The 288,358-nt window shown below is 38.9% G+C and overlaps 1 protein-coding gene across 10 annotated transcripts; it reads left to right on the top strand.

Annotated features, from left to right (window-relative positions):
* Positions 1-56,525: 56,525 nt before the first annotated feature.
* On the top strand, positions 56,526-251,701 carry HIVEP2 (HIVEP zinc finger 2). 10 transcript variants are annotated; one of them, XM_063725014.1, is made up of 11 exons: positions 56,526-56,937; positions 101,850-101,924; positions 166,177-166,289; positions 219,398-219,492; positions 226,977-227,021; positions 228,043-233,616; positions 234,631-234,785; positions 238,167-238,342; positions 241,541-241,642; positions 242,435-243,330; positions 249,241-251,701. In XM_063725014.1, exons 6-11 carry the CDS (start codon positions 228,430-228,432, stop codon positions 250,063-250,065), a joined length of 7,341 nt encoding a protein of 2,446 aa, XP_063581084.1. In that variant the 5' UTR covers positions 56,526-56,937; positions 101,850-101,924; positions 166,177-166,289; positions 219,398-219,492; positions 226,977-227,021; positions 228,043-228,429; the 3' UTR covers positions 250,066-251,701. The 10 variants fall into 10 exon arrangements, with proteins under 10 accessions (XP_063581084.1, XP_024104458.3, XP_063581090.1 ...); XM_063725020.1 differs by lacking the exon at positions 56,526-56,937 and adding an exon at positions 57,076-57,390; XM_063725021.1 differs by lacking the exon at positions 56,526-56,937 and adding an exon at positions 57,685-57,782.
* Positions 251,702-288,358: the final 36,657 nt, after the last annotated feature.

The following is a 288,358-nucleotide window of genomic DNA, read 5'->3' as shown; positions in this document are numbered from 1 at the left end:
GCTGAGGGAGGTCCTGTCCACTGCTTTGCAGCAGAGTCTAAAGCTTGGCCTGAGACCCAGCTCCGGAACAATGCCACTCTGTAGAATTTGTCTTTCTTTTTTTTTTTTTTAAAAAAAATCTTCATTGTTTTCTCCCTTATAATAGAAATGATAGATGCTCATTGTGAAATGTTCCTACTCAATCTAGAAATGTATAAAGCAAGAATGAAAGTTCTGTAGTCCCATCACTCAAAGATAATTGCTGCGTACATCCTTTTGGGTTTTTTTTTCTCAGTGTATAAAAATACTGATTGTAAAATGAGATCACACTATAAATAATGTTTTTTAACTTGCTATTTTTATTTAGCAATATATTATGGCTTTTTATCCTTGTCAATATACAAAAAACTTTCTCTCTCCTAATTTTTAATGACCACATAATTTAGAATTGCATGTCTAATTTTGCACTAGGTCCATAAGGAAACTTCTCCTAGGAGAAAAAGACACAAAAAATACTTTTTTTTGTTTTACATTTTTGCTATCACAAGCAATGCTATAATGAGCATGATTGGGCATGTATCTTTGGGTAAAGACACACATACTTCTGCAGTATAAATTCCCAGAAACAGAACTGCCAAATTACTATCTGAAAGGCTCTACCAATCTACAGTTCTATCAATGGCACTTAAAAATGTCAATTCCTTACACCTCAGCAAACTAACAAGTCTCTTTTTCCGATTGGTTTTGGGGAAATAATGCACGCTGATTTATTTTATTTTATTTTATTTCATTTTTTTGAGACAGAGTCTCACTCTGTCACTCAGGCTGGAGTGCAGTGGCACGATCTCGGCTCACTGCAAGCTCTGCCTCCTGAGTTCACACCATTCTCCTGCCTCAGCCTCCTGAGTAGCTGGGACTACAGGCGCCTGCCACCACGCCCGGCTAATTTTTTTGTATTTTTAGTAGAGACAGGGTTTCACCGTGTTATTCAGGATGGTCTCAATCTCCTGACCTCATGAACAGCCCACCTCGGGCTCCCAGAGTCCTGGGATTATAGGCATGAGCCATAGCACCCGGCCGCTAATTTATTTTTAAAGTACATAACAAAAATTATCTTCCAAAATAACATCCTTCAAACATTTTTCCATTGGAACGTTTTACTACATATCTGTCCTGTGATGAGTGGTGCCCTACAAAAGATATGCCCACTGGGAACCTGTGAATGTGACTTACTTGCAAAAAGTGTCTTTGCACATGTAAAGATAAAGATCTCTAGATCAGATCATACTCGATTATAATGGGCCCTAAATCCAATGACAAATGTCATTATAAGAGAAAAGGAGAGAGGACACAAAGAGGTGACATGATGACAAAGGCAGAGATTGGAGAGATGCATCGACAAGCCAAGGAATGCTAAGATTGACCAGCAGCTGTCAGAAGCTAGGAGAGGTGCCTGATCACTCAGGCAACCTACAGAATGGGAGAACATTTTTGCAATCTATCCATTTGACAAAGGGCTAATATCCAGAAGCTACGAAGAACTTAAACAAATTTATGAGAAAAAAAAAAAACACATCAAAAAGTGGGCAAAGGATATGAACAGACACTTTTCAAAAGAAAACATTTATGCAGCCAACAAACATGAAAAAAAGCTCATCATCCCTGGTCATTACAGACATGCAAATCAAAACCACAATGAGATACCATTTCTCACCAGTTAGAATAGTGATCATTAAAAAGTCAGGAAACAACAGATGCTGGAGAGGATGTGGAGAAATAGGAACACTTTTACACTGTGGTGGGAGTGTAGATTAGTTCAACCATTGCGGAAGACAGTGTGGTGATTCCTCAAGGATCTAGAACTAGAAATACCATTTGACCCAGCCATCCCATTACTGGGTATATACCTAAAGGATTATAAATCATGCTGCTATAAAGACACATGCATGCATATGTTTATTGCAGCACTATTCACAATAGCAAAGACTTGGAACCAACCCAAATGTCCATCAATGATACACTGGATTAAGGAAATGTGGCACATATACATTATGGAATACTATGCAGCCATAAAAAAGGATGAGTTCATGTCCTTTGTAGGGACATGGATGAAGCTGGAAACCATCATTCTGAGCAAACTATCACAAGGACAGAAAACCAAACACTGCATGTTCTCACTCTTAGGTGGGAGTTGAACAACAAGAACACTTGGACATAGGGTGGGGAACATCACACACCGGGGCCTGTAGTGGTGTTGGGGGAGGGGAGAGGGATAGCATTAGGAGATATACCAAATGTAAATGACAAGTTAATGAGTGCAGCACACCATCATGGCCCACGTATACACATGTAACAAACCTGCATGTTGTGCACATGTACCCTAGAACTTAAAGTATAATAAATAAATAGATAAATAAATAAAATAAAATAAATTTTATTTATTATACGTATAATAAATAAATAAATAAAATAAAATAAATTTATTTATTATACGTTAAGTTCTGGGATATATATGCAGAACGTGCAGGTTTGTAACATAGGTATACATATGCCATTGTGGTTTGCTGTACCCGTCAACCCATCATCTACGTTTTAAGCCCTGCGTGCATTAGGTATTTGTCCTAACACTCTCCCTACACACCCCAACAGGCCCTGGTGTGTGATGTTCCCCTCCCTGTGTCCATGTGTTCTCATTGTTCAGCTGCCACTTATGAGTGAGAATATGTGGTGTTTGGTTTTCTCTTCCCGTGTGTGTTTGCTGAGAATGATGGTTTTCAGCCTCGTCCATGTCCCTGCAAAGGACATGAACTCATTCTTTCTTATAGCTGCACAGTATTCTATGGTGTATATGTGCCACATTTTCTTAATCCAGTCTATCATTGATGGGCATTTGGGTTGGTTCCAAGTCTTTGCTATTGTGAATAGTGTTTCAATAACCATATGTGTGCATGTGTCTTTATAGTAGAATGATTTAAAATCCTATGGGTATATACCCAGTAATAGAATTGCTGGGCCAAATGGTATTTCTGGTTCTAGATCCTTGAGGAATCGCCGCACTGTCTTCCACAACAGTTGAACTAATTTACACTCCCACCAACAGTGTAAAAGCTTTCCTATTTCTCCACCTCCTCTCCAGTACCTGTTGTTTCCTGACTTTTTAATGATAGCCATTCTAACTGGCGAGAGATGGTATCTCATTGTGGTTTTGATTTGCATTTCCATGTTGAATAGGAGTGGTGAGAGAGAGCATCCTTGTCTTGTGCTGGTTTTCAAAGGGAATGCTTCCAATTTTTGCCCATTCAGTATGATATTGGCTGTGGGTTTGTCATAAATAGCTCTTATGATTTTGAGATACATTCTATCAATACCTAGTGTATCGAGAGTTTTTAGCATGAAGAGCTGTTTAATTTTGTCGAAGGCCTTTTCTGCATCTATTGAGATAATCATGTGGGTTTTGTTGTGGGTTCTGTTTATGTGATGGATTATGTTTATTGATTTGCATATGTTGAACCAGTCTTGCATCCCAGGGATGAAGCCAACTTGATCCTGGTGGATAAGGTTTTTGATGTGCTGCTGGATTTGGTTTGCCAGTATTTTATTAAGGATTTTTGCATCGATGTTCATCAAGGATATTGGCCTAAAATTCTCTTTTTTTGTTGTGTCTCTACCAGGCTTTGATATCAGGATGATGCTCGCCTCCTAAAATGAGTTAGGGAGGATTCTGTCTTTTTCTGTTGATTGGGATAGTTTCAGAAGGAATGGTACCAGCTCCTCTTTGTACCTCTGGTAGATTTTGGCTGTGAATCCATCTGGTCCTGGACTTTTTTTGCTTGGTAGGCTATTAATTATTGCCTCAGTTTCAGAACCTATTATTGATCTATTCAGAGATTCAAACTCTTCCTGGTTTAGTCTTGGGAGGGTGTATGTGTCCAGGAATTTATCCATTCCTTCTAGATTTTCTAGTTTATTTGCATAGAGGTGTTTATAGTATTCTCTGATGGTAGTTTGTATTTCTGTGTGATCAGTGATGATATCCCCTTTATCATTTTTTATTGTGTCTATTTGATTCTTCTCTCTTTTCTTCTTTATTAGTCTTGCTAGCAGTCTATCTATTTTGTTTATCTTTTCAAAAAACCAGCTCCTGGATTCATTGATTTTTTTGAAGGGTTTTTTGTGGTTCTATCTCCTTCAGTTCTGCTCTGATCTTAGTTATATCTTGCCTTCTGCTAGCTTTTGAATTTGTTTGCTCTTGCTTCTCTAGTTCTTTTAATTGTGATGTTAGGGTGTCGATTTTAGATCTTTCCTGCTATCTCTTATGGGCATTGAGTGCTACAAATTTCCCTCTTCACACTGCTTTAAATGTGTCCCAGATATTCTGGTACATTTTGTTTTTGTTCTCATTGGTTTCAAAGAACATCTTTATTTCTTCCTTCATTTCATTATTTACCCAGTAGCCATTCAGGAGCAGGTAGTTCAGTCTCCAAGTAGTTGTGTGGTTTTGAGTGAGTTTCTTGATCCTGGGTTCTGTCTTGATTGCACTGTGTTGTGAGGGACAGTTTGTTGTGATTTCTGTTCTTTTACATTTGCTGAGGAGTGTTTTACTAGCAATTATGTGCTCAATGTTAGAATAAGTGCAATGTGCTGCTGAGAAGAATGTATATTCTACTGATTTGGGGTGTAGAGTTCTGTAGATGTCTATTAGTTCCACTTGGGCCAGAGCTGAGTTCAAGTCCTGGATATCCTTGTTATCCTTCTGTCTCGTTGATCTGTCTAATATTGACAGTGGGGTATTAAAGTCTCCCATTATTATTATGTGGGAGAATAAGTCTCTTTGTAGGTCTCTAAGGACTTGCTTTATGAATCTGGATGCTCCTGTATTGGGTGCGTATATATTTAGGATAGTTAGCTCTTCTTGTTGAATTGATCCCTTTACCATTATGTAGTGGCCTTCTTTGTCTCTTCTGATCTTTGTTGGTTTAAAGTCTGTTTCATCAGAGACTAGGACTACAACTCCTGCATTTTTTGCTTTCCATTTACTTGTTAAATATTTCTGCATCCCTTTATTTTGAACCCATGTGCATCTTTGCACATGAGATGTGTCTCCTGAATACAGCACACCAATGGGTCTTGACTCTTTATCCAATTTGCCATTCTGTGTCTTTTAATTGGGACATTTAGCCCATTTACATTTAAGGTTAATACTGTTATGTGTGAATTTGATCCTGTCATTATGATGCTAGCTGGTTATTTTGCCCATTCATTCATGTAGTTTCTTCATAGCATCGATGGTCTTTACAATTTGGCATGTTTTTGCAGTGGCTGGTACCCGTTGTTCCTTTCCATGTTTAGTGCTTCTTTCAGGAGCTCTTGTAAGGCAGGCCTGGTGGTGACAAAATCTCTCAGCATTTGCTTGTCTGTAAAGGATTTTATTTCTCCTTCACTTCCGAAGCTTAGTTTGGCTGGATATGAAATTCTGCGTTGAAAATTCTTTTCTTTAAGAATGTTGAATATTGGCCCCCAGTCTCTTCTGGCTTGTACAGTTTCTGCTGAGAGATCTGCTGTTAGTCTGATGGGCTTCCCTTTGTGGGCAACCCGACCTTTCTCTTTGGCTGCCTTTAACATTTTTTCCTTCCTTTCAACCTTGTTGAATCTGACAATTACGTGTCTTGGAGTTGCTCTTCTCGAGGAGTATCTTTGCAGTGTTCTCTGTATTTCCTGAATTTGAATGTTGACCTGCCTTGCTAGGTTAGGGAAGTTCTCCTGGATAGTATCCTGAAGAGATGTTTTCTAACTTGGTTTCATTCTCCCCATCACTTTCCAGTACACCATTCAAATGTAGATTTGGTCTTTTCACATAGTCCCATATTTCTTGGAGGCTTTGTTTGTTTCTTGTCCCTCTTTTTTCTCTAATCTTCTCGCTTTATTTCATTAATTTGATCTTGAATCACTGATATCCTTTCTTCCACTTGATTGAATTGGCTATTGAAGCTTGTGCATGTGTCATGAAGTTCTCATGCCATGGTTTTCAGCTCCATCAGGCCATTTAAGGTCTTCTCTACACTGTTTATTCTAGTTACCCATTCGTCTAACAGTTTTTCAAGGTTTTTAGCTTCCTTGTGATGGGTTAGAACATGCTTCTTTCGTTCGGAGAAGTTTGTTGTTACCAACCCTCTGAAGCCTACTTCTGTCAACTCATCAAACTCATTCTCTGTCCAGTTTTGTTCCCTTGCTGGCAAGGAGCTGCAATCCTTTAGAGGAGAAGAGGCACTCTGGTTTTTGGAATTTTCAGATTTTCTGCTCTGGTTTCTCCCTATCTTTGCGGTTTTATCTACCTTTGTTCTTTAATGTTGGTGACCTACAGATGGGGTTTTAGTGTGGATGTCATTTTTGTTGATGTTGATGCTACTCCTTTCTGTTTGTTAGTTTTCCTTCTAACAGGCCTCTCAGCTGCAAGTGTGTTGGACTTTGCTGGAAGTTCACTCCTGACCCTCCTTGCCTGCGTATCACCAGTAGAGGCTGCAGAACAGCAAATATTGCTGCCTGAACCTTCCACTGGAAGCTTCTTCCCAGAGGGGCATCTGTGGTGTCTGTCGGCCCCTACTGGGAGGTGTTTCCCAGTCAGGGTACACAGGGGTCAGGGACCTGCTTGAGGAGGCAGTCTGTCCATTCTCGGAGCTCAAATGCTGTGCTGAGAGAACCACTGCTCTCTTCAGAGATGTCAGACAGGGACATTTAGGTCTGCAGAGGCTGTCTGCCACCTTTTGTTCTACTATGCCCTGCCCCCAGAGGTGGAATCTATAGAGGAAGTAGGCCTTGCTGATCTGCGGTGGGCTTTGCCCAGTTCATGCTTCCCAGCTTCTTTTTTTACACTGTGAGCTACTCAAGCCTTAGCAATGGCGGACGCCCCTCCCACTGTCAAGCTGCTTAGCATTGCAGGTCGATCTCAAACTGCTGCGCTAGCAGTGAGCAAAGCTCCGTGGGTGTGGGACCCACTGAACCAGGCATGGGAGGGTATCTCCTGGTCTACTGGTTGCTAAGACTGTGGGAAAAGCACAGTATTTGGTCAAGAGTGTAGCATTTCTCCAGGTACAGTCTCTCATGTCTTCCCTTGGCTAGGAAAGGGAAATCCCCTGACCCCTTGCCCTTCCCGGGTGAGGCGACACCCCACCCTGCTTCAGCTCACCCTCTGTAGGGCTGTACCCACTGTCCAACCAGTCCCAGTGAGATGAACCAGGTACCTCAGTTGGAAATGCAGAAATCACCCATCTTCTGCGTCGATCTCGCTGATATCTGCAGACCGGAGCTGTTCCTATTAGGCCATCTTGGAAGAGACTTTTCATTTGCATTTCTCTAATGACGAGTGATGGTGAGCTTTTTTTCATATGTTTGTTGGCCACATAAATATCTTCTTTTGAGGAGTGTCTGTTCATATTCTTCACCTACGTTTTGATGAGGTTGTTTGTGTTTTTTTGTGTAAATTTGTTTAAGTTCTTTGTAGATTCTGGATATTAGCCCTTTATCAGATGATAGATTGTAAACATTTTCTCCCTTTCTGTAGGTTGCCTGTTCACTCTGATGATAGTTTCTTTTGCTGTGCAGAAGCTCTTTAGTATAATTAGATCCCATTTGTCAATTTTGGCTTTTGTTGCAATTGCTTTTGCTGTTTTAGTCATGAAGTCTTTGCCCATGTCTATGTCCTGAGTGGTATTGCCTAGGTTTTCTCATAGGGTTTTTATGGTTTCAGGTTTTACATTTAAGTCTTTAATCCATCTTGTGTTAATTTTTGTATAAGGTGTAAGGAAGGGTTTCAGTTTCAATTTTCTGCATATGGCTAGCCTGTTTTCCCAGCACCATGTATTAAATAGGGAATCCTTTCCCCATTGCTTGTTTTTGTCAGGTTTGTCAAAGATCAGATGGTTGTAGATGTGTGGTGTTATTTCTGAAGACCTTTGTTCTGTTCCATTGGTCTATATATCTGTTTTGGTACCAGCACCATACTATTTTGGTTACTGTAGCCTTGTAGTATATTTTGAAGTCAGGTAGCATGATGCCTCCAGCTTTATTCTTTTTGCTTAGGATTTTCTGGGCTGTACAGGTTCTTTTTTGATTCCATATGAAATTTAAAGTAGTTTTTTTCTAGTTCTGTGAAGAAAGTCAATGGTAGCTTGATGGGGATAGCATTAAATCTGTGAATTACTCTGGGCAGTATGGCCATTTTCACGATATTGAGTCTTCCTATCCATGAGCATAGGATGTTTTTCCATTTGTTTGTGTCCTCTCTTATTTCCTTGAGCAGTGGTTTGTGGTTCTCCTTGAAGTGGGGGTCCTTCATATCCCTTGTAATTTATATTCCTAGGTATTTTATTTTCTTTGTAGCAATTGTGAATGGGAGTTCACTCAAGATTTGGCTGTCTGTTGTGCTGTCTTTTTAAGCCATCCAGTTTGTGGTAATTTGTTATGGCATCCTAGGAAACATCTCTCTAAGCATTTTTCTGCTCCTATGTACCTGAGTGGTGTGTATATACTTTAACACCAATAGGATAATTGTGCACATGCTACTTTGCATATTGCTTTTTAAATTTAACAATATATCCATGTTAGTTAGGACAGCACCTAATCCTTTTATTCACAGATGTAGATGAAAATGTTTTTAATGAGATAGAATTTGCATGCCATAAAATTCACCACTTTAAGTATATAAGTCAGTGGATTTCAGTATATTCCCAAGGTTGTGCAACCATCATCTATCTAATTCCAGAATATTTTCATCAGCCCCAAAGGAAACTCTGTACCTATTAAGTCACTCTCCATTTCTCTTTTCCAGCAGCCTCTGGCTTCCACCAGTCTTAGTGTCTGTCTCTATGGATTTGCCTATTCTGGACATTTCATATAAATTTCATCATATAACATGTGGTCTTTTGTGTCTGGCTTCTTTCACTTAGTATAATATTTCCATGGTCCAAATAAGTTTTCACTTGTATAAGTGCTTCATTCCTTTCCATTATTGAATAATGTTACATTGTATGGATATACCAGGTTTAGTTTGATTGTTTCCCACTTTGAGGCTATAATGAATAATGCTGCTATGAACACACATTGGCAAGTTTTTGAGTGGACTTACATTTTTAATTCTTTGGGGGTATACATCTAAAAATGGAATTGCTGGGTCATATAGCTATTCTAGGTGTATATTTATTTATTCTGCTCTCCACAGCAGCTGCACCATTTTACCATCCCACCAGCAGTGAATGGGGATTCCAATTTCTCCACATTCTTGCTAACACTTGTTATTTTCCTGGTTTTAAAGAAATTTTAGGTATCCTAGTGGATACGAATGGGCATTTCATTGTGGCTTTGATTTGCATTTCACTAATGATTAATGATTTTGAGCACATAGTCACTTTTGATGCTTCCGAATATTCCATTGTTTGTATGTACCATGATTTATTCCATAATTTATTTAAGCAGTTCCCCACTGATAGGCCTGTAGGATGTTCTAAAGTCTTTTGTCATATAAGTAGTTTTGCAGTGCATCTATTTAGTTTTCTCAATGAAGAAATTTCCTTAGGGTAAACTCCTGAGATTAAGATTGCTAGTGCAAAAGCATGCTCACTTTACCTTTTGACACATATTGCCAAACAATCCTCCTGAATAGTAAGGTTTATTTTCTGGTGGTGCCTGTTTCTCTCAATGCTGGTTAACGATGTCGCAACTAAGCAACTTTGAACCCGGGTGTTCAAGAAATGTCATATTTCCATATTTACTTAAAACCAACTTAAATTAGACTTAGTGGTCTATTCTGTTGATGTGGGGAAGGGGATTACATTATAGCCCTAAATGGTGATCTCCTTAAAGCCTGTCCCCCCACCTCATGCTACAATGTCTCTCCAAGTCCCTGGGGTTCTTAAAACTGTGCCAATGGAGCAGAGAGCTCCCTCTCGCCTTTTGTCACAAGGCTACCACAGAGATGTTTATTCTCCAAGGGCTCATGGTCCTTTGGATTCTGACAATTCTGCTGCTGTTTCCATGCTACACTTGAGGATCTTTTAAAAACTGAACCTAGGGCTGGAGTCTTTACTTCCTAGGGTGCTGCCCCAGAGGGGCTTAAATCCCTGCTGCCCTCACGACACTTTGAACCTCAGCTGTCTTCATTTTCTCAATAAATCAGTTCTGTCTCTCTCTCTTCCTCTGTTTCCATCTGCCTCTATTTCTCTTTCCATCATCTCTCTACCTCTTTATGAAGCCAGACATAATCTCCTCAATAAGCTTAGTTGCATACAAATGACAGGAAAAGTTAGGCAGATTTTGCTTAGCAAATCTGGTAAAATCCATGAGATAACAAAACAGGAAGGCTGGAATTGGGGTAGAACATACTTACAGGGAGAACAAACACACATTAATTGTTCTAATTATTTTGCCTCATTATGTTTGTCAATCTTTGTCAACTTTGCTAATCTGACATACACACATAACATGTTACTTTTTCTTTACTCATTTTCCATAGAATTGTTTATTTTCTCTGTATTGATTATAAATATTTTTAATCTTTGTGAATCATAAATATTGCATTGTATTTTGTTTTGTTTCAGTTTCTATGTATTCTATTTAGTGATATTGGTCAACTTTTCCCATGTTTATTATTCATTTATGAACCTATTGTTAGTAGCCTTTTCCTATTCTTTGCCCATTTTCTAATGAGTATTTCACTTTTTCTTATTATGTAGGTGCCCTTTATAACAAAGATATTCAACTCCTCAAAGGCATCACAAATATTTTCTCCTAGTTTGTTATTTGCTGGCCAAGTTTTCTATGGTCTCTAAGTTTCTGATTTTATGTAATCAATTGTCAATATTTTCCTTTCTGGTTTTGGACTTTTTACGGAGGGTCACAGTATACCTTTTTTACCCCCAGAAATCATCTCCCAAGTTTTGTTTCAGTGCTATCCTACTTTATTCTTTGTATTCTCATTTGCATATTCAAACCATCTGGATTGTCTGTGTGTGTACATATGAGTGCTGTGTAAGGAAAGACTGTTAATTTTTTTTTCTATTTTGGTTATCAAATTTCCCAAAACTATTTATTGATCAATTCATCAGTTTTCTGCCAATTTGAATTTTTGCCTTTTTCCTCCATTATGTTTTCAAATTACTGTTACTGGTGTATTAATTCTATGTACATATTAATCCTATGTATTTTCTTTATTTCTAGCCATCTTACTGAACTCTGATGTTAATAAATCAACTGTTTCTCTTGGTTTTCTGTACATGAGAACAATAGATAGCATCATCTAAGAAAGACAGTTTTAGCCCTCAAGTAAATAACAGTGAACATTTACTGTTTTCTATATTGGTTTTACATATTTCTTGTTAAATATATAATAAATGCTTCTTAATTCTTGTTATGTTGGGAATAGAGTAGACACGTGAGTGAGTGTGAGTCTGTCTGTCATAACGCATAACTAGAACCTTGTTAACAGTATTAAATAATGAAGACACATGTTTTCAGTGTTTCTGCTGAGCTTCTTCACCTTTTAAAACATCTTTGGTTCCTAGTGAATACACAGTTAAAATATTTACGACAAGTGTCAAGTTGGCCTCCCCCAATTTTTAGCAATTTATACTCCTACAAGAGTTTGCACTTACTTACACTCATGTTGGGAAAGGTCGTAATGTGTCCATTTATCTGTCATGAAAATGATTTTTGAAAGAGTAAATCAAATCACCCCAGCAATAATTTGACATATTTCTCTCCCATTGCTTAGTTTTACTATCCTTGTGCACCAACAATGGGCTCAAATTCTTTGCTATGTGTTGCCATTTTCTCCACTCAGCTCACAGCCTCCTATCTAGCCTCCATCTTGGCTCTAACCTAGCCATTCCTCTTCTTTGTTTGCTTCACTAAATCACCCTCTCTTGTAGGAGGTGGAATTGGCCTAGTCAGTCAGATTCTGGCAAAGTGGAGAAGACCATGTCAAGGACTGGGTTCTTGAGGGACCAGAGGTGGAACTAAGTCAAAATCTCTAGGTTGAACCACAGAAGATAACCTGTACAAACAACAGAAGACCATATGCAAACATAGGATCCAAGCTTAAAAACCCAAACATAGCCAGCTCACTCCTGAGACTGTCAGCTCCTCTCTGACTTGGACCCATAACAAGTCTAGAGCTGGTATAGGTTTTTGCTCTCCCAAGTCCCCTGGGACACAGGTTCCCCGTGGCTTTCCATTTGACCATGCTAAGAGCAAACTTGTCCTCAAGAACAAAGATGGAATTTCAATTGTACCTTCATGTTCTGAACAGCAGGCTAGAAGAAGGGAAAAAGAAGAGGCAAAGAGCCTGTGACAATTGCCTCTGATGGAAGGTCATTGGATGCTGGTATAGGACACTTTCACTTAAATTCCATTGGTTGGAACTTAGTGACATGGCCATACCAAGTTGTAAGGGAGGTTGAAAGTGTAGGTTTTGCTCCAGGTGGCTGTGTGCTTAGCTAGAAATTCTATTAATTTGCAAGAAGGGGAGAATAGATATTGAGAGGTAATTAACAATTATTGCCACAAGGGTCTATAAATTAGGAAATGAATTAGGCTTCACAGTTTAACAGAGAAAGACAGGTATATGGGTGAACAAATGAAATAAATTTCTATTTTATGGCTGTGCTTGAGTGAAGTATACAATAGAGGGCTGGAGTATAAAGGAAGAATTGATCAGTTCTACTGGGAAAGAAAAAGATCTGGAAGTTTCATAGAAGAAAAGACATTTCAGCTAAGTCTTGAACATTGAGTATATTTTTGCCAGGTGCTCTGTAAGGAAAAATATTTGAGGTTGTAGGAGCAGCATAGGCATAGAGGAATAAAATATGATGGTGCCTTCAAAAATAAGGAAGCATCTCCGTCTAGGTGGTAAGTGCAAGGGAAGTGAATAGTACAGCAGTAAATGGACCAGTAAGCAGAGATCAGAAATGAGCAGCCATGTGTGCCCTACTTAAGAGTCTGGACTTTGGTCTCTAGGTAATAGACATCAGACTTGAATGCTAGAATTATAAGATTAGATCTGATATTTATTTTGAAGAATAATTTGAAAGGTCTACAACTGGATAAAAGCCAGCGGCAGGAGGAAGTGTTCAGGTAGTCTCTTAGATTTTTAGCATGGAGGTCTACATTAATGAGATATCAGTCAGGGTTTTCCACAGAAACAGAACTTGTAGGACTGTGGGTCCTGGCAAGTTGGAAGCATGCAGGATAGGCCCACAGGCTGGAACTCTCAGGCAGGAGCTGATGCTGCTGTCTTGAAACTGAATGTCTTCTTCTTCTTCAAGGAAGACTGTTTTGCTCTTACGGCTTTGCAACTGATTGGATGAAACTCATTCAGATTATCAAAGATAATTACTTAAACTCAACTGATTGTAGATGTTAACCACATCTATAAAATACTTTCACAGCAAAACTTTGCTTTGTGTTTATGTGAATAACTGGGTATTACAGACTATCCAAATTGACACATGAAACTGATCATCACAGATGGTGACACTACTAACTCTATAGAGAATACTGGAAACACAAACTTAGTAGCTAATGAGAGAAAATAATGTGTTTGGCCAGGCATGGTGGCCCACTGCCTATAATTCCAGCACTTTGGGAGGCCAAGGCAGGCGGACCACTTGAGGCCAGGAGTTCGAAACCAGGCTGGTCAACATGGGGAAACCCCATTTCTACCGAAAACATGCAAAATATTAGCTGGACGTGGTGGCATACATCTGTAATCCCAGCTATTCTGGAGGCTGAGATATGAGAATCATTTGATCCTGAGAGGCAGACACTGCAGTGAGCCAAAATCACGCCACTACGCTCCAGCCTGGATGACAGAAAGAGACCCTGTCTCAAGAAAAAAAAAAAAAAGAAAAGAAAAACGAAAACAATATGTATAGTGTTTAAGAGTGTGCTCTGGATTAGAATTTTACAGTGAGGTAGATCAAATCACAAGCAAGGATGAAATTACACAGGGTGAATATGCAAGGAGTATTACAAGTGCTCACTGTGTAAATGATAAAGTGAATGGGCCAGGGATTTAATGTGACAGGCGGTGGTGAGAACTAGAGCAAATGGAGAGGGATGTCCAATTTCTATAGAACGATCTCTATTTAGTTCCAACTCATGATTCCTATGCATAAGTATTGGTGTAGTGTTGTCAGATCTTTCCATTTTTGAACATCTTTTCCCATGTTTAAACGAACATGGGAGATCTAAATGAACAAATGAACATCTCTGGTTTTAAATTTGCCTGAAATATTGTCTAACCAAAATTGAGTTCGTTTATGGGCTCTATCCAGTTTTTGTGGGCCTCCATGTTAAGAACTTTGTAGCCTGGTGTGGTAGCTTACTCCTGTAATCCCAGCACTTTGGGAGGCCAAGGTGGGGGGATTATTTGAGGCCAGGAGTTTGAGACCAGCCTGGCCAACATAGCGAAACCTCGTCTCTACTGAAAATACAAAAATTAGCTGGGCGTAATGGCGGCTGCCAAAACTAAACCAGCTGGGCATAGTGGCAGGTGCTATTCGGGAGGCTGAGGCAGGAGAATTGCTTATACCAGAGAAGTGGAGGTTGCGGTGAGCTGAGATTTTACCACTGCACTCCAGCCTGGGCAACAGAGGAGGACTCTGCCTCAAAAAACAAACAAACAAACAAACAAACAAAACTTTGAAAAAGAGTGAGAATAAAAAAGAGGCGTGGAATTCTGGGAACCCTAATCTTTAAGGGCCAGTGAAAGAATGCATCAACACCATAATATAAGGACTAAAATGATGCCTTAAAATATGACAATTGGGAATTAATTGGTAATCAGTCTGTGAATTATTTTAGTAAATATGGTGGAGGTAGAAAATAGATTCTACATGTGGAGAAAGTTGAGACAATTTTTTCAAGATCTGTCACACAGGTAATTTTTTTCCACCTAAGCAGGTTGGTAGCCCTATCTTTATTTTTGCTTCTTAGAATACAATGTACATTTTTCATTCCATTCATGGGTATGTGCTCAGATTAAGGGAATATGTGATTCTGTGCTCCTAGAAGATTCTGATCTTCCTGGTTCTTGGGGCTTCAAGGGTACAAATGAAAAATAGCAAATAAGCCATAAATGCAATTTATTTCTACCAACAAATTGTATGTAAGCTTATATAAAACAATTAAAAAGAAGACATCACAATAATTTGTGAATATTGCCATGGAAAGAATCACTGCAACTTCACATATTCAGCAAAAATAATAAAATTTACACACAATACTCATTCTTCTCAAGACTCTGAGTCCTCTAAAGAGCAACAGTTGATCAAAGACCGAGGAACTTGATCTGTAGATATTTTTAGCATCTGCACTTGTTAATTGACACTTCAGGATTTAATCAGGCCCCAGTAACACCTATATTCTTTCTATGTTCCAAAACTAGAAAGATGACAAGTGCCTATTGCAGTTTAAAGTGTTTGTCTGTGAATGAGGAAGAAGTAGTGCCTCACAGAGGGTGTGTGCATGCACACACGAATGACAAACTTTATTTCCTCATGAGTTCATGCCAATCAGCAGGACTCTGCAAGCCATTTGCATGCTCCATAAACAAAGCTGCATCCTTGGTGTCAAATCCAAGATGGCAGCCAGAAGTGACTGCTAATTCCTAAGCAATGATTCTTCTCAAGAAATAATTGTAGAACCTCTAGAGAGTGGCTGTAACCAAAGGGGAGAAAACTTATGAATTGAAACAAAAAAAAGTCTGTTGCCCACAGGTATTCCCACCCAGTAGCCTAGGACTCCTTTTACATTCCATGGGATTTCACTAATTGTGGATGAATATTGACTTACATGCTTAAAATGCAAAATCCCAGAAAGAAAAAAAAAAGTGGTTATTCACACGTTAGGATTGCTTAGTTGGTTTGTCTGTTTATACTGTGCTGAGACCAACAAGCTTAAATGAATGTGAGTTTGATTGAAGGAGAGGCTGGGGGAGAAAAATGGTAATCATTCGGAAACTGGAGACCCTTTAGAGGAGGCAGACAAAAGTAGTCAGCTGAGCTGGAAGACATCAGATTCCTAGGGAGTGGAGCTGTGGGGTGGGAGTGGAGCTGTGGGGTGGGAGTGGAGCTGTGGGGTGGGAGTGGGATCTCCATCAGCATAAGGAAAGGGTTAGGAGAAAGAAGACAGTGAGAACCAAGAAATTGAGGTGAAATGGTGGATAGCAAAGACAAATTTTATTTCCATCCTATTGCCACTTGATTCTCCTTGTAGTTGGCTGATGAAAGGCTTTTCCTAGCAGCAATTTGGCTGGCAGCCGCCAGGGCTGGGCTGGAGCACACTGAGGGTGGGGGAGGGGAGGGATTAATTCCACCCAAAGATGCTGGGATGAAGTGAAAATGAAAAAAATGAGAAAGGGTCTAATTATAATGTCTCAACTTAATTAAGAAACCACGGTAGTAGAGAGACGAATTATCACGCTACTGCCATGGAAATCTCATCTAATGTCTTCAGCTACTAAAGAGGACTTTTTTTCAGACCCAATTTCTCCATTTGGCTAAACTTAAATTAAAACTCTGTGTGTGTGAGTGTGTGTGTATGTGTCTGTAGACATACATATATAACATATATATAATTGTACTCTAATTGACCCCAATTAGCATGACTTGGATGTTGTGTTTATCTCTGAATCACTCTTTGTAATCAGGCAGACATGAGATTTGATTGGTCAGGTCTAAACTTAAAACTCTGTGTGTGTGTGTATGTGTCCGTAGACATATATATAAATGTAGTCAGTAATACAATTAAATTGTACAATTACTTTTACTTCATGGCAACTAGATTTTAATTTGTTACAGGTTTTTTTTGTAACTGTAGTTGCATAATTCTTAGATTTTGACTATACTTTTCATAATTTGCATGGAAAGGGAGGGCTAAAATTGATGTTCAATTGTCTGTAATATCTTACATCCACAAGAATTTACAGTGCTTTTTTAAAAAGAATAAGTAAACAATGAAATAACATTTAACCTTTCAATCTTCACACATCCTCATGAGGGAAGCATTAGTATTTCCATTTACAGCTGAAGAAACTGAGGCTCAGAGATAAATGATTATGTTTCCTAATCCTCACTACAGTGTTAACATCTGGGTCAAACATCTGGGCAGCAACATCAGAAAGCCCCACTGCTGTGCTTCAGGGTCACTCTTATCACTCCATAAAGGTGAGAACAGCTTCCTTCTACACCCAGTCTGTTACTCTGGTTGGGCTGTTTATTCATCTGAGCTGTTGTCAACGGTGCATCAAGAGGAGGCAGGCAATTACTTTTGCAGCAACTATTAATAGTAGATAATCTTATTAAGAATGATACAGAGTTTCATTAAAATGATAACCACTTACTTTTAAAAGAATAAAGTAGAACATCAGATTCCTAACGACTTGGCTGTTCACATGTCTTTGTGGTACCTAAGTCTGAGTCTAAGCAACTTTGTCTTCATATTTGATTTAAAAGAGGAAATCCTTCTCACTCCCTTACTGCTCTCTGTTTTATTCTAAAGACAAAGAAAAGTCAAATGAAGTAGAGATTATGACTAAAGAGGATAGATAAAAATGGAAAAACTGTGTGTCAGACGTGAATTTTTAAGAAGAGCTATGATATTCTTACATTGTTATTCCTCTTATGCTTCCCAGGGTATGCTACATTTTTGCAGAAAGTCAGGAGGTTTAGAAACCACACAGAGAAACATTGCTTGGAAAGGGGAACTCTTCAATCGTCTAAGATTACAGATCTTGGAATTGGAATGGTATGCAGTTGAGTTTTCCATTCACAGTTCCAGGAAAAAATGGGATTTTTTTCCCATTAAGAATACTGTTATTTAGTTATTTTGAAGTATATAGTACATACACGCTTTTTTATAAAACCACTGGATTTCATAAGTAGCACACATTTGAGTATTTCAAAATCTCTCTACTGCTTTTAAATCAGATCTGGGGCTTGACTATAGAAAAAAATTTCATTTCAAGTACAGAACAGAAGCTGAATTATCTATCATATGGCTCATAAAGTACTTAAATTTTGCTATTTATTTCTTGAGAATGACTCAGCCATTCATATTTATTATACTAAAATGCTACACAACTACTGCCAATAAATATTGGAAAAGCTGAACAATCCAGACACAATGTGGTAATTATTCTATCCTGACAAAACTTTTCATAAGTCTTGAGAAAAAAGGAGCATTGCTTTGAAACTGAAAAATAATCTTAACTAAGTAAAATATAATTAAAGCACTGCAGTTTAAGTCAATTTTCCTTTCTGTTTTGCCCAACTACATTTGAAGTAAACTACATATATAGTAAGTTACTTAAACTATCTAAACCCCAGTTTATTTTCCTATAAAATATGGAAAATAGAAACAGCCCAACCAAAAGCATAGGACTCTTTCAGCTGCTAATGAAAGATACCCAAATCAAAATGGCAAAAGGAAAGAAAAAGAATGCGTTGACTCCTGTAGATGAAAGTCCAGGAGTAGCTTGGCATCATGTGGTTGGATATTGGTTCAAACAATGTCATTAGAACTGAGTCACTCTCTATGCCTTGGCCCTGCTCTTCTCTGTTAGACCCAAGTCTCTGGCAGGCTCTCCTCATGGGGCAAGACAGCCTCCAATAACTCCAGGCTGATATCCAACTGGCTTCAGAAAGAGGTCTGTTTCTCAACTGTTACAATGGTAGTCCAATAATTGATTGGCAATGACCCCAATTAGCATGACTTGGATGTTGTGTTTATCTCTGAATCACTCTTTGTAATCAGGCAGACATGAGATTTGATTGGTCAGGTCTAGGTCATATGTCTATCCCATAATTTGGGTGGAGAGCCAGCCCCAGCCAAACAGTGGGAATTTGAGAGTAGGTGAGGAATAGTAGCTCCCCATAGAAAATCTAGGTGCCATTATGACAAAGAGAATATATTAGGTATAAAATATTATACATATAATATGTAGTCATGATAATCAAATAAGATAAAATATGTAAGATATCATGACTATAAGGGATTATTTTGTGTTATGTCAGATGTTATTTAATTAAAATATATCTAAAAAGAGTTTATGTTTTCAATAACGCCATTAGGCATTTTAGAACTTGAAACATCTGAGTTAAACATCTCTTAGGGATCTCCATTTCATTTTGCCAAGTTCTCCTCTGTAGTCATGGTGGCAAACTCTCATGGTGCTGACTGCAGAAGAAAAGACCACAAAGTATTATCTTCAGCAAAAGAGTTCAAATTCCTCTAAAAGAATTAAGCAAACTTGTGACAAGCAAATAACAAAGCACTTTAAATGAGTTGAAGATAGTGGTGTGATCTTATTTTGCAATTACACAATATGTCATTCTTAGAACAAATCTGCATGGAAGCAGGCATTTTGACATTTGAATTGCACATTTGTTATTTGAGCACTTACCTGAAAACTGGCTTTCTTGATTTTCAAGTGTTCTAGATACTGGTTAAATGGTCACCAGCCCTAGTTCCTATTCCTGGGCACATATAAGTTCTGGATGAATCAGCCCCTTTGCATTGGATTAAGACCAGGTGACTCTGTTGGGTAGATGGAGTATGGCAGAGGTGATGTAAGCCACTTCTAGATCTGGCAATTCTTCAGTCCTATCGTCCAAAGTGACACCCTTGCAAACCACACTTCAAAGATTCATAAGACTGTAGGAACCGGAGGCTCCAAGATGGCTGAATAGGAACAGCTCCAGTCTACAGCTCCCAGTGTGAGCGATGCAGAAGATAGGTGATTTCTGCATTTCCAACTGAGGTACTGGGTTCATCTCACTGGGGCTTGTCGGATGTGGGTGCAGGACAGTGGGTGCAGCCCATGGACTGTGAGCCGAAGCAGGGCAAGGCATCACTTCACCTGGAAAGTGCAAGGGGTCGGGGAATTCCCTTTGCTAGCCAAGGGAAGCCGTGAGAGAAGGCACCTGGAAAATTGGTTCACTCCAACCCTAATACTGCGCTTTTCCAATGGTCTAGCAAACAGCACGCCAGGATATTATATCCCACGCCTGGCTCGGAGGGTCCCACACCCACGGAGTCTTGCTCACTGCTAGCACAGCAGTCTGAGATCCATTTACAAGGAGGCAGCGAGGCTGGGGAAAGGGCACCCGCCATTGCTAAGGCTTGAATAGGTAAACAAAGCAGCCAGGAAGCTCGAACTGGGTGGAGCCCACCACCTCAGCACAAGGAGGCCTGCCTGCCTCTGTGGACTCCATCTCTGGGGGCAGGGCATAGCTGAACAAAAGGCAGCAGAAATTTCTGCAGACTTAAATGTCCCTGTCTGACAGCTTTGAAGAGAGTAGTGGGTGTCCCAGCACGGAGTTTGAGATCTGAGAATGGACAGACTGCCTCCTCAAATGGGTCCCTGACCCCCGAGTAGTCTAACTGGGAGGCACCTCCCAGTAGGGGCCAACTGACACCTCATACGGCCTGGTGCCCCTCTGAGACGAAGCTTCCAGAGGAATGATCAGGCAGCAACATTTGCTGTTCTGCAATATTTGCGGTTCTGCAGCCTCTGCTGGTGATACCAAGGCAAACGGTCTGGAGTGGACCTCCAGCAAACTCCAACAGACCTGCAGCTGAGGGTCCTGACTGTTAGAAGCAAAACTAACAAACAGAAATGGCATCCACACCAAAACTCCATCTGTACGTCACCATCATCAAAGACCAAAGGTAGATAAAACCACAAAGATGGGGAGAAACCAGAGCAGAAAAGCTGAAAATTCTAAAACTCAGAGCTCCTCTTCTCCTTTAAAGGAAAGCAGCTCCTCACCAGCAACGGAACAAAGCTGGACAGAGAATGACTTTGATGAGTTGAGAGAAGAAGGCTTCAGACGATCAGTAATAACAAACTTCTCGGAACTAAAGGAGGATGTTCGAACCCATCACAAAGAAGCTAAAAACCTTGAAAAAAGATTAGACGAATGGCTAACTAGAATAACCAGCATAGAGAAGACCTTAAATGACCTGATGGAGCTGAAAACCATGGCATGAGAACTGCGTGACGCATGCACAAGCTTCAGTAGCTGATTCGATCAACTGGAAGAAAGGGTATCAGTGATGGAAGATCAAATAAATGAAATGAAGTGAGAAGAGAAGTTTAGAGAAAAAAGAGTAAAAATAAATGAACAAAGCCTCCAAGAAATATGGGACTATATGAAAAGACCAAATCTATGTTTCACTGGTGTACCTGAAAGTGACGGGGATAATGGAACCAAGTTGGAAAACACTCTTCAGGATATTATCCAGGAGAACTTCCCCAACCTAGCAAGAGAGGCCAACATTCAAATTCAGGAAATACAGAGAATGCCACAAAGATACTCCTGGAGAAGAGCAACTCCAAGACACATAATTATCAAATTCTCCAAAGTTGAAATGAAGGAAAAAATGTTAAGGGCAGCCAGAGAGAAAGGTCAGATTACTCACAAAGGGAAACCCATCAGACTAACAGCAGATCTCTCAGCAGAAACTCTACAAGCCAGTAGAGAGTTGGGGCCAATATTCAACATTCTTAAAGAAAAGAATTTTCAAACCAGAATTTCATACCCAGCCAAACTAAGCTTCAGAAGTGAAGGAGAAATAAAATCCTTTACAGACAAGCAAATGCTGAGAGATTTTGTCACCACCAGGCCTGCCTTACAAGAGCTCCTGAAGGAAGGACTAAACTTGGAAAGGGTACCAGCCACTGCAAAAACATGCCAAATTGTAAAGACCATCGATGCTAGGAAGAAACTGCATCAACTAATGAGCAAAATAACCAGCTAACATCATAATGACAGGATCAAATTCACACATAACAATATTAACCTTAAATGTAAATGGGCTAAATGCTCCAATTAAAATACACAGACTGGCAAATTGGATAAAGAGTCAAGACCCATCAGTGTGCTGTATTCAGGAGACCCATCTCATGTGCAGAGACACACATAGGCTCAAAATACAGGGATGGAGGAAGATCTACCAAGCAAATGGAAAACAAAAAAAAGCAGGGGTTGCAATCCTACTCACTGATAAAACAGACTTTAAACCAACAAAGATCAAAAGAGACAAAGAAGGCCATGACATAATGGTAAAGGGATCAATTCAACAAGAAGAGCTAACTACCCTAAATATATATGCACCCAAAACAGGAGCACCCAGATTCATAAAGCAAGTCCTTAGAGACCTACAAAGAGACTTAGACTCCCACACAATAATAATGGGAGACTTTAACATCCCACTGTCAACGTTAGACAGAGCCACAAGACAGAAAGTTAACAAGGATATCCAGGAATTTAACTCAGCTCTGCACCAAGCAATCCTAATAGATGTCTACAGAACTCTCCACCCCAAATCAACAGAATATACATTCTTCTCAGCACCACATTGCACTTATTCCAAAATTGACCACATAATTGGAAGTAAAGCACTCCTCAGAAAATGTCAAAGAACAGAAATTATAACAAACTATAATTTTATAAATTTATATATATACATTTATAATTATAATAAACTATAACAGACCACAGTGCAATCAAACTAGAACTCAGGATTAAGAAACTCACTCAAAACCACTCAACTACATGGAAACTGAACAAGCTGCTCCTGAATGACTACTGGGTGCATAATGAAATGAAGGCAGAAATAAAGATGTTCTTTCAAACCAATGAGAACAAAGACACAACATACCAGAATCTCTGGGTACCTCTGGGTACACATTTAACGCAGTGTGTACAGGGAAATTTATAGCACTAAATGCCCACAAGAGAAAGCAGGAAAGATCTAAAATTGACACCCTAACATCACAATTAAAAGAACTAGAGAAGCAAGAGCAAACACATTCAAAAGCTAGCAGAAGGCAAGAAATAACTAAGATCAGAGCAGAACTGAAGGAGATAGAGACCCAAAAAAACCTTCAAAAAATCAATGAATCCAGGAGCTGGTTTTTTGAAAAGATCAACAAAATTGATAGACTGCTAGCAAGACTTATAAAGAAGAAAAGAGAGAAGAATCAAATGTGCTCAATAAAAAATGATAAAGGGGATATCACCACCGATCTCACAGAAATACAAACTACCATCAGAGAATACTATAAACACCTCTATGCAAATAACTAGAAAATCTAGAAGAAATGGATAAATTCCTGGACACATACACCCTCCCAAGACTAAACCAGGAAGAAATTGAATCCCTGAATAGACCAATAACAGACTCTGAAATTGAGGCAATAATTAAGAGCCTACCAACCAAAAAAAGTCCAGGACCTGATGGATTTACAGCCGAAATCTACCAGAGGTACAAACAGAGGCTGGTACCATTCTTTCTGAAATTATCCCAATCAATAGAAAAGGAGGGAATCCTCCCTAACTCATTTTAGGAAGCTAGCATCATCCTGATACCAAAGCCTGGTAGAAACACAACAAAAAAAGAGATTTTTAGGCCAATACCCTTGATGAACATCGATGCGAAATCCTCAATGAAATACTGGCAAACCAAATCCAGCAGCATATGATAAACCTTATCCACCAGGATCAAGCTGGCTTCATCTCTGGGATGCAAGTCTGGTTCAACATATGCAAATCAATAAACATAATCCATCAAATAAACAGAACCCACAACAAAAACCCACATGATTATCTCAATAGATGCAGAAAAGGCCTTCAACAAAATTAAACAGCTCTTCATGCTAAAAACTCTCAATACACTAGGTATTGATAGAATGTATCTCAAAACAATAAGAGCTATTTATGACAAACCCACAGCCAAATATCATACTGAATGGGCAAAAATTGGAAGCATTCCCTTTGAAAACCAGCACAAGACAAGGATGCCCTCTCTCACCACTCCTATTCAACATAGAAATGCAAATCCAAACCACAATGAGATACCATCTCTCGCCAGTTAGAATGGTGATCATTAAAAAGTCAGGAAACAACAGGTGCTGGAGAGGATGTGGAGAAATAGGAATGCTTGATCACTATTCTAACTGGCTTGAGATGGTATCTCATTGTGGTTTGGATTTGCATTTCTTTAATGACCATTGATGATGAGCTTTTTTTCATATGTTTGTTGGCCACATAAATGTCTTCTTTTGACAAGTGTCTGTTCATATCCTTCACCCAGTTTTTGATGGGGTTGTTTGTTTTTTTATTGTGAAATGGTGAAGTTCCTTGTAGATTCTGGATATTAGCACTTTGTCAGATGGATAGATTGCAAAAAATTTCTCCCATTCTGTAGGTTGCCTGTTTACTCTGATGATAGTTTCTTTTGCTATGCAGAAGTTCTTTAGTTTAATTAGATCCCATTTGTCAATTTTGGCTTTTGTTGCCATTGCTTTTGGTGTTTTAGTTATGAAGTCTTTACCCACGTCTATGTCCTGAATGGTATTGCCTAGGTTTTTTCATAGGATTTTTATGGTTTCAGGTTTTACATTTAAGTCTTTAATCTATCTCGTGTTAATTTTTGTGTAAGGTGTAAGGAAGGGTTCCAGTTTCAGTTTTCTGCGTATGGCTAGGCAGTTTTCCCAACACCATTAATTAAATAGGGAATCCTTTCCCCATTGCTTGTTTTTGTCAGGTTTGTCTCTTTGTAGCAATTGTGAATGGGAGTTCACTCAAGATTTGGCTCTCTGTTTGTCTGTTACTGGCATGTAGGAATGCTTGTGATTTTTGCACATTGATTTTGTTTCCTGAGACTTTGCTGAAGTTGCTTATCAGCTTAAGGAGATTCTGGGCTGAGATGATGGGGTTTTCTAAATAAGCGATCATGTCATCAGCGAACAGAGACAATTTGACCTCCTTTCTTTCTATTTGAATACGCTTTCTTTCTTTCATTTGCCTGGTTGCCCTGGCCAGAACTTCCAATACTATGTTAAATAGGAGTGGTGAGAGAGGGTATCCTTGTCTTGTGGCGATTTTCAAAGGGAATGCTTACAGCTTTTGCCCATTCATTATGATATTGGCCATGGGTTTGTCATAACTAGCTGTTATTACTTTGAGATACATTCCATCAATATCTAGTTTATTGAGAGTTTTTAGTATCAAGGGGTGTTGAATTTTATCAGATGCCTTTTCTGCATCTATTGAGATAATCATGTGGTTTTTGTCGTTGGTTCTCTTTATGCGATGGATTACGTTTATTGATTTGTGTATGTTGAACCAGCCTTGCATCCCAGGGATGTGGCCGACTTGATCTTGGTGGATAAGCTTTTTGATGTACTGCTGGATTCAGTTTGCCAGATTTTATTGAGGATTTTCCCATTGATGTTCTTCAGGGATATTGGCCTGAAATTTTCTTTTTTTGTTGCATCTCTGCCAGGTTTTGGTATCAGGATGATGCTGGCCTCATAAAATGAGTTAGGAAGGAGTGCCTCTTTTTCTATTGTTTGGAAGAGTTACAGAAGGAATGGTACCAGTTCCTCTTTGTACCTCTGGTAGATTTCGGCTGTGAATCCATCTGGTCCTGGGCTTTTTTAGGTTGGTAGGCTGTTAATCACTGCCTCAATTTAAGAACTTGTTATTGGTCTATTCAGGGATTAGACTTCTTCCTGGTTTAGTCTTGGGAGGGTGTATGTGTCCAGGAATTTATCTATTTCTTCTAGATTTTCTAGTTTATTTGCATAGAGGTGTTTATAGTATTCTCTGATGGTAGTTTGTATTTCTGTAGGATCAGTGGTGATATCCCCTTTATCACTTTTTATTGTGTCTATTTGATTCTTCTCTTTTCTTCTTTATTAGTCTTGCTAGTGGTCTAACAATTTTATTAATCCTTTCACAAAACCAGCTCCTGGATTCATTGATTTTTTGAAGGTTTTTTTGTGCCACTATCTCCTTCAGTTCTGCTCTGATCTTAGTTATTTCTTGTCTTCTGCTAGCTTTTGAATTTGTTTGCTCTTGCTTCTCTAGTTCTTTTAATTGTGATGTTAGGGTGTTCATTTTGGATCTTTCCCGCTTTCTCCTGCAGGCATTTAGTGCTATAAATTTCCCTCTAAACACTACTTTATCTGTGTGCCAGAGATTCTGGTTTGTGTGTCTTTGTTCTCATTGGTTTTAAGGAACTTATTTATTTCTGCCTTGATTTCTTTATTTACCCACTAGTCATTCAGGAGCAGGTTGTTCAGTTTCCATGTAGTTGTGCAATTTTGAGTGAGTTTCTTCATCCTGAGTTCTAATTTGATTTCTCTGTGGTCTGAGAGACTGTTTGTTATTATTTCCATTCTTTTGCATTTGCTGACGAGTGTTTTACTTCCAATTATGTGATCAGTTTTAGAACAGGTCGCTAATTTTGGAGTTATAACCTGTTGAATACAATGAGCAAGTCTAGAACAAAATAAAATTTTGCTAATAATAGCATTGCTTCATATCTTGACACATCTACATAGAGTGTGCTAATTGACAAGAGCAACAATTAATTCAATGTCCCTTAGACCTTCAAGGAAGCTCTCCTCATCTTTTCCAACCTCAGGGAAAAAATAATAAAAAAAAAATGAACAAGTTTTACTTCATTTTTTCATTTTTACTTACATTGCACAATTACTATGTGCCTAGTTTGTGCGAAAAGCTTAATAGCTGCCTACAGGCCCTCAAGCACAGTATATCCAAATTAAATCCAATATCTTTCCCTATACATTTCACAAACTTCCACATCAATTCTATATCCCACTGAAAGACAACACTCATCCAACTTCACCAGCCGAAAACCTAGGAATCAGCCTTAATTTCTATTTCTCTGTAAGTTGATCCTGTAGACCTTCCTCTTATTACCTTCATTCTACTCCAAACCATCTGCATCTCCTACCCGATGATTACTGAAATAGACATATTACTTGTTCTCCTTCTTCCAGTCCTGTCCCTTAACCAACATTCACTTTGGAGCTACATTAATCTTTCTAAAATGCAAGCCTGATTATGTCAGCCTCACTCTTAATCATCCAGTATCTCCTTGTTACTCTTAGGATAGTCCAAGCTCTACAGTATAACTTATAAGACCTTATATGATCTGGCCCTTGCTTCCCTCTCTAGCTTATCTTTTGCTGTTGCTCCCAACACATACACTCAAACCAATCATTACCATGAAAAATCCATATGTGTCTGATCCAGTCAAGATGCCATTTTGCTAAATTCATAGGTACTAGAACTTTGAAAGTAAGTTATATCTGCCCATTTGGTGCTCCCCAGTTCTATCCCTCTGCTAGGCTTGTAAACATTTATGGAGCCTGGAGAAAAAGGCCCATGTACTATATATTTAAATATCTAAAAGTTATCAATCTAGCTAAGACTGTTAAATAAAATGTATTCTATCCTTCCATCTCACTAAATATATTCATACCAACCTGTAAGGCCAGGCTGGAATTTTGAATTCTTAGGTTTCTAGCTACATTGGAGCATGGCAGTAGTGTGAGGAGAGATGGTCTTAGGCAGCCTGTCCTTTGAGCAAACACATGGATACTCGGCCCAAAGGTCAGTCCACATACTGGTAAATAGCACCCCTTGGCCACTCCATAGGCCTCAGAGCACATAGACATCATGATCTGCACTTGGAAGAATAGACTCAGGCCAGAGGTCCACACAGTCACTGAGAGAGGCCCTCACTGAAGGGACATGGAAGTCCTGCCTTCCGGGTATTCAGAGCATGATCTATAAGAGGGCGCTGTAGGCTTTGAGTGTAAACATCCCTTTTGTGCTACAGACTCCTTGCCTTAAGGGGAGAGGCATAGTTAGAAGATGACCAGATTTGGGCCTGTAGAGAAGAGTCCAGAGGTCCTTTTGCCTGGATCTAAGGGCAGTGTTTCTTCCTGTCTCCACCTGAGGTAACCACTATCTTGAATCATGCTGATCATTTCCTTCCTTTTTTATTTACACAGTTCTATTTCATATCTATATAGTCTAGAAGTATTGCATTTAGTTTTAGTGTTTCAAAGTTTATAAAAATGTTTTCTGTATGTATCTTTGGGAATTTATTTTATACATCTGTCTATCTAGCTATCATCAATTTATTTATTATTTTTTACACTCAATATTGTTAATATTCATTCATATTGTGATGTGAAGCTGAAGGTCATTCATTTTGAATGCTATATAATATTTCTTCATTTGATGGTCACCAGTTATTTTATAGATTCTGCTGACAACAGGCATGTAGGTTGTTCCTAGGTCTTTGCTATTTTTAAAATAGTATTGCTATAAAGATCTTCATCTGATCCCTGGTGCACACGTGCAAGAGTTCCTCTTTGGTGCTTATGTAGGAGTGAATTGCTGGGTCTTAGCTCTGGTTGGATCTCACAAGTTCTGATATGTAATGTTGTCATTATCATTCACTTTAAAATTTCCATTATGATTTCTTTACCTCATGAGTCATTTAAAGAGCACGTTCCTTATGAACTTTAAAGTAGTTTTTTCCAATTCTGTGAAGAAAGTCATTGGTAGCCTGATGGGGATGGCATTGAATCTATAAATTGCCTTGGGCAGTATGGCCATTTTCACAATATTGAGATGGGTTCATGTCCTTTGTACGGACATGGATGAAGCTGGAAACCATCATTCTCAGCAAACTATCGCAAGGATAAAAAACCAAACACCGAATGTTCTCACTCATAGGTGGGAATTGAACAATGAGAACATATGGACACAGGAAGGGGAACATCACACACTGGGGCCTGTTGTGGGGTGGGGGGAGGGGGGAGGGATAGCATTAGAAGATATACCTAATGTTGACGTGTTAATGGGTGCAGCACACCAACATGGCACATGTATACATATGTAACAAACCTGCACATTGTGCACATGTACCCTAAAACTTAAAGTATAAAAATAAAAAAGAGCATGTTTTTAAGTTTTAAGTAAGTGGGAAATTCATATTTTTCTTATTATCTATTAACTTAATTGAGTTGATGTCAGAAAATGTGGTCTATATTATACATATTTTAGGATATTTTTGAGGCTTATATTTTTGTCTAAATACATGATCAATATTTGTAAGTGTTCTATGTGTGCTTGAGAATAATGCAGTTTACATTACCTAATTGTTGGATGCAGAATTCCATCTATGTCCATTAGGTCAAGTTTTTAAATTGTGTTGTTGAGATCTTCTATGTTCTTGCTTAGAATCAACGGATTCACACTTCAAACAATGAGGGAAATTTAATGAAATTTCTCACTATTTGGTGGAGTTTTGTTTACTCCCTTTATATATTTTGAGGCTATTAGGTGCATGGTGTTTAGAATATTTATACTTTATTGATGTGTATAGATAGATAAATAGATAGAGATCTTCTCTCACTCTAATCGTGTTTTTGTCTTAAAATCCATTTGATCCGACATTAATACAGCCACACAAGCTTTCTTTTGGCTACCATTTGTCTTATTTTGTGCCATTCTATTATTTTTAACACAGATTTCATTGTTATTCCCAGTTCATTGTCTCTTCTCGGTACCTTATGAACCCTTGTTATGTGACTTGCCTTAGCCAACAGAATATTGGTGGGATGATACAGTTAGTGGCTTTAAACATGCTTGAAAGGTTGGACAAATTCTCTTATATTCCTGACTTTTGCCATGATAAGACCCTGCCTTGGGTAGCCACTGGTCCAAGGAAGATAAGAAATATTTGGAACAGACTAAGGCTGAACCTATGTTTTAGAGCAAACCCCAGGTGGGCAAAATCAGCTGTACCCAAGCTGATCCACAGATGCATGAGTAAGAAACTATTATTGCATGAGACTGAGATTATGTGGCTGCTACACAGCCAAAGCTGGCTGACATAACATATCCTATGGTTTAGTATGTCTGTTATAAAAGCCATATATCTGGGATTTTTTTATTTCAATAGTTTCTGGGGTACAGGTGGTTTTGGTTACTCAAATGAGTTCTATAGTGGTATATTCTGAGATTTTAGTGTACCCATCACCCTAACAGTGTACACTGTATCCAATATGCAGTCTCTTATCTCTCACCTTCCTCCCAACCTCCCCACCACAAGTTCCCATAGTCCTTTATATCACTCTATATGTTTTTGCATTCTCATAGCTTAGCTCCCACTTATAAGTGAGAACATAGGGTATTTGGTTTTCTATTTCTGAGTTACTTCACTTAGAATAATGGCCTCCAGCTCCATCTGAGTTGTTGCAAAAGACATTATTTCATTACTTTTTATGGCTGAGTAGTATTCCGAGGTGTAAATATACCACATTTTCTTTATCCACTCATTGGTCAATGAGCACTTAGGTGGGTTAGTTCCATATATTTGCAATTGAGAATTGTGCTGCCATAAACATGTGTATGCATTTATCATTTACATATAATAACTTTTTTCCTTTGGGTAGATACCCACTAGTGGGATTGCTGGATTGAATGGTAGATCAACTTTTAGTTCTTCAAGGAATCCCCATACTGTTTTCCATAGTAGTTGTACTAATTTACATTCCACCAGCAGTGTGAAAGTGTTCACTTTTTACCACACTCATGCTAACATCTATTGTTTCTTCACTTTTTAATTATGGCCATTCTTGCAGGAGTAAAGTGGCATCTCACTGTGGTTTTGATTTGCATTTCCCTGATGATTAATGATGTTGAGCATTTTTTCATATGTTTGTTGGCTGTTTGTATATCTTCTTTAAAATTTAATCAGAAAGTTTGATGACTTTAATTAACTTAGATTTATTGAAATTGTTGATATTTTTATATATTTATATTCACCAAAAGATTTCACTAAGGTAATTAATTACTATTTTAGTTTGGATTCCCCCTTAAGCAAACTCTGAAATAAGGATTTGGTTGCAAGTTATGCATTTGGGAGGTGATCACAGGAGTAGAGAACTGAGAAAATGAAACTAGAAAAAAAAAAGGAAACCAAAAAATCAAATAATAAAATAAGTATCCGGGCCACCACTCCAGGTGAATGCAACTTGCTATGGATCATCCTTTCTAATGGGGATACAAAAGGCATTGGTCAGATCAATATCTGCATATCAAGTGTCAGAGTCTGTATTAATCTGTTTTAGGAAGATGCCACATATATATAGCATGGCAGTTGTGGCTGAGTCCTCCCTTGGTTACATTCACAGTAGTCCACTATAATCCACCATGTTCCACCTCCATTCTCTTTTTTTTTTAATAGAAGCCATAATGATGAGTTAAATAGGGACAGGATGGAAAACATTACCTGTGTATCCTGTAAGTCTCTGAGAGTATTGTTAATGACTGCCTGCTGTCTAATTTGTGGTATTCCTTCCAATTTGCTGTCTTGGCTGGTTGGCGAGAAAGCAGTAGTTTCTTGGGCTTCCACTTGGCTTTTCCTACTAGTATATCACTTATCTCACAAGTCACAAACTAAAAGGGGGGTTCTGCAAGCACTTAAGTCTGTCCATCTTGGTTAGACACTCAGAGACTGGAATAACATGAACAGGTTGGGTCTGTGAACCCACTGTGAGATGGATTTGGTCCAGGATTCCATTTATTGCTTGTCTTCTGTTTAGTCCACAATATAACTGGGGAGCTACGAGATTACCTTGAGTCTTCTGGTATTAGAAGGAGTTCAGGTTCATTATTTCATTGTAGAGCTTCATTCCTAAGTTCTCCCTTCTAGAACCATTCCTGGTACCAACAATCTTGGATCAGGTACCAAAAGCAGACCCTGAGATATGAATTTGAGTTCAAATGGTTCTAGGAAGCCCAGTGAGTGATATAGTTTGGCTGTGTCCCCATCTAAATCTCAACTTGAATTGTATCTCCTAGAATTCCCATGTGTTGTGGGAGGGACCCAGGAGGAGGTAACTGAATCATGGGGGCTGGTCTTTCCCATTCTACTCTCAGGATAGTGAATAAGTCTCATGAAATCTAATGGGTTAATCAGGGGTTTCCACTTTTTCTTCTTCCTCATTTTTCTCTTGCTGTCACCATGTAAGAAGAGCCTTTCGCCTCCAGCCATGATTCTGAGGCCTCCCCAGCCGTGTGGAACTGTAAGTCCAATTAAACCTCTTTTTGTTCCCAGTTTCGGGTATGTCTTTATCAGCCGTGTGAAAACGAAATAATAGATAAATAGGTAGTGGAGAAGTGAGAAAATCAAGGTAGATATGTAAATAAAAGATATGTTAATATGTTAATGAGTGGGCAATTGAAGCTTGGTTCTGCTAGGAACCCTCAGAGACCCTAAGTCACACCTCAGAATAGCTCCAAAGGCACAAGAAAGTTTAGATATTTATTTTCCAACTCACGCCTCTTAGTGGTTGAGAGTTGTTCCTGGGGGTATTCATTCCTAGGCACTTCTGGCCTGCCAGCATGTGGATTGAGCATGTGTCTACAGGCCGAGAACAACCTCAGTCAGAGAGGGGCAGCTACATAAGGTAGCAAGTCATTGGAGTGTATGGGATTTGTTCAACAAAGCTACAGGCAGAAATTGACAAACTGACTCTAAAATTAGTATGGAAATACAAAGGACATAAAATGCCTGCAACAGCTTTGAAAAAGAAAAAAATAGAGAACTAATATTTTCTGATGTCAAGATTTACAGTAATCAGGATACTGCAGTACTGGCATCAAGACACACAAATCTATGGAACAGAACAGAGAGTCCAGATACTAAAATAATGACAACTGATCTTTGACAAAGGGGCAAATGCAATTTAGTGGAGGAAGGATAGTGTTTTCAATAAGTGACATTAGAATCATTGGATGCCCATATGCCAAAAAAGAAAATAAACTTGAATCCGTATCTTGTGCCTTATTAAATAAATTAACTCAAAATGGATTATTGACCTAAATGTAAAACCTAAAACAATCACACCTCTAGAAGAAAATATAAGCAGAAATGTTTGTGACCTTTGATTAGGCAGAGATTTCTGTGTGTGCATGTGTGTGTGTGTGTGTGTGTGTGTGTGTGTGATGGAGTCTTGCTCTGTCACCCTGGCTAGAGTGCAGTGGTGCAATCTCGGCTCACTGCAACCACCACCTCCTGGGTTCAAGCAATTCTTCTGCCTCAGCCTCCCCAGTAGCTGGGATTACAGGCATGTACCTCCACGCCTGGCTAATTTTTGTATTTTTAGTAGAGATGGGGTTTCACCATATTGGCCAGGCTGGTCTCAAACCCCTGACCTCATGATCCGCCTGCCTGGCAGAGATTTCTTATATGACACCAAAAGTATTATCCATAAGAGAAAAAAATGGGTCAGGCATGGTGACCACTCCTGTAATCCCAGCACTTTAGGAGGCTGAGGTGGGCAGATCACCTGAGGTCAGGAGTTCGAGACTAGCCTGGCCAACATGGTGAAACTCTGTCTCTACCAAAATTAGAAAAATTAGCTGGGTGTGGTGGTGGGCACCTATAATCCCAGCTACTCAGGAGGCTGATGCAGGAGAATTGCTTGAACCTGGGAGGTGGAGGTTGCAGTGGGCCGAGATCATGCCATTGCACTCAGTCTGGGCAGCAAGAGTGAAACTCTATCTCAAAAAAGAAAAAAATGGATATACTGAACGTCATAAAAATGTAAAACTTCTCTTTATTTATTTATTTATCTTTTTTTGTTTCCTTTGTTTTTGAGACAGACTCTTGCACTGTTGCCCAGGCTGGAGTACAGTGGCGTGATCTTGGCTCACTGCAACCTCTGCTTCCCAGGTTCAAGTGATTCTCCTTGCTTCAGCCTCCCAAGTAGCTGGGATTATGGGTACCCACCACCTTACCTGGCTAATTTTTTTGTATTTTTAGTAGAGACAGGGTTTCACTATGTTGCCCAGGCTGGTCAGACTCCAGACCTCATGATCCACCTGCCTCAGCCTCCCAAAGTGCTGGGATTACAGGTGTGAGCCATCATGCCTGGCCTTAAAACTTCTCTTCAAAAGAGAATGAAAGACAAATCATAGACTAGAAAAAATATTTATAATTTACATATCTGATAAGAATTTCTACCCAAAATATATAAAGAACTCTCAAAACTCAACAATAAGAAACCCTCAATTTTTGAAAATGGGCAAAAAATCTCAACAGACACTTCATCAAAGAAGTGTGTGGATGTCAGATAAGCATATGAAAAGATGATAAACATCATCAGTCATTAGAAAAATGCAAGTTAAAACTACAGTGTGATTCTACTACATACCTATTACAGTGGCTAAAATTAAAGGACTGACTATAGCAAGTGCAGACAAGGATGTGGTGGAACAGGAACTCTCTTAAACTGCTGATAAGCATATTTGGAAAACATATTGGCAATTTTTTAAAAAGTTAAAGATATCCTGACCACATGATCCAGTCATTTAACTCTTACATATTTACCCAAGAGAAACAAAAGCATATATTCATTCAAAGACCTGCACATAAATGTTCATAATAGCTTTATTTACAATAATCAAGTAGAATACAAGCAGCAGTAAGAGTGTTCTGTTGATACGTGCAACAATACAATAATTTTTATCTCCATTGAAACTGTTTTATAGCTTGCTAATATTCCACATTTCCTAATGTATAGATAGAGTCAAATCACAATGAAGTGGGCATCATTTTGTAATGCTTATATAGTCTAGACTGGGGCTGGCAAACTTTTAATGTAAAGGGGCAGATGGTCAGTATGTTAGGTTTGCAAGCCAGATGGTCTTAGTCACAGCTATTCAACTCTGACTTTTATTACAAATGCAGCCATAGACAATAGACAAATGCATTGGTTTGGCAGTGTTCCAGCAAAACGTTATTTACAAAAACCAGCCGTAGGTGGATTTGGCCTACAGAATGTAGTTTGCTCACCTCTAGTTCAGACCATTAGAACTAGTGTCAGTCTTTCAATGTTTCCCATTTTTGTTTTGTTTTTTTTCGAGACAGGGTCTTTCCCTGTCACTCAGAGTGCAGTGCAGTAGTGCAGTTACAGCTCACTACAACCTCGGCCTCGTGGGCTCAAGTGGTCCTCTCACCTCAACTTCCTGAGTAGCTGGGACTACAGGCACATATCACCATGTCTGGCTAATTTTTTTTTGGTATTTTTCTGTAGAGACAAGTTTCTGCCATGTTGCCCAGGCTGGTCTCAGACTCCTAGGCTCAAACAATCTGCCCACTTCAGCCTCGCAAAGTGCTAGGATTACAAGTGTGAGGCACCATGCCGAGCCCATTTCCTTGATTTGATGTGTTTGGATCTGGGTCCTATTGGCCATTTGCCTAACACACTGATCCTGGATATTAGGGAAGATATCAGTGGACCCAGCTGTCTCTGTGATGCCAAGAAGCTTAGGTATTTAGAGTTATCTGGGGAATTCTGCAGTGTCAGGGGACAGGTTCTTTATCTCACAATGTGCCAAAAGCCCATGAGAAGTGTGATGGATTAAATATGACTGTAAATTATTTGTCATCTCTCCTTCCGTGCACACCACCTGATGGAAAGGTAGAGTTTGTTTTTGCTCCTTTTGAATCTGGGCTGGACCTGTGACTGCTTTAACCAATATAATGTGATAGAAGGGATGTTATTCCAGTTCTGAGTCTAAACCTTAAGAAAGTGTCAGAAGTTTCTGATTTTGTACTTTCAGGTACCCTGAGCCACTATCTAAATGGTCTGCTTACCTTATGAAGACACCATAAGGAGGGATAACGTGTGGTGAGCACAGGTGAAGAGCTAGAGGCCTGAAACTAGACGGGGAGGGAGAAGCCAGCCATGCCTGCATCCAGGGCTGAACTCAGCCTCCCAGCATCTGTGCAGAGGCATCAGTCAGGCCACAGCTAACTGCAGGCCCAGCTAACATTATGTGGAACAGGAGAATTGCCCAGATCTTCCCAGTCAACCAAGATCATAAAATTGTTTTCAGCTATTAAGTTTGAATACATGAAATAAGGAGATAAAAATACTGACTGGGACTCTGAATGAAAGAATTAGTAGATTAGATTAGTGATTCTCAAAAGACTTTGTTGGATGCATATGTGTCCACAAAATAAGAGTATGATGGTTTCCAGGTTCAAATAAGATGGAAAATTATTTTGTGAATCAGAATTAAATTGGTTTATTTATTGTAGAACTTCTCAGAGGCTTTAACATGTACATTTAATTATCATAAGCCTTATGAAAACTCCAGGAGGATAGAAGAGTTGCCTGTGACTTTTTTTAAAGTGTGTTTATTCATATCCCGAGGAAGGATTCCCAGAAGAGATGATGTCTAAGCAGTGTCCCAACCATGAAATAAAGTCTTCTAGATACTGGACAAGATCATCTTTAAGCTTATTTCCAGCTCCAAATGTTATTATTTTCCTCAAACCCATTATAAAATGGCCTCTCTTAGCACTATGAGATCTGTAATACAAGAAGTAGAACAAGCACATGAAGTTCCTGCTGGAAATTCAAACTTCTCGTACAGCCTTCACTGAGTTCTACTCATTATGGATAAAGGCTTCTGCTTTGAGTCACCTAAATACTTTTGACCCCCAACTTAATCAATGCCTTGAAGTGAAAATATGGTGTCAGGCAGTCCCTATTCATGAAACAAACAAACCAACCAACCCATATCATGACTTAATGGTGTGAGACCTCAGTAAAAACTTTATATGAACTAAATTTGTCCCATTTGTATCTTCTTGTACCTGTCACATAATTTCCTCTGTCCAATGACACTGGTCCTTCGATAGTCTTAGTTGTCTTTTCCTTCTTAAACTAACAAAAATAAAAGTGAAAGAAACAACATTATCCAATCTCATCTGTTTGTTGGGACATATTGTAATTGCTCTACTTGGAATCTCAGCACCAAAATTCTTGAATTATCTGTCTACACTGTTTGCATTTCTCCCCTTCTCTTTTCATTTACACCACAATCTACTGCAATTTGGCCCCTTCTCTCATTCTCTTTCAATTATCTTCAAAACTGGAAACTTTCCTCAAGTATTTGTATTGAATCCCAAATTTTCAGTTCTTACCTGTATACAATGTGACCGAAAGTAAGGGGAGCTCCCACATCCATACCTCTTGTCCTCCTCCTGCCCATAAGCCCAATACTTGAACTCCAGACCTATACAACTAACAACCTATTTCTACCTGAATATCATAAAGTATAAATAAACTTCACCCAATGCCAACAACATCAAACCTGTTCAACTACTTATTCATGGATTCAATTGATACTTGTCAGGCACCTATTCTGGGTCAAGAACTTTGCTAGGCAATAGATCGTAACAGTGATCAGGATTCCACCCATAGGGAGCTTATAGTCTAAAAGTGGAGATAGACAAATAGACTAGCAGTTACAGAGAAAAACCTGAATTTCTATGGGAGCACAGAGAAGAGACACAGTTCAACCTTGATAGTGGTGATGGGGGTTTGGGGAGGGTGCTATGAAAGGCCTCCCAGAAATGAAAATGATTAAATTCAGTCTTTAAGATTAGACAGGGCAGGTAAAGGATGACAGCAGAGCAGCCAGTCAGAGGAAGTACCTTGTAGGGAGACTCACAGGGAAGAGGCTGCATCACATACTCAGGGAACAGCAAGTCGTTCTGCCTAGCTGACCCAAAGAATGATACCTGGTGAGGAGCCATGGAAGATCAATACAGGTGGAAGAAGACTTCCTTTAAGGAACCCTAATTCTTGGGCCACTTTAGTATTGTGCAACAATTACATGTTTTGTTTTTGTGTTTTTATTGTAGAGGGAGTACGTAAAATAGATATGCCATGTTTCCAATAAAGTTAAACATGCATCTACCCTATTACTGAACAATTGTATTCTCAGATAAGTAGCCAAGAGAAATGAAAACACATGTCCACGCAAAGACTTGTATAAGAACATTCAAAGCATCCTTATTAATAACAGCCCCAGCTGAAAAGAACCTAAATGTCCATCAATAGGAGAATGAATAAACAAATAATGGTATATTTATATAGTGAAATAACACTTCATAATAAGACAGAACAAACTGTCCATACATGCAACAATGTAGTTGATTCTCAAAATCATGCTGAGCAAAATAAGACACAAAAGATTACATACTGAGTGATTCCACTGACGTGAAGTATGAGAGTAGGTGAAATGTATTATGGTGACAATTAGAAAAGGGTTGCTCTGGAGGTGAGGATGGATGAGGAAGGGGGTATGGATGAGAAAGGGAACTTTCTGGATGCTGGAAATGCCCTCTATTTGTCTTTTTGAGACAGAGTCTTGCTCTGTTGCCCAAGCTGGAGTGCAGTGGCACTATCTCGGCTCACTGCAACCTCCGCCTCCCAGGTTCAAGCGATTCTCCTGCCTCAGCCTCCCGAGTAGCTGGGATTACAGGCACGTGCCACCACGCCTGGCTAATTTTTGTATTCTTTAGTAGAGACGGGGTTTCACCATGTTGGTCATGCTGGTCTTGAACTCCTGACATCGTGATCCACCTGCCTTGGCTTCCCAAAGTGCTAGGATTACAGGCATGAGTCAATGCGCCTGGCCTATTCAAAACTCATTGAGCTGAACACTATGATATGTACATTTTATTGAATGGTAATTTTACCTCAATTTTTAAAATGCCAACAAGAGTATTTCTTTTAAGAGTCTAAAGGTTAACAACATGGTTTGGTTTGCCCACACTAAAGTTGCTCAAGTCTTAAAACATTGTACAGTGCAATTTAATGACCCTGAAATATATTTTTAAAGGCATGGAAGAGAAACAAAAACAAGATGTGAACAGATTATTCAAAAAATTAATAAGACATAAATACTTCAGTTTAACTGGAATTTGCATAGATGTTTTGGATCTTTTCAATTAAAAACCACAGAAATCAATGACTCCTAATATGGGCATATATGAAGAGTAACTCTTTCGTCATCTATGAATTAATGTAATAAGAAACTAGGAGAAAATCCAGAAGAAATTTCATAGAATATGAAAAAAAATTGAGAGATAAAGTCAAATAGAAATCACTTTGACGTCAAGAAGTAAATTGTAACAGAAATATTTTTAGATAATATAAAGAGCAATAATTCATTAACAGGAAGAGGGAAGTACTGAACGGGCTTGTCTTTGATAACACATTTAATGCAGAGGACTGAATCACATGAACTCATTGAGAAAATACTTAAATTTCTTTCAAATTTGATACACAATCCTGACATTGACAGAGATAAAATCGAACTCACACTACACCATTACAACAAGGACACCAGTGACAAGCTGGTTAATGAGTAACATCAATTGAAAGAGTATTTAAAATTACTTATATGCAAGAAAATTATCAATGCCCTGAAATCTTACAGCTCTTGCAGTTCATATATGAAAGAAATTTGATTGAAGTTTTCCTGTACTTGACAACAATCCTGAAAACTTACTTATAATTATGAAAGAGTTGTGAGCCAGAAAGAAAACAAATTTCAATCAATCATACCAAAGGAATGACTGAATAAATTATCATTGTGTTCTCTGTATAGAAAATAATATAAAAAATTCTTGGCTGGGCGCAGTGGCTCTCGCCTGTAATCCCAGCACTTTGGTAGGCCGAGGCGGGTGGATCATGCGGTCAAGAGATTGAGACCATCCTGGCCAACATGGTGAAACCCCGTCTCTACTAAAAATACAAAAATTAGCTGGGCATGGTGGCATGCCCCTGTAGTCCCAGCTACTCGGGAGGCTGAGGCAGGAGAATCGCTTGAACCTGGGAGGCAGTGGTTGCAGTGAGATGAGATAGCGCCACTGCACTCCAGCCTGGGTGACAGAGTGAAACTCCATCTCAATAAATAAATAAATAAATAAATAAATAAATTTTTGTCATGCGGTCAACAATATGCAACCAAAAGTAGAACACGTAGAATTATAGATGTGATCAGTCAGTTAATTAATACAAAATATAGGTTTTTTTTCTGAGATTTTGTGATATTTCTGGCATTTGTGAGAATGCTAAAACTTGTAATTTGTTGTGATTAATTTTCTCTACGCAATAAATATTCACTTTTATTAGTAATTCTGCATTTGTAATTTTGTATTCTTTTTCTTAAAATGCAAGTCCAAAATTATACTTGCCTAAGACCCTACAACACCTGGAGCCACCCATGCATTTTTTTTTTTGGATTATGTGTTCCTCAAGGGCAGGGACTGTGGGCTTTTCCTCTCCACACCTGACCAAAAGTAGGAGCTCAACAAATATATGTGCAGTGAAAAGGAATGGGGACAAACAGTCTGGTAGTATAGTAGAAAACAAAATTTGATTATGGTAGGAGGAGCACAGATAAATCTGGATCACAGTCTAAATTCTCTCCAGGGACCAAATATATATATTTTACCCCTTGGGTTATTGGTCTGGCAGACTCCAATTTTTAATAGGGTTTATATAATCTAGCCTTCTTATAACCTCTGCCCCACTGAATACAGGTATTACTCAGTTGAAGTTAAAAATTGAATATAGGATTATGTGCAATGCTTTATCTATAACTTTCTTGTAAGGATAAACTCAGTACATCTCTGGTTTTCTAATATTTTGGAGGAAATGTCACAAATAGGTAAGGAAAGTATGAGCCTTGGCTGCAAATTCAAGTATACTCTGAAAACCTCAGTTATCTACCTTTGCACTATAAATAACAATGAAAATAGTTTTATAAGACAATTAATATTACAAGTCATTATAAGCCCCAATTTTCTAGGTGAACTAAGTTATTTGTTACTTTTCAAATCAGAAATAGAAATGGTAGAATTACCAAACCATAGGTTTGCTTAAGAAGTTGCCAAGTCAAGCAGTACCACCATTATCCCATCCAAACAGATGTTATCCTATTTTTAAAGACTTCTGGGAAAGGGAGATTCCCTAACCTTCCTTAGCAACCCACTTGGATGTTTAACAACACTTGCTGTCAGGGATGCTGGTTCTCTGAGCCTGGCTTGAGTATTTTTACATTTTTCTATGTGCTCGTGTTTTTCCTTGTCCTCGTTTCCTCTTTTGGTACTAATTTTTGTTTTTTTCCATTAATTTTGTTTGTAGACATCTTTTTTTTTGGCAAATAAAAAAATCTTAAATGATCCCCCAAAGTTAAACAAAACACGTAGAATATTATTTTACATATCACACATATTTGGGATGGAAATTAGTTTTAACCTAGATTTTATACAAATAGTACACAGGCATTTGATATTCACTTCCCATATGTGTGTCTATTAGACATTTATGAATTTGTGTGAGTTAAGGACATATATCACTTTATTGAAATGCATTACATTTTGGCAGTATTAAGTATTTGAACATATCATTTTGCTTTAGTCTTTAGTTTCTTCTGAATGCTTCACAAATTTTCTATATTTTTCTTAAGTTGATAAGTTTTGAACTGGATAAGAAATTCTTATAGAGGTCTGAGCAGTGCTGAAGATCTTGGGCAGAACACCTCTTTCATTTTTGCCTTGTTAATTTAGAGTGTGCCTCTCAATCCATCTGTACATCTAGAAATCTGTATTAGTCAGGGTTCGCTAGAGGTAAGAACTAATAATACATATGCACATATGAAGGGGAGTTTATTAGGATAATTGACTCACGATCATAGGGTGAAGTCCCATAATAGGCCGCCTGTAAGCTGAGGAGCAAGGAAGCCAATCCAAGTCCCAAAACCTCAAAAGTAGGGAAGTTGACAGTGCAGGCTTCAGTCTGTGGCTGAAGGCCTGAGGGCCCCTGGCAAACCACTGCTCTAAGTCCAAGAGTCCAAAAGCTGAAGAACTTGGAATCTGATGTTCAAGGTTAGGAAGCATCCAGCATGGGGAAAAGATGATGACCAGAAGACTCAGCAAGTCTTCTCATTTCACTTTCTTCTGCTTGCTTTATTCTAGCTGCATTGGCAGATGATTAGATGGTGACCACTCAGATTGAGGGTGGGTCTCCACTTCCAGTCCACTGACTCAAATGTTAATCTCCTTTGGCAACACCCTTGATATGATTTGGCTATGTCCTCACCCAAATGTTATCTTGAATTCCCACGTGTTGTAGGAGTGACCCAGTGGGAGGTAACTGAATCATGGGAGCAGGTCTTTCCCATGATGTTCTCATGATAGTGAATAAGTCTCATGAGATCTGATGGTTTTCAAAATGAGTTTCCCTGCACAAGCTCTTTGCTCTTGTCTGCTGCCATGTGAGATGTGCCTTTCACCTTCCACCATGATTGTGAGGCCTCCCCAGCCATGTGGAACTGAAAGTCCAATAAACCTCTTTCTTTTGTAAATTGCCCAGTCTCAGATATGTCTTTATCAGCATCATGAAAACGGACTAATACAACACTCACAGACACACCCAGGAACAATACTTTGCATCCTTCAATGCAAACAAGTTGACACTCAATATTAACCATCACAGTAGCTGACCAATTATCCTTAAATACCCAGCTGGCCATATCTCATATGAAAATTGTGATTTGGCAAGTACCAGGAAAGTTATGTTGTTTTGAAATAGTTCTTATTATCAGGTACCTGAGTACCTGAAATTCCACTAATAGTGATTCATTTCATTGTACTATTTTTTTTTGTGAGCTCTTTTAAAATACAATAACTTTCTAGAATTGTAAGACTTTGATCAATTTACTCCAAGAAACTGACCTCCAAGTGTACTTCTCAGATAAGGCACTGGATGTCTGGGAATGAAGATATACAGACAGAAGATGAACATACATTCTAGTTGGCAGTGGGTGATCTTGATTCATGCCATTTGTCCAGATGTAATGATTCATAGCTTCCCCTTTTGCTCTCAAATGTATGGTCATCTTTGTAAAGTCAACCAAAGCAGGAAATGGTTATTAAGTGAAGCTGTGAGGAGTTTGGGGAATAACTTTAGAGGACTTAGATCTGAACTTGATTCCCTGCTCTCTTACTTGTTGGCTGAGTGACAAAGGGCAGATTAACATTTCCTACTCTCACCTCCCCACTGACAAACACAGACTTAATCTTAAGTGTCTTTTGGATACACCTTGTAATGATGCAGCCATTAATATTGGTAACTCCTATTTTGCACAGGCTTGGCATTTGTAAACTATTCAGATCTATCAGACACAGATACTTTTCTATTCCGGGGTCACCCTCTTGTTATTTGCATTTCACTTCTAATTGTATTCCTAAATTTCATCTTTATCAATTCTCTTTTATACCTATTGTCTTTGTTCAGGCCACTATAACAAATTGTCATGAAATGGATGGCTTATAAACAACAGAAATTTATTTCTCACAGTTCTGGAGCCTGAAAGTCCAAGATCACAGCGTCAGCATGATTGGGTTCTAGTGAGGGCCCTCTTTCAGGTTGCAGACTCTGGGCTTCTTGTGTCCTCACATGCTGAAAGAGAGTGAGCTAGCTCTCTGGCTTTTTCTTATAAGGACATTAATCTCATTCAGGAGGGGTCCACCCTCATGCCTAATGAGGCTCAAACTTTCCTTACCTATTTGTAACATTTCCTCCAAAATATTAGAAAACCAGAGATGTGCTGAGTTTATCCTTACAAGAAAGTTATAGATAAAGCATTGCACATAATCCTATATTCAATTTTTAACTTCAACTGAGTAATACCTATACCCAGCGGGGCAGAGGTTATAAGAAGTCTAGATTATATAAACCCTATTAAAAATGGGAGTCTACCAGACCAATAACCCAAGGGGTAAATATATATATTTGATCCCTGGAGAGAATTTAGACTGTGATCCAGATGTATCTGTACTGCTCCTACCATAACCAAATTTTGCTTCCTACTATACTACCAGACTGTTTGCCCCCATTCCATTTCACTGCACATATATTTGTTGAGCTCCTACTTTTGGTCAGGTGTGGAGAGAAAATGACCTTTACTTCCCAAAGGTCTCACCCCCAGATAGTGCTACCATCACATTGGAGATTAGATTATAATCTATGAATGTTAGAGAATACCAACATTCAGTCCATAACACTTACCAAGAAAACTGATCTCACAGTCTGCACCACTCTGTCTGGCAATGGCTTTGTCACCTTCATCTGTGTTATTGGATATTGTTCTATGTATGTTCACTCTGTCCTACATACCATATTGTCAGGTTTTTGAAAGCAATAAGATTCATCTTCCCTTTTTACTAGGAACCTAACACAATGTGGAAAAAAATAAAGAACTGTCAGAATCATATTACTTCACTGAGTTAAAACTCTAGGCTTATATATTATTCTCAGCTTCATTCTCAAATTATTTTCACTGAAAATAAAAGGTGTTAAAGTTATTACCCGTTTGTAAAAGGAGTGAAATAATTTAAAACAGATGGAAACATTCTTAGTAAGTGTAGGAATTGCATCCTTCAGGATTGAGATCCAAAATAAAAACAACTTCGATCATGACAATTTTTTTGCTGCAAAAACTAAGAAAATGAGTCTGCCTTGAACCAGAGGAAACTTCTACAGAGCTGGAGCTGTATCTCCATGGTTCATTTGGTTCTTAGCCTTCTCTCTGGGCCTGCCAATCAAGACACTTAGGAGAGTGCTTTGCTGGCATATGCAAGCCCTGACTACTTGAAATGAGGCAGATATCACCAGGGCATTTTAGAGGCCAGACACCAGATGGTAATAATACATTTCAACTATTAGAAGTTTGGATCAGAAAGCTAAAGGTGGAAGTCTTATCTCATTTGTCAAATGATGTAATTCATTATTAAATCAGGACATACCAGTTAACATCTGAAGAATAATTTCGGTTGCTATTTATAATGCACTCACTGGTTCATTTGGCTTGGTTAGCTTATTTAATTGTGTGTTACATTTTACATTTGTTAAATACTTAGGAGGACTAGGAAATGACCCACACAAATCCCAGTTCTGAGTAAATCAAAACTTTTCTTCCTGTGCCAACTCAACATTAACATGTTTCAGTTACATGAAGAAATTATACATTATTTAAAATACTTGAAAGAGGAGACTACAGGAAACTCTCTAGGTAAATGTAGTGAGCTTTGACAACATGTATGGGCTTTGGGGGCTGTACATTTTTAGAATGAAAGTGAACACATATCCAGCTCACAAAAAGAGAGAATGGCCATAAATAAATCAATCAATTGCTTTTTTTTTTTTTTTTTGAGGAAGGTGGCAGGGTCTTGCTCTATAGCCCAGGCTGGAGTGCAGTGTCACCATCACAGCTCACTGCAGCCTCGACCTCCTGGGCTCAAGCAATCCTCTCACCTCAGCCTCCCAAGTAGCTGGGACCACAGGCTTATGACACCATGCCTCACTAATTTTTTTATTTCATGTACAGATGGTATCTCACTATGTTGCCCAGGCTGGTTTTGAACTCTTGGCCTCAAACAATCCTCCCATCTTGGCCTTCCAAACTGCAGGGATTACAGGCATGAGCCACCACTCCCGGGCCAATTAATTTCTTAAGATACTGATAACAAAAGAAAAAAAAGATTAGCAGCCTAGGGCATCTACACTGGGAAATCTTAACATAATTCTTACTAAGAAGTAAATGAGCTTAGGCTTTTCTAAAAAAAAATTAATTTTTGTGGGTACATAGTAGGCACCCCATATCTATGGAGTACATGATTTTTTTTTTTTTTAAGATGGAGTCTCGCTCTGCCAGGCTGGAGTGCAGTGGCACGATCTCAGCTCACTGCAATCTCTGCCTCCTGGCTTCAAGCAATTCTCCTGCCTCAGCCTCCCGAGTAGCTGGGACTACAGGTGCGTGCCACCATGCCTGGCTAATTTTTGTATTTTTGGTAGAGATGGGGTTTCACGTTGTTGGCCAGGCTGGTCTGATACAGACATACAATGTGTAATAATCATATCATGTAAAAAAAGTTTAGTCTTGAAGAACCTTTAAAGAATAAAATCTTGGTAGCTCTGGCATTGACTTGGAAAATAAGAGAATGTAATCAATCTGATACTGAATGTTTTATGGTTGCCATACTATCTGCAAATGGGGTCATCATCATCTTCATCATTAACATCATCATCACAGCTAATACATATTAAGCACTTCCAATGTGGCAGGCACTGTTCTAAGAATTTCTACCTGTCTTAATTCATTTTATCCTCTCAAAAATTCTGTGAGGTAGGTACTCTTATGCCCATTATAAATATAAGAAAACTGAGGCCATACAAGTTGCAAGAATTGTAGAATATTGAAGTTGGAACGAAACTTACGGCTCACCTTGTTCAACCCACAATTTATGGATGAGGAAACAGGTACAGAGATGAATGCATTGCTCAGAGTCACATAAGAAGTTAGTGCCTGACCATGAATATTTAGATAAACAAGTAGCATATATTAAATGCTTAATGTATAACATTTAACCCTGACAGTAACACTATGAAACAAATACTATTGTCTCAATTTTGTAGGAAAATGAAGCTCTTAGAGATGTTAAGTGATTGGCCAAATCACTGTCAGGTAAATGAGGGTGTTGGGTTTTGATCTCTGGTCTGTCACTAGACATCATGACAGTATCAGCAGACTGCCTCTCGAAGGCATAGGACTGTCTCCTCTCTGCTGATTTTGTCCTGCTCAGGACGGCCTCCTACTTACCCTGTAAACAACTGCATTTTAGTCCTTAGCCTTGTTAGATCTCATGTCAGAGGAAGCAGTTCATGGAACCCTGGAATAATTAAGAAAAAAGCTGAAATGAGTGGCAGCCCCTTCGCTAAGTTCTGAAACACCAAAACAATAAGAAGCTTTCAATTTGTTCTACATAATGAAATCTGGATGACAATGGAAAAACTCAACCAAATATCTTTATGCTTTCAGATATCCTGATATTTATAATCATGCAAATGTTCTTCATTTCTGCTTTCACTCAGGAATTTTAGGGACATTTTGCAAACATTGCTATTATATTTGTATAAATACAATAAACCTAGTGATGTAATCTCTTGTTGGAAACTTAAATGCAATTGTCTTGATATTTTTTCTTCTTCAAATTTTGCCCAGGCCACGACATTTAATATTTCCCGTTATATATATATTATCGTTTTTTTAAAATAACATCATGGTTTCATTTAATGAAGGGTGAATTTTAAAGATGCCAATTGGTTATTCGTTTTTACCATATCTTTAAGTTTATATATATTTGGATCAATATACACTGCTAGAAATGTTTTTTAAAATGACAAGTGCACACATGATACTTACTAGAGAGAAGATACATATATGTATCTATATATACACCTTAAGATTTTACATAATTACTAATTTTTAAAGTTACATACATCTAGCACTTAATGCTCTAACTAAGCCACTCAGCTAAATATCACATTTTCTGTGTAAAACAGAAAATTTGAAAAACTGGATTTTCAAGAGCAAAGTAAATTTGCGAGTTGCTTCATTAACATGGAGATGTGATTTAAACTTGTAACTATCTACTAATAAGAGAAAGGTACCCTTTATAGATATTCAGAAGGCTATTATTTTTACTCATCTACTCTGATAATACAATGGATGTTCTAAGACAAGCTGGGGGTGGTAACCAAGGGCTTCACTTATCTGAAATTAGAGGTGCCCATAATGGGTTGGCAGAGCTGTGGGCAGCATTGTGTGTTTCCCAGCTCTCCCTAATTAACCATAGAAAAATCTGAAGAATAGCACCCACATAATCTAAATTCTCTTTAGGATTTGCTACCTTAAAAACTATTTTCCTTTTGTTACATTCAATATATATAATTAGGCTTTCAGAAAGTCCTCTATTTGGAATTCTTTCCTTGCTGACCTGCCACCCAATTGCAAGTTATATCCAGCAGCCATTACTTATGTACTGAAGGTTGTTTCTGGGAAAAGTTTTTTAATTAATTAATAGAACACATAAGATATATGTATTTTGTAATCCCCAATGTCTACCCCCTTCCTCAAAACTCATCTAGCCCACAAAGGCATCTTCCTCTGGTTCATTCTGGTTGCCTTTCTTACATTATCTCTTAGGACTTTCTCCTCCGCAGTCCCCACCTTCCATGTCCAGCCACACTGGCCTTTCAGTTCCTCATGGCACAGAGCTTCTCCTTGGCTTAGGGCTTTTGCACTTTCAGTTCTCTCTTTCTGGGGCTCTTTTTCCCTGCTTTTCCTCATTCAGTTCTCAGCCCAAATGTCAACCCTGCAGATACCTCTACCCTCATCCAATATTACCCTACCTACCTATTTATTGCCTATCAATTACCTTGTTTTATTCTTGCCATTTTTCATGATTTGAAACTGTCTTCTTGGTAAATTTGTTTTCTATCAGTTTCTCAACCAGAATGTGAGGCCCATAGAACCTAAAGGCCTCATCTGCCTTGATCACTCCTGTATCTCTAGTTTTCAAACTTGGTCTAGCACATGGTTACTTGAAACGTTATTTTAAAAATCAATACATACATATGTGCATGCATGCATATATACATACATGTCTTTGCTCAAAAACCTACCTTCTAACTAACCTAGAAGTTAGAACACAGATTATCTCAGGGGTACCCTGTGGGAAGGGGTACAAGGGAGCCTTCTGTAATCCTAAAAATATTCTCCATCTTTTTCAGAGTAATGGTTACACTCACACAAATATATGCCAAAATTAAGATAATTGTACACTTATGATTTGTTTACATTGGGTACCCACATTTTTAAAAATGCCTTTTTGTCAATTCATCAAGGGCTGGTTTACACATATGACATTTGCTGAGTTTTGTACCAGTGGTGCGTGGGTCAGGCATCCTTAAACGCCTGGCAAAAATTTGATTGTTGGAAAATAATCATTGCCTTGAAGGACAGATGTAATAACAACAGAACAACTTACCTCCCCAAGGCTACATTTTTTTTTAAACACAGGTCTGTTTTGAAATATGACCCCACCCGTGTCATTATTTAAGATGTTATTTAGCAAAGGGAGTCTCACATATTTCAGTGGCAGTGCCATGGCCTATACACAGAGCCCAGGAAAAGATAAGAAGGCAGGAGTAAAACACTAACTTTAAAACTCAGAATATTTATTCAACACCATACATCATTGGCACAGTCTCAGCTAGTTGAGCATCCCACAGTACAGTGCAACAGAAATGATTATAAAACAATGATAGATATAATTATAGGGCACTAGAGGGACCTGGAGCATATCAGTTTGCCAGAACAGAAGGTATTGACATATTCATCTACATATACAAGAATGTCAATGGGAAATGACATACTGAGTAAGTAGTTCCTTTATAAAAAATCTTTTTAAAAAAGATACAAAACAAATAATTAACTTTCTAATACTGTTATACTCACCAGAATCACTGGGAGCAGACTCATCTATATAAGTGGACTTTTCAAGTAGCTGAATATTTTGAGTAAAAAGTATTTTAAAATGAGTTTGATTTGCTGTGCAAATCTTTCCAAACAGATCATGGATTTCTTCTTCCTCTTACACAAGGCGTATTGCTATGACACACTAGTCTCTCTGTTGTTTGGGTTTATGAAGCACACGGATGACTGAGTGGGATTATTTCAGCGATGACTCTGTTGTTGCTCCAGTAACAGCTAAGTAAACCCACCCTGCTTCGTATCTGCATAATTTTGTTATCTTCTTTGCTGAGAGCAGCCTTCTCTGGATCAGAAATAATATCCTCTACTTGCACATTTTCTCTTCAATGCTTCCAACTTGCTACCTTATTTTACATATAATTTCTAGGTCAGAGCCTGAATCACAGCACAAACTTGGTGACAACTATTTGACTTTTTTTGTTTTACTACCCTAAACTCAAGGTTCAAACCTATATAAAAGAGGGTCCGATCTACCAGATATCACATCAATAGATAAATTGGGAGTGGGTCAAGTCACTGTTCTCAGGAATTCTAAAAGTTCAAGGACTTAGGTACTAGTCAGGAAAAATACATTTTTCCCAAAGTGTTTTATGGCTGACAATGAGAAACAACACTTCTCCTTTCTGACCATATAATATACCAAATTTGTATGGCCTATGTTTAAACCAAAATCACTATTCTCTGAAACCCCCTACTATCCCTTGCCCATATACTCTCATTTCTTTAACATTGGAAATTGATGTTTTACCCTAAGAAACCACTGCAAGAGCTTGGGAGGGATTTGGACTTTGATAAGCTCTCTCTGCTATTTTTCTCTTTCATGCCTCCCTCTCTTCTTTTCCCCTTCTCTGTCCCTGCTAGATTGTTAGGAGTTTCTATTTCAGAATCTTATGAATGAAAGGGAATCCCCCAGTTGCTTGATGAGGAAGTGGAGGCTGAGAGAGGGGACCCAGGTCTCCTGCTAGCTCAGGGTCAGGACTAGCACCTGTACTCTGGGCTGACAGAGCCACCCAGCTTCTGCCTAAAAAGCCTGGATCGTCACACCTCCCTCCACAGGCCCTGAGCACAGGCATCCTCTGTGTCCAAAGATGGAGGCTTTTGCGTTTGCCTTTTCCTTCATCTTTTCACACCTTTCCCCTTCAATTTGTATCCTATTCCTAGTTGCCCTAGTGTGCCCATGTCAGTCTGGTCCAAGCTTTGGATCTCTCTGTCTCACTCCCCCTCCAGACCTTCCTACATTATCGCCATTCTATGCTTTGTCAAGATAAATCAATCTGATCACTAAGCTAGCTGTCACTCTGTAAGGCAATCTAATAAATTAATCTTTCATAAGAAGTTAATGACTGATTAAGAGCTTAGGATAAGAAGAGCCTACCACTTGTAGTTAGCTTGTACGGGAAGATTTCTACAGAGGCAGAGCCTTAACCCCAAGCAGTGACTGTTAAGCGGAGGAATTTCAGTTCTAACCAATTTTGGAGTTGGGGGAGGGTGATGGAAGAAAGTAGGATGAGGGATGATGCTAATACGGTGCTCTTAAATTGCTAACATTGTATTATAAGCCTACATTTCCCTGTATCTAAGGTGGCAGTTCAGGCATTAGTAATCCTGGACAGTCTTACTGGCTGTTCCTTTATCTGATATTTGTTCATCTTTAAGAAGGTTATCTGTGAGACATCAGTGAGCTTCCTCAGAATAAAGGCCTGACTGGGCATTCCTTGAGCATTCTCTAGAATATAACAAGCATTTCACAGCAGATTGGACTGAAGAAACACGCAGTATCCTTCCATAAACTATGGGCAGGGTTGGTCCTAAGCTAAGCTAGAAAACCATCAAAGTTTGCTTGCATCTTGCTCATCCCCACAGCTGACCTCTCCCTCCCCTTCCACCCTCTATGCATTCCTATATTCTGTACCCACCATTCCCTCCTCCCCCTCCACCCTTCTCATCCCCAGGGCTGGATCATTCATGGGCTCATTTCTTTCCTGACATATTTTTTGTACAGAAGAAATCTGGTTAAAATAAGAGCCACATGAATATCTTTAAAGGAGAAAAAGAGACCAACTTGTCATAAAGGATCACGTGAAACCTGAAGAATGTGACAAACAGGGAAGAAGGGAGTTCTCAGCCAGCCAGCCCCCATTCAATCTGAGGGACAAAGTGAACTAGAAATTGTATGTAAAGGGATGCTTCTCAAACTTTAATGAGAATAGAAGTCATTGGGGATCTTATTCACATGGAGTTTCCCAGGCCCTAATTTTGAGGATTCTGATTTTATAAATCTAGGGGGTAGCCCAGGCTTTTAATTGAGCATTTCAAGAGATACTGCTACAAGTGGCCTTTGGAATATATTCTGAGCAACTCTGGAATACAGGGTGACATTTGGTTAGTTGGATGTCTGCACGCTCTGTGTGCCTTATAAAACCCACGAGGATAAGCACTTTATCCTTCAATCCTAACAGATGTCGTCTTGAATCACAGTATGGCTCTGGCTGGTCAGTCCTTCATTACCACTATCTCGCTCCACTCCTCAGCCAAAGGATGTAAAGTGGGATAAAAAGACTTTACATTAGAATGACTGGATTTGTATCCTACTGACGATTCAACAGACATGCAGATTTTCCCTCCAAATTCTTTTCTTCAACTAATTTTTGGGGACCTATGTATTCTTAACATCACGTGAATCATGACACTGCTTAATTTTCCTCCATATACTAATTAAAGTAGATAAGTAGGAAGCAAGAGAAATCAGAAAGGCAGTTCTAAGTCATTACTCTTTATTAAGACCTAAGGCTATATTCTATTTATTCATCAGAATCCCATAGCAGGTAACCCCTTTAATGTCTTATTTATAGTACCATAAATTTATCTGAGAGAATGGCATGCCAGTTAATTCATTTTGCACAATTTTATGGGGGGGATTTATTACAATGATTTATATAGAATTTATAGGGAATTAGGCACATCATCTTGACTAAATCCCTAGTTATAAAAAATAGGGAAACCTAAGCCAAAAGACTTAAGGGATATAGTGGATACTTTCCGCCCCCTGGTCTGCAAGACTCCTTTCTTTTGGGAACAGCCTTTTTTTTTTTTTTTTTCCCCATGAGGACCTTCTCCTCTTCAGGTCTAGTCATGACCAAATCAGATCACTCCACCCAAGCCCTGCAAGTGGTTCAGGTGCAATGACATGACTAAGGCTGCCTGAGCTATCTGGAAAGAAGGTCTTTTCCTGCTGTGTTGCTTATCTAGGAAGAAGATAATCTGGGAATGCTGCCACCAACCTGCAGAATGTTTGCCTGAAGGGCAAAGTGAAGCAGAGAGATAAGAACAGAGATGGAGAAGGCCTTACGGGGTAATAATATTTGAGCCTCAGGAGCTCACTATGTTGAAAGTTAGTCCTTGAGTGATAGTTATGTGAATCAATGAAATCCATTTTTCCTTAAAGTCATTTGAGCTGCAGATTTAACAGACAGGGTCTTGATTAGTAAAATGGACATGGCTGGTTCTGGAAGCTTCATGTACAGTGTCTCCTGGTACCCAGTTCTCCTGCCTGGATACATCAGGTTCCATGCTCTGTGGCAGGAGGTCTTGTGCTTGAGAATATGTAAGTAACAACTGCTTTGCATGTTAAAAATGCAGAGTCCTGGGCCCACAAGGATTCAGATTCCATGGGGCTGAGTGATAAAGGCCCAAAATTTGCCTTTTATGAAGCTTCTCTGGAATTCTTACAGTGACCTGAGAGGCCTTCTGTTCACTGGCTGTCTCATTTTATTCTAGCCACACCATTACCATTGATGTCTATAAAAATTCCAGGTATTGGAGCTGTATCTTGGCTGTTCCCTCCATGTGAAAAGCTCTGTCCTCCAGATATCTCCAGGTATTTCCTTCAAACCATGGCAGAAATCTCCCTTTTCAACAAGTCTTACTCCGATGTTCCTATTTAATACAGCATCAGGACAACCCTCACCCCACCTATATCCTTTACCCTATTTTATGTTTTTCCCCCAAATATTTTACCTTTCAAAGTCCTATATAATTTATTACTTACATTTATTGTCTATCCCTTTCTTCCTCCAAATCCTCTCCTCCCGCTGGGATGCAAGCTCCAAGAAAGCAGGGAACTTTGATTTGTTCACTGATGTATCTTAAGAACCTTCGGCACATAGCCGGCATTCAATAAATATTTTTGAATGAAAGTAATTTCAGTTCGAAGTGATTTTCTGACAATACTCTGAAAAATGCCATACAACCATGTAGCCATTAATTATTTTACTTTCTTAATGTCTCAAAATGCAGATTACCAAATTTTCTTTCCCTTTGAAACTGAGAAGTGATAAGGAGGATGCATGATGAAAAGAAAGTTCCTACTTCCTTGCTGATGCTCCATATGGGTGCCAGGCTGGGGCAGCTGTGCCCCACCCAGCCTCACTTCCCACAGAGCTTCTTAGAGCTGCATGCCCAGTTTTCTACCAATACTAGTTTTGTCTTTGCGGGCTTTCTGGGAAGAGTTTTCTGATTACTCTATTGCCCTTACATGCAAGCAACTGGACATTGACTAAATATGGATAGCACGTTTGGCTTATAGACATAAAATATGGGTTATAAAGGAGATTCACTTAGAGATGAAAAGCCATGCAGCCTTTTGGAGAGAAACCCCCAATCAGTAGGCCATTGGGACTGACCACAGGAATAATCAATCACAATAGACAATGCTTTCTGAGTCCTATGTAGGTCAGGCTCTGGAGTGGCTGGTGCTGATTTGCTCCAGATCTGCAGAGGCTCCCCCTCCACTCGGGAGGCTGAGGCGGAAGGATTGCTTGAGCCTGAAAGGGAGAGGCTGCAGTGAGCCAAGATCATGCCACTGCACTCCAGCCTGGGTGATGGAGCAAGATCCTGTCACCAGAAAAAAAAAAAAAAGGATTCTTCCCAGCAGAGAGGATGTCACCTAGTTACACATATTCATAATATTTTTAATTTACTTCAACTCAACCCGGGCTATCTTCTTTCCATCGTCATGACGCTGAAACAAAGTAATTATTTAAAATTTGTCAGATTTTGACTAAAACTCTTTTCAGGGATCCTCTTTGAAGGTGGGATCAAATCATCAAAATAGATGTATATCTGCCTGGTTTTCCTTAAAAAATATTTTAACTAACTACCGGAGTATCTTAATATTCCCATTATTCTCTTTAATCTAGTCTTTTAAAGAGGTATTTAAGGTTTCAACTAACATTCATTCTAGTGAAGCAAAACGTTGCCTGCTACTTGCCTTTGCTTAGTTTCTGGGAGCTTGGGCAGCTGCTGTTGTGTTTGTTGAAGGGAAATTGGATTCTTAAAGAAACTGCTTAATCTTCTCTATTAAGCAATTAAATAAAACGCTCTCTGGGAGTATGTAGCCGGTGGGTTTGAAAGTGAAAAAAAATTTCAAAAATCACATTTTGTGTGTTAAATGGATGTTTAAAATGCAACGGCATACATTTAAAAGAAAATGATGATTGGGACAGTTTTTTAAATTAAAGGCTTCAAGTTAAGTTCAAAAAGGCTGGATATTAAAGAACCTATACAATGAAAGAAGAAGTTGCTTAAGTGGAAGTAGGCCCTGAATTTAAATGAGATCAACCTAAGAGAAGGACAAAGTGAAACTTATGCCAAATTGTTCAGATTTTTCTCCTCTGAGAAAAAAATCGGTTAAAAAATGTATCACCGCTTTATTTTGCAGAGTTGCCCTTCACGGCACTGTCGCCACTGCATAGGGACCTCAAAAATACACCGACTGTGGGTCAGAATGAAAAACAAAACAAAACAAAACAAAAATGAAACCAGCAGCGCTATTCTCGCAGGCATTAAGGGGCTGCCCTTCCTTTGTAATGGACTCATTTTTAATGAAAAGAGAAGGGGATATTTTATATGTCCTGACATTTGGTCCCTTTCCGCGAAATTTGAAACTGGAGACACAAAACATTCCGCAGTTGTTGGTGAAATACCTGCTTTAAAAGCAGAACCACAGTTATTGTCTTTGGCCTGGAATTCCAGAGACTCATTTCCACCCCTCCCACGGAGTCACCTGCTCAGGGGGAACCCCGGCCAGAAAGCCGGGTCGCGCCAGGTCAAATCTTGCGCGTCTCTTGTTTACTCCGCCCCGGGCAGGGCTGCGGCGCGGCCAGGGGGTGGGGAGGACCGCTGGGGCCCGCGGCGTCCTGAGATCTCGGCTCGGCCCGGCAGGGTGCGGGGGCTGGGGCGCCCGAGAGGTGCTGCGCGCGGTCCCCGCTCGGCGGGGAGACCACTCGGAGGAGGCGCTTCGGGCCCCGGCCCGGCCCAGCAGTCACTCGTCGCGCTCGGGCACCGTGGCACCCTGGGAACCTCCCCCGAGGGTGCACACCAGTCCACACAGGCAGGGTAACAGCCCGAGGGAGCCCCGGTGTCCCCCGGGTGTCGCCCGGCCGGGGAGGAAGCCCAGAGCTTCGGCTCCCACTCGCCTGGGATTCCCCCGCCCCCCGGCCCCGCTCTCCCAGGGTTGGGTGTGATTTCAACTCCGGTCCCTTCCATGGAGAGGGAAGCGCACAGGCTGAAGGTGGCAGCTCGCCCCGAGGTTCCAGCGCGGCCCACCAGGAAACCGGCAGCTGCTCTTCGCGCCGCTGCCCACACCTATTTGAATCTCCTGGCGAGGGCGGGCCGCGGTCCCCGAACTGGGGGCGCCGGGGGCACCCTGGTGAGTGACCTCAGGGAAGGCAATCCGGGCGTTTGGAGCACGTGAATAGTTCGCGCGCCCGCAGGGGCATGGAAAGTGCTAGTAAAACACTACAAAGCTCCAGAAACCCAGCCGGGAGCCACAGTCTGATTTTGCTTTTCTTGACCGATAACATAATTGTAAGTAGAGGCAGGGGCGAGGAGAGGCCAGGGATCCGGAGTATTCGTTCCAAATCTAAGGGCACTACTAATTATACAATTCCGTTCGTCAGGAAGGCAGACAACGATTCTCTGGGAAATGGGGAAGGGGTGGGGACGGAGGAGGTTTCCACATCCTTAAAGGAAATTCTCAGGCTCCTAGAGATGCCCAAGTTTTTTTGCATGACAAGTAGAGACCGGCTCTCCGGGGAGTTCCCCGCTCCGACCGAGCGAGTGCGCGGCCGCGATCTCCCCGCCCGCAGCGGCAGCCCTGGGGCCCGGCTCTGCCCTCCCGACCGCCTCCCTCCCCCGTCGCCCCGCGCGCCGCACATCCCTCTCTAGCTCACTGGCTCCAGACTGGTTTTTCTGGTTCAGCCTCCCTCCCTGGGACGCGCTGGGGGATCCGATGACGTCTCTGGCTGAGTCTCTCCCTCTTCCTCCCTCCCTCCCTCCGCCTCTCCCCCCGTCCGCCCTCGCCGCGCACTCCTCCTAGTAACTTCTGTTCGGGGAGGCGCTGCCAGGAATAACCCGGTGCGTCCACAGCCCGGGAGGGGAGGCGGCCGCTGCGGCTCCCGCACGCAGACAGCTGCGGCCCGGGCCTCGCGGCTCCCGCCTGAGCCTGGCGGCCCCTGCCCCGGGCCCATCTCCGTACAGTGTCAGAAAAATAAATAAAGGCAAGAGGAGCCTGGGCTGGCGGTCGGGATCTCTTCCCTCCCTCCGCGCCCGCCCTCCCTCTGTCCTTAAGGAAATGCTACCAGACACCCCCCACCAGACACGCTCAGCCTTGGCGAGGAGCGGCCGCCGCGGCAGCGAGAACAAGGGCACCAGGGGGGTTTCCTCCCCCTCCTCCTCTCCCTCCTCCTCCCCGTCCTCCTTCTCCTCCTCCTCAGCGGTGACTTTCCAGGTGAGCGGCCGCCGCGGCTGCGAGGATCCCCCTCGCCCGCTGGGGCTCGGGCCGCCGCGTCGCGCCCTCCTCCCGCCCCTGTCACCCGGCGGCGGCCGGGAGCTGACAGCTGCCCGAGGGGCTCGCGGCCCGGAGGCGGGCGGCCGGCGGGAGGCGGGCTGGAGGTGAGGGGGTGGAGAGGAGGAGAGCGGGGCGCCGCCGAGCGCCGTCGCTCCCCGCAGGAGGGTCTCCGCACAAACATCTTCGGTGACTGTGGCACAAGTCTTTGCCAAGTTGTGTCTTGGACCTTGACGCTCCCCGGAGCCCAGAGCAACTTGGAGGGTCTCCCGGCTCGTTCACAGCGTTCCTCCACGTCTCGCCTCTGGGGTGCTGGGTGCAGCCTCGGGGTGCGCGGAGGGCGGACCGGCCACCGCGAGAGCGGAGCGGCGGGAATCTAGGTCCCTCCTCGGCTCGGTAAGTGGCCTGGACGCTGGGTTTTTCCTGCCTCCTTCGGCGCTGGGAGCTTGTTTCACTTTATATTGGAATCGCCGCCGCCGAACTCCGTCCCCCGCTCCCCGGCGCGTGCCCCCAGCCCTTTCCCGGTGGCCCGAGGGTGAGGGTCGGAGGGGGCGGGGATGGGGGAGACCGCGGGAGGGGTGTCGGGCGCGTGGGGAAATGCGGGGAATACCCTGGCCGCGGATCTATGCAGATGAGGGGAGGCTGCTTTGCGTAATGTCCTGGGGGGAGGGGGCCGCGCGGGAGCGCTGGAGGCAGGAATGTGCCTGCTTACTAATGAGCGACGTGCACCGGCGCGCACGGCCCGGCCACCGCTGCGGCTGCGGCGGCCGGCGGCGGCCCGTTGTCAGGTAGCGGGGGAGGGGGCCGCGGCGCGCGGCGCAGGCGGCCGGGCGGGCTGGCGGCGCGAGGCCCGGGCCGCCGGCCTGCGGCCGAGCGAGCGCAGCGAAGGCGCTGGCTCTGGGCATTTCAGTGACTCCCTTTACCTCCCGGGCAAAGAAGGAAGGAAGGAAGGAGCGAAGGAAGGAAGCGAGGAAGGAGGGGACTGTCTCGATGGAAGGTTCAGGCGGAGGCGCCCTCGCCTTGCGGGTGCACCGGCCGCAGAGCGGCTCTGGCCGCTGCCGGCTGGACCCGGGCGCGTGGAGACGGGTGGGGGCGGTTTGCATGCGTGTTTGTCTGTCCGTCTGGCCGGGGATCGGGAAGGGACATGTGTGTTTGGGCTGTGCACTGTGGGGAACTGGGTCTGCGCCTTTATGTCTGTTCCCTGAAGTGGGTGGAACGTTGGCCCGTTCCGGGAATGTTCCATGACGTGGTGCAGCCACAGGAAGGGGGTTAACGAGGGGCTCTCTGCCGCGGCGGCACTGCCGGCTGCTATCAAAGCAGATGTGCTGCTGCTGCTCCTCCTCCTCTTTCACCTCCTTTCACCCCCATCCCCCGCCTTTCCATTCTGTGCCTCTGGTACTGGTAGGGGTGAGACAGGAAAACATTGCTCTGGGTGTGTGCGTGTGTGCGTGCGTGTGTGTGGGTGGGTGGGTGGGGGAGGGGGTGCTGATGTGCATGTGTGGGGTCTGTCGTATTTGGTGGGGGGGTGGACTCCAGATCCGCTCTGCTACCCCAGGTGTTATCACAGATCGGTGCGCTTTATACGCATGTGCCTCCCGCGTTCTGTCCCTCTTACATAACACATCCAGTGCAGCAGAGGACATGAGAAAATGCGACCCCAACCCTCCAAGCCCAAATTGGGTGAGGGGATAGAAGGTCAGGAAGCGTCCCTGGGTGTTGTCCTTCAGGGACTTGGTTCCCAGTGGGGGAAAGGAAGAAGGGAAGGAGGGTTTCTTCAAGTGGCTCCTCTCATCTCTGACTTAAAAGCATCTAACTAAAAAGGACTGCAGGCACTAGTCCTCCCTAACGGGAAAGCTTGTAACCAGCTACACCAAGTGAACGGGGGCACTTTAACCTCGGGAGTGCGGAGAAGAGAGAGGGTCCTTAATCAAGACACTTGGAGGAGAGAAGCAATAATGTGTGGGCGGCGGATGGAGGGCGCTGGGGATGACTTCGAGGAGACCAGAGGAATCTCTTGATAATAGGTTTCACTGGAGGCCTTAGGACACCTGTGATGGCTTAGCATTCACACAGGAAGTTGTGTGTGCAACTGACATTGCAAAACCCTTATTCTCTGCAGAGTTATTTAGGCCTAAAATGAATATAGAAAGGCTTGTTTCCTGTACTTTCATTATAATGGAAAATTTGAACTGATTTTTCTCCTTCCTTTTCTGCCATTTAAAAAATAACTCAATTTACCTCCAAATGAATATTGGTACTCGCCCCCAACCCTAAAGCTAGACCTCAATAATTCACAAGAGATCTGTGTTTTTCTAGCATACCCAGAGCCCTAGTCAAGGGCTATTGATTTTTCTCCTCAGTACAGTTGTTTCTTTTGTAGTGCATAATCAAGCCCAGAAATTACTTGAAATATTAATAAGATCCATTTTAATTAAATTTGCAATGATCTGTCCTCCTAGAAAAAGGCCATTTAACTTTATTAGAAACGTTTCCTCCAGTGATATAGTAATATTTGGTGATATTTGTCCTTGAGCAAACCAAGTTATTTTAAATATTTGCACATATAGATCACATATATTTGCTACATATGTAGCAAATGCCTCATTGCTTTTTCACCTTATAAGAGTGCCAAAAGCAGAATTTTAACAAAGTAGATTGTGGAATGAGTAGATTGGGTTTGATTTTTAGGATCTAGGCCAAATGGTTTATCAGAACAGAAATGCCCTTTCTGTGACTAAAGTGGGTATCATTTTCATTATTAAGAGAAAATTCCCTGTGGAACCCTTAGGAGTCACAGTACCAAATGACAACTGTACATTTGCATTGTGAGCTGAAAGGGATTTACCAGTATTTACTTAATGATAATGTGTTTGTTTCAAGTGTCATAATCCCTTTTGACCACTAGGTTTGAAATATGCAGTATATTTCTTACATACAGAAACGTATTACATTACAATGATGAATCTTTTGAACATTGTCTGAGGCAATTTCTTGCGTTGAGCGTAGGTCGGGTATAAAACAAAATTTGCTTATTGGCATCTGTATTTTTGTTACAGTGATTGTATTTTATGTGGCTAATTTTATTAGAGATGGCTTATATTTATACAAGGGTATTCAAGAATAAATTGATGTGTGACTGATTTGGGGACAATTTTGGGAATGGTGGTATACTAATGATCTTACAAATGTAAGATCTAACTCATTTTTAACTGGTTAAATCCTTGTAGAGGTGTTTGGTAAAATACCACTGAAGTACATAAAACATTTCTATATTCCTATTTAACATGGAATGTGAAAAATTTACTATGTGTATATTATCACATAGGAAAATAATGCACTTTGATTACATTGAAAGATTAACCAGCAGAATATTTTGATTGATCAGGCTCCTTTGCATGAGATGTGTTTGTGAATGTTCTTGTTACCATGAAAACAAAACAGAGGACAGTATATATGGAGACGTTCCTTGTGGAGTAATGGTGCATGTGTCTGCTTGCACTTTTGGCACTTTGTCACTATTCAGAAGATCAGGTTGACTCTTTTATGCTGATTTAATTTAAAATGAAAAATCTTATTCCAGAATTTGCCATTTTTTTTTCAAAGCAGGGCTCATTTTAACAGCAGCAATAACAAATAACTCTGTGTTGTACACTGTATTGGGTTTCAGTTTTTGAATTATAACAAGTACACTATTTGGGTTGGGTTTCAGTTTTTAAATTATTATCAGTAATTAGCTAAAGTCAATTTGAAAACTTCACATAGGAAAAGTAATTTTGAAGAATGATAGAAAATATTAGTTGGCATGAGTGAAAGTATAATCCATGAGGATGTAAAGTAATTTAATAACTGACATGTAATTATTATCAGAAGGGAAAAGTGGCTAAGGTCAACTGGATGTATGGCTGTGGATCAGACAGGCTGCTCATCTCCTATTTGTTAAAAATAAACACCGTTTTCACATTTTGGTACGTGATCAGCATCAGTGGAACTCTCTGTTGGTCTATACATTAGTTCTGTAGGTGGAGAAACAGTTCACAGTTTAAATATCTACCTGAAAATTTCAATGATATGCTTCCAGTTCATGGATTTAGATGTGAATTCATCATGAGTTCATATTTTGGCTAAAACTTGGTATTTAACTGTTACAACTTTTAAAGCGATATTATAAAAAGGAGCAGAGGAAGTCTGCTAACTCAACTTAATGAAATTAAGGTTTCATAAGGAACTTCAAACCCATCCAGAGTGTATGGATTCGCTTTAACCATACAGGCAGATCCTTTATTAGTATGGAGCTAAACTTTAGTGAATATTCAAGTGAGGGCTGTACTGTGAAACCTGTAGGATTTACAGTGTTTGGGATGAACACAGAGGATTAAAGGGAAATAGGAAAAATTTATGAAAATAAGATCATGTTTATTTTAAAGTAATTGTATGAGAAGTAGTATTTTCTCTTTGTTCCTGGTATTTGGTCACAATCAAAAGCATTGCTTTCTGTATGATATTTATGGCAATGCTTATGAAAAAGAGGTTGAGTAAGCCAGTATTTGTAGCTATAAGATGCCATTAACTAATTTGGGAAAACATTTTAGCACTTTATTATTGTGTTACAACTCTGAAATCGTCGTGGGAAAGAGGATAACACAGCTTTCTTGGTCTGTGCAATCTTTGGCTTCTCTGAGATGGACCGTGAATATCGACATTAGATAGACACAGGCCTAAACTGGCTTCGTGACTGCATTTAGAATAGAATCAGAACTGCCTGATATTTGGGTCACTATTGTTCTAGGCCGAATTTGTGCTGTCTTAACATACACTCCCATTACTCATCATTTGAGGTATTTTCTATGACATGTGATCTGTTCTACAAGTTTCTATAACTTTAGATTTCCAACCTCCTTAAAATTTGGGATCTAATTGTTTAGATCTATTGGAGAAAGTGCTTTGGGGAGAGGAAGAGATGAACATGATGTTTATGTGCCTGAGGGGGATTCTCGGCAGAAAGCAGAGGGGGTCTCACCTGCTACTTCTGGGTCGCAGAGCGATGGAAGTAAGTTCAGGAAGTACCCAGGGCCAACCTTTTTGACTTGTCACTCACATATAATCTTAATCCTCTATTCAGAGTACTACGACTGGTGCCCTATTATTGTTGGTCAATGCAATTCGCTCTCTCAGTCATTCAACAAGTATTTCCTGTAGATTAGGCCTTGTGCTAGACACGCAGGGTATAAATAATGACCCGAACCACTAAAGGAGCTCCTTCCAGGAGTTAAAAACAAGCCAGTGGGGCCGATAACAAGAGAAAGGTAATGCAGGGACTTGAAGGAAGGTTGACCACAGGAATGATTATCCAACCTGACATATGTGAGGACTGCCTTTGGCAAATCAGGACACATCATGACCCTCCAAATGATCATGTTACAGGTTGATCCTTGGAGAGGCAATTTTGAGGGGTAGGGCCTTGAAATCGGAAGAACCTTGTGCATAACGCGTGTCTCTTCTCAGTGCTTCCACATCAATTGTCTTGGAGCACCTGGAATTTTTAATGACTATATGTAATGACTTCAGTTTGAAGGACTTACCTGTAAATTAACTATTATTATTTGCAGATTTTTTTAATAACAAATAATTTAAGTTCTAAAAATACTTATTTGGTGCTCCAGTTAACAAAAATAGCCAGCATCACTGATTCAATTAATAAATAACTACCAATTCAGAAGTCTTTACAAGGTCGCTGTGTGAAGTAACCAATTAATTTTTGGAGCCCTGCACGAGCTAGATCTATATATTTTCAAACAACTAGCAAAGGGCTAAGACATTCAAATATCCCAATAATTTCTCCCATGATTGCAAGTATCAGGATCTTCGGAGAAATTTAGATCTGATTTCTTACTTTCCATGTGATTAGGGGTCTGTGTGACATGAAAATATGAAGCAAAAGAGTAGAAACAGAGGTTAGTGAAAATCACTTTCCTTTATTTTGTCCACTGCATCATTTGATTACTTTTTTTTCTGTTTTATAATTTCTATAATGTAGGAGATTCAATTTAGGTGACAAAAAGAGTATTTTATGTAGTAGTTCCAAGCTTGGGCTCTGCAGTCAGATCAAGAGTCAGAATGAGCAACAGAGATAAAAGGATGATGATTTCCAACTTCAAACATTTTACAATGTAGAAGAGATATGGCTTATAGTAAACTTTATTAAAACTTACAATTGGGAGTAGAGTATAAATGGAAGCAGGATTTTTTTCCAAATGGAAAGATTTGAGGGTTCTTATGAGAGGAGGTGATTCTTTTTTTTACTGAGGACCTTGAATGTTAAGTAGAATTTCATTGAGTAAAGAAGGGAGGCAGGAGCTCCCCATACTCTGACCTGGGATGGGAGGGGACAGGGATAGTACCAGGGCAGAGGAGGAGTTGGGAGCCTGGGAAGGTACATAGCTCCAGATCTTGTGGTGCCTCGAAGACCTGCAGAGAAAGCTGGACATCACTGAAGGTTTTTGAGCAGAGAACTGATGCTGTAAAGTGTGTGTTTCAGAAAGCTTATGAGGGTATATGGGATGAATATCTTGGTGGCAAGGAGACAGATTGCCAAAATATCCTAAAGAGAAGTAATGAAAGTTGCCCCTACCGAATGATAACATGAATTCTTTTATTCTGTTAATTGATGTGTTTAAAAGTACTCTAAAAGTAAGTAACAAAAGTGATTAAAATATTTTGTTAAATGTGGCCAAATGTGTATGACAGGTTGTCAGTTTGAACATTGTAAGTACTGCATTATTATTTTAACCTAATATAATTTTTTTTTTACTACGGAACATATTTATAAATATTAGTAGTGAAAGTTGACCATCAAACACCAACTTGCAGACATGTTTATAGTTAAAATTACAAGGTAATTATATTTTTAGGGATACATGTATAAGGAATGGGCCACTGATTCATTTCGTGGTTAATTGGAATACTGCTTTTTAATTGATACCCAGCTGTATCTACATCATTACAATACTGGACAGATAGTGTAATGCAGTGTATTTGAAATGCAGTGCTTTGTTTGGCAAAGATTTATTTAATGGTTTCATTTTCTCTGCAAAAAGAAAAAAGCAGGAGATCATCGAAGCTCTTATTATTTGCACTGTGGCAGATTCACTTGAGTTCAGAAGCCTAGGAAAAAGGTGGGACTTTTGAAACTAGGGCAGTAGGTAAATGTAGACACACCTTCGTTTGTGTTTGATTAGGGATCTGACAGCGTGCATATGTGTAGAGGTTTGCACGTGTGCATACACACATATACAAATCATAGAAAACCATAGGTGTTCTGTGAGAGAGAAAATTTTGCTACTTAAATATAGCGTGAATTCTCATCCTGATAGTTGCAGAAAATATTTCTTTTAAAATAGAGATTAATGTCTAATTCCATATAAAGAAGATTATAGGAAAGGTGATTTAAACTGTAAGTAGCTTTGTTCACTAAAACGCTAGATTTATTTGAAACAGTGTTTTATTTCTTTTGGAAGGCAGACAACTAGTTTAATAGTGTACATATGAAACGCTAATTTGGCTTGTTAATTGGATGCAATTAAATTGAGGTTATTTTATACTGCTTAATTGTTAGAAAATTACATGTGTTGCCATGCCTGTGTAATGTGAAGCAAAAGCGGAGGGTATAGCAGGAGTGGGGGTGGGAGGGACGCAAGATCTAGTCCTGTCTTTGCAATTAACTTTCTGTGAAAACTTGGAAACAAGTCATTGAAGCTCTTTGGACCTCATTTGGAAATGGAAGAGATTGGAACAGATGGCTCCTAAAGCTTCTTCCAGCTCATATTCTATCAGTTTATAAATTCTACTTTGTAGTTGCAGAGAATGCAATGTCATTATATTCTGTAATTATGGTATTACAAGGATGAACTAAACACTTATAAAAATCAGCACAGTGCCAATTTAGCAAATCCGTTAGAAGGAAGGCAATTTAGGCTTAAAGAGCACTCACCTGTGCCAGGCTCCATCCCAGACTGTCTCTCCACATTACGTCACTTAGCCCTCACAACCACCCTGAGAAGATCTGGTTTTTTATCTTGATGTGTACACTTAAAGAAACTTCCATTCAGAAAGGTTTTTGCAGGGATGCTTTGATAGTCATTGGTGAAACAGGATTCGAACTCAGGTTCTTTGGCTCCGAAAATGCTTTGTCTTTTTACCACTTCATGCAGTATAAGCAATTGTTTACACGTCAAAATTATTTCAAATATTTAAAAAAGGCCAACCATATTTATCACTTAGCATAATGTTTCCCCTTAGTAGTATGTGGATAAACAGGTAGCCCATGGGAGTAAGAACCTGGATTTGAAGGTAGACAGAATAGGGCAAATTCCAGCTCCACTACCACCTGGGGGAATTTGGGTATGTTACTTAACCTCCCTGAGGTTACAAAATGAGGATAATACCCATTCAAGGGTCATTGTGAAATTTTTATGAGAATGTTTGCACCCATCTCAATGAGCACATAGTAAACGTTTAATACCTGGTAGCTATGGGTTATTATTAACAAGGTATTAGACTATAAGAAAAACACAGGAAAATTCAAATTGTTGTGACAGTAAAATATTACATATTTTCAAATGGTCCATTAAACTCTTGACTGAAATGGTTTAAGAAACAATGTTAGAATGACATGGTTTCACATTCAACAGTTAACAAATGGAAACATCAATTAAAATCTGGGGTGTTTCTCACTGAGCTCAGCCAGTGCTATGCCAATGAAGTGAACTAAATTCTCTGGTTCTTTGTAGAAAATCATTCTGAAGTTTTTGCTCTAAAAATAGCTTTTGGGGCCTGAATTGCCCCACTCGAACTTCTGTGCAAGAGCCAGAGGACCAGTGATTACTCGTGGGGCCTTGGGCCTACTTAAAAGACACAGCTTGGGTGTTCACAGGACTGTTGACTTTAATTCAAAAAAAATTTATTAATTCAACAGAGATTTATTAAGCACCTGCTCTGGGAAAGGTGCTGTTCTAGACACTGGAGATCCATCAATAGACAAAAATAGTAAAAAAAAAAAAATTCCTTGCCTTCATGGAGTTTACATTCTAGTAGACTATTTTAGAATATTTTTTATGGCTAATTCAGTCACTGTATTACTTTTCAGTGTTTACAGGATCTTTACTTTTATAGTGGTCTCTCTTAACCCAAATAACAAAGAAACATTGTAAGACTTATTAAATCACTAATGAAATACCCCATTTATTTTATATATATGTGTATGTATGTATGTACATATATTTCATAGTAAGGTAGTTTTTGACACCTAAATATTATAGCACTAGATTTTTTAAAAATTCATTTTTATGGTTCAGCATTATGGCCCTGTAGAATTGTAGAAATAGTAGAATTAGGTGCTGGTGGCTGGGCGGTGGCTCACGGCTGTAATCCCAGCACTTTGGGAGGCCGAGGTGGGTGGATCACAAGGTCAGGAGTTCGACACCAGCCTGGCCAATATGATGAAACCCCATCTCTACTAAAATTCAAACATTACCCGGGTGTGGTGGCACATGCCTGTAGTCCCAGCTACATGGGAGGCAGAGACAGGAGAATCGCTTGAACCCGGGAGGTAGAGGTTGCAGTGAGCTGAGATCGCCCCACTGCACTCCAGCCTGGGTGTCAGAGTGAGACTCCATCTCAAAAAAAAAAAAAAAAAAAAAGAGAGAGAGAATTAAGTGCTGGCTGTTTTTTTATGGGCAAGAAAAAAATGGTTTACAAATGACATATCCTTTTTTTTTTTCTTCTTGAGACAAGTTCTCAGTCTGTCACCCAGGCTGTAGTGCAGTGGTGCGATCACGGTTCACTGCAACCTCGACCTGGGCTCAAATGATCTCCCGCCTCAGTCCCCTGAGTAGCTGGGACTGCAGGCTGGCACCACCATGCGCGGCTAATTTTTGTGACACATCCTATTGTTAAATGCATTTATAAGCTTGCCAAATTGAAGTAGTTAAACAAATTATATTCGGAGTTTATATTTTTAATCTTGTTTAAGCGAATTATTCATCTTTTAACTGATCATTTTTGCTATAAAATTTCTAGTGGATTAGGATGGTTTCACTTTCACAAAAGTGTGCTCAATACAGTGTATGACATGTGCTGGGCATACAGTTGATATTTGGTGGATGTTTAACGTCATAATTCTCAGGAAGCTTACGGTCCAAATGGTAAGGAAAAACACCTGCCACACTATAAGATGGGGCCATGAGAATCAGATGAAGGAGATCCTCCAGGAGCTCAAGTCCTGTCTAGTCTTTGTGCCAATAGCCAGCGTTCATCAGTCTGTGCACCTTTATTTTATTATTATTTTGAGACAGGGTTTACTCTGTCGCCCCCACTGTAGTGCAGTGGTGCAGTCTGGGGCACCACTGCAACCTCCGACTCCCGGGCTCAAACGATCCTCCCACCTCAGCCTCCCAAGTAGCTGGGACTACAGGCATCTGCCACCATACTGAGCTAATTTTTGTACTTTCTGTGGAGACAGGGTTTTGCCATGTTGCCCAGGCTGATCTCCAACTCCTAGGCTCAAGTCATCCACCGCCTTGGCCTCCCAAAGTGCTGGGATTACAGGCATGAGCCACTGCACCCAGCCTGTCTGTGCACTTTTAAGTGCTTCTTGGCACATTCGATTTTAATGTTCCCCAGGAAACAAGTGCCTCCATGTGTCCATCCAGCAATCCCAAACATCTCTTAAACCCATAGTTGCAGGCTCCCCAGGCTCTAAACTTCCCATTTGTTTTTGCAGCAAGTGAACAGATAAGGCCTTTTTGAATTATGTTTCTCCCTACAGTTGGATAGGGGAGCTTATAGCTGAACTGGGATTCTTCCATCTAGGACAGCTTTCTTTGACCATATTTTGTTCAGGGTGCTCTAAGAAGGACGCTGTGTGAAGGTGGCTGTTGCTCATGATTGTGGAGTTTGAGGAAGCATTGTTTCTTGGTGTGCCTGTTTGGATCAATTAGGTATGAAAGAGGGAGTGTATTCCTTTCCCCCACTACACACCCTTGCCCCATGTAGGCCAAGACAAATGGAGGAGGAAAGGCTGGGGTGAAACGGTTTCCTTTCATGCAAAGCAAGTGGTGAAAGCCTCTGTCTTTGCAACTCAGCAATGTCCCTTGGGATGGTCTTGATGGCTGCTCCAGTACTTTATGGACAGATCATGGGAAGTTCAGCTTCTAATTATCCATGGAATAGTTATCAAACTTTATTTTTCTTTCTTCTGCTGATGCTTGCATTTTAATAAATTCGCTTTCTCTAAGCAAGGGAAAAATCCAGGGTTATAAACATTCAATTTATTTTCTTGTCAGTAGTCATGTGTCAAAGTTTATGTTGGGAGAGATATAGAGATGTAGCCTTTTTGGGTAAAATGAGGATTTCAGATATCTTTTCTGCTCTTGTAAGGCTGTGCTCATTAGAGCCTACACTGGAGCTCTAGAGAACACCAGAATGGATGACTTGAAACTCTGACCCCACTAGTTGATTGCTTGCCTTATTATTGATTTTCAAAAAGATTCAGGCCAAGAGGCTGTACCTCTGTTATATTTCATTATTTCTTCATCTGTAAAAATGAAGCATTGTTTATAGCACTCCCCTACCTCCTGGGAATACAGCAGGGTAACACAAGAGAATTGGGGTGGCTATTTTTAGTGTGTGAAGCAACACTAAGTTTTGAGAATAATTCAATTGTTGAAAAAAATCTGATACACAGCAATACATTGGTGACAAGGGTTAGTAGAGTGTTGTTGAGATAATTGACTGATATTGATGCAATTTATTACAGGCCTATGTAATTGTTTTCAGAAAGATAATGGTCAGCAGTTCCACAGCTTGTTATACTATCTCCTGATGGATTTAAATTTTGTGTAGGTCACTAATGCACTTGTGTCACAAACTATCCAGATAGTTATACCCATATTCAAACAAAAGGAAAGGGCTCTAAAGACATTTGTTTTTGGATTTGTAATCTGTTCACTTTTTCAAATGACCTTAGTACTATTTGTGATAAACTTGGTGCCCAACTTCAATCAAGTGTAAATTTTAAAATGGGTCAAGTGGCTGAGAATATTCTAAATGACCTTTTAAAATAATAATCTGACAGTATAGAATATAACAAATAATTAAACACTGAGTCTGGAAATTAAATTTTCTAATGGACAGAGTCTAAGTCTGTTCAGTCATCAGTTGGTTTTTGGCTATGTTTGGTGGGAGTTTGCCAATGTGAAACCTAATGATGTCTGAAAATCGTCCTGATGGGTATTAATAGCCATCTGGAAAAATTTTACATCTTCACAAATAATCCCAATAATTTATATTGTGAAGACATTATCCTGATAGTTCTTCTTTTCCTATATTCTTGTCGGCTGTAGGATGAGAGCAGTATGAAGCAAACAGAAGACATTTTGAAATTAATCATAAAATTCCCATTGCTTTGAAGCTGCTATTGTTTTACTAACCCTTCTTGTAGCTTTAAAAATCAAACAATGCCAAACAGTATATCTAACATTTTTAATTTCCTTTGAGCCAAACTGATTTGGTTTAAATTTCATTTCAAATTTTTACAGTATGCCACACAGTTGTATACATCAGGTTACTATTCTTGTTTGTATTTGACATGTAAGTATTTCTAAATAAACGAGGCAGTGAGTGGGGCAGGCATGAAGAAATGAAATTCTGAGGTTCTTTTGGAACTTGCAAATGACTGCTTCCTTATTTAGTGCAACCTGTTCCCAGTGCTTTTTTCCCGATGGGTCAGCTTTTGGTTTTCAGCAGGCTGCACCATCAGTCCCAGTTGAGCTTTTTGTGAGAAATTTTACTTCTTCCTTTCATTGTGATACAGTTTGTGGTACTGCAATGATGCCTTATTTAGGACATCTCTTAAAGTGTCTAGTTTAAATATGCTGATTAATTTTCTTAGGTGTAGGATCTGATGTATCAGTTTTGGTTTGTCAACTGGTGACAGGACATTCTGCAATGTAAAGTTTCTTACAGAATTTCAGGATTAGATAAAACTCTTGGAGGCATCATTTAATCTCTAACTGAGCGAGAAATCACTTAGGACAAATTACCAAGGACTGCTTGCATTCAGATTCTACTTAAACACCTTTTTATTTCTTAGGGAGGCCTATTCTGTTCTTGGACATTTCTAGTTACCAGCAGTTGAGCCCTCTCCAGCTATCTAGAACAAGTTTACTCATTGTCTTGCATGACAATCCTACAATTATTTAAAGATAGCAATCTTGTTCACCTTAAGTATTCTTTTCTCCAGGCTAAATATTCCCAGTTCCTTCAACTAGACCACATAGGATGTTGTTTTCATTTTTATTTTATTAATTTCCCAGGGATCAGATTGTTCATGTCTGAAATTTACTCCAGGCTGAGTTTTTTTTATAACTCCTCAAAAATAAATTGCTTATTACCATTTGCTTTCCAGAAGACAGCCTCTTACCAACTGGCTTAGAAACGTTTTACAGAAAAGGACTAGCCATGCTTGCTGAGACTTTTTATGTAGTATAACTAGAACAGAGTTGGAATGTATAATAATGTAATGCAAATTGATTTTAACAAATATAATTCTTGAGATTCTGGTACGCGCAAGATATATGGGAATATGAAGTAGAGTATAAATATAGATAGAATATAAATGTAAGTAGAATATAAAATATAAAGAAGAGTCACTATTCTCATCATCAGGACTTTATAATCTACCATACTGAGGAAAAGAATGATGTAAGGGAAGCAGTAATTAAAAGAAGCAGGTTAAGTACCATGAGAGAGGCACATGTGAAGTACTGAGAAGGCGCAACATCAACCCTGGCCGAGGACTCAGGAGAGGTTTCATAGCAAAAGGAAATGCTTTACCTGGGCACACACCAATATGGGAAAGTGTCAAGAATATTTTTAGAGAAGCATTTCATTTGAGGGAAGCATAAAATATGTATTAAGTAAATGTTGGTGAGAAAGTTAGGAAGATAGGGATATATGGTCTAAGGACTCACATTCCAGCTTAAGGGGTTTGGACTTAAAACAATAGATAATGGTAGATGTAATTTACCCCACTGAGAATTTGGTCCCTGAATTGAACAGTTCTGTAACTACATACACAATTTAATGAAATGAAACAAACAGATAAAAGATAAGTATGTGAACATTTCTATGCAGAAAATTCAATTGCATTTGTAAGTAGCAAGGAGTATATGTATTTTGCATATAAGACATGTTTGCTTTGAATTGGCATATTATTTTTATATACTGTCTGTGTCCTAGAAAGCCAGCAATCTCAAGGATGGTGACTTTAATCATGAAGGTAAAGTAAGTGTATTGCTGATGGATGTATTGTTATATTCACACCTGTGCCAGTTACACATACCTTTTCAACCTCCTACTTTTTGGCAATATAAATGACATGCCATACTGATACTAGGCTGAGCTCAAATGATTGTCATTTTAGTATAAATTAACCTTTTCATCAATTTATATTTTTCTGTTGATTAAAAATGGGGATATAGAATATTGGGAAGTACTTGCATGCATTTACACTACTTGTAAGACTGCTATCTATATAGTGCCTTACAGTATGCAAGGAGTTTTGTTGCATCGTAATAACAATTAAAAAAAATTCCTACTGGAGATCTAGACTGCCTTTAGTGCCTATGAGAAAACTCTCTTAATTTTCCTGCACAGATGACTTATTCCACATAATGAATAGTAAAGAAGGAATATTTAAATGGTCACGTATTTGATAGAACAAGTAAACCTATATGCAGAAGTGATATATTAGAAGATAGTTGAGAGTTAATAATTATATGTTGCCAAAATAAAAGTTATTGTTTCCTGAGTGGGTACTTTGATTTTGGAACTTTTCTTTTAATCATTATGGAAATAAATACATTTTAGATTTAGCTCTAGTCTCCACTTTTAGTTCTGGAGAAGTACAGAGGACTTTGTGAGTGACTAGGAGAGAATAGGAAAATACTATATTGTAATAAAAAATAATTTTGTTTTACTTGAATTCATGTGGGGACACTGCTGTTTCAATAACATGCTTGATTATAGGCCATCTGAGTACTTAACTATTACTTAGATTTCATTGAGGGCCTATTCTGAAGTATTTAATATAGATGGAGGCTGAACAAAGAGATGTGCTTTTAAACACTTGAGTACTATGTAAATATATTTCCATCTGAAGAATATACTGACTTTTACCTACAGCCTGAAAGGTACGAGGTGATGATACATCTTGTTATTGTCCAGAGAAGTGAATGAATAGTCCTGGAACCACCTGCAGGTCTTGGGACTGTCTCAGTTACAGGGGCTGTACTCTGTTTAGTTAGCTAGCCTTGAAGGGATTGAGGCATTAGTAATTTGTGCTGAAGGCCACTTAATAAAGAGAAGGTTATAGTTTTATGGGTAGTTTGTAAGAAAAAGCCACTGAGCTTGGAGATACCAAAGTAGAAAAGGGTTCTATAGGAACCAAAGATTGTGAAGCAAGCAAGTAGGTAGGTAGGTTTTTCATGAATGGTTCATTCATTCTTATATGTTCATGAGTATGTGTGCATGATTCACTTCTCTCTTCACTCCTATATATATCTGTTCACTCAGTGAGCTCCCTTCCTTTCATTTCAGCTATTTAATTTGAGCTGGGCTTTCATTTGGGAAAGTACTGGCTCTAGAGGAACAACGCAGTCGTTCAGTGTGTCATGGAAATAGGATGTGGACCTCAGAAAGAAGAGAGTCTTGATTTTGTCATCACATATCTTGGGAGTCAGTTTTCTGGAAAAACAACAAATGATTGGTGAAAGCTCATTTGAGAAGGATATTACTCAATTTGGTTATTGTTAGAGAAGACTGAAAATTTAGTATGCCCTTCTGAATATTTTTAGAGAGGAGGCCAGTTTGTGAAACAAGTCAGCCTGTCAGATACAGTCTGGCCATATCAAAGACTTTTCAAAGTCTATGAAAATATGGAGACTCTTGAGATAGAGAACTTGGATCTCAGAAGCATGGAGAGCCAAACATTATGGTAACAACTTACTGTTTCTTTCATATTCTAACTACATATTTAAATGAAACCAATCCTGAATGAAACAATGAGTTTTAAAATGGTTAGTTTGGGAAACTTCAAGTCTTAATCCTTTTCATTGTATGAAATCATACATCTTCCTAGGTTGGAATTGTGCACTTCATGAGGTACTTTAAGTAACAAAAGTGGAGCACTTTAATTTTTTTCTAAAGAGAAAGTGTAAAATACGTTATCCTGCAAAACTTCCTTTTATCCTCACAATTATTTCTTCTCTTTCATGGTGTAAAAGAGGTGCATTTGAAAATAGCACCAGGAACCTGAAGAACTCCTTTTTTTTTTTTTTGTTCTGGTTTATATTTTCAATTGTGTATTTATTCATAAGTTAATTTATCTTACCGTTCTCATACTGATCTTTATATCCTCAGTCTATACTAAATTTATGGTAATACTGATTTTATTTAGCCTGTAATTAGGATTATAAACTAAAACATTTTTAAGTCTTCCCTCTTTGTCCTTTCCAAGTGCCATCATCAGCAACAAAGTATAGACGAGAGAGCATGAATTTTGAATAAAATCTTCATTGAGCTTAGGCAGTATTTGGGGAGTCACCTGCAGCTTGGGGAGTGCTAATTGTGTACCATTGGCAGATGATTTGAAGGAACAAGTATAAGTATGTTCAAATCAAAAACACAAGAATTGCTGCAGAGATTTAATGGATAAAAGAACAATTGATATGAAGGAGAAAAGACACCCCAAAAAAAGTTGGTGTAGGATCACTCAGGAAACAGATATCCACTACAGTATTTCCTAGGACTGGATACACTGGAATCACATTTACAGTCAAGAATCTGATACAGTTTGGGAAGCCAACTAAATAAAGAAGTTGGATGTGATTAGATTTTTTGCAGGCCCCTCTCAGCACTCACACTCAGGGGCACTGGCCACTGGGAAGTAAAGAAGTGGTTGCAGTTAGGAATAAGGAGTTTGAAAATGAGAAGAGTTTGCGATTGCTTTTCAGCAAGATTGAAAGACTAGCTATGCTAGTCCTGAACTGAGTGGAGATTTCAGTTCTCTGAGCCTATTTCTTGAAAAAATCGGGATAGAAATATATATATGTGAAGCAAATGGCAAACTCTAATATACTATGCAAATTTAAGATATCATGTGATAAAGTTGTATTATTCAGATGTTTAGGAAATAAGACAGAATATTATGAAGGGCTTTGCATCACTGTAAGTGGGGAAATCTTAAGTTACCTTTAATATTGCCTGAAATAGTATATGACTGGATAGGACAACTAACATATATTAAATTGTAAAGTCTTTGATGTGCCTTTACCATATAAAAAAATTTCAGTAACCTTCTAAACATGAAACTTGTTTATCAAGAAGCAGTAGAACCGAGGATGAACTTCATGAAAACATCAAGATGATTTCTGTGCCAATTCTTAAGATTAATTTCTTGTGAATTCATAGGTTACAATGCAATGCACATTTTAAGTATCAGGATACTCATAAAACCCTAAACGTGTGTTTAAAAATAGAGTTTATATTTTTAGGGTAGTTTTAGCTTCTCAGCAAAATTCAGCGGAAGGTACAGAGATTTCCCATGTACTTCCTGTCCCTACATACACACAGCCTCCTCCACTATCGAAGTCTTGCGCTAGAGTGGTACATTTGTTATAATCCAAGAACCTACATTGACACATCATGGTCACCCCAGGCCCATAGTTTACATTGTTTTAATTCATGTCCTGATGTGAAACATTGCTTAGTTGAAATGTTAGAGATGTTGACACAGCAAAACAGCTGTAATGTTTGTTCACCAGGAGAACAGAATCTACAATTTGTTTTGTAGTTGACGATCTGTCTCAAACTGCACAAGCTGAAATTAAACTATTTCAATTTTTTATTTCAAAATCATCATAAAATACCTTATGGCTTTATTTTTAGTCGTTATTAACCGTAAGCCACAGCTTCTCCACAATTACACATAGTTATAATCTGGTTTATGGCTTGAAACTAAATGGAAGGCTGGAAATTTAGAAGAAAGGAGACTTTAAAAATCTTCAAGAAGCATGAATAGGTAATTTCCATTTTAAAACACTCTGGCTAAAGGTTTTGTTTGCTATTAAAGTGGATAAGTACAAGATTGAAAGATTCTTAAGAGATCCTGATTGTTAAAAGTATGAGTTGAGATAGGATAACTTAAGGTCCTAATAAATAAAAGGAGTGCAGTGGGTGTTTTCATAATGAAAACATAGAATATGCTTTCAGAAACGTCTCAGGGGGCCTTCTTGCCTACTTTCACCTTACTGGAGCTCTGCAGTGAAGAAATGTTCCTTTTCCTGTTTTATGTCTGACAGTTATTTACGGAATTCACAATTGGAAAGGAGATAGAAAACGAGGGGAAAACAGCTGCAACAACACTTACGCGATTTTTCACTTTTGATGACTTGGAAATAATCCTAATGGAAAAAAGAGTCATCTTTAGGGAAACTGCGTTCAAAATTACGCTGAGGAAAGTGCGCCCGGCCAGTGCGTCCTCCAAACACCTGGAAACGCACGCCTTTTCCTCCCCGTGGGAAATCCAGGCGGTGGAGGAGGGCAGCCTGCAGTCTGCGGCTGGGAGCGCTGGGCTTGCGAGCTCGGTTTCCTCCGGGAGGAAGAGCAGCTCCTCCCCGCGCAGCCCCAGGGCTGGCCTCCGGCAGCAGCGCTGGGCTGGCCAGGGACGGAGGCGCCGGGAGCACCCGCGGGAAAAGGGAGCCCTGGCCGCCCCCCCCCGCGCCGCCGCGCCGCCGCGCGCTGCCTGCCCTGGACGCGGCTTGAACTTTGGCCCCCCGTCCGCTGACACCCGAGGGAGCATGAATGCAATGACGTCTCCGCAGGGCTCAGCAGCACAACAGGAAATGCTCTCGGCCTCCCCCCTTCCTGCCGGGAGAAAGTGGGGCTCGCCGCACCCGGCGGCCGCCGCAGGGCCGGCCCAGACCTAGTTTCTGGGCCACGGGCCCAGCGCCGGGAGCGGGTCCGGGAGGAAGAACGCGCGCCCCGGCCCGGGTTCACTGGCCCCGGCGTGTCGGGGGACTCCACGGTGCGGAAAAGCCCGGGGGTCGGGGGACAGTTGGCCTCGCGGGGACCACAGCACTGGCACCTCCCTAACTGAGAGGACACCCAGTCAGGTGGGCCCGGAGCACCGGGGGCTCCCGAAGTGGGGCCTGATGGTGCCCAGGAGCGCTGACCTCAGGAGGCCTGAGTCCGTTTGTCATTGCCCGTATAGACTATACGCTCTTTCTTTTCACAAAGCCCTCACAGGAAACCTCTTGTTTAACTCTCCCTCAACTGCCACCTTTTTACTTTGTTGTGGAAACAAAGATATGAATGTTTAGTGCAAAGCACAAACATCATGCCGTTTATACACTTCCAGACAGAATCATTACAAGAAAATGATCTCAGTGTTCATGATTTTAGCTGTTGTTATTTAGGGAATATGATTAATTTGGTTTAAAAGAATACTAATGATCTTGTGAATTTGAAGACAGTATCATAGCCCTGGATTTATTATACTGAAATTATTAGATGGACTTTCACTGTTTTAATAATAATAATAATATTATTATTATTATTATTTTGCTAGAGGTAGATGTAAAAAGTTGAACACAAGCAAGTTAACCCAAGCTGTTAAACTAAAAAAAAGTTTAAATATGCATGAATCATCTTTAGAATTATATTTGAGAATCGATGTTTAGTACTAATAATCTATAATTTAGTAACTTGAACCTTACGTGTCTTCCATACTTTGCAGTTATGATAAAGAAGAGTTGTATCAGCTGAGCAGTCGTGATTATGATTACGTCCCTGGTTGACTCATGAATAGGCTTTGTAATGGTAGATTGTTCTTTTGGATACACAGCCAAAATGCTAAAGTTCACTGGGAGGTCTGCTAAGGTTTCTTATATCAAAGAGTTGACAGAGAAAGGACTTACTAAATGAAAATATTATTTAGTAGTTCCTAGTAAACCTCAAAAATCATTCCAAATTGGAACATACACTATGTTTACATGTTTAAGTTAAACTGAGTCATGAAGCTAACCGCTGCCTTATGTATGCTTTTAGTAGTGTTGCCTAAATATTCTCATTTAAAAGAAGTCCCCACAGGATTATGAGATGTGCATATAGTACAATGTCATTTTTCTTGGGAAACTTTCAGCTTACTTATGCAATAAGGAAATTTAAGGTTATTTGAGTACATCTGGAATAATAGCTTTAGATTTTTGAAATTTGTCTTTTTGGGGTAGGTTTTCCCTTTTTCCTTGACAAAATATAACACAACGATCCTTTTTCCCATCTGAGCTTAGTTCAGTTTGTTATGGTAGCAAAGTTATGGGTTATGAAATGCACAAAAATGTTGGTACAGATATACTTGGTGGCCCACTTAAGTTAATAAAATTGGAAGTTAAGAATAGAGGGAAGCTTGTGGCTCCTTGGTATTATGTTAGGAGAGCAGAATCCATTATAGTATACTCTCACAGTTAAACAGTTTGGGGGCAAACAAGGTTATGTGAGTGACAAAGTTTCATAAAACTAGAAAGCACTATGTTAATGCAAGATTACTTTCTAAAAATATTGATTCTCATTCCCTTTTTTCCTTCACAATAAAATTGTATGGAACGTTTGTGTGGTAGAACAAGGAGAACTTCTAAAGTGCATATTAGTTTCATCCTTTGAGGCCACATATTGGGTCGCCTGCATTCTGTCTATTTACTCTCTATAAAATTTAAAACAGAGAGAGTAAATAGACAGAAGGCAGGGGACCCAACTATGTGGCCTCAAAGGATGTGACCACAAAGGTACTATGAAAGTATTTAGTAGTAGTATTATAGGGACCAATTACTCCAGATTTGTATGAACAATAATCCCCAGTTTTGATGCAGCATCATGTTGGAGGTGCTAAGTAGGATCCTTAGACATATTAGTTGAATCTCATAATCACCAGGAGATTAACAAACTATTTTATGAAAAATGGAGTGTAAAGGGTCCTTATGGACTGCATAGATTCTGAATTTTTATAACATTAATCCAAACCCAGTACCTAGTCTGTAATTATAGTCTAAGCATATGTGATTTGATTAACACATGAATTACAAATATATCTACTTTTGGGCATATATTCCACTTTTTGTACTGCAGAAGAATTTTGTGCCTTTGCAGTGACCAAAACTATAGTTCTGTTTAGGGTCAGTAGGAGAAGATGTTTTTCCTCTTAACTGAGAAATTTATGTTTCTTGGAGGAAAATCCTAGAATAAATGCAATCTTCCATTGTATCTTGGAATTACAATTTGAAATATCTTAGACAGTATTTTTGGAAAGAACTGGTTGTCTACTGTATGCCTTTTCCAATGAACTACATAAGCAAAGGCAGAGTTTGTCTTTTCCTCTCTGAATGCCTAATGCCTAGAACAGTGCCTGACCCCGAGTAGTTGCTCAGAGCACAGGTGCTGAATGAAGAAATAAAGATGATACTGCTATCTCTCATATTTCAGATGCTATTTTGTAGTCTTCGGTCATAATTTTAGAATTCTCTTTTTGGTAAGAGGTTTAAATTCAGCAAAAGTGAGATATTATTTGATTTTTAATGAAATGTAAACATACAGCAGATGCACAATAAACATTTATTAAATTAAAAAACCACTGAAAGAAGCATGATACTGCAATCCTGGTGCTTTATTTACTATTCTAATCATTTGCAATCCTCCTTTTGCATCTAATGAGAGTCATTTTTTAAAAAGCTCATTGACCTATTGATTTATAAAAGAAGACATTTAGCAAAGCTAAAGAGAGGCCCACTTGAATTTGAATCATTTTAACCAGCACTTAACCCTGGGCCTTTACATAGTGGTTTGAGATCCAAAGATTCTTTGAGTTCTTAAGCCTATTTCATATTTGATTATTTATTGCCTAACAGGATCTTTGAGGCTACATTTGAGCCTTTCTGGACATCGGGATTATGGATTAAAAGCCATTGCTGTACCTCCTGCCTGGTACTGTGCCTGACATAGAATCTAGGGGCTCCACAGGGCTGGCTTTGTGGGCATGTGACCTGTGCATTTGTACAGGGCTCCAAGCTCAGAAGGGCCCTGAGTTTGGTTTAATGATCTACTGTCACTGTCTTGAAATTAATTTTTGAGCAAGGGGTCTTCATTTCTCTGCCTTGCTGAGGTACAACTGAATAAAAAACAGATGGTGTGTTTGGGATCCATCCAATATATCAGCTTAATTGGAATATTATTGGGAATCAAATATGAATGGTTTTGAAAAAGAAAATCTTCTCCAAAGTGTTCAGTATAGCTTCTTCGTTGGAACATAGGAGACTGTAGCTAACATCATGAGAAATGTAATAGGTAGCATTAACTATCTTATTTTTAAATGTCATCTGTTATATTTTGGTTCATGTTTATCTTATTGTTCACTATTAAATATTTAACTATGATTTTTTTTTTTTTTGAGACGGAGCCTTGCTCTGTTGCCCAGGCTGGAGTACAGCGGCGCGATCTCAGCTCACTGCAACCTCCGCCTCCCGGATTCAAGCAATTCCCTACCTCAGCCTCCTGAGTAGCTGGGATTACAGGCTCCCACCACCACGCCTGGCTAATTTTTGTATTTTTAGTAGAGACAGAGTTTCACCATCTTGGCCAGGCTGGTCTTGAACTCCTGACCTCGTGATCCACCTGCCTCGGCCTCCCAAAGTGCTGGGATTACCAGGCATGAGCCAACGCGCCTGGCCTAAATATTTAACTATGAAATATTTATCTCTTATCAGTGGTATAATTATTTACTAATTACTGATTTATTGATAATACTCAGTTTGTTAGATATTGGGCAGGATTTATATTAAAACATGTTTGTTTTCTGGAGAGCACTATGTGTTTACATGAATACGTGTTCATATAAGTACTATGTATTTACATGCTCATACCTGCAAAATAATAGGAGGGGACAAGACAGTCTTTTAAAAAAAAATCTGTTTTTGAGACTCTCTAGGGATGTACATGTCATAATTCTTATTGAGAGCCAGTTCTGTTGCTTAATCAGACTTATGACTAGAAAAGAGGCAGTCAGTACAGAGTGGGACCAGAACTGTGGGTTTCAGAGCTGGCCTGCCTGGGTTTGAGTACTGTCTCTGTTACTTTCTAGTTGTATGACTTTCAGCAAGTTACATTTTTCCCCTTAGCCTCCAGTTTGCTCACCTGTAAAACCAGGATACCTCTTAAAACAGACCTTGTGAGGCTTAAGTGTACTAATATATGTAAAGAACCTGGCCTGTAGTAAGCACTCAATAAATGAAGTTCAGGCCACTCTGGATCTTACTATTTTAAAATTTTAAAAGTATATTTATGTGGTTATTTATATTTATTAAATGCGAATTGAGAGCTTGTGTTGCTATCCCCAAAGACATCATAGTCAAGTGAAGGAACTGACTTGCAATTCAAGAATCAGGATATTGGAATAAGGGCAAAAGTAGGGAGAAGCAGAGGGTGAAAAGAAGGGCCTGGAGGGAGCCCTAAACCCTCCTGGCAGAAGAGGTGAAATGGAACATTCCCTTAGCTGCCCTTGGAAGGATCAATAGACACCAAGAGCAGCTTGGTGAGGGTTTGAGAATGCATAGCGAGTTTGGGGAATTTTAAAGAGCTTAGTATGGCTGAAGTTTAAAGGACAAGTGGGAGATTGTGAAAAATGGGGTAGAGATGTAAGATGAGGCCAGATCCTGAGGATGTGGACTAGACGGACAGGAGGGCAATGAAGAAAGGGTCATATCTTAGACGCTAACGAAGTTGAGTTTCCCCAAAGAGACTTTAAGCATCAATACCATATGCTATGGAGAGTTAAAGTAAGATAAGAACTGAAAAGTGATTAATAATTAGGAAATTGCCAGCATGTAGTTTGATCTGTCATTTGCTATTTCATGTGAATGACTATTTAAGCTTTGATTTTTTGGAAGTGTGGAGAAGGCATTTAAATTAGATCCCAAAGTTTCTGACTAAAGGAGGATTAAGTCCTAGATTTCCAAAAGAAGTTTGACAATCCTTTTTCTCCTTAGTTCTTTCAGATTAGGATTAACTACTGGTTTGAGATTAATACATGGCCCGACTTAGATTGTAATCCTCAGTAGGGATAGGGCAATAGAGCCTTATTTTATCACTGTAACTTCAGAATCTGATGGGATTTTTAGTTCATAATGATAATTTAAAAAAACTGAACATCAGACACTTTTCTAGGCCTTTTACATGTGTTATCCTCTTTTCTTTTGAGGATAACTCAAAAGAGTCTCATTGTATGACCCAGGCTGGAGTGCAGTGGCACAATCTCGGCTCACTGCAACCTCTGCCTCCTGGGTTCAAGCGATTCTCGTGCCTCAGCCTCCCCAGTAGCTGGGATTACAGGCGTGTACCACCACGCCTGGCTAATTTTTGTATATTTAATAGAGACAGGTTTCGCCATGTTGGCCAGGCTGGTCTCGAACTCCTGGCCTCAAGCAATCTGCCTGCCTCCCAAAGTGCTGGGATTGCAGGCATGAGCCACCTTGCCCAGCCTATCCTCATATTTTAAATGTTTTATTTTTTTGAGGCAGGGCTGTTTGTCTTCTTATTTTATAGATGAAAACATTGGAAGGGCAGAGAAGTTAAATATCTTGTCACACTGCTAGTATGTTTTGGAGCTTGCATTTAAGCTCCAGCAGTCCTAATTCAAATCCCAGACTTTCCTTTTTCATGACCTGCTTCCTTACCGTAGCTCTGTATACTTTTGCTGAATGAATGGGTGAATGAATGAATAAATTGGGGAAAAGAGATGAATTTATATATGTATATTGAAATAGGATCTCCCTCTGTCACTCACTGTGGATTGCAGTGGCATGATAATAGCTCACTACAGCCTCTACGTCCCGGGCTCATGGGATCCTCCTACCTCAGTCTCCCAAGTAGCTGGGACTACAGGCATGTGCTCCCATTCCCAGCTAATTTTTAAAATTTTTTGTAGAAATGGGTTCTCCCTATGTTGCTTAGGCTGATCTGGAACTCCTGGGCTCAAGTGATCCTCCTGCCTCAGCCTCCCAAAGTGCTAGGATTACAGGTGTGAGCTACCATGCCCAGCTGGATTAATAATTTTTTAATCCAGACTAGTAAATCTGAGTATAAAATTTTTTATCTCGTTGTTGCTTGTAGGTACCTTATCCCTTTTATTTTCCTAAGAGAAGTTTATTCTTCTGTTACCTATGTGATAACCCAGTTTCTAAATTCTTGAATCGCAGGATGTATTCAGGAATTGATTTCCTGGAAATTAGGGAATTTCCAAATGGTTCTCCCTCCTGCTATCCAATAAGAATCATGGGGTCTTTGTTGTCAGAGAGGAGGTCCTTAATACATACCTGTGATCTGGTAGTACAAGAGTGGACACCACGGGTAGGGCTCAAAGTGAAGCTGTGAGCCACTCACATGTGACGGAGGACTAGACCAAGGTCAGTTCTGCATGCCGAACCTTTGGAAGCCAGGACTTCGGAGATACAAAGATAATTGAGTGACAAATAAGTAGCAGAATATGATAGAAGGGATATTATCCTTACATTTGTGACTTTCTTTTTAGCTATAACTCTGTGACCTCATGTAGCAGTTACACAAAATGGGACTGTAATTCTTACCTTTGGAGATAAAATGAATGGTAGAGGAAATGTTTGTTAGGCTTATAGAAAGATCTAACTATTGTGTCTTTACAATGAACAGAATAATTAAATTTGATGGAACCAACTTTCCTACTGTAGAAATACTTTTAAAGAGTTTATGTCTAATGACATAAAACTATACTTAGGAAGCTCTGTTTTTGTACAGAACAAAGTGTTTTTCGACTTCTGTTGTTACATCCTTTGAATAGGTTAACATTTCTGCCTCCTTTGAGGACTAATTCTTTGCTCTTTCACATCAATGACCAATGTAGAGTTTGCCTACATTTATTTACAACTTATTAACATTACTAGAGAATAGCATACTAAATGTGAAAGGAACAGAGTAAGATCCATGTCAGGGTATCAATTTTTAACTCAATAAACTTATCAGTATTTTAAAATGCCATTTTATTATTTTTGCATAGATAAAGTATATTACATCTTATTTCCCAAAGCTTAATAGGTTTGAACATGGGCTTTATTTGTAGAAGGCAAGTAAGAGAATAATTATAAAAGTGGGTCTTTGAGTAGAATAATGATAAACTTACCCATATTATAAACTGCATTGTGATGTGTGTTTCCTTAAAAGAAATGTGATTCTGAAAAAAATGGCTTGCATTTGAGCCTGTTACTGTGGATTTAAATTTGCATAGAAGACATTTATAGACGGTTCCTGATGTGAGCTGCAGCTGGTAAAATACATTCCTTACCTATCCAATAAGAATATAATAGGATTTGCTTTTTAATTTTTAAAGCACAATTATGAGTCAATATTAAACTATAAAGCTCTGAAACTGGCGAAGAAGACAACTATCGGGAAGAGAGCAGAGAATATTTTGTATATTTCACATAAAGGGCATTTAACAGTATTGTTTTCTAATTTTACTTTCATTTCAAACTGCTTCATTAAAAAAGAAAGTTGAGGTGACTTGCCTCAAAGGTCTTTATAATTTTTGAGGCTTCTTTCTGCTTGTGTTTTTGTAACTGTAAAATAAGAACACACTGAAAATATACTGGAATTAAGAAAGCCAGTGTGAGTAAATGAAAATGTCATTAAATTTGGTAGAGTAATGGACAGATGGGTAACTTGAAGTTAATAAAGACATAAAAAATCAAAGCAGAGGAATGTATTTTAAGAATAAAACAATCTAAATTGCATGACTTAAAAGTAAAATAATAGGTAGGGAATTATGTATTATAAAGAAACATGAATGTGTTAACTACAGGTGTTAATATTTAAAAAATTGTAGTGGGAATGATTTGAGACTTCAGACTCTTTTGGTTACATGGCTTTTATGACATCACTTTTTCTAAATTTACTGGAACCTGTATTTGTTTTTACATTGTTTTGTCATGGTAAAATACATTTATATAACTTAAGGCTCTTTTCTTCATTTATTTCACCTTGTCTTCAAAAAATTACATGAACATGTTAGTTCCCTAAAAGTGAAAGAACATTATGTTTTTTATTGGTGAATAAGAAGTTGTTATGGAGTGCTCTATTTTTACAGCTGTGCTTCAGGGTATCACGTTCTGAAGAGGTCAGCTTGGCATGATCTCATGGGCATGAATCTTGGGGAGACAATTCTGAAACAGCCACAGGCCTGCAGCGTCGCAAAGCCAGGGCAGAACATCCAGATGCTGTCGTTAGGAGGCATGCGGTCTGTTAAAGCTTTAGGACGGAAGACCCAGGAGGATGCAGCTAGAAGAATGCCACATCCACATTCGTGGCAACTCTCTGGGTGCTGTTGTAATTTTAACTCTTGAGTTTGTTTAATAGAAAAAATAAATAGAGCTGTGCGTGATGGCTCAGGCCTTTAATCTCAGCACTTTGGGAGGCCGAGGCAGGCGGATCACCTGAGGTCAGGAGTTTGAGACCAGCCTGGCCAAAATGGCGAAAACCTGTCTCTACTAATAAATACATAAAAGTAAATAAAATAAATAGGGAAAAATAAATAGGGAGGCAAAGAGGAAAGGGTTGAAGGAAACAGGTATTGAGACTGAAGTAGAGAGACTGTTGTAGTTTCATTTCATGGCTTACATTGTTCTTGTTAAAATTACAGAAGCTCCGGGCATGATGGCTCATGTCTATAATCCCAGCACTTTGGGAGGCCAAGGTGGGTGGATTGCTTGAGGTCAGAAGTTTGAAACCAGCCTGGCGAACATGGCAAAACCTGTCTACTAAAAATGCAAAAATCAGCCAGGCGTGGTGGTGCATGCCTGTAATCCCAGCTACTCGAGAGGCTGAAGCAAGAGAACTGCTTGAACCCAGGAGGCAGAGGTTGCAGTGAGCCAAGGTTGCACCACTGCACTGTAGCCTGGGCAACAGAGCAAGACTCTATCTCAAAAAAAAAAAAAAAATTACAGAAGCATATTATGATTTTGAGAAGGTATGTGAAGCTACTTTCTTTATCTGATAAGAACAGAATTTCTGTGTCTAATACTCAGATATGATTATTTGGGATGTGGATTAGCTTTGCTGTCTTTACTTTGGACTCCTCTGTGTCAAGGTTGGTGGTAGTTGAGTACATGTGTGATTGGAAGTTGTTTATAAGATTCTTATTTAATTAAATAAGTTAGGAAATACTAACATTTTCCCATCATCTAGAAATATGTGTTATATTTTTTATCATCACTGTTAGTGAGAATAAAATTTGTTATTTGGAATCCACATGCACTCAGAATTGTTGCCACTTGCAGTGCATGTAGTGTCACATGGATGTCATTCATACCTGTTGCTTCTGCTGCAGTGGCTGTCACTGTCCCTATCCAGAGCTGTACCAAGATCTGCACTCAGAAAATTTTGAGGAAAATTGTTTAATAGGGTTGGAGTGATATAACCTTTTTTTTTCATTATTCATCTATTCTGTTTTTCTTTTTTTTTTTTTTTTTCTTTTATTGTAATTATTATTATTATTATTATTATTATACTTTAGGTTTTATGGTACATGTGCCCAATGTGCAGTAAGTTACATATGTATACATGTGCCATGCTGGTGCACTGCACCCACCAACTCGTCATCTAGCATTAGGTATATCTCCCAATGTTATCCCTCCCCCCTCCCCCCAACCCACAACAGTCCCTGAAGTGTGATGTTCCCCTTCCTGTGTCCATGTGTTCTCATTGTTCAATTCCCACCTATGAGTGAGAATATGCGGTGTTTGGTTTTTTGTTCTTGCGATAGTTTACTGAGAATGATGATTTCCAATTTCATCCATGTCCCTACAAAGGACATGAACTCATCATTTCTTATGGCTGCATAGTATTCCATGGTGTAGATGTGCCACATTTTCTTAATCCAGTCTATCATTGTTGGACATTTGGGTTGGTTCCAAGTCTTTGCTATTGTGAATAATGCGGCAATAAACATACGTGTGCACGTGTCTTTATAGCAGCATGATTTATAGTCCTTTGGGTATATACCCAGTAATGGGATGGCTGGGTCGAATGGAATTTCTAGTTCTAGATCCCTGAGGAATCGCCACACTGACTTCCACAAGGGTTGAACTAGTTTACAGTCCCACCAACAGTGTAAAAGTGTTCCTATTTCTCCACATCCTCTCCAGCACCTGTTGTTTCCTGACTTTTTAATGATTGCCATTCTAACTGGTGTGAGATGGTATCAAGTAGGTTGATAATCCTGGAGAAGAGAGAATTAGTGATAAAACCAACAGTACATCACATACGAAACTGTTACTAAAATTTTATTTACTTGTTTCTGGACTATTGGAATAAGACTAGCAAAGAAGTTATTAACTAATCACCTTTGAAATTTTGGATGAGTGACATAAGTTAATAATTGTTTATGGCAGCATAATTATTAACAGTACAATATTAGAAGAAGTGCATTTAAAATATAGTTAACATACAGTAAACCAGCCTGTCACATTTGTAGTATGTCCATTATGCTATAGTAGAAGCGTTAGGAAAATTAAATACTACGTATATCTTTCTAGAGAAATAATTTCCATCATAATATGGTAGACAATTAAAACACAGTAGTTTCTTTCAATATGTAAAGGATATTTGCTTACTGTTGATTATTTAACGAATACTTATTGAGTAGCTGTTAGGTGCTGGACGCTGACCTGAGAGCTGGGGATACAGCAGGAACAAAGAGTTTCAGTCCTCATTGGAGGACCCTAATCCATATTAATCTGACAATCATACAGATGTAGAATTATAAATTAGTTGATAACTTCTTTCCTACTCTTATAATTATAAATTATGCTTTTAAGGTGCCAGGAGAGAGGAGAACAGGAGAGCTTCATCTCTTTGATGAAGTCAGGGAAAGATTTTTCTGAGAAACGGGTGTCTTGATCCCAGATTGACTAATGGGGATCATTAAATAAGTGAAGGGGTTGGTGGATTCTCCAGGTGGAGGGAACAGCTAGGGCACAGGACCTGTGATCAGTGGGATCATGGTTTTAATCAAAGGCATAAAGGAACACTGCTGTGGCTGGAGCACCAAGAACAAGGGAGCTGCACAGGGCTCAGTCCACACAGGGTTTTATAAACTCAGTTTAGGATTTTGGTCTTCATCTCAACTTGAATGGAAACTCATAGAAGTTGTTCAGACATGGGGATGAAAGGATTAGATTTGCATTTTGAAATTTACTTGGAATATGTAGTCGAGCTTTGCATGGTGAACAAATTGGAGGGTGGCAAGATTGGATCTAGAACTAGTCAAGAGATTACTGCGGTAAACCAGGGAGTAGATGACTATACTGGACTAATCCACTACAGTGAATTAAAGAGGTAGAGGTGGAGACTGGGAGAAAGATTGGTGAGATGTGAGAGATTTCCAGGAGGAGAAATAGATAGGGCTTTATAATACCTGTAGAGAGTGAAGGAGAGGACATAGCCTAGAATTAGTCGTAAGTGTGTGGCCTGCATGCCTGAATGGGCAGAGGCACAATTTATTGGGATGGGGCTCACTAAGGGGAAAGCCAGGTTTAAGAGAGTGGTGACTTTTGTTTTTGGATTTGTTGAGTTTAAAGTGGCTTTGAATTATCTAAATGGAGATGTCAAGTAGTCAGTTGATCATAGGAGTCTGGAGGAGGGGGGTGGTCTGGAGATGGAAGTGGGTGTCCTTAATGTATAGATGGTGTCTGAGTTGGAGTGGATGAGAGGGTGTAAAGAGAGCAGAGACGAAAAGAGGGTGTGGGGCTAACTCTGGAGAAACTCTAACTTTTACAGGCCTGATTCAAGGGAGTGATGCCACCAAGATTAAGAAAGGCTGGCTAGAGGTCCATAATAAAAGAGAATCCAGTGTCATAGCATCTATGTGAGGAGAAGTGCAATAAAGATTTTGCCAGGGCTGCTGTGATAAAGTCTCACATGCTGGGTGGCTGAAAACAAAAGACATCTATTGTCTCACAGTTCTGGAGGCTGCAAGTGTGAAGCCAAGATGTCAGCAGGGTTAGCTCTTCTGAGGGCTGTGAGGGGAAATCTGTTCTGTGCCTCTCTCCCAGCCTCTGGCCATGGTTTGCAATCCTTGTTGTTCCTGGGCTCCTCATTACTGTAATCTCTGCCTCAGTCTTCGTGTAGTATTCGCTATTTGTGTCATATTGGATAAGGGGCCCACCCTACTACAGTGTGATGTCATCCTAACTAATTACATCTGCAAGGACCTTATTTCCAAACAAGGCCACATTCTGAGGTACTGAAGTTAGAACTTCAATGTGACTTTTTGGGGGGCCACAATTCCACACATAGCAAGAGGATTCAAGCAGATTTCACTCTTGCATAAGGCTCCCCAGGGGAAGCAGTGACAATCATGACCCACTTCCCATTCTTACACAATATTTTAATATTATTGTGTCCAATGAGGTTCAAATCAAGTGTTTATGGTGGCTGAGGTAAATGTAAGGAGTAGAAATAGAAAGAAGATTAAATGGGGGAGAAATAGTGGGGCAAAACAGTTCTTAGAGGAGATGAAATTTGAATTGGGCCTTAAAAGAAGGGGCTCAGGATTTAAATTTGTGGAAAGTTGAGGTAGAAAGGGCATTACCAGAGAAGAAAACCTGCATGAAATTTTGATCTGGAAAAATATTCAAAGCCTTCAAAAAGTAGGAATCTGCTCTTTGTCACTTAGCATAAAAGAACCATGTTCTTGCTGGTTTCCCTTTGTATGGAAAGAATATTAGATATTTATGTTTGACGAAGAGACTTTTGGCATAAGTAAGGCTGGGTTGTGCATTCAATTGATTTAGTTAACAATTATTTATTATGTACCAACTACTGTGCACCAAGGGCTCGGATACATCAGATTTTGAATAGTCATTTAACCTCTCCCTGCAACACTTCTGCATCAGCCATCATTTTAACACAGTTTAGGAGTAAAAATGTGTTGATTGTCTCTTATGACTCTGCCCATTTTCAGAGTGATAAATTTAATAGTGACTAATAATTACTGAGCAGCTTACTCAAGACCAACCGCTATTCTAAATACTTGACCTAAATTAACTAATTTAATCTTTATCGATACTTTATAAAGTAGGCTCCAAATTTCATAGACTCTAAGGTATCATCGGTTGTAAGATGGCATTTGATGTACCTCTAAGAAAGGAAAACAAAGATTCCAATTTTTTTTGAAAGATGCCATCCATAGTAAGACACATTCTGATTTCAAAAATGTTAAAATATGAAAAAAAAGCCTATGTCTTAGAATTGGTAGACCACTTAAATTTGATGGTACATGATAACTGTGGCTGACATGTGAGAAAATGGGGCCACCAAGAAGGGTCAGTTGCTTGCCCAAGGTTACCTACGGATACGCAGTGTAGCTCAGGTTCTGCTTCAAGGGGCTGGTGCCAGAGCCCATCCCCAGTACTATGACTGCAATCTCCGAGCACATCTCAGGCACTTTTTTTTTTTTCATATACTGAGAGCCTGATAATGTTTCAGGGCTCTAACCTGACTGAGTTTTGGGGTACACTGTGGTGGGAGAGACACATGCAAACGTGCAACTTGCTGCTGGTGATCTGGCTGATCAGGGACTTTGCTGGGCCAGTCTTTTAGTTTGCTACTTTTTATCAATCTGGAATGTTGACAATGAAGAAATGCCACAATGGTGAGCCACGAGATGGGGTGGAGGTGAGGATGGGGCAAGAGTGGGTGACTTTTCTTGTGCAAAGTGATGCATCTTTGGCCCTGTTCTAAGTTTCACTTCCTCTGAAGGCCACATTCAGCACCCCCTGCAGTCGACTGTGCTCTCTGTGATTGTCATCAGTTGTGCTCTCACCACGTTACTTGGTTTCATTTCCCGTGTTTTACCTTTCCTCTGGTCTATGGTGGCCCTGTAGACACCTCTTTCTTCCAAGGCTTGTGGGAAAGTGCCTAGAAACTTAGTTAAGTATGACAATTAGATACTTAGTTAAGTATGGCATTGAAGCTGGCAAAAGAAAGTGAGCGGTGAAGTACCAGTGTGATAACTCTTCAATCCTTTTTAATATTTTCTGTCTTCATGGGGACAGCCAGTGTGCCCTGATCCATGGGTTTTCCCCCTCAAACTGGTTTCTTGAAAAAATCAGATATTGTTCATACTTCACTATCCAAATGATAGCATGAAGGAAATGTACGTTTTTTTGTGTTTCAGAAGTCGTTGTCAGAGTGAAAGTAGAAGTTCTCATTAGCATCCCAAGGCTTGAGTTTTTGAAGATGTTGTAACAGCATGAGTAAGAATTGAATTGATACAACTTTTTGACAAGCTCATCCTAAGCTAAGCAGTTCGGTTCCCATAGGTCACCATGAGTCCTGATTTTGTCTCCCTGCTGTGGTAAGGGGCCATCCCCTGTGTGCTGGCTGATGACAGTCTTAGTCTCCTCGTCTGTAAATCGGGGATAACAATACCTCCAATACAGCCCAGTGCTTTTTTGATTTATGTCTGCTAAGTACATTTTCATACCCACTTTTAAAATCATTTGATTTTTTTTTCTCCTTATGAATGTGCAGCACAAGCAATAATTCCATCTAAGCATCTACCTCGTAGGAATGATCACAAAACCTTACCATTCTCTGAACTCGCCGTCCCCAACCTTTTTGGCACCAGGAACCGGTTTCATGGAGGAGAATTTTTCCATGGTGTGGGGTTGGTGGATGGTTTTGGGATGAAACTGTTCCACCTCAGATCATCAGACATTAGATTGTCATAAGGAGCATGCAACCTAGATCCCTCGCATGCGCGGTTCACAGTTGGGTTCACGCTCCTATGAGAATCTGATGCTGCCGCTGATCTGATAGGAGGCGGAGCTCAGGCAGTAATGCCCGCTTGCCCGTCACTCACCTCGTGCTGTGCGATGCGGTTCCTAAAAGGCCATGGACCATTACCGGTAACTGAACATGACCCACTGGCCTTGAGAAGCTGACTGTAGAGGAGATGGATGTGCACGTAGCTATCAAGCCAGGATGAAAACAGCCATGAGAAGAGAGGTGTGATGAGGAGAACGGGGAAGGGATTTCTGAGGAGAAATATATGAATTCTACTAGAGGGGCTTGAGAAGCCTTAGTGGGAGGGACAAAAGTTTGATCACTGTTGTTAGCATGTGTTTGGAACTAGATGTAAATAACAATGATTGTATACACTGAGGCCTGAAGTTTTCTTTTCAGAAAGACTGACACCCTGGAGCAGTGCTCTCAAATTGAACTGCATTGGCCAATATGGTAGCCACTAACCACAAGTGGCTTTGGGGTACTTGAAATGTGGCAGTGCAGCTGAGGAACTAATTTTTAAATTTTATTTAATGTTAATTTTATATTTAAACTTAAGCAGCCACATAAGGCTAGTGCCTACCATATTGGATAGCACAGCCAGAGGAAACCTGCTGTCACTAACCCAGTATGGAGATTTCAGATAATTATCTTGATCACAAATCAAATCACAAAGTCAGAGACTTTGACTGGCTTTTGCTTTTTAGTATCATTAGCCATAAGTACTAGCACTGAAACATCCATTAGACACTAAAATACAGTAACTCATTAATTATGAAACAATGAGTGGTCAGTTAAATTAGTGATACCCTTGACACACACACTCATGCATAGATCTACATGCATGCACACATACGCATCACAGACACACAAACACTCACACACATTTCCCCTGCTTGTTTCTTGAACTGGACAGAGGGAGAAATATGTTTTTGAATGGCTTGTTGTCTCATTTCTGAGACAGTGAATTAACGATCCTTCTCCTGGGAGCAGTGTCAGGCTGAGCAGAGTCCCTGATAGAAGGAAAGGACCAGCTTTGCCCTATAATAAGAACCCTGCAAAAAAGGGTCTCAGATGATTCTTAGTTTCCTCGTCTGTAAATCTGGGGATAACAATACCTCCTCTGTCTGCCTCAAAAGATAATATATGTTTGTAAAAGCTTCTTTTCAGGGAGGTTTTCCCAAACCAATATCTCATCTTTTAATAAGCCTGCAGGGCATTTCTCTTTCTGTGTTGACTATGGTACCAAGAGGTATGATTATACGTATTTTCTCCTTGATCTTAAATGCCCGATGGCAATCATCACACCTTTTTAGAGACCCACTTGAAAATTGCTATGTTTAAATTCTGCCCCAAACTTGTTTTAGAATTCTTCCTTTCTGAATCCCAACTGTATTCTGCTCAGTCCTAGGCTCTGCCCCTCTTAGCACGTTTGTCCTCTATCCACTGGACTCCCCTGAAATGTTGCTTGTGCTTATTTTTAAGTTTTTTTTTTTATGTGTTTGTGCTTTGCCTTCCATATTAAAGTGGAAACTCTCTGGGTAGAGGTGGCCTTTAAACTTTATTGTCTTGAACTTTTTAAACTTAATTTTATCCAGTGCATTGCAGAGGGTGGCATTTATTAAATTTTGCAGACTGGTAGTAAAATAGAGGACTTGAGTCTTTAGGGCTCAGACTGACATTTTCAACGTGTACTCTTTGGTTATTTAGATCAGTGGATTCAAGCTGTATCATGCACAATGGTCTTTCAAGGAGCGTTAAAAAATTCAGACCCCCATGCTCTACGCGTGTGATTCACTAGGTCTGAGGTGAGGCATAGGGAACCTTAATGTTAAGAGGTAAATTAGGTAATTCTGCTGCCGGTGATCTGAGAACTACTCTTTGAGAAACAGTGGTTTATATATTAAGATACCATTTCTATGGACTGTACTTAAAGAAGACTTTTCTGGCAGTAGGGATCTTGCTTCTAAGCAGAAGTCTAGGTTTGTTGTTGTTGCTGTTGTTTTGTTTTGTTTATCTTTATTTTTATTTTTTGAGACGGAGTCTCACTGTGCCACCAGGCTGGAGTGCAGTGGCACGATCTTGGCTCACTGCAACCTCTGCCTGCCGGGTTCAAGCAATTCTCCTGCCTCAGCCTCTCATATAGCTGGGACTACAGGCATGTGCCACCACACCCAGCTAGTTTTTGTGTTTTTTAGTAGAGACGGGGTTTTACCATGTTGGCTAGGATGGTCTCAATCTCTTGACCTCGTGATCTGCCCGCCTCAGCCTCCCAAAGTGCTGGGATTACAGGCGTGAGCCACCACGCCTGGCCTGTTTTGTTTATTTTAGAAGAGAATGAGAGAAGAGTGGGAAATTTTGTTGGTAAAACATTTCTTTAAATTATCTTCTTAAATGGGTGGCATGGTCAGTTGGGTAATAGAAATATCTCATCAGAAAGAAACAGATAATGCATGAAATGATTTTATCAAACTGCAATGGTAGAAAATACCTATTCAGCCGTCACTCAGAGCTTGTTTGTCCTTATTTTAGGCTTAGTTTTAATAGGCTTGATCATCTGATTGGCTAGAGATTAGGAGCACTATATGGAAGTCAAATATTGTCACTGTTAAAGGATGGCATATTGACTGCAAATGTAATCAGTGACAGCCTGAAAGTGAAGAAGGAAATAGATAAACTATAAAAATCAGAAGCAAGATCTTAAAGATCAAAATATAAGCCACTGGAGGAAACAAGAGTGCAGGGGTAAGCAAATGTAAGCATCTCAGTAGCTTCAGAAGCTGTTACTGTGTTTCCCCCAATTTACAGTAGCTATTTGTTGATCTTTCTACTCAGAATCTCAGTTCTACTAGGGCTGAGACCATGCCTGCCCCATATGATACTGTTATCTCCAGGACTTAATGTTGTACTTGACTCATAGAAGAGGCTCCATAAGTATTTTCCTAGTAAATGGAAATAAATAAATGAGTAGGTTTGCTATGGTGATATATGTTTATGATAATGACCCTGAGACATTTCTGATTAAAAACAGAGGCAGTTTTTTTTTTTTTTTACATTTTAGATATGTGTAATCTCAAAAAATGTTGGTGTATAAAGGCTTATTAAACACGCTTAATGTATATTCATTCATTCCTCAGTGACCTCCTCGCTAACATTGTTGCCCTCTCCCCTGCCTAGTTTATATTTAAATTGTCTTAAAATCATGGGATTTAATTTTCAGATTATAAATACTTATATATGTAGATATATACTAAAATATTTTGAATCATCTGCCAATGTATACTATACCATTGCTATGTAAACACAGCATCTTTTAAGGTCTTGAAAAATATTCAGATAGATTTTTGTCTATAGATAGTAGAAATCTGTGTATACCAATTTGAAGCTATCTCTTTCTGTATAGCTAATGCTTTTATAGTTAATTGTTCTTTAATAGATCATAATGATTTCCTTGGGTCACAATATATTTATTAAAATAGATATTTCAGCATGCATTCTAATTAAGAAAATGCATGTTATGTGTTAGGCAGACACACAGGCTCCATATAGTAGAGAAAATAACGTTTAGATACCTCTAAAATGATACACCTGCTCTTCAAGTGTTTCAGATTTGTACCCTTGAAATCTGCCCTTTAGTAGACTATTGTTAACTAAAAAAGGAAAGTTATTTTTGATATTCTTTAAAACAGGTTAAATTATGCTTGGTTCCTTTGTACTTTGTTTCAAAACTGTGTTTTTAATTCGTTGTGTAAAATTCAGAATTTTTTTTTTTTTGCGAGTTGGTATCTTACAGAATGGAGGAAAAGATGAGAGGAAGAAGTCTTTTTCCATAGGTACATATTTGGTCTTAGGCAAAATTTTGAAATAGGGAAAAGTATGTTTTTGACAGTGACATCCTACCACTTAGCACCCTTCTCAACCCAGTAAACCTGAAGGCACCAAGTTATCAAAATTGAGTTCTTGGTCTTTGATTGCTATAGTCCATTCTGGTCTAAACCACTCCTTTAAATTTTTCTAGTTCCAAAGTCATCTGTATTTTCTTACCAATCAAAAGTCCCAGCCAACAATTATTTGAGTACCTCTTCTGATTTTGGCAATGGGCTAGAAACTGTATAGAAATAAATGTGAACCCTACATCATGTTCTCAGAGAGAATGCAATCTAATATTGTTAATGGCATGCATGACTAACTCGTCTTAGTGGAAAAGACAGAATATGCAAAAAAGAGGCATAAACCAGATGAAATGAAATTTCAGAGAAAAAGACCAATTGCAGGAACCAGGAAAGGTTTTTCTGGAAGATGTGGACCTTAAGGATTGGTTAGCATCTTTAGAAGCAAAGATGGGTTGGAAGATGAACATACGTTACAAGTGAAAGTAGGAACACCACATATGGCTGCCCAAGAGTTGGATTTTGTAAAATCGTGAGGGCACCATTCAAATGGAGTATGATATAAATGGTGGCATGAGTGAAAGTCGGGAGACAGGAAATGTACAGGGTTAAGAACTGAGAATCATAAGTAGAATAGCCTGGACCATGTTGTGATGGAACTTGAATGAAAGAGTGAAGTTGTTTTGCCCTGTTCTTTAGGTTGTTGTGCTAAAAGTCCTTTCAGACCTCTCAAACTTTGAGTTTCTTTGATTTTCTGTAATTCAGATGGTAAGAGAGAACTGAGGAAGATTTTTGAGTAATGGAGTGGCTTGAAATTTCAGAAGATGAATGATTAGTTAGAAATACATGGGGTGAAATAAATCGAAAAGTTATTAGACTTTAGATGTGTTTAAAGTGGTTCTGCTCCTTTAAGGCCATCAAAGTACAGTTGGAGTATACATCAAGCTGGTGCTCTAGGGGAGGTCACAAGAACAGACCTTTTTGGATTGGTCCTGAGCACAGGTCCTCTCTGTTGAATTGCCCAGTGGACAGCCTGTTGATCACAGCTGTTTGTTTATGGGGTTTCACTCCCTTCTTGAGCTCCAGCTCCATGAATCAAGAGCCCCAAAAGGAGGCTTGTTAACAGGCTGCTGGAGTAGGGTAGAGGCAAAGTAGTGGGACTCAAATTACAGAGGTGAAAAGGAAATTTATCCATTCATTCATCAAACCTTTATTGAGTACGACTCAGGGTAAGCAATGGCTTTGTGTGCTTTGTGTATATTCACTATCTGGTACTGTTTTATTGCTTTGACCCTTTCTCCCCCCAAATTCTCTAAAAAGTTTTAGATTTCTTCACAACAGCTGAGACTCTCTAGGGGTAACAGTAAGACTACTGGTAGTGCTAGAAGGCGACAACCCGGGGAAAGCAGCAGCTGGTTTTATTTTTGGTTTTCGTCAGGTGTTTGTAAGTTGAGAACTGCCTGTATTCAAACAACGTGATTTGGTAGTGTATATGAACTTCCATAGAAATAATGGGTGTAGTACAATCACAAGGATAAAAATGAACAATCTCTAACATCATATGCTAGATAGTAAACTTTTTAAGCACTTGGGCATGGATTAATAGCTTAAAGAGTATGGATATGCTATGGACCATTCACAGTTTCATTTCATGTAAGATGTAGGTCTTGCTTTGGTTACAGAGCTCTGGCCATTGGTGAACTCTCCTGTGGAATAGTCATTGTTTTATAGTAGGTACTGGTTGATGCATTTGGGAGATTTAATTTTGGAGCTGACTAGATTACTGTAATTTATTTGTTCTTGTCAAGTTTTTAATTTATCACACAAGCAATATTATATCACCAATAAAGAAGAGATGCATAACTATCTCATAGGCTTTTATAACGTATCAACTTGATTTTTAGAATTTTTCCTTGTATATAATTTGATCTTAGCCCACATCCATACACTTGGCATAGTTATAATCATGATATTGATACAATCCTTACTTTCAAAATCATTTTTATAAACACTTTCATTTTGCATATTAGCATATTCTAATTTTAATGGCTGCTGCTATTTTTGATCTAATTTAATGGTCACAATTTTCTAAAAATCCCCTTATTGCTGAATATTCATTATTTTTTTCTTTTGGGGTTGTTTTTCAAAGGGAATGAATTTTTTTATCATACATGGTCTTCATTTTCAATTTGCTTTCCATTTTTATCACGATTGTGCCAAAGTAAAAATTTTGACTGCATTGTTGTTTTGGTTTGCATTTTAATAATAATTAAAGAGGTATCTTTATTCATTACATTTCTTTGTCTGGACTGACTTGGCATATCTTTTCTAATGTATTTCTTAGTTATTTTTTGAAAAGTAAGTTTCTATGAGCTTCCTATATGTTTTAAATATTTATTCTTATTACCTTATATCTACTTGGTTCTACTATTTCTCAATGTGATTTAATTCTTGTTTTGTTATTTTATACATTTAAATGATATTAGCTTTATCTAATCTAGATTACCTGTTTCTGGTTAGTTTTTCATGAGTGCCTTCAAAGTTATTTAAAAATTACAGTGATAAAGATAGTGCAGTTCTCTGATTATTATTATTATTAATATTTTTTGAGACAGAGTTTCACTCTGTCACCTAGGCTGGAGTGCAGTGGTGCCATCTCAGCTTACTGCAACCTCCGCCTCCCGGGTTAAAGCAATTCTCCTGCCTCAGCCTCCCAAGTAGCTGGGATTGCAGGCATGTGCCACCACGCCCAGCTAATTTTTGTGTTTTTAGTAGAGATGGGGTTTTGCCATGTTGGCCAGGTTGTTCTCGAACTCCTGACTTCCAGTGATCCGCCCCACTCGGCCTCCCAAAGGGCCAGGATTATAGGCGTGAGCCACCGCGCCTGGACTGATTATCATTTTTTATATTGCTTCTTGGTCTACTGTCAAGTGGCTTGCATTCTTATGGACTTGTATATTCTGAAACCATGACCATGGTGGGGGGAATTAACAGTTTGAACCATTAATAGTTAAAGGATCTGTTATGTCATATAATTTTCTCAGATTAAATGTAGATTTATAGATTGATAGGTTAGACAGTAAATGAAAACTATATTCAGGAATTTCTGAGTACAGTGAATCTGGCTAGTAAATTAAGAATTGTATTTAACCTCAGGTTTTAAAAACAAAAATACTTATATTTATTAAACACTTGAAAAACACTCCATGTTTGGAAATTATTTTTTTTCCCATGAGCTTTTGAGCATTTATAACACTACTTTCCAGTGTCTTGCTTTTAAAATGTAAGTAATAGTACATTTTTAAATGTGAGCTCAACTCACTGGTCGTTTGCAGAAATCATTTTAGCAGACCCCTCTATTGATTACCTAAATCATGCCTTGTTGGTTTTCTTTTTCTGAGGCTCAGATCTTATTGTGTAAACAGGATGCACTTTTGGAATTTATAGTGCATTTCAAGATTTTCTTTATATTGGTTTAATTGATCTTATAATTATTTTAAAATAACCTAAGTTATCTGGTAAATAGTTTATTGGTAGATGGTTGAGCAGTATCTTTCTTAACTCTAATTTAGAGATGGGAATTCAATATGTCTTCCAATATTTCATACGATGGAGGAAGAATTTAAAAAGTGAATGAAAGGTTGTTTTCCCTTAGTTTAGAAAGATAAATTGTAATATCCAAAATACTATAAAGTAAGTGGGCAACCGAAATCATCAAGATATTTAAGAAAATATAATTAAGTCAGTTTTAACAAATCTTAAAAGGAGTGGAGTCATACTTGTTAGGACAAGCTTATGCTAATGAAATATCAGCCTGTGTTATCCCAGGTCAATAGATATGAAAACCACAGTTTACCCAGGGTTACTTAACTGATAATAATAGTGTGAGGATAACAAATTGAACTGATACAAGTAGAAAGACTAAGAATGATCTTCGGGATAAATGAAAACAAATGGATAATAAACTGATCTTGCCGAGTAATATAGGTTATGGTGTTATGCTTTAAAATATCAGTATTAATAGAAATATTCTCATGTGTTCTTTTGTTCTTTTGAAGGGTAAAAAGGGCTGTTTATCTTTTTTTGATCATGTCATCAGTTTCATTGGGTTGCCTTATTTTCATTCAGAAAGAGTATGGACTAATATCCATATTGCATTATGATTTAGACTTGAGTGTACTAGTAGGAAATTTATCAGTTGTGTGTGTGCAATAGTGCTTGGAATGAAATTTCACATTCACCTCTGATACTGCACCTACTGCGTTTTCTCATAGGCTTAATTTTGCCTTTTCAAGTTTGATGTCCTGTTGTTCAACATGAACAACAGCTTTATAAGGAAATATGTAATTTACATTCTTAAAGGAAAGTATACGTGACACTGTAACCTTTTTACTCTAGCATTGTTTTCAAAATGTTAATTACTAAGTTTTCCAGAAATGATTTTTAAAGATAAATGCATAAAAGAGATGGGTAAATAATATTTAGGGATGATAAGTGTAACAAGTGGGGAACAAAAGTAGAATGTGTGTCCTCAAATTCATCTTTGTAATTTCCCACTTTTTCATTTGGAGGTACTTGTCAAATACGAGTTGAAATTCAGACAGGCTGAATTAGGTTTTTAAGTCTAAAAATGACTAGAAATTTGGGTTTAATATTGCTATAAAGGTTTGTGTTTAGTCTGAAGGAAGTGAGCTTGCTGCATCTCAGTCACTTCCTGCCCCGTCCATATTCCTCAGTGCATAGCTGTGTTCCATCTCTGTGTATATATTGCAAAATGATCTGTCACTGTTAGGACACTTCTGGTGGAAAAGGTTTTCAGAGATTTATTTAAAGTATCAAATTGCTACTAAGACGGATTTTTTTTTTTTTTACTTTGTTTTGGTGCAATCATTAGCAATAAAGCAAGAATGAAATGGATGAGAGAAATGAGTATCGTAGACTCTAAGAAGACATCCTTGTTGATAACACTCTTTAAAAAGGAGTCCAAGAGAGCACCACCATAGTGGTGATTTCACTTTTTTGTTTTGTTTTGTTAACTTTGATATCAGAATCAGTGTGTGAATTAATGGGAACCACCTGAGTCATTTTTTTTCTGCGATTTTGTACTGGTATGTATGCATATATGGTACTGGTACATTAATTTATGGGGTGAAGCAGGAATGCATAATGCATTAATGTTATAACATAGTTATAACATAATATTTTGTGGATTCTTCAATACATAGCAATTAAAACAAAATGATTGTACTCCAAGTACAGAAATCAGGGAATAGTTTCAGTAGAATTTCAACTTAAGAGATATTTACTTACATATTGAGAGTCCATCAAAGTGAAGTCCGAGTCCAGGACACTGTATAAGTGAAGTACTATGTTTATTTCAGAGTTTCTTAAATTTGTGCTTACTAACTGGCATAGATAAGAGGGGAAATGATGGTTTAAAGTGTACATTCAATCAACAGCAAGGGCTGAACTATTGAAAATGTTGTGTTCTGTGTCCAGAAAACATTTTATTTTCACATAATTGTTTAAGTGTCTCCAATGAACATTTACAATATTTATGGGGGTATAGTGCTTGTGGTTCAGTTAGCTCAGTCTTAAGTTCTGTGCCTGGGTAATGGTATGTTGTTTAGCAGTAATTCTGAAATTAATTATAATAAAGGAGAAAACACCAGAGAAAAATACCTGTTTACTGCTCCTAGTTTTACAACAAGGGAACACTGTTAGGAGTTCCAAAGTAGCGTTAGTAGTTCAGTGTTGAGATATTTTGTCTCCTCACCCCCCTGTCTCCAACATCCTGTTTCATCACAAATGTTTATCATTTTACTCATTGGTTCTCCACCCTTCTTGTGGGCTGCTGTGGTTGCTGTCACCCAGCCAAGAGGCTGGGGAATGCCTGTCCACAAGCAGTAAGGGGCATCTGGCTAGGGTGCTCAGAAGGTCCTGAGCATTGTAGTATTAGCATTGTGAGGCCATTGAGATGGGGAGAGAACAAGCCTATTTAAATAGCTGCCAGAACGATCAATACAAGCACCATTGTTGCTAGTCATAGTGGAAATATATGCACTGTCTTTAGCAAAGAAAAAACTGAAGTGTACACCATTTGAAGATGTCATACTGAGGTGTTCTGAAAGCATCAAAAGAGAAGAAGAAAAAATCCTATCTAAACAATATTACTATCTTAAAAAGCCTGTTTTATTTGAGTGGTTGATTAACTTTTTAAAAAGTGGTTTGGTTTGCCTGAGAAGTTTATTTGGTATTAATTAGCTACTCACTTTAAAAATATTTAATATGACACAAGATACAATATGATAGTACCATGGCACAGTCTACTTGTTTCAGATGGAATTGACATTTTGGAAGAGTATGGGCCAGGAATTTTGTAGTCTGGACTTATGGGTTTGGGGGCAGAATACCACCAGGCGAGGTTCCCGTCTCATCACATTATGTTAGGAATTGTGTAACATCAACATGCCTTATCACTGGTGATATTAACCTTGATCACTTGGTTACGGTAGACTCTGCCAGGTTTTTCCATTGTAAAGTTACTACTTTTTCTCTCTCTGTATTCTATTCTTTGGAAGTCAGCCCACACCCAAGGGGAGAAGAATTAAGCTTTATCTTTGAAGGGAGAAAATATCTACATATTTTATTGATTGATTGATTGATTGACTTTGGTGTGGACTCATGGATATTTATTTTATTATTTGGGTTATCATCTAGTGCCATCACTATTTTATTCCTTATAAACTATTTTCTAATTCTTAAGATTTCATTTTGCAGAGCACTCTAGCACTAATATTGTGTGTAGCTTAGTGCAACATCTTATCCACCTGTTTTGCCTCTCCCTCCTCCGCATGTTTGCACTCTCATTTTTCAAACTGATAGATTCAGTTTTGCTGTTCTGGTTAAGACGAAGGTCATTTTCGTAGTCAAGTTGTAATGCACGCACTGTGGGAGGAGAAGTCATAATACAAAACTTCTTGTCGGCAGATTGGCGAATTTACCTGAGACATTGAGGCTCAAGATTATGAGAATGTGTGACTAGGACCAAAAGCGTATTTCCAGGTAGGAAATCAAAATTGTTTTATTTAACTCCTTTGCATTTGATTTTGCAGAAGTCAAATCACTGATTTCTTAGGAGATACAAAATCTGAAAAGGAGGGGCAGCATAGACATTGAGGTTGTGCTAGGAAATTACTTTGTTTTTCTTTCATTAGATTATTTTATTTGATTTCCAAACAATAGGGTAATAGCTAAGCTTTGAAACAAGATCTGAGAGGAACTTGCAGAAGCATATCTATGTTTGCAAAAGTGTTCTAGATATGATTTTGATTCTTGAAACCTATTTGAAAAATAATAGAATATAAATAATCTTTAGGTTTATCATATCAGAGAAAATACTTACTGGTTATGTGATGTTTTATGTGTTTCACAGCATATTTATTAGCTATGAATTGATTTGTACTTTGCATTTCTCATAAACTCCCCTAGATGTGATAAGGTCACAAATTTTCTCTGTTAGAAAGGGCAGGAGTGGGGAAAACTCACACATCATGTATGCACTCAAGTTTTGACACACTGATTTACAAAGACAAGAATCAGTTTGCTAGCAGCTTCTATGAGGTAATTTTATAAGGAGTAAGTAAAAAAATATAAATAGAGTTCACGCAGAATACGAAGATGAGCAACCGAAAATCTGAAATAAAAGTGGAGTTAATATTGTGCAGTGATTCTTACCTCTGCTGTTAGAAGTATGAAAGCACTGTGATCCTTCCATCTAAACTACAGAGGTTTCAGCTCCATGGCAACACGAAGAACCTATTCTGTCAGAGGGTGTGTATACACAACTGCATTCAAAGCACGGGGCTGGGAGTGAGTTTGGGGGGAAAAACCTCAACCCTCCAAGACTTGCCCACGCATTTTTATGTGTGTATTATAATAAGGTCTTTGTGCAAGGAGGCCTGATAGAAGTTCACATCATCTGCACTCTGGTCTTTTACGTGATCCAGCTGCCATCACCCACCTCCCTTCTCTCTCCAGAAAGGAAGCCAGAAGAGGCAATTAAAGAATGAGACTGCAAGAAAAATGCTCTTCTCCCTCTCTCTTCTTGGAATGTCAACATAGTTATTGCTTTTCTGTGTGTCTCAGGGGGGCACTTGGCTGCTTCTTTCCACAGTCCTATTCCAGGGAGAGCTGTCTAATTGTAGCCTTCATGTAGAGTAGGGGCTGGCAAGAGCTGTAGTCAGCTTTCTTCTCTGTGCAAGGAGTACTTTCAGTAGGTCATCTGATGTCCTGCCTTGTACTTAAATACCGTGTGGCCCAGGGTGGTGAGGTGGGGTGGAGTGATTGGTGAAGTGGGTATTCCTGCCTACAGTTTCTCAGCCCCTCACTCAACTCTCAGACGTCAAGTTTCTTCTCTCACTGTGCTTTGCAGCCATACTCATCTTTGTCAATTTCACCAATCCTTTGTTTAGTTTCTTCATTCAAAAGTGACAGCATCACCACTTGACTATTGATATGCCCACGTTCCTGTCCTGCATCTTAGAAATGAGAGCACAATCTGAAAAATGTTTATTTTTGCTCTGTTCTACTTTAGCCAATCCAGGAGATACATGGAATATTCTGCTCTATCCTGGTTAGTACTGAGAATCATCTCTATTAAGGTTTAGACCATTTTTATTTCACCAAAAACTTGAGGTTGAGTATCAGTGATTCTCTCCATTAGGTTCAGAGACTAGGGATCCAGGAAATAGGCTATTCAATATAGATCTTCACCCTTTTCCTTTCACCCCTGTACTTAACCCCTGCCAAGGATCAGAGATGGCTGCGGTGGTGGTAGGAGAAGATTATTGATGAGAGGCCTGGGAGAGGAGGATGCTATGTTCCCGCAGACACTTACACAACAGCTAAATGTTGTTTTCAGCCTTACACTTTGAGCTGCACTCTCGTAGAGTTTACAAAGATAAATGATCTACTCTTGCCGCATTGTTTCTGCCTGGATCATTCTCTTGGGATTTGCTTTTAAAAATAAATTATTTGCAACTAAGATTATATGTACACATACAATTGGTTTCATTTACTAATTCACTTGTTCAAGTATTGTTGACTATTGCGTGTGGGCCTGAGCATGCAATAAAGAGCAGACGTGTCCCCAAGGAGCTAATGGTCTAGAAGTGAAGGCTGCAGTCTGTAAAAACTGCAATACATTATGAAAGGGGTGTAAGAGAAGGATGCACAAAGCTTAGCGGTGACATGAAAGCAATGCAGCCGCTTTACTTGAGAGACTTGACAGAGGACTAAGTGCTTGAGCTGCCTCTTGCAGGATGGGTGGGAATTTGCCTGGTAGACAGCATGGGAAAGGGCATTCCAGGAAGATAAAGCCTTAGCAAAAAAGGATCCAGAGACATGGAAACAGAGAGATGCATTTGTGAGCAGTAAATCTTCACATGGCAGGATTACAAAGTGGGAGGAGGAGTAGAGTCACAAAGGAAGGATCCGGAGAGCTTGGCCACGACCAGGTCAAGGAGGGTATGCCATGCTGCTATGTTTGAACTCTGTCCTGTAGGCAAGACGGGGGACATATTCCGATTAGCATTTTACAAAGATCTCTCAGGCAGCATCACAAGAATGATACAGACGAAGCCAAGCCTGGATTTGGGAGACATGGTGTGCAGACAATTACAGTAATATTCAAGCGAATAAACAATGAAAGCCTGAATTAATGCTGCGATATTTAGAATAGTGAGCGCAGGATGGACTGTCAAGGTTAGCACACAGTACTTAGTGGCTGAGTCAGTGTGAAGGGTGAGGGAAATTGAAGGCAATTCCCAGGACTGCAGCTTGGGTGACAAGGTGGGTAGTGATGATATTGCTCAGGATAAGGAAGATGAGCAGGACTTTGAGAAAAGTAGTGACCTACATTTCATTTTTTAATTTTAATTTTAATTAATTTATTTATTGAGATGGAGTTTCACTCTGTCGCCCAGGCTGGAGTGCAGTAGTGCAACCTCACTGCAACCTCCACCTCCTGAGTTCAAGTGGTTCTCCTGCCTCAGCCTCCTGAGTAGCTGGGACGACAGGTGCGCACCACCACACCTGGCTAATTTTTGTATTTTTAGTAGAGATGGGATTTTGCCACGTTGGCCAGGCTGGTCTTGAACTCCTGACCGCAGGTGATTCGCCAGCTTCGGCCTTCCAAAATGTTGGGATTACAGGTGTGAGCCACTGCGCGCCGCCTGTGTGACCTACATTTTAGATTTATTGTATCTGTGGTCATGTGTGGTCTGTGGGAAGATCCTTGGCTTTGGGATAAGAAAGACCTGAGTTTCAATTTTACTTCTCCAGTTTATCACCCGTGCATTCTTAGGTAAACCTCTGGGATCCTTGATTTCCTGGTCTGTAAAGTGGGGATAATAATGACTAACATGCAGGCTGTTTGTGATAGGTAAAGCTCCAGACTCAAAGCCAGTTCCAAATAAAGGGCAGGTTGTTATCACTGCAGTGTCTATAGGCAGATATCAAGACCTGGAGCCCAGGGAAGAGGCTGAAAATGCAGACTTCAGCATCAAGAGCATAAAAGAGAACAAAATCAGTGGGGCTGAGGTGCCATGCTCGTTTACTCATCCAGAATCATTTGTTGAGAGCAGGCGTATACTAAGCTCTGTATAGGAAGTAGGGAAGCCAAGATAGACAAGGATTAGTCCCTGGCCTCAGGATCTTAGCGTCTATAGAGTGAGACAGAGAAGGAGGTCAAGAGTGTTTTGAATAGAAGTGGCTCAAGGATGAATCAGTATATCCACATTTTAAAATTGTGTAATATAATATATATACAGAAAAGGATGTAGACAGTTTGATGGATTTTCACCATTTGAACATTATCAGCATTCTAAGAGCACATCTCTTGCCCTTTTCCAGTTATTAGAACCCAAGGGTAACTGCTGTCGTAACTTTTAACACCGTATCTATTACTTTTGCCTGCTTTTGTCCTTTATGTATATGGAATCATATGCTCTGCTTCGTGTGTGTGTGTCTGACTTATTTCACTCCATGGTATGTCAGTGAGATTTGTTCATGTGTAACAATCATCCATTCTCATTACTGTGTTGAATTCCATCCTATGAATGTGCTGTAATCTCTTCGTTCTACCATTGATGAATTTGGATTACTTTTGGCTTTGGCTCTTACAAATAGTGCTTCTATGAATATTATGGTACATCTCTGCAGATGCAGCCCTAGGGGTGGAGTCGCTACATCATGGGGCTTGCATGAATTCCACTTTAGTAGTTATTACCGCATGCCTTTTTAAAGCAGGTATGCCAATTTGTGCCCCTTCTAACATGCATGAGGGTCCTAACTGTCCTCAACCTGCTGTAGTATTTTCATCTTTTGCATTTTGGCCATTCTGATGGCTATGTAGTGGTGTACCCTTATAGTTTTAATTTTTATTTCTCTGGTGGTTAACAAAGTTGAGCCCCTTTTCCTATGTTTTTTTGGCTGTTGGATATTCTCTTTTTACAAAGTGGCTGCTGAACTATGTTTCTACCTTTCTATTGGGCTTTCTCTGTTTTCAGCATCAATATTGAAACAATGAGAATTATTATTGAGGGCCTATCTGGAACTATGTTTGTGGAGGTAGAGAACAGAACAATATAGTCATACTCTGTACCTCAAGAAAGCTTGGCTGTGTGTAGGAGGAGTGAGATGATAGAATAAGAGGTAAGACCCAGAAAGCATTTCTGCATCAGTGTGAACCTGTTTATATGTGCTAACCAAGTAGAGCCATTGGAGAGGGAAATGTAGATGATATAGAGGAAAAATGATAATTGAGCAGAATCCTGGAGCAGCTAGAGTGCTTTGAGCGCCAGAAAGGACTGATTGGGGCAGAAGGAGGTATGCTACTAAGTTTATGGGTAGAAACTGTGCATTAAATATAATTTTCTTTGAAAAATTCACTATTTTATTGTTTTTTCTTTTTTGTGAAGTGAAAGGCAAATTTATTTATCTGGAAAAACTGGATAATATTGACAAAATGGGGAACACTTGGAATGGTCTCTGGAGGAAATGGCAGAGAGTGCTGAGCCTAGCATCCTGGAATGAGAGGCCAACATTCAGAGGACTCCACAGAAGTAGCCCAGCCTGTGAAATTGGTGCTTTTTCTCAGCCCCTCTAGATTACATAGGGACAGAAAAACCAGTGAACCAAATTGAGTGTTTTTTAAGATGGGTATGAAGGACAAGCTATCAGATGAGTTGGGATGCTGGCAAGACAAAGGGCAAAGTGGTTCACAGTGGGATTCAGAGACAATAGTGAAGGAAACCCAGAGCAGGAGGAGGAGGAAGATGGTGAACTGCTGGAATTGAGGAACTGGGTGTCTCCGTAAGGTTGAAGAACAAACACTAAGTGTGAAGGTTAGGAAGGTAGGTGATGTGACATGATTGACTATATTAGCCTCTCTTAGAGACCCACATACAGTAATCTGAACTTCCTGTCAGGTTTTATGGACAATAATCAAACATTTCAGCAAGTGACGTCTCAAAAAAGGTCACATTCTAAGTTTTAGCTTATCTCTTGCATTGTTAGTAATTAAACAATTTCTATTAAATGAAAACTTCCGATGAAGTTTTATTTGAATGTTTTTCTCTAACATCGGCCATTAGTTGGTGCAATAAGGTAGTTTTTAATAATGAAGGTTAATTGAGGGATCCAAATGGTCAGGTTTTATATGAAAATGAAACACCAAAAATAAAAATCTATTGCTTTGGTAAACTCAAATGAAACAGGTTGGGTGCATTTCTTAAGCCATTCATTATCTTTGGAGGCCTGGTTTGATCCACTCTATTCTCTAGTTGTGTTTCCTGGCTGCTACACATTGAAATAAATAATAAAGTGTGTTAAAATCTTTGGTTTAAATTTAGCACATAAAATGCCCCATATTGTGTGACACTCTCAGCTGAAGTCTAGAGAGTAAAGTTTATGTTTTTATAAAACTAGCACATACACACTGCTAAATGAAAAAGGCTTCAATGGAAGAACCACTTACAGGAATCAGCAGACTGAAAATCTTATGATTTATCCCAGTATGTAGAGAATTCACCTTGGCAACTTGCTGAAAAAATGTAGATTTGGAGCCCCAGCCCTGGAGATAATGATGTGGATTGTCCATAGACTCAACTTTGAGGAACTTACTCTTAAGCATCTAGTTTTGGAAGATTGCTATGCATACCATCCTACATCATTTGACCAGGAAACAAACAAATAACAAGAAAGGGAAACTACAAAAGAAAAAAAGATGAGAAAATAAGATGAAGGCAAGAAAAGAGACAAAAATTTAAGTCCTGAAAAAAACATTTCTACCAGATTTTTACTGTTTGAAAAACCCCAAAATTTCAGTGGATGCTAGATAGAATCATAACTGTAAGATAACAAACAGAAAACAATGTGAAGTGTGCAAGACTGCACAGAAAACATATCAAGATACCGTTCAAGAAAAGGTAAACTGGCTATAAATTTAAACTTCAAGTGTTAAAATTAAAATGTAGCTCTAAGTTTTATTTTCCCAACAACTTTTAAAATTGTAATGTGATGGATGTGCTACTTGTGATATTTTTGGTCATGGAGCAGGACTGTTATAAACAATTAAACTGGATTACTTAATTTTTCTCCTGAATACCAATTCGTGCCAGTGAATTATCAAGGCGACTTTCAATCTCCAAGATGATTTTCTACTGGTCCCAGGGTTGTTGTGAAGATGAATTAAGGTCTGAGGACAGTGTCTGGCATATTATCAGTGGGGACAGTGTAGTGGAGTGGTTCTGAACACATGCTGTGGATGCCGGAGACCCTGAGTTCAAATGACTGCTCTACCACTAACTAGCTCTATATCCTTGGCCAAGTTAACTTGATTTAGCTTCCTCATCTGTAAAATAAAAAAAAAAATATTAGTGCCTACCCATAGAATTGTTTTCCAGAAATAAAGTAGTAAATGTAAAGCACTTGGAACACTGCAAGACACACTAGACACTCAATAAATGTGATCTTGAAACATAACTTCTGTTGTCAAGTTCACTGTTAAAAGTACCTTAAAGTTTTTAAAAATTATTATGTAAAATAGAGACATATAATTTTATAAAGTTACAGTTGTCTTGAGCTTTATTCAATTTAATTTATGGATCATCTACTTTTAAGTGCCATAAGGTACTCCAGGCTATAAAATGATGAGTAAGATATAGCCCCTGTGCTCTTGAACAGTCAAGCTTTGGGAAGTTAATCTGTTGACTTGGTTTTCTTGAGTAGGTATTATGCTGTTAGGAAATAATGTTGAAATTAATTAAAACTATATTTTACAACACAAGTAAAAGATAGTACCTGAAAGACAGAAGGAGAGGCTAATAATATGTCATCCCTTGATATATTATAGATTGTAGCAGATCACACTAGAAAGATGCTGATATTTTTCCTGAGCTGGACTTAATACAGTGGATGGAACACAGATATGACATCATAAAACCCAGCTATTAAAATGGCAACTCTACTATTTACTGATTAGATAACTATAAGCAATAGACTTAACTTGTGCCTCAGTTTCAGCATCTGAGAAACAGGCCCATAGCTACCTTGCTCAGTTGTTAGGATGATTAAGTGAGCAAATGTTTGTGAAGATGCTTTATGAACTATAAGATTTTATGCATTTGTGTGGCTTTATCATGATTATGTAATACAGGGCTTGTGGATTTCTGAAGAGCCTTGGCTCAGAAGTGAACCCTTAGAATAATGTATTTTAAATAGGGTTGCAGAGAACTTTATCATTCTCTGTAGAATTACCTGTAAACCAATAATGGATGGATAACATGCTGCAGAGATTAGGCTTCCCTCCCCCAGAAAAATGCAGGTGAAATAGGTTAAGAGGTTACACGCTGACTTTAGGGCAGAGTTAACAAGTTGTAGAATAGAACTGGATAAAATAGAGGGTTGTTCCCACTGCTCTTCATGCCATTTCTCTGGCTATTTCTTGATTGAGAGAAAGGAGTACAGGCTTTGAAGTCAGACCTAAATTAAAGTCCCTGTCCTGTCACTTGCTAGTTGTAATTTGGGCAAGATACTAAACCTTTGTAAATTTCAGTTCCCTCATCTGCAAAGGGGAGACAGATCACTTGCCTGGCAAAATTGTGATCACCAGAGATGGTATCTGTACAGTACCTGCTTGATAATTAGCTGTTACATGATTTTTCTTATGATTATAGATTATCAAATTTTTCAAGGAAAATTGAATTGCACACTTGCCAAATTAGGAATACTAATGCAACTGATAAGAGCAATTGTTTTACTGTGGGGTTTCTTTGTGCTAGGCACCATTCCAAATATATTACACATACGATGACCTCATTTACTCTCTAAACAACCTGATCATGTAGGTACTAGTGTTATTCCCACTGAGGCTCAAGGAGTGTATCCACCTTGCCCAACGTCACCCAGCAAGTTTGTGGTGGAAAAGGTTTAAAAACCTGGGTGTTTGTGACTCCAGGTCCCACTTTCCAGTTCCTGCCTGGCCAATATAAGGATGTGGGATAGAGAATGAAAGGACTAGTTGTTTCATGAGAATGATTTCTTGAGTGGGATATTTGCTTTCGTAATCTTCACCTTTCCCATAGACATTATTGGAAGGGGCTTGCACCCATCCGTCAGGTAACTTTTGAGTATGTTACAAAGCCTCACCGAGCTCCACTTTCCTTTTTGGTACAATGGAATGATTATACTTCTGAGAGTTGTAGCGAGCATTTAAGTGGGATGATAACTGTAGAGCTCAGTCCTGGAAGTCATTTCCATCTGTAATCTTGACTCCCCATTCCCTTAAGTAGGAGGCTTGCACTGAGGACAGAGCCTTGGGGGAATGCCTGCTGTCTTTACATTTTACACCAATAGAATTGTGTGTTATTCAGTATTGCCTTGTATTAAGCCATTGATGTTATATCACAGGATATATGATTGATCCCTTTGAAAGGTCATTAAAATATTTGCTCACATATCTTCTCGTTTGTCTATTATATGCATTTATGGACTTTGTTTAATGAAGATAGGTCAATCACTTCTGTCTTATCATTAATTTGCATCCTGTGTCTGGACATGTGTACTTAGAACACAGCCCCTTTAAGAACCACTAGCCATCAGCAAAAATAGCCTAGAGCAGCTCAGGTTACTGCCAGGCTCCAAAGACTCTTGGGGGGTCAGGTTGCTTATTTCTCTGGCACCTCCGCCGGGATGTAGGAAGAGGTTTATCCATGCCAGCAGAGGGTATGTGTGGCTTTGTGCACATGAGTCCCTACTTTTAGCCAGGTGCCATTAGACATGACTTCTTTTGGACTTGCCCCTTCTTTATGGTGGAAATGTTCTTAGTTGGGCCACTTAAATTGTTTAAAATCTGTTGTGACCCTGTTCCTGGACCTGGATGCAAGAGCCTGTCTTTCCTATCACCCTTGGGTTTTGTACTATTTCTTTAAAAAATAAAAATGTAAAAGATATCAAAACCCATCAACACAGACAAGCATCTCCTATCCCCAAAGTGAAAGTGCGGTAGGCAGCACAGTGAGGCCAGGCCAGGTGAGGGCACACCCTTTTCCCTGGGACCCGTGTGCCTGCATGTGTCTGTCTCAGCTAGCCTTTCTTCTAGGGAATGTTTTTACTGGCTGGACATAGCTAAAAGATCAAAGAATAAATGGGACATAAACAGGGCCTAAGGCTCTATAAAGATAAACAAACAAACAAAATGAACTCCTTAATGAAGTCCAGTTTTTCGATTGTGGAGAAACAGATATTGTTAAGAGGGATTACAGTGTTTGGGAGAGGACAAAGAACCAGCAAGGACTTAGACCATCGGGGGCCATGTCTCAGCGATGTTGCCGAATTAGCTGAATTGCAGAATAAGAGTTTTAAAAGCTAGGTGGTATCTGTGAGTGACTCAAAGTGTCTCATTTTACACAGAAGGAGGGCGAGGCCCAGGGAGGTTGGCTGACTTATTTGAAGTTACTCAACTGGGTGATAGTAGATCTAGATCCATAGCCCAGGTGCACAGATCATTCATCTCCATAACCCTGCAAAGACACAGTCAAGAGTTGAGATCTTTCCAAAACCCAATTTCCTTATCTATAAATGGTGATTGTACTACCTGGCATACCCTCTCTGTAAGGATCTGCTAAGTGAGTGTGGGTGAGAACACTTTTTAAAATTATTAAATTATATATTAATATTAATCAATATTAAATTATATGTAAACATACATATGTATGATGAGATAGATGTACAGTGTAATACCTAGTATTTTGCTAAAATTCTTAATGTGGGAGGGAACACATGAACACAATCTGGGTTCTCCTTTGGAAATGAGAAACAGTAGGAAATTCTTTGAGTACAAGAACAGGAGTTCTAGACTTCGAGTTATTAACCTGATGGTTTTACTTACTGACGTTGTTATTACTTTACTTTTCTGCAAAGTGGAAATACTAAAATCCTCAGCCTATCTTGGAGTTGTCCCGAAGAGAACTTTAAGCTTATAAGTGAAAGTGCTTTGTGAACTGAAAAGCAAACAACAAAAGTGAACTATTTTTACCAAATACTTTTGAAGACGGCAGACCCTATCCTTACAGCACAGGTATAATTAAGGAGACAGGCCATATATACGAAAATATATTTCAACATTCTATGATCTTGATGTCAGATAAGAACTGTACACCACAGGTAATGACTAATATTACAGTTTACAAATGGAAGTGTAATCATCCTTATAATTATTTTAAAATTGATCTTTCCCTCTAGACATTTATACAGATTGTCAAGACAGATATCTGGTGTTTTTCATATTTATGGGACATTATTTTCTGTAGTAATATACAAGACAGAGATTTAAGTGTTTTTTGTATTACTTTCTCAGTTACACTATTTGCGCTAATATTTATATGTCTGATTTATCTCATTAGATTATTATATTAATAGGATATTTAGGAGTTGCAGTTAGTATTATCATTATTTGACACATAGGAGGTCAGGTGATTTTTCCAAACCTCATAGAATGTTAATGGCAGAGCTGAGATTTGAAAGCAAGCTCTTTTGGTCCAGATCCTGTGCACTTGCCACTCTGATCCATCTCTCTGTGTTGTGCTGGGGATTCCATTCTGTGGACTGTATTCTTCATTCATTTCTTTGGTAGTAATTCTTTCAAAATGTGTACAGGGAAACAAAGCAAGATTGTTTCTACCTTCAATGAATTTAGAGTGTTAGAAGGAATGCAGAGCAAGTGCACTAATATGTGAAGAAGTACATGCAATAAAAGCTGAACTGCATTAACTTTGTAAAGATACAAAGTTTTGGAGGAGCTTATTTGAGGAAGATTCTCTATGGAACTCTGTTATCTGATCTTCTCACACTTTCATGGATAAATTTCTTAAATAGAGTGGGTCGTTTTACTGATGTAGAGCCCCTTCTACTAGTGTTAGAGCTAATTTGCAAAGGGAGTGAAAAATATAGGCATTTAGGGCTGATTTCTTTAACAGAGCAGGCAATGTTGAATTGACAAAAATGAAGACATAGACCCTAATTAACACTGGCACTTGAATCCTTGTAAACAAGACTGATTTTGGGGAAAGGGGAAATGATAGACACTTAAAGGGTGCTCCATTGATGTCAGGGCTAATTTGGTCTGTGCCGTCCAGTGCCATAGCCACCCAGTCTCATGAAGTTATCTAAATTTAAATTAATTAAAATTGAAAAATCAGTTTATCAGTTATACTAGCCACATTTCAAGTGTCAAGAGCCATTTATGGCCAGCGGCTACAGTGTTAGACAGTACAGATATATAGATACCTGTCTAGTGGACAGCACCAAAATAGGTCATTTTGATGTCTGATAAATGTATGTATAATGGCACAGCAGAAATCACTAAACATAATAATAGCTGCCATTTATTGAGCACCTTCTCAATAGGTGCCAGCTATTGTAGGAGGCACACAGTGTATGTTATTCCATTTGTCATAACACCATTTTGTAGCTTGGGAACCTAAGGTTCAGAGAGGTTATGTAATTGCCTAAGATATGATAAGACTATTGTTGAATTCAGTTTTCTTTGATTTCAAAGAGAATTGCTCTGCCATGCCTTCTTTTTAGCTAGTCTAGTTAGACCACATCAGGAGTTTTGTTTGTTTCTTTGTTTGTTTGTTTGTTTATTTTGAGACAGGGCCTTGCTCTGTTGCTCAGGCTGGAGTGCAGTGGCATCATCACAGCTCATTATAATCTCAAATTCCTTAAGTGAATTTACCGCCTCAGCCTCCCAAGTAGCTAGGGCTACAGGTGCATGCCACCACACCCAGCTAATATTTTGTAGAGACAGGGTCTTGCTTTGTTGCCCAGGCTAGTCTCCATCTCTTGGACTCAAGAGATCCTCCTGCCACAGTCTCTCAAAATGCTGGAATTACAGATGTGAGCCACCACGCATGGGCACATCAGGAGTTTAAAATGTCAATGCAGTGTCCTGTCATTCAGTCCACTTTAGTCCAACAAAAGTGCCAGGTACTCTGCTGAGAGCTGGAGATGCAGTAATAAGCATAACATAGTCTCTGACCTTAAGGAGCTCAAAATCAAATAGAAAGTTCAAACACATAAATGAAAAATTATGATAGTGTAGAGTAATCTCTGATACAAGACTTTGTATGATACAACTAGCAGTCATTGAAGGGTTTTGATGGAATGAGCAGTATAGTCAGAGTTATGTTTTCTACAACTCATTTTTGGTCATGTAGAGCATAGTTTGGGAGAAGAGGGAGAACTGAGGATAGTTATTTTATTTCCCTGAAAGAAGCACTGGGTTAAAGGGTAAAACTAAGGTCACGACAGTGGAATTAGAGAGAAGACAAGGAAGAGAGGTAACTTGGTAAAATTGTCATGGCTTGGTGATTAGACATAGGAGCTGAGGTTTAAGGAGGAGTTAAAGATGACTCTCTTGAATACACCTTGGGTTCTTTGAATGTTTGACCTCATCAAAGGAGATCAGGCATGAGGGAAAGGTTGAATATGTGTGTGTGTGCATGCACTCTTGCAGGTGCATTGCAGGGTGGGAAAACAATGAAGATAATGACTTCATTGAGCATAAGCCCATGAAATATTTTGGAAGCAATCTTATTTACTAAATGAAAAAAATGTCACTAGTAAACAATGAGAAGATTTAAGGATGTAATTTTTTAAAATTAAAAATAAAGCAGAATCTGTGTCTGGGCACTGTAGCTCATATTGATAAACCCAGCATTTTCAGAGGCCAAGGTGGGAGGATTGCTTGAGTCCAGGAGTTTGAAATCAGCCCTGGCAATGTGGTGAGACCCCATCTTTACATGGCATGCACCTGTGGTCCCAGTGAGTTGTGGTCACACCATTGCACTGCAGCCTGGGCAACACAGTGAGTGTCTCAAAAAGAACAATAAAACAAAACAAAACAAAACAGAATCCCATCATAATACTGAGACTAAAGGAGAAAACTAACTTTATTGTCTAAATGTGAGTTATCTGTCCTTGACTGGGCATAGGATAGTGAACTGGGGATGTATTTTCCCATTTTTTGAATATAGTTAAAACATGTAAAATGATTTATTGTCATGGTATTTTACTAGTGACATAGAGGAATGAATTTAAATATTGTTTCTAGAGAGATTAATTTGAAAAAGCAATTTTTTTTTTTTTTTTTTTTTTTTTGCTGCATCGCCCTTTGCTATATCCTCCCCTTCCCCCTAGTTCTTTCCAGATAATTAAATAATCTGGTCCTAAATTTAGTGACCAGGTGATTACATTGTTTGATATTTCAGAAAGACAAAAGCACATACTCTCTGAAATGTATTTTTGCATTTTTAAATTTTAAGCAGTGATTTGTTTAACTTCTTCATTGGAGGAGACAATGCAAGAAATGATCTCACAGATTTAAATAACTCTAATGATAGCATAGTTTCTAATCTAGGGTAAGGAAGTTTCATTTTCTCTTAACAAAAAACAATTGTTCTGTTGATAGTAAATTTAACAGGCCTGGAATTACTAAAACTAAGTGTGCTGATGGAAATAACCTTTTATGGGATTCAATCAGTGATCTCTGAATTGATAGTTAATATGTCAGTGCAATTTGGAATAGTGTCTCCTTTGGATATTGGTATTGTTTTAAAATTATCTGAGGATCCTCAATTCAGACTTGACCAGCATAGACCACCATGACTGAAAGCTGTCAAATGTATGTAGCAGGGTGAAACATGATCATTTCAGGGTGCCTTGGCTGATTTTGAACTATCCTTTTGTAAAATTAGTGAAACATTTTTGGTTTCTGAGTTAATATTAAGTACTAATACATTCTTTCTTCTTTGGCAAATAGGAATATGTCTCATCTTATCTTTTAGGTTTTTTTTTTCTGTTTCTCAAAGTTTTTCTTTATTGTTCATTTTCCAAAAAAATGCATAATTAAACCTTATGAAATAAAACAGTTTCTAAATTTCATTTTTTTTTCACATTTTATGTCAGGAATTAATGGCTGAATGTTGATTGGGAACTCTACAATATTTATGAGTGGGATGATGGAGGTACACGTGTACTTCCTCAAAATTGCTTTAGCAATGATCAACTAGAGGGCACCAGTGAACATTTCCATTTAGGTTCTTTAAACTAGGCCACATACTGTTGACACATATGTGCAGGAGAGAAACGTGAATGCTTTGTGAAATCTTAGTACTAAAAATATGTTGCACCTGTATTTATAGCAGCGTTATCATTCTTGAGGAAAGTGATGTAGAACCTACCAGGACAGGAAGAGAAATGTCATCTTGTTAACTACTTGTTCACTGGAGAGCTACCCTCCAAAGTAAAGCCCTAAGCATGTTTTGTCAAAAGTTAGAGCAGTGTTGTTAACAGATTTTTGCCATTTGTGTGGGCAAGATAGTTAATAACATTAGGCACTGAGATAAATTCTATCATAGATAAATTTCTATGGCTAATAATTAACTGGGTAACAATGGAAACCTGTCCACAATTAGGAAAGGATTTGTAATAAGACTAACAAATAGGGTGTTGCAAGTCGGAAGTGTTCAAGTTCTGAGGCAGAATTTTGGGTTCTGTCATAGCCAGTTGCCTTCATTGTTCATTGTGTCAGCACATTTGCTTAAGGCAAACTGGGAAGGGGACATTTTTAGATATTCAAATATAAAAATGTGCAAAAATCCAGCATTTTCTGATATGAAAGTTCTGTGAACGACCTGCTTGCAGGGTAGCTATGCATATGTTTGAGTGGGAGGAAAAGAGAACAGATGATTTGGAAACTATTAAAATGGTTATACATGTAAAAAGTTATTTCCCTCCTCATAAAATTAAAAAAAAACAGAATTTCAGTCTTAGTTCACATCTTACTTGTCATTTGCTCAATTAAAATACTTGCACATAACATTTCATTGATTCATCCATTCACTCACTCGTCAAACAATAATAATGCCTACTTTGTGTAAGATACCATATTTAGTAGGTGTATGTAATACATGTGGCAATTATTTCTGTAAATGATCAAACCAATTCATGAAAAAGATAACTGCAAATACAGTGGGCAAAATGTCAGGTTTTTTTGGTGAAATTTGTAATTAAGCTTTACTTAAGAGCATGTTTTATAAAGATATAGATGCAGAAAGCAATTTGTGTTGTTTTCCTAAAGTTTATTTGGAAAGCAAGTAAGGCTGTATTTCTTTGGACTGATTAAATATTACTGCTTGGGGACTACAAGTTAAAGAAGAGAAATCGTTATTTGAAGGAGAAAGTGAATAAAATAGAAGATTATGTGGCATTTTATAAGATAGTTGGTGGTACTGTTTAGGGTTTATAAAGTTGTGTTAAAATTTACTAAACAGCTTGTTATTGTGGGAGCTTATTTAAAACAGCTTTTTGTGGTTATGTCTGTTGAGGAAGCTTAAACTTCAACTCTCCAGCCACTTAACTGCAGCACGTTGACTTCAGGTCTCTTGTAAGAAAGTCTAAATGTAGGCTGTTGAATAATCCCTTTGAGGGCCCTGTAACTATTTTTATGCCTGGATATGCGTCATCAGTGGGTATTTTCTCTGGTGACTCGCTTCCATCAGGTCTCCTACCATACATTCTATCAGTGAGTGACTTATGATTGATGGGAACCACGGCTTGTTGTTTAGCTTTATCTGTGACCTCAGCGAATGGACAACAGGAATTTCCAGACTGTTAAATTCCCTGAATGCTTGAAGACAGGGGCTCACGGTGTTGCTCAAGGCAGGTAGCAGAGTGGTATTATTCTCCAGCGATGATGGGGGAGGGACGAGAGAAGAAAGGGGAGGGAGAAGGAGGGGAAGGGAGGGGGAATTCCTTTTGTGAACAGCAGCAATTCTGTCTCAGTTTGTTTCTTAGCCCTCCTCCGTGGCTGTGTGCGGGGAAAGGTGCATTTCCTGGACCTAAGGAAGCGGGCGGTCAGAACCTTGCCATGGGCTGTGCGGAGTAACTCCATGGGGTTGACTGGAGAAGGCACTGAGTTTTCTTCAATTAGTTAAGATTTTGTTTTCCAAATCAGTTAGATTGGTCCATGAGCAACTGGACTATTACAACCCTGTATAAAAACAGAGGTTTTGAATTTAAAGGTGTGCCAGCATTCCTAGTGCTATGTAGGAATTTAGTGTTGTTTTTAATCTCTATATGCTTGGGTATCTATCTGGAGGTGATTTTGAAAGTTAACCTGCACCTCTTATCAGCATGCTTTGGGGAGCAGAGCAGTGCATTTGTGTATGTGTGTGAAAATGCATTATAACTGAATGCACAAAAATGTTTTCTGATTGTCTTGCTTTTCCCTACCTCTTTCTTACACACGTGTGAATAAGGTTCCTGAACTGGATGTAGTGAGATTTAGTCACTAGCCTCAGCAGCTACATTTGCTTTTGGATAACGGTGTCCATCTCCCAAACTTTTTTGCTAGTCTGTCTTCCTAACTCCTCCTTTTCTTTCTCTTCCTCTTCTTTCTCTTCCTGTCTCTATCCTTCCCCTATGCTACTTTGTTTGCAAAAGTAATTCTTGAGCTTTTGCTGAGTTAAGGAGACAAGGTTCTCTTCTGATGGGATGTAGTTTAGGTGTGAATGAATCGACACTGGTTTGTCCATGTTTGTTTAGTCTACCTTTTCAGCGATTATTTTGCTCTTTTTTTTTTAAATGATAACTAGGCAAAATTAAAACACTCCTTTTAGTGTAATAGGATTACATCGTTCACACATTTAGGCAAAATTGATTTTCTGATCTTTTAAGGCTATTTTTTTTTAAAGACACTTATTGATTTGGCTTACCAAGTTTTATTCCTTTTTTTTTTTTTCCAGAACAAAGGCATATTCCCTTAATGTAAGAGATTAGCAAGGCTGCTTGTCACTGTAATTAATTTCTTAATGGTTTCCCTCCTAGGAACCAAATTATGAGATACGTTCCAGGATCCAGTACCCTCAAACAGATATTGTGTGTAGGATAAAAAAGCCCTAGTGGAAAAAGAGATTTTTAAACTTTTGTCTGTTTTACAATTCTGTTAAGTGGGCATGAACATTCATAATTATTTTTATAGCCTCATTTCAAATCAGCTAACCTAATGGTAAAAATGTTTCACCCGTCAAGTCATATTGTTTCAATTTTAGACACTTAAAATTCAAGGGATTGAAGGAGAAAGAAAAATGACTGTCACTATAAACGTTACCTACAAAAAAGAAAAACCTTCCTTTTGAAAACTTGCTTCTTGAATAGCAGAATGACTCATGACAAGAAATTTATAATTTGAAATTTGTGAAAGATGAAACTCAGAACTCTGTGAGTTTTGAGTTATTAGTAGTTGAATGAATTAAGCCTTCATAATGCATCTAATTAGAAAGAAATTATTAAAATACTGGTGAGATCCATTGTTTATGTTGATTTCATTGTACTTTTCCTGAGGAGCCACTGGAGACTAGCTTTACTTTCATAAGCATCACACTATATGAAAAAGTTACATTTGAGGGTTAGTTCAGATGCTACTGTTCTTTGCCCTACATTGTAAGGGATGTTATTAGAAGCTATAAAATTCTTCTCCCTTTCTTTAAAATGTATGTGCGCTTTTATGTGGAGGAGTGTGAGGGCAGAAGTAAACATGTAGGAGGGTTATGAATTCTTCATTAAAAATATATTTCACAAAAGATTATAGTTTGTGTGGGAAGGAAATAGCTGCTTGTCTGTTGATTGCACTGTGCTTATTCCATATAAGAACTATTTGAATTGAGTCAGGATAACCTCATTTTGATAATCTGATGACTGCTTCTGCTTGGAGAAGAGAATATAATTTCAAAGCTGCGTGCTGATGGGCAACAGTAATTGTTCTCTTTTTGGCAGAGCTTAGCATGGAATCTGCTTTGGTATTTTTGTAGCTACATATGCAAATCTTTTCTCCCAAAGCTTTTCCCCCCTTTCTCTCCCCATGTGCAGAGCTTTTTGTAATCTTCAGGACTGTGAAATTCCAAAGGTGTGATATCGAATGCTATCCGTGTATGATGATGTGTAAACCTACGTTAGAGCAAAATCTTGGCTTGAAGTGAAGTCTTTTTGTTCAAGCAGATCCCGTACTGTGAGCAGATTTCCCTGTATACTTGGTTTCTATGGAGACACTTTTATTACTTATAGATAATCAGACTATTTGAATGTAGTATGGGTGGTTAGTTTATCAGCTTTGGTCAGTGCAGCTGATGGAGTTTCCTGGTTAATATGTGGTCCTTTCACTAAGCTTCCTATTGTGTTGCAGGGTTTAGGAGAGTGAAGCTAATACCAAAAACCAACCTAAAACATTGAGGTAACGTGACACTTAATTTTACCTTCTTAAAGGTACATTACGCCAGCATTATGTAAAAGATAAAGAGAAACTCTCAAAATTAGGAAGATTCCTAATTGACAGTGTCAGAACAATGGAATGACCCATTGCTAAAGCTCATTCTGAGAGGGATTATATGATTCTTTCTTTCTTTTCTCTCCCCTCCCCTCCCCACCTTTCTCTTTTTTATAGAGACAGGGTCTTGCTTTGTCACCCAGGCTGGAGTGCAGTGGCATGATCATAGCTCACTGTAGCCTTGACTTCCTGAGCTCAAGTGATCCTCCTGCCTCAGCCTCCTGAGTAGCTAGGACTACAGGTGCTCACTACCACTCCTGGCTATTTATTTATTTATTTTTTGTGGAAACAGGATCTCGCCGTGTTGGCCAGGCTGATCTCAAACTCCTGGCTTCAAGTGATCCTCTCACCTTGGCCTCCCAGCATGCTGGGATTATGGGCATGAGCTACTGCCCTCTGCCTCTTCTACTTCTTTTCTATGTGATCAGTGAGTTATCAGTATTGAAGGACTCTTTAGCTTTAGGAATTCTTCTTAGTGATGATCCAAGTTTTAAAATGTTTCATACTTCACTGTAGTCATCTTATAGATGAAGAATATAAGGCCTAATAAATGGATGGGCTTTATACTCAAAATTGCACATTGTATTGACAATGGCTTGAGGATAAGCTCTGCTCACTGGAGCTTGTCTGCTGGGGCTTAGGAGCTGAAAAGCTCTGACCTCATATATACGATGTCAGGAGAGAGCGTGATGACTCTGGGTAGAGTCCTCTTGCAGCCCTGATAATGGTAGCAAACTCTGATAATTAGTTAGGGCGGTGTTTACAGCTTTAACTGTGTTATCTTAATCTTCCTGTGACAGAGGTTGGCAGTGGCCATCAGTAACTGATGTGTAGATCCACTGTGAGGCACTCAGATTTCTATAACAAGATGTCATCATTTGAGTCAGCAGGACTAGAAGCTCACGTTGAATGGTGGCTTTTAGGAAGGACTTTCGTAGAGCATGAGACTGGGAACTCAGCGAGAGACACAGATCTCTGGGGAGGCATAGTACGTAGAGATAAGTGCATTTTAGTGGAAATATTTTATTCTACTCTTTTTACTTGGAAGAAGATACATTTTCTATGAGAGAAGGAGATCTGTGAGGTCTAACTATCCTGATAGCTGAAAGCAGGACCTCAGAGACCATATTTTCGAATACAGATGACAGAACTCAGGTCCAAGAATTTTTATTAAAGGCATTCTTCTAATTTCACTAAAGTTAGATGACACTATCTGATTGCCTCAGAACTAAAGGTTGCACAGGAATATACTCTAATAACATGTGTAGGGCCATTCTTACTGTGTCTTAAAACTGGTTGCTCTAGTTGTCTACGTTCATTTTCTTGGAATTAATTCACTTGCTACAGAATTTGTCTTAAAAAATTCTCTTTCCAAACTTTTAAATTTTTAACTGGGCATTTAAAAATTATTGACATGATGATTTATAGATATTTAAATAACTAATTGCCCACAAGTGCCTAATTTTCCACAAGTGCCTAAAAATCACAGCCTGACTCCTGTGTGAACTGGATAAGGCCATATCCAAAATTGTTTCCTTCTGTTATTTAGGTTAGTTTTATATGAGTGGAGAGGTATTCATTAGGCCTCATGGCATAGTCCAATAAAGAATTTATTTCCCTCCTGAGGGAACAAGCTTAAGAAGGTCCAGAAACATACAGTAAAACCATGAAAGAGGATCTGTGCATTTTAACCATAAAGCATAAGATAAAAACTCATTTCCTCAAGAAACTTGAGTCTAGTATGGGGAAAAAAATGACATTTCATGCTTGATCCAAACTGAATACTAGAGATGTCAAAGATGTCTTACGTTTGAACCCCAGTGGTTCAAGGAATGGAAATCCCAGTAATAGAGACCAGAACTGCTGGGGGAGAAGACACATTTTATTTTATATAACTGTTCTGTCGAGATAAGGGTGTGAGGAGCCTGCAGTTGTGATTGTGGCCTCAAATTGTGCCAAGGCATTGATGGATGGAAGGAATCTAGGAAGAGCCCAGTTGTAGGCCGAACTTTGCCTGGGGACTTGATCGAAGAGAGTCTGAGCCACGCAGGCCAAATGGGCAGGTTTGGACTAGGGTCTCAGAGGTGTAGGGCAGCTTTCCCCGTTTGTAATGAAGTGCTGAAGCAAACCTTTCTCTTGGATATGGAAGACTGTCTCAAAGAGAGGACACCGAATGCCTTTAAAGGTATAAAGCTCCCAGGCCTCAGAGAACCTGGGCTTTTAAAGGCAAGTAATGATCCCTGAGAAGAGAGGCTTCTTTGTCATCAATGTAGGACACACTGGTGACTGTGTCTGGTGGCAAAGGCTTGCCTGTCAGTCCCACTTGAGGCTCAGCTGTCTCCAATGGGAGGGTCCAATTCCTCTCTGACCTTTGTTCCTTCTCATTGGAGTCAATTTTTTTGGTGTGGCTTCACCCTCTGGGGGAGGGTGCAAGTTGTGAGGTTGTTGGCAGGGGCATTGGATTTGGGTCCTAGTGAGGATGAATATCTGAAATGTCTTGACATTCTACTGTGTTTGCTGGTGGGAACTGTTCTCTGCTGGAGAGAGAGCAAAGAGAGAATATGAGAGCTGAGTTTAGCATCCTGGGAAATATTCCTGCTTTGGGGACGAATGAAAAATAGAATCTAATAAAGATGACTAAGAGGAGTAGTAAGGGGGTAGGTGGACGCCAAGAAAAGCACCGTTATAGGAGAGATGAATTATAGAGTTTCCAAATTATCAATTTCATTCACTGAAATTGGTGTTCAACTGAGGGTATTCTATATGCCAGGTTCTGTGCTAGTCCCTGTAGACACAATACGCACAAGACACAGTCTTGGTCCTCAAAGAATTCATTGGAAGGCAGAGATCATGGCCCAGGTGGCACTATTGAGTGACTTTTGCTGGGATTGCAGTTTAAACCAGGGAAACAGAACACAGCCTGTGGGTGAGCCATGTTTGGAGATGGGCATGGGAGGGTCAGAAGGAGGCTGGAAGGCTGCCTGGAGAAGAGACTCTGGAAGCCTGGGGAGGGTGTTAATGAAGTATCTGACTGTGTGATCTGCAGCTGCTCAGACAGCTGAAGTCAGATGGCCTGGGATGGTTGAGAATCAGGGACCCAAAGTCAACATTGGAGCAAAGAGCCACTCCAGCAGCTGTGAAGAAGTGAAAACCAAGGAGAGAAGGGGGTTTTGCATTAGCAAGTGGGGATCTGAGTTTGAGACCAAGGAGAAGGAGCAGGTCAAGAGGATAATGGGATTGAATTTGCAGTGCTAGTGGAGGGCTCAAGAGGTTGGAGGATGGAGTTTATTCTAACGGGAGCTCAGAGAATAATCATCTCTAATTTATTATTGACCCTGTGCTCAACATTCAACATCCATGTTCTTCCTCAAAAGCCCCCTACTGGATAGTGTAAGTGCCACTACCATGGAAAGATTCTACTTCATCATGCCTGGTCTGCTACAGCCTCTTAGCTGGTGCTCCTGACTCAAATTACTCTGTTTGTGGTCAGTTCCTTATTCCACTACAAGGCTCATCTTCTTAAAACATCACGTTTAATAGGTTACTGTGAAGATCTAAAAGCTTCACTGAGTACCCATTGCCTACAGTTTAAAGGATGTGCCCCTCCATAAAGTGAGAAATCGCCATTTTTGCAGGCTTTCGTAATTTACCAATGACTCTTACACACATAATGTCATTGAATTCTTACAAAAGCCGTATGATAGTGAGGATATATGTTTCTCTTTTTCTAAGTTTATAAATAACATAATAGAGGATCAGACATGTTAGATGACATATCCAGGGCCACACAGTTCATGAGTGGCAGAGCCAGAGATAGATATCAAGTCTTCTGAGTTCAAGTCCAAGGTCCTTTGCCCCACAGCATGTCCTCACCTTGGAGCCCCATCTCCATTCTAACCCTAGGATTTCTGTAATTAGGATGATGAGGCGAGGTGCCTTCAGTCCCAGCAGGATTGCAGAGAGGCCTCTCAGTGTCCCTACAGTCACTTTTTATCACCACTCAGAAGTTGTGATCTGGGGCTGTCAACTGAGACACATTTCCTGGCTGGTTTTCCCTTAGATTGGGAAAAGCCTGTCTCCTGCCAGGACATCTGGGGAGGCACAGAAAACACTCTGTACTTCCCTGATGTCATCCTCAGTGCCTGCTTGTCTCATATGGAACTTGGAGAGGGTTGCCACTGACTTCACATGGGGTTATGGACAGCTTTTGACCACTGCCGGCACCATCCCTTCCTGCTTCAGCTGCTCTCACCAGTAAGATGAGAAACAGGCTTTGGATTCATGAATTCACACCCAGAGAAACTCTAGGTCTGAATACTTGTCTCAAAATGTATTCTCAGTTGTTATCTTAATGGATGTATAAATTCGTTGCCATTTAGCTGTGAATCGTTTGGAAAATTATGTATACAGAAGGGTGTAGAGCTGTGCTTTGAAATACATGTTGAAATTGGGAACATTTGTTAGCAATGCAGTGATTAATGAGTCTGTGTTAACGTGATTTCAGAGTACACTCTGTTTCCATCATTTTCTCATTGTACTGAAGCCAATGTCATGTGGATTTTGACAGAGTTTTTTTGGAGACAATTTACTGCATCAGAAGTTTAAATGATATCAGAAATATGCCTGACAATTGCCGAGAATATCAAGATTGCCTCCACTCCTATAAAAATCAATGATGGAAATATGTTCATGAGGATTAGTTAAATAACATATTGGAAGAGTGCTGCATCACCTTTTGGGCTCCATGTTAAGACATACACACACATACACACACACACACACACAAACACACAATCCCAGCACTTGTTTGGAAATTTTGCCTTTGCATTCTTTCAGTTGCATTTCCACGACTAAGCAATGCATCTTTCTAATCACAAAAGCTAAAGAATAGTTGAAATACCTTTTACAAGCCCATGTCATAATCCTCATTGTTTTCCACTCCCTTGTACCTTCTTTTGGGGACAATAGCATAGTTTCTTAGGAGGCTGTGATCTCAGGAAGTCTCCTAATTTTTCTAGTGCCTTTCACATGTTGGAATTAAAAGGTCAGTAAAGATATAGTTTAGGAGTATGAAGGGCTCAACTGCCAAACTTTGGATTTTTTTTTCTCTTTACTTTCTCTAATTTAACCAAAGGTATAGAATGGTGCACAATACATTGGAATGAGATACAATTTGGACTTTGGTAGTAAACCATTTTAGGGCGGGAACAAGATGTGTAAATCCTAAATAGTGTTGAATGGAAATGTTCTGGAAAAGGAATTTCAATTCTGAACTGTGATATTACATTATTTACTTTCTGGGGAATTAAATAAAAATTTGTATTGTGGTGTTCATTGGAAATACTGATTTATATCGTGGCCATATTTTCTTACATTGTGGCCATATTTTCTTCACTTGGCCTTAGTTACTTAGCAGTCACCTAATAAAACTTGAATAATTAAAGAGGGCATCCTTGATTAAAACTAACTAGATATATGTGTACTTCATGAGTTTGTTAGTGCACAGGTTGGACTACATGGTAAAGATGGCCAAGAAGACTAGTTTATATTTTGTTCAAAGCATTAGCAATGGTAAAAGTGATAATATATGATAGTAAAGAAAAGGACAAAAATATACAAAGTTGATACTTTCGTAGAAACTGTTATGCCTTATTTTTACTTTTATTTACTTTAATGTTTTTATGTGAGACAGGGTGTCACTCTGTTGCACCCCCTGGGGTGCAGTGCTGCGATCTCAGCTTACTGCAATCTCAACCCCCTGGGCTCAAGTCATCCTCTCACTTCAGCCTCCTGAGTAGCTGAGACTATAGGCCCATGCCACCACGCTCAACTAATGTTTGCATTTTGTGTTTGTGTGTGTGTGTGTGTGTGCAGATGGGATTTGGCCACGTTGCCCAGGCTGGCCTTAAACTCTTGCGCTCAAGCGACCCACCTCCTTCAGCCTCCCAAAGTGCTGGGATTACAGATGTGAGCCACCACTCCTGACCTATGTATTCTTTTGAAATACAGGCATTGTGTGACATATCCTATAATAGAATTTTTCAAAAGTGCTTAGCCATTTTGCATTTCACCACTTTATTTTCTCCTATCTTGTTGAATGATTCTTGGGATTAATGGCACTTAATGGGAATCATTCTAACTTTCCCTGGCCTTGTGCATTCTTTGGAGCTGTCCCTGTGGCCTATTCCTCTCCATTATTGCTGTCTACTAATGCAGGCTCTCATCACTGCACCTGTCTACTATGGAAGCTTCTGTCTTGAATTGATCTCATACACTGCTATCAGATTAATTTTACAATAACTCTCTTTCAGCACCCCTCTTTCCTGCTCAAAGTTCTTCATAGGGTCTTTGTTATCCATAGGATGACAGGTAGCTTAGAGCCACAAAAATAGCACAGGAAGTGGAATCCAGAGACCTCTTTTAAATTGCTTGGCTTTAACTTGCTTTGTGACCCTGGAAACATTACTGTTCACCAAAACTCCTCAAATTTGTCTTTACTAACTGTCTTAATTTCTTCACCTCTCATATGTCTTACCAAAGCCAGTGGTCATTCTTTGTCTTCATCTTCTCAACTCTTTACAACATTTTGAACAGTTGACCACTCTGTCTTGTTTAATGAAATGCTTGATCCTCCCAGCTTCCATGACACTACACTTTCTCCCATCTAGCCCTGTCAGTCTTATTTGCTAGGCTGCCCCTAAGTGTTGGACTCCCTTAGGGTTCTATCTAAATCCTCCTATCTTCTTTATGTAAATTCTCTTTCTAGCAGATATCCCAGCATGGCTTAGAATATCATCAATATGCTAATAATTTTCAAAGTTTTATTTTCATTAATGGATCTTATCATGAATTTTCAACTTGTATTCCTCCTAAATCCATGCACTTGGCTGTCCAATGGACATATCAAAGTTGAAATAGGCAAAAGAGAACTATCAGTGTCCCCATGCCTACAGCTGTGCTCCTCCACCAAACCTTTCCATTTCACCAAACAGAACCATGTTTCACTAAATCAACCATGTTTGTTGCTCAGGCCATAATTCCAGAATTCATCCTGGATTCCTCTCCTTCCCCCCAGACTCACATTTAATCCAGTAAGTACTTCTGCCTGTCTCTCCAAAATAAATGCTGAATGTCATGTCTTCTTACTCTCTGCTCTGCTATAGTCTTAGTCCAAGCCACCAGCATCTGTCCTTGTAGGCTGCAAAAGCTCTTACTAGGCTTCCCTGCCTCCACACTCCCCAGAGTAGCCTATTAAATATAAATTATATAATACCCTCCCTTGCTAAAAATTATCTAATAGGTTCATTTTCCTTACCTTTAGAATAAAATCCAAGCTATTCACCATGGCCCATAGGGCTCTGCTTCTCTGGGCTCATTTTCCTCTACACACCCCATTCCCAGATAGGTTCCAGTCATAAAGGCCTTCATTCTGTTCCTTAAACTTGCTGAGCTTGTTTTTGTCCCTGTCTTTGCACTTACTGTTTTTCCTGCTTGCAGTGCTTTTTACCTGCATATCCCCGGCATGGCTCCTTGTCATTGTTCCAGTCAACTCAAATGTCCCTTCTTTGGACAGGCCACCTGTGACCCAAGTTTGAGCAGTTTCCTTCATCCATTCCTAGTTCAGTTTTTATTGCATTTTTTACTTCATAGAAATGATCAGAATCTGAAATGATCAACTTAATAGTTGATGTATTTTTTGTCTGTCTGTCCCCAGTGTGGACTCCCTGAGGTCACTGACATTTTATTATTCACCTTTGCATCTCAGTGCCTAGTAGAGAAGATGGTGTATAGGAAGCACTTAAAGAATTTGTTGACTCATTCACCACTTTGAGCCTAGCTTCCTTATCTGTAAACCAAAGGTGTCAGGACAGGGGACCTCTGACCCTGCCCTACCTAGCCAGTTTTAATTCTTATCGTGTCTCTAAGCCCTCTGATCCAGTCCAGTTGACCTCCTTAAGGTCCTATAAATGGACCATGTTTATTCAGATCTTCAGGCCTTTGCTCATTCTCTTCCCTCCTGAGTGTCCTTCTTTTTGGTCCTTGCTGGCTGCATTTGTCAATAATTTTCCTTCTTCTCTTTTGACTCTACCCCTCATGGAAGAGTATAATTGTTTTATATATACATGTCTTTCCTGTCCTAGTTGTTAGTCCTTAGGCATAGGGCTATGGTTTATAGTTACAACTCTTTTGAACCTCTTTGGTGATAGCATATAGGATATACTCAGTACATGCCTTATAATTCAATAAGGGCGTGCTGTCTTCCGAAAACACTGATTTCAAAGCAATAATCATGCTTGGTCTGCTTACTAATTTATATGGGATAAAAATAGATTTTTTAAAAAATCAACTAAACAGGTATATCTTTGTTAAGCCTGAGCTGGAGAAAAAAAAAATCTAAAAATGGAAATTTAAACTTCTGGTATCATGGTGTTTTGAAAACATTTGTAAGCAACCTTACCAAAAGTTTTGTTATAGATTTTTATTTCATTTAAGTTTTTATATATTCATGAGTAGTTGAAAAAGGAAGTGAACATTGTTTTTTATTAACTCAGGTTAAAAACTTGAGTTTTTAATTTGGTTCAGTTTGTTCAGGTATTTGGAATTTAGAGAAGCTCTGTGAAAATATCCCGCCTACACGTTTTGAATATCCTCTTCCTGCTTATCTTCAGAACAGCTTGGTTCTTTTAATAGCAAATGGCTGAGTGGAGGGGAACCATTTGTAGTGGGTCAATTTAAATACGATGTGTCCTCCCATTTCAGACCGAAGTCATGCTAACTGCTCAGGGATTGGTGCAACTGTGTGTTTCTTTTGATGTTAGTCAGATCCCAGAAAACTCAGTATTTTAGAAGGGTGTTGCTCATTCCTTAGATAATTTGAATAATTATTGGTCAACTTAAAAAAATTCAGGAGCTCAGGAACACCTCATCTATTCTTTTTATGAATATGTTAATTTATTATTCTGTTGGAGGCTGTTCTTAGAATTCCCATGGGCCAGGATAGGAAGAGGTAATTGGGAGAAGGCTTGTTTTTTCATGTAATATATGAACCTAGTGCTATATGATGATGCCAAATTCAGTATATGCAAATGGTGTATTTCTCTCAATCCAGAGTGGCTGGAAAATGTGTGCTCAAAATTGAGAATAATCATATATTCCATTCATGGATTGTTTTCAAATAATTTAGTCAATTATACTTACAATGATTTTTTAAGTTTTAATAACATAAAAGACACTTAGTATATATAGCCTATGGTAAATCATGGTGTACCTCATTTACTAGTCAATAGTATTGGTGTTCAAAATAATGTTGGTGATTGGATTAATTCTCAGTCCATCCCAGAATTTGCTGTTTTGAATAAACAGCTTGTTTTTAAGGTATCCACTTCTTTTGGGAAAGTAGAGATAAGAAAAAAGTCTGCTTCTTTAAATATCTTGTTTGGATTGGGGGCGCACAGCCATTTTTTTTCTAGTGAATAGATATAAAGGATTTCCCAAAAGGTGGCTGTGGCTTTGCACAGGAGAGCTGGAGAGCTCTTGGTACATATACTGCTGAGTGTTGAAGGCAGGTGAATCTGTTCTATGTTTCTGTGCAGTGGGCTCTTGCTGGGGTCAAAGCTGTGTGGTGTCTGTAAAAAAGGGTTGCTGTGTAGTGCTTTAGAATTGGAATTGCAGATTCTTGTTGTGAGGGGAATATTGCTGTTATTGGTAAAAGTTGTGTCTTATGGTTGCCCTTGTGACCTTGTTAGATCCTTTGGATAATTAATACTTCCAGAAGTTGGGATTGTAGATGCTGGGAATATAGAAAAACAATAGTCAAATCAGTCAAAAAGGTGCTAACCATTGGGATAATACATTGAAAAGCCGCCAGTGGGAAATTTATGAACTGTAAGAAACCCAATACTGCATGAAATCATAACTTCCTTTTATGACCCTCAATCGTGGCCATTAAAGGGCTAACTTCTGTTACAAAAAAGAGGTAGCTAGTTAGTTCAGATCTCTGGGTTTAGGTAAATCACAGTATCTCTCTTAGTTTTGGTTTGGCAGGATGTCTTGGACCTTTTCCTTTGATTTCCTTTGGTTGTTAGATAAAGACATGTGAGGATGGACTCTGTGACTGCATGGTTTTCTTCCGGGTGAGCTCACTGGCTTGCCACCGCCCAGATATATCAGCAGCTGGAGTTTCACCTAATAATACTATGGTTTGCTCCAACCATTTGCTGGAGCAGAAAAAGATGGCATCAACTTATATTTTAAAATAAACTGACTTTGAAAGGTTTTATGAAATCACGGTCCATTTCAATTAGTTTTTGCCAGCAGCTGCCTGCATTTAGGCTTTGTTCTTTGTTGGACATAACTGTTTAGGAAAGATTGCTGCTTTATGGAAGCGATTCCAAAGACTCATTGTTCCAGACATCGGACATCCTTATGTTATTCAGGTCTGATGATATTTGATCTAACACAGATTAATTACTAAGCTCTCAGTGAAAAATTAACCATTTGACCGGTTCCCAAGTTATATACTCACTGAGTTAGAAATGATTTCCCCAACTACTAAAGATAAGGAAGGTTATTCCTGGTTTCACAATGTCCCCATTGTTACTGACTTGTATGTGTGAGAGACATCAGCTGATACCTACGCACTGGTCCAGCTACTCAGTCAAACCACTTCCTGGGGTTTTCTCTGGTAATGGCAGTGATTCAGAAGACACCACAGAACTTTCTGAGGACTGTTCCCTGTGTGTTACTCTGGGCTGAATGACTGGGAACTGTCAAGTTCAAAAGCAGCATTTTTTGTTGTAGTGCTATTAAATTTGTGGTTTGCTTCTGCTCAAAGTTGCGTTTCAGCTGAATTTAGGGTTGTCTGTGTGCCATTTATTTTATAGTACCTAATTTCCATTTCGTGCCTTAGTTGAGTCCCTTATAAAGGCCTACATTAAGCCTAAAGGGGATAGGCAAACTAAGTCATTATAATTGCCTAGTAGTAATTGGCGAGAGGAGAGATAAAAATGGATGGGGGCCAAATAGGGTATTAATGCAAACATATGCCCTTGTACTTTTCTACTTATGTATTTTTGTGATTTTTTTTTTACTTCTGATCTATTCACACAGTGTGCTCCATAAGGTAAATTTTGTATTTCTAGGATTATATTTGTAATATAAAAATGCAGATAGAATTATTTTAATAAAGTTTTTGTTTTGTTTTGTTTTATGGTCTTCCTTAAAAGGAAAATATTTCAAAATTATTTTGGAATCACAAGACATGTGTTCTTTTCTAGTCCTTCAGAAGTTCCAAAATTGCAGTTTTCGTTGTAGAATGAATAAGCAAGAACCCTGGGCACTAGTTCTCTCTTTGGTTACTCTGACACTTGGCTTACCTTTTTCCTTCCAATATTTGCACATCTTTTCTTCCCCTCATTGCTGGATGATCCAGTCTAGTAAGATAATGTATAATGGAAGCATTCTGTAACCTGGAAGTGTTATGAATAAGCATGTATTATTATCACCATTATTTTCACATATTCATTGATTGCATCATCTCACCAAACATACCAGTAATTCACTTCTGCAATGTCAGAGATGACTGTAAATATCTCAGTGGAGAAGCGACTTTCTTCTTGAACTTAAGAAAATCACTGGTAGAACCATGTTTTAGGCAAAATGTTGGTTTCACTGGTCCCGCTATCAGTGTCCTGACCAAGAGAAAGTTGGGAAGAGTAGGTGTACAAAGCAAAAAGATTCAGCATATCTATATGGTATGGTAATTGTACATTGCTTGGCTCTCAGCACACTGTGAGGCTCACTTCACAAAAATTGGTATTTGGTTTTAGAAACAACTCTATTTTTAAAATGGGAGGTTGTTTGTGGTAGGGATTAAGAGTGTGGGCTCTGGAATTAAATGGTCTTGCCTCCTGTCCTGGTTCCCTCAATTCTAGCTTTGTGAAAATCAGGTGAGTTTTAAATCTTTTCGTGCTTCACTTTTCTGCTGGTAGAACAGGGATGACTATTATATGGTAGGGTTGTTGTGAAGCCTAAGTGAAGTAATGCACCCAGAGCACTTGCCACTCAATACAGATTACAGGAAGAAATAGAGTTCCATGTTAAAGTGATGGAATGTATCATTTGCATCTCTCAGACTGCTGTGGATTCTATCTGATGGGATTTGGTTGAGTTTGGTGACCTGTCTCTTGAGAGTAAATAAAAGGGGGCAGGAGGATGCTCATGGGACATCAGAGAAAGAAGAAGGAGAGGCCCTGTTGTACATTCCGCAAAAAACAAATTCATGCACTTTATGGGGCCTGGCAGTTTATAAAGTTCTTTCATGTACATTGATTTCATTTAATCCTCCCAACAACACCTGTTTTACAGATATGTATACTGAGCCTCAGAGACACTCAAGGACTGGCTCACAGGCATGTGGTCAGTGAGTGTGCGGTGAGGAAGCAGACCTCTTGGATTCTGGACATATTTCTTCATTCCAACCCACGGGTCCTTCTCTGCTATATAAAAATATTCAAGTCAATAATAACCTTTGGTGCTGAACCCCAAAGGAGTGGCAGGGTGTGGGCTGCTGCAGACCCAGGTGGGTCTTGGTGGGGATCCAGGGACCTTCTGTCTGTGATATGTAGAACATGAATGCGCAGCCCTTCAGTGGTCACTGCTGCCAGATGGTTTTAAGAGTCCCCTGTCTCTTTGTGGCCTCTGAGTGAGGCTTGCATTTCAATCTCTGTGAAGGGCCACTTTGGATCAGTGTTCTGTGGGAGAAATTAAGGGTCAGTCTTCTCTTTTTGCTAAGAAGGAAGGTAATGAGCACCTATCTAATGGTTGAACATGTGTGTGTTTTACAAGATTAATAGTATTAATACCCTTTCAACCCAGGCCTTTTTGGGTCACTGTGTCAATAAAATGAAGTTGGAGAGTAGAGTAAAATAATTAATGTATATGTAATGTAACTCTTAGTTTGATTTAACTGGTTAATCTGTGATTCAGTATACATTTTTAATACATTTTAAATTTTAAAAGTGGTGATACACTTTTACATTTATTTCTTTGGGTTCTGAGATTATAAATAGCTTTAAAAGTTGGAGTGCCCTATTTGTCATGTTAAAAATCAAGTGAGTTAAGATGTGGGAAATTGATCAGAGAAAATTCAATATAGTACTTCAGAATTTTTAAAATACTGAAAACATATTTTAAAATTAGATAATTATTTCATACATGTTAATGTGTAAAGACTGCATTGATTTGGGTATTACTTTTGAACGCATTATTTTTATGAAATAATTTTTTACTCTGAGTCAGAAATTTGTACAGAGTTGAAACTATATATATTTATCAAATAAATTTGTTTTTATGGAGTAAAATTTTGATTAGCTATAATATACTTTTTTTTGGCTACATGCACTTATTTTTCAGGGAAGAGGTAGGTAGCTAGAAGAAAGCATGACACACTATCAGTAATTTATTTTTTAAAGCAACATCTAGGCCAAGATTTCTCAACCTTGGCATTGTTGACATTTGGTTCCAGATAATTCTTTGTTGTGGAGGGGCTGTCATGTGCAATGTAGAATGTTTAGCAGCATTCCTGGCCAGCTACCCAATAGATACCAGTAGTTCTCCTTCTCCCCGGTTGTGACAATCAAAAATGTCTCCAGACATTGCCAAATATCCCCTAGGGGGCAAAATCACCCTTGGCCGAGAACCACTGATCTAGGATTTTCAACATTATGTTTAAATCTTCTACCTAACCTAAATCTACATTAGTCTACAAATTTGAATCGATGTTCAGACTTACACTAAATAGGAGAAAATGCTATACTTATAGAGGGAATACTTATCAATTATGAAAAATAAGATTTTTCAACAATATGGGTTAGGATAAGTGTTTTCTGATTAACCCTCATTTACCATAATATAATCCAATTAACCAGAATTTCACACACTTGGAATAATGTTTTATCTCCTTATTTTCTTTCAGAATAGGTATATCCCCCTGATTCTGAATTAATTTATAATAATGATCTGGATAGGGCTTTTTAAAAACTTTCAAAGATGGAAATAGTATTGTAGTTTGCCCTATATTGAATTAGATCATTCTGGATATTCCTCATGCACATACTGAAAAGTTTAATTGCCTTTATAGGTGGGTGTGTGTCTTGAGGAATAAGGATTTGTGCAACATAAGCTGAAGAGTTAGATTTCAGAAGTCCACTTAGGAACTTTTTCATGGGCATTTTAGCATAAGGAGACAAATAGACACACTTGGTTATTAATTATTATAGGGATATAGACATTTCACTTGGCCGGAGATTTAAGTGATTGCTCTTTAAAATGTGTTTTGCTCATGATAGAATGTATTTTTGTTCTTGTGAACCATGCACTGAAGCTTTAGCCAATCAGAGGAAGGAATTTACTGTGCGGTAAAAGGAAGTATTTGTTCCGTAATTGTAGTATGTGGCCTCTTGCCATTTTTGATAAAGGATTGAAGTGTTGTGCACCCAAAGTCTGCTACCCTCTTGACCCTTCATCAATCATCAGCTGGACTGTGAGGTTAAGTGAACTGTAGCCCGGTAGGATAATTATTGTTTAAGCATTGTGTAACTCTTGAAAGCGGAAATTACTGACACAGCAGTCTTGCAATGTGATCTTTCTAGTTTTAAGATTATATGCATATTTTTCCTTTCCGTTGCTAATCTATGCCAGATTAGAGGTATAAAATGACAGTATATAGGACTTGAAGTCATGTTATTCAATGAGTGACCGTGAAACTGTTGGAAATTTATTTTTATTTGCAAGAATAGGAACATATGCAAAAAGAAATGACCTATTCTAGCACAACGTTTCAAGAAATTCATATGGGATCCTACTGGAATTGTTATTGCCTTAAAACCACTAGGATAGCAACCAAGTCTTGCATGCGAATCCACCTTTATTAATGCATGAGTTACTGAAAGCATATATTTGTCCACATGTTTTCTAAGTAACTGGCAGCATACACAAATTATTTTAGCACATATCCTGTTTTTTTTTTGATTGGCTCAGGAAGACTTTATAAGAGCCATGTCCAACATTCACAGCTTTATGTCATCTCGTCTCTGTATTTATGCCACTTTCTTAAACAAGTAGAGTAATATATCAGCTGCAGCTGTTGCTGACCAAAGCTGTCACTGAAGTGGGTGGAGGAAGAGTCAGAAATAATGTGTTCAGATTCTGTGTACCAAAAGCATATCTGTTGCAATCAATCTGTAACGATAACAACTGGCTTGTAGAAGGCACTTCAAGCCAGATACTTTTTAATCTTTGACCAAATGTATAGTAGATTAGATGCCATGGTGATAAATACCACTGATAGTTAATACAATCTGGTTGAGTATATATGTGATTGCCTGGCTTGTATAATAAGAAAGACCACTGATGTGTAGTCTTCACCAGGTTTGGCCACAGCCTTCCTGTAAAGTTATTAACACAAAACTTGATACTTAATAGCATGCAAAGAAAAAAAAAAGACAAAGTACCTAATAGCAAAAGAGTAAAATCCTTGTTTTCTGATATAGACAGACAGTGATGCTTCCTAATAAGTGTATTTGGATTAAAAGAAATATTCACACTAACACACACATCCAATTCTTTATTACAAGAATTCTACCACCATACTTACCCAGAGCAGGTTAGAAATACTGGAGTCGGTACCTCCCTACCTAAGATTTCTTATAACCCTCTGGATCCTTACCCTTTGTCAACTTCTCCTGTTCTCCAGTTTACCACAGGGAGGACTGAAAATCCCCACTGGAAGATTATAGCTTAATTTTTATTTTCTTTTTCACTTTTTATAAAGATAGTTCATGGCAAAGGGAAATTGTATTTTAGCAGTTAGAAAGGGGTAAGTAGCCACATTGGCCTGAGGCTCATTGCACTTTCACCCCATTAGGGTAAAATGAAATCTTGATGTGGTCAGATCAACTAAGGAATTTCTCTTTATCTTTTCTCAAATATAAAGAGAAAGCCCTTTCCACAGCTTTATATATTTATCCTTTCCCCAGTAATTTTCCTCGTTGTCCTTAGCATCAAAGTACCTATTTCTTTTGGAATTACTATTCTGCCTTATAAAGAGAATCTCCCAAACTAAATGCTTATGGTATAGAAACTTAAAATTAAAGGTAGGCACTTTGACATGGATCTACATACATGGGAGAAAGAGATAATAAAGGAGTTAGGAGTTAGGAGTTAGCACCGACCTAACTCTACAAGAAAATTTCACAGCAGATGTGGAATTTCAGGAACTGTCTACTAATGGGAAATAAGTGTTGTAGAAAAGGGAGAAAAATTTAAGTATGGCCAAGTATTATTGTGCATCAATGATTATGCTCAGTGATTTATTAGTAGCTAACATCTATTGAGCACTTACTGTGTGCCAGGTAGGAGTGCTTTCTGTGTATTAACTTATTTAGATTCTCAACAAGTTTTCAAGGCTGTTGCTGATATTATCCTCATTTTACAGTTGAGGGAAAGGAGGCAGGAATCTAAATAACTTGCCCAAGGTTCTAGAGGGCATTAGAGGCAGAGCCAGGATTACAATTCAGAAAGTCTGATTTAGAGCTTGCCTCTTCACCAGTGCAGCATACTGCCTACCTAATTTAATTTCCACCACAGCCCTCCAAAACAGGTATTTTCTTCCATTTACAAATTTTACAAATGAGGAACTCAAAGCCTAGAGAGGTTAATTTTGTCAAGGTCATCCAGCTGGCCAGTGGTAAAGGAAGGATTCAAACCAAGGTCTGATCCTCAAAAGTCTGTGCTTTTTCACTGTAAGAAGAGGCTGTCTTGGGATGGCCTGGAAGTGTAACTGACAGAGGGATCCAGCTCCTTCCTTGTAAATTAAGATTATTAAAAAGCCTGTATAGGTTGTTCATAACTCGTCCCAAGGCAGTAGAGCTGATGTTTACCGAAGCATGTGAAACCCTTTCTGGTTCACCTCTATCTTCTAGAAATCGTCTGCTTGTCATCATCCAAGGTCGTGTGCTTCATTTCATTTGGTGTGCCTCTTTTCAATGTACTGGGCTGTTCTATTCCTGTTTATAAATCTTTTAAGTGTGCACATTAAAAAAGTAATTAAAATGTCATTATAATTTATAGTATGCCTGAAGTCAATCACCTAATTAAACTGCAAGAGAAAAGAGGTGGTATGTTCATAGGCATTTATTAAGTATTACTGTGTTAATTATGCAGGGATTTTGAACTAAGTAAAAGAAAAAAGTACTGGTAACATTATTCCTTAAAGTGTTTCCTTTTTTGTTCTTCTCAGTTTCAGACCTTCACTAGTTGGTAGCATAACCCTAATGTCTCTTTTGGCTAATTTTTAACGAAATTAGGATTTTTATGTCTTTCACTCAGCATTTTCTTAAAATGCTCCTGACAGCATTAATGTGCATCATCCCACATCCTAACTGAATACGCAATTAGAAGCACAATAGAAAACAAAATTTGAATTCATGGGTTATACATAGCCATCCAAATTCTCTTTCGGAGTATAAAAATGGCAGCATATTGGATATCTGGAATCATTCAGAAGAGATTTGGTTTTCCTGGAGCAATAGTAGCTGTCAAGAGACTTATTTTCTTATTAAAGAATAAAAAAGCAACCACAACAAAAACAAAAACAAAATTCACATGGCCAAGTAAAATAGACTGTAATAAATCTCTTGCTGGAGGAAACTATTTTTGAAAATCTGTGTTTGAATTCTAAGTGCTAGCACATATAGGTAGATAGACATAGCTATAGACATAGTTAACTTTTATTATGTGAGAATTGATGACTTGGATAGGTGTTTCAGCCCCTTGGGAGGTCTTTGCAGTTTGTAATGGAATTGGTTGGCTATATGAATTCTTACAGGGTTAGGACTTTCAAGGAAAGGAGAATTCTGAGGGATATGATTTAGTGTCATCCATGTGAGTGAAAGATTTGTGCAGTGAATTTTCCCTACCCTGTGTTTATTATTTTGGAGAATGAGTAGAATGAAAGGCTCTAATTCTCAGAAGCAATCCTTAAAAAAGAAAGGCAATAAAGGCATTTAACTGAGTTATGTAATAGCAAATGTATATAGCTCGAAGTTATTAGGTGCTCAAAAAATTATTGGGTGAACAAGTGTCTTGTGTAGACTCCAGTTTTCTTTGTTCCTCTATGTGCATATACAATATCCTCAATGTATAAACAGTTTTCTTATTAATATTTATTATTTTTCGCTAAGTCACAAAAGCTAAGTTGACCTGTAGTGTACTTGAAGTATTAGTAATAGATAAGAAGTTAAAATGTGGTTGTCAGTTTCTTTGGAAAACTTCATTCTGAGTGATAAGCTGTGTTGTTGAGGAACACAGCTCTTTCTGCTATTGTGAGAGCAGCACTTTACCCTCTGTTTCTAGGCTGTTCCTAGAATTCTTGGTTAAAGGGACCTTCAGGCTCCAGCTGACACTCCTGTAGGCTGCTGGTGATGGGACTGGGAGTTGAGCAGGAGGTGAAATACAGAGAGTGAGCCAAGGCAGGTTTTAGTTCAAGGCTGCTGGGCTGAGGGGGAGAGATAGACAAAAGAGTAAAATACTCAACAAGGGTAGCAGAGAGGAAAGAAAGGACACCCCCTACAGCCCTTTTGCTGGCTTGGCTGCTTACTGGGTGGTCTTTCCGATGGCAGGGGCAAAGGTAAATCATGCACATTTAATTTGAAAATTGCTAACACACACATATCCTCTTAATACGATCTTTGTTTACAGCAGTATAAACATTTCTCCACATGGAACAAAAGCTACATAAAGTAATAAGCATGAGATTTAAATAAAGATTTTGCTTATAAGTGTGTTTTTGGGACCTGTGGACTACGAATATTCCTTGAATCAGTGCTCACTGGAATGTGAGCTTTCCCACAGAAAGAAGTGTGTCTTACTCCTTGGGGGATCCTAGTCTCTGTCCGAGAGATTCATACAGAGCAGGGACCTCAAAATGTGCAATATGCAAAAGCATAGTTAGATGAATGTAGATGTGAGGTATTGTGAAGACTTTGGTATTTTTCATTTACTTTAAACCTGGCATGACATTTACTATTGAATTTGACCTCCTCTCTAAACTTATTTTATTTCCTCTTTCTTTCTAAGAACTCAATTAAATCTCTTAAAAAATTCATAACTTGATATTTGCGTGTCCCGTCTTTAGAAATATTTTGTAATATATTATTAGATATGCCTTGATTCTTCAGAAAACAGTATCTTAGAAAAGCTATTTTTTGTATAGTAATTGTTAATAGTCATTAGTAATTTAAAGAAGTTAATTTGTAATTTCCAAAAGGATCTGAGATTTTGAAATAAAAACAGTCTTAATGTGTTAATGTCAAGAACATTGGACAAGGCAGATACAAAAGATTTGGTTTGTATCTAGGATTTACATTAAAGTAACACAAACTACTATAATTGGTAGTTTATTTTAACATATAGTTTTGTTATAAGAGGTTTTATATTAAATTTTGTGGTGTATTCTGGAGCTGTGAACAGAGAATTTATTAAAAAAATGCAACAGAACCTGTTCTTGCCTTTTTTATATATTGCATTTGCTACATTAGCAAATCTATCATATATTATGTAATATATCTATTATATGTAATTATATATTACATATAATTACATAAATAATTACATATAATAGACATATTACATAATATATATTATGTAATATATAATGTAATATATATTACGTAATATATATTACATATTGTATGTTATATAATATAATATTATATGTAATATATAATTATATGTAATTATATACAATATTATATATAATATATAATATATTATATGTAAAGTGTAATATATTACATTTTATATAATACATATAATCTATTATATGCAATATATATTACATATATATTTATATATTATATATAAAATATATATAATTTATATACTATATAGAATATATCATATCTAAATATATTATATTATATGTAATTATATTACATATATTACATAATATATTATATGTAATATATAATATATAATTACATATATAATTACATGTAACAGATAGTACACAATATATAATATTATATTATATGCAATATATAATATATTACATTTCATGAAATATATAATACATATAATAGATTATATGTATTATATATGTATTATAATAGATTATATGTATTATATATTACATATATAATAGATATATTACATAATATATAATAGATTTGCTAATGTAGCAAATGCAATATGAAACTGTCAAATTAGGAGAAATTGGGAGAAATCGTTTGAAGGAGTGACACTTATCATTCACGTCTGGAATCTAGTACAATACATTGCTTTATTCTTGTAAATATGTTAGTCAAACACACGTTTTGGGTATTAGTGTTTATTCTCTACAGTGTAAAAAGAGAATGCAGGGCTGCTAACAGATTCCAGTATAAAAGATTGATAAGTCTTAACAAACTGCTGGGCTGATGTGCCACTCTAACTTTATAAACCTAAATTTCCCTGAAAAAAAATTTTAAGTAACGGTATAAAACTTCAAGTGCCACTTTGTCATTATTGTTGGTTTTAATTATTACAGCAATCAGTAGCTCTCAAGCGATTTCCCCCATCTTCCTGCAGCTGTCCAGAATAACCATCTGTTCTTGCAGGTGGACCAAATTCTAATCTGTAGTAAAGCTTCCACCCGGACTGGTGTGCTTACCTACCATTTCTTTCTTAGAAGCCCGCTTTGAAATGGAATCCTTTTCTAAACAGAAGTTCCATACACTGAGTTTTATCTATTTATAATTTGAAAGTGTGGGACTGACAACTTTGAACTTAGATGACATTAAATTGTTTGGAGGGAGAGAGCAAATTTTAAGGGCATTTACTTGATGATTTGGAAAGAAAGCCCAAACATTCTTTTGGAATGTTAAATTTGCGATATTACCGTTTCATACTCATTACCTTTTACCAACAGTCTGATGGGAAAAATGTGTATGTGGGTTTAAAATAAATTCTGTTAGTATATGGTGCTATTCTACTTTATCCAAGGATACCTTCAAGTAACAGAATTACTTCTCTGCTCTGGCATTTTGCTTATAGTTCCTCCAATGTTATTGCCTCACAGCTCTGGTTTCCATGGGAGGAGACAATATGTTTTTCATATATAAAATCTGGTTTATTCATCTCAAGCCATTAGTACCTATGTCAAAACTTCTCATTATTAGTAAATTTCATTTTATATATGAATCATACGGGGGAAGGCCATTCCAACTGATTTGTCAATGAATGGGGAAAGACTTTGCTACTTGGTAATAATATATAAGACAATGATTATGTTATTTACAGATGTACAGAACCAAAGAGGTCTATTATTCTAGCCTGCATTTTCCTTTGTGAATGAGCCTCAGCATTTGAATATGCTGACAGTATTGTCTTCAGGTGTTACTTGCTGGCACGTCGTTCTGTTGTGATGTTTCTGCTATCTGATGTATGCATGTGCATATACTGTCTGAGTAGACTTTAACTTCCTTGAAAATAGATCTGTGTCTTCTGTGAAATGATAGTTGACTTAACTTCTCTTTCTCTTTTTTTCCAACATTAAATAAGGCACATGGGAATTAAAGAAGCTTTCTCTCATTTTAAAAAGTCTATTGCTTAGACAAGTTGCAGAATTTGTGTGGAATAAAGCTACTACAAAATCTGTGCAGCAATAGATAGCCTGTAAAGCAGGGGTCCCAGCACCCGGGCTACGGATCACTAGTGGTCTGTTGCCTGTTAGGAACTGGGCTGCACAGCAGGAGGTAAGTGGAGGTGAGCGAGCATTACCACTTGAGCTCCGCCTCCTGTCATATCAGCAGTGGCATGAGATTCTCACAGGAGCGTGAACCCTATTGTGAACTGCGCATGCCAGGGATCTAGGTCTCTTGCCCAGAGAGAATCTAATGCGTGATGATCTGTCACTGTCTCCCATCATCCCCAGATGGGACCATCTAGTTTTCCCACAGGAAAACAAGCTCAGGGCTCCCACGGATTCTATATTATGGTGAGTTGTATAATTATTTCATTATTACAGTGTACTAATAATAGAAATAAAGTGTACAATACATGCAGTGAACTTCAGTCATCCCAACCCCCCACCTGCCACCGGTCCATAGAAAAATTGTCTTCCACGAAACCAGTCCCTGGTGCCCAAAAGGTTGGGGACCACTGTTGTAGAGCTTTATAGTATGAATGTACATATTAATAATTTTTTTTAAATTCTTGAAACAAATGATAAAATATACATATATTTTCCTCTCATCAGGAGTTCATTTAAGTTTTTATCACCTGGGTTCTTCTTAATATGAGTGGGAGCGATATGAAGTCAATACATGTACATAACATACAAGGGTTATTGTGGCTCGGTTTTTTTCTTATCTTTTTTACAGTTCAGAAAAATGTTGGAGGTCTGAGGGGATAGAGATCTTTGCTGAATTTCTGCCTTTCCTTTAAAAGGAGAACTTACAGGAGAAAAAAAGATTTAACACTTTCCCTACTGTGAACTTTAACAAAAATGAAGATTTTGATTTTGCTTAGAATTCTTTCTTTTCAGTAACTTTCAGAAGATATTACCTCAACTCCTTGCATAGCAGTACAGCGATAAACACTTCATTTATCATTTTCTTTTCTTTTCTTTTTTTCTTTTTCTTTCTTTCTTTCTTTTTTTTTTTAGACGGAGTTTCACTCTTATTGCCCAGACTGGAGTGCAATGATGTGATCTTGGCTCGCTGCAACATCTGCCTCCCAGGTTCAAGTGATTCTCTTGCCTCAGCCTCCCAAGTAGCTAGGATTACAGGTGTGCACCACCATGCCCGGCTAATTTTTTTATTTTTAGTAGAGACAGTGTTTCACCATGTTGGCCAGACTGGTCTTAAACTCCTGACCTCAGGTGATCTGCCCGCCTTAGCCTCCCAAAGTGCTGGGATTACTGATGTGAGCCACCGCATCCTGCCTCATTTATCATTTTCTTTTAAGTTTTTATTTCTCTAGTCTTTGTTTCGACAAGCTTATGTGGATTCTTTTCTTTCTTTCTTTCTTTTTTGAGACTGGGTCTTGCTCTGTTGCCCAGGCTGGAGTGCAGTGGCAGGATCATAGCTCACTGCAGCCCCGACCTCCTGGGCTGAAGTGATCCTCCCATCTCAGCCTCCCAAATAGCTAGGACTACAGGCATGTGCCATCACACATTTTTTAATTTTTTGTAGAGACGGAGTCTCCCTTTGTTGCCTAGGCTGGTCTTGAACTCCTGGGCTCAAGTGATCCTCCCAGATTAAGTCTGGTTGCTTTGCCTTTAAGCATATACTGTTGGCTGAGGAAATGCCTCAGACTTTTCTTGTAGGGATCAAAAGTTATAGCATTGGTTAAAAAAATTAGAGACAGAATGTGTTTCTACAGTATCTACATAGTTCCTGGCCTCGAAGTGGCTAATCTCAAATGATTCATTTAACAACACCCAGCAAATGTTTATTGAGCATTTGTTATGTGCCAGGTGTGCTGAGCCCAGTCCTCAAGCTCCACGAGTTTATGGTTTATAAAAAAGGCATATGTAAACAAACTGCAGTACAGTAAATGAGGGTTTCCAGAGAGGTGGGCCCAAGAGAGCAGGTGAGAGGGCTGGGCAGGGTGGCTCACGCCTGTAATCCCAGCACTTTGGGAGGCCAAAGTGGGCGGATCACTGGAGGTCAGGAGTTTGAAACCAGCCTGGCCAACATGGTGAAACCCTGCCTCTACTAAAAATACAAAAAAATCAGCCGGGTGTAGTGGTGGGCACCTGTAATCCCAGCTACTTGGGAGGCTGAGGCAGGAGAATCGCTTGAACCCGTGAAGCAGAGGTTGCAGTGAGCCGAGATTGTGTCATTGCACTCCAGCCTGGGCAACGAGAGTGAAACTCCATCTCAAAAAATAAAAAATTAATTAATTAAAAAATAAAAAAATAAGAGGGCAGGTGAGAGGAGGTGTGATAAAAGATGAAGCAGATAAGGGAGGGGGACATTTATTCTCAAGAAATATTAATCAAACACTTGTTATTTTCCAGGCACTGTTTAGAGTACTGGGGCTATAGGAGTGAACAGAGTAGTGCTGCCTCCTTTGAGAACTTCTGTTCAGTGTGGGAGACAGATATTTATCATCCTGCCCAACTCTCATGCCTGTGTGTTAATTAGGTAGGGGAGAGGGGGGATCTGCAAGGAGGTGACATTTGCAGAGGGACCAGAGTGAAGTGCGGGGGTCAGGCACCAGGAGCAGCCCTGCTACAGTGTGCACTGCCTTCATATACTTCAAACTCCTTGAAAGAAAGGAAATAACATGTCAAAGTGAGGGAGAGAAATGGCATATTATAAACAGAAATAAGATGATACGTCTGGGATCTTGATGCTTTATGTCACTGTTAGTCCCCCAGCCTTCATCAGTGAGGGCTGTTTCCCAAGCCTGGGCTGAGATACTCTTTTAGGGGGAGCAACCTCTCTTCCCCCAACCACCTGTCGCCCTAGGTCAGCTGCAGCATCCCTGCCGGGGACCATGCATAGCTGGGCCATCAGGAAGCCAATGGTGGGGGATAGCTGCCTGGGGCAACACTGGGCCATAGATAAGTTCCCAGACCCAAGACCCGACCCCAGCCCCTCCTAGACAGCAGCCCGCAGCCCCGTGGCTTCCCCCCTCCCGCGGGAGAAGCCACACAAGTCTGAACAAGGGGAGTCCCCGTGTGGAAAGAACAAATCCGACCTAAAATTAAACCTGGAGCTTTAATATAAAAAAATGCTCATGATTAGGTGTTTACAGCATCTAATCTTCAACAATTAAAAAGAAAAATGTGTGGGTGGGGTAAAAAATAGCAATACCCACACTCTGAAGTTTTTGAGAAAAACAGGAAACTAGTCTTTTTTAACCAGTGATGCCCAGAACTGGTTATTGCAAAGAGGGTTGTTTTTCTAATGCAGTGTGGTCAGCGCAGCTGCACCCGAAGTAGAATTCTGCTCATGATGCAGCCGTCTGTGGATTTCTTTAGCTGACAAACCTATAGACAGGCAGGCATAATGATCAGTTCTAACCTGGTCATTATGGCCGGATGGTGCTTGGAAAACAATTTGCACAAGTCCTGAAACCCCGTGAGAACATACAAAATAAGAGCATTTGGCGAATATGCAGTTATTTCCGGGAGTTGTGAATGACTTAGATCTAGGGGCTATACAATAGCTTATTGTAGAAGAACTGTTTGAATTCTCTTTTTATTTGGATTTTTTTTTAAGTTGACAGACAACATCTGATGGCAAATGACATTTTTTTTTTTTTTTCTAATTTGCTCATGAACTCAAGCTTCACTTTCTGACAGTATTTTAGATGTTTTTACCTTTTTATTTTTGGCATTTGCTGGTTGGTGACAGTGAAGTCATGATTTTAAAATTGGGGTTACAGAGATGTTGTTTCCTGGCCACAGAGTCTCACAAATGCACTATCACCACTACGTTTCTGAACAACATGAGAAAAATGATCATAGAAGAGACCATTTGGGCAACACCTGACTAGATTTTTGTCCTTTTGAATAACGTAGAATGCTTCAGAACCCACTTGAAGTACAGTAATCCCCTTTATCTGCATTGTACCTTACACGGAAGACCAGGTTGGTCTCGGACCAGTCACTGAGGTTTCCCCTCCACTTCCTGCTGTGGGCTCAGTGTCTTTGGGGAGCCCCTGCTAACCAGAAGTCTCCCTCACAGGTCATTTCTTTGTGTCATCTTTCTAAGGATAAAAAGGGGCATTAGACTTTTGAAAGTTGAGTAATATAACCTAGATTTCATTGCTGATTGCATTTTATGGTCTCCAAGCCAAGCATTTGGTTTGTGCATTGAAGGCTTTACGCTTGTCTGTTTGTATCAGACTTTACAGTTATCTCTTTAATAAGTAAATTACTCACGCTTCTCTTTTGTGAAGCTTGTTTTCAGTGCTTGATCCAGGCAGTGTGCCTGGGCTTAGCAAGGCCCCCTCTCCAACTGACTGCTGAGGCAGTTCCAAGAAAGGTAGTCATTGCTGCTATTGATTTCTGTAGCACATCGGTCATGTTAGAATTATTTGCAGTGAGAAGGGGGTCAGCTCCTTGCATATGCGTTTTAGTTTCACCACCAATGTATTGTACATTGAAGTCTTCAGTATCTTTGAGTCTTCAGTATCTTGGGGGCAGTGACCCAAGCAAGTCAAAGGAGATTCTTTTCACTTTTTTCTCTGGGAATGGCTTGGGGAAAATCCTGGATATTAAAGTGGTGCAGTACGTGGAACTGGGAGACATAAATTCTCCTTTTTTTTTTTTTTTTAACCCCTTGCTGTCTGATTTTTAGTGAAAAGCGATACAGTTACCTGCCATTTCCCCCTTACCAGGATGTGGTAAAAAGTAATGAGATAATGGTTGTCAAGTGTTGTCAAATACTGAAGACAGATATTTTATAAAGTGCCAGCTTTTACTGAAAACAAACAAACCAAAAAACAACAAAACCAGCAAACAAGCATAATTTATCAGAAGGTCTCAAATTTCAGACACATTAACATCCTGGTGTTTCAGTTGGGAAAACATAGCCCTGTGAGGTTGTGATAATGTTGAAATGGCAGTAATAAGAAATGGATTTTATTACTTTCACTTCTTATATATGCCTCCACCATAGTGTATTTTTAATAAGTTTGCATACTGAGATTTTGGAAATCTGTGGATACAAATATAATTTTACACTTTCATACCGGTAAAGCCTGAGTCTAACTTTGACACTCTTCCTTTTAAATGGCTCACTTAAGCCTATGAACAGAAGCACAGCATAAAAAACTCAGTGGGGAGACTCAGGAAAACAGATTCCTTTCTTATTGTAGATCCATGAACAAAACCTATTTCAGTAGATACTTCAGTATAGTTGAGAGGTTCCCCAGAACTAATTTGGGTTTCTACCACATGGTTATTAATACATTAAGTATTTGCCCATTAAAATTAAAGGCTCCTCAAATTCATACTGTTTGTGTCCATTTTGTTTTTGTTTGTGTTTTATTATAACACAAAGACAGTTTAAAACACCCCGTACTCTTCTTCTTCTGTCTTTCCTGATGAGAAGATGGTGCTCTGGGGATGATGGTTATTTGTACAGAAGGTTGTAGCGGAAGAGGCCAGTGTGGAATGATGAGTCCTTTCCCTGCTGTGCACACACAAAGATTGGTCCCTCATCTTCACAGTCAGCATTTCTCATGTGGCCTGGAGCTCAATGGAGACTTCGCCTATCAAGCTTGGGGCCAGCTTTCACCTGTGTTCAAAAAAGTTGCTCTTGTGGGTGAACTTACCACGTGGGTGGTTCATCTACTGTAGCCCACAGACACTCCATGTGATTGGGACCCTTAATGAAGCGGGTTTCATAAGCTCCCTCTTACCTACCTTCTTTGGAGCCGATTCCCTTCTCTTTACCTTTTGGGAAGAAAACCAGCATGGTGGTGAGAACTGAAAGTGAAGTTGGAGATGACTAAGCCAAACTTTTTCTGCTTTTAGTTGAGGAAAAAAAGGACCAGAAAGAAGTTACTTAATGTTCCTTGCCCGAGTCATAGAGTCATTTGTGGTGGAGTGGACCTGAAAGCTGTGCCTGCTTTCATTCTTTTTCCTACATCCAGCCCAGCAGGACTTTTCCCTGGGGGAGATTATTGCTTTAATACTGGGTGGCTGTGAGCATTTCAGGAACGTGTGCACGTTCCTGGGTTGTCATTTGATGCTTGGAGAGGAATACAGCTGCTGTTTATGGAAAAGCTTAAGAAGCAGGATGTGGCATTGGTGGCAGGGTTCACATTCACAGAGGAGTTTGTGCAGTGCCTTCCCTGGAAAATTTCAGTTACATTCAGGTGATACCAAGTTCATCCCGTACCCTTTCTGCCAACCTCCTAAAGTTCGGCTGTCTTGATTGGACATCTTCAATTAAAAAACAAATGTCACACTTTGTAATTCTGAAGAATACTATGGGTTTTTTTGTAGAATTTCTCTTGTTTGAGCATGATCTTCACGATGAAGTTTGAGTAATACAGTTAGTCTAAAGGATTTTTGTTATAATCACTTGCTTAAACATCAGGAGCGCAGTGACATGTACCAAAAAGTTATTGCAGCAGAGTTACAGTGTTACCGGTTTTCTTAGCTCCAGCATGGTTAGGCATTTGAGGCCAGATAAGTCTTTGTTGTGGGCAACTATCCTGTGCATTGTAGAATACTTACCAGCATCCGTGGCCTCTACCCACCAGAGTACAATAGCATACCCCTTCCCACTCCCAGTCTTGGCAACCAGAAAGAACTCCCAGACATTGCCTAGTGTCTCTTAAGGGAGCAGAATCACCCTAATTGAGAACCACCACAGGCTAACAATAAATCTGAGGGGGATTGCACAGCCACCAGCCTGAACCGGGTTTTTATGAACAACACAGAGCTTGAATTTAAGAAACCAGAGTAAGAAACAAAGACTGAGAACATTATGTGACTAAACAGTGAATATTCCCAGTCAGTGACAGAGTGAATGGCAACCCCAACCAGGGAATTCCCCGGTTGCCTTGTGGTAGGAATTCCGTTCTCTTCCTCAATTCTCTTGCCCTCAATTCTAGGACACTCCCTTTTCAAAGGCTGCTCTAGCTTCTGATTCACTTATTTTCCCTGCCCTCTTTTCTTTTCCATTCTTCTGCCATCTCTGCTGCTACCAATGCCTGGACCACCACTGCTGCCCTGACAAAAGACAAGAGCCACTGAGATTCTTCCTACTGATGCCCCTGGCCCATCTGTGTCTTGCTGTTCTTACTTTGTTGTTTACCTCTTAGGGTTTCACCTGGACTTTTGTGGTCCTTGTAGGAAAAGGCAGTTTCATATCCTATTGACTCAATTTCTCAGTGTGACTATTTGACAAGAAGCTATGCCATCTAAGACGGGTAGGTTCTATGTTGCTCTTATTACATTGCCTTAGGCGAATTCTAAATCAGGTTATACAGGCTTTTGAAGGGTGGCCTTGCATGCCAACCAGTATTTATGACACTGGTTCTAGAGGGAAACACATTCCAAATTTCAAATAGTAAGCTTAAAAGTGAACTGTTAGAATATGATTCATTTTAAGTAGGAACTATTCTGGGAGCCGGAAGAACAGGTGCTAGCACCTGTTACAAGTGAGTTCTTATCGAAACCACAGGGAGACCCTCTGGGTAGCCAGCTTAGAGTCCCCCCTCTACTGGGAGTGTAACTTCTCACACTAAGCCCCAGGCTCAGAGGGTAGACAAGCTAGATTAGCTAGGGTTTGCTTCTCTGATGTGGAAAAAAAAATAGATATCTGGTAATTTCCTTGGATTCCTTTTGGACATGATCTTGTGTACAAATCTGTGCCAAATGAACTTAGTCTGCCAAGAGAGGAAAAGAAAAATACCTTAATCTGTGGATCTAGCTACCAACTGAAGGAAGTCAATAAGAAAATAACTGGAATCTTAGCAGGTTCTAGAAAAAGTAAGAAAAGAGGTATATGTTGTACAAGTATGCAATTAAACTAAGAGAAGTTTAGAGTAATTAAAAGATAAGCACAAAAATACCTCACTTTCTGCATCAAATGACAAATATTTATATCAAATTTTTCAAAGATAGGAATGTTTATCATCTTAGACTAGGAAAGATAAAACACAGAAGACTCTAATACTTAGAGGGTTTTCCAGTTCTGAGTATCTTATGTATTTTTCCCCTGTTACTCTAAATTTGTCAAACTGCACAAATTGATTCATTAGATTGAGTGTTAAGTCTACCTAAGCTAGAATGTGATAGTGATGGGCCAGTGACTTCTTTGGAGAAGTCTCTAAAACATCTATGCTGATGAGTTTTGAAACTGGGTTCAGGGTGTCCTAAGACATCTGGGAGTTGTTGATCTGTGGTGGATTTAAGAATTACTCTATATTTCAGATCATGATAGGAGGGATACTTAGCTCCCAAGTTTTAAAGAATTTAGAAGAGTGCTGCCTTTCTCAAATATTGTTATATAATTGATTATACAGCATGCCTTTTGTTATGAGGTCTACACAGTAATAATCTATTTCCAATGTCTGACCTTCACTAGCCCCTGAGCTCCATGAAGACAAGAATCATGGCTTATGGGAATGCACAATTGTTTGTTGAATAAATAATTGAATAAATGAGAGAAAAAAGAGTTTATTGTGAGCATTTTATTAAAAAAAGCAAAATGCTACTTCTTGATAGAAAGATTAGAGTCATTTCCCAATAATAAAGTTAAAACAAAATTTAAAATAATATAATGTACTGAAGTTTTAAGTTTGGTGGGAAATCTTTGGCTTTAAGAAGGAAGAAATAGACTATACTTTTTAAAGATAGAAAGCATGGCATGCCCTCCAAAATTAACTTAGTGGAACATGGTATGTAAAGTCTCCCAAACCCATCAATTTTAGCCTTACTTTATAGCAATAAACACTTTTTATTGCCAAAGTAAATTAGGACAATGATGTGGGTAAAATAATACTCTTGAGCTGGATAAGAAAGACTTTGATTTTGTTGCCAAATTTAAAGCAATGACCTTCGTTCTAAGTGTGAAAACAGCGTATTGTTGTATGAAGACATGAGTGAACCCCACTGAAACTCTTCCACCGTGAGGTTCTGTCATACCAGCTCAAATAGTGAGTAATCAGGAATGGTTCAATACATTAAACATTCTTTTGGCATGGTGATCCTTTTATCAGGTCAGCATCATTATGACTAGAACTGAAAATTGAGTGCCAGTCATGGCAGGATATTTAGACTTCTTTCAACCCATGAATCTTTTTACATTGCCGCTGTGTCTATTTTCAAGCGGGATGGTTCAGACTCAGGCTTAAAGGATTAAAAAACTCTCTCCAGCACTTACGGTGAGGCTGTAGACAAGTTCCTGAGCCTTTCGGGGCTTCAAGTCCTCTGTAAGCTAGGGTAATAATTGTACCTGCCTCATAAAAGATTAAATGGGAAAATACTCAGTAAATGTTGCTTATTTTTATTTTTCTCTGTGATGATTGTTTCAAACTCCATTACCATTTCTAGATCTTTCATTTCCTTAAGGTTTTCAGTAGTCAGCCCAAACTTTTAACATTCCTCTTTGTGGAGATCATAGCAGCCTAAAGAGTCTTGTTTGCCAAAACTATTTGCTACATCTTGTAGATAAATTAAATCATGCTTGGGGTGTATGTGTGTGTCTATATATAAAAGAGCCTCAACCCTGAGTCTTACCACAGTGAAAGCAGGTGGACCCCACTCTTGGCTACGAGCCAAATCCTATTACTAGGCGTTATTGATTCCAGGCTGGCTACAGTTGCTTCCTCTTGTTGTTGCTTTTCCTTCTCACCTCTTAAGGGAGTTGGAAAACTCTAAATTCAACTTATGAAAGAATATGAAAGTGCTTCTATTATTTGTATATTTCCCAGAAACTAACCTTATAGAAGTCATTTCCTAAGTTATAAAGAAACTCTTTTTTTTCCTGAATTTTTCATCACATGAATAAAACTGGGTTTTCCATTATGATCATACAACACAAACCACCAGACTGTAAAACTAACATTTTTCAGTTGGGTTTCTTGCTTACTATTTTCAAAGTGACTGTTTTCTTGTCCTGCGACAGTGTTCAGGGTGAGAACCACGGTGAGGTATGACCCCAGATGGAGCAGGATGAATTAGTCATTATGTGCTAGGAGCGTGAGCAGTCAGTGAATTCTTTCAGGGAGCTTCTTCAGAAATTCTCGGTGGACCTACTGGTAACTTGTAATTGTCAGGCTTAGGAATTCCTTTCCATCTAGATATCTGAATAAAATGTTTAAAAGTTTCTCAAACAGAGTAGTTTGGGCAGCCTCTTTGTCATAATCATTTTCTTTCTTGCACAATTTAAACTTAGTTTTGATTTTTTCAGTGGAAGTTGTTATTGCATTGATTTTAAATCTGTTTCACAATAAGAGATTTAAGTGGATGATCCCTAAAGCTTTGTTCAGCTTGAAAATTATATGGTCAAAGTTTATCTTTTAGTAGTTTCATTTTCAAGATTTCCCCACAGTGTTATGTGATTCCTTATTGATTTATTCGACAGAAGAACAGCATATTCCTTCAATTAAAGACTCCCCAAATCATTATATCATCATTAGCAGTCAATTGCTAAGAATTTGAACTTTTATATTAACACAATCAAGTCATAATTATCTCTCCACTGTGGCCAAAATTTAATCCAGTAAAATATTGTTAGGACATTGTATTTTTTTTCAGGGCCATAGCTGTTAAAGGTCTCTCAACTAGAAAAATTTAAATATGCTCCAATCCCTTCCATCTTGAAAACAAGCAAACAATAAAACCTATAATCCTGATGGCTTTTCTAGCTACTACTTTACCTGTCTCGACTGCTTCACAGTTTCGACCACCTGCTTTCACAAGGAACATTTATAACCTCTTAATTTTGAAATTCAGTGACACCTTTTGGGTCTTTGACTTAGTTGACCTGATTTGTGTCTGACTCTGTTTATCATTTAATTTTTTCGCCACTTGGTTTTGTGATGCTGTGGCCTAGTAGGCCTGTCTCTGTTCTCAGCCCCTTCGCACACTTCCTAGTCTTTGAGGCTTTTCCCAAACTTCAGCCCTTAAGCCACTCTCTGTAGCTTTTCAGACTGTTTTACAGAAGCCCTGGCCCACTCTGGGCCAGGCGCGGCAGCTCATACCTGTAATCCCAGCACTTTGGGAGGCCAAGGCAAGCAGATCACTTGAGCCCAGGAGTTTGAGACCAGCCTGGGCAACATAGTGAAACCCTGTCTCTACAAAAAAATACAAAAACATTAGCCAGGTGTGGCAGCACACACCTGTGGTCCCAGCTGCTCAGGAGGCTGAGGTGGGAGGATGGCTTAAGCCTGGGAGGTCGAGGCTGCAATGAGCCTTGATCGTGCCACTGCACTGCAGCCTGGGTGATAGAGCAAGACCCTGTCTCAAATAAATAAATAAATAAATAATCACTCTAGCTGCTAATGATGCTAATAGTCTTCCATACTAGTTCACATATTCCCATGGATTCTACAGTTCACATATTCCCATGGATTCTGCATCTATGTATCCAAATGTCTACTTGGACATTTCTACCCAGTTGTTTCTAAGGCACCTCAAACTTAGTTTGCTCTAAAACCGAATATATTTCCTCTCAACTTGGTTTTCCTCTTTTCCACCTCACAAATGTCTACTGATTACTGAAGATCCACTGCAAGTGTCTCCACTGTCAGAGCTTCCTTAATAACTAGTCTCTTTCCTGTGGACTGTATGGTAATTTGTACTACAGCACTTTTCATACTTCCTCCAAGCCCGGTATTCTTTAAGATCATAAAACGCATTTGTGTACCTTTGCATACAGCCCAGTGCCTGGTGTGTGATAGGTGCATGGTAAATGATTGTTGAATAGGTTAATAGATGACATAAATAGCAAATTATAGATAATGAAATAGGAAAAAATATATTTCACCAGGTAGAAAAGTGTATAAGTGGTTAGATATTAAAAATATACTTTTTAGAGTGTTATAGAAAATAAAACGATCAGTCTTAGTGATTGGATGTAGCCTCTGGGACCTTAGACGTGAAGAGAAGCCTCTAGTTCCTTTCACAGACTTGAGGTTGAACTGGTGCTTTCACTTGATTTAAATAGAGATCAGTTCATGGAATGGCAGCAGCAGTTATTTGGGTGACTTTTCCAGCTATTTCAAAAGCATCAGAATGGACAGAGCAGAGCCCAATTATTTGTTTCAGATTTTTTTTTTTTTTTGAGACAGCGTTTGGATCTGTTGCCCAGGCTGGAGTGCAGTGGCACAATCACAGCTCACTGCAATCTTAACTTCCTGCATGCAAGCAATCCTCCCACCTCAGCCACCTGAGTATCTGGGACTGCAGGTGCACCATGCCCCAGTTGAATTTTTTTTTAATTTTTATTTTTTTGAGACAGAGTCTCAATATGTTGCTCAAGCTGGTCTTGAACTCCTGGGCTCAGACAGTCTTCCCACCTTGGCTTCCCAAAGTGCTGAGATTACAGATGTGAGCTACCATGCCCAGCCTTTAGGAAAATATTCAGGTACAATTCTTTCCTAAACATACTTCCTCCCTATTTCTTCTACACTTCCAAATACAGCTATGTGTGTCAGGAAAAGAGGATATGAATGCTTTCATTTACTTAAGCAGTAAAAAATAATGATTTCATTTACAGAAGTGATACCTTCCCCCACCCCACATCCATAGATAAGACTGTATTTGTGTGCTAATCATACCCACTTAAAGTTCTCTCTAAATCCACTAATATTAAGTTCGTTCTTGGTGCGGTAGCTTCATCACAGTTCATTGATGTTAACATTAGAAAAAGTTTGTTATTGGAATCCTTATGTTATTAGGATTAGCCTCTAACTAAATGGAACAGGTATCTGGTTACCATGGGATAATCCTTTGTTAATGTTAAATGTAAGAAGTCTTAGCAGTGAAGACTGATTTGTGACAGTCCTATATTTAGGATTAAGTTGTCTGCACTGTGATGCTGAACCATTGCAGAATTATGTTATATAACTGTGTTTCCTTTTGACTTTCATAAAAATAAGAAACATGTTTCCTGAGGTCATCTTACATTGAGCAAAAATGTTAAATACATGAATAAAAATTCCACTTGGCTTTTTTTTAATATTAGTAGACTTCACATAGATTTGTAGTCTTGATATATTTTGGAGTCTTATACTGGTTCGGTAGTCTTTTATGAAGAACAACAAACAAAACATCCTGTTTTTATAATGTTCAGCACAAATCCCAGTGGAATTATTACAGAAATAGCTGAAGTTCTTCCTATATCAGTTAGCAGTGGTTTAATTTTCATTATTTATTGTTACTCTTCAAAGTCATTTTTCGACATGTGACTATAACAAAATTGATTTTGTCATCAGGCACCGAAGTCCTGCTAAGTGTTAATTGCCCAGGGTTTTTATAAGGAGTTTGGAGATAACTCAAGGCCCACTACCATAGCAGCAGTGACCATTTTAAATCGCAAATATGTGTAAAACTCTTAAACTCTTTTTGGTCTTTTTTTTTCTGACATTTCGTGGCTTCATATTTTGGAGACTTGGTGGGATTACTTTAAGTGTTTGCTTATGTTAAAATAAGGGAAAACCGAATAGAAAAGATGTTTTTAAAGGGTTGTAATATGGCTTTAGGACTGGTGAAAGAGCCAGAATGATGATTTGGAAGCTGAAAATAGCTCTATGTTTTATGCGATCAAGTAAAACTCTGTACCTTGGCATTCCCCGCACCAGATTAGCGAGGAGTTGGAAGTGATTCCACCCCCAACATGCCGTTATGGATGACACGCTGGGCTATGACAAACTGCTGGCTTAATGGAGCATGGGCTGCTGGGAGTATAACCCTGAGGTACAGGGTGGATTAGAGTTGAGTGACCTCAACTCATATTCATTTCCTCTGAAAGGAAAACTGACCAGTCCTCTCTGTTCTAATGAGCATGTTTACAGCATGGCTTCTCAAAGCGGGACCAGTCGCTTCAGGGGCAGAAGTGCACCATATTTCTGTTTGGTGCCAGCTTTACCTGCGTAGCCTTCGCAGCACCTCATCCTGGTCCTTAAGAATTGCCGATTAAGACCACAGAACAGAGGGAGATGGATATTTCTTTTACACTCTTACAGGTTTTTTTTTTCCTTAGTTTGTTTTTGATGTGTTGTTTTGCAAAACGCTGTGAAATAAGTGAGGACATAAGATGATTACTGGACTATTTCTGTTGAGCAAGTGGATAAACCTCTCCTGGTAGAAGAACCAGAACCTCATCAGCCCAAGAGGCTGAGTCATCTTTGTGACTGAGAGGTTCATGCTTCACCTTAAGTCCTTGGTACCTAAAATGGGACTGTATGATGTGCCCTGTGAAATCAATAAAACTGTCAGGTTATAATTAACGTGTGGTGCTACTCTAATTAAACAGAATGGATGGGAAATATCTGGGAGGATAGTAGCAATGGAACAATGATGTTTGCATTTAAATGATCTTAATTACTCCTTAGATTTAATGCCCTATTAAGGGGACCGGGAGAATGTCACATCTCACTTAGCTGTATTGTGTTAGACAGTGGCCGCTGGCCGGGAAGGACCAGAGTGCATTAAGCTTGCATTGTGGTGTCTGCCTTTGCAGACAGAAGGTTTGGGAATGTATATTCTTTTCTTTTTTCTTTTTTTTTCTTCAAAGGGAATTAAATCACAGCCCTGACAGGAGAGGGTAAAATCTCTGAGAAGACCTCCCCAGTGCTTGGAATTTACAGACTCTACCACGTCCCAGTTTGCTATTGTCCTAAGGCAACACACTCCCCTGCCGCTCTCAGGCGTCTTTGGCGGCTGGCCAGCCTCCCAGGGCCTCTGGCTTTGATGTGTGGTGCAGGCTGTCCTCAGGCCAGGCTGTTGTTGCTGTGGCCTGGACTTCGCTCACACTGGATGCCAGGAGGGATGTCCTGTCTGCAATATACATTTCGACAGCCTGACAGTCCTAGTGATCGTCCTGCGGCAGGGGGAGCCTGCCTTTGTCTCAGCCACAAGTGGCTGTCCCCAGCCGCTTAGCTTTGCTGTGCTCTCTTTTGGTGTCTGCAGAAGACGAGTTTGCACCCAGCTTGTTGTCCGGAGGAGGGCCTCTCTGCCTGGGGAAGACAGCAGCTCTGCCAGGGCGCTGTCAATCTGAAGAGCCTCCTTGGCAGGGCTCTGGGGAACCAACCCGGCAAGTTGAACAGCTTCCTCTGGGGACATTACATCGACCTTCATTTGATCTAAGCCTGGCAGCCTGGTTAGTGAGGACATCAATTCTGGCTCGGGAAATCTTCCTTAACTGAACCTTTGTTTCCACCATGGTCCCAGTCTTGTAGTTAGAAGTCTGTGCTGTTGCAAATTTAACTCTGTAACTTCTGGTAATATCCATGTGTAATTCTAAAAGCAGGTGACACATAAACACAGATGATTATAGTGATAGGTACCAAGGGGGAAAAAATGGAACTACGCCTAATAATTAGTCAAAAGACATACATATATATACACACACACACACACACTTTGAAGAGAGAAAGACAGAGAGGGAGGGAGAGAGAACTTATTGTTGATTAATTGTTTTCAGAAGAGCCACTTCAATTCCAATAAGAATCACCTCAGAGAACTGAAAGTAAACCATATCTGCTTCTAGTGTCTAAGACACACCTTGCACTGTGCCTTAATAGGATTACTAGTATTTCCCACAGAGGAGGAAGTCTTGCTTCTATTCTTGCAAAACCCCTCCCCCAAATCTGTCTCTTCACCAACAGTTATTTGTTTGTACTAAGTTTCATGATGTCCCAAGATTTTTGTTTGTTTTTGCTGTTTTCTTAATGTAAATTTTTTCATAATGAGAACACGTTACATTTTTGACAACCTAGCGTGAAAAATCTTATCAGCTCTTTTCTGTAGTAGATGCAGCGTGCAGCCTGCAAAGACCCCATGTCCGGGTTAGGCCAGGACACCTGAACAGGACCAGGATAGAAAGGAGAAGAGATTTGTAGAAGACACACTTCATGGTCTCACTAGGGTGTGCCTGTTTGCGTTTTGTTTATTGTCTTTGCAACCATTCATATCTGTTTGTTGTTTTTGCAACCATTCATAAATAGCAGTAATTTAGCATTCTCATATTAATGTTTTTTTTTCTTGTCACTAGTGAGTGTTTGCATGTGTGTGTGCATTGGATTGACGGGAGGGAAGGTGACTCTGTTGGTACATCCTGAATACTAGGATCTTACTCAGCCCAGTCGCAGTGTTACAGGTATCTTGTAACATTCAAGCCTTGATGCTTTGAAATAGCAGTTTTGCCGTAATTCATTGCCTAAATTCTGACTTCCTTACTAAGAACAGGAAGCATAGTGAAGTTTGGTAGGACAGAAACATACCTCGGACAGTAACTGTGGCTAAACCATAGTCATGGCATTTAACATTAATATGAAACATAAGATTTGTAAGTCTTCCAAATACCATTTCTTAATGCTTACAATAAGATGACGAATTTCATAGTTCCCAAGATGAAAAGATGGAAATAGAACTCAGTGAGATTGCTGACCTGACTTAGGAGAGCTAAAATATTAGGTTTCTCTTTCAAATACTTCCCTCTTGCAGCTTGCAAGTACGCTCATCCCTCTGCAATTCTCTTCATTAAAAAAAAAAAAAAGTTTAGAGATTGAATGTTTATGTTTGTATTGACCTGTGGAATCCTCAGTTGCTTTTCTGTTGAATCCATTGTGCAATACCCAACATATTGTGGGTTGGTAGGAAAAACTCTTTAAGATTAAAAAAAAACACGTAAGGTATAATTCATTAATAATTTCATTCTGTTTCTGGATATGTTTTCTTCCCATTGTCAGCCAGTGTGGGAGGAAAGAGAAGAATGGAAGAATATTGCTGGAGTTGAGGGTGTTGTGTGGGTATGTGCCATCCGAAAGTATGTTACAGGAGAAAAAAATTATTTTTATAATAAAAGTAAAATTCAAGTACTCGAAGTAACAGAAGATTATTAAATCTATTGTAGTGAAAAGTTATGATTCTAATGCTCTAAAAGTCTTAATCATTAAAGACATATATTAACCAAAGGCATACATGTGCATAAATATATGTACAAAAATGGTAATTTTGTGCTCCCAGGCTCAAACCTAAAATGTCATTCATAACACTATTGCTGCTGCCAATGGAGAAAATTTGCATAAGACTAAGGCAAAACTACCCATTCTTTCCTGTCCTGGAATAGAATTATAATTTCCAAACTGACAAATTTTAAACAAGGCCAGAGTTTCCTTTCACCTGGTTCAAAGTGAATTCTGATTAAAAGCTTCCAATGATAATATCTATAGCCACAAAGCAGGCTCACCGTAGCTTTCTCTTGTGGGAACTCTAGGCTCTCCCTTCTAGAATTGCCCTTAGTGGTGGCCTGCTCTTTCTTTCTCCACATCCACCCCTTCCCTTAACTTGGGGCTGCACACGTCCAGCTTGCTCTATGAAGCCATTTGCGACCACTCTAGTCCCTACAGAACTCTTCCTGTTTGCAACTCCTATTATCCTTAGAGTCTTTTTCACACATTTAGCTTTTATTTTTTTAAAATATACTTTTTTTCTGTATTAGCTCAGGTCACCTGTTATGTACTTTATTATAACAACTGGCACAGGTACCTAGTAAGTGTTCTTAATTGGTTGATTGTGATTTCTGGTGTCTGGCTATTAGGAAACTATTGTTACAGACTACAGTCTTGCTTCTCAAAGTGTAGACCAGCGAACTTATCACCTGGGAACTTTGGGGTTCCATGTAGACTTTCGGAATCAGAACCCATATTTTTAACAAGCTCCCCTGGTGACTCATCTACATGTGAAAATATTATAAAGCACTGCTGAGGAAGGTCCCTCTCTTGGGAAAGGGTAGAGGCCCTATAGACATTCAGCTTTCCCTTCGTACAAGTGTTTTCCTGTTGTGATTTAGGTATCTGGTCGTAGCAGACAACAGCTTGCTCTTACTGTAACTATGATGTTGTCAGTTTCATCTTTACACAGAATGAATCATGTTTAAATGTGGCCAGGGGGCTCTGTCTGAGGTCATCAGGACTGTTATTTGTATTCTGATTCAAGACAACCACCAGATCCTAATCACTAATATCTCTTTAAATGGCCTTTAAAAAAAAATCTTATACTAAGAAGCAGAAAGTACGATTTCCTTTTCCTTAGTTACTTTTTTTTTCACTTAAAGTGCTTACACCCACTCAGCTTGCTATTTTGAACTCTGGGAAAGAAAATTTGTGGGCATCTTGCAGTCTTTCAGGAAACAAGGCTTAAATTAAATATTTGCCACATTTTCTACGTGGTTCTTCAGGAAAGTGGAGAAGCACATCACTCCTTCTTTCACTCAACTTGACAAACTTGACACATAGTGTGACTTTCAAAGTGTGGATGGCAAACAGTTTCAGTTCTTATTTGCCTATCTACACACAGACGTTCAGGTCTTTTTTTTTCTTCCCATTTTTTCTTTTTGTCCTTCTCTTCCCTTTCAGTACAGAGTCTAGAATTCTTCATGTACCATATCGGTTATGTAAACCGTAAGATTCCTTGAGAGTACCTAGCTTTGTGAAATCAAGGAAGATAACACGTGGATTTAGTTAACATGCACAACAAAATTTAGACTATTTTCAGTCAAACTTAGGTTTAACATATTTATAATTTTAAGTGATTTATATTTCTGCACTTTTTCTCTATCTTTGAACTCAAAACTGTTTCACAGATAGCAGAAAAAAGAGACAATGGTGGGTGGAAGGGAAGGAGGAGGGCTCTAGCTAACTGAAGCCATTCAGCTGTGTTTTAAAGGAACTCAGGGCTTTGTCATGTGAATATTCTAAGGAATAGAATGGTTTCATGGGATATTATTTTGTGGTGGTGATATTGTTTACATGCAGTTTTAATTTCATTTTGGTCAAGGAAATGAAGATATTTTATTTAAGATAGGATTTTAAGTACTTGTCTTCTATTTAATCAGCATTTTCCCGCATGTAAAGGAAGTGATTCAGGGAACCTTGTGAGGAATTAACACAATTTAATTGCTGGACATGAAGAATGAAATATTTCCAAGCAAGTGAAATGGAAATGAGGAAAGACAGAGAATCAGGAGACTTGCAGAATATAAATGTTAAAACGTCGTATATGTAGAGATTCATAATAATATGCTTTTTTTTAAACATGGGACAACAAAATGTTGAAAAGATGCATATGTATATAATTCAACTCAATTTTAATCAGACTGCTAATGGGAATATTCTGAGTATGACTGAATATGGAGGGCAAACAGTACACTTAATTAAATAATATAATCTGAAAAAATGGGTGAAAATTTCCCACATATACTCGTGCAGAAAAGAAAATATCAATGAACATTTGAAAAAAGAAAATGAAGAGTAGATTCTAGCTCTACTATGGATTTGAACATACTACGAAACAACAGTGATTAAAACTAACACACACACACTAAGTTCATGTGATTATGCACATGAAAACGACCTAACACAATGCCAGTCACATCATACTGGCAGTCTGAACAAAAGTTCCATTTTAAATATGTGGATCGATGTAACTAAATGGTGAGCCCAGAAATAGACATATTATAATACAACATAATAAAGCAAGCTTATAGAAAGATGTGTAAGGAAGGAAAACTTAGTAAATAGTATTATGGATAATTTGGAATTGGTCAGAACTATTTGAATACGTACCTTATGCTATGGATCTAGATATATGCCAGATATATTAAATGGTTAAAACAAATTTACAGGAAAAAATGTATAAAAAATTAATATATATTACATAAAGGGTCATTTAAGTTCATAAGAAGAACTATGACCTAAAGGTAGTCAAATTATATGAGTAGATACATTTTATATTAGAGGTGAAAGACAATAAAATAATTTTTAAATACAAGAATAATTATGGTCACCATTAAAATAAAAATAACACCCTTAAATACCATATTACATTAAATAAGCCTCTGAAAAGAAATTTTAATTACATGCAATGGTGAGGAAGTTTGGTGAAAGTAGAATGCACATCTACTGCTGGTGGCTTTGCAGATAATTTCAATCTCTTGAAATCAATATGGCCATAAATATGAAGTCCATTATAAACATATTTTTGCCTTTCAACTTGATAGTCCTATTTTTGATAATATTCTAAGAAAAAACAGTATTGGTGGTACTGAAAATGAGTGAGAACATTTGAAATGTTGCAACATATAAGAATGATGAAGGAAATGACTTTATGTTAGCTTTATGGAATATCATATGGCTAGTAAAAATGAAAACTGAATTTCATGGAAGTAATATACTTATGAAATGTTAAATTAAAAAATCAGAATACACAATTATATGGGCATTATGAGGACACCTCTGTGAAAATATGCTTACATGGGGACAAATAATAGATTAAAATTTTTAAAAATGAAAAGAATTGTGTTTGGGTGACGGGATAAATGGTGTTTTTCTGGTTAAAAATGTCATCAATGTTGTTAAGTGTTTATAACGAAAAATAATATTAATATAAATAAATAAAGATAGCTGTACTAATTAGCCACAAGGGGAGGGCTTTTCAAGTGTCACTTTGAAACCCTACAACATAGTTAAGATGTCTTGGGCATATAACTTGTCAAGGTATTCTTGATTTCCCTATTTTAACTGGCTACTTCTCCACTGGGTTTGTGAAGAGACAAGTTCATTGTAACCATGATGAAGGGGGTACTCTGGAGCCCGTGGTATTTGAGGTCTGTTCTCTCTCACTCTGAACTCATTACTCTCCCCTTTTCCTTCCCATCCTAAGCTGATAAGCAAGTTTAACACAGTTACTGTTCAGTAAACTCCTGCTAGCCATGATTGAATTTTTGCCTATGAGAGGCACAGTGGCTCTACGATGCAAAGGGGAAAACAGTAGAATAGTAGTCAGGAAAACTGCTTCTAGTTGCATGACCTTGTGCAAGTGACCTTCTGGGCTTCAGTTTCATTGTCAATGAAAGGAGAGTGTTTGATGACTATTAAGAGTTATTTAGGTCTATAGAGACATTATGATTCACAGGCTTACTCCAGAGTGTGGTTGCTACTCTAGAGGGCTCCTCAAAAAGCTCATTTACTGTGATCAGTATTGCAACAGTGTGGTCAATTCAACTGCTCCCAGGGAGTGTCCTGGTGAACTCGGGGAGCATGGTTCCTGTGTACTACTCCCGGTAGACCACTCAGCTAGAGAAAGTCACTCAAGCCCAGCATTGTGTGTACATCTGATTTATTACATGCAAATAACTGAAACAAACCAATTGGTGACAAGCATGATCAAATATTAGCTAATGATAAATTGCCCCATTGTTTAGACCATGTAACATATAACTGAAATACAAAGGTCAGATGTACTTAGATTTTCTGATAGAGCCAAAAAACACTAAAAGTCCCTCCCCCAACCCCCAGCCCCTGCCCAGGTTGGTAAGGCAGGCAATAAAAACAAATTAAAAGTAAGGAAGTTTAGATTCAGTGACTTTCATCAGGTTATAAAATTATTTGAGGTGTTGCACTGCTATGTGGTGTAGCGATTGTAGGCCATTTACCATCGTGTGTTTATTTTCCTTTCATTATATGTGGTTATTTTTAAGGAAGTGAACATTTGTAAGTAAATGTTATATTGTGGTTTGTACGCGAGGCTTACCTGTTGTACAGGCAACAGATCTGCTTCTTCTGGGCTAATCAGTACAGTCATTTAGCTGAATCATCCATATGGGTGACTAATATTTTGTACTTAGTGCTTTTGAACTTTGATATGAGGTGCCCATTACTACCACTTTTAGGTACTCTGTGGGAACACTGAAAAATTCCTAAGTAGATTGAAGTCACTGACCACTTAGACAACCAGTTAGAAACGAGAGCATAGTTGCTGCAATACAGGTGAAAAACCTTTTAACATATTGCTTAATGACTGGTTGTCTTAGGAAATGTAAGACCTCTTTTGAGGCAAGAATTACATAATTTTAGAAAACAATACCCTACCTAAGAAATGAAGAGGGACTGAAAAAGACTTTTGTGTAAGTCAGTTTTACATTGTACATCGAGAAATCAATGAGAAAGGATTTTTAAGAATCTTGAAGTTTGTCTTGCATCTTGAAAGGAGTGCTCTACCTCTTTCTTGGAAAGTGACTAACAGAAAGAAAAGTTATGCTAGCTTCTGCACGAAACTGTCCTGGGAAGTATTGAGAAGTGATATTATGAAGCTAGCTACCAAATATTATTTGGGAGAGGCTTTGTAACTTTTGCATAAAATGTTAGGAAAAGTACCGAAATATTTTCGCCGCTCTAGATATTCACATGCGAAAAATGTGTGTGTTGGATCATTTTGCAGTTCATTGTTTAGGTGATTGTGTTTGTTGATTCAGTGTAATTTTAAATAACCAAACCATTTGACATTTGTCTTGTCGTGTTTATGGCAAGAACCCTGGAATAAAGATTATTTATCTCTGTTAATGAAGAAGTCTTTTGAGACCATGTCCAAATGAGTTTCCTAAATAATTGTTTCTTGAATAGCAGTAAGACTAGAATCTAGACACAGGCTTTCTTGAAAGTGAAAACATATTTCCCATGACTACGTGGATTTCTAGTTAGTATGTATAGTTACTGCTATTTGTCTTCTCTATTGTTAGCAACATCTTTTGTTCTTTTCTGGAGCAACTACCTTCTAATACTAGTGGATAACATCTGTTTCAACCTTTATTTTTTAATACTGAGATTATCAATTAATTTTGTTAATGTGGTTAGTGGGTTTGGGGGAGTGGCAGTGCATGGCTAATTCCAAATTGCACAATAAAAAAATCTCGTGCTTATGGCTTTGGAATAAGTTTTTGAACTTTCACTTAAATACGATTGTGTTTGATGTTTGGAGACTTTTTGAAATATTAATATGTTTGAACATACTAAGTCTACCCTGGGAAGACCTAATTTGGGAGTAGCTAGAAACTGTCCAATTTTCTATTTCACTCTTCTGCTCAGCCCTGTAGCATTCATTTTAGTCTCTCTCTCTAGTTAATGCTTGCTTTCTCTCAAACTTTCTCTTAGAGCTGAGATAGTAATTTAATGTTTGAAATTCAGGAAAAGTGCTTCTACTGGCAAAGTGAATGGAATAAACTAATATTATTTATAAATAATAATTAAGCTATTTGTGAGTCCTTAGGAGAGTAAACACTTTCTGTGGAGACAAGGTGTAACATTCTCAGAATGATTTGGAAATCCATGCTAGTGAATTATCTCCAAGACTTCTTGACCATTTTTATGTTTAAATGATCTGTCTAGATATTAGTTTCTATTTCTCAACAGAGATTGCATGTAGCTAGGGCTTAATGGCTTTCAGGAACTGTCACCTACAAATTTTCATTGCATCAGTAAATTAGAAGAATCAGTGAGTATAATTCCAAAGCAATAAATTGCATTTTCCCCCATCTCTAATTTTAATGTCTTAACTGACATTATGTAACCATTATTTCCACCTGCCAATAACAAATTCTTCTGTTCTCACACTTTGTTGTATTCTTTTATTGTTTTCTCTATGCTTGAACATTCATTTTACCCCAAACTGGAAAATTTAACTTAATTCCTAGACACTTTTGTTGTTTTATAGCTTTAAGTAGCATAGTAACGTAGGAAAAGATAGTATAATATCATAATACTCTGGATTTGGTTTTTGTGTTATTAATGTATAGATCCTATAATCATGCTCCGGTTTAAATGTAATTCTTTGTTTTTTCTCATTAGGTGGAGCCTTTGAATTTTTTAAAAGACCATAGTAATCAGATCTACTTGAAAAATTAAGTGAATTGATTTGGTTGGAATGCTCTTTTACCGATTCTTTAACATACAGCCACTAGGTAAGTCAAGCCAAGTGCTTTCTATATGGTTTGATTTCAAAGTTATTGGAAAGATTCCTCAGGTACAATCTTAAATGAGCTTTATGTGAAATTTTGACAGTAATTATTTGAGGCTCTTGAAACCTGTGATAGATGTTTTGGATGTTATCTAAATGAAAATATTCATACTTTATTGCATTTCTGAAAATGTCTGATTTTAGCTGAAGATGAGAAAATGTTGTCATTTATAGTTTGAAACCAGATTCTTTTATTTGATGTATTAATGATGATTTGCTTGTTATAATCTTGCAGTAATGTAAAAATATCAGATTTTACTTTGAGTAAGGTTTTTATATGTAGTTTTATTGCATTTTGTCAGATTCACATCTAAGATGTAATGAACATTTGAAGTAAATTAGTATCTTTCTGTATTTTAAACCATTCTCATTTTATAGAAATAATGGTTTCTATAATAAGAATAGAAATCTTAAGGAAGGACTTGATGGATTCAGCTTCCTTGTTGCACTGTGCTGCTGTGGAAAGCTCCTGAGGTTGAGAACACATTAGTTACCAGGAGGAGTTTAGGCTTTTAGTAATTATTGGTGCTGCCAAGACAGAATTTAGTGGGAACAGGACTTTGGCTACTGTTAAAATGTCAGTATAGTAAAGTCTGCTCTGTCAAACAGATTTTTGGCATCAGAAATTTAAATGATACCGATTTTAGGGCTTGGTAATTTTTTAAAAAAATCCAAGCAAACTCATGCTTTAATTAACCCTTTACACAGTAAAGAAAAATTGGAAAAAAAAATTGTATTCCTAATTTAGGTCACAAGATTTGAATTTCTGAAATTCTAAATGTTATTCATGATTCTAAAATTGTACAGCTTGTTACTTAATTTTCCTCCAAATAAACTGGAGCTATTTTAAAACCTGATGAATGATAACGAACAAGAGAGGAAAGTGTCTAATCATCTGGGAAGACAGCTTCTAAACCAAACCCACTAATAGTGTCTGCTTTACCTGTGAACATCTTAAGACAAGATGATGTCAGGTGGTTTTTTAGTGATAGTATTGTAGTTTATGCAGTGCCAACAACTGCCCTAAGCTTTGTCTAAAATAATCTCCCTTTGTCTAAAATAATCTCCACTGTCTAAGAACTTGATTTGCTAGTGTAGCTTTTGAGCATTCAGTGAGTGTAGAAATATCAAATGTGGACATTCCAGAGACCCCTTTTCATTTGGCCTGTAAGGTTCATGGTTCAGTGTTCATTTGCCACCAATAATTTTCATTGTTATGGGCACATGGTGCCGTTTGGAAAAAGTTTTGGGTAATTAAAGGGATATGAGGCAGTTAGAAGAAAAACCCATTAGGAAGACAGATATTTAAAAGTGTGAAAAGCAAGGCCTTAATTTTTTCAATAGCTATAATAAATGTTAGAAGATGAAAATTAATAATCTGAACCACTAACTTAAATGCCTTTGTTTGCCACATTTAATTTTCCATCTACTCCCAAGTTTGGCTTTTACAGTTATTTCCAAAGTATCCTAAGTGTTAAGTGACATTTAAATTGGTGGTACCTAATTTAAATTATGTTCAAGCGACTGTTTTATCAGTGCCTCCTGAGAATGGACATGGCCTGGACATTGAGTGCAGATGGCCTTCTTGCGTATTGCACTGTGAGTTCTGGACTCCTCTGGTTAAGTCTGCTCATTGGGGTCTCTGTGCTTTGAAACAATTGTTTTTCATTAAATAAGGATGCTGCTTAGTTCATAAGGCTCTATGAGGATTAAATACCTGGCAGGTACTAGGAGTTCATAGTAGTGGTTATGATGATGGTGATTAATAGGAGTAATAGTCATTGCAGTCACTGGTTAAATGTAACCAGAATTATATTTCATTTATCGTGTGACTGATTCTTTAGCCTGTCAACATGGTCTTTACTCAAAGAGCTAGGTATATTTTCTCAATTAAATCAAATACTTCTTTTGGTAAGGAAGGACTTCATATGGAATCGGTAAGCATTTTCATGATGCATATGGAATACATAATCAGCAACCTCTTAGTGACTTTATCAATGAACCTGGCCCTATGCATTAGCCCAAATGAGGGTTTTTTTTTTCAATATAACTTTTTTCACAAATAATAAATTTTAAAAATGTGCCCAACTCCTCCCACCACAAATTGGCAGTAAATAGAAACAGTTTGCGAAGTAAGAAAGGAACGTTCTCATCCATAGAATATTCTTCCTTTTATGGTACTTTTTGAAAAGTTAGTACATACAAATTATTATTTTTTTTTATAATAATGTTGCTTTGCATGTCCTGGCATTTTCCTTCAAGCAGTGAATGTTTTTGACTGGTCTTGACATTATTCATTTTTAAGTGATATTAGCTGGAGTCTGGGCTTTTAAACACATGGGTGATCAGATTTGTATGCTGTCACTACATTGGATATATTTATTTAGGAATTATGTAAGTGATATTCCTTCCTAAAAAAAGAAGGTGAAAATGATTAAGACTCTCATAGACTTGAAAATGTTGGGTTAAAGAGCAGTAATTAATTTGCTGATAATTATATAATTGTTACTGTTAGTAATTTTTGGAGTCAGACATCACTGAAGTCTTACTTTAAATTAGGAAGTCCAAAATACATAATTCTATGTTCTGTGGAAATTGCTATATTTTGTGATTTCCCCAAACCTTTTCTTCATCCGTTTATCTCTCCTTTCTCTTTGATATGCCTCTATATGTTTTTTCTTATTATTACTTATACCAATTAGGAAAATGAAAAGGAAGAAAACCCTTTTGATTCATTCTATTTGGATACATTTTAGCTGGTCTTATAACGATTTGATAAGGGTGCACATTAGATTTGCTATCTGTTATCTCCGGGTGTACTATAACTTCTGCTATCACAGATCATTCAGAGTAGACCTTATAAGTTTCAGTATATTGTGGCCTTCAAAATGTTTCCTATTATACAGGACTTCCTTTTATATTTTTATAGCTCTTCAGATGCATACAAGTCTTCTGTTTGTTTCCTTGTATTTTAAGATAACAGAAGAGGCTATCAGTATTTATGTTTGAGTATTAATATTTACAAACTGATGTGAAAATGTGGACTCTTATGTATGCTCTAGATTTCTTCTGGCCTCCTTACAAAGACTGCCCTTTGTTTTGCTATTCTAGCTTAGGTGAGTGGAGCCTATTACTGTTAGCTTATTTGAGCTACATGGCTTCATTTTTCCAAAATTATTTTCTTATTTTTTCTTATTCATAATTTGACACTTCCTGCTTTGTTTTTCAAGTATTTTACCTGGTTATACCTTCATTCGTTCATGCGTTTAACAACTTTTCATTCACATACTCATCATTCGATCAGTAAGTATTAACTAAACCAGTAGTATGAGCAAATCCCATTTTGTTCCACAAGCATGCTGTAGCCATCTGAAACCCTGACTGAAGGCTTCTTTCATATCGTTTCATAGTATTTCCTTCTGTCTATCCTTCCTGTCTCCTTCAGTTTGCAGTATAGGATGGCTGTGTGAAGGAGCCTCTCATTTTTCACTCTCTATGCAAAACCTACACAGTGGATCTTAGTGACTGATCACATGCCTTGTTTCTATGATGGCATGAATTAATATTTGTGTATTGACTTACTCTCTGTCTACAAATGGCTTCCATGTACATTATCTCATTTGAGGCAATAACTATTATGTAGTTATTACTCACACTTTATTTTGTGTATAAGGGACCGGAGGCTTCGTGGTGGGGGGTTTGGTTTTAGTTGAGTAATTTGCTTAAAGTCACAGCACTAGTGAGTCATAGAACCAGAATCCAACCCTGTTTCTCCCATTTTTGGCTAACATGTCAGTCACTGCCAAGTCACCGGTCTAGTTAACTGGCAGTGTTCAAATGTTGGAGCGTTGTGGATGTGGCCACTATGTTCTTTTTATTATGACTGACATAAAGAAATAGAAGCCAGCCGTATCAAAATTTGGGGGCAGAGTCAAATCTTATAATTTTAGGGAATCTCGAGGTAGTCCAAGGAACAAAATGCTGTAGAAAGATGTGGATTGTAAATTTTCCAGACCTTTGTCAGTTGTCACCTTCTGGAAACTGAAACCTGATGATACCAATTGTTAAGTTTACCCAATCACTTCCCTGATCTGAGAATCTCATGATTTCCAAGCAATATCCCTTATGGATCAAGAATGGCCTCTGGAGTTCTGGTTCCCTTGGCAGTTACAGTTTTCACTATAAATCCTTTAATTGGATATTGGACAAAATCCCCCACATAGAGATCTTTATTTTATGTTTGAATCTGATATCACATTGACGTCTCACCCATTAATTGCCAAAAGAAAAATTCGCTTTCTTAATCACATTTTCTACCTCATCTATTATTTGCATTTTGGGTTAATGCACTTTACTGACGTCAGAGTCTGGTTAATAATTTTATTGTAGTATTACTTCTCTTCATGTTTGAGCTCCTTTGCCCACATCACCCCTTAACAATTTATACTTCTCTCATGCCACTTTTTGTATGCATTTTTGTACTTGCACTTTATAATAAAGTAATTTATGTGAAGTTTTCCTGTCATATGCCTGCACTGTAAATTGCTTGTTTGTGTCTTGTTTATTCTTAAAAATGGTGATTGAAAAAATAGTAGACATTTAATAAATATTTGTTGGGTTTAATAAAAATAATTGCTTGTGAGGTTTTTTTTGTCTTTTTTTTTTTTTTTTTTTTTTTTTGAGAGAGAGTTTCACTCTTGTTGCCCAGGATGGAGTGCAGTGGCACAATCTTGGCTCACTGCAACCTGTGCCTCCTGGGTTCAAGCGATTCTCCTGCCTCAGCCTCCCTAGTAGCTGGTATACAGGCACCCGCCACCATGCCCAGCTAATTTTTTGTATTTTTAGTAGAGATGGAGTTTCACCATGTTGGCCAGTCTGGTCTTGAACTCCTGACCTCAGGTGATCCGCCCACCTTGGCCTCCCAAAATGCTGTGATTATAGATCTGAGCCACTGCACCTGGCCAAGTTTCTGTTCTAAAATTCACTTTGGGGACTGAAAATCGATACCTGGACACAGGTTTAATTTTATTTGTGAGATGAATCTGCAAGTCCGATACTTATTAAATATCCAGAGCCAGGTCATGAATACAAATTTATGAAGTTTTTAGTGCAAAAATTGCTCTTAAAGTAAAATAGTAACAAACCCCTTCCCCACACAGCAGAACAAACCTAAAAACCCCTACAGTCCCTGACCAGGAGGTCTCATTCTCCTTGTTTTGACTATGGCAACAAAAATAATTGACCTCTGAAAAAATTTAATGAGATAAATTACATGTGGCCTCTGACTATGAGGGATTCCTGTGTGGTGTGAAGGCAAAGCACAGCTCACATTGACTGCAGGACAAAGGGGCGTGGGAAGCCCCAGAAAACCTTTGAGCAGGACAGCGCAGCTGTCAGAGCTGCGCTTCAGGGAGATGGGTCAGGCTGGGCCTTGTTGGATGGCGGGTGAGGTGGGGTGGGCGGCAGCAGTCACTGCAAGCACAGAAGCCACTTAGGAGGCACTTCCATGAATTCAAACAAGAGCTGTCATCTCATGTTGTGCCCTGTATGTCCTCCCACACTTACATCACAGATGAAGGCACTGCATCACAGACCTCAGTGGAGACTCGAATCCCAGGTTGAGGAAGTTCTTTCTGATTTCCTCCCACATCCCCCTCAGTTCCTTACTTCTCAGGTTTTGCATCATGGTGCCCTTGTGGCTGCGTTCCACTCAAATTGTTTTTCTTAGGATCCTCGACACTTCCACGGTTCACTGCCTCTGAGAATTGTCCCTGAATCCCAGGCATGCAAGGGCACCAGGCCTGGATCTGGCCTTTGGCACTTTGCCATTTGTACCCAGAGTACTTGCCGGTCTCCTGCCTACTTTGTGTGGTGGGAGATCAGACCGGTGTGAGGGTCTGGTTGGAGGGTAGTGATAAGGATTGACAGGCACTGGCTGTATGAAGGAAAGTGTGCAGGACACCAGCGTAGGGGCTGCCTGATTGGGTCTAGGGTGAGCTTGTGTGGATGTGCATGCATTCTGGGGGTGGGGAGCAGGAGGAAGCTGTCAGAGATGACCCCAGGCTTTGACCTTTGGAGTTTGAATATCACTTTTAATAGAAAACATGAGGTAAAGAGAGAAGCTGGTTTGTCTAGTAGTGTGATGAATTTGATTGTGTACCAGTTGAGTCTGAGATAAATATAGATAAAAAGCATGTATTTTATACTACTTTACTTTTTGTTTTTCATGAGGGTTTATAGTTGGAAACAGGAATTCACTGGAAGACTTCATCATCTTCCTCTTTTTGCTGTTTTTTTTCAGCTCCTTAAATATTTCCCAAGAGCTTAGGATGGTTTTAGGTTTTCTTAACCTTCACCCTGCCAAAATCCCCCCACAAATTCACCTCCTCAGGAACATGTGTACGTGTCAGAGTACTCTCAGCAGCCAGAAGTGTGCCTTCCAGCCTCTTAAAATAAAAACATACAGGAAAAATAGCTATCTTTTTCTTTTGAGGAGGATGATCATTGCCATCTCACGACTTGCTGAAATAGCACAGCAAAGAAACATTTTTTGGCAGGCTGGAACATCTAGGGAATGTGCAAACACATGTACTTCTCTTTTTCTCTGATATGTTTCATTGATTGAGGCAGTCTAGTTCGGGGAGGCAGGGGGGTTTTTAATTGAGCTTTAAAAAAAAGTACTAGGCATTTGTATCTAAAGTTACTCTTTCAATTGGTGGTATTTCTAACAACAGAAAACCTTAGTTTCTTAAATTTGATGGTAGCAGTGAGTTGATTGGTTCCAGTGTAATCTTTCCCATCCCCATCCACTGAGGAGTTTTTGAATTTCAGAAGAGATACTCTTGATTAAATCAGTTTAAGAGTATATAATGATCCTGTAATTATCATTTGTCATTACCTTGTGTACCTAATGATTAAAGCAAACATTTAATAACTATAGAGCAGTAAATATATTTTAGATCTTGAGCCATAAAAAGATTTCCGTTAACAGAATGTTTTGTGCACAAATAAATTATTCATTGGCTGTAGCAGAGCTTGATTCTGTCATCATCTTTAAGTGGAAATTTTGAGGACACCAATCATCACAGATGCCAACACTCAGTTGGCTTGAGCCCCATTCTTCTTACATGGAACCTGAGCTTTTTTGGCTATTTTTAAAAGCTTTAGTTCATTTAAACTCAATGAATATTTATGGCATTTCTGCCATATGCAATGTAGTGTTTTAGTGCTGTGGAGGAATACAATGATGAGTAAGTCTGCATTTCAGCCTTCAAGTTGCTTATAAACCCTACCTAAAATAGAGATCAGACTGGTACATACCTGACTTGGATATAAGAAAACTTGTAGTAGGGTCCTCAGAGATGTAGAAATAAAATGTTTTGTGAAGAGAAAGAAATCATATCAATTTTCCTATGGGTTTGCTTGGGTAGAGGGCTTGGGGAGCAGGAAGTATTTCCTGAGGACAGCTTTAAGGATGGGCAAGATTTTGGTAGGTGGTGAGAATGATATTCACCTACGTAAAGTGTTGGGATGGATAAAGTTGGGGTGATTATGGAAGGAAAAGTCACATGGTATGTTTGGAACATAACATTGGTAAGTGAAGAGGAGACATGAAAGAAGAGGAAGGGAGGAACTGAGAGACCTAGAGAGTATAGAACGTCTGGAATGTAATTAGCACATTAGTTTGGTAGGCTTTAGAAAAACTTTACCCACTTTTGAGCTAAGGAATCACATGATTGGGTTATAGTTTGAAAGATTAATATACTCACCACCGATGGTATCACCAAGAAGAACTGGAAAACCTGGAGGGAGACAAATTAGGAAGCTATTGGGATAGTCTCCATGAGAGGTAGTAAAGTTCTGAACTAGGATGACCATAATAGGAATATAAAGAGGGTTTGGGAGAGACACTGTAGATGAATATTCTATAGGCTTTGGCTTGGGATTGGCTATGAAAGGTGGGAAACAGGAAGCAGTTAAAGATTCAATTTAATATCTGTTGTCAACTTTTAAATCAACCAACATTTATGGAAAGCCAGCCATGTGCAAGACATTGTGCTCAGTATTGAGAGAAATAAGAATGGTCCTGTTCTCAAGTAGCTGAAAATTTAGTTGGGGATATAAAATATGTTCTCAGGCCAGGTGCAGTGGCTCACGCCTGTCATCTCAGCACTTTGGGAGGCCAAGGCGGGTGGATCACGAGGTCAGGAGTTCGAGACCAGCCTGACCAACATGGTGAAACCCCCATCTCTAAATACAAAAATTAGCCAGGCATGGTGGCATATGCCTGTAATCCCAGCTACTGGGGAGGCTGAGGCAGGAGAATTGCTTGAACCCAGAAGGTGGAGGTTGTAGTGAGCCGAGATTGCTCCACTGCACTCCAGCCTAAGTGAGAGTAAGACTCTGTCTTGAAAAAAAAAATTAGCTCAACTAAAATCCAAAGCAGGCCATGATTAGTGAGATAATGGGAGTTGAGCAAAGGTTATGAGAACACAAGAGAGAGTGGCATTAATTCTGACATTGCAAAAGTGGGGAAGTTTATTGGGGGAAAACACTTTGGGCTTTGAAGATCAGATAAAAGATTCCAAAGTATTTTAGCTGTCAGAAATGTAGCTGGAAAACTAACAGAGGCAAGTCTCAAGGAAGCTAAGGGAGGAGGAGCTTGCTAACAAGAGTAGCTCTTACTTATTGAGTGCCTAGGGTATGTCAGATCTTGAGCTTAGAGCCTTCTATTTAAGGGAGTGTTCAGCGTATCATGCCGCAAAGTCATCACCAATGTTGTGATCTAAGAAAGGACCAATGGATTTGGCAATTTAAGAATGCTGTGTGAATTTGAAGAGGTTTCAGTATAGAAATATAGCTGAAAACACAGGCAAACACAGGGTGAAAACATTCTAAGGGTTATTACTTATCTTGAGTACATGATTAAGTACACCAGTGAGGAAAAGGCTGAGCTGTTTCTGTGACTTCTCCTTAATGGGCAAAGTTTATATAAGCCTCAGAAGATCTTTATGCTTGGGTTGGTCTTAGAGGTGTCATTTGAGAATGTGCTAGTCCTGTGAAGTCTTTACACGCTTTAAAATACTGCAAAAATGTTAGACTCCCAGATTATTTTCTTGCAATTAAAAGATCTCCACACTTACTACCAGCTTTCCTCCTCCTCCCTGCTACCTCCTTCCTCCTTCCCACTCCTTCCCTTTGGGCACCAGCTGATAATGGTGAGCACACTTGCCACACCCTTGGCTTAGGGTCAGGGAAGTCCTCGGGCTCTCCTTGGCTCTTTTCCCATCTGGAGGGAGATTTCCATGGAGAACAATCCAGGGAAGTGCGTGCACGTGCGTGCGCGCACACAGACACATACACCAGTTCTTTTCCTGCCCTCAAGGATATTTATGTGCCAATACATAGACAAAACACACAGTCATATGCCGGCATACTTTGTCACACCCAGCCTGAGGAAACACAGGGCAGGGGTGCAATATACTGGCAGGAGGTGGTAGGGATACTATTAATAATTGAAACTTTAGGAATAATAATAGAGCTTGTTAAAGAAAAATTCAGAAATTGCTTTGTTAAGATGAACAGCCTATTATTATAAAATGTAAAGGGGTGAAATTTATATCATGGCTATGTTTAGTTGGTTTTTGTTTTTTCAAGCAGTTATATAGCCAACCGGGCTTGATAAAAGAACTTTCACAGAGGTACCCATATTATTACAAAGGGGTATTTTAAATTATATCAAACCATCCTATAATTTAACAGGAATAACACGAGAGAAATTAACAGGAGTAGTAGAATGGAAGAAGAAGAAATTGCTCCTAAACCCCACAAAGGCACAAAAGTACATGAGTATGGAGAGTGAGCGTGTTTACAATCATTCGTTCACTCATTCATCCATTCACTTGATCACTCAATCCACAAACGTTTGCTGAATTCGTGTTTTATCCCAGGCTGGGAGCTGACAGATATAGCTGAGAAGAGAAAACAGGCAAAATTTTAGATAAAATACGTCCTTCTTATAGGAAACTAGCCAATATAAGTCAGCTCTCCTGTTTTATGAGTAGACAGCTTGTTTGAAATTACATTTATGAGTTGAGTATTATATACTAATGTTTCTACCCCACAAAGCTATTCCCTGCCATTTAGAACCCTAAAATGTGCTCAGCCTGCTAGAATACAACAATCTAGCTGTCAGGTTCATGGTAGTAGAAATTCTCAGAGCTTCTGAAAAAATTGCCATGCATTCTTATCAGGCTTTGCCTATTAAAACATTGAGATTCCTTTTCCTTGAGAATTGAAGTGGTAAGATGTTTTATTAGACTGATTTTCTCCTTTTCTATGGGAAGACCTGGGATAGACAGGGTTAGTATGTTTGTTCATCTGTACATGTAAATATCCTCAGGGAATTCCCCAAAATATGGGGACATCTTCTGCCTTTGGAAGCATTAGCAAGATATTTCAACCAGTGATCATGGTCGGAATTGTGAGGGACCATTAAGACTGGAGAGACCTAAGCCAATCTCTTAGGTCACAGTAAACCTGAGTGTAGTGATATGTCCCTTCCCAGGTAATAATTTATCCTTTATTAAAGGACAAGCTTGGTTTAAGAGTCTTGATATAAGTTTTTATTCTTAAGCTGTTTAAACATACACATAGTGGAAATTTCTCCTAAACCAAGAATTATATAATAAGATATATTTTATTTTAAGGAGCTTAGATACTTTTCAGATATTGAAAATAAATTTCTAAATCAGATATATGATATTTGTGTTTTCTGAAGAAACATGATTGGTCTGTTTAGCGTGGAAGATCTGTTCACTTAGGATTTTACTTAGAATATAGAAGCAAACTAGTGGATGAAGATAATTAATTCATTTATTTGAAGATATTTATTGCTTTAGTTTAAATTTATTAAATTATAATCATTTATTATTTTTATTTTACATATACCCTTTTTATATGCATATGTTTGAAGCATTTTGGAAGTCTGCTGGAAAAATTAAAACAATTTTATTTTAAGGTTGGCACCTTAAATTAATTAAATTCATTATTGGCACTTTAATTATTCTTTAGAACAGATGCAATTAGTTAACATTTTCTGGAGAACATATTTTTAAATCTTTTTAACTCACGATAACATTTTTAGTCACACTCTCTTAGATGCCTTAGAGAATTAAGTTTGGAAATGTTCTGTACAATTTCTGTAATGTCTATTAAAATTAGATGTATTTGACCTTACACATTTTATAATAATGTATAAAATATAAGAATGATTCTTGATAACTTAATGATTTCTAAGTTTTATTTTCTAATATTATCAAAACCTTAATAAGAGATTTCTAAATTGAATAATATCAATATCATGGCAACAATGTGAGTAGTTAGCTGTGGTGGGAGGGCTCAGTGATTAACTGGAAAGGTCATTGGTTGAAACATCAGGAAACTGAGGTTCTTGCTCTGAATTTCATAGAATAGCTTGCAGAGCTTGGGCAAGCAACTCAACCCTTCACTGTTTCACCACTCAGCCTCATGCTTTTGGGGGTATGTGATGTGTGTGTGTGTGTGTGTGTATGTGTGTGTGTGTAACTGGACTTTAGTATGTATCTGCAAAACCTCTAAAATTATTTCTCTATTTAAAACATGAAAATCAAGACCCCATAGAGATCTTTAAACAAATACTGATATGGATTACTGTGGGAGTCAGTCCCTTAATCCAGATGTCTAGGAAATATCCTTCCTCTAAGCTTCTAAGTGTGAAGGGCCGGCTCCATGGAAAATGTTCATTGTGCTCATGTAAATTGTTAGGAAGAAAAAAACTTGCTGCAAGATTTGTCCTCTAAGTTTAAGAAATGGATCATGAGCAGAAATGTGAAAAGGCACTTTCTGAATCTCCCTTCATTCTCTCTGGCCTCTGTGGCCGTTCTTCCCCCTGCTTGACCTGAATTTTAGTGTCGGGTAGAGAAATGCCTTCCACCAGCTCCAGAGGTGCGAACTACAAATGTATGGACTTTATTGGTTTCAAATTGCAGAACCACCCCTCCCTCACCCCTAGTATGTGTTATCACTCACTGGTATTCAGCTATGGTTTTGTAGCTGGCCGAGATGGGGCAGAAGGTTTCCAAGTTGGTCAATTAAGGGTGTAACTGTTGCCTCCCCAGCCTCTGGGACTGGATCTGAGCCATTGTGTTACACGGCTACAAGGTATTAGGCATAAACTTTGTGAGATTCTGAAGAAGAGTGGAAGCAAAAAACCTGACGGAACTGCTTTGGTGACAGTCTTGAAGGAGAATTGGTTATAAGCCAAGTTTGATTTGGACCTTAAGAACACACAGCTGGGGAGGGCCATTGCTGCCGGTATTTATGGGGCCTCTGGGGCAAGAGTTCAAATGGAGGCCCACAAAGATTCTTCATTTGATCAGTGATAAAATCTTTATTTGCACAGAACATGAAGTTGCAGGGATTTCGTCTGACCTGTTCACATTGTGGATTCGACGAGAATAATTTTCTGGCTCATTTTTATTGTTTTGAACAGTAATTCAATCTTTATTAAATAAATAATTTCTAATGTCCTGTTAGTGAATTTTATATGGGTCATGCTTGACAAGTCTGCTTACTTTCATTATTTGCAGCTTTAAAATTTAAACAGACTGATTGTTTTCAGATTTTCTACTGCTTCTTAAAAATCTCTGCTTTTTAAGTTTTTGAACTCCAAAAAAGCAATTATATATACTAAGGTGTCAACATGTACTCATTCTCGTGACCTAAAGGATTTAAGCATGTAATGTAATCGTATTCAACATATACAAAATATTAGTATATTTTCATCGTATATGTAAATTAGAATAAGTATAAAAATGTTTTAAATTAAGCTATTTAAAAAAAAGGATTTTTCTTACAAAATATCCAAAATCACATGTTAAAACTGAAAGGTAAATAAATCTATATTAAAATGAATGAATAAAGCATTTAAAATTCAAAATTATTTAAATGCTGCTGAAGCTTTTTAATATTTTTTTGAAATTGAATTAAATCCTCAGCTGTTTTTACAGAAGCAAAACTATTCACAAGTTTGTTTTTAGTGTCCATTTTAGTTGCTAATGTAAAGAATTGGCATCATGCTTCATGCAGGTTACATCTTTACAAATTTAAGAATAAGAATTGTTTAATTGCGAAACACTCTTCAAGTGCCATGTGCAATTGTTCCAAATGCTGCTCTAATTATTAACGATTCTAGAACCACTGATCAGAGCACGAAGAGAAACCAGGAAAGGGATGCTTGGCATGGCTACACTTGTTATGCAAGAATCTGTTGCGTCCACACCATCTGAGAGAAATGACTCTTAAGTCTTTTCTTTTACCTAAGCGTTAATGCTGCTTGAATCTTCTCTGCTTTGGAAATGATGTCTAACTCCACACTGCAATGTGGAGTGCAATCCACGAACCTTCAGGGCATTCCAACTCAGTTACTCTTTGACTGGTGCAAAGAGATTGGGCAAGAGAAGCATTTCCCTGGGGGCTTAAACCGTTGTCGCAGGGTTTAGGGTTACAGGACATCTGGATGCCTATGATAAAGGTGCTGTGGATTTTTCAGTGAATTTATTTGTGCTTGTTTGTGATATGCAGGCTTTCTAAAGTGTGGGACCCATGGCAAGAACCCCTCTTTCCTGGAAGTATGGACTCTGCTGTCTGTTGGGGCAACTGGGCATTAGCAGTCTTACTGAGGGCGCCATCTGCAGAGGCGGCAGAGGGGATCCTTCCTGAGGACGCTAGGGGGAGCTGGTGCAGGAAGGAAGCCATGGCAGATGGTGTTGTGACTGGCTGTCAGACTGCCTGTGGGCTCTTGTAAGTCTCCCTTGCTGGAATCCTAGATATACTTAGTTGGGACTTTTTAAGGGGACTGGAGGTCCTGTGTGAGCAGGTGGGGCTGGAACAGGAGCTGTGGTTAATTGGTGTTAATGCCACTTCTTATGTATTTGCCTGTAGGCTGGTAGGGCTTGATAGTGTTTGGGTAACTCATTTCCAAGTCAATAAGTGTTCCTTCCTTCACTTGGAGAGGGATGAGGAAAGACACTTCTATCCTGTAAATCTGTTTTTCTCCACACAGTTGGAAAGAATAGGAATTGCTTTATTTCTCTTTGCGAATCTTCTCTGTGGAGGGAGCCAGGGACACAATGCAATCATTGATCTGAGATAATGGAATTATAAAGGGATTTATTATTTATCTAGGCTGAGGCTCTTAACCACAAATTCACAGAATTCAGAAAATTTGGTTGAGAAAAAAACTGTTTCATTAATCTCTAACTGAAGTTTAGCACTCCCTTCATTTTTCATGTAAGCAACAAATGACAGTAGTTTCAGCAGTGTCAGTGACGTTGTCACCAATAGAAATCACAGAGAGTTTCATATCACATTACTGTTGTGATTCATATCTCAAAGTATCTTTATGATTATGACTACTCCGAATTATGGTGAATATTAGACCCGCACTATATCTTGTTTGTAATTATTAATAAAGAATCATGTATATTACTGTCAACAAGTTTGCTTCGAAAGTTATTTTGAGATACCTATATTCATGGTAATTGGTTTCCTCTGTAATCCAGCGTAGTTTAAAACATTCTGCTAAGAATGAGCCCACAGGCTTCATCAGATTGCCAAGGAGGTCATGGCAGCCGAAAGACTCAAAAGGTCTAATGTAGATGAAATCCTGTGTTTTACTGCAGATTAAGGCTTTAGAGTGTGAGAGTTACTTAAGGTCACATGGTGGAGCAGGAATTAAAAGTAGCGTCTTTCCTGCACTGTGTGGCCTCCTGGCACCTCAACCCTCATCTTAGTGCCAAGTGAATGAGTGCCTTTGGCTTCTTCAATGAGTACTTTGATTATGACGAAGTCCAAGCCAGCTTCTGTCTTTGTTTGCACTTTGCTGGTCTGTGGTGGCTTTCTCCCCACCCCTGCTTTCCAGGCCTGGAGGTGGTGGTGAGGTGTGGTAATCTCCAGCCATGCCTGCCTCTGTGTCCCATGGCATCACAAGGCATGCTGTCCTGTGACAGCTAGGGGATAGTCAACAGAAACAATAGAATATTTAGCCTTGATTGCTTGACCCAGTTTTGGTGGTGGTGTTTCAAGCAATATGAGTATTATCAGGGGAAATCTTTCAGCCAACCCACTGGGCTTTCTTAAATTAATTTAGGAACTCATGTCACATTATTTCCTCCTCACTATTAGGCTTATAGATACCTGAAATATCAACAGAAAAATATAGAGTTGATAGCTAGCATTTAGAGTTCACTTCCTAGTGCCATTTTTAAATGCTGTATAATTCTGTTAACAATATTATTTGTATCCCCATTTTATGGATGAAAAGACTGAGGCATGGAGAGGTTAGGTAACTTGCCTGAATATTTGTATGTCTGGCAAGTGGCAGAGATGGGACTGAAAGCAAGTATTCTGGCTCCATGGTCCATGATCTGGGCCACTATGCTACATGTCCAGTTATTACTTTAATGCCTTAAGCCATAGTTGTCCAATCTGTCTTTCTTTGGTTCGGGGTTAGACTACGAATGAGTGTATCTGGGATGAAGAGTCTTTGGATTTTTTTTTTTTTTTTTTTTAATGTAGTCCTAGGAGGAACTCTTCCCAGTCTGCTGGAGCTGTCTCTGAAAGGTACTATGTCATTTGGTTCAAAGTCTGTTCGGCTTTAATCCCTTGCTTGTATATATTCAGGCAATATGGGGAAGGAAAAATATGTTCATACCCAAAAAGTTTAGTAATGCTGCAAAATGCTAGATTTGGATTGACTCTGGCTCCATTTCAAGGACATGACAGTGCCTTGATCTTTGCTTTTGAAGCGTTCTTGTCAGCAACATTGGCAAGTACACCTTTGAAAATTTATATCTGAATTCTTGTGTTTTGAAAAAAAAATGTTTGTTAGTGTTTCTCTTCTTGAACACTAGTTGATGCTTTGCCAACTAGTTAAAAGTCTGCAAATCTGAGTGCTGGCTGAGAAGCTAAGCTTGCTATAACCAGTTATCCCCAGATGGCCAGATTCTGTTATGTACCACTTTTATAGATGCTCAGTGGTTGCGTACATGGGGTTATGAGGTGTACTGTTCCACTTGTTTTTGCCAGGCATGCACAGTACATTATTTGATAGGCTGGGACAGATGGTATAGCCCAAATGAAAATGATGAGGGAGAAAAGAAAGTGAAAAAAAAATAGAAGAAGGGCATTTGATTTTCTAATTCACATTTCGGAAGTGAATTTTAGCGTCCGTGATTGACTAATAAATGCAGTGTTGCTATAAGACTTGAATTCATGAACGTCTGTTTAAACAGCTATAACTGAGTAATCAGCAGGAAGCAACCTTTTCCTTCGTGGATGTTGTCCCAAACTTTATGGGGTCTCCTCCAGATCTGAAAATGTTTGGGCCATTGAAAGACATCAAAAATAGATCTGGATTTTTCAGAGTATGATATACCACCATCAATACCAACCAAAACAGAAAAATCCCAATTATATTTTTAAACTGAAAGAGAGGGAGGGGAGGTGGTGAGGATACACAGAGAGAGAAGAGAGAGCGAGCCTGGTAAAGTAGTGGTGATAAGGACAATTAATCAGTCTTCATACAGCTGCTTCCTGACATTTCTGCAAATTGTTGTGGAAACATTAATGAAGGTTAGATCAGTAATAGTTTCAAGCTTGGCCAGTGGAAAGTATGACAATGTTTCCATCAGCAATTAAATCGGGCTGCTTTCTTTTTTCTATAGGGGAAGTGGTATGATGTATGTTCTCCACAGGAAATGGAAAACGGCAGCTGAACTGTGTGTGAGCCCAGGTATGGAGGAGCATTTGGGAGTGCTCCAGCCGCCTCTTCTTGATTAGCACCACAGATTTGCATTTTTCTGCTGAAAGGATTTTGCTATACAACACGCCGAAATCCTTCCTTTAACAGAGAGTGAGAATCTTGGGATTTTATTGCACGGACATAGATGTACTGTGGATCTAAGCTTTGGGAGCCAGAAAGTGGAACTTATGACAAACAGAAAGTGAAACTCACCTATCTAATTTTATTTTTCAAGCTGAAGGTAGTTCAGTACAGGCCCTGTTCACATCCTGTGTAACCCTATGGGATTTTCCCCAGTATTAGTTAAAAATTTTCCCATAGGGTCACACAGGATGTGAATTAAAGTAAACACTTAACAAGCATGATGAAAAGGAAATTAGCTTTCTAAATGGTCCTTTCACTGTTAACATCCTGAGTAGTTACTAGAAACATGGGAAAGGGTCACTTCAGTGTCTCCTTATCAAGTTGTTACCTTATAGTAGAATATATGAATCTTCTTCCCTGTTATATATGAAATGTATTTCCTTGTATGTGAAACTTAAATTTACAAAAGTATTTTTCCTTTTGGAAAACATTAAAAAGCCTAGCAAAAGTTTGTAGATTAGTGCTTCATAGCCTTTTCTGGGGTAGAGGTTTATAAACCCCTTTAAGATTCATTCATAAAAGCTCCTGACTCTTTTCCCCAGGAAAAGGCACATAGACACAACATTTTGCAACATTTTTGAAGTTTTGCATATCTCTTACATAGACCTTGAACTCCAAGCATTTTCCTTTTTTTTCCCTTTTTTCTTTTTTTAAAATTTGAGACAGGGTCTCACTCTGTTGCCCAGCCTGAAGAGCAGTGGAGTGATCATAGCTCATTGCATCCTGGGCTCAAGCAATCCTCCTGCCTCAGCCTCCCAAGTGGCTGGGACTACAGGTGCACACCACCACGCCAGCTAATTTTTTCCTTCCTTCCTTCCCTTCCTCCCTCCCTCCCTTCTTTCCCTCCCTCCCTCCCTCCTTTCCTTTCTTCTGTCCTTCCTTCCTGACAGGTTCTTGCTGTATTTCCCTGGCTGATCTTGAACTCCTGGCTTTAAGCAGTCCTCCTGTCTCGGCTGCCCAAAGTGTTGGATTACAGGCTTGACCCACCTTGCCTGGTTCCCAGGCATTTTTTAATGGACTGGGTTTTAAAAGCTTTTTTTTCTTTTCTTTTTCTTTTTCTTTTCTTTTCTTTCTTTCTTTCTTTTTTTTTTTTTTTTTGACAGAGTTTTACTCTGTCCCCCAGGCTGGAATGCAGTGGTGCAACCTTGGCTCACTGCATCCTCCACCTCCTGGGTTCAAGAGATTCCCGGGCCTCACCCACCCAAGTAGCTGGGATTACAGGCATATGCCACCATGCCTGGCTAATTTTTTGTAGAGACGAAGCTTCACAATGTTGCCCAGGCTGGTCTTGAACTCCTGGCCTCAAGTGATCCACCCGCTTTGGCCTCCCAAAGTGCTGGGATTACAGGCGTGAGCCACCGCGCCAGGCTTTAAAAGCGTTTTATGGGCAGATAGAAACTTAACAGCTACAACCATAAACTGTTAATCATTATAAGTAAATATTTCGTAAGAGGTAATTTTTAGGAAACTTTAAGTGCAATAAAGATTATTTCACTTTTCCACCTAAAGAAGGCTTCCTTGCCTTTAGAAGAGAGCTTGTACATTGGACAGAACATACAAAGCTGTGTTTGAAGCTGGCTGTGTGGCATTCTAGCAGGTGACTTTAGTTGTCCTGCCTCAGATTCACCACGTCTAAAATGGTGGCAATAATGAAGTAATTTGTCACCTGTGTCTGGCAAATAATACATGCTCCATATATATCCCTTCCCTCCTCCTTTGAGATTTAGTTTATTTTTATTTTACTTATTTATTTTTTTTTTGAGACAGAGTCTCACTCTGTTGACCAGGCTGGAGTGCAGTGGCGTGATCTCGGCTCACTGCAACCTCCGCCTCCCAGGTTCAAGTGATTCTGCTGCCTCAGCCTCCCGGGTAGCTGGGATTACAGGCGTGTGCCACCAGGCCCAGCTAATTTTTGTATTTTTAGTAGAGATGTTGGCCAGGCTGGTCTTGAACTCCTGACCTCAGGCTATCCCCCTGCCTCAGCCTCCCAAAGTGTTGGGAATTGCAGGTGTGAGCCGTCCTACCCAGTCAAGATCTACTTTAAGTGTTACTTTCTTGCACATCATTTTACAATTCTTCAAGGCAGATTCTTATCTTCACTTCCTACTTGGTGTTCTTCCGTTGCCTTGTCAATTTCTTTACTCTTAAAAATCGTGCTGTCATTCGTTATTTACATCTCAGAGTATGAACCTTGAGGATCTTGTACTTATTAGTAATGTTTTATTTATCTCCATGCAAGTTGTGTCCAGCATAGTACATAAGACACATGGGCATTTCCTGCTTATTAAATTAGTAATAATAGTCCAATGCTTATTTGAAATGAAATAACTTAGATTTGGCATTGTGATTGTCACTTGATGGTGTATATGTGACTGCTAGTTGTCTCCAAATGAGATCAAATGATCAGCATACAGCCAAAGTGAAATTTAGTGAGAGAACAGAGCCTAGAACTGAAAGTGTGTTTTTTCTAGCATTGGCTACAACCATAGAGTATTCTAAGCCGGAGCCACAGTATTTTAGCCAGAGCTTTCAGTCAGGTTAATTACCAAGTAATTTTTTTAAGAAGGTACTATTACATTTCTAAAATATATAGACCTAATCTCTGAGACTCAGAGAAGAAAATTTCGGCCCTCCAACCTTAGTTTGTATTTTAGTCTTTAGAATCCGGGATCAAAGGATAGCTTGAAGAACATACCTATCTGCCTTATTTTGTATTGTTTCTTAAGTCCTCTCATGCCCTTGCTAATACAGTTCAAGTCGAGTTGAACAAAAGTGAGTCCTGTCCTCAAGGAGCTGTCATTCTTCAACACCCACTCCTCCCCACTTTGAGAGAGAGAGAGATAGCGTGTTTGCGTGTATATGTATATGTACACACACACACACACACACACCCTCTGGTGCTATTACAAACATTTTTATAGGGAACTTAAATAAAAATTCATATACAACCAGAATCTATCTTAGTATTTGAACAACTCATTGGCAGTAAACTCAGTTCCTTCTGTACAGGATTAATGGTTTCCAAGCTGTAAATTATGATTTAGAGCCTTGTGCATTAAGACTGACTTTGAGCCAGGGGAGGCTTGGAAGAGGACAATGTATAGTTTGCTTTAGGAGGTCTTGGAGCACATTTGTTTGGGGAAAATAGCAGTGAGTTAGAATGAAGAACGAGAAATGCCAGAGGCAGGGGATGGTATCTGGTGGTCTATGTGTCCTATTGTGCAGAGTGCTAGGATATCCCAAGCAACTTCAGAAGTAGAACTGTGGATTCTTAGCGGTGCTAATAGTATGAGTTGAGTGATGAGGAGGTGGTCGTAGTTGAAATAGGATAGGATAACAGAGCTTGTGACCATGAGAAGTAGATAAAGAGATGAATTAAGGAAATATAAGGAAGGAAAAAATATATTCTGGAAATGGGCTGAACTGGGGGCAAAGAACAGTAGGGTTGAAGACTTTGCTAAATAAATCACCGGCTGTGAACTCTTGGCTCTCGTAAGATGCACGGCCATTCACTTGCTCAGGCATTTCCACCTCCTGGAAAGCCTTGTCTCTGCCTGTCAGAATATTCAAGCCCTTATTTAACTTCTACCAGCTGCATAAATATTTGTTTCATGACATTAGCTCATAGCAATCTCTTTTTTACTGCACTCATATACTACTATTATAAATGTAGTAGCGCTTAATTGATGTTTAGAGCTATAATTTAAATTTTCACCTGCATGCCTTGTGTCTCCAATAAGCTTCCAAATTTGTATAGAATTGGGTAGTGTAAAAAAAAAATCCTCTCTATTGTCCAATACAAAGTTATGTGTATAGCAAGAACTTGGTATGTTATCAAGAGTTTTAAAGGATATTGAGTTTCTATTATGTCCCCAAAACTTTACCAGATGGCACAAAAGAAAGGAATTATAAGACACAGTTCTTAAAGTACAGATAATCAAGTTGGATATTTTGTGCAGAAGACTAGCAATTTGTGATTCAAGAAAGACTCTTGTGGAGTCATCTAAATTATCTAGAATTAAACAAGACCATGCATGTGAAACACCTAGCACAATGCCTGACAGATAATGAGTACTCCATAATCACTTACGAGGATCACAGTTATCATTATTAATATTAATGCAATATGTTGACTAGGCTTCCTGAGCCACCATGCCGAGCTAGAAATTCATAAAGATTAATCTATGTTAGAAATGTCAAGTTCTTTACCGTTTGTTTTAATGGAATCTGGCTTTAACGTCTCAGTCTCCCTGGAATTATTCATGTAAAAGGCCTCAATGATCTATCAATTGGCAATTTCAGTAGACATTTAAAATTTTCTCATTTAATGTGACTTTTCTATTGTGTTTGAACTTTCTCCTCCTTGAAATATTCTACTCCCTTGGATTTCTTGACTCCAGTTGCCCCTGGTTTCTCTGCTACTTGCCCGATTACTTCTTCTCAGTCTCCATCATTGGTTCTGTCCCCCAATCAGCCCATTAAATGTTGCAGTGCAGAGTTCTGTCAGAGGGCTTTGCTGTGGTTTGAATGTGTCCCCTCCAATGAGCATGTATTGGAAACTTAATCCCCAGTGCAACAGTGTTGAGACCTAAGGAGAGGTGATTAGGCCACGCCCTCATGAATGGATTAATGCTGTTATTGAGAAAGTGGGTTTGTTATCTTGGGAGTGAGCTCCTTATAAAAGGATTAGTTAGCCCCCTTTGTCCCTCTCTTGTGGGGCCTCTTGTCTGTCTTTGCCCTTCCACCATGGGCTGTTGCAGCAAGAAGGCCATGGCTTGATCTTAGACTTCCTAGTTTCCAGAACCATGAGCAAAAAATTTCTGCTTGTTATAAATTACCCAGTCTGTGGTATTCTGTTATAGTAGAACAAAATTAACTAAGCAAGACTTTCTCATTTCCCTTGTTACTCCATATACTTTGCAAAGACTGAGTGTTTTTATCTACTTTGATTTCTTTGACTACTATTCTGTAGTAGAAGCTCTAGTTTCCTACTTCTATACACTATATACTGGATATCTCTGCATAAATAGCCCAAAGAAACTTCAAGTTAGACATGTTTACAATCATACTTTTCCCTCAAGACTTGTTTGTCCTACCTTCTTTCCATGCAAAGCCCCACTATCCCTATAGACATCCAAGCTAGAACCTTGGACTCACCCTTCACTCCTTTCTCACCTTCTCACCACACTGACACATATAACCGATTCCCAAATTCTGTCAATTCTTCTTCTTAAATATCTCTGTAATCAGCCTCCTCCAACCCACCACCTCTGCCCAATTCAGTTCTTCATCGTATCTCTCTGAACTATTGCAGTCAACTCTTGACTGGTGTCCTTGCCCGAAGTCTCCACTCAACTCTCCATCGTTCTCCATACTAGTTCTAAAGTTGTTTCTCTAAAAGACAAATCTAGTCATGTCATTCCCAAACTTAGAAATTTTTGATGGCTTCCTAGTGCTTTAGGGTATACATTAGTAATACCAACATTTATTTATTCCCAGAATATACCTGGTTTCTTTATGGTTTGGTGCATTTACAGTTGCTATTTCCTCTGCCTCTGATGTCACATTTCAATTTCTCTATTAGATGAACTTCTGCACATACTTCAAGACATAAAGATCATCTCCAATATGAAGTTTTTCTTACTGTGTTCCCGTATCCCTCTCACCAGCACACTTAGTCATCTTCTTGCTTCTGCTTGCTAGTGCTTTGTCCATATTTGACCATAGATCTGGTGTAAAATTATTTTTCACCTGTCTAGCTCTAGACCATAGACTCTGAGGGTTATGTCTTATTCATCATTATATTTGCAGTGACCAGCACGGATCTGCTAGAAATTCAATAAAATGATAGAGGAAAGATTGTAAAGAGAAGCCAAATATATTAAAAAACATCTGAGGCCAGGCATGGTGACTCATGCATGTAATCCCAGCACTTTGGGAGGCCGAGGCAGGAGGATCCTTTGAGTTCAGGAGTCAAGACCAGCCTGGGCAATACAGTGAGACCTTGTCTCTCCAAAAAAATAAAAAATTTGGGGGCATGTGCCTATAGTCCCAGCTACTCAGGAGGCTGAGGTTGGAAGATTGTTTGAGTCCTTGAAGGTTGAGGCTGCAATGAGCCATAATTGTGCCACTGTACTCTAGTCTGGGTGACAGAGCAAGATCATGTCTCAAAAAAAAAAAAAAAAAAAACCCTGAACTGATGATGGAGCATCCAGACATAATGTCTTTTGGTTTATACATGATTGAATTTAAATGATTTAATAATATACTATCTCTTACTACAATGAAGGGGCAAATTTAAGGAAAATCAATTAAATATGCATGTCATCCATGTATATATGTTAATAAAATCTTAAGTGTGAATGATTTTCCAGAATCCAGAAGATTCAACCACAGATAACAGAGAGACATAGGTGAAACAAAAGATAGTCAGAAACTAGATCAGAAAAACAAAGACTATAACCCTTTAAGTGAAATTAGCCCTCATAACAATTTTGATTGCGTTAATATAATTCTGACTATAGTAACTGAAAAATAATAACCTGCCCGTGGGTTTTCATTATTAATGTATATTTGGCTGTATACATAGCAGTGACAGATCTTATAAACAGTGTATATATCCATCAATAGAAAGATTATAAAGTGAAATAACTTAATTATATTAAATATTATAAAGTCATAATTTTAGTAACAGAAAAATAAGCACTTTTTTTTACAGTGTTCAATTGATCTTGAATGATGTAATGAATTTTGTCTGAGCCTCAGAATAAGTGGTAGCAGTTAACTTTCAGACACACTTTTGGAATTGTGGACTTCAAGTAAGGCCAAGTATTTTGTCTGTTTCCTTTGAATCATTTTTATTGCTATGTCTTCAAGTTCACTAATCTTTTCTTCAATAATGTATTATCTGCCCTTAATGTCTAATCTGCCGTCCAGTGTATTATATGTATCAAATTTTGAACTTTTCTCCTCTGGGGGTTTAATTTTGGTCTTTTTAATCTTTTCCATATTGTTTCCACTTAACACAGCCATTCTTTAGTTTCTGGAACATATGGAATGCAGTTTTTAAAAAACTGTCTTATTGTCCTTTTCTACTAATTCTATCATCTGGGTCGGTTCTGATCAGTTAATTTTTCTCCTCTTTATAGGTCACACTTTTCCACTTTCTACTTCATGATTTCAGATTAGATGCCAGAATTTTACCTTGTTGGCTACTAGAAACTTCTGAATTCCTAAAAATTTTATGGAGGTTTGTTATGGGGCGTGGTATAAGATACTTAGAAACAGTATGATCTTTTTACGTCTTGCTTTTTGAAAAGCTTTGTTAGGTAGGACCAGGGCAGCATTTAGTCTAGAGTGGATTTTTCTCCGCTATCAAAGCAAGACCTTTCTTAGTACTCTAACCAATGCCCCATAAATTATGGGATTTTCCCCTCTGGCTGTTGGGAACAGAGCTGGCGGCCCTTTGTGAATACTAGGCACTATTCCCTCTAATACTTTCAGGTGGTTTTTCCCTGGCTGCCGGTAGTTTCCTCACGTGCTGATCAATCAGTACTCAACTGAATATTCACAGCTCTTTGGATTTCACTCGGTGTAGTGCTGTCCTCCCTGGTATTTCACCTTGTGACCTTTAACCGTCTTCGGCTCCCTGGACTTCTGTCTCCAAGTCCTCCACTCGGGGACTGCTGATCTCTGCCTAGGTCACCCTTTCCTAGGCCATGGCCTGAACACTCTCTCCGGGCCAGCTGCTGGGGCAATTGTAGAGTTCACCTCATTTGCTTCCCTTCCTGCTAGGTGGCCCCCAGCATCTTGAGAGCTATTGTTTCATGCATGTTGTCTACTTCCATCGCTGTTTTCAGGCAGGAGAGTAAATCTGGCTTCAGCCACTCCACGTTGATCTGAGGTTGAATCAGAACCTCTTTTGGATTTATTTACTCATTGATATGATATCCGTTAGTCTGAAGAATTAAAGGTGCTGTTAGGATAATTGCTACATAAAGGATTTAACTTAGTGTACACACCTAACATGGGGGGTGAGGTCTGTGAAATCCGTGTGGAGAGAATGTGTTAGAAAGTATTCTCATACCATGATGTGGCTCTCTGCCTTTCTTACTTCAACTGAAAGTTGTGTAATTTAAATTCAGTTGTGAATTTTTGAGACTTTAAAAGAATGGCTCTTTTTTCTCCTTGTTTCTGATCTGACATTCTTCAAAGCAGCTACATTGTGTGTAGGGGGAGGGGAAACACTCGTGACACGCATGAAATTTTAGCCATTGCACAAAATGATAGGGTTTAGAAGATGTAAATAGGGTGGTTTGGAAAAATCCACCTACTTACTCCCATTTGTAAGCGGCCAGGTTTCTTAAACTGATCTTAAGTGACCACTCTGCTTTCACTAATCCCTCTGCATCTGCAGTGGAAGAGTTTGCATGTGTTGCATTTTTAATGATTTGTCTTACAGTGCTCTGAGGTCATTCCATGGTGGAATGCCATCAGCTTGTTTGCGCTTTCTCTCTCTCTCTCTCTCTCACACACACACACACACGCACACACACATGCACGCGCCTCATGAAAACAGACATTTTCTAGGGAATTTCCTGATGTACGGTTCTTTGAATGTAATGACATTGGTTTACACAGGAAGCTAGACACTCATTTTTGTTCTTTGGAGATTCTGTCCAAAACACATTTTCCTCATTGGTTTTTCTCAATATGGTATACACATGTACCAGTTACATAGTTAATGTTTGGGAGGCACAGAGACTGATGAAGAATTCCTGATGTGTAGTGCTGTTATCGACCTGCTTTGAATATTTAATGTTGAGGAAACATCCTCTTTCCTATCCACTGATTATTCTTTTCAATTCTCCTTGGAAAACCATGAAGTTTGAAGACAGATCCTATAGCCTTACCTCCCGTGCCATATATTGCATTTTCTGTATCTTTCTTTCTTTTTTTTTTTTTTTTTTGTGAGACAGAGTCTTACTCTGTTGCCCAGGCTACTGTAGTGCAGTGGCATGATCTTGGCTCACTGCAACCTCCACCTTCTGGGTTCAAGCAATTCTCCTGCCTCAGCCTCCTGAGTAGTGGGGATTACAAGTACGCACCACCATGCCCAGCTAATTTTTGTATTTTTAATAGAGACAGGGTTTCACCATCTTGGCCACAGTGGCCACAAACTCCTGTCCTGAAGTGATTTTCCCCCTGGCCTCCCAAAGTGCTGGGATTACAGGCATGAGCCACTGAACCTAGCCTAATATTTTGCATGTTTTTCTATAAACTCAAGACATCTGTGTATTCCATTATGTTTCCTTTGCCTGTTGGATTGAGTTTCTTACTGAAAGCATGACAAATAATTTGTAGCCCCAAAGATGTGGACTATGTATGGGGTTACTGAATTAAATTCTTAAGATTGATTTTGTAAAAATACACTATAATTAAAAATAATATATATGTATAGTCATTGAAAAAAATATATCAACATTTACTTTTACCTACCCTCTTAGTCTAGTCATTATAATTGCTATCATTATTGAGCAATAACCAATGGCTGGGAGCTCTGTTAGGTGCTTATTTACATAACCTGTGGCCCTGACAACATTCTGCAGGGTAGGTGTTGTTATCCCCATGGACGATGTGATGTGAGGAAATCAGCCTAGAGAGGGTAAGTGACTTATTTAAGAGAACAAACCTAGTAAGAAACAGAGCTGATATTCCCAGCTGGGGCTGCCTGACTGTAAAGCCTACCCTATGTCCTATGACCCCAAGAGATTTAGCAACATATCCTGAATTTGTTAACAATGATGATTGTACGTGGTAGATGTTTAAAAATTAGAATATTGGGCCGGGCACAGTGGCTCATGCCTGTAATCTCAGCACTTTGGGAGGCTGTGGCACGTGGATCACTTGAGGTCAGGAGTTCAAGACCAGCCTGGCCAACATGGTGAAACCCCGTCTCTACTAAAAATACAAAAAATCAGCAGGACATGGTGGTGGGCACCTGTAATCCCAGCTACTTGGGAGGCTGAGGCAGGAGAATCACTTAAACTAGGGAGGCAGATGTTACAGTGAGCTGAGATTGTGCCACTGCACTCCAGCCTGGCTGACAGAGTGAGACCCCATCTCAAAACAAACAAACAAACAGAAAACCCAGAATATTAGCTAAGTACTTCTAAAATGAAGTACTTACAAAGAAGTCTTTATTAAGAGCCAAGTGTGTGCCAAATACTGTTCTGGGAATGATGGGTCACAGAGATGAGCAAAGCTGACTCTTCTGCTCTGAAGAGAGGCGCAGGGGGCAGTAGTTACGTAGGAGCACACTCAGCCTATATCTTAAAGGGGTGTGTGCCCAGTGCCAAGAGAGTGAGGAGAAGGAGGGCTTAGAATCTCAGGATGGGTGAGGCAGGGCGAGTGTTCTCAGGCTTCAGGGAAGAGATGGTGCCAGAATTGAGGCCTGAAGGAGGAGTAAGAGGTGATGACCTTGACTGTCTCTGCCTAAAGGTAGCTTCAGACTGGAGACCTGACTTTTGTCTGGAATAGTTAAAGCTGACATAGGTCCATTTACAGCCATTCATATCTAGTATTCATCCCTTACGTGGATTATGCTTTCCATTATGCACGTTTTCTGCCTGCTGCTGGGTATACCATACTACTGATACTGTGATATCTTAAGCACGTATTCTGTGAAAGACCTTGTACTCGGATTTGTGTGGGATACAAAGATGAATATAATTCAGCCTTCAGGAGCCTTCCATTTAATAAGGAAGAGAAGAACTGTATTCAAATGTTAATGGAAGAAGGGAGCATGCAACATTTTAAAATAGGAACAAATGTGTACTATGACATACTGACAGGAGAACGATTATGACCAGCTGAGAGATTCATTATGAGGTCCTCCACCATCCATCCATTTATCCCTTCATCCAGCATTCCCTTCCTCCCTCCATCCATTCATCCTTCCATCCTTTCCTCCCTCCCTGCCTCTATCCTCCATCCATTCATCCCTCCCCCATCCTTTCCTCCATCCCTCCATCCATCCTTCTATTCATCCATCCTTCTATCCATCTAGCCCTCCTTCTCTCCATCCCTCTATCCCTCCCTCCCTCCTTCCCTCTATCTATCCATCCCTCCATCTATCCATCCGTCCATCCCTCCCCCATCTGTCTCTTCCATCCATCCCTTTCTTCATCTCTCCCTCCCTCCTTCCCTCTGTCTGTTCATCCCTCCATCTATCCATCCATCCATCCCTCCCGCATCTCTCTCTTCTCTCCATCCCTTTCTTCATCCCTCCCTCCCTCCTTCCCTCTGTCCACCCATCTATCCCTCCATCTCTCCTTCCATCCATCCCTGCCTCTATCTCTTCCATCCATCCCTTCCTTCATCCCTCCCTCCCTCCTTCCTTCCATCCATTCACCCACAGACATATTTACAGAGCATTTCTTATGTATGAAGTTTCATGAAACAGCTGGCATATGAGTTGGGTCTTATGTCTAGGTAAGTTTTAATAGATCATGACAGAGATCATAAGGAAAGTCTGCCAAGCCAAGCTCATGGCCTGAGCAAAGGCATACAGATGCCTCTTATGCTTGAGAATAATGACTAAGCCATCTTTCTACAGCCTAGCTTATTGGAGTAGATGTAGTGGAAGATTAGGGTGGATGGACAGTAAACCAGATTCTGGAGGGCCCTGAGTGATAGACATGGAGTTTGGAACTGGGTAGGAAATGGGGAGTCACTGAAAGGCTTTGAGCAGGAGAGCAGTAAGACTAGAAATACTGCTTTAGGAGACTTTATGTGGATGAGGAAGAGCCTGGAGGTAGGGACGTGCTCTACAGCTGGCCTTGATCTTTTAATCCTTTTGCCTACGACTTGACCCCACAGGTTTTGGGCCACTGGCCAGTCCTGTTCTTTACGGCAGCTTTCTCCCAGCTGGTGGCTTCCTGGCCTTGTGCATGGCCTCTCTCTTTGGAGTCACTTTGACCTGTCCTAGAGTCTCTCCCAATATTGCAAAGGTTTTGGCTCCTGGGATAGTTTCGACTTTTTAAAATTATGACTATGACACCAGCCTATTTAATGTACATGTACACACGGAAGGTATTATTCTTCAGCAGATACAAGTTATGGGACTACTGTTTAAGGTGTTTGGGGTGCTTTTTATGAGAACGTGGGTATCCAGCCATTTATATGAAATGTCACACTCATTATAACATTATTTCTATGGAAAAAAATTAGATTGATTTACATCATTTCAATTTTGCCAGAACTGCATCCAGCCATGAGTTGGCACCGTCCTGCCTTTGGATGATAGAATGCCCCCTTCAGGCCAGCTGTATGAAGCCCTCTACCTCCCAGACATCTTGACCTGGATGAACTGGTTGGCGTCAATGCAAATTCACTATGGAGTGTACTCAGGGCGTGCAAACTGAGTTTCCTATTTGCTTAAATTAAACACAAAGGGAAAGGTGACCTCAGCTTACTTGTCTTCCAGTCTTACAGTTCCTAGGTCCTCTACTCAGAACTATGAAGTACTGGCCAAGTTGACTCCTCTTTGCTCAATGCTTAGTCTTTCCAGCTCCAGGCTATTGGTCCATTGTTCCACCTCCCTGGGTTGCCATCCCCTCTACTCTTTGCCTTTTAAAATCCTTCTAACTCAGTCCTTCAAGGTCTATATCGTCTATATCTAACATCACTTATCCCCTGTTGAGTCACCCTTGATTACTCTAACAAGAAATACATGTTTTCCTCCTCAGAATAATCCATGCAGTACCTGTCACAGAGTAAGAGCTGGGTATTGCAATGAGATGTACCTAGTTCCAATGCCAGCTCCTTACAGGCAGAGGGACCATGGATCCTGGAGAGTTACTTAACCACTAGAAGCCTCATCTATAAAATAGTAGTAGTACTGTTTATCTCCTAGGGTTGTTTTGATGATTAAATGAGATAATGCATATGCAAAAAGCTGAGCATAAGAACATCACATGGTATGCGTTTATGGTATTTTAATGTCTTAGATAGATAGATAAGAATAAATAGGTAAATAAGAATTATGTCTTATTTATCTCTGTGAGCTCCTGCTCAAAGCCTACCTCTAGAAAAGCCTGCCATTATACCTTGAATATGGTAAATTTTCCATAAATATTTCTTTGATGAGAAACTAAATATGGTTTTTGAATTAGAGAATTCACCTCCCAAAAAAAGGGATTTGTGAAAATAGTGATCTTAGGTTTTGAATTGCCAGAGACATTCCCAATATTAAGTATTAATAGTTCTCCCCTTTGTTCTGAGAAGTGTTATGATTTGCATAACACATGGTTTTTTAGAGTAAAGTGAAAGCAAGTTTATTAAGAAAGTAAAGGAATAAAGAATGGCTACTCCATAGGCAGAGCAGCCTGGATACCACATTTTATGCAGCCTATTTATTGAATATTTGCATGAATTTTCCATAGTATCTTTTCCAGTCTGTCGTTTACAGTTTCATGTAAATATTTTGTTTCTCAAAGGAGATTGTAAGCTACTTGAGAATATAAGCCATTTTGTATCCTATTTCTCCAAAATGTGACTATATTGGGAGTACTGACAGTGAATAAGACTAAGGCTGATCTACAGGGCAGTAACCCAGTAGGTACAGTAATACCCAGTATAGGTATTGGTATTGATGATGAAATTTTTTAAAATACTGCTTTTTAGACAAAGATGTTAGTTAATGTGTAGCTATATTGAGATCTATCCAGGTTGAGAACAGTAGTTCTAACCTGTGTTGAGAGGGCTGTCCTCTAGGCACAATTTGTCTAGGGCAGACGGAGATGATGTCTGATTCCCCGTTGTAGACCTGGCACCAGGCAAAACATCTGACACTTGGTATATACTCATTAAATATTTGTTAAATGAATGAAAGGTAAGGCTCTTAGCACCCTACATATTGGTGTTTCATAAGCCTCTACCAGAGCCCTCCAAATTAGGCCCTTGGTAGGTGGCATTATAAAATCTATATGCAGTCTGAAGAGCTCTTGTATGCTTAAATATGAGCTCAACAAGTTGATGAGATGGTAGGGCTAGGTCAGGAGACATGCAGTCTTCTCAGACCTTCCCTGAAACTGTTGCCATGTACTATTTTCTGTATAAGGTCCTCCCCTTGAAGAAAAGTAGTTGTTTTTTTTTTTTCTGTAAAACTCTGCCCTACTTGGAAAGCCCTGCAGATGAGCAAAGGAAGGCAGGATTCCTTTGTCTCTCTGTGTCCTCTTCCACCAACAGAAAGAGCAAGCTCTATGTAAAAGGTTCCCAAGTTGGGATAGGGGGCAGTTGTTGGGGGGCAGTGTTGGGATCTGGCTTATCACCATGATACTCTCTGAGGCTGTCTGGGATTTCAGGGGGTAGGGAGGAGCTGGGGGGTTCCTTGAGAAGGGAATGTTGGAGTTAATTGCTTCCCTGTCCCTCCATGGGGAGCACAAGCTGTTCCCTCTTGCGCACAGGCTGGCTGGTACAAGTGGCCAGGGTCACATACCAGGCCCTCCTGGCTCCTTTGGCTCTCTAGTTCCCTAAAGACATCTGCTAGCCTTGCCAACCCATGTAATTACTCCCCTGTTTACAGCCCATCTTCTCCTTCTTTTATTATACCTGGTGTATGTTTTGCATATAGTTCATCTTGAAGGGTGGCAACAATCTGCCGTTATGTAGGGTGGCACCCAGCGCACTGTTAAGGGAATTTGTTGATTATGTGTTTTTTGTTTTTTGTTTGTTTATTTTGGGGAGCAAAGGCTAAAATTTGTGGCCATGCCCTGTGGAATCCAATGGAAAGGATGACTATTCTCCATTCATCTTTAAAAAGTCTATTCACAATAATTATCTAGCACTTTTCCTGTGGGATTTTTTTTAAAGCCTTTCTCCAAGGTGAGGTGGAATGGCCTTATAACCTCAAGCACATTATTAGTCTGCCTTATTTTGTTAAAAGGATGTCAGCTTTGCCCTTCTCCCACTGACCATCTATTATGACTATAGAGTCCTATTTCGCTAATAAGCTAGAGTATCTACACCCCAACATGTGTCAGAGAACAATTTTTAACTTTTTACTGTTGCTTAATACCTTATGCAAAGGTTAGTTAGGTTAGTTGACAGAAGTATGCTGGCATTTGTTTTTCCAAGCAGGGGTCATAACTCAGGACCTCCAAATGTGTATTTTTTTTTTCAATTTGATTCACATAATGGCAGGCCATTCAGTCTTCAGTTGGCTTTTGGGCACTAATAATTCTCTTTCTTGTCTTCAGCAAGCCACTTTACACATCTTCATTACCTGCCTTCCTCTGAAAGGACTAGAGTTATGAATCCTGATGTTCTAAAAATTATCATGGTATCAAGCCAGATCAGGAGAGTGTGACCCTATTATTCTACCTGCCTTCCAAACCACCTCTTACCTGCTGTCTTTGTGGGACACTCAATCAATCTACTTTAGTACTGGTGTAACATTTTCTGAAATTGAGTGGAGTTGTCCAGGCCACAACTACATATAGTATTCATTTATAATTATTCACAAGTCCTTTGAGCTCTTCATCACTAAGGTGTGATTGTTTAAGCTGTGAGAAAATTTTTCCAATTAAAATTTATACATGTTGGATAAAATACACTGGCATTGGGCTTCCATATGCAATTAAAGTTTGAACTGGAGTTTGATGCACTGTGTCATTGTAGACTTGCTTGGAAACTTCTTAGAATTAGGGCGATTGTGAAAACAGGTGATAAACAGCTTTTGATATTCACGCTTAAGAGCTCTTTCAGCTTAGAAGTTGAAATGCTTAGGAGTTCAGCAGGTTCATATGAAAACGAGATGATTTGGTTCCTTTCCTGGTACTTTCAGCCTCCCACTCCTCAGGAGTCAGGGGTGTGTGAAGGAGTGATGTTCCCATACACTGGGTGCCAAAGAAGAGAAGTCATCTCTCTGTGTCTCAGGGAGTGAATTGTGGCCCTTGACTATAGGAAAGGAGGAATCATTCTTCATTGTTCTCTCTGCTGTCCTTGTTCTGTCCTGATTTTTGCTGCACGCCCATGCAGTGAAGGCAACTACTGACTTTATTTTCAGTGTAAGCATCTGTGCGCTTTTGAGTTTAGGAAGGATGTCTTCTCTTTGTGTCCTGAGTTGTGTGTGTGTGTGTGTGTGTGTGTGTGTGTATGCTATATATGTATCTATATATGTAGCTGGGGTATTTATTGCCTCAATGTTGGTTATAGCTATGAAAGATGCAGACAGCAGTTGCTTCACAGTTAACCCTAAGTCTTTGTACCCACATAGTGTAGGTGAAATCTTTTTTTAACCCTGTTCTTCAACTAATTATATGCCTTGCCTATGCAACTGTAATTATTTCACCAGCATCTGTGAAACCTATGTCATTTCTCTTTTAAAATATAGTCAGAAAAAATAGCAGAAATAAATCTATTTTGAAAGCTTGTGTGGTGAAGCAAATTCCACTAAAGTAAGAGATCCTCCTGGTTGGAGCATTCACTGTAGCATTTCATCACCTGAAACTTCTAGGTTATGATGAAATACTGGCATATGCACTTAATTACCAATTGGAGTTTAAACTTATACTTCATAGATTTCTTTTAGTAAGAATTAAATACACTAGCAATCTTGACTTGGTCAAATGCAGACATTTAAAAGTATATACTACAGAGTTTTATATGATGCCTTTAAAAGACCCCACATTCATTCTTGCTGTACTTAGTGACTTTACTTAAAAATGCCAAAGATCTTTTTTTTAATTCATACATTTGGTCAGTCTTTAAACTCAATTGATTTTAAAACAACTTAGATATTAAACCATCAAAATCAGAATTTTATGTTGTAAAATCTAGCTTAGCTACAGAAACATGGCAGGACTTTACCTCTTAGTATAAAAATGTAAAATTCCAAAGTAAATTGCACAGCAAGTAGAAGCTATCACATTCTTTTTATCTTTTCTTTGTGTATTGCTGGAAAATTCTGTCTCTGTTCATGATTCTCTTCTCTCCATGATATTCCCTTATTAGGGAGTGATTCTTTTTTAGAAACTTTAAGCTTTGTTTATGATGCTTTTCTTTTTTCTTTTAGCAATGTCATTTTTCATCCTTAAAATTGGGTTTGCATATATTAGGAAAAGAAGGGCAAACAGTGATTTGTGAAATTAAGTGAATTAGAGCTGTGAACATGATTTACGTATAGTAGTTTTCTTTTTTTTTTTCCTTTATTACTTCATGGGCAAGACTCGGATGTACTAGTCAGTTCATTCATACATTAGAAAGCATCTTTTAAATTTCAAGTATGAGGGTGGCAGAGACTGGCTGGCTGTTTACCAAACCTGTGTCCTGTTCTTCCTGGACTCACAGTTAGACTGCATTTCCCAGGCCTTGCTACAGAGAGATGAGCCATGTGGCTGAGTTCTAGTGAATGGAATGTGGGGGGAAGTCCCTGTGTGCAACTTCATCACCTGACTCATCAAACCCTCCCCTGGTTTACCCTCTATGCTTCTGTGCTTTTGTCATAATCATGGCAGAAGATTGAATCCTTGTTGCAGATGGTGAAGCCATAAGTTTGAAGGAGTTTGGGCTTTTTAATTCCTCCCAGTGTAGAGCCACCCATCTATCAGAACACACATTTTAGATTGCTATTGAGAATGAGCCTTTATGCGTTTTGGATTTTGTTTGTTACAGCAGCTGGTAGTATATTAACAAATGCAGACAGAATCCCAACCTCCTGGGGCCTCATACTCCAGTCTAGAGATTAATATGGCACAGTGAGATGGAATAATTAGTAGATGTCTATCTTGTGATTTCACAGAAAAGGACTTGTGGAGAATTTTAGGGAGAAGGATATACTTACATTTAAAGATGAATACAAATGAACTATGTTAGAACTTAAGTCATGACACAGAAGGCCTGTGATGGGGACATCTATAAAACTGTGATTGAGAAGGGCCATGGATTTAAAACTCATATCTTACAATGATCTAGTGATTTTCATTTTCATATTGTTTTCACATATGGAGATTCATTTAGTTCTTACAGTAACCCAGGAAGATAGCAGGGCAGGAATTACTGTGTCCATTTTATAGATGGGAAAACCAAGTCCCACTAAGTGGAATTGACTTATACAAGGGTACATAATCAGGAGAGCTGAATTGGTCTGCTGAGAGGTGCTGTGGAAATACTAGATCTGGAGTAAAAGAGAATTCGCTTAGATTCTTGTAATTACTGGCAATCACTATCTCAGTGATCGTTGGCCTTATTTAGCTTTTGCAAGTGAGAATGTTATCTAACTTTCTCAAGTGAGAATTTTTTTTTTTTTTTTTTTTGAGACAGAGTCTCACTCTGTCTCCCAGGCTGGACTGCAGTGGCACAATCTCATCTCAGCTCACTGCAACCTCCACCTCCTGGGTTCAAGCAGTTCTCCTGGTGAGAATGCATTTTATGGTGTGCTGACATTTGCCTTAATCTAGTGTTCTTTTCATGCTATCATAATACCTCTTACCTGCAGGTATTGTGTGTATTCCCTCGTTCCTTCTTTTTTTTTTTGACACTGGCCGCTGCTTGACCTCACACCTGGTGAGTCCCCGGGAAAGGTCCTCTCTTCTGACCTTCAGAGAGCATCAGAACTGAATAGACAGGGCAAGCCGAGCCATCACATGGGCTACCCTGGCCTCTTTTCCTGGTGCAGGCTCAGTCCACTGTGTTCCCCACACTATATAGTGTGGTGACTCCTACAGTATTCATTCTGGTCAAAAATGTAGAGGTTTCTGCCAGTTATCACTATGTAACTAGTCTTTGTCAAGAAATGCCATTATTTACTCATTAACATCAAAAAGCAACAAAAGATAAAATTATGATCTTCTAAAGCTGTTGTCTGGTATAGCACACGACCTTTCTGAGCCGTTCAGATTAGCCTAGGGAGAGACACTCAACGTCAGAACAGAAGGATCTTTCCAGTTTTATATAATAGAGCCAGTTCTTTGAATTATTTTCATAGATCTAAGTATCTTCTATGCATTTTGAGGGATTCCTCCTCCTAAGCCTCTCAAATTCTCCCTTTTTTATTTTCTGTTTATCATCCCTGAGAATATTAAAGGGAAGCATTTCTAAGATTTTAGTTTCTGGTTTTAAATTTTAATCTCTCTCAACAAAATTAAATCATTCTCATCAAAAAGATACTTATCACTCTAAGCAGAAAATGTATTCTTTTATAAATTTACTTATGATTAGTCATGCATTTCTTGTTTCTGAGCATATTAGGCATATATAAAAATGAAGGCCAAATACTTAGAAACTTAGGATGATTAGCTTGGAAAGGAACCCATTGTTTCATAGAGAAGCATAAATCAAGTGAAGATGCCATCTGACAGTTAGAGTCCCACCATATTGAACTTGAATTCTGCACTTCGCATACTAGAGGCAGAGGTGCTTAGTAAGTGTTAATAATGACTAATATGATATCATGGTTGTTAATTGAATATTGTCATCTAAAAATTGAAGTAATAGACATGCACTTCAGCAGCTCAATGTGGTGATGCTGTCTTCCTAGGTTTAATTCCTCAGATATTTGTGAGCTATTAAGACCATTTATTCCACACCAGCCAAATGCAGACATTTTCAGTGTTTTTTGCCGCCACCTGGGTGTGCGGTAGCCCAGACAATAAATCTGAAATAAAGGGAAAATATTTGCTGCTTAGTCTAATTTCTGGGAAAGTTCCTGGGAAAAAATAAGGTTTTTCAATGTGCTAGGAAAAAAATAGCCTTTAGCAATTTGACCCTGGTTTGAGAAGACTCTTAGTCATTGGCATTAAGTGATATATGGCTTTTCATGCACAAATGAGCAAGAAAAATTTCAAACTAATCAGCGATGCTGGGTTCCTGTCATGGGCCTGGTGCTGATGTATCATTCCCTGCTAGACTGCAAAGGGACTATGTTTGTGGACTAGCTGCATCTTAGCCCAGAGGCTCCCCTGCTGTTTGATGTCACTAGTTTGCTATTGTACCACCTTGAACTGTAATTGCAGTTTCAGATTGCGTTATAGAAGTTAGTTGACAACTCTGATGTTTGAGACTTCAATAAGGTTTTGGGGAAAACATGCTTTCAGCAGGTGTTGATTTTTCAAATAATTTGTTGATGTTGCAGCTGTCCACTGATGACCAGAAATTTACTAATTTTTAGTCACTTCAACAGTGACTAGTGACAATGAATAGTAATATGAATATTCATTTCTTCCAAGAAGAGATAATGCCTGATGCTCTGTCTCCTCTTTTCTTAGTGGTTTAGCCCCTCAGCAAGAAATGGCTGTCCCTGAAATGGACAAGATTCACATTCCTATCTGTCTTTTAAGGATACCTAGGTGTTACCACAGATAGCGCTGTCTCCTCCCGGGCTGCACTTAGGACGAGAATGATGTTTCCCACGGACAAGCAAAAACAGGGAGTTACATTTAATGGCTAGTCATTATGACATAATACAAAAACAAACTCCAAAGCAGGAATTTTGGCATTTATATTCTATGCAGTAATGTTTTGTTTGTGAAATACATTAAGAACTGTTTGCCTTTTCAGCATTTCATGCTTTAAGTAATATTTCATGTTTTCAGTATTTCACCTGTGCTAAGACAAAATCTACAGATATAAAAACATATTTCACATGTGCTTGCATGCATGCAAAATCAAATAACCATTTTCAACTTATGGCTACTTGTTACCCCTATAGCTCAAATAATAAAAGTCAAGTACCTACTTTTGTAAATGCAATGTTTGCCTGTATTTATAGCTTCTTGAAACTTAACTCTGCTAATATATAAATAAGAATGCCAATATTTTATAACATTTTACAAGTGCTAGGTATTGTCCTGAATGATTTGCATGTGCTATCTCATTGAATACTCACAACCTGCTGGCATAATAACTATTAGTATCCCATTTCATAATAAACAAACATGTTAGGAGAATTAGTTATATAACCAAGATCTCATAGCTGGTGAATTGTGCATTAGAATTGGGACTCAGTTCTGTCTTCACTCGAAAGACTATGTACTTCATCAATCAACCCCATCTGCATAAGGTCACCCTTGTCCCTAAGCAGTTAGGAGCATAATCTCTTCTCATTTTGAGAGGGTAGGTTAGGCAGAAAACTGCAACCCAGGCGAAACACTGTACAACCTTGCTGTTTCTTGGTTTCATGCCATCTTCATGGGCATGCAGGTGGATCTAGAAAGGGGGAAGCACCAGCCAATCAAACCTGTTTCAACCAAGGCGTTTTAATCATAGCATTTGTATGACACTATTGACAGCAAGGAACAGGGAACTTGACAGGAACTATCTAAAGCAAAAATGGAAACATTATTGATTCATGAATTGCAACAATACAGGGGTGGTGTGCTTTCAGCCAAAGCTTGCTCCAGAGATCTGTGAAGCCTTGAGGAGCCAGTTTCTTTTTTTTTTTTTTTTTTTTTTTTTTTGAGACGGAGTCTCGCTCTCTGTTGCCCAGGCTGGAGTGCAGTGGCGCGATCTCGGCTCACTGCAAGAGGAGCTAGTTTCTTTTGTTGGGGTGTCTGACTGTCTCCTCTGTGTATCAGATGTGCCATCAGGCTGTCTCCACTCACGGTAGTAGCAATGACCAAAGAAATTCCTGACTTTCTCTCCTCACCACCATAAGAGAGAATTCCTTATGGCTTCTCAGGATGAAAATCCTTTTTAATGTTTGACAGGCACCAGCTGCTGTTACCTAGAAGCCCAGGTCAGAATTATTTATAATATTCCTCCTTGACATAAAATCACTATGTTTGTGGCAAAAAAGAGGATTTTTCCAGACCTGTGTGTACAGTAGTCTCCCTTATCCAAGGGGGATATATTCCAAGACCCCCAGTTGAATGCCTGAAACCGTAGAGGATACCGAATCCTATGTATACTATGATTTCTTCTATGCATACATACCTATGATAAAGTTTAATTTATAACTTAGACACAGTAAGAGATCAACAATAACTAATAATTAAAAAGAACAATTATAACAATATATTGTAATAAAAGTTGTGTGAGTGTGGTCTCTCTCTCTCAAAATATGTTATTGTACTATTCTCACCTATTTTCCGACCGTGGTTGACTGAGGGTAACTGAAACTGCAGAAAGCAAAATTGGGAATAAGGGGGCATTTTGTCCATACTATCTGGGCACCCCAAGCACCTATGTATGCAATGGAAAACTGTTATTCAAGAAGAATAGCACTTTGTTTACAGTTTTGGGTGATATTGTCTCTATTCTCTATCTAAAATATTTATGCCCTTATTAGCTTAAAATCCTAATTACTGTCTCCCTGACTAAAGTATTTCAGACTTGTTACTTTTGATGAGTTACAACTATTTGTTCCATGTAGGAAAGTATGGTGAAATCATTTAGAACTAAATATTTCACATCAATTTGGAGTCACTTGGATAGATGCAGTTTAATGAATTCTAAAATTTTTTTTTAAATTTTTCATCCAGAACTTGTAAGCGTTGGTTTGATGTTAAGGTGATTTCTATTTAATGAATAAAATATCAGAAATATAAAAAAATCTAGAAACATCAAAAAAAGAAAAAGTTAGATGTGTTATGAGTGTATAAAATATATGTAGACACTAGTCTACTTTGTCATTTACTACCATGAAATATACATACATCTATTATAAAAAGTTAAAATTTGCCAAAACTTATGCACACACGTAGACCATACGTGGCACCATTCACGGTGAGAGACATGTAAACACAGGTAAAGATGCGATATTAAATCTGCATAAAATTAACTGTTGTACTTGCTGTATTACCGTAATAATTCTGTAGTTCCCTCCTGTTGCTACTGCAGTTAGCTGAAGTGTTGCAAGCATCCACTTAAAACGCCATGTGACGCCAATCATCTCCGTGTGAGTGGTTTGTCGCCCAGCAAAGTGCAGACGCAATAAAAAGTGATCTGTCATGGTTCTTGCACATTTTTCATCATGTTTAATGCAGTAGTTTAAACCTTGAATAACACCATGGGACCCATAGGAAGTGCCATTACTAATGCTAGAAGTGCTCCCCAGAAGCAGAGGAAAGTCATGACATTAGAAAGAAACAGCTAGATTGCTTAATGTGTACTGTAGTTTGAGGTCTACAGCTGCAGTTGCCACCATTTCAGGCAGATAATTCGTCCTGTAAACAGATGATGAAAACTTATGGGATCAATAAATACAGTACAGTACAGTAAATTTATTTTCACTTCCTTATGATTTTCTTAATAACATTTTTTCTAGCTTATTATTGTAGGAATACAGTATATAATACAGACAACATACAAAATATGTGTTCATCCACTGCTTAGGTTATCGGTAAGGCTTCTGCTCAACAGTAGTCTCTTAGTAGTTAAGTTTTGGGGGAGTCAAAAATTATATGCAGATTTTCAACTGTTCAGTCCAGGGTAAGGGTGAGATCAACATCCTAACCCCTGCGGCATTCAAGAGTCAACTTTAATCACCATATAAAAGCTTTCTGACTGTTTACTATGCTGATAGGACGTACTCAGAGCCCTCAGTGAAGCAGGAAGTTTTAGTTAGGACCTAGACCTTAACATTTCTTCAGCTTGGGTTTCCTTAGTCAGCAATAAAACTGCTTTGTTCATTAGTATCAGTGACAGCAACAATCATATCTACTACTTGGCAATTTAAAATTGAAAGGTCACTTTCATGTGTCCTCTCCACGTGGGCTTGCCCATAGAGTGGTGGAGAAATGGGCCAGCACCTTTATTATCCCCATCTTACGTATGAGGAAACTCAAGCTCCAAAAGGGATTCACCCACGGTTTAGTCCATGGCAGATGGGATCTTAAACCTATGTCCATGTGCCGTCCATGGAAACAGCCTGGCACTGAGAAGCAGGAGGCCAAGGAGTGACCCGCTGCTGTGTGATCTTTGAGAAATTTCTTTGACAATTGCTTAACCTTTCTGAGCATCCGTTTTCTCATGCTCTTCTTCCATTACAAGGCTATTGTGAGACTGAAATAAGTTTTGAAAAATAATATACATAGACAAGACATTACTAAAACATTTTCTTCCCTATATTGTATTGCTAGTTACCTGTTGAAAGACTCACTATAATCTATAAATATTTATTCAAATAATTTACATCCATGTTAAAATCAGAGAGCAGAAGCTGCAATAAAATTAGTTCTGGCACCTTACGTAAGGCCCTCAGTGAAACCAGAGCAAGTCTGATAGAAATTGGGCAAAATGATTAAAATACTTTATGTTGCAATTTTCTTTGTTTTTATTTGATTATTTGTTTTTGCTTATTTTTCTCTACTTTTGTTTGTTTTGATGAAAATCTGTGCTAATGAAGAATTCTTGATTAGGTGGGTTGTTTTTTTCTTAAGCAAATTTTTTCCCTTCAGTAATATGTGAGAAAGAATGAAAGTGAGATTCCAAATAACATCAATAAATGAGAAGTCACTGAATATTGTATGAATTCAGACCATTCACAGGCCTGCAGATTTTGGCAAACTGCTTTCAAAACTAAAAACTATTTTTTAATTTATTATAATTTTTCAGGGCAAATAACTTCTGGTTGCATTGTTTAAATTGCATTCTTCAAATTATTTATATGAGTGTGAAGAATATAGAAATTAAGCCAATATGCTTATATTAGATATTGCTCAATGCTGACTGAAACCCAGATTGAGAGTTCCAAACACACACTCTTTAGTGTTTACATTTATTTGAGGAGAAATATCAAATTAGATCACATATAATTGGTTAATCAAAATGACACTGAAAATGATTTTCAGGCTCTTTTATTCATTGTTTAAAATTGGAGTAACACTTAGGATAGTTGAAGCTTTACCTTAAAAGTGAGGTCAATTTGAGACTTGTAATGCTTTCTGATCAAATGGCTTCAAAACTTATTAAAGTACATGTTTCTAAATCTGATTTTATAACCCCATGGGTGTTCAACAGAGACAAAACCTTCATCCACCCGCTTCAGTACACTGCACAGGATTTGTGTGTAGGATCTGCCAGTGTAAGTTATCCATGTCCAAGAATATGTCAGATGCATTTGCCTTGTCTGCTGCTGAGCTTTGACAGTAGCTGGAAATTTGACCATGGCTCAAAGATAATATAATTTGACCATATTATTTCCATATTATTCTTAAGCAGTTCCTTAGAGAAGCAAAAATAATTAGTGTTCCTATCCAGTTAGGTTATATGTACCTTTTCTGTTGTATTTATGAAAGCTCTTCTTTTCTTGGAATCAATACAGTTGAAGGCTAAGGAAAAGGCACATATTCAGAGAGCTTCTGTCATTTTTCACAGAGCTGGAACTAATTAGTCTTCACAGTTGTGTTGCTCAAACTATTGAGATATACAAATAGATTCAACTTTGGAAACAGTTCCTAGCTACATTTATTGCCTTTTTTAATAGTCCCCATTATTGAGAGCTGTGTGTTTGTTTGTGTACATATTGTTAATTATCAGTATGAGACAATGGGAAAGAAAAGTAGAAATAGTACTTGAAGCTAGAAATGATGTTAGTGACCAAAACACATGCCTAGAAGGTCTAGATCCTTCCTATAGGATGGCCACAGATTTAGATCTTAGCTTTCTATCAGTCAGCCCAAAGAGAGAATAGAATAGGCTTAAAATGTAGTGTCTATAAAGCTAATTTTAAATAAAAATAAAAGTCTTCCCGATTTTGAGTCCAGATAAATTTCTCCCACATCACTTCATATTAAGTAGACAATTAGAAATTATAAACCATGAGGGCTAGTCACAGTGGCTCACACCTGTAATCCCAACACTTTGGGAGACCAAGGCGGGCAGATCGCTTAAGCCCAGAAATTTGAGACCAGCCTGGGCAACATGGCAAAACCCTGTCACTACAAAAAATACAAAAATTTGCCAGACGTGGTGGTGGGCACCTATAGTCCCAGCTACTTGAAAGTCTGAGGCAGAAGGCAGAGGGAGGCACTTTAGCCTGGGCGTGACAGAGCTAGACCCTGTCTGAAAGAAAGAAGGAAAGAAAGAGAGAGAGAGAAAGAGAACGAGAGAAAGAAAGAAAGAAAGAAAGAAAGAAAGAAAGAAAAGGAAGGAAGGACAGGAGGCGGCGGAAGGGGGGAGGTAGAAAGAAAGAAATTAAGAAATTATAGAACATGGAGTTCCTTTTTAATTGCTAAATATACTAGAATTGACACCTTACTCTGCCCATAGTATCAAGCAATACATATTTTGGTAATCATGGTATCGGAAAAGAAATTTGGCATAGAATCGTCATCAATTTCCTTTGTTAAATTATTGATTAATTCACTGAAAAGAATCACCTCAGCCACTAATGATGCTAAAAAGTAAATATTCAAGTCATTAGTAAATATTCCCTAAATGCCTATACAATGAAGCACAGCATGAGTATCACAATTTTCTACTCTAGGTAGTTATATAGAATTATGAGAGATATATACAGTTTTTTAAAAATATAACAGTCTTAAATCTGCTGTTTATACATAATAGCTTATAGTTAATCATCTTAAGAGTTTTATTTTAGAATAAAAGATAAACTTTTGGATATATTATTAAATTATTTGGATGTGGTTATTGACTCAGAAAAAAGTTTGGAAAATACTCTTTTTAAATGGCCTAATAAGAAATAGTTTTTCCTAAGACTGCTACAAGTACTAATACTCAAGGCAAATTGACTGTTCCCCACTCATCAAGCCCCTCTAGCAGAGCTAGTTCCCTGCTCCTATCAGCAGACCTCGCCTTCTACTTTTCTGAGATATTAAGAAAGGACTCCTCAGTTTCTTTTCTATCTGAAAAGTTATCTTGCTTCATTATGTCTTCCTTCCCTCCATTCTAAAACAGAAAAATTTTCATGCTTTCTTCTGACACATATTCCTTATTTATGCTTTTGAGTTCCTTTTTGGTTCCCACTTTCTTTTATTCATTCTTTAATGAAATATTTATTTATTTATTTATTAGTTTTATTTTATTTTACTTTAAATTCTGGGATATATGTGCAGAATGTTCCGGTTTGTTACATAGGTATGCATGTGCCATGGTTGTTTGCTGCACCTATCAACCTGCCATCTAGGTTTTAAGCCCCGCGTGCGTTAGGTATTTGTCCTGATGCTCTCCCTCCCCTTGTCCTCCACCTCTCGACAGGCCCCGGTGTGTGATATTCCCCTCCCTGTGTCTGTATGTTCTCATTCTTCAGCTCCTGCTTATGAGTGAGAACATGACGTGTTTTTCTGTTCCCCTGTTACTTTGCTGAGAATGATGGCTTCCAGCTTCATCCATGTCCCTGCAAAGGACATGAACTCATTCTTTTTTTATGGCTGCATAGTATCCCACTTCTTAAAGAGTTTATTCCATTTTCTTATTACTTGTATCTTTTCCTCCTTTGCTCCAAGTCTCCTTGCCTTAAAACAAACTTCTTCTTAATCTTGATTCTTTTTCAGGCTATACATTTGCAGAGTTTGCCCAAAAGGGATGGAAAGAGATGGGATATAATAGCTTTCTAAAGTGTCTCTGTGACTGTGGCAGTTGTCTTCTCAGAACCACTGATGTCTCTGTGTGTCTGCCAACTAAAGTTCTTTACCTTCTGCCACCACCATCACCTCAGTCTGCCTAATGCTCTAGGCAGACAGACTGTTTCTCCAACACCCCTTTTCTTGTCTATGTCACAATAATAACCTCACATTAAATGCATCTCTGCCTGCAAATCTGAGCCTTCTTTCAAAATCTAAGATAGTGTTCCTTAAATGCAGCATTTCTAAGCAATCTCCTGTCTTTGTATGCTCACAACACCATTTCATGCCTCTATTGCTTTTATAGCTCATTGTTCATATGTTTTCCTTACTCATTAGACAGTAAGCTCTTTGAAAGCAGAATGTTGTCTCATTTATCTTGATCCTACACATGCACACTATTTTTAATTCTTACTTGGTGTCATTGAAATTGATTTAAATTTATATGTGTTTGGGGATTTTTTGGTAAATGAGGCAGTAATATCTGGATTCAAACTCAAAGAAGTATGAAGTTTGCATTTTAGTAATGTTTTATTTCATCACATTAGTATATATGAGCTTTGGAAAAAATGTAATTTGACTGAGTGAATGAGCCTGCAGATGGAATTCTGGAATTGCCTGACAGAATTTGCCCAATAGAATCTTATAAATGCCTGCTTGAAACTTGAATTTTTTTAGCCTTAAACTTTGTCGGCAATGATATATTCTGAGATGAGACCAAAAGTATGAATGCCATTCACAGTTTGTCAAAATGTCAAGGAGGTACCTGAATAACCATGTAGCGCAGGTTAATAATAAAGCTTTATCTAGTTAATGCATTTGTGCAAATCACGGCTTCCACTTGAGGCCCTTCCCTCTGTCTAGTCTTTCCTGGTTGTTCAAGCCATTTTTGATCGTATGGTTCCTAATCTCTGACAACAACTGATGTTCAGGTTATTTGCTGTGTGCTAACCTCATGTCAATTCCTGAAGTCTTGAGAGATAGTATCCACTTACCCTATGTACCTTATAGAACCTGGGACAGTGTGAGTCCAGATTTGTTCTTTGGTTTCCTGAGGTTGTATATCTCTAACAGGCACACAGACCAATTTCCCCACTCTCTAGGAAAATTGTCAAGAGAGGAAATAGAATTGATTCTTTCAGCAGCTCAGTTATTAGGAGTAGATAGGGTCTGTCTGATTAGGTTATATGATATGTCATAGGCTTTGCCTTGATTTCTTTTTGAGAGATTTTTATTGTGTGTAGACCTACTATAGAGAGACTGAAGACAATTTTCTTTTTCATCACATCTGAGAATCATTTGTAGCGTGAAATGTGGGATGCAATTCATATTTTCAGCTGTGCTTTCATTGCTTTGGGTATTATTTCCACTGATGCAGGAGGATCTTCCCTCAAAGATGGATTTTCTTCAGGCAAGGTCAGCCTGTTATATGAATACTTATGAATATAATGCATATTTTATGATTTGATTTCTCTGTTCTCTTTGTTTACATAATCCAAAGTTAACGGCAGCCTTTCTTTATGCTAGTCTTGGCATACCCAGGAGTAAAAAGAAAATTGGAGAATCATGACCTTATCTATGTATATCTGCAGCAACCAACTAGTAAACATAAGCATTGTAAAAGATAAAACTTGAGAAAACAATACATTGGAGTTATGACTTTGTTGTGTCATATATACTTCTCACTAGAGTATGGTAGTCAAATACACCTTATTTGCTTTTATCCCTGTCTCTCCAAATATTTAGTTAAAGAGTAAATGTTTAAGATGGCTTGGCTAGAAGTAGTTATTTACCTACCATATTAAGGGATAAGATAGAGGAAATGGAAGGGAAGGAAAAAAATAAAAATGGGAAAATGTATCACAAAAGAGGAAAAAAAAAGATTTTTAATTATACAAAACCTCTACTTGGCTCTGCCCTTTTGCAAAACCAATGCAGCAGAAGAAGTAGTGCCTATGGAGTTGGTGTTACCATGTCTTCACAGGTCTCCTAGGTGAAATTTTGGTATTATGAACAAGGGGCTTACCTCCATTGACTTTCAATGGAAGAGCTGTCTTTGCTTTTAGGAAGATGGTCTCATAACTCTACTTAAAATATTTACTTAAAAATTTTCGTTATAAGAGCATAAAAGTCTTAGAAAATAGCTTATACTGAAAATTGACTGTAAATTAAGTAATTATTTTTGCTTTGGATACTAAATAATGCACTGCTTATAGAAATTGATTATCTTCTGATTTTTCTATCATTTACTCATTTAGGAAAAATTAAAATTTTTGTTGAATTTATTTTTATTTACTATAAAAATTGATAAACATTTCAGTGGAGCATTGGTCCTTAACTACTATTATTTTCTGTTTCTTTGATTATGGATTATAAATATCTTTGCTCATTTGAATTTCAAAATTATGAATTCTTCATTTTTTACTTCTTTACTCATTCAATCAATTTCTGAAATAGGGTTAGATAAATAAACGTTGAATAAGAGGAAGTAGTGTGGATAATGGAAAATAATTGACTTGACAGTTTAAAGACCTAAGCTATAGACCAGAACTATCATAATGAGCTGTGGGTCCCTAAGCAAGTCTTTTGACTTCTCTGGTTCTCACCTTTTTCATCTGTTAGTTGCCTGATAGGTTAAATTCAATGGTTTCTAAATTATCCCACAGCCCTAAACACTGCCTATATGATTTAGAATAAGCTAAACATTTAAATAGTAGTAGAAGTTTGTAGTTATATATTTGCTCCTAAAATCAAGTTAGTCAGATATATGACTTATGCGATGTCAAATTGGGTCGAGAAAACAAACCTAGGTTATAGCTCTTATCTTAGAAAACATGACGTGTGTTTTAAGGACACATGTTGGGAGAAGTTTGCATGGCCAATACCAGATGAGCACAGCCAAGATGCAGAATGACTGGAGAATACTATATGATCCCGAATCATCAAAGGAAGATTAAATTATGGTTAGTAGACTGTAATTAACTCAAGGCAAAAGCTAGCGTACTTTTGAAAATAAATTACTACCAGATGTTTAACAAAAAATGATTTTCTCTGTGGTCTTTACCTAACCATAAGGTTGCATTAACTAGAACACCTTATTCCCCAAGCATCCTCACGAACCAACGTTCCACCACACTAAAATAAAGTATATATAACCATAGAGAAACTGGAATGGTAGAGTCTTGTATTTTTATTTCATCTGACAAATGTATTTGTCTCTAAATCTAACATTGATAACTATGCATTTCTGTATATTAGCATATATAGTTTTCTTTAAATATTAAGTTCAGTGTCGTTACATCTAGAAAGCCTTTTCTAACTTTCCAGAAAGGAGTGACCATTCCCTCTTGCAATCTCCTTTGTAATCTGTTTATATTTATGTCATTTGTTGAACTAATTCACAAATATCTCCCCCCTGAAGCTCTGAGCTCTTCGTTTGTTTGTTTGTTTTGTTCGTTTTTTGTTTTTTTTTGTTTTTTTGAGATGGAGTCTTGCTCTGTTGCCCAGGCTGGAGTGCAGTGGTGTGATCTTGGCTCACTGCAACCTCTGCCTCCCGGGTTCAAGTGATTTTCCTGCCTCAGCCTCCCGAGTAGTTGGGATTACAGGTTCCAGCCATCACACCCGGCTAATTTTTGTATTTTTAGTAGAAACAGGGTTTCACCATGTTGGCCAGGCTGGTCTTGAAGTCCTGACCTCAAGTGATCTGCCCACCTGGGCCTCCCAAAGTGCTGAGATTACAGGTGTGAGCCTCCATACCCAGCCAGCTCTGACCTCTTAAATGCAGTGCTTGTCTTTTCTTTTTCTGTATTGTGTAAATATAGCCCATTTCTGGCACATCATAGGCATTCAGTAAATGTCTTTTTTTGGGGGGAGATTTTTTTATTATACTTTAAGTTTTAGGGTACATGTGCACAATGTGCAGGTTTGTTACATATGTATACATGTGCCATGTTGGTGTGCTGCACCCATTAACTCGTCATTTAACATTGGGTATAAGTAAATGTCTTAAAGTATCATAGAATAATCAGAAATCTTATTTAAAGAGGCCTAAGTTACAATCTCTAATGCACATGTATCTGCTTTTTTTGTTTGTTTTCACTAGTTTTAATTTACACAATGCTTTGTTTCCTATCTTTTCTGTGCTCCTGCACTACCTGCTGAGAATCAGCAATAGACCATATGTAGCTTTGGTATCATTTTTATGGGCAGTTTCTGGCTAATTTGGACTCAGTTTGCCCCAGTCTCCTATTATGATAACTCTGCGGGAATCCTTCTTTCCATGCACCTTCTTGACTTTTCAAAACCTTCTACATTGTTGTCCCAGTAATGAATTGCCCCATGTTCCAAAACTACCATGTTTCTCTTTTCCTAGTCATGTCCCTTTAATACGTTTTCTTTTTTACATTTCAACCCCAACCTCATCCATTACCTTTATATCAAAAATATTTCTAAAGATCTAAGCTTATAGTCATCATCCTGTCAATGTGTGTGTGTGTATGTGTGTTGTCTAGTACTTGCCTTCTCTAGTCCTTCCCAGCCTTTTCTTCCTTTGCCACTCTAGGCACTCCAAAGTGGAACAATGGGCCCATTTAGAGTCTTTTATTTATTTATTTATTTATTTATTTTTGTAGAAAGGAAAAGATGCCTGTACAAAAAGCTTGTGAAATTGATGGAGTATATCTTGAACACTGATATCTCTTTCAGTGCTCTTCTCCCATCTTTAGTCACTACTTTTGAATCTTTTCTATTCCCTACTATAAGAGTAAAGTGTCTCTTCTCTAGTGAAGAGTAGTGTTCATTCTTTTAAACATGTAATACTTAAACACTCCTTTTTACTGAGAAATAAAGCTATCATATGTTGTTTCCAGTTCCTATTTGCCATTTTTCCATTGAGTTTATAAGAATTATTTTCATTGTTGTTGTTTTTATTTTTATTTTTTTTTGAGACAGGGTCTCACTCTATCCCCCAGACTGGTGCAATTATAGCTCACTGCAGCGCCAAACTCCTGGGTTCAAATGATCTTCTCACCTCAGCCTCCCAAGTAGCTGGGACTACAGATGTGCACCACCACACCTGCCTAAATTTTTTTTGTAGAGATAGGGTCTTGCTATGTTGCCCAGACTGGTCTTAACTTCTTGGTCTTAAGCAATCCTCCCAAAGTGCTGGGATTACAGGTGTGAGCCACTACATCCAGCCAATAATTACTGTTTTTAATTATGATAATGCTCATCTAAAGTGTAACTGGTTTACCTTATCAGCTCTTCTCCTAAAATTGTGACATAGTGTGTACTTATTTAACCTCAGAAAAAACAAGGGTGATGGGAGGTACTTGAGAGTTCTGCCAATGAAACCTTCACCTCTTGCTAGATTCATGTAAGAGTCATATTAAAGCATTAACTATAACTTGTTTTGAAACAATTTGGAAAAGTAGAGAATGGAAAAAGACAACCCCACTAACAATGGATATTTTTAAAATGTCTATCTATCTGTCATCTATGAATCAGTAGCTTGACTTGCTTAGTTTAATTGTAATAACCTATAAGCATCCAAGAATAAGTAACTAATGCCAAGGATTTTTTTTCTTCTAAGAATGGGAAGGCTGAGAAACCACTGGGATAGAAACAGTAATACTCAAATCTTCCAAGTGTTTATTACAAATAGGAGATGGAGGATTGGAAAATATTTTCAAGGGTCTCTTCCATTAACCTGCAGGTCGACAGAAAAACCATCCTGTACGTGGTAAAGTGAAATATAATTTTTACCTCATATTTAGGAAGGAATTTTAAATGACCTTGGGATATTTATCAAGATTCATTAGCACTATTTCTGAAAACTTGTCTGTTTCATTAAATATTAAGGTTTCATTGCCTGGTAAGTTCTTATGAAGCTAATAACCTAAAAGCAAAGTTAAAGAAATAATCATCTTTCCTCCTTTAGCCCATTTCTTTAATAGCATACTATGTAAACTGTTGATTTCTTGAGAATAGGAGCATGAGTTGTCATAGTACATTCTCAAGAGCTGTTTGATGAAAGGGTTTTCTTTTATTTTGATGGAGAAATAAAGACACAAAAAATCACTTAAAATTAATGCAAAAAATAAATTTCTGAGATGGCACCTCCACATCTCCATTTAAATAGTAACAATAACCAAGTCCCATGTAGAGGCCATTACTGATTTCAATTTATAACCAAATAATTTGTGCAAAAACACTAAAATTGATATATCTTTCATGCTAATATCATTTGCATCTTTGCTTTAAAATCACGCTAATCTGGAACTTTCTGTAAGGTAAAGATAAGTATAACATGATTACCATTGCTTTTCTCTTCTTCAAGAGAAACCCAAACATTTAAAAGGTCATGAGTGATGCAACAGAACCAATTTTTGAATCCTCTTACCGGGTAAAAAGGGGGCTCTTCTGTAATCTACAATTTCAAATACCTGTGCATGTCATGAAAGGAGTGTCTACCATTTCCAGTAGCCATCATCTTAGAAAGTAAGACTGGAAAAGCGGAGTCAGAACTGGGAATGCTGTCCCATCAGAGCTTGTTGGGGGGCACTAATGTGCTCTGTTTTGCCTGTGGAGACTGCTGGTAGGAATGATGATTTCTGGAGGGGAAGGGAGGTTGGTACTGGCCTACTGAAGATTAAGCTCTTCGTTTACCTTCTTGCCTCTTAATTTGGTGACTGTGAGATTACCAGTCACAGGTTGTCACTGACTACTGCAAGTTAAGGTTCCGTATAAATATCTGTATCTTTAGAACCTTGGCCCATTTATGTCTTGGGTGCATTTTGCTTGGAGTACAAACTAACTCAGTGATTTCTTCTTCTTCTTCTTTTTTTTTTTTTTTTTTGAGGAATGCCATGCTTTACTTTAGCCTAGATTATAGTTTTTGTGGGGTTTTTTTGAAGTCCTTTTATTTGATTTTTTAAAACAGATGTGATATTTAGTGTGTTAAAAATATAGATATAGTTGGCTGGGCGCGGTGGCTCACGCCTGTAATCCCAGAACTTTGGGAGGCCAAGGCGGGTGGATCATGAGGTCAGGAGATCGAGACCATCCTGGCTAACGTGGTGAAACCCCCATCTCTACTAAAAATGCAAAAAAATTAGCGGGGCATGGTGGCAGGTGCCTGTAGTCCCAGCTACTCGGGAGGCTGAGGCAGGAGAATGGCATGAACCCGGGAGGCGGAGCTTGCAGTGAGCCGAGGTCGCACCACTGCACTCCAGCTTGGGCGACTGAGCAAGACTCCGTCTCAAAAAAAAATAGATAGATAGATAGAGATATAGTTAATTATCTTATAGAAAATGTATATTTTTTAGGATATCATCTCTATTCCTTCTGTGTTAATGAATCATGCTCTTTAGCATTGATGAAAGTTTCAATTTTGAGAATAGTAGACCTTGTCAGGTGTCACTTTGAGTGCCAGCAAACGGTTGATTTGAGGCAAGAAGAATAAAGTTTAAAAAAGAAAATAAATCTAGCATTTGCTTAATAATTTGCCCTTTGCAGCACCAGAATCTTATGTGACCACCCACATTCATCTGGTTACTGACGTGGTTCTTGCTTCAATTGCAGAAGCTATTTTTGCACCTTTTGTGTCTTTTGAGGAACCGAGTGGGCCTACTTGCTTATAATGATTCATGTCTCAAGTGCACAGAGTGTCCTGAAGTGCTACTGCAGTGATGTGCAGAAAGGAGGGGGAAACTGAAGCAAACTACTTCCTTTAAGCACTTTGAATGTTCACATGAAGTGGTACTGCAGGAAAGCACATTTTAACTGTTATGTTTTAATGCTTTAGTTATTCTTACGAGAGTTTTGTAATAACTTGTCAGGAAGAAAGGGCAATTTTTTAAAAAAACAAATATACAATTATGGGTATCAATATTTTTAAGTAGGTCTTTTATACTGGGAGATAAACTCTGTTAAGATTATTGATTAATCTATTCAGATTAGGTAGTATGATATTCCATGCATTTCTTTGGATCATACTTGAATAAATATTAATTCTATATATGAAAAATTCCTTTCTTCATTACTTACTAGACTTTGTAAAGTCTGAATTTTGCTTTGGTTGGGTTTGGATTCCTATTTCACAATTTAATTTTAGCACAAACTATAACATTGCTGAAATAAACTATAGAAACAAATTTACAACAAGGTTATCTGAGACTTCATCCTGCGAAGTTTAGTTGCTGATACACCCAAAGAAGTGCTGTGGAAATCTCAGCTTTATGGCAGAACCGTATCATGGACTACAATGACACAATTTCTAGTTCTGATACTTGAAGTTTTAACTCTAGCATTTCACTGTTACAGGGAATTCCCTTTAAATGCAAGTATTTATTCAAAAGATTTAAACTATGTTAAAAGAAAGGAAATCCTTTCTTGGGGGCAAAATAAAAGCTTCTTGAGAGATCCAGTTCCAAATTTTCTTTCCTAAAGGAAGGCAGGTTCTGTGAGTGAAGAAGAATGAGTGTGCTTATTAAATTCATTACAGGTGTCATCATCTTTTAAATCTTCTTATTCATCTTTTAGATTCCCAGAAGTTGTGCATGAGTTCCTGTGAGGAGAGTTGGCATCCTGGAAATCAAAGACGGTTATGATGCAGTTTTTTGATATGAGGATAACAGGTTAATAACTAAAATTTATTTATTCTTACTCTCCTGTTACATTAAACTTGAAAAGCTGTTTTGGCCTACTATGGACTCATATATAAACTGGGGGGAGGAAACAATATATTTTCCATCTAGAGAGAAAAGTGTTGTTTTGTTGTATTTTGTTTTTCATAGTAGACTAGTCTTTTTTTTTTTGAGACGGAGTCTTGCTCTGTCCCTAGGCTGGAGTGCAGTGGCACAATCTTGGCTCACTGCAACCTCTGCCTCCCGAGTTCAAGTGATTCTCCTGCCTCAGCCTCCCAAGTAGCTGGGACTACAGGCACCTGCCACCATGCCCGACTAATTTTTGTATTTTCAGTAGAGACAGGGTTTCACCATGTTGGCCAGGATGGTCTCGATCTCTTGACCTCTGCCTCCCAAAGTGCTGGGATTACAGGCGTGAGCCACTGCACCCGGCCCACCAGTCTTAATTATAATTAATTATCATTGTTATAATTAAAATAGCATTATTTGACAGAATTTATTTCTGACAGTTTATTTTCATGTTAGACTCTACTTAGTAAATCCTAATAACTTTTGCTATATAATGAGAAAACATCTCAGTAGAAAAGTGAAATCACAATTTAAAAAATTATTTTAAAAGGTATGACAAAATATTAAAAGCAGCATGCTGTAGCCAAAATAAGTCATAAATATCTTCACTAAATAGGCAAACTCTACAAATATATGCAATGATGCCTGCATTGCAACCCATGTGAAAAAATATGATTGTTTCTCATCAGGCTTTAAATATCAAATTAGATTTTAATTACATCAAATTAGAGGATGATCATCACAGTATTTTTACTTTTCTCCAAAAGTTTTCTGAATTGCTTGGCAGGATTGTATATAATATAGTTTTCTCCATATAGTGGCAACTTGCTCATTTTGGAGAGAACTGAGGTTGTTATGGGAATTTTTACTAAGAGAAGCCTTTATAATGAATTTGGCTCTCAGGAAGCCACCTTTTTAAAAATCATCCTGTGGAAATAAGTCTTTATTCAGCTGGACTCTGGCACTCATCACGCCTTCTTTCTTGGTAGTTCCTTTTTCCCCTCATCCCATACTCTCTGAGCATGTATGCTCTGAGCGGTGGTTGGGCAATGAGTGTCTAAGTGACTCGTGGGATCAGTGTTACAACTACGATGCCCTGAGATGTTCATGTATTTTTAAAAGATTTTACAATTGATCTATGGCATTTTAATAACAAATACAATGATGTCCCTTCTAAAATGTCATTCACTAATTATTACCGTAAGACACGTATTTTGTTTACAAGTGTCATACCACAAATCCTCAACAGAAGACGAAATGTTTATAAGTGTCATACCACCAAATCCTCAAGAAAAGACCAAGTGACCGTTTACATTTTTAAAAATGTTTTATGGTACATGTGCGCAATGTGCAGATGTACCATAAAACATTTTTAAAAATGTAAACGGTCACTTGGTCTTTTCTTGAGGATTTGGTGGTATGACACTTACCATAAAACCTAAAGTATAATAATGATAATAATAATAATAATAATAAAAGAAAAAAAAATCAAAAAAAAAAAAATGTTTTATTATTAAAATGTTGGAAGTGGAGAAGCCGTGTTTGCTGCCAGTCATTTTATACCATCATTATTTAGGATGCCATTATTTAATGCTCACTTGACTTTTGCCACCACTCAAGTAATGATTAATTTCCTGAGGTAAAGTTTTTTTCTGAGATAATGTTTTCCTAAGCAAAAGATCCCAGATTGACAACCCTGGGTACTGTAGGTCTTTATTCCTCTGCAGAGTAAGCCTGTCTTCCTGCCAATCCCACCCAGCCGTTATCCTGAAGAGACCTCTGAGGAGGTCCATCTAGGAGGCTGTTTATGTGTCTTTCCTTTGGGACCCTGTCTGGGGAAATTATTTAACTGGGTGCCAAACTTATTTGAGTGGGACTCTGAAGAGTGGCCAAAGGAGAGGGCACACTTCTATAAGAATGCCAGCTCTTCCCTGTAATATCATTTTATTTCGCTTCAGTTCCTTTAGTTCCCTTACCACTGAAATAGCCATGCAGAGGTAATCTCTTTTTTAACATGATCCCCTCTGAAAAGTGTGATGAGCCTGCCAGACAACGTCTGTCTTTACTGACTGGAGCAGCATCCACAGGAAACCCAAAGTCATATCCCCTGAGTTTTATTCTCCAGTAAATTATCTTACTCCTTTCATAGCACTCAAAACCCACTAGAGAAAATTTTAACTGTGAATGCAAAACTGTATTTGGAATTCCGCTCCTTTGTTGGCAGTGGGTGCCAAAAATGACTTTGTGTGGGTTTGGTTACCATAAAAGGAAATCTCAGTGAATAAAGTGACAACTCGCTGTTTTCATATGAGAATTACTCTCATACTGCATTTTTTGATGTATCAATTGATTAGGAAACCTGGTATATATTTTAATGGAATATTAGAGAATCTGAAAAATGAATTGACTCTACACAGTCATAGAGAAATACTGTAGCTATAATTAACCATATTACTAGAGATCTTTATAGTTCTAAGTGGATCTCTGTTGAAGAAATTAAACTAAAATTGCAGGTGGATACAATGGTACATTTAATGACTTGTAATAATGTTATGAAGTCCAAAGAAAGTGTTTTCCTAGACTTAATGATTCATTTAATATAGATTTCCTTATCTAACATACTTTAAAAAATGTTTTGTTATCTATAAGCATTTTTATACATTTTAGTAATAAAATGTAAGCTCAAGAATTTATGCCATTTGAAAGAGTTAGGTTGCTTAGTAAAAGTATCACCTAACAAAACAAGACAAATGCCATTATCTGACCTTGAATTAAGCTTTGAAAACCCGATTGTTTTTAAAGTGAATTTATTTTCCTCAGTATAACTTGAGTGGAGTAGCAGAGAAACTTTCAAACCCTCCCAAATCCTGCTGATTTTTAAAGAGAAAGTCGTGCCATGTTCAGTAATAGATTGTGGGGCACATAATTTCCATTGCAGAATCTTTTCAGTTTCCAGGATAAAGCAGCTGTAGAAAAGTGACGAATACAAATAGTCCATATTTTTAATGGTTCATAAATATGATCAATAAATTCTAAAAAGAAGCCATCACTCACTTTCTCTCCCACCTACCTTTCTCTATATGTCTCAGAAACTCCAAGAAGAGACGTGATTTTATGGATAGCAGTTAGTCAAAGGCTCCCCAAGGATAGTGTTGGAGAGAAAAAGACATCCTCAAACATGTTTCAAATCAAGTGTGAAAGGTTCATGTGAAATAAGCATGATTTTTAGTTCCCTAGTAAGCCTTTCACTGAAGTGAAAAACTAGACATTGTGGATCAGAGGAGGGGTCCCTGTAGTGCTGGGACCTCCAGCTTAGGCACAAAGATGGAAGCTCTTCCTGCACAACCCAGGAGAGAAAGCATGGCGTGGGATATCATCTAGCTTCCTGGTAAAATGGTGGGGCATCTCGGGTAGGCTTGTCTTAGAAATTTAAAAGGAAGAGATTTTCTTGACAGAAGCTATTTGCATAATTGAGTTAATGTTTTGAATCTTAAAAACTTTCTGGATAATAAATGCTGTTGGAATATAGAAAGATCCTATGTTAAACTTAGCAAAATTATTTTTTAAAATAAAGTGATAGATAAGACTTTTTTTCTGATTATCCTCCTTCTCCTAAAAATTAAACAATTAACTTAATGGTCTAGACATGGTTTGTTCTGACCATGACGTATCTGGTTTTGAATTTTATGTAAGTCACTTTTTTTCAACCTCTGGTGTATTGTCTGGTAGCAAAATATTATTTCTGAATTTTATTTGATGAATCTACTATATGATATGCCCTTAGTGTATAAGAATGGTTTCGTTATTTTAAGCCATAAAAATTAAATGTTTGATTTATAAAGGTATTACCTTATTGCTAAGTGAAAACATTATATTTTATTGAATAACTTACGAAATAAATTATTCCAACCCTGTTTTTTATAAAATTGTATGTACTTATTACTTGAAGTTTATGCTGTTTTTTGTTTTGTTTGTTTGTTTGTTTTGAGATAGAGTCTCACTCTGTTCCCCAGGCTGGAGTGCAGTGTTGCAATCATAGCTCACTGCAGCCTCGACCTGCTGGGCTCAGGTGATTCTCCCACCTCAGCCTCCTGAGTAGCTGAGACTACAGGTACACGCCACCATACCCAGCTAATTTTTGTATTTTTTGTAGAGATGGTGTTTTGCCATGTTGCCCGGGCTGGTCTCGAACTCCTAAGCTCAAGCGATCCACCTGCCTCCACCTCTCAAAGTGCTAGGATTGCAGGCATGAGTCACCATGCCCAGCCACTGAAGTTTATGGTTTGAGCAAAATTTTATATTCTGTGTCAACCAAAAGATGGAAAATGATACATACCTGATTTTCACTTGTAAGGTTCTTATTTTCCTTAAAACTAATGATTTCCAAGCTGGGCACAGTGGCTTAGGAGCTACTTGGGAAGCAGGGCCCAGAGGATCCCTTGAGCCCATGAGTTTGAGTCCAGCCTGGACAAGAAAGTGAGACCCCTCCTCTAAAAAAAAAAGTAATGATTTTCAAAGAACAAAAGAAAACAGTCTGTCATGAGACTTTATTATGGTCTTACAAGAAGCTGTTCTCATTAATACTTAATATACATATTTTGAACATTATTTAAATTATGGATTTTTTATTTCTAGGAAATGGCATTTTGGGGCCATTTTTTTTGTACTACAGACATGCAGAGCTCATTTATATTCTCTCAGAACCATTAAAAGTTGAGACATTTCATATATTAAAGTTAAGTGGAAATATTTAGATGAAGATATTATTGAAGATGTATTATTTTAAGTTGTAATAAAACTTAATGGAGAGTGGTGGTGAGTCCTCCCAGACTTAGAAGTCACCAAATTTAGATCTGAATTTTGATTCTGAAACCCAACCTTTCTAAGAATCATTCTCAACTGTAAAATAGGTGTAATAATACCCTTAGCATAGAGGTATAATGAAGATAAAATAAGACAATGTATATGAAACTCTTTAACAGTATGTATCAGCCCATGGTAAATATATAGTAAATGACAGTCGTTATCATTGTTATAATTAACAATGAAACTGCATACAGAGATCAATACCATGATAAAATATTAAATCTGAAAAGTAACTTAGAAATTATTCACTTCAAGCTCTGAGTCCTAATTGAGGATTCACACATGCTTGTCTTGAATTGAAAATGTAGTATACTTCCATTTTAGAGGGTATTTATTTACCTCTGCAAGTCTGGCAGAGGTTGTGTCTACACGAACCTTAAATATTTAGTTAATTAAACACAGTCAGCCAGTTTAGATTCAACATTGTGTCTTCTTCTTGTTAGCATGGTTCCTGGAATTGACACAAGGAAATTTGCATTGGAATATTATGAGACTATCACTTCTGTTTCAGTTTTTGCCTCATTTCCTACAGAGGCATGCTAAAGAAAATTATTGCACAGCAAAAAATTAAATCCAATAGCAAAACTTTTTAGCAAACTGAGATTAATATCTTTGTTTAGTATTTTGACTGCTGCTTTACAAATCTCTTAGGCTTCATGGCCATTAACAGAAGGAATCTTTGAGTACAGATGTCTTACTACAAATATCTGGGGGCTACTGATTTCTCACCCAAAAGACTTACCGTTCCTGTGAGAATTTCCAGGTGCTTTTCCCCTCTCAAAGTGCAACTTCTCTCATCATCATCATCACAGTCAAATTCTATGTTAGGGAGAAAATTGCCCATGGAAGTAAGACTACTATTTGAGTTTCACTTTAGGAATCTGCAGTACATCTGCCTGGTAGCATTTTTGAAAATTATTAACTAGTGTTTTATTTAAAAAGATAAACATGCTCATGTTAAGAAAAATAAACAAAAATTAAACTTACTGAAAGTCATGAGGTAAAAGGTAAAAATCCTTTCTTTCCTCTTCCTCTGAATCCCAGGTTCCACTTCTTTTTTTTTTTTGAGATGGAGTTTCACTCTTGTTGCCCAGGCTGGAATGCAATGGCTCAATCTTGGCTCACTGCAACCTCTGCCTCCCGGGTCCAAATAATTCTCCTGCCTCAGCCTCCCAAGTAGCTGGGATTACAGGCATGCACCACCACGCCTGGCTAATTTTTTATATTTTTAGTAGAAATGGGGTTTCTCTATGTTGGTCAGGCTGGTGCCAATGCTGCCTGGCATCCTCACAGGAATTTTCTGTTGATCAACTGTTCCTCTTTTTCACCCATAGGATTAACAATGTGTCTTCGTACTGGGGTGCAATAAGCTTTTCTTGCATTTAATGTTACTATCCCCTGAACAAGTTTCTATACTGGTACTTATAGCTGTACTTTATTTATTTTAAATGCCTCAGTTTTATCATTGAGCCATAATTTATTTAAGCGGTTCTTGTACATATATATTGGCATGCGCTTGTGCAAGTACACCAGTAAGGATACATTTCCAGCAGTGGAATTTCTAGGTCAATGTGTATAATCTTTTTTATTTTGATAAACGGACACATTGCCTATCGAGGAAACATCTGAGATTTTATGACAGTTGATACAGTTTATCATTGAAGTTCTCAGAATCCTCTGGGTACCTCATTGAACACTCCCCTAAGGAAGTTGAGTATTCACTTAAAATTGAACGATTACTTAGATGTCAAGTCATCCTGAGCCATATGCCATCATCTAGAGGACTCCTTCACTTTGCTATGATGTAAATTTCCTAAAAGGGAAATTTATTCTCTTAAGCGTAAACATTCAAACCTATCAGAAAAAAACAAACAAACAAACAAAAAAAACCCACTATTTTCAGCCAGGCGAGGTGGCTCACACCTATAATCCTAACACTTTGGGAGGCCAAGATGGGCAGATTGCTTGAGCCCAGGAGTTTGAGACCAGCCTGGGCAATATGGCAAGACCTCATCTCTACAAAAAAATACAAAAATTAGATGGATGTAGTGGTGCATGCCGTTAGTCCCAGTTACTTGGGAGCCTGAGGTGGGAGGATCGCCTGAGCTCAGGGAGGTCGAGGCCGCAGTGAGCAGTGATTGCACCACTGTACTCCAGCCTGGGCACCAGAGTGAGACTCTGTCTTAAAAAAAACAATATAAAAAACTCCCGTATCTCAACTTTTAATATCTAGGGAATTAGAACTAGGCTGATTACATTTAAATAACTAAGATGTTTCATATATAATAATCTTATATCTTAGAAAATATTACCATGATGTTTTTATAATATTTTCTCAGTTATTTTTGAGTCACAGTGTCAATGTAAGGTTTACTCTTCTGGTGTAATGCTTTCTGAAGCAGTTTCTTGCTTCTGTTTTAGGGTACATAGCATTGTGAACCCTTTATATAATGAACTGGAAGTTGGAATTTGTATTTGTATATATCAATGGTATAGTTTAATGGAACAATTTTTCCTAACTGCATTTATTTTGTATCCAGGAAGCGTCAGGACAATCATGCCCATAAGAACTCTAAACTGTTCAGGTAATCATTTCATTTTTAAACTGTCCTAGAAATATGCTTTGTTTTCTATATTAAGAAGACTTTATAATTGTTTTGTTTAGATGCACCCTTTTATCTTTTCCAAAGTTCTGTGACATCTGATTCTTATAGCCTTGATGTCATTTTACTAATCACTGATTTTAAGCTGTAAAATATAGTTATACTTTATAGTAATATATAATACTTTATGAATTATGTATTTTATAAAACATGGATTTTATATATGTATGCCTATATGTATACTATGTTATATTTATATTTTATATTCATATATAACATATATATGGTTTTTTTTGAGATGGAGTCTCACTCTGTCGCCAGGCTGCAGTGCAGTGACATGATGTCAGCTCACTGCAACCTCCGCCTCCCGGGTTCAAGCGATTCCCTTCCCTTAGCCTCCCGAGTAGCTGGGACTACAGGTGCATGCCACCACACCCAGCTAATTTTTGTATTTTTAGTAGAGACGGGGTTTCACCATTTTGGCCAGGATGGTTTCGGTCTCTTGACCTCATGATCCACTTGCCTCAGCCTCCCAAAATGCTGGGATTACAGGCATGAGCCACCATGCCTGGCCACGTATTTTTTGTATTAAGCTATAAAACATATCTCTATATAGAGATATGTAATAGGCTTTGGCATACAAGTCATAAAACTTGGTTAGGAATAGCTCTAATTTTTTTTTAATGGGGCTTTCTAAAATCTTATACTTTTGTAGATAATATCCATCAAGGATTTTCCTTCAAATGGTTTTCTAAAGTTAAAAAGTATTTAAAAGCATGACCAGAATTCAAACACGGAAGAGACTTATGTTCATGACTTAATGCTGAGTTTGAAATTAATATATTTTAATTGTGGAATTAATGTAATCTCAATAAAAATAATTCCTTGGAGTAAAAAACATTTCAAATTTATCTAATTTCTGGTTGGTTAGTTAGGTTTTTTTTTTTTTGGTTTCTTATTTGAAACTGTTATGACAATCTCTTTGTATTTTCTTTTTCTTCAGATCATTTTATCTTAGTGAAACTGGCAATTGAACTTTGCTCTAGTTGATGGGCAAAATTTCTCCTAGACTATTCATCATCCCAATTTCATCCTAGTTGAAAATTTTCAAATGCCATAAGAAATCTTTGTAGATTTGCACTTAGCTTTTGGATGGACATTTCTACAATGGAGAGAACTGTGTTATAGCCCTGGTCCAAGGACATTACTAGCTAATGCCCATCGACTGTGGTGTGCGTGTGGAAGGTTCCAAAGAGAAGGAGCAATCAGCAAGTTTGCAGACACCCTGGAACATGGAAGCAACCAAGCTTTAAGAAGCACAGCTTTGGAGACACTCCATGAGTCTGCACCGCTTTCAGGGGAACTAGCACTTAAGACCTTGTGTAACAAAATGGACACTGGGGACACAGCTCTAGGACAAAAAGCTACCTCAAGGTCTGGAGAAACTGATAAAGCATCAGGTAGATGGAGACAGGAACAATCAGCTGTTATTAAGATGAGCACTTTTGGCAGTCAAGAAGGACAGCGGCAACCACAAATAGAGCCTGAGCAAATCGGAAACACAGCATCAGCACAACTGTTTGGTTCTGGGAAACTGGCCTCCCCTAGTGAAGTGGTGCAGCAAGTCACAGAGAAGCAATATCCACCACATCGTCCGAGTCCTTACTCATGCCAACACTCACTCTCTTTCCCTCAGCACTCATTGCCACAGGGGGTCATGCACAGCACCAAGCCACATCAGAGCCTCGAAGGTCCTCCGTGGCTTTTCCCTGGCCCTTTGCCATCCGTTGCCTCTGAGGACTTATTTCCTTTTCCTATACATGGCCACAGTGGTGGTTATCCTAGAAAAAAGATTTCAAGTCTGAACCCTGCTTATAGCCAATACTCCCAGAAAAGTATCGAACAGGCAGAAGAGGCTCACAAGAAAGAGCACAAACCCAAAAAGCCTGGCAAGTACATTTGCCCTTACTGCAGCAGAGCGTGTGCCAAACCTAGCGTACTGAAAAAACACATCAGGTCCCATACTGGGGAGCGGCCATATCCATGTATACCTTGTGGTTTCTCTTTCAAGACAAAGAGCAATTTGTACAAGCACAGGAAGTCACATGCCCATGCAATTAAGGCAGGATTAGTACCTTTCACAGAGTCAGCTGTATCTAAATTGGACCTAGAGGCTGGTTTTATTGATGTAGAAGCAGAAATACATTCAGATGGTGAACAGAGTACAGACACAGATGAGGAGAGTTCTTTATTTGCCGAGGCTTCTGACAAAATGAGTCCTGGCCCACCCATCCCACTGGACATTGCCAGCAGAGGCGGCTATCATGGGTCATTGGAAGAATCATTGGGAGGTCCAATGAAGGTGCCGATTTTGATTATCCCTAAAAGTGGGATTCCTCTCCCTAATGAAAGCTCTCAGTATATTGGCCCTGATATGCTACCAAATCCATCTTTAAATACTAAGGCTGATGATTCGCACACAGTCAAACAGAAACTTGCACTAAGACTGTCAGAGAAAAAAGGACAAGATTCTGAGCCATCGCTCAATCTTCTGAGCCCGCACAGTAAAGGAAGCACTGATTCTGGTTACTTTTCTCGCTCAGAAAGTGCTGAGCAGCAAATAAGCCCTCCCAACACAAATGCAAAGTCTTACGAAGAAATCATCTTTGGAAAATACTGTCGGCTTAGTCCGAGAAATGCACTCAGTGTTACAACCACAAGTCAGGAGCGTGCCGCAATGGGTAGGAAGGGCATAATGGAACCATTACCTCACGTAAACACCAGGTTAGATGTCAAGATGTTTGAAGATCCTGTTTCACAGCTGATCCCAAGCAAGGGAGATGTCGACCCCAGTCAAACGAGCATGCTGAAATCCACTAAGTTCAACAGTGAGTCCAGACAACCCCAGATTATTCCATCATCTATCAGGAACGAAGGAAAACTTTATCCAGCAAACTTCCAAGGCAGCAACCCGGTTCTCTTAGAAGCTCCTGTAGACTCTTCACCCCTTATTAGAAGCAACTCAATGCCAACTTCTTCAGCAACTAATCTAACTATTCCTCCTTCTTTGAGGGGAAGTCACTCATTTGATGAAAGGATGACTGGTTCCGACGATGTATTCTATCCAGGGACCGTGGGCATACCCCCTCAGCGCATGCTGAGAAGACAAGCGGCATTTGAGCTGCCGTCGGTACAGGAGGGCCACGTGGAAGTCGAGCACCATGGCAGGATGTTGAAGGGAATCAGCAGTTCATCCCTGAAGGAAAAGAAATTGTCTCCTGGGGACAGGGTTGGGTATGACTATGATGTCTGTCGGAAACCCTATAAGAAGTGGGAGGACTCTGAAACACCAAAGCAAAACTACAGGGACATTTCCTGCTTGAGTTCTTTAAAGCATGGTGGAGAATATTTCATGGATCCTGTGGTGCCATTGCAGGGAGTAGCAAGCATGTTTGGAACTACCTGTGAAAACAGGAAACGCCGGAAAGAGAAGAGCGTAGGGGATGAAGAGGACACGCCCATGATCTGCAGCAGCATTGTAAGCACTCCCGTGGGCATCATGGCTTCCGATTATGACCCCAAACTGCAGATGCAGGAAGGAGTCAGGAGTGGATTTGCCATGGCTGGACACGAAAACCTTTCTCATGGTCACACGGAACGCTTTGACCCATGTCGGCCCCAACTGCAGCCTGGAAGTCCATCTCTTGTGTCAGAGGAGTCACCTTCAGCCATTGATTCAGACAAGATGTTAGACCTAGGGGGCAGGAAACCTCCTGGAAATGTGATTTCTGTGATTCAGCACACCAACTCACTGAGCCGACCCAATTCATTTGAAAGATCTGAGTCAGCCGAACTTGTGGCTTGCACACAGGATAAAGCCCCTTCCCCTTCAGAGACTTGTGACAGTGAGATTTCAGAAGCCCCAGTGAGTCCTGAGTGGGCTCCACCCGGGGATGGTGCAGAAAGTGGGGGGAAACCCTCTCCATCTCAGCAGGTGCAGCAGCAGTCCTATCACACACAGCCCAGGCTAGTTCGGCAACACAACATCCAGGTTCCTGAGATTCGAGTGACTGAGGAGCCTGATAAACCCGAGAAGGAGAAAGAAGCCCAGAGCAAAGAGCCAGAGAAGCCTGTGGAAGAATTTCAGTGGCCCCAGAGAAGTGAGACCCTTTCCCAGCTCCCCGCGGAGAAGTTGCCACCCAAAAAGAAGCGTCTGCGACTTGCAGATATGGAGCACTCTTCAGGGGAGTCCAGCTTTGAATCCACAGGCACAGGCCTCTCCCGCAGCCCCAGCCAAGAAAGCAACTTGTCCCACAGCTCCAGTTTCTCCATGTCTTTTGAAAGAGAGGAAACCAGTAAGCTTTCTGCACTTCCTAAGCAGGATGAGTTTGGGAAGCATTCAGAGTTTCTGACTGTCCCTGCTGGTTCATACTCATTGTCTGTCCCAGGCCATCACCACCAGAAAGAGATGCGACGCTGCTCATCAGAGCAGATGCCTTGTCCTCACCCAGCAGAAGTCCCAGAAGTTCGGAGCAAATCATTTGATTATGGAAATCTGTCCCATGCTCCTGTGTCGGGAGCAGCAGCCTCCACGGTATCACCGTCCAGGGAGAGGAAGAAATGCTTTCTGGTGCGGCAAGCTTCCTTCAGTGGCTCCCCAGAAATCTCCCAGGGCGAGGCCGGCATGGATCAGAGCGTGAAGCAAGAGCAGCTGGAGCACCTGCATGCTGGCCTCCGGTCCGGGTGGCACCATGGCCCGCCTGCTGTGCTGCCCCCTCTTCAGCAAGAGGACCCAGGGAAGCAGGTGGTGGGTCCTTGTCCCCCGCTGAGCTCAGGGCCACTGCACCTGGCCCAGCCACAGATCATGCACATGGACAGTCAGGAATCTTTGAGAAATCCCTTGATCCAACCAACATCCTATATGACAAGCAAGCACTTACCTGAACAGCCACACTTATTTCCACATCAAGAGACAATTCCATTTTCTCCAATCCAGAATGCCTTGTTTCAGTTTCAGTATCCTGCAGTTTGTATGGTTCATTTACCAGCTCAGCAGCCTCCCTGGTGGCAGGCTCATTTCCCACATCCCTTTGCTCAGCACCCTCAGAAGAGCTATGGCAAGCCCTCTTTTCAGACAGAAATCCATTCGAGCTATCCCTTAGAGCATGTGGCAGAGCACACTGGAAAGAAACCTGCTGAGTACGCACACACGAAAGAGCAGACCTACCCATGTTATTCAGGAGCATCAGGGCTACACCCAAAGAACCTTCTTCCAAAGTTTCCTTCAGACCAGAGCAGTAAGTCAACTGAAACGCCCTCCGAGCAGGTTCTTCAAGAAGATTTTGCCTCGGCAAATGCTGGGCCTTTGCAGTCCCTGCCAGGAACAGTGGTTCCTGTTCGGATCCAGACGCACGTACCATCCTATGGAAGTGTCATGTACACGAGCATTTCTCAGATACTTGGGCAGAATAGCCCTGCCATTGTCATATGCAAAGTCGATGAGAATATGACCCAAAGGACACTGGTCACCAACGCAGCCATGCAAGGGATAGGATTCAACATTGCCCAGGTGCTGGGGCAGCATGCGGGCTTGGAGAAGTACCCCATTTGGAAAGCACCTCAGACTTTGCCCCTCGGCTTAGAATCCTCCATCCCCTTGTGTTTACCTTCCACCTCTGATAGCGTGGCCACCCTGGGAGGTAGCAAGCGAATGCTTTCTCCAGCCAGTAGCTTGGAGCTCTTCATGGAAACCAAGCAGCAGAAAAGGGTCAAAGAAGAAAAGATGTATGGACAGATTGTGGAGGAGCTTAGTGCTGTGGAGCTGACCAACTCAGACATCAAAAAGGACCTCTCCCGCCCCCAGAAACCCCAGCTGGTTCGACAAGGGTGTGCTTCTGAGCCAAAAGATGGCTTGCAGTCAGGGTCATCTTCCTTCTCCTCTCTGTCGCCCTCCTCATCTCAAGACTATCCTTCTGTTAGCCCGTCTTCCAGGGAGCCATTCCCACCCAGCAAGGAGATGCTTTCCAGTTCCCAGGCACCACTTCCGGGGCAGAAGTCCAGTGGGCCTTCCGAAAGCAAAGAATCTTCAGATGAATTAGATATCGATGAGACGGCATCGGACATGAGCATGAGCCCACAGAGTTCTTCATTACCAGCGGGAGATGGTCAGCCAGAAGAGGAAGGGAAGGGCCACAAGCGGCCTGTTGGCATGCTGGTCCGCATGGCCTCTGCCCCCAGCGGGAACGTGGCAGACTCAACTCTTCTTCTCACGGACATGGCAGATTTCCAGCAGATTCTTCAGTTCCCCAGTCTGCGGACAACAACTACTGTGAGTTGGTGCTTCTTGAATTATACAAAACCCAATTATGTGCAACAGGCCACCTTCAAATCCTCGGTTTATGCTTCATGGTGCATTAGTTCCTGTAACCCAAACCCATCAGGATTGAACACCAAGACCACGCTGGCTCTTCTGAGGTCCAAGCAAAAAATCACTGCAGAAATTTATACTCTGGCTGCTATGCATAGGCCTGGAACCGGCAAGCTTACATCATCAAGTGCTTGGAAGCAGTTTTCTCAGGTAACAAATACTGTTTTAGGAAGAACTTTGTATTGTGAATTTGATTGCTGAGCAGACTACATAGTGAAGGATATAAGGCCTAAAAAAAAATACAAGTAAAATGAAGGTCAGTGTTGGGGCGTTCTCAGAAAGTCTGGCCTTACTCAGGAGTGGAAGAAGCCACTGACTGCACTTGGTTCTGAGATCTCAGGCATGGTCCATTTTCAGAAGAAAAAGCCTACATTTATGCTTTTAAAATTTAAAAATTTGGGTGCCATGAAATCCTACCACTGGGATTAATTCCCATGGGTTATTTTCCTTCTGACCTTTGTGCGTGACCTAGCAGTTCTAATTTTCTTTGGATGTGAGGAATTCAGGGAATTGTGAAGTGGGCCATAGAGGAGGGAGTGGAGGCTGAAAGGAAAGACGAAGAAGGAGGACCGAGCTTTGCAAATGCTGCAGGGCTTACTCTCATTGACAAGACATCTATCTCCTTCAAAACTTATTTTTCCAAGTTGCTGGCTGGTTTATTCCTATAAGAACCATCAATGCCTTCCATGTAAAATTATAAAAATAGTAAGGGGAATTTTGAAATTTCTGCTAAATTAATAAGGAGGCAAATAGAGGATTTAAAAATATGTTTTCACTTATATCAGTTACCATTTTCCCTTCAATAATTTTTGAGACTACTTCCTTAATTAATATAGATTGTTTTCATTGCTACTTCAAAACATAGAATGTGTCTTTTAAGTATTAGCATTGCACAGAGTGCTGAGTGTATACGTGTATCTATATATTTTTATATATAATATATATACTTATTATATATAGCTGTAACAGAATGTTGAATTTATTCAGTGGAAACTGTCATTCTTATCTGATTTTATCCCTAGTGGCCCTTATTTTATATAACTAGTTCCTGGCCTTTTAGTACAGAATTTAGGCTCATTTTCAGAGATTATGGAAGAGTGGGACATAGGGGCTCCTGTGTCTTGGAGAAAGCATGTGAAATGATTCTCTCTTCTTGTCTTACAGATGAAACCTGATGCATCCTTTTTATTTGGCAGCAAACTAGAAAGGAAACTAGTGGGAAATATCTTAAAGGAAAGAGGGAAAGGAGATATTCATGGAGATAAAGATATTGGATCCAAACAAACTGAGCCAATCCGAATTAAAATATTTGAAGGAGGGTAAGGAAACATAAGTGCAAATGTAAAATGTGCAGTTATAGGTCACAGTAAATGGTCCAGAATGTCTGCATGGAAAAGGTACTGTCTAATCTGGTTGGAAGCTGAAAGTAAATTCCTTTTCTATTTACAGTTCTGAACTCTGGCTGGTAATAGATCATAAGTTCATGCCCTTGCTTTTGGGATTTGCTTTGCATGAAAATGTCCCTAATGGATATCATTCAAGCCTCTTCCTTAAATTTTCACCCGTCTAATTTATTATGAAAGCTACTAAATTGGTGGACACTTGATGTCATCTAAGTTTGTTCATTCTTTGATCATTTTGTAGGTATTTGTTTTATTGATGGACATATTTTTATTCTATGCTTACAAAAATCAGATCATGCACAATCATGTATAATCTTCAGAACTAGTTAATTTGTTTGTTTTTCTTATTATCTAAACTAGAGGCTTTAATGGGATTTCACCAGTTCCATCAATATCCTTTTCTGTCCCAGGATTCAAGTCAGGGTACCACATTGCACTCAGTTGTCTTGCCTTCTCAGTCTTCTCTGGTCTATGACACTTCTCTGTATTTAGGAATTTCTTTTCAGATCTTGAGTCCTGAGTCATAGAAACTCAAGTAATGAGGTTCAAAGACTTTGTTATTTGTATAGTTAAGAAAAATTACACATATGTAATGTCTTGTTTTAGATTTTGATAGAAATGTATCTTTCGTTCAGTCACATAGAAGGAAAAGCCTACACTTATGCTTTTAAAATTTAAAAATTTTGGAGCGTGCTAACCACATTTTGGAGATTATGATGTAATTAGCCTTATCTCTACAACAAATCTATTATTTACATGTCTTCATGGGCATGACTTTATTCCAATTATATTTGGAGGAAATAATGTTACTTGTTTGACTATAAAATGTGGAATGTTCAGTGAGATGAAATATCCATTTCTCACCTAGCATTACCGGTTTGGAGATGGATTATTCTATTTGGTTCTCCCTTAGGTTTTGCCCTCTTTGGATGTCTAGCATTTTCACCACTAAAACCACAATTGTATGTAGTCATGAAGCTTGTCTCGATATTTTTTTGACATCCCCTATCTTTTAACACAAACGAGAGAAATATAGATTTTATCTTTCCTCAGAGACTGAGAGGTCCCTGTGACTGAATCAACTCTCTCACATTCAGCAGCCTTCATAGCAGTGTATTTGCACCAATAGATTAGCAAGAACTCCACAATTACTGTATGCTTTGGAGAGCCCATCTCCACTAACGAAGGACACAAGTGAAAAAGCGTATGTGAACATTTTATTGCTGTGTTTTGGTGATCCAAAAGGATTGTGCCCATATTTCATTTCCTCCTCCTTTAATTGCCCCCTTTTATGGGCTTTGTCCCATTACTTCTTAATCTGTGGCCCAATTTCTGCCCAGGGGTGACCAAGTGTTTTTTCCAAACCTTGTGTTACCTCCTCTTATTTTGACAAGTGCAAAGTGCTAGCTAAAAAAATAAAAAGTATTACTGACCAAAATTGTAAGTGTATATTGTCTGATAGGTTTAATAATAAATTCAATAATTTAGTTAACATAGCTTTGAATATTTTTCAAAATCCGTCAATTATCTTATCAAGTAGATTCATGGGCCTGTAGAACTGTTGTATGATATTTTATTTATATAGGTTTCTCTAATACATCATTATATTTTATACAGAATTTTACTGTATTTTCATTCTGGAAGCAAGTTAATCAGCTAAGACATTGAAAATAAAATTATACTGCTTGATGATAAAATGCATTTCCCATCACTATGATGGCAGGCTATAGTAAGCTTGAAGTATCCTTCCATGAAGAAAATTAGCTTTGTACAAAAGTATTTATTTTAGTCTATATCTCTTAAGCAATTTCATCTAGGGGCAGAGAACAGTAAAATTTAAAGGTGAAAGATATTTGCATCTTTAGGGTTTTTCTACTTTATTGCAAAAGACAAGGATAAAATTCAAAATAATTTTGAAGAACAAGTGGAAGTCAAAATTCCTGGTAAAAGGGGGGAAATTTAAAGGAGTGAAAGACATGCAAAATTGATTATTCATAGTTTTGAATAGTTTCTACTTAACTCTCATCTGGATTGGTACTGACCAAAAAGTAGATAACGTTAAGATTAGATTTAACAGAGTTGCTGTTTAAATATGTGGATGGAGTTCCTTTCTTAAAATTATTTCAATAGATTGGATGACTGAAGTTAAACTTGCTTTTATTCCTGTTTGCGGATTAGCTAGGATAAAATGAGGAAGTTTGCAGCACTCTTAGAATGTAAAAAAACTATAACTTTAGTGCCTTTAACTAAATCCACAGTGGATTAGGGCATTTTGCATGTCAGTTTACCTTTGGAAGTTATGAAAAGAACTCCCCAAATGGAATGTCTTTCCAAAAATAACATTAGACCCAAAATTCTAGCCTAGCTTTGACTTAAGAGATAATGGCAGTCATTGAATTAGTTCGTATAATACTACTGTATCCTATGACAAATCATGTTTTATTGTATTCTAAAATGGAATGGTTGAGCATTGGGTAGATTTCTTCCCTTGATTATCAAAGAAAATACCTAAGACTGTTTTTCTAGCCGATTTGATTAAGCAAGATGACCTCAGATATCCTTTCAAACATCTCTATGAAACCCTTCTGGAAACAAATGCAAATTTGATTAAAAATAGAATCTCTAGTTTTCATTATGTAACTACCTTGAAGAAGCTAGTTGAAATTTAGACTCCACATTATTACAGATTCATGGTCTTTGGGAAGAGCAGATCAAATCTGTAGACAACAGTTGGTGAGCTGAGCTCACCCTGTGTAAACTAGAAATTTCTGAGGCACTCTCGTGCCAGGATTGTAAAAATAGAGTAGGAACTTGCAATGAAGAATTCTATTATCAGTTATACTTAATTTAGCAAATTTAGAGGGTTGTATGTTTGTACATGTACATCTTAGATGATGTAATGTTAACAAAAGATACATGATGAATATGTTGGTATGCTTTTTGTCCCTTGATTGGAGGCCATACTAGAATCCAGTCCAAAGGTCTGCAGCTCTTTGAGGTTTACATAAGTCAATTTGAACATCTACTTCCCAACTCTATAAATTCACATGTAATAGTGGAGCCAATTCCATTTTGAATTCCATGTAGCATTACATTTTGTTTACAGTGCCAAATCTATTATCTAGTTCTTTCAGCCATTTACTGCATAAATTTCACAGGCTTCACAGAAGTAAAGTTGAATAATTGTCTGCAAAAGACCCTCATAAAACTTTGCCATGCAAATAATTAGCTTTTGCTTTAATATATAGCATGCTAAGAATATTTGAAAACACACTGGACTCCCCCTTTTTAAAACAGGTACAAATCGAATGAAGATTATGTATATGTCAGAGGACGTGGCCGGGGAAAGTACATTTGTGAAGAATGTGGGATTCGCTGTAAGAAGCCAAGCATGCTCAAAAAACACATCCGTACCCATACTGATGTTCGGCCTTATGTATGCAAGTTATGTAACTTTGCCTTCAAAACGAAAGGTACAAGTCTGATATTTTTGAGAGGAAAAATACTTCTCTATGGCTACTTAGATTTCTGAGTGCTATTTTATAACTAACCTTCATCAACAATAAAGATGGTTTGTTTGTGAAAATATGATTCCACGAAATATATTTTCTCCCTCAAGTAAGTGATCAAAGGATGTATGTGAGACTGTGAGGCTCCTTTTATGACTTAATTAAGAGCAGTAGACATAGGTCCAGGCCAGTTGTCTCCAAAGGAAGTGGCTACAAATTGTCTGGATAGCTATTACTTCATGTTGGAAATGTTACGTGGTCTAGATAATATTTACACCAGTATTGAAATCCTGCACATGCAGTGGTATTAGAGAAGCAAGGCAGCAGCCGGGAAGAAAACATGTGCTCTTGGTCAGTTTCAAGATTATAAATAATGTAGAGACCCACACATTCCCAGGTGGGTGCCTCCATCCACAGTTGCATTAATTATGCATAGAAATTTGATAGCTTATGTTCCCTGTTTTTATCAGCACAGAGACAATTTCTGATTCTCAGTACATAACTGTTAGTCTTATAAAACTAGGACTTGCCTTAAAATTTTTTTAAAAATGTGTTTTTAACAGGTAGATTTATGTAAAAATATTTTACTCAAGGAAGTTGCTTCGGTTATATTTTTATTTTTTATAATATTATGAAAATGTTCATAAGCCTGGTATTCTCAGAATACAAACAGTAGTGAATTAGAGGTTGTTCGACTTTTGCAGAAGTGTGTTTTACCTTAGGTTTAGTGAATACTATAGGCACCCCCTCAACACTTTAAATTTTCATATTGATTAATCTGCTCTGATACCATTCAAGAAAAAGAAATACCAAGTAAAATTATCTTCGGTAGAGAAATGTATACTATATTCTTTTATAGCTGAAAATCCTAAATTGCTAGAAGTGTAAATGGGTAGCCTCTCAACATATCTGTTTCTCTTTTATTAAAAAGATCTGTATAATAGAATTGCCTCATTTGAAGCTGAAAAAGTATGTGTTCATTTGTGTCTCAAAAAATAAACATATGGCCTTTTAAATACCACTCACCTTTGCACAGTCAAGCCTTTTATACAGAACTTTACTAAGAGATTCCCTAGGAGATAAGAAAATAAAAACTTTGATTTTAGGGAATATTGCAAATTCAGTAGTCATTACGAATGATACATATCTTCACTGGGCATATGAGTTTGCTGCAGGTATAGTTGTGTGAAAAACTGGATGAAGAAATGACACATCTCTAGGTATTTTTAAAAATCAAATTAAGTCTGCCTCTGAATCATCATCTCCTGAAGGAAATAATTTATTCTTGGTCATTATTGGAGTTTCCTTGTCACCCTTTGGGAATGTGCAAATGTCTCAGAATCTTAAAATGGGCAAAACATCCTGGGAAACCCTGCCAGTTTTCACCTCCAGCTGAAATGCCTGTTGTCCAAACCCACATTGTCGTCTGAGCACAGATGGAACGCCCTTGCACGACCAATCCCTTCTCCTTGTCTGTGCCACTTCTCCAGGGGCCTCCCCCGCCACTCTCCTTCCCTCTCGTTGTCCTTATACATTCCTTCCGCAGCTCATGACTTGAACAAACTGAAGCCATGGCAGAATGGTTTCAGATCCAGATTTCTAGCTACAGACCTATTCTGAAGATGGGAGAAAAATGTAGGAGAAAGAAACACATACTAAAATCTAAATAAACTATCCCGATATGCTTAGCATCCATACCCATACACATCCATAGCGTACTTGCACTCTGGCACAAGTGATGATTTTTATTAATTTATAGGTGCATTTCATTAATTTTCTAGATTTAAGGATTCTTGATATGTCTATAATATTTTTGGGCTCTTTAAAAAATGGTAGATATAAGTTTCGATAAATAAGAGGAGTGGGGACCTGGAAATATTTCTATTTTTGGAATTATCAAAACAGCATGTAAAATTTATAAGTATATAAGCAATAAGTAAATAATAAAGCAATATGAGTAAAATAATAAACAACAGTGTCCCAGTTTTAACTGTGGCTCATATATTACATGAACAGCAAGCTGAACACCCCTACAAGAGGAATAAACTATGCTAGCAGGCTGAGTTTCCACGGAGATTTCACAGAGCCTTCTCTTAAAGTATTTGTTGGTACATTGCTAAAGCGTTGTCAAGGGCACAGACAACATTATGGCTATTTTCACTGAAGTAATGTAAAGGCTCCTTACAACTGAATTAGTTCCTGAATCTCTTTTGATAAGTTATATGGCATATAATTTATATGTATGTGTGTGTGTGTGCGTGTGTGTGTGTGCATTCTTCTATAGATCCTGGATCAAGGGGGATTGGAACAATGTTTTCAAAATTTCTCACATTTCATAAAGCAGTTATACAAATTATATATATAATTTATATCCACACATGCATATACACATATAATTGTATATGCCATTATCATTATCACATATTCAGCATGAAACCTTTCTTTTTTCTTAGTGTGGTAGGAGCCTGAAGATAAGTAAAGAGGGAATGTTGCTGCTCCAGAATTTTAGGAATTGCTGTCATAACGTTTGCTAACATATGCCAGACAGATAGATGCTAAATACTGGGAATAATGCTCCCTCTGAGTAGTTAGCTAATTATTTGTATGGATCTTTCCATGCACTGACAAGATTGGCCCTCACATTAGTTTGTATGTATTTTTCTTCTGAATGGTGAAGATCCTTGGAGGTTACTGTGTACCTGATCAGTGCCAGAAGGTCAGGGGCCCAGTGGGTGTGTTGAGAATATTTCATTCTGAAGTATCTCTGAGGTGTGTGGCCAGATTGCGTTTCCCTGTTTATGTGGAGTCCCAGGAGGCTGGTGCATTTGGGTTGATATGAGATCCCTTCTCAGGCAGAAAAGCCTGGGATTTCCAGTCTTGCTTGGAGCCTACTCTTGAAAAGATGTGAGCCTGAACTTCCACGTATCTTCTAGAATAAAGAATATCTGAGATTGGGCCAAAGCTCTCAGGGATTGATATCTTCAGAGACCAGGTTATTCTTCTTAAGGTTGAAACAAGGGGTAGTGGGTAGAAACAAATCTGTGTTACATGATGAATTTAATAAAATTAGTTCATTTCACATTGAATTTGGAGCAGCTATCGGCAGTTATTAATTTGATAACCAATTAATTTCTCTCTTTTTTTTTTTGCTACATTTTCAAGGAAACCTAACGAAGCATATGAAATCTAAAGCACACATGAAAAAATGCCTGGAATTGGGAGTCTCAATGACATCGGTGGATGATACAGAAACTGAGGAAGCAGGTATGTCATAAATGTGTTGACAGACCTCTTCATTATGCACAGTGGAGCTCTGTGGCTGAGGTGGTAAAATAAGTTTAGATATTTTTAAAAAGTGATCACTTTTCATTTTATTAAATACTAAATACAGAAAATAAAACTGACACATTGAATTGCTTGAAATCTGCTGAGAAGAAATGCATTTCAGTTTTGACTCTGAGGGCAAAAAAGGCCTTACTATGAAAATACTTATATTTAGAGCCTTCTATGAAGGGAATAGAATTGCACTTGCTTTGTGTTAGCAAATTAGATTTTATGAGGCTTTTTGGGAAATTTGAAAAGCATTTTAATGTATTATTATTCAAGTTAAGAAGAAACCCAGTAGGAAAACAAATAAACAAGCAAACAAACATCGTTAAGGTTGGCCAGACCTCCTGAGATACATCACTTAGACATACGTTTGTACCTGAGCTTGCAGAGACAAGTTGTTGCCTTTCTTTTTCCTCTAGCATCATAATTAACATTATCCATGCTCATTTGTTGAGGGTTTTCTGTGAGTGGGATGATGTCTGAGATATAAGGTCCTACTATGGAATCTTTCTTGTAAGTTGGGGATGAAAACAAATAGATATACAAGAAGATAGAATGAATGCAGGGTCACACAGGTAAGTGCCTCATTTTATAGGAGTTCTCAGACATAACTATCTATGGGTACTAGGGATTGGGAAAAGCGTTTAGAAAGAAATGAGGCTTAAATAAGATCCTAACCTTGACATTTGGATCTTGATCTCCATTATCTTTGTTCAATTGTTTCAGAAAATATGGAAGATTTGCACAAAGCAGCAGAGAAGCATAGCATGTCCAGCATTTCAACTGATCATCAGTTCTCAGATGCCGAAGAATCAGATGGTGAGGATGGAGATGATAATGATGATGATGATGAAGATGAAGATGACTTTGATGACCAGGGAGATTTAACACCAAAAACAAGATCAAGAAGCACCAGTCCTCAGCCTCCTAGATTCTCCTCCTTGCCTGTGAATGTTGGCGCCGTACCCCACGGGGTTCCTTCAGATAGTTCCCTGGGACATTCTTCATTGATCAGCTATTTGGTTACTTTGCCAAGTATTCGAGTTACTCAGCTTATGACACCCAGTGATTCATGTGAAGATACCCAGATGACAGAATACCAGAGGCTATTCCAGAGCAAAAGTACGGACTCAGAACCAGACAAAGACAGATTGGACATACCTAATTGTATGGACGAGGAGTGCATGCTACCTTCAGAGCCAAGCTCCTCTCCCAGGGACTTCTCACCCTCGAGCCACCATTCCTCTCCAGGATATGATTCTTCACCCTGTCGAGATAATTCACCAAAGAGGTATCTGATACCCAAAGGAGATTTATCTCCCAGGAGACATTTATCACCTAGGAGGGATCTGTCACCCATGAGACATCTTTCACCAAGAAAGGAAGCTGCATTGAGAAGAGAGATGTCCCAAAGAGATGTTTCACCAAGAAGGCATTTGTCTCCAAGGAGGCCAGTGTCTCCTGGGAAAGATATCACAGCAAGAAGAGACCTCTCTCCTAGAAGAGAGAGAAGATACATGACCACCATAAGAGCGCCATCTCCCAGAAGGGCTTTATACCATAACCCACCATTGTCCATGGGACAGTATTTGCAAGCAGAGCCAATTGTATTGGGGCCTCCTGTAAGTATAATCCACTTTTCTTTCTAATACATAAGTGGAAGCACATTGGTGCCTCCTGATAATGCACTGGTGTCAAATTTAGTAGAACATGGGTTTCTATCATGGGTGCAGTGAATCTTGCTACTGAAAATAGCAGGGAGACATTTTTGTCATATGCTATTGTCAGTAACATGGCTGTGACATTACCTAAAGTGTAGTATTGCATCAGAGCAGCAGTGCATTCCCAGTGGGAACAGGTGAGGCCTTACTGAAGACTTTCTAAACTTAACTAATGATAGACATAAGCTGAAGCCTTTTTGCAAGTAAAAAAGATGAACCTTTAGAATGCCATGACTGCATGGACATACACTCACATGGACATTTAGGCATCACTTATATAACTCATCACCAGGTAAGGATTCTGGTTCAGCTGTTAACCTTGACTTTCAAAAACTTTTATTTTTTAAATTTTTATTTTTTTTATTTTTTTTGAGACAGGCTCTCACTCTTTCACCCAGGCTGGAGTGCGGTGGCACGACTTTGGCTCACTACAATCTCTGCCTCCCAGGTTGAAGCGATACTCCCATCTCAGCCTCCCGAGAAGCTGGGACTACAGGCATGTATCACCACACCTGGCTAATTTTTGTATTTATTGGTAGAGGCAGGGTTTCACCATGTTGGCCAGGCTGGTCTCAAACTCCTGACCTCAAGTGATCTGCCTGCCTCAGCCTCCCAAAGTGCGAGGATTACATGTATGAGCCACTGTGCCTGGCCTCAACAACTTTTTTTTTAATAAACTCATGACCTTGCCCATCATGAGTGGACATGTGAAACTGGCCAGGGACAGGGAGAGGAGAGAATGACACACTCGGCATGTTTATAAATCAAAGACATGAGCCTGTCTGCTTTTCTTGCCATTACTACTATCAAGTGCACTTGCTCAGTGGAAGCGTGGGCCCAAGGAGAACGGGAAATCAGGAGAGCTAAGTGAGAATGTGCAGAGATTTCTATGATATACCTTCATTATAAGTGAAGATAACAGTAACCACCATGGATTACATTTAAGCAGTAGGTTTAATACAAATTCATAGAAAAGCACCTGTCCTGCCTAATTCCACGGCTCAGTAGACTGTGATGTCCCTTTCAGTTTGCGTAGGATTTTAAAAAATGAATAAAGCATGTGCTTAGCATAGACAGAGGCATGATACCTTTGGAATCTGTCTGCCTTGAATGTGTTTTGATTTCCTGGTCTCTACTCTTTGTTGTACTCCCTTGCTCCGGATCTCTGTGTCAAGTGCATCAGCACCATCCTTCACAGCCAGGGGAGACACTGCCAGCTCCCAGCTCCATTTTATCACTGCCCTCGCAGCCAATTTTCTCCCTCTCATCACCTTCCACTACCCTGAATCCTGAGCTCAGCCTGTCATTTTTTCACTTTAGGAAAGCTGCTGCATTCCTGTCCCCATCTCCAGCACCATCTTTTCACAAGTCTGGTACCAACTTCATCTTGATGAAGCAAATCCTGCAGAAACATGTATAGCAATTGGGATGTTGTTTACCAAGCTAACAAATTAGCAAGCTAATAAGAAAAAGAGATACATTTCCACAGGTTTTGGTGCCTTAGCAAAAGTAGGAAAAAGGGATCTGCAGTTTATGCCATTGCAGCACAAATAGAGACCGTAAATTCCCTGGATCGTGGGATACCAACTCTGGGATGACACATGCTTCCTCTGGTATACACGCAGTGATGCTGGCAGAGTGTGTTAGATGAGCCTCTCCCTGCCATCCCTGCAGCTTGTGTTCTAGCATTGGCCAGGTGGATTGAGAGTGTGGCATTTGTGAAACAGTGGTGCATGTTCAGTCAACTGCAAACATGTGATTTTTCAGTCAGAAAAAGTAACCCTTTATTGCAAACATACTGTGGTTGTAAAAAATTATAGCAACCCACAGTCAAGTTGGACAAAGGAATTGGAAGAGTGGACTAAGGGAGTTCATCTGATTTTTAGATATATGCCCAGAAAGTTGGAGAGAGATGAGTTTTAGTAGTCACTGAGTTTGTACCAGTTTTTTGATGTGTTTTTGTTTTGTTTCTTTTTTTTTTAATATCTGATCATGGGTATTATTATTATTATTTTGAAACGGAGTCTTGCTCTGTCGCCAGGCTGGAGTGCAGTGGCACGACCTTGGCTCACTGCAACCTCCACCTCCTGGGTTCAAGCAATTCTCCTGCTTCAGCCTCCCAAGCAGCTGGGCCTATAGGCGCGTGCCACCACACCCAGCTAATTTTTGTATTTTTAGTAGAAACGTGGTTTCACCATGTTGGCCAGGATGGTCTCGATTTCTTGACCTCGTGATCCACCTGCCTCGGCCTCCCAAAGTGCTGGGATTACAGGTGTGAGCCATCGCACCTGGCTGATCATGGGTATATTTCATAGTGTTATTAAACTTTATCATTTATGATGCTTTTGGCCTGTTACCCAGTTTAATTCTCTTTAGAGGATGTATAGCCTGCCTGCTGCATTGTTCACATGGTATGAGGGAACAGATCTGGGAATCATCCCTGATGTAGGGACAGTTCGTCCCAAGCACTGCCCACTTTATGCTTTCTCACACCACAGGACACTGACTGTGGTGTGAAGGGACCTTATAGCCCAGTCATATTCTGGCTGTGTCTGGAGTGATGGTGATCATAGCTAACACAGGTTTGGAAGAAATGAATGAATTCAAATGCAGATTATGTTAAGTGTGTGTGCATATATATGTATACACACATATACACATATGTACAAATGTACATACACAGACATCTACATATGCATCTATATACCAGTTCTATTACCCCACTTATCTCTTCAACAGTGTGGCAGTAATGAGCTCTAGACACAAATGATGAGAAGGAGGTAGAAGAGCAAGAGACTTCCCGCTACCCTGTCGTTTTTGCCCCAGTGCCCCTGTTAGTTTTAATTTTAAGATAGATAGATAGATGGATGGATGGATAGATAGACAGATAGATAGATAGATAGATAGATAGATAGATAGATAGATAGATAGATAGATAAGTAGGTAGATAGATAAGATATCTTTTATCCATTTATTCAGTATTTACTGAATTTTTGAGGGTCTACTATGCATGGTTCAAGGTTGAGGATGAAATAATATTATGGCTTGTGGCCTTATCTTTTTTTTTTGATAAATAAATTTACTTTTCCATTTTAAAGCTTTTGTAGATAGGTAGCAGGAAGAAAAACAAAGGTGTGTCCAGGCCCTCAGTATGTAGTGTAGATGAAGATTGTGTCTAGGGAAACGGTCAACATTCATTCCTATCCCTTGTTATCTGTGTGATCTTGGGCAAGTCACTTAACCTCTTGACCACAGTTTTTTAATTTGTTTCTGGCAGCCAGGGAGGTGGCCCATGCAGATTTTTGTTCCTGAAAGAACGTGCCATTCAGCCGTAAGGAATGTAGTGGGCAGACAGCCTCCTGCTGGCATGTCAGCACCTTCAGGACAGGACTGTTTTTAAGCCAAGGCCATGCTCTCCCTGCAGCCCCAGCCAGTGACTGAGCACAAATGGGTCACTTCTCCTTCTCTGCTCCCTGCTGCCCCCAAAGAGGCTCTTGCTCTTCTGTCTACCTCTCATCCTTTGCATCTAGAGGTCCCTACTGCCATACTGTTGAAGAGATACGTAGGGTAATAGATCTGGTACATGGCGTATAGACGTATATATAGATATCTGTGTATGTACATTTGTACATATGTGTATATGTGTCTGTACATATATATGCACTTAGACTTAACATAATCTACATTTGAATTCACTATTTGTTTTTCCATGACAAAATTTTTCTTACTGAGATTTAAGTAAGATGGAAGTTTGTCCACCACATTTATAAGGCCCAAATTACAAAACAATAGGATTGCAAATGGAGTAAAAACCAAAGTAGAGAAAACTTATTGGGAGTTTCTTTGGAGGATGAAGAAGGGGTGAATGAGAGGAGAGAGTGTGTAGAAGTGCCTGGTGGGGCTTGGAGCAGTGGAAGTGGCCGTATGGTAGAAATTCTACTTGTACACGTAGCTCTGTGGTTAAAATCAGTGAAGGGCTGAATTTGAAACTTTCATTAGTAGCACTAATAAGATTTTATTGGATTCAGAACATGCTGAGTATTATTGTAGTTTTAGAGGACAATTCGTGACTCCATTTGTCAGCCTGGATTTGAGGATCTCAAGTCAGTTTACGTAATAGGACATCTCTCTCTCTCTCCGACTTCTGTTCCACTTGCTTGGTTCCCCCACAGATCCACATTCTGACTGGTTGTATGCAATGGAGGTCATGGAATAACAGCCAGAAGTAAAACAGAAAAATAACCAAGCTCGGTTTTATTTTAAACTTTGAATCTGTGATTGCTGTGATTAAAAGAAAACATACTTGATTATCTTCAAAGATTGTTACTGTAGGCATTACAGGTCTTCCTCCCAAACTGGTGTTTGATGAAGGAGACATGCCTTTTCCAAACCCGATTAAATACAAGGGGGATTTTGTCTATGTGCAGAATTTAAATGATTCTCATACCGTAAAATTCCCACCTTTCCCAGCTTATGAGGTCCTGGTAATGATAGTGTTGATGATTGCACCGTTTCACTCACACTTTCAGGAGAACCCATGTTTCCAGCTTGCGTATAATATATCACAGAGGAGGGTAAGGGCTAAGCATCTTAGAGAGTAGCAGAAATCGTAATCTAGATAGAACTGGATGAATCTTTAATGGTATAGAGCATACCTTGAGTTTTAGAACTGAAACTCTTGAAATGAAATAGAACAGTTTCTTTGGCTCTATCCTAGACTACTACCGTACTGTACGGGTTTATATCTATCTATCTATCTTTGGTTCTCAAAAAATAGAAAAATAAATGAAGTCTTTTTTAGATGACAATCCATTAAAGAACGAATCACAGTAATTAAAATATGATAGTATTAAAACCTGATAATCTGACAATCTAAGTTGTATTTCACTATAGAAACAGTATAGAAAATAAATTCTCCATTTTCAGGACTAGGGCTATGAAATCTGAAATTCTGGCTGAACATTTTAAGCATCCTTAATTCATTGATTGCCAACAAGATATTGAGGTGGAAATAATAATATAAACAAAAGAATTAAGATGCAGTCGTCTTTGGTTTGCAGCTATAGAGTTGAATATAAGTTGTTAACTGTCTGAAAGAATGTTAACTACTTCTATGATGGGTAGTTTCCTTTAAAAAATTATTATTGATGTAAGACTTAAATGGCCTTGGTTTGTTATTCGATGGAGAAGCTGGTCTTCTGCATTGAATATCTCTTAGCAGGAATGCATTCCTTTAGACCAATGTCTTACACATTGGAGGAACCAGTTTGTGGATCCTCACCACCATTTTGTCATCTGTTCTGTGGAAAACTTTTTTAAAAAGCCAATTTTCAGACTTGTCATTCCAATTACATACTCATCAACACTTAAGAAAAATATTAAAAATCTGTCCACTATAAGCAACAGATGGTAATCTTTTTATTTCCTTTTGAATTAAAAAAAAGATATTATTAATGTTTATTAGTGTTTTTTGCTCAGCAAACTTTTTTTTGCCAATTATCCATTAATTTCTTTTCATTATCTCTTGTGAAAAAACAGCTGAAATGTGTCTCTGTACCCAGTGGTTTATGACCTTGCTGTTTAAAAACAAAAGCAACTTTTCACAGGCCGACACCTTTATTCAAGGATTGTAAAAGACAACAGAGAAATCTCTTTTGTCTTGAAATAGGAAAACTTGATCAAAGAATTAGGTATTGAAGCCTCTCTAGGTAGTGAACATGTGAATGGGTGAGTGAATGAATCCAATAGCTTGACCTAAGAATGAAGCGTAGCAGGATCTGAATTTTGTGCTCTCTTTGTTTCTCTGCGCAGAACTTAAGAAGAGGATTACCTCAGGTTCCTTACTTCAGTCTCTATGGAGACCAAGAAGGTGCTTATGAACATCCAGGCTCCAGCCTTTTCCCTGAGGGTCCTAATGACTATGTCTTCAGTCATCTTCCACTCCACTCTCAGCAACAAGTGCGAGCCCCTATCCCCATGGTGCCCGTTGGTGGGATCCAGATGGTTCACTCCATGCCGCCAGCCCTTTCCAGTTTACATCCTCCACCCACATTGCCCCTGCCGATGGAGGGCTTTGAGGAGAAGAAAGGCGCGTCAGGGGAGTCCTTCTCCAAGGACCCCTATGTGCTTTCTAAGCAGCATGAGAAGCGAGGTCCTCACGCTTTGCAGTCATCTGGTCCACCTAGCACTCCCTCCTCTCCTCGGCTATTGATGAAACAGAGCACTTCGGAAGACAGCCTAAACGCAACAGAGCGGGAACAGGAGGAAAATATACAGACTTGTACAAAAGCCATTGCCTCTCTCCGGATTGCCACGGAAGAGGCAGCTCTGCTCGGGCCAGATCAGCCAGCACGGGTGCAGGAGCCCCACCAGAACCCCCTGGGAAGTGCACATGTTAGCATTAGACACTTTAGTAGACCTGAGCCAGGTCAGCCCTGTACCTCAGCCACCCACCCTGACTTGCATGATGGTGAAAAGGACAATTTTGGTACATCACAGACTCCATTAGCTCACTCCACGTTTTACAGCAAGAGTTGTGTGGATGACAAGCAGTCGGACTTTCATAGCAGCAAGGAATTATCTTCAAGCACAGAGGAAGGCAAAGATCCTTCATCAGAAAAGAGTCAGCTACATTGATCTATGATGCATGGAGACTTTCATTTCCACATTTTCCCATTTTTTTGTTTTTGTTTTTCTAGAAATGGAGGTAATCCAGTTTATAGCATGCCTGTCCTAAGTTACAGTAGTTTGCTATTATATATACTTTTGTTATATCAAAAGAATTAGGTAAATTAACAAGTCATCATGAGCCTGACCAAAACAAAATTTGAAATTAACCTATTGGGTCTGGTACTTTTAAAATTGTACAGATGTTTGTGCCTTTTCTTTACTTTGCTTATATTCTTATAAGCATTTTTTAGCAGTAATTTGTACATATTTTAGAATTTGTGTATCTGCTTTGTAATAAATGTAATTTCTTTCCTTTTTTGGACACTTGGATCTAAATGATGTAAAGCAAAACAGCATCAATATATATGTGAGGTTGCACTAAAACATATTTTTATATGATTAAAACTGAACAGCTTTTATGTACAGCTCTGATTCTGTAATACTAATATTTATTTACTTTGTTTCATAAATTGTACATTTTTTCTTAATGTTGTGGATTGCTTTTCTATGTGAAGCATGGGATTTACTGTTGCGTAACTAGAACAAAAATGTACATTGTAAACAAGATATTTAAACTAGAGTATCTTATTCTGCACTTATGCATTAGTTAAAAAAAGATAAAGGATGTATCAGTCAGTTCTTAACTCTTGTATATTTTTTTGTCTCTTGTTTGCTGGATTGACTATAACTTAAGTGCTGATTGTGATTTTAAAATGATAGTACCGTAAAGCATTAAAGTAAACAATGTGCTATTGTGAGTTTTTTCAAAGCTTTATAAATCAGTTATAAATAATATTAAAAGTATTTGGTCTTATGTGAACATGTTGATCTATATACTCATCTAAAAATATGGGAAAACATTCCACCCCATGTAAATATGTACAAGTGCATCACTGGTACAATTTTATGTAACTCAGTTGGACACTAGGTTGCCACAGACCTATGCTAGGTGTCTTTAAAAAATTAAAGTGACAAAGCACATGGGACTGTGTAGAGCTTGGTTATCGGCCGGCCCGGTGGCTTGGCAGGCAGTGCTGTGCGCTGCTCATGGAGAAGACCTGGGCTTAGCAATCTCCTTAGTTCTTGCTACACAGGATGGTGACTGGAACTAAGGGTACACAGAGGGTCGCACTTGGACTCTGAGGGTTGGGTGTGGAAGGGGGAAAAGGGGATGGAGACCTGCTCCCCAGCTCTTCCTGTCAGCCAGTTTACATGGGAACAGGGTTAACATCTGTGCTAGGGGAGGTCACCTTACCCTTTTTCATAGGGGAAGAGTCACACTCCTGGCTATCTCAGGGGGAATGGGGAAAAGAATCTTTCAAGGGCAAAGAACTCGTGGGAGGATGTCTGTTGTATGTAATACTCACAATGGCTTTTGGTTAGTGTTGAAGGTGGGAAGAGCCTTTGTAGGTCCAGAAGAGTGAAAGAGAGGGAAGGGTACAGCAACATGTGCACAGGCACGCACATGTGTGCACGCACACATACAATCTGGGTTATCTTTGTGCTATATAGTGGATTATAATTCTGTGAAACCAAGTTTGTATATTGAATTACATTAAGGAGTGTTCTTTAAAAAGAGAAATAAATATACAATTACATGCTTGAGGTGTCTAGTTCTTATGTGTTGCTTTACATTTTAATTTCCCAATTTCGTTTCTAAAGTAATTTTGATACTAGCAACATACCATCTATGCTTTTAATTGCTAGGCTCTGCCCATCCTGAGTATGAATGCTTTTAACAAGTGAGAAGACAGTTATTGGATTCCATAGATTCTCTGATTAGAACAGATAGTGGTCACCAAGGTGTGGGCCTTAGGAATAGACTTATCCAAACCTCAGCATGGGCCTGGGCAGCATATGTTGCATCTGAACAGATTCATGAATAAAGCAAATTATCGTTTTCCCTTCTGCCTCTCTTGCAGTATGCATACTTATCTGAAATTCAACTGGGGAAACAACTTCTTTCTTTTTGCTAAGGTGGCTGAAGCTAAGAATCAACCAAAATATATCAGAAGTTATCCACAAATTACAGTTCTTTTATTAGAATGAGTAGAATCTTTTTAATAATAAGAGCAGAATCTCATTAAAAGTCAAAACCTATTAGTATTTCCACTATAAAAATCTCAAATTTGTGGATTTACAATGTACCTATTTGCTTTTATGAGCCAAACTGTCTTTTTAAACTGTGTTTTACAAAGGTGAATTAAAGGTCAACACAGACACTCTAATATCTGTCTCCTACCAAGAAGAATGTTTTGATTATGTAGGGTGATTTGTGTGTCATATTCCTCATTGATGTGTGTGCGTGTGTGTGTGTGTGTGTTGGTGATCCCAGGTCAAATCAAATTACTCTGTTTCCTCCTCTACCCAATTCATCTCTCGTTTATTCAGTCATTCATTCATTCATAAAAGTTTTTGAGTGCCAACTATGAACTGGGTATGATAGTGGGCATTTATTTTTATTTTTATTTATTTATTTATTTGAGACAGAGTCTTACTGCAGGCCAGGTTGGAGTGCAGTGGTGCTATCTCAGCTCACTGCAACCTCCACCTCCCAGGTTCAAGTGATTCTCCCATCTCAGCATCCTGAGTAGCTGGGTCTACAGGTGCACACCACCATGGCTGACTAATTTTTGCATTTTTAGTAGAGACAGGGTTTCACCATGTTGGCCAAGCTGGTCTCAAACACCTGGCCTCAAGTGATCTGCTTGCCTCAGTCTCCCAAAGTGCTGGGGTTACAGGTGTGAACCCAATGCTCCCAGCCTGGTGGTGGGCATTTAGAATTAATAAAGGGTATCTGTGCCACCGAGGAGCTCAAATAAATAGGAAAGACATATATGTAAGTAAATGTGGATAATATGATGTTTGAGCTAAAATAGTTGCACATTTGGTTTTATAACCATAAAGGGAGAGAGCAATCATCCTGGAGAGAACAATCATCCTGCTGAGAATGAAGAAAGGCTTCATCACAGAGGTAGCCTTAGAACAGATCCTTGAAACAGTAAATTGACTAATTCAACATAGCTTTTCATCACCTACATTGGAGTACTCTTGTGTGTGCTAGGTGTCCAATATGGCACAAAACAGATAAAGTCCTTGCCTTAATGGAGTTTATATTCTAGAGGAAAGGGCAATATAAAAAAATTAGTGGGAAAACACATATTAGATTATCTGAGATGTGTAAAGCAATTAACATGTAAAAAGCAAGATGTAGCTGGCACCCTGGGTATGTGGCAAGATAGTACATAGTTAAGCTAGAAACACATAAAGTCCAATTTCCTAATCCAGCCTACAGGTCTGGCCCTGTAAGCAATGGAGAACCAAGGAAGGATTGAAGCAATAAAGTGGCCTTGCTATTGTTGTCGTTATCATTATTTTGGGAAAAATAAAACACTGTGGCAGCAGTGAAGATAAGGGAAATAAAAGCAGCAACAATCCAAACAAATGATGGGGACCTGGAGAAAGAAGGGACAGTTTTGCTTAATGAAGAGGAATGGCTGATAGCTAGACTGATTTGGTGCTGGGATGAAAGAGATGGAGAAGTTAAAGATGATGAGCTTTTAACCTGGGCAATAGAATGAGGGTGGCATTATTCAGCCACAAAAGAGAGTGGTTTTGTACAGAATGCTGGTAAAGAAATGAGCTTTCCTTAGCAGTTCCGAAGGAGTTCAACCTCAAACAAGAGAGGCCAGAGCTGGAGACTGGTTTGTCAGTTCTTGTTTTTCATCATAGCTGAGAGCACTGAACTGGATGAAATTCCTCAGGGTATATAAAGGGGTAGAAGAGGAAGTTTGAGGGTTTTCAAAGGTAGACAAAGAACATAGGGGTGAGCAAAGGTGTACTTCACAGGACAGCACATCTCATCTGCTGAGCCTTAGTGATACAAAATTATTTAGTATTTTTGAGAACTTGATTTTCAATATATTCCCCAAGATAATTTCTAGAAAACAAAACTTTTAGAACATCATTTGCTGAGAAAAAAATCAACAGTATTTGTGGAATTATTTACTATTAGTTACTATTTCCTTAGTAGCATAATAGTAGCTTTATTATTAAATAATAAATTAGAGGTTATTAAATTAACCTGTCATTTACAAATATCTTTTCCAAAACCTATAGTCTAGAGAAGTTAGGCGAAGTTTTCAAGGAGAAATAGGTGGTTCATTGCAGAATCAAGGCTAAAAATGAGCTCCCAACTCTTTGTCCATGTTTGCTTAAAGAACAGTTTCTGATTATTTATGCTCTTCTCACTTAGATTAAGATTACAATCACAATGATGTACTGTGAAAGTTGTTGGGTTGAATGGGCTCAGAATCATACAAAAACAACAAAGCCTATTTCTGCCCCGGAAATGGTCTTTATTAGTTTAAAATATATTACTAAATATGGTGGCATCTACTTTGCCACAGTACAGTTTTTTTTTTTCCCAGGGGCAATTTGACATTATATAGAGCATCAGCTCTCATTAATTTCCAAGTGTAGAGAACCATATGCTTACCCAGACTTTATATGCAACAATAAACCAGCTTGGCTATGCAGTAGTACTGAAGAACAGGGAAAGTGGTGGAAATTATTCTACTTGGCACCAAACAGTACCTAAAGATTAACAAGAAGAAGACACAAACTCTATTTTCTAGAATTCTCTAGATGGAACATTTTATGCATACATATCCATTGCTTATCAACAACTAAGGCCACCTTCAGAAATATACATTTGACTGGGTGTGTTGACTCATGCCTGTAATTCCAGCTATTTGGGAGGCTGATCCAGGAGGATTGCTTGAGGCCAGGATTTCAAGACTAGAAATACACGTTGGTTATCAAAATGAATCATATCAACAGATTTTCTCTCCATTCACTAAGTGCCTATAATGTATTTCAGATTCTGCAGTAGATCCCTGCCATGGATTTTCATTTTTCTGAGAGAGGAGCTTGCTGTTTCCTAGGCTGGAGTGCAGTGGCGCCATCTAGGCTCACTACAACCTCTGCCTCCCTGACTCAAGAGACCCTCCGACCTCAGCCTCCATAATAGCTGGGACCACAGGTGCCCGCCACCATGCCCGGCTAATTTTTTGTATTTCTTTTGTAGAGATGGGGATCTCACCATGTTGGCCAGGCTGGTCTAGAACTCCTGGGCTCAAGTGATCTGCCCGCCTCGGCCTCCCAAAGTGCTGGGATTACAGGTGTGAGCACTGCGCCCAGCCCCTGGCATGTTTTACACTTCAAGTAGATTCCAAGTTTTGTTACAGTGTTGAAATACAAGTTTAATCCATATAGTTTGATGTGAATAAAATTTTACTTTGGCAAAATTAAAATAAAATGATTAATGATCATACATTTCCTTAATTTATTAAAAATCATATTAATAAAATATTTTTAAATGAAAACCTTTCTATTAAAAAATGCTACTGGGCATGGTGGCTATTGTTTCCTACATATTATTGTTGCAGTGTGTAGGAAAAACTACATACACACACATTGTACATGGTCCAGGGATCCAGGCCCTTTTATGGGGACAGCATCCCCATACAAAATCACTTGTAGCTAATAATGATAATTATTCTCTACAAGCCCTGTTTTAAATGCTTTCATTTATTCCCTCACTTAATAATCACAAAACTGAGTGAAATAATTTGCTTAACTTTTCCCAGCTGGTAAATAGAAGAGGCAGTTAGGCTCTAAAGCGGTGCAGTCCAGTAGAACTTTCCGCATTGGGAAAAATGTTCAATACCCACACCTTCCAATACAAAAGCCTATAGCTACACATGACTGGAGCACTGGGAATGCAGAGAGTACAAGTGAGAAACTGGACTTCTAATTTTATTTAATTATATTTAAATTAAGCTTCACATGTGTCTAGTGCTTCCCGAATTGGCCGGCCACCTCTGCAGGCTGCACCCTTCCCCTGTGCACAGGCTGCACCACCCACCTCTATAAGCACTCATCATTTGACAGCTATTGAGGTTCTATCACATGCTAGCTCTGTTCTGGTACTGGAGCTATACTAATGAACAACAACAACCAAACCACACCAAACCCAAAAATCTGCTATCAAAGAACTTGGGTTCAGCGCTTATCACTAAATATCTAGTTAAGGATTTTGGTGATACAATCCTATTGACTGCTTCTGTTTCCATTGAGTTTTGGACCTTGGAACTCACTCAAGCAATAACGGCCAAAGCACACTTTTATGAAGAAGTAAACAAGCATCTTCCTCCTCCTGCCAGAAATCTGTTAAAAGCAAGGATGGAGAATATATCCCACTCTCAGGACTCATGTGGGGTCTCTCACTTCTGCCTTGGTATAAATGCATATGCCCCCTTGTGGCCTAAGGGAAGAGAGATGCAGCTGGGCTCCCCAAGGGCCCTGACTCCCCTACTGCTTCTGCATACGACGTAGAGTCTATGAAGAGAGCGACCTGGCTCCTGGAAGCCTTGCCTTGCTTTTCTACTGACCACATGTTATTAAGTAAATGGAAGGCAGAAGGAAGGAGTCTGCCATTTCTTCTCCCACAGTGAAGGGTGGAGGAAGGAAAGAAACAGAGGGGTTTCCTTTCTCTACCCCAGCGGCCATCCTGACTGTGAAGCAAGGGGTCTGAGGAAAAAGCTGCTCCTTGCTGCCGTGTATCCATCTACGTAGCCAGACTCATGGTAAACCACACTGTAAATGTTGCCCTCTTTGGAGAAAACCCACTGTCACCAAGGACCTACTGTTTTCCCCAAAATATAGTCTATGACTCTCTGTTATCCCCTTGGAATCAGTGAGATCATAATTCACGTGATATTCGACTGAAACAAACTAGACAAAGAGATTAAATAAAGCAACTTCATCTTAGCTCAAAAATTAGAACAAGCAGCCTTTCCCAGAGAGAATTAAGCCCATCAGAAAATGATTTGAGTGACTATTTTCTCAAATCTTCTAAGGAGATTACATAACTAGCACCATCCTTGTGGATAGGAAAGAAGTTAATTCGTTACACACAATGGGTGTCTTAGGGCATTAGGACTTAATATTCATATGGAAGCCTGTTTGACAAGGGATGGACTGTGGTATATTTCCCAACTCATATCAAGCCTAGTCACATTGTCAAATCTAGTTTAACAGAAATAATACATTGAGTACCACAGAACAGCATCAAATCCCCCCAAATTGTATCATGCCAGCAATATTAAAATGCTCCAAATGTGAACACTGCCTCATTAATATTTTCCAGAATAAACTTAAATTGCAAAAAGATAACCTCCTTTTATATTAAATACTAAATAAATTTAAGTCCCCAGTTTTGCTTCCTTTAATTACTTACCCCAAGAATAACATAACTTACATTCCCAGGGAAGGTTACAATTCAAATGTGTTAGGCATTTCAGCCAGGACCTTGGTGTACCTACTACTCAGCAATACGGGATTTCTTTCAGGGAGAGGGGTCCACACAAGGAACATAGCCAGATGGGAAAAAATGTTATATTCCCTATTTATCATCCCTCCTCCCTCTGCCAATCACATGCAGCAAATGCTTCAGGTTAATGATGCATTCAAGAATGTGTCTTGATCTCCATTCTGAAGTAAAGCCACCTTCTTTCTATGTAAATCTAAATCTTAGGGTATGTATAACGAGACATTCCTATGTCAAAGGAGATATGACCAGATTTACTGCATTCTGTTTAGATAAATAAATATGTGCCATTTTATGTATATACACATTATTTCATTTACTCCTTTTAGCCCCTGTAATATGGGCATTATAATTTCCATTTTGCAAATCACCAAATATTTATAGGGAAAGAAACATAAATTTTATAACTTGCCCAAGATTACATAACTGAGTTTCAAACTCAGGTCTGTCTGACTCCAGAATCATCCATTCCATTATTTCATTGATTGTCATTCAGCCATAGTTGCAAGCTTTCAAAGGAAATTCATCATTTGTTCTTTCATTCATTCAAATATGTTGATTGACTGACTGCTCCCGCTACACTGTTTAGTAAGCAAGACCGCATGTGAGCAAGAGATTTCAATGACAGCATGGAAAGGAATTTGAGAGAGGGATTGCTGCAAAGCAAACCCAGATATGAGGTAAGTGAATCTGAACTATAAGGAGGGAACCCTAATCTGAACAAAAAGTATGGGTGTTCGGGAACGTAAGGTGATTATCAGGTTAGTGCAGAACATTTAAAGTGTTACAGGTAGGGGAGGCCCTCTGGAAAAATCCCACAGCAAGAGAGAGCAGGACATGTTGGAGAGAATAAAACAAATTCTACAGAGGGAGTAAAGATTCTGAGGTGCAGGGCCAGGAAAGGGATAGCAAGAGGTGGAGCTGACGGGATAAAAAATGATGAGATATTGCAGGGTCTTGGAAATCATTTTTAGAGGTTTAGACATTAGGGCAACAGCTATTTGGGAATTAGAGCATGCTAGGTAGGAAAGTGACGGAACAGGGTTTGCGGTTTACCTGCTAAAAGGGCTTTAAGGTACGCTGTCCAAGAGTCATAGGAATATGGGGCTACAGAGCACTCGAAACGTGGTTAGTCCAAATTGATATGCGCTGCAAATGTAAAATATATGCCAATTTTGAAGATATAGCACAAGGACGGTTTCAAATATGTCATTCATAATTGCTCATAGTGAGAACATGTTTAAATGATATTACACTACAAATATTAGGTTAATTAAAATGATGTTAAAATTAGTTTCCTATGCTTCTTTTTTTAGGTTGGTACCAGAAATTTCACAATTGCATACGTGGCTCACATTGCATTTCTATTGGATGATGCCGGTGAAAGAGAGAATAGATGAGGGGGTGGGAGGGGACACTGAGCTCAGCTGGGCGGCTATTTCCATGATGGTGGCCTGCAATAACGTGGCAGTGGTGAAGATGAAAGAAAGCAGACAGACTTGAACTGCAGGAAGGGGGTGCACCATATGAGATGGTGGTTTATTACATACAGGGTTCTCAGAAGAGGGGGGAGTCATGGTTAACGTCCCATTTCTAGCTAGCCACAAACAGATTAAAGATGATGCCTTTTCACAACATGGTTAAAGGGCAGGGGGCAGGGAGGTTTGGGAGAGCCCTGAGGGATTTGGTAGCTCTTACTTCCTTACTTCCTGACTTTGGGGGTCCTGTGGACATCTGAAAGGAGAGGTCCAGGGAGCAATTGGAACTGTGGTTCTTCTGATCCTATCTTAATAATAATAAATCTATCTGTAATTTATTTAAAATGAATCCTATGCCAGACAGATATAATCTCATTTAATCCTTCCATGAATTTGTTGATAAGAATATGGCTACATTCCCTTCCTTTTTTATTCCTCTATATCAATGGTTCACAATTTTATCAACTATCATATTTTATAGTGCCTCTTTTGTATAGTTTACTCAGCCTATTATATGGAAAATATCCATATAATTTTGAAATTATTATATGGATAATTGAAATTATCCATATAATATATAATATCCTATAATAATTTCAAAATTATATGGATAATTTCAAAAATTTCAATATAATACCCTAACTACATATAAAGGAGAAATGACAGAAAAGTAATTTACAATAAAATTTTATTAATCTATTAAATAGGTAAATGTACTGTGTTATAGTTAAAGATTAAAGTAGAAAGTATAATGAAGAAGTTAGGAGCTTGCACCTCCATGCAGATCACCGTGATTATGACAGCTACATATTCACCTGCCAGTGTGTTGTACTGGGAACTCAGATGCCACAAGTGGCATTGTCATTAGAACATGATTTTCTGAAATGAGAAAGAAAATCTCGGAAAGTTCCAAAAATAAGAAAATACAAATTTTCTCAATTGACATGTGGTTGCCCTCCCAGAAATATGTAACAAACCTGCACATTGTGCACATGTGCCCTAAAACTTAAAGTATAATAATAATAAAATTTAAAAAAAAGAAAAAAAAGAAATTATAAAAATTCAAAAAAAAATTCAGTCTCCAGTCAATTCTGCTGTAATGTTTGTTTTAAAATTTTTCCAACACAGTTGACATACTAGGGAACAATTTGGACATAACACATTTGCTTATGCTTGACTTTTTAATTGAGAAATACTAGGTGAATGCAGAAGACAGCACTTAGCTGAAGGAGCCATGTAGGAATATACAAACATAAACACTAACACACTTCCGATGTCTACCAGCTACCTCATTTCACCGAGTGTTATGAGCCCACCCATATACATAGTGTACAGCATAATGAAATTGGACTTTCTGTTCAATTTCAGATGACCTTACTTCCATCACTTCACAGTAAGTCACAAACTGCAGCTCTTCTGTCACCTACTTCTAGTAGCGAACATTAGATATTTTTCAAGTTAAGCACAGCATTTATTGGAGTACTTATGTATTTCTTGACATTAATGCATGTAAAACTATGCTACCATTTTTATTGGCACCCTATCTTTTTTTAACATATCACTGATGAAGTTTTGGAGTATCGTGTCCCTGACCCTGTTTTCCCCATAAGCCCTGTGGTTTGTTATTGCACAATTTTGCATAGCACAATGATTTTTGGGAGCACACTTGTCTTCTGGTAGCAGAGATGACTTGAAAATCTATACCCCCACTTCAGATTTGCTTTATAATGAAACAGAGCTTGATTCTAGGCTCACATAAATCCAAATGAGTATTTCACTTTCGTGTTCCGTTTAGAGTAACATTCAAGTTTACAAAATGGTTCTGCTCATTGGTGGAACTCCAGTGTTGGAGAATCTTAATCACTAAATGCTGGCAGCGCCCTGTCGTCATAGCACCAATCAAAAGCTTCCATGAATTTCCAAAATGCCCTGGGGTGTGTGTGTGTGTGATTGATACTGCCCCGGTTGAGAACTGCTGATCTATTTGAAGCTAGAAGTTAATAAAGATGAATAGAAATTCATCAGGCAGAATTATTTATTAATCCTAGAAAACTTGTCCTCAATATCATAGAATCAAACATTTTGAGTATTATGTCTAAGAAACTATTTCAAAGCATTTGACAGTTTCTATAAGCACATTTTGAATATAGTTGCTGACACATAAATATATCTATAATGTGTTAAGACTATTACTATTTAAGTCAATTTAAAAATAATGATGGCAAAACTGCTTTTGTTACTACTGTGTTGCTGCTAATACTAAGATGATTGCATTCAAATCAAGGTCACTCAGACACCAGGATCACTCCTATTTCTACTACTCTACTGTAGCCCATGTAGTCTCACCATGACCACGTTGATTTAATTGTAGTGACATAGAAGATCTGAAGAATGCCCAAACATGCAAAAATTTCTTGACATACACATTTAAAGATTTTCAAATTGACCTATACCAAATAGATTCATAGGAGTAACTACATTTCTTCATTTCCTTCATAAACCAAGCTGAACACTCCAGACTGCTCTCTATACAACTGTGCACTTTTCCTGTTGCCAGTTGAATTATGTGCAGTTGAATTTAATCCCATACCAATATATGCAAGTTTTGTGGATTATTATAATTACTTGATTTAAATTCCACATGAATCTATAAAATATGAGTGCAAAAAAGAGTGCTTTTATCTATGGCTGTTAAGTTAAATGCTTTGGAAAGAATAAGGACAAGTCATTAAGAAAGTGGCAATTGAATTATGTGCGGGCAATTAGAAAAACTAAAAATTAAAATGACTCTTCCTCCAATTGGTTATTGAATGTCTTCCAATACTCATTCCACTTTAAATAAGGTGAAATTATCATTTTGGCAATGTATTATAGTTATGTTGCATTTATGTTACCTGACTGGATCTCCAATCACAGCCCAATGCTGAAAGGGAAGATGGTACACCACTCTCCACCAAAGGATGATAAAGATGCATATACATTTCAGAATTTTTTAAGTTAAAATATTTAATGTATTATGTATCAACTTGTATGATCCATTGTCATTTTAAAATTAATCTGCAATTAGTTCTGATTGCATTATGTAAGACTACTTTTCCTATGCATCACTTTTCTAGAATTTAGGATGGTATCTTCAAACCACAACAGCTAATAATGGTATATTCACATATAGGATAAATTACATAGATACATATCATTTGTTTCTCTTTATAACTTTGGGTCCAGGATAAATGAATGTGGTAAATAAAAATAACCTCTCTGTCCTAAATTCCTGAACAAAATAATAAAGACAAAAGCCAAAATATGTAAGGAAAATTCCAAAATGAATACTTACTGTTTTCTCTCCTAACCATCTGTTTCCACATTAATCAATCATCCTCTATTTCATGAGATGGATAGGAGAGATTAATCATCTGCACCTTAATCTAAAAATGAAAACATTACCATAGAAACCTTCTTTTCACATTCTTTAACCATGAGTGAGAGCTCCGAATTAAAATATCTATTTTGAGGCCAACCAGTAACTATAAACACCAATAAAAACAAATGCTGCCGGGTTGGGGAAGATGGCAAGAATGAGCAGGAATGGTATTTTGGAATGCCACTTTCTTTCATTCCAAATTTATGAGAGAAAGACCTGCCTGTTTTTTAGGTACACTATATGCCATCCAACATTTTGAACTTGGACATGCTCCGGAAAATCCGTACTAGCTCCCCCTTTCAGTTTCTGTAAAATTCCAAGAACAAATCCTTTGCTGTTTCCTTAGTTACTCTAAATAAGGTGTCATCAATATTTAAAGAATGGAGATCTTGGAAAGTATGGGATGACTCCAGAGCCACGCCTTACACATCTGTTCATTCTACCTCCTTACTTCCAAATGCTGCATGCTTCCAGATTTACAGGTGTATTAGTCTGTTCTCATGTTGCTAATAAAGACATACCTGAGACTGAGTAATTTATAAAGAAAAGAGGTTTAATTGACTTACAGTTCTGCATGGCTGGAGAGGCCTCACAATCATGGTGGATGGCGAATGAGGAGCAAAGTCACGTCTTACATGGCAGCAGGCAAGAGAGTGTGTGTAGGGGAACTCCCCTTTATAAAACCATCAGATCTCATCAAAAGTATTCACTATCACAGGAATAGCATAAGAATGACCTGCCCCCCTGATTCAATTCAATCACTGGTTCTCTCCCATGACACATGGGAAGTATGGGCATTGCAATTCAAGATGAGATTTGGGGGAGACACAGCCAAACCATATCAACTGGTCTCTACATTTGGGGATACACCTGATAAGGTGGCAGGTAGAGTTGAGTTGGAAGAAATGGCACTGGGGTTATTTATAAGATGCAAAACATTAGTCCTCTAGTTGTCTGTACTCCTTGAAAGAAGAGTACCAGGCCATCATCCTTGACATTATTGAATGAGGTCCCTTTTTACTAAAATTGGATATCTAGTGAGTTTTCAAGGGACATTTATTTTAAGTAGAACTTTTGCACTTGTCTCTGTGCACTTTCCTTTAACTCAAGATGACAATGGGGTTGGCAATATGAAGCATGTGATCCTCCTCAGCCCCTTCCCAACCCCTTATTAGAGCTCAGTAATCACAGTTGGTCTTTTTTTCTCAAGAGGTAGCATCGTGCATTGTCGGCAAGCAGAGGCTCAGGAACCAGACTACAGGGATTCATATCTGAGCTTTGCTACTTCCTTGCTGTGTGGTCTTGGGGCAGTTACAGACGCTTATTGCTGGAGCAAACAGCCCCAACACTTCAGTGGCTTGATACACAGCAGTCTATGACCCACTCATGGAATGTTTTCTGGATCAGCAGGTGACTTTCCTTTAAGTGATGACAGGGCAGTGCTGTGTCAATGAAGCCCTGTGAGCTGGATTTGATGTGCTACATGTTTTTTGTAGGACTAATGAGCTTAAAATGTTCTTATGTTTTTCAAATACACTCCAGCCTGGGCAACAGAGTGAGACTCAGTCTCAAAAAAAAAAAAAAAAAGAATCTACGTAGCATCCTCAATTCTGCCTATTTGAGCCTGCAATATATATTATCTGATACTCTTTCACAGAAATAGTCTGCTATTCCTTAATTTGGGGACCCACACTCCATCCACCTAGAGGCTCCACAATCTTCAACCAGAGGCTTCCAGAGTTATGATAATCCAGAGTACACAGGATGGCACATAGTAGGATTTTATGAGCCAGACCCAAAGGGCCACTCATCATTTTTTTCCATATTCTGCTAGCCAGAACTCAGTTTCTTGGCCACACCCAACCTCAAGGCAGCTGGGACATTAGCCCAGCTGCCTTCCCGGGAAGCAAAAAAGATGGATGGATGAACAGTTAGCTAGTCTCTGTTCTGGTAGACTACTTAACTTCTCTGTGTCTGTTTCAACCTAAGTGAAATGGGAATAATAAGTAGGATTTCAAAGAGGATTGAATGAGTTATGTACGTAAGGTGCTTAGAACAGAACCTAGAACATTTGTGAGTGCTCTAAGTGTTTACTATTATTTTCTATACTTAGAGGCTAGAAATACTCTTCTTGATACCTACTTCCCTTCACTCTCCTGTATTCAACCAGTCACCATGTCCCATCAGTTGTATCCCCCTAACATCCCTCAGAAATGCCCTCACTTCCAGTATGCCACTGTTTAAAATGTAGGTTTCATTATTATTCAGGTACGGTGAGTTCAATCCATCTGGAGATGACTGCCATTGAAAACAGTTTGTTACGGTGACAATCCTGAGAGGAGGGGGCATACCACATTACAGGGGCCCACGCAGAGAAGCACCCAGGTAGGTCGGGAGGCAGAGGGAGTGACGGAAAGTATGGGCAAGTGTCTTGATTGCAGTTTCTTTGGGAAGGAGTGGGTAAGACAGGGTAAGCAGGTTTAGGATTGATTACTTTGGATAGTTTTAGCAGACCCTGGGGCAGAGGGGTTGTCTCTAGCTCTCTGGTCCTGGGGGTGATTAATGCAGGAGGACAGTGGCCTGAAGTGTAGGAACTTGATAAAGGAGGCAGTTGGTGGCCTGGACTCTGAATTGGTTGGTTTGCACATGAAAGGCATGTTTTCAGTCCTTGATTTGCTATCTCTAGGAATTAACTAACTCTGATATAGGCAGTCCTATGGTCAGCTAGGCCCCAAATGTCAAAATATAATAGTGGTATATAGAACAAGACATGGCTAATACAGCCAGCATGTCTCAGCTGGATTGCTTGCAATGGCTTCCTAAGTGCTCTTCCTCCAACTCACTTATCCTTGTGAATAAGCCTTCCTCCAAACAGGCAGCTGGCCTTTGGGAAACCTATATCTGATTGTGTCACTAGCCAGCTTCAAGCTATGCAAGAGCTTCCTGAATCCCTTAAGAAAAAGATCAAAGGCCTCTGTCCTGTCTCTGCTTGTTCTGCTTTTCCTTAGCTTCTGAGGGCACCTTGGTTCCTCTAACGTGCCTTGTTCTTCTATCAGTTGGGCCCTTGCACCTGCTCTGCCTTTTGCCTGAAAAGCTCCTCTCTGCTTTGCAACCTCTGTGCCTTTGGTATTTAACATACGCTTCAGATTTCAGCTCAGATTCAAAACTTGCATCACCCCCTCCCAATACTGTGTGACTAATTGCTTTAGTTTAATGTGGTAAAGTTGATAAATATCCAGCTGGGCCTGGCTTTGTGCATTCAAATCCTAGCTTCATCATTTCTCACCTGTTTGAATTTGCGTTAGTTATTTCATCCCTCTAAAAGTCAGTTTCCCCCTCATAGCATGGGGATAACATTAGGAAAATTTCTTGGGCTTTTTGTTAGGATAGAATAAAATAAAATAAAATAAAATAAAATAACGTGTACTTAATATGTAATCATTTCTAAGACTTCAGTGTTTCATATTATTAATATTTCCTGTTAAGCCTCAGAATTCTTTGTAACCTAGGACTCTAGGCAGTTACTAGCAATTAGCTAGGATTCAAATTGAGAACGTTTTCACATCTCTGATTAGGAGAATGATTTAACTATTATTAATCACTTCAGAAGGTTAATATAAGCTAATTAATATTTAAGATACTGTTATAGAAATGACATTTCCTCACCAGGGGGGAATTGAACTGACTTTTTTCCTATCTATTATGACATATACCATCATCCTTTTTAAATTTTTTATTAAATAAGAGTTCTACATATTGGTAAATGATATGGTTTGGCTCTGTGTCCCCAGTCAAATCTCATCTTGTAGTTTCCTTAATTTCCATGTGTTGTGGGAGGGACCCGGTGGGAAATGATTGAATTATTGGGGTCGATATTTCCCAGGCTGTTCTCATGATAGTGAATAGTCTAACAAGATTTGACGGCTTTAAAAACAGGAGTTTCCCTGCACAAGCTCTTTTTGCCTGCCGCCATCCATGTAAGATGTTGACTTGCTCCTCCTTGCCTTCCACCATGATTGTGAGGCCTCCCCAGGCCGGTGGAACTGTGAGTCCATAAGCCTCTTTCTTTTATAAATTGCCCAGTCTTGGGTATGTCTTTATCCGCAGTGTGAAAATGGACTAATACAGTAACATAATACAGAGAAATACTTAAAAACAAAACATAATGAAAGCAAATGTAAGAGTATCATTCTTAACTTGCCTTTTCTCCCTTTCTGTAGATGAAATTTCATTTTGATCCCTGAATTCTTTCTAATAAAGTCTTACTTACTAGGGAAAAAGAATGTAATATAATGAACATATTCATATACAAAGATTTGATTGATTAAAGTTTGTTACGAGCTGGGGATAGAGGAAGAATTTAACTACAAAAGGTCATAAGGGAATTTTTGAGGGGTGGTGAATTTGTTCTATATTTTGATTATGGTGCTGGTTATACCACTGCATGCATTTGTCAAAACTCATAGAGTTGTATATTTAAAAGATGAATTTTACTGCATACAAATTGTACTGCAATTAAAGAAAAACAAGTGCTGGGCATGGTGGCTCATGCCTGTAATCCTAGAACTTTGTGATGCCAAGGTGGATGGATCACTTGAGCCCAGAAGTTTGAGACCAGCCTGGGGTAACATGGTGAAACCACATCTCTACCAAATGAAAAACAAAAAATCAGCTAGGCATAATGGCACGTGCTTGCAGTCCCAGCTACTAGGGCAGCTGAAGTGGGAGAATCACCTGAATCTGGGAGGTCGAGGCTGCAGTGAGCCATGATTGCACCACAGCACTCCAGCCTGGGCAGAGTGGAAAAACAAACAAAAACAAAAACAAAAAACAAAGAAAAAGATTGGGTTGATAATTCCTTTTCCCTTAAGCTTAGGAAATGTTAGTGGTGAAATTGGTTTTGGATTAATGAAGAGGTCAAAAGTGATACATTTATATATTTATTTACAAGCCTATGATCCAATGATAACTTTAAGTTTTAAAACTAATTGCAAAATAGCTCAGTTATGCTTAAGCAATAACTGTCCTTGCCATGGAGGTAGAGTTGCATTCCAGAGGGTCTGATACAGGGAAGGCAAACATGCGAGAAGTAGTATCCAAGAAGGACCTTCCAGAGACTGCAGTTTTACCTAAATGCACTGAACTTGAGAAATTATAGATTTTTTTTTTTTGCTTGTAAAAAAATGGCAAGAGCACCTTTCCATGGTATAACTGCTGCAATGTCATGATGGAGTACCGGGGTGTGAATGAGCCTATTACATCACAGGAGAGTGCAAGCTTTCAACATCAAAATTACTTAAGTGCCTGCTGATTAAATCTTGCTGCAAATGGCATTTCATTCTTATTTTTGATGGGTAAAAAGTGATTTATTATATTTACTTGGCTCTTATCCCTAGTGAATGCAGAGAGTGAATGCCTTCTGTAGCAACATATGGCTTGTTGGGAAGTATGACTCATCAATTGAACCAGCGGTGCAACCCCCCCCCAACCAACCAAAAAACAAACAAACAAAAAGAATTGTTAAGAAGGTGGCAACTATCCTAAGGCAGATTCTGTTGTTATTCCCATCGTTGTTCCTGTCTTATTGGGGAATTTTTACCTCTAACTCTCATGAGTTCTTCTTCTAATTAAAAAGAATGAATCTGTTTTAATATTTGAAGGTGCAAAACTAGCCATCTTGCTTTATTTTACTTTCTCTGGAGTGACTTGCTTCTGAGCTATTGGCTATTGATAGCTTATTTCTTACATTTGTTAAACATTTATGATTGCTTTAGTATTTTCCAGATAGTGTACTAGATATTTGGAATGCAAGGACCTGTTGCCAAGGAATTTTCTTATTATTACTAAGTCTATTGTCTTTTTCACATTTACTAGGTCAATTTAGTTTAATTTTCAGACTATCAGAATTACTTAGAAAAAAAGTTTATCAACCAGTACTTTTTTTTTTTTTTTTCTGAGATGGAGTTTCACTCTTGCTGCCCAGGAATGGAGTGCAATGGCAGGATCTCAGCTCAGTGCCACTCCGGGTTCAATTGATTCTCTTGCCTCAGACTCCCAAGTAGATGGGATTACAGGTGCATCCCACCACACTCAGCTAATTTTTGTTTTGTTTTTGTTTTGTTTTTTTAGTAGAGACGGGGTTTTGCCATGTTGGCCAGGCTGGTCTCAAACTCCTGACCTCAGGGGATCTGCCCACTTTGGCCTCCTAAAGTGCTGGGATTACAGGCGTGAGTGAGCTACCGCACCTGGCCTCAACCAGTACTTTTTAAACTCCTCTATTATAATAGTCTGTATTTGATGCTCATCTGAAACATCATAATATTTATCATTAAAATTCTTGCTGCAAACTGGGAAAGCCTATATAAAGAAGGGCAGAAAGCTAATGGATTAAATATTTTAGTTTTAAAAGGTTGAGGGGTCTAGGCACTTAAACATTTATCCACTTATTAAAAACATTTCTTTAGGACTTACCATATGCCAACCAATGTTTTAGAGACTAGAGATATAGCAGTAAACAGGATGAATGAGATGTCTGCCTTTCTGAAATTTATATCTCAGTGACTATAATAAACAAGCAAAGGAGAGAGTCAACATGGTAACCAGAGAGGAAAGCGAAACAGAGAAACATGATTGAAGATGAGCTTCTGTAGTCAGGAGCCCTCTCTGGGAAAATGACGTGATATGGTTTGGATTTGTGTCCCTGCCTAAACATCATGTCGAATTGTAATCCCTAATGTTGGAGGAGGGGCCTGATGGGAGTTGATTGGATCAAAAGGGCAGATTCCCCCCTTGGTGTTCTCGTGATAGTGAGTGAATTCTCATGAGATCTGGTTGTTTAGACGTGTGTGGCACCTCCCCATTCTCTCTCTTCCTCTGTAAGACATGTGTGCTTCCCCTTCCGCCATAATGGAAAGTTTCCTGAGGCCTCCCCAGCCATGCTTCCTGTACAGCTCATGGAACTGGGAGCCAATTAAACCTCTTTTCTTTATAAATTACCCAGTTTCAGGTATTTCTTTACAGCAGTGAGAGAACAGACTAATACATGACTTTTGACAGGACATCTGAGCAACGGGAAGGAGCAGCCATATGGAGACTTGGGAGAAAGGCATAGAGGCAGAGAGTGCGAGTGTAAAGGTTCTGTGGTGGGAATGAACTTGGCATATCTTGGGAGCAGAGAGTGTGCAGGGTGAGTAAGGTTCTATGTGGGGAGGTGAGTTGGATCAGCTGAGATGAGGAGTGAGCAGAGGCTGATCCCCCAACAGTGCTGCAGGTGGTTAAAGAAAGTCAGGAGTATTCTTAGTGAATGGGAAGCAGCTGGAGTACTTTTAACAGGACAATGAAAGGCTTTTTAAGAAACTTTTATTTGGAAATAATTTTAAATTTACAGAAAACTTAGATGAAGAGTACAAAGAATAGCTCTATACCCTTTACTTAGATTCACTTATGTGAACATTTTGCCCAGTTTGCATCACCATTTACTATCTTTATCTCTAAAACATTTTTGTCTCCACCATTTGAGAGCAAGTTGCATACAGCATGGCTCTTAATCTCTAAACATTTCAATATGTGTTTCCTAATAAAAAGGCTATTTCCTCATATGAGGGTTAATTTTATATCAACTTGACTGGGTTATAGGGTGCCCAGATATTTCTTCAAACATTATTCCTGTTTCTGTGAAGATTCTTTTTTATGATATTAACATTTAAATCAGTTGACTAAGTAAAGCAATTGCCTTCCCTAAAGTGGGCAGGGCTCATCCAATCAGAACAAAAGCCCTGGCACTCTCCCATGTGAGAGAATTCTTCCTGCCTGAAGGCTTTTGAACTGGCAAAGTCAGTTCAAATGTTAGCCTTTTTTTTTTTTTTTTTTAAATTCAGACTCAAACCAAAACATCAGTTCTTTGTGTCTTGCACCTGCTGGCTTTCAGACTGGAATGACACTGTCAGTTCTCCTGGTTCTAAAGCCTTCATAGTTGGATTAGAGCTAAACCATTGGCTCTCCTGGGTCTCCAGTTTGATAACTCACTCTGCAGATCTTGGGTCTTGCCAGTTTCCATCATCACATGAGCCAATTCCTTACAATCAATCTCTTTGTATATGTATATACATTCTATTGGTTCTATTTTTCTGGGGAATCCTAACTGATATACCTTGCATAACTACAGAATAGTTATCAACTTCAGTAAAACTTAGCATTAATATAGTACTTATATCCAAACTATCATCCATATTCCACTTTTATCAATTGAGTCAATAACTCCTTTTACAGCATTTTTTCTCTTCCGTATAGGAGCCAGTCTATGATTCCACATTGCATTTAGTTTTCATGTTTCTTATATGTCTTTTAATCTGGAACAATTCCTCAGCTTTTTAAAAAATGCTTTTATGACTATTGACAGTCTCAAAGCATGTAACATCCTCTCTCTTATCCCCACCCACTCCCTGACCCCTTTCCAATAGGGTGATCCTCATTATGTTTCCTCATAATTAGATTTAGATTATGCATTATTGGAAGAAATAACATAGAACTGATGTTTGCCCTTCTCAGGGTATCCTATCTGGAGGGACATGATGTTCATCTTTCCCTCATTGGAGATATTGATTTAAACCATCCACTCAAGTGTTGTATGGTCTGTCCACAGGACTATCTCCATTTTCTCCTTGCAACCAATAAGCAGTCATACAAATATCCTGATTCTTAGTACACTTGACTTCCTAGATTCAGCATTTCTTGATCCTTACCTGAATTCATCTTTACTGAGACATTTGTGAAATGATGATTTTTCATTCATACTCCTGCCACATTCATAGCAAGAGATTTCCTTTCATCATCATTTTTTTTTTTTTTTCTGAGGCAGAGTCTTGCTCTGTCGCCCAAGCTGGAGTATAGTGGTATGATCACGGCTCACTGCAACCTTTATTTCCTGAACTCAAGCAACCCTTCCAGTTCATCCTGTTGCGTAGCTGGGATCATAGACGTGCGCCACCATGCCTGGCTAAATTTTTTAAACTTTTTTGTGAAGACAAGGACTCATTATGTTGCCCAGGCTTGTCTTAGACTCTGGGCTCGAGCAATTCTCTCAGCTTGGCCTCCCAAAGTGCGGGATTACAGGTGTGAGCCACTGTGCCCAGCCTCATTATTATTATTATTATGAGACAGAGTCTCATTCTGTCGCCCAGGCTGGAGTGTAGTGGTATGATCTCGGCTCACTGCAACCTCTGCCTCCTGGGTTCAAGTGATTCTACTGCCTCAGCCTCCTGAGTAGCTGGAATTACAGGCATGTGCCACCATGCCCGGCTAATTTTGTATTTTTAGTAGAGACGGGGTTTCACCATGTTGGCTGGGCTGGTCTCAAACTCCTGACCTCAGGTGATTCACTCACCTTGGCCTCCCTAAATGCTGGGATTACAGGCGTGAGCCACCATGCCCAGCTAAACCTCATCATTTTTTATTTCATTATCTATTATTGGTATGGACTTGTGGATTCCTGTTTTTTAATGATTTATTAGTAATTACTGCCCTTAATTATTTAATTTCTCAAATTTTCTAGTGGGGGCTCCTTCAAGTTGTTCCCTGTGCCCTTCTGACAAGTCCCTATCATTTTCGATGGAGAGATATTTCTTTAATTTTTCAGGTAAAGAGATTTTTCAGTATCTTATTGTATTATCTGTATCCCAGACCTGGAAACAATCATTTCATTGAGAAGCCCTAATTCTTTTTAGTGGAGAAGGGTGTCAGAAGTCAAGATCTGGGTGCTAGGTGTGGTCACATTGTCACCGTGCATGTCTTCTAGTTTCATTCAGCAGATAGAGCCAGGAAATGTGCCTGTGTTCACATTTTACATGCATGTAGATACAAATGTATACACAAACACACATTTTACAAATCATGAATCCACATCAATACCTCCAACTCCAATCCATCATTTCAAGATTCTTTCTTGCTTTTCACAAAGTAATAACAGGATGTTAAAAGATCCTTCTGGCTACCCTGTAGAAAATGTTCTCTAGGGTGTGCAAACATGGAAGCTGGGAGTCCAATCAGGCGCCATTCAGCTGTTCAGGGAAGACATGATGGAAACTTGGACTAGGCTGACAGAGGTGGAAGTCATAAGCAATGGTTACACTTCTGTTTTTAAGGTATAGATTATACTGTAAGGACAGGACACATGTGAGAGAAGGAGAGAAACCACATATTACACTTAGAAATTCAATCCAAGCAAAGGGTATGACTCAATAGGCAGAATTTTCAGTGCAGGTGATCGCTTTTTTTTAAAGAACAGAAACATGACTTTCTTTGGTAGGATCCCATAGGCTGTGGGAGCAAGCACGTGTTTGCCATGACCAGTGAAGTCCCCACAAACCCAAAGTCTATCATTAAGAAAATAATTTTTAAAGTCAAACATTAAAATACAAAAAGTGTTTGTGATACAGAAATCATGAAGGGGAGGCTGTGTGGCCAAAGAAAATATGTGGATGTTCCTAATAGGAACAAGCTCTGGGAATAAGAAAACCAGTCTGCTTTCCAGGTGTTCTTTCAGTTTAAATAATTCCCTAACATCAAACACCTCTGATGTACATTTCAAAGCAATTACAAAGAAAGCAAGAACTACACTGCCCACTGTTAGAAGAGTTGTGCATCGTAACTATGATAATAAGAGGGGAGAAGACTGACCGTCCACCAAAAATATAACTGCATTCATTTATGGTTTTTGCCAGCCAAGTTAATAGTAACACAATTTCTGCACTGAAGTCATTGTTGCCTGCTTTATGATGTGTTTAACTTTTGTTTTCTGCTTTTATTTCTATTGAACATCATAGCAGAAGCATTTTAATGTTTCTGCCTGTCCCCTGTTTGGGACTATTCATGTCATCTTTTCATAATGTAGATATTTACACTCCACACCACTCCCCAACCCGCAACCCCCCGACACCCACACCTTCCCACATCCCCACACAATGGTCCTCTAAAATAAAAGCATCCTGAATGCAGACATCACAACTCTTATCATCATGCTTTACCTTATTGCTTACATCCTACCTTGCTTCAGGGAGGGAATGTGTTTCAAGTCACATAAAGAAAAATAATTAATAATTTATCTACTGATGCATTTGATCCTCTAACCAGACACTGGGCTGTCAAATCTGACCCTGCTTTCTTATGCAGACCTACCAAACACAGTTTGATCTGCTTCATTTACTATGTAGATTGCTTCCATGAGTGAAATCTCACAGCAATGGCTAGGTGTGTACTTAGATATAAGTTTATCTATACATACACACAACAGCCTCTATCAGGTGCACAAAGCAATCTCAACTATCTAAGTTTCCCAGGTCCTGATAAACAATTCCAGTGGCTGATGACACCTTAAGAACAGCTTCCTGTCTGTTCTGCCTAGGACTGCAGGCTCTGTATCTTGTGCAAAATTCCAGTGGTCTATCTAAAAACTGAACAGTGCAGAAAACCTTCCTTATCTCTGAGAGCACAGGGGCCTTTGCAAACAGCACTTCCTGAATTACATAAATAGGAAACACAGCGAATATGATTTATTTCAGATGTTTCATGCTATGAGTTGCGCATCACCAAATACCCAGGGGGTCTGCAGGGCTGTTGATCTCCTTTGCTTTTGAAACATTAAGGTTTATGATGCAGTCATCAAGCAAATGTAAAGAAGGATTCTTTCGACATGGAACAGATGCTGATAAGTTGACCTTCGATCACTTGAGAAACCTGATTGGGATTTACTGATATGAAGAGGAAGTTGAGGGAAAGGAAACAATGCAGAGCTTGAAGCCAATTGTTTTCAAACTGCAGAGTCTGTGGGAATGGGATTTCATACTCATTTTCCCATTACAACTTTGCTCTCTGCCTGCTATCCTCATTCTCCCACTCCCCCAGCTCCCCACCCCCCAACCCTGGGAAATGACATGTTTAAAACTTTATGAGGCAAGAGATTTTCACATTTATTCTGAAGGAATGCTAATAAACAGATTAAAATATGAACCTCTAAATCCAAAATGTCATACACATGTGGGAATAAACAAATAAGGATCTGACACAGGGAGAAGGGGGCTATACCTTGCAACTCAGATCCACATTTTCTTGGCATGTCGTTAGCAATTTCCTGGTCCCAGTCCTAAGTGAGGTGTTACCTGGAATTCTGCCAAATTGGTCTTATGCAATTTGTTACAATGACAGTAGGTCACAATCTTTAATGGTTGGCAGGTGTTCTGGGCTTGCCCTCACTTGCGGAGCCCCAGTTAATCCAGTTTGGTATGATTCTTTTCTGCTCAGTTCTTGAAGATCCTTTTATATAATCCCTGAACCAGAAAAATTAGCTAGCATGAGTTGAACCAGAAAAATGAGCTAACGTGAGCTCACACACTCAAATCCCAATAGTGCTTAGAGTATCGATTTCCAAGAGCTGTGGGAATCTTTCAAAAGCCCTGCACATGTCTCCATCTATTCGCAAAGTACTTTTCAGTGGATCTGGGAAAATAAAGGGAAGGTAGTGCACACCAACATATTGTCAAGAGTTACCTGACCTGTATGTACTACTGCTGTAACTATATGTATTAGTTTGCTTGGGCTGACATAGCAGAATATCGTAGCCTGGGTAGCTTAAATAACAGACATTTATTTCTCACAGTTCTGGAGGCTGGAAAGTTTGAGATGTAGTGCTGGCAGATTCACTGTGTGGTGAGGGCCCTCTTACTGACTTGCATCCAACCAGCCACCTTCTCACTGTGTTCTCACATGGAGACCTGCTGCCTGATTTCTCTTCCTCCTTTTTTTTTTTTTTCTTGGAGACAGGGTCTTGCTGTGTTGCTCAGGCTGGAGTGCAGTGACATGATCATGGCTCATTGCAGCCTTGACATCCTGGGATCAATTGATCTTCCCACTTCAGCCTTCCTAGTAGCTGGAACTACAGGTGTGTGGCACCATGACCAGCGAATTTTTGTAATTTTTTTTTGGAAGGGACAGGGTTTCACCATGTTGTCCATGCTGGTCTCAAAGTCCTGGGCTCAAGCAATCTATCCATCTCAACCTCCCAGAGTGCTGGGATTACAAGTGTGAGCCCCCACACCAGGCCTCTCTTTCTTTTTTAATAAGGGCTCTAATTCCATCATGAGGACCCCATTCTCATGACCCCATCTAACTTAATTATATCCCAAAATTTCTGTCTTCAAATACCATCCCATTGGAGGTTAGGGCTTCAATATATGAATTTGCAAGGGACGGGGGAGACGCAATCCAGTCCATAACACTGTACGAATTCTGGAAGGAGCCTCACTGAGGGTTGGATCAAATAACTTGACAAAAGAAGTACCTGTCATCTGGGAGGTAACTCTCCTACAGTTTCAAGAAGGTTAAGAGCAGTAGAACACTGTTGCCCTTGGGTGAGAAAGTATTAGGCGTTTTCCTGACATCTAGGGTATTTATTCAAAGTCCAGTGGAAAGAGACAGCTTTTCCTGCAGAAGCTGGATTTGTGACTCATTCCACGGGAAGCTCAGCCCATGAGACACCTTTAAGAGTTGTAGCTGCCCATGTTTCAGCAGGGGAGACCCAGGACAAAGGGATTCTCATCCAAGTCACCTGGGGTTTTGCGCTCTCCCTTCTGTTCAATGACCTCCAGGCCACTGACCTGGCTACACATCCTCCGGTCCTCTCCTTGCGTTGCCCTTTGCTAACTGACACTGCTTTCCTGGCCCCAATGTTGGCTCTCACTCTGGACTGCCTTCTCGCTCCCAAGAGGATGTTCCCCTAAGCTCCAGCTAGACTCATGGTCCCCGCAGAGACTGTGGGTTGGAGATCACGAGCAGTACGAAGCACCACACAAAAGATACTGCTTCTCCAACATTCCTGATATTCCTGAGGTGTTAGTGTGGTGATGTCCTAGTTACCTTAGGCTACGCCTACAGCCCAGCCCAGCCGGTGATTTCCTCCAGTCACCAAGTAAACACTGAGCGGGCAGCTTCGTTTCCATCCAGTTTTATCAAACTGCCCACCCCCCTCTCCACATTCCTGTTAATTATGACAAATGACAAGGTTATCTGCTCTGTTATGCTTGCTCATCTTTTACAATCTCTGTTACGTTAAGCAAGTGCTCACATTGCTGTATAGGGCTTTGTCATCCCGTAGAGTCACAGCGTCCTTGTGTAGTGGGGAGAAATAAAAACATTATATCACACCTCTCTTCAAAAGATTTCTATTTTAATTAATATCCAGATATTGTAACTAGCTCAATTCTCTGAGGCCTTCTGCACAGAAGACTTGGTTGAATTTGAGTGATAACGTATGAAATACAGTTATGACCGGTCTCACAGGAAACAAAATACAGTTGAGGACCTGAAATCACCTAGAAACACTCAGAAAATTTCCCCTGTCTAGGTTGATGGAGTAGCAGAGTGTATTACTCAATGTTCATTCTTGTCCTGCAGTCTCACCAGAGTTCCCTAATTTTTTTTTTATAGGTGAGAATCTATCTTTTTCAACTAAAAATATAAATGCTGACTGAGAAAATGTTACAATAACTGAAGGTTCTGATAAATTGAACAACATTTTACATTTGGATTTTATCAGTGGTAAAGTCATCTGGCTGCATTGGAAAAATGTAGCACATTTGAATGAGACATTTATTCAGGCTACAGGCAAAGCTCAAGACACTCAGAGCAGGCACTTGATAAATATTTGTTGAAGATATTATCTTTATTACTCTATTAATATCTGTCCAGTTCAGACAAATTATTTACCGTTAATTTGAACAATAGTAAAATTCATAAAACATGTGAACTGCAGAGAAACATCCTGAAGTTTTTGAATGCTTTTATCTTTGGGTCTACTTGAACATTTATCTGATGACCTCAAGTATAATTGCCTGACTTCCCTGGTCTGTGTAATAATAAAAGGTTCCATAAGTGGGAGAACGTTCTAGTTCACTCTCTAGAAGTTGTTTAATGATGAGTGTCTGTGAAGCAGCAACGTCTAAGACAGTGGTTCTCAGACATTCCCTGGGTGCTGGAGCCCTTCCTTCAAAACCAGTCTCAGTCAGAAGCCCCACATGTGAACCACTTCAAGTGGGGATGCATGGGTTGAAGAAATGCCTGGGAGCCTTCCTGCTCCCTTCTTTCTTGGAGGTCTCAGAAGGACATCAGAGAAGCCCTGGGGCTCTGAGGAGCACAGATTGAAAAACAACTATCGCTGCTCCAGGAATCTGGTGCATCAGGAATGCCCTCTTCTGCTGCACCCAGCTTAAGTGATCTTTGGCAAATCATTTTCCTTGTTCTTTGTTTCCTCATCTGGTAAGCAAGGAGTTAAAATAAGATCTGTTCAGACCTTTTCTGGTCTGAGTTATGAACCCTCATGATGCCTTAATACTCTTACTTTCCTTCAGCTTTATTTTCATTTTCTGAGAGGCTGAGATTCTCTTCTAAGCAGGGCATGCCTGGGAAGAGACATCTCCCTGTGTTCCAGTGAGAGGCAGGTGACCAGGACTGCTCTGTGGCTGCTGCAGGAGGAAGTGACTGAGGAGGAGCCTAAATCTACCATGAGAATCTACCATGCAAGGCAGAACCCTGGGTAAGGAAGGAAGCCAATTCAGAGGGCACTTCAATGTCATAACTGAGGAGCCTGTGGTGGAGAGCTGGAGTCTTGGCTGGGGTGGGCCTTCAATTTCTCAAACACCTGCTCCTTTTCCCTCAATTCTTCCTCAGTCCAAATATGTCCCTGTCAGAGGAGAGAATGTTCTGTTTCCTGTGAACACACATTATAGTATGAGGATAAACTGTGCTGTTCTTCAGAGGAGCTGCCTGGTAGCCAAATTCTCATTTGTGTGGTGGCTCTGTCTATAACCCCAGCACTGGGGAGGCTGAGGCGGGAGAATTGCTTGAGTCCAGGAGTTCAAGACCAGCCAGGGCAACCTAGTGAGATCCCATCTCTACAAAAAAAAAATACAAATTAAAAAATTAGCTGGGCATAGGGGTGCATGCCTATAGTCCCAGCTACTTGGGAGGCTGAGACAGGAGGATCACTTGAGCCCAGGAGGCTGAGGCTGAAGTGAGCTGTGATTGTGCCAATGCACTCCAGCCTGAGTGACAACAAAAGGCCCCGTCTCAAAATAATGACAATAATAATAATAATTTTGGCCTGTCTTGGTGGCACATGCCAGTAATCTCAGCACTTCAGGAGGCCAAAGCAGGAGGGTTGCTTGAGCCCAAGAGTTCAAGAACAACCTGGGCAACAGAATGAGTCCTCATCTCTACAAAAAAGAGGAAAAAATAGCTAGGCATGGTGGTGTGAGTCTGTAGTCCAAGCTACTTAGGAGGCTGAGGCGGGAGGATATCTTGAGCCCAGGATTTCAAGATTGCAGTGAGCTATGATCATGCCACTGCAATCCAGACAGGGCCATAGAGCTAGACCCTTTCTCTAAAAATAATAATAATTTAAACATAGTCTATGTGCCAATTACGACTAATAGACTCTTCACCTGTATTAGTTTTATAAACCTCACTTCAATTGTTTGCTGTATGTGCTACAGTCATCCTCATTTTATAGATAAAGAAACAGAGATATGCACAGGCTAAGTATCCCCCAAAAGTCACAATCTTAATAAGTGGCAAAGCTTTCATTCAAACCCAAGCCTGGCTTTTTTGCTCTCTCCTCTCTCCTTTGAGAGGCTGCCATGATCTCTTTAACCCATATGCAGACATGGAATTCTCTGTTTCTTTTCTTAGATTCCAACCAGCTATAAGTCCTTCCTATTCTTAATTCATGAAATACATTGTTGGCAGCAATAAACTTCAGTGATTAAAAATATAAACTCTGAAGCTACACTGCTGGGGTGAAAATCCCTGGCCCCACCACACAGTACTATAATTTGGATAAGATACTTTTTTTTTTTTTTTTTTTTGAGATGGAGTTTCACTCTTGTTCCCCAGGTTGGAGTGCAATGGTGCGATCTCGGCTGTAACCTCCACCTCCCAGGTTCAAGTGATTTTCCTGTCTCAGCCTCCTGAGTAGCTGGGATTACAGGCACCTGCCACTATGCCCAGCTAATTTTTGGTATTTTTAGTACAGATGGGGTTTCATCATGTTGGCCAGGTTGGTCTCGAACTCCTGAGCTCAGATGATCCACCTGCCTCAGCCTCCCAAAGTGCTGGGATTACAGGTGTGAACCACTGTACCCGGCCTGGATGAGAAATTTAATCACTCTTTGCTTCAGTCTTCTCATCGGTAAAATAAGGTTAAGAATAAGCCTTTACTCAAATGGTGATTTGATGCTGAAATTAAATAAGACAAAATGAGACTCTGCTATAAGAGAGTCTGGATATGTAATATGCACTTGATAAATATTAGGTATTATTGCTTTCCCTGCTTATCAGAAACCTATATTGCACTGAGCCATTGAGCTGAATTAGTGAGGTCTATGTCTGTGGTTATCTACACCAGCAGGCACTGACAAGGGCAGTCATGTAAAACCAGGTATTTATCAAAATGCTTTGCGGATGATACTGGTGATGATAATATGTTATTTGGGAAATGTACGCCTAAATGTGTCCCTCGGAGGTTGTGCAGCCTGTGCAGGGTGGAAGAGACGAGACTGGTCATAGAATTGGACTCTGGGCCATGACTTGTCTTCACACGTCTTTTTGAGGAACAGGAGGAAAATAAAGATTCCTGAAAACCCCGAATTACCAGAACCCAGTCTGTACCCCTGGGAAAAACGAACTATTTGTGTTGCAATGGTTTCCTTTCTCACTGGGAAACAAAACTAGTTTTTCCGCTAAAATATGAGTTCAGAGGCCCTTTTTGTACAGTCGTAGAACCCAGTGTATTCAATTCCAGGAGCTACAGTTTACTCTGAAACTGATGGTAGAATTATTTTCTACAGCAAAACTCACTATGGCCTTTGGTTTCAATTTTACTTCCAGGTTTTCACAAAGGAAAAAATAACACCTTTAAATAACTATATTATTATTGTTCCTTTTGTTAATAGAAATAACAGGAACACTACACAATAAACAAACTATTTTTCACATTCACTTTTGTTGATATTCATGAAAACTCTGTAAGAAAGGTAGACTAAATCCCCCAAAACTCACTTTGTTTTCTCAGCATCTCCAAGGTTTAGGTTATTTAAAAAAAAAAATCTGCAGCCAGGTGCTGTGGCTCACGCCCGTAATCCCAGCATTTTGGGAGGCTGAGGTGGGTGGATCGCCTGAGGTCAGGAGTTCGAGACCAGCCTGGCCAACAGAGTGAAACCCCATCTCTACTAAAAATACAAAAAATTAGCTGGGCGTGGTGATGGGTGCCTGTAATCCCAGCTACTAGGGAGGCTGAGGCAGGAGAATTGCTTGATCCCAGGAGGCGGAGGTTGCAGTGAGCTGAGATCGCACCATTGCACTCCAGCCTGGGCAACAAAAGTGAAACTCTGTCTCAGGAAAAAAAAAAACAGTGCAATGTGGGACAGTGAATGACATTTGACTAAATCCTCCTATTTTTGGACATTTGACCTTCCTGTCCTCTCCACTCCCACTGCAATCGGCTCAGTTAAAGTTTCTATCATCTGCTGTGTCATGTGTTACAACAGACGTTGTGCACATGTACCCTAAAACTTTAAGTATAATAATAAAAACAAAACAAAAAAACAAAAAACCAATTGCCACTTGTTGCTGTCAAAGTACTGCTCAGCCTTCAAAGGGTCAGATTCAGTCTTATGTCCTGTATGCACATCTATGAGTTTTATCAAATCCCTCCATCAGAATTAATGCACCTGTTACTAAACTGTCATTGCCTCTTATTTAAGGCTCTTTTCATGATGATATACAATACCTCTTAGTTTAACAATACCTGTGAATATAATCGTCTCCTTAACTGTAAGAAAGCCCTTTGAAGGCAAGAGTTCTGATTTATTCAGATGTGCAATTGTTCAGCCCCCCATCTAGGTTTTCTACTTAGTAGTATTACACTGTTGAAAGAATAGAAAGGCCACGACAATGAATTGTTCTAAGACAGTGCAATATACTAACATCAGTTACTCTTATTGTGTAATGCGAGTAACAGGGTTTCAATCTCAGTTCTTCAGTAAATACAGTTATTGTTTGTTTGCTTTCTATGTCTGTTTTACACTGAAATCATTTCATTTGACCAAACAACAGAAACCCTCCTTTTCCTACCATTTCAGTTCGGCTCTTGTGGAAATCTGCTTATGGAGCAAATATAGAATTCAAAATGTTCCAGATCTTTAGAGAAATGTTTAGAAGAAATAAGGAAGTTGAAACTGAATTGAGACAATTTCATTTATAGGCCTTCTCAAATTAAGCAAGCTGTGGTTAACTCGGAAAGTTCTCAAAGGTCATACATAAAGAGAATTGAGTTTTTAAAAATGGGGTCAATTGAATTGAGGATAATGGAATTCTAACTCGTCAGGATAAAGAGAAATCTGTCTTTTCAAAATGTGCTTTAGAGGCTTTTGGTTATTATTTTCAAGTAGTGTACAAAAAATTTCAAGAGGAGTTGACTTGAACAAAACAAAAGTGAAGCAGGCTTTGATAATTGGCAGGGTAAAAATATAAGGAAGTCTTACTCAATAATTAGTAGAGAAACTTGTCAGGAAGAAATCTCAAGGCTGTCATCTTTCCCTTGAACTCCATATTTCTATGCTCAATTTACCTATTTGATATCTATAATTGGATGCATAAGAGACATATGTACATTTCCATTGTTATGTGCAAAAAACAAAACAAAAACAAAAGAAGCATATATAATGTGTTATATTTTGTATATGGAAAAATAAGGAATAAGAATACAAATACATAAACACACACTCCTACATGCAAATTTGCTCATTTAAAAGAACACACAGAGAAAATACAGCAGTAATGTAGATAGTTTACTCTATGGAGAAAATAAATGAGTAATGTCAATGGTTTGCTCTACAGGTACCCAGAATGCAGGAGAGGAGTTTGGGATAGGAGAGGGGTTCTCTGATGGCTTTGATTTTTGTATCAAGTAAAGGTTATTCATTTTCAAGAAATAAAATTGAACTAAAATGGTGAGATAAAAGCAAGCTCTAAAATTAAATAAAAATTAACTGTATTATCAAATTTATAACAAAATCACATAGAAAAAAATCCAAATAACTTTTGAACACAGTACTCTGACTATTCATACTTTGTGGGAAATATATTGAAGACAATAATAATTGGAAAAGAATCCTAAACTTTACCTAGTAGGTTTGTTGTGGTAATGGTATTGATGTTATAATTCTGAAATTATATCATATTACTTAGTAAATAAATAAATATAGTGATGTTTTGAGAACCATGGTTCTTATTGTAGCAAAAGAGAGATATAAATATGGTCTGAAGAAGGTGAAGAGAATGCTGTTAAATTTTAATTCAAGATATCAGTATAGAGCAATGATTTCAGAAATTATACTTACTAAATCTATCCAATAAAAGTGCACAGATTAAATGGTGCCACAGTGTAAATGAGCACATGTAGTATCCATATCTTGTTTTCCAAATGCTATTTCCCACTAAAGGAACAAGAGCTCCTTGGAGAAACAGCTGATTTTGGTTATGGGACTAGCGAAATAATAATTTTAACCTAGAATATCCAGTTGTGTCTGAAAGCAAAAAGGTAATCAAACACTGATGGGGACTTGACAAAAGACATAGGAGAACTTTTCCTTTCATCAATGATAGAGTAACAGGCACCTAACTGATCCCCCTGCCTTAAACAACTAGAACACTGAGCAGAAAGTGTGATACAATAATGTTAGACATTGGACAATAGACGTCAAAGGATTATCATTCCAGAGAAAAGGAAACAAATGAAGTCAGTCCTATAATTGACCCAGATTACTGCTTTAAGGAAGTTTCCAGGCTGCAGTACAGGGGAGGGGGAACCCAATAGAGTCTGGGAATCTCATTAAGTTAAAGATAAATAGATTAGAAATTGGGGAGGCCGAGGCAGTCAGAGTTTGCAGGGCCATATACTAGAGAGAAGGGAGTTGCACAGAGAGAGCCCTAGAGATTTGCAGAGGGTTGTCTACAGGCTTTAGCAGAGTGCTGCTCCGTGCATACTAAAGAAGAAAATGTTCAAGACCAAGGAAAGAATTACTGGAAAGCAGTAGGGTGAAGAATTCCTAAAACTCACAGAGGGCTGGGAATAGTTCGTGTTTCCACCAGCCAAAGTGAGAAAACCTCATAACACATGGGATGTTGGGTATAGTTCTCAAAAGGATATTATTTTGTCAGTGGGGATAAATTATCCCTACATTAAATACTGCTCTTAACCCACCCCAACAAAATGTTTTCCAAGTAACATGAAAACAACTGATTCCAAGTAACTTAACTGCAAAGAAGAAGAAGTTCCAATAATATTCAAAGAAATACAACAAAATACAGCACTGAAAATCTCAAACCACAGTGTCCAACATTAAGCCAAAAGTAGCTAGTCATGCAAAGAAGTAGTACTATATAGTCCATGTCTAGGAGAAAAATCAATCAATAGAAATTCACCCCAAAATGACTGAGATGATGAAATTGGCAGACAAAGACATTAAAAACACTATTATAAATATGCTTGGTATGCACCAGAAGATAAAGGAAAACATGAATATAATAAGGAGAGAAACGGAAGATACAAAAAGACCCAAACAGAAATATTAAAGATGAAAAACACAATATCTGAAATAAAAAGTGCACTAGATGCTATTAACAGCAGATTAGGCACTGTAGACTCAAAGGTTATATGAAGACATAGAAGTAGAAACTAACCCATGAATCACAGAGAAAAATGACTAAAGAAGGAGAAGAAAATGACAGAAGAGAAGAGGAGCAGGAGAAGAGGGAAAAGAAGAAAACTAAGGACAACAGCAACAGCAAAACCCAACAAAACAAATACAAAAATAACAATAAAGTTCCATGAGCTATTTGACAGCAGCAAGCAGTATAATACACATGCAATTACTTCTATTACAAGAAGGGAAGGAAGAAGCTAGAAAAAAAATGTGAGGAAATAATGGCAAAAAAATCTTCCAAATTTGATTCAAACAAACAAATTTACCTATAAACCCACAGATGTGAGATGTTCAAAGAACCCAAACAAAATAAATCTAAATAAAGCCACACTAAAGCATAGTACATTCCCATTATTGAAACTAATGCTAAAGAAAAAAGATGTTTAAAGCAACTAAAAAGTAAAACATATTATTAACAGAGAAACAAATGTAAGAATGGCAGTGGACTTATTGTGAGAAATTGTGCAAACCAAAAGACAGTGACATTTTTTAAGTACTGAAAGAAAAAATATGGATCTAAAATTCTGTAACCAGCAAAAATGTCTTCCAAAAATGAAGCATAACAAAATTGCTTTTAAAAATGAAAACCCAGGCCAGTTGCGGTGACACACACCTATAATCCCAGCACTTTGGGAGGCCAAGGCAGGATTGAGCTCAGGAGTTCAAGGCCAGTCTGTGCAACATGGAGAAACCTTGTCTCTACAAATATTAGCAGGGCATGGTGATGTGTGCCTGTAGTCTCAGCTACTCGGGTGGCTGAGGTGGAAGGATTGCTTGAGCTCAGGAGGTCAAGGTTGCAGTGAGCCAAGATCACATCCCAATCCAGCCTGGGAGACAGAGTGAGACCCTGTATCAAGAAAAAAAAGACAGAGAGAGAGACACAGAATTCATTACCAGCAGACCTGTGTTAGAACAATGTTAAAGTTCTTCAAGTAAATGCAAAATACCAGGTAGACATTTCGATCCACACAAAGAAATGAAGTGTACTAGAAAATGAAAAATATGAGTAAATATAAGAAAAATTTTCTCATTTTAATTTCTTTAAAAATAGTTGACTTTAAAAGAAAAATAATAATTATTATATTTATAAAAGTATATAGAAGTAAAATTACATGACAACAATAGCACACAGGGCTGGAGGGGAGATATGGATACGTGCTATTATAATGGTCACGAACAATTTGTAAAACAGTATAATGTTATTTGAAAGCAGACTGTGATAAGATAGCTATGTATATTGTAAACACTAAGTCAGTCACTCAAAACAAAACAAAGCTGAAATTTCACAGAAGCCCCTTCGACCACATTTATGGCAATTCGAACATCAATAAAAATAATCACGGCAATGGCACATTGATTTAAAAAATATCACCAGGAAAGAGAGAGAGAAAGAAAGGAAAAGTTTTGTTTGTTGGCTTTTTAAAAAACCAAGTAAAGCCAATTAATATGTATAGAAGAAACAAAAAATGATAGACTTCAAAAATCATCACTTTGTGGCCAGGCGTGGTGGCTCACGCCTGTAATCCCTGCACTTTGGCAGGCCGAGGCGGGCAGATCACAAAGTCAGGAGTTCGAGACTAGCCTGGCCAACATGGTAAAACCCCACCTCTACTAAAAATAAAAAAATTAGCTAGGCATGGTGGCGCATGCCTGTAATCTCAGCTACTTGGGAGGCTGAGGCAGGAGAATTGCTTGAACCCAGGAGGCGGAGGTTGCTGTGAGCCGAGATTGTGCCACTGTACTCCAGCTTGGGCAACAGAGCAAGACTCCGTCTCAAAAAAAAAAAAAAAAAAAAAAAAAAAATCAACATTTTGTAAACCTCAGTGGATAAATGATAAATGAATGATTTGTACAAGGATAACTAAGAGATTCCATAGCTATTGGTTGAAAGGTTTTTGAGGAGCTGAATATTCATTAAGTTTCAAAATTTTACCCCACTGAATATTATTTATTAATTACAAAGAAAAGAAGTTCCTTTTGAATGGAGAGATCTGGCAGAAACCACCTTAAACAAGTAATCAAACCTGGTATCACTCCTGAGGGGACAAATTGGCATTATGTGCCACTCGATAAGATGCAATGAGACCTACATCAACTTTGTAGTATTCTTGCCACACTTTGAAAACCTGAATATAATCATGAGGAAAAAACAGGACAAATTCAAAATGTGAGATAGTCTCCAAAATAACTGTTCTTAATGTCAACATCAGGAGAGACAACAATAAACAAAATTTAAAAAAATACATGGGAATCGTTCTCTATTAAAGGATACTAAAGAGATATGACACCTAATTGCAATGTGGGCATCTTGACTGGGAAACTGAGGATCTCCAACTGTGCCTTCGTGTTGCTAAAAAGGAGTACCTGAGGCTGGGTAATTTATAAAGAAAAGATATTTATCTAGCTCCCGATTATGCAGGCTGTGCAAGAAGCATGGCTCCAACATCTGCTTCTGGTGAGCGCTTCAGGCTGCTTCCACTCACGGTGTAAGGCTAAGGGGAGCCCAGTTGTGCAGTCGTTACACAATGAGAGAGGAAGCAGGGGTGGAGGGCACTAAGCTCTTTTTAACAACCAGCTCTCCTGGGAATCAATAGTGAGAATTCACTCACCCCGTCTGGAGGAAGGCATTAATCCATTCATGAGGGATCTGCCCCCATGACCCAAACACCTCCCATTAGGTCCCACCTCCAACACTGGGGATCAAATTTCCACAGGAGGTTAGGACGACAACATGCCAGCTATAGCAAAGTATAAACAGCTTGCCCAAGGTCACAAGCTTGTGCGAGGTAGAAACAGGAGACTAAGTTTGTTGTGATCATCTCCAAAGCCTGAGCCCTCTACTTTTTTGTCAGTATTCATGAATTTTCACAAGACCCCAAGTTTAGCTTGTTAAAAGTTATGGGAAAACTTGGAACAGTAATCTTCCGGAAATGCCACTTTCATAATTACTCTTCATTTCATTGGTCAAAGACAAAACAACAGGTGTCCCAAATTTCAGGCAGCTTGTTCGTCTCAGACCACAAAAGTGACAGGTGATTGACTCCCTTCTAATGGGAAATTACAGGTAAATGGAGGCACTCTTTAGACCTAAAGATAGATCTAGAATATGAAGTCTCTCTCTCAGCCTCCAAGGTTCCAATCATAGGCACCTACATTTTAGAAACCAGGAAGGAAGTGAGTTAATGTGAAGCAGAGAAAGCAATAACACAAGAAGTAGAACATTTAACAGGAACAAAATGTGTCTGTAACCCCTGTCTCCATATTTAGCTCAGCTACCATCCATCATTTGCAGAGGAAAGCATGAAAAGCATCAGGTTTGTGTTGAAAGGGGAAAATGTGAGTGGCATACTTGGTAGCAAGGCTTGGAAGTGGGAGGCAGTGAAGAGCTATATATTATACCTGGAACTCAGGCATACTGGTGGCAGCTTCAAAAACAGATTTGAGAATAAGAAAGAGCTAAAATTTTAACATAAGCTGAAGCCTTTTGAAGTGTGAGTGAATGAAATGAGATGTGTGAACATGCACAGACCCAGTCCTTCTGTTCATCCCAGGAAGCTCCCAGCCTGCGGATCCTTAGATACCCGCAAAGGAAAAGACCTTCAGAATGAGGACACACTGTGGGCTTCCCTGTCTGAACAATGCGGCCACTAAGGAGATGTGTCAGCCTACTGTTTGGCCAGTTTTAGATCCCAAGTGATGGGGCTTCCTTGGGTCCATGATGGAGCAGCCTGTGCTGTCAGGGACATCTTTAGACATTCACCGGCAGGCTCACAGTGTGGTTAGATCTGCGAAACACATTTGGCTCTTTGTCTCTTCTTGATGGTTGGTTGCCTGTCGTTCTCAGTATTACTGCGGGAGCTTGGAAAAGCTAGAGCTGGCATCCCTGCAAGCTTTTCCTGTGGGGGCTTCATTTAGACTAAATCTCCCCTTGGAATTTCATTTCCTAGGGGATCCAAATTGGAAGCCAAGTTGTTAGATGCAAAATCATCCCAGTTCTCCAAGATTTGAGCATTCTGTATAATTCTGACGAGAAGCCAGTGCAGGGAGCATAGAGGTAGCATATGGAGAACAAAGGCTCTGCGTATTCAGGAAATGGGAACATTCAATTCTTACATGTGCAATGCCTGATCCGAATATTAAGAATTGTGTTTCTTCCTGA

The sequence above is a fragment of the Pongo abelii genome, chromosome 5 (genome assembly GCF_028885655.2).
Source record: "Pongo abelii isolate AG06213 chromosome 5, NHGRI_mPonAbe1-v2.0_pri, whole genome shotgun sequence".
NCBI classification, from domain to species: Eukaryota; Metazoa; Chordata; class Mammalia; order Primates; family Hominidae; genus Pongo; species Pongo abelii.
Note: the sequence above shows the minus strand (reverse complement) of the source record. Positions and strands in the feature narration are given on the sequence as shown.

What these genes read in the sequence shown, in the direction of transcription:
- HIVEP2 (XM_024248690.3), top strand. Translation starts at nt 228,430, where the DNA reads ATGGACACTGGGGACACAGCTCTAGGACAAAAAGCTACCTCAAGGTCT. An exon ending in ATTAAAATATTTGAAGGAGG is followed by an intron (nt 234,786 to 238,166) that starts GTAAGGAAACAT and finishes TTTTTAAAACAG; the next exon opens with GTACAAATCGAATGAAGATT. An exon ending in CTTTGCCTTCAAAACGAAAG is followed by an intron (nt 238,343 to 241,540) that starts GTACAAGTCTGA and finishes TACATTTTCAAG; the next exon opens with GAAACCTAACGAAGCATATG.